General features: G+C 35.3%; 1 protein-coding gene across 4 annotated transcripts; it reads left to right on the forward strand.

The window, feature by feature from the left end:
- Positions 1-333: 333 nt before the first annotated feature.
- On the forward strand, positions 334-146,187 carry Ufd4 (ubiquitin fusion-degradation 4-like). Of its 4 annotated transcripts, none has more exons than XM_089092565.1 (34): positions 334-391; positions 19,237-19,401; positions 21,481-21,715; positions 24,811-25,038; positions 28,789-29,049; positions 31,795-31,969; positions 33,962-34,087; positions 37,057-37,173; positions 48,006-48,159; positions 53,338-53,662; positions 54,979-55,152; positions 56,414-56,648; positions 57,688-57,863; positions 61,214-61,335; positions 66,933-66,977; positions 69,722-69,890; positions 74,161-74,361; positions 76,798-76,929; positions 78,710-78,984; positions 80,690-80,942; positions 82,587-82,803; positions 84,195-84,374; positions 94,020-94,339; positions 109,204-109,750; positions 111,990-112,122; positions 120,096-120,249; positions 123,552-124,069; positions 127,555-127,713; positions 130,281-130,585; positions 132,025-132,146; positions 132,897-133,087; positions 138,128-138,332; positions 142,874-143,115; positions 145,777-146,187. In XM_089092565.1, the coding sequence occupies exons 2-34, from the start codon at positions 19,250-19,252 to the stop codon at positions 146,060-146,062; spliced, it is 7,134 nt and encodes a 2,377-aa protein (XP_088948691.1). In that variant the 5' UTR covers positions 334-391; positions 19,237-19,249; the 3' UTR covers positions 146,063-146,187. The 4 variants fall into 4 exon arrangements, with proteins under 4 accessions (XP_088948691.1, XP_088948689.1, XP_088948690.1 ...); XM_089092562.1 differs by having other exon boundaries at positions 373-391; positions 19,238-19,401; positions 109,204-110,173; XM_089092563.1 differs by lacking the exon at positions 66,933-66,977 and having other exon boundaries at positions 109,204-110,173.
- The last annotated feature ends 80,594 nt before the right edge of the window (positions 146,188-226,781 follow it).

The following is a 226,781-nucleotide window of genomic DNA, read 5'->3' on the forward strand; positions in this document are numbered from 1 at the left end:
AGAGGGACAAATTATGAATTTTTTACTACTCTTCATACTTGAGCCCAGACACCCAAAACAACCTTTTCTTTTTGGTGGGCTATTTTTCTAGATTTTGAACCCATTTAAGGATATTAATACAATAAGTTGAACTTCTAAAAGAGGTCTTCGCAAATAGTGGATCCTTCTTCTTCTTCTTCTATTTAACAGCAGGCCAACATAGCAGATCCGCAGATCCAACATAGTGGAAGAACTGCATTTGTTCTACAAAACGTTACGATAGGTTGCATATTAATATTATAGGTGGCTGTTTCTATGTTGTTCAACTAGTATATTTAACACAGCAGCAACAATCGAGAGTGCAATAATATGTTGGAATTTCATTTTACTCAAGAATAATATTAGTCGATTGGTAGGTATAAATCTGAAAAAGAAATAGCTTATTTCCATTAAACGATGTAGCTAGTATATATTATTTTTGTTTAAACTTGTCTATAAGTAGACTAAGCCTTCTGTATGATAGGCTAGGTCAGAACAGACATGTGTGAGGCTGGGCTGCTTGTAGGCCTAGTCTTTTATCTTAAAGTGTGGTGTTACTGCAGTAAAATACTGAGAACTACTTTAGAGTATCTTAAAATATACATATTTAGACTATGTCAATCCTTAAGGTGTACCAATAGGTCCTAGGTTAATCTTCAGTCCTTGATTTATGTGTTGTATTGCTTGTTTACTGATAAGTCAGTTCAAAGAAAAGTAAATTTTTTGTTGCTCATATTATTGACTTACAAATAAAGTAAAAACACCACTTGATGTCTTTTTGTAAGCTATGCTCTTTCAAAATATAATAGGCCTAGCCTAATCACTTTTGCCATAGCCTAATTGAATTTTACCCCCACCCCTGTATAGGCATAGGCCTATATACCAATTCAAGGTATATATTTGCACATTAAGGAGGATGGGAGTAATTCTTTTGTCGCAAAAGTGATTATTAGCCTAGCCCATATTTGGGAAGAGCATAAAAAAGGGATCAAGCGGTAGGCCTATGTTTACTTTATTCATAAGTCAATAGATGGTAAATTTTTACCAAATCATTTTATTGACTTATAGAAAAAGTGAATATACCACTCAATGCCTTTTTTTAATGCTCTTTCCAAATATAATAATCATTTTTGTCAGAAATGAATTTTACCCCCATCCCTATAGCCTATACCAATTCAGGGTAGGGTAAGACACCCAGTAGTCGGCCACCTGCCTATTCTTGGACAGAATCTTTTATACTATTTTAATGACCAATTTACAATGACCCATTTGTATGTCTGAGTTTAGGCAGAATTGTCACTTGTTAGTAAATTCAAAAATAGGAGGCGCTGTACAAGTGAAACTGTTTAAATTAGTAACCTTCTTGTTCAGAAATTCTTCAGAAATTTTTTGATACAAAAATTAAGTTTCTAGGTGGTATAATACAGTAATTAGAGTAGTTTAAGTGTCGAAAAGTTTTCAAAGTGATTAAAGTGTCCGACTACTGGGTGTCTTACCCTATATAACCTATTTGCACATTAGGGAGGGGTGGGGTTAAAGTTTAAACTTACCTCCCATTTACCTCAGAAATAAAATCTGCCCCCCCCCCCCTAATGTGCAAATATATAGGGTAAGACACCCAGTAGTCGGCCACCTGCCTATTCTTGGACAGAATCTTTTATACTATTTTAATAACTATTTACAATGAGCTGTTTGTATGTCCGAGTTTAGGCAGAATTGTCACTTGTTAGTAAATTCAAAAATAGGAGGTGCTGTACAAGTGAAACTATTTGAATTAGTAACCTACTTGTTCAGAAATTTTTTGATACAAAAATTAAGTTTCTAGGTGGTATAATACAGTAATTAGAGTAGTTTAAATGTCAAAAAGTTTTCAAAGTGATTGAAGTGTCTGACTACTGGGTGTCTTACCCTACCCTGAATTGGTATATATAGGGGTGGGGGTAAAATTCATTTCCAACAAAAATGATTAGGCCTATTATATTTGGAGAGAGCATAAAAAAGGCATTGAGTGGTTTAGATGTTCACTTTATTTGTAAGTCAATAATATGATTTGATAAAAATTTACCCAATAGACTAGGCCTAATATGAGCCATGAAAAATTGGTAAATTTTCAGCACTTCATATTATGGACTTACAAATAAAGTGAACATACTACTTGATGCATTTTTCATGCTCTTTACAAATATAATAATCATTTTTGCCAGAAATGAATTTCACCCCACCTCTATCCTATATACTAATTCACAGTATATATTTGCATATTAGTATATATTTGCACATTAGGGGGGGGGGGGGAAAAGTTTAAACAGTACTGGTGCATTATGTACACACTGCTAAAGAAGTCAAGTTTTGTTAATGCTAATGAAATAGAATAGGATGAATATATAATAGTTTATAAAAAAATTTGGGCTATATATTTGCACATTAGGGGGGGGGGGGTAAAGAATAGCATATATTAAATATGTAATCTAACCTAGGTACCTCCCCTCCTTAAACCCCCAAAAAACAACAGTTTAAATATCATAAATGCAATGAAAGCCATACTTTGCATTCTGTTTCTCTATAGCAATTTCTTGCAAATAACCTGTTTGGTGGGCTTTGTCTCTTGTTAGTATATAGCAGTGCCCACATAATGCACCAGTACCATTTAAACTTACCTCTCATTTGCATCAGAAATAAACTTTACCCCTACCCCCCTAATGTGCAAAAATATACTCTGAATTGGTATATATAGGGGTAGGGGTAAAATTAATTTCTGACAAAAATGATTGTTATATTTGGAAAGACCATAAAAAAAGGCACCAAGTAGTATGTTTACTTTATTTGTAAGTCAATAATATGAACTGCCAAAAATTTACCCAAAGAAAAGCTATTTAGTCTATAGAAAATGAATTGTGTAGACTTGATAGGTTTCAGTTTGGGTTAGGATTATATATTTGATCATTATGAGTAGGCAGTTGCTCAAGGGTGCTGGCAGAAAATTTTCGAAGGGGGGGGGGGGCAGACACCAAAATAGCAGTGGTGGTTGGGTGACAGTTTAGGTGGCTTAGGGCACCAAACTATGACTTTACCCTGAGGAGGACAAAATTGCAATCAATTTAAAGCTCTGAGAAGCTAATTGATTTAAAAGTATCAATAACTATGTTTTAGGCTTTCCAGTTACAAAAAAAGTAATGCCAAATGGTGGCAGTATTGGATTCAACCAAGTTGATTTTCTTTGTTTGTAATAAAATTAGGCTACATTTGGTGATCTATAATTCTATATCAGCTATAATAAAGGAAGGTGAGTCATTGATTAGGTAGGGGTAGGGTAGATTCCTACAAAAGTATATTTTAATGGTCAAACTGCTTACTCTTCCTGAGGCTTCAGATTAATGTTGAAAGAGGTAGGGGGGGATTAGGAATTAATTAAAATGTTTCTCTATACAGCTAATGTGTTACATTCACATATCTAAATGCACATAGGTAGAAAAAGCAAGGCAGGTCATCATCAGCCCTGGCAGGAAATTTCTTTGGGGTGGCAAATACTGCTAGGAACATGGTTCTCAGCAATTTTAAGTGGTAATATTTTCCTATTTATATGAAGTACTTCAATGTATTTAAACAAATGTATATAATATGTATTTATTGTAAGAAAATCCTATTATAGAGGTTGCAATGGCTTCAGTTATGTAAAAGATCAAAAGTTTCACAGAATTTCCATCCATGCAAACAATAATACTCATTTTCACCCAACCAAAATTCTTTAGTAATAATATTAACAAGGACTTTTCTCCAAAATTGCTATTCATTCCCAATATTTTAAGTATATTCAAATTTTTACTTAAAATTGAAATTACAAATTTAAATGTAGGATGGTACTAATCAATGTACAATTATTGAATTGACATATTTTATAAGCAATTAACCAGGGGTCTATGGGACTGGTACCTCAAATTATATTTTGGTTAGGCCTGGGTATGATTTGGAAAACAATCAGAAATTAAATAAAGAAAGAGCTTTTTAACTGAAAGTAAGGAACAGATTTGGAACCTATTTCAACAGAATATTCTTTGTATGAAGGGGGCAGTGTGCTTTGTAGCTCTGTACTCTTTACAGTGAAGTTTGGCTTTTTTCCAATTTTTTAAGAAAATATGCAATTGGAAAAAACTAGATTTTTCAAAGCACTAAAAAACTTTTGTTTAATGAACTGTGTTGAGAAGGGGGCAGTCCCCCTTATATACAGAGTAACTTATATTTGTTTCAAGTTTTAAACTTGCTCCTTACTTTAGCAGAGAAACCTTTTCCATTTGTTTAATTACATTTGATAAAACTGTAAAGTTCTATCAATACAATACTTTTGGTAGCACAAAAAAACTCTATATTTCAATGATCTCTATTTGGATTTTGATAGAAAATCAAACAGTTTGAGGTAACAAATTGTAAGTAAAAAGTGACCCAGCTCAATAGTAACCAAAACTCTAAAAAATGGAATTGTTATACCAACAGATATATCAAAAGAATTGGCTTATTATGCTGATTCCAAATATATAAGTTTTATTAAGTTTAGTCTTACCCATCAAAAGCTACGAGCCTGAGAAAATTTTTCTGATTTTCGATAAAAGGGTAAAGACCCTCTAGAAATCATAGAATTTTAATGAAAAACAAATCATTAGATTCAACATATTAAAGAATCATACTATAGAGGTTTCAAGCTCATATCTGCAAAAATGTGGAATTTTGTAATTTTTGCTAGAAGAAAGATGACAGATGTGTTTTTTTTTTCTTGGGTGATGATATCAACCCAATGGGCCTAGAATATCAGGAGATGGTTCATTCTAGATTTAGTGGCCTTTTTAAGTGACAAAAAAATTGGAGGGCAGCTAGGCCCCCTCCCGCACAACTTTTTCCCCAACATTCCAATCAAAATTTTGAGACAGCTATGTCTTTGGACATAAAATGACCCCCTAAAGCCCTTGGAAATTTTGCAGTGGGTGAATTTCCCAGAATTCCTATACAAAATATCTTTATACGCCTTGCTTTCTCTTTACTGATTCAATTTTACATATGGATATGTTAAGGGTACCTGTCTGGGGTAAATTTTTGCCAGAATTGAATTGTCCAGAGGATATTTCTATGGGGAGTGGGATTTTTCTATAGAATTGAAGCCAGGTATCCTGGCATTATTTAAAAAACAATCAGAAATTAAACAAAAAAATAAGTTTTTTCAACTGAAAGTAATTTGCAACATAAAGCTTAAATTCTGTCCCAATTCTTTAAAAATGCCTCCTGAAACACAAGGGGTGTTTAATTAGAACAACAAATAACTTTTTTTTAAAGTGCCAAAAAACTGTAGCATGAGGAGCAAAGTGTTGAGGAGGGGGCAGCCCCCATCATATATGTAATCATTTCTGTTTGTTTTAAGTTTTAATGTTGCTCATTTTTTTCAGTTGAAAAAAGTATATAAAAATGAAAATTAAGTAATTACAAAAAAACACAAAACAATAGCCTACTTACAAAAAACTGAGACATAAACTCTCAGGATTCAGCTCTGTTGAGCAATGTTGAAGCATTGGAGGGATGATTTTTAACAATATGGACAGTTTTCAACTTGGTTATCAAACACCAAAATATTTAATGCCTTTAGACTCAGTGCTTATAAAAGTAACATTATCAAAGTAGTTTGTTCAAAGTAAAACATTAAAACTAAGATTAAGAAAATCAAATAAAAAATAATTTTGAATACCAAAAACCGATATATTTGACATCTTTATACTTCATAACTGTGAAAGATTAAATATTTTTCAAATTGACAGCTAGATAAAAACAATCACTTCTGGAAAAAAAATAAATGATAATAAAACACAAAAAACATGTCCTTTCAGTGGGAAAATACAGAAATTCCCAGGATTCTATTTAGGGGAAACATTTCTGATTATAGTGGCTTCATATATCAGCTCGTGGGTACTCTTGCAATGCAAGCAGTTGACAGCATATTAGCATATTTTTACTGAAAGTGCCCCTTATTAAGTTGTTTTCCTTGTTTTTTCTATAATTATACAGACTTTCTTATGTACCAATAACTGCACTAACTACTAATAAACAACTTAATATTTAGGATCATCATAAAAAGCTGATTCTTTGATTGAATGTTATCAATAGGAAGGTTCTTATACTTTTATTATTGACAAGGATTGTTATTTACTTACCATTTATTACTATGAAGAATTTGATTTTTTTGTTGCTCCAACCAAATCATATAGAAAAAATTTTTGTGGAAAACTTGAAAGGGGTCACTTGGTCACAAATTAGAGCTTATTTTTTCCTGATTAATGGTCAAAATCTATTGGCAGACTGACAACAATGGGCAACACACATTTTTCCCATGATTTTTCCCTATTCTGCTCTCTTTCCTTTGGTTTCCTTATAATTACTTTATAGTTCCAAATTTCCAGGGGGTGGGGTCTTCTATTTTAACCCTCTTCTGATTTCTAAGTGTTAGAAATTTGCCTACTTGATAGATCAGGACAATTTTTTGAGGCACCCACCTGCCCAGAGTCTTGGGCAGGTGACCCAAAAATTTGAAGAGTTGAAATTGGTTCAGAATGCTGGACTGAGCTGGGGCACTGAATAGATGCTATTTGTAAAGTGATTAGTGATGGTGGGCATCTGTGAACAAGTGTTAAATTGAGAGAGGAATTTGGAACAATATTTGGGGGTGCCCACCTGCCCAGATTCTTGGGCAAGTCTTGCCTGAATTGAAAATTAAGTATTTTGCAGTAGGCATCAAGACATGGCTAATTGTAGAAAAAAGCCAAGACCTATTTAAATTTTGACAAAATAACATTTACCTTAATTTTCAGTTATCAGTTTCTTTTTCTCTTGTTTTAGTTCTAAAAAAGCAATTCTTGTTATTTGAGTAGAATTTTCAGCCATAACAATGGGTCTTTTCTAAATTTAGGAAATGTATTTGTATATCTTTTAGCCTCATAAATTAGGATTGAGGAAAGTTGTGAAGCTGAAAACAGTTTTGTTGTAGCCTACTTCATTTAAGCAGAAGATCTGTTTTGTAAGGTTTCTATTTATAATGCAAGGATTTTTAAAGGCCAGGACTCTCTAGAGAGAGGAGGAGTAGAGGTAGATACTTCAAAATACCTTCCTGTGATATATTTTGATACTTTTGTCTTATAGCCACCACACTAAAAATCTTGTATTGCCAACATGAGACAATAACCAGTTTTCATGGTCTTTATACCAGACAATGTTAGCTTTGACTGAGTGGGAAACTACATTGTAGCTATATTTTAATTAAATATTTAGTTTGTGTTTTGGTTAGGTTATGTATTTAATATAATGCAGTCTGGGCAGCCCCCTTTCCATAATTCTTTGTTGTAGTTTTCATAATTTTGTTGATAGTGTTATATTTTCATCATAATTTATTTTATTTGATTAGCATTAACCAAACTTCACTTTGCAACAGAACTTGAGTGTGGCAGCTATAAGACACAAGTACCCATATTTTAGTCTTTAGTCTGTATTTCCAAGATAGCAAAAAGTAGCTAAACTAGAATTTTACTAATATTTTAACCATATATAGTACTTGCAATTTCAAATATACTGATAGACAACAGGGGAGCCTAATCTTGGAAAATACTGTCTAATCTTAGACACAGATTTTAAAGTTAGAACAGCATATTCCAATCACAAACATGCTCAGCCTTGGACAGATTTAATTTTACCCAAATGTTGTGAAACAAAATATTTGAGTTTAAATAGGCTAGACTATAGAAGTAACAGTCAAAGATTAGGTGCCTGTTGTCTATGCATAGGAAAGATACTTCTTAACCAGGGTATCTGTCCAAGATAAGGCACCAGTTAAGTACTAAGGGTTTTAGCCTACCCTTTATCTGGGACTATCAGGGGGGTGGGGTAGGTTGTAGTTTCAAAATACCAACCATGATATCAGGAAAGACCATAAAATAAGGAATCTAGGGTTTTATCCTAGGCTACCTTTAGAAACAGAATTTCACCCTGAATCCAAATGTAACATTCATTTGCATTAAAAATTTACCCCCCCCCCTCCCCCCATGGGCAAACATATACCCTGAACCTGAACTGTATACACACATTGGTTTTACATAGTTTTCACAAACTTTTAAAGAGTGATATAACTTACAGTATAACTTACAGGAACAGTGCCTCTTACTAGGATATCATATCCTGTTGTGGCACTCTCTAATTTTGGTTCAACATAGTGCACTTAGTGTACAAAGTCATATCACTTTTGTATGTTATGTATTATGAATAAACACTTCTTTCTGTGGATGCTTGCCAAGACGGATTTTTAAGTTGTTTAGAGTTGGTGCTGACACTGCTTCTTTGTGTAACGAGTTTCAGTCTTTAACTTCTCTAACTGACCAGAAAGAAGATCTCTGTCTAGATAATACTGTTTGTTTCTGTATTTTTGGAGAATGACCCCTTGTACAGACAATAATCTGACTACAGAAGAAATTGTCAAACTTGGTTCTATCAAGATCCTTTCTTAATTTTTAAGTCTGGATCAGGTCCCTTCTTTTTCTTCTATAGTTTAGACTTGGCAGTTTCATTTGCTTCAGGTGCTCTTCATATGGCAGTTCTTTTAGCACAGGGAGTTGGTTGGTGGCATGTCTTAGCACCTTCTCGATTTTGATTGCATCGCCAATGTATTAAGGGCTTCACACTATGTTTCTAAACCCAATGATTGGTTGCACAAGGGCTTTGTAGAGTCTGGTGAAGGTTTTAGTGTCTAAATGCCTGAAAGACCGCCTGATTATACCAACCAGCCTGCTTGCCTTATTTGCAATGAGATCTGTGTGTTGGTGAAATTTCAGCCCTGAGTCTATAAAGATCCCCAAGTCTCTTTCACAATCAGAGTTGTGATGTGACTGAGACAGTGTTTGGTTTTGCTAATGTAAGGGTGTCATTGGTGTTTTTTGGTTTGGGTCCAATCCATAATGTCTTGCACTTTTTAGCATTGAAGCTTAATCCTAGGCTCTCAAGATTCCTATTCAACATGTTAGTGTTGCTCTGCAGGAAGGTTACATCTTCTTGTTTTGCCACTGGACTGAAAAGCTGTGTTGTCTGCAAAGAGCTTGATGCAGCTGATGATACCCTCAGTTATTCTATTTATGTGGAGGGTGAAGAGTAGTGGCCCTATTATTCTCCCCTGGACAATGCCACTTGGTACACTATATTGAACATTCAATGCACACATAGAATTCAGCATATACATATGACAAAATGAAGGTAGGATTTGGTAAAAGTAAATTTGCTGCACAAATGAATGTTATATTTGGATTCAGGATAAATTCTGACTTCAAAAATACGTCTTCTTCTGTCTATTCTTATTCTTAGCTAAGAATGTTTATTTCTTAGCCTTTGCAATTGTTGGATAATCTAGAATTTCCCAAAATTTATTGGTCTTCCTTAAGGGAAGATACTATCCTTGCCAGTATTTTAGAATATTTCAAAGCTGTTTTCTGAATTTTTATAGTATTTCCTTCTGGAGAGTGGGAATGCAGCAAAAATACCCAAAATGTTTACAAGACATGGTGAATCTAGCATTAGGTTACCAAACCAATTTTGTTGCCATACAGAAGGCTAGGACTATTCATTACTGGTTAATTTGTAGATGACAGTAGCCTAAAAATTCCAGATGCCCACTTGCATAGGTTAATTGGCTGTAGTATTAAATTGAAGTAAAAATGGTGACATTATTTCTGTATTTAGCTCTCCAGAAGGTTATATGTTAAAAAATAATTCTTACATCATGATATGCATAGAAATTGTACCAAACAGATTTTCTGGGCATGACCACTTTCATTTACACCCCTCCCCCCTGATGGTCCCATATATAACTCAAGGGGAGAAATTCTCACTTCTTAATGTGCAGAGCTATTTGAAATGGGCAACTGGGTCAGGAGGGGGTGCTTTGGCTGGGGGATTGCCCACTGTGGTAAAATTCTTCTCTTTGATTTGGCTTTTTTTGCTTATATTTGAGTTGGGAGGGGCATTGTAATTATTTTTTGCCTGGGCACTGCCAACCCTAGTGACAGGTCTGTGGAGAAATTCCAGACTGAGAAAATAGCCAGTTTAGTATGGGCTAGGTGCTTTGGTGTATGACTTGATTCAATTAATAGAAAAAACACCTTATTAGGGCTATAGGTGCCACCAACTGGATGGGATGGGGTTTTGTGCATTGTCAGAGTAGCAACTTTGTGTACAACTTTGTGCATATTATCATGTTAGAAATGTTTTTCTTTCTGGAGAATGGCAATGCAGCACTAATATCAAAATGGTTTCACATCATACTAAAAGAAAATACCTATACCACAGTAAAGCATATGCCTTGAGAAATAAGGAAAATTGGTAACAATCTGTTCTATAGGCTGGACAACAGGGATATTAGCAGCACCACAGTAGGAAATATGCTAAAAAAAAAACTAAAATAGTACCACTATATTTCTTATTTTTTGCTTTTTCCAAATATATTAGTATTAGTGAAAATGCACCAACCCCCTCTGATGGTTCCAGATATAGCCCTAGGTCTAGAATATTGCTAATACAAAACTAAAAGAAAACTGTAAAACAATTTAGTTTAGCCCATGGCTATCATAAAATGGTTGGGAACAAAAAAGGTCCATCCAGCATAAACCTTAATAACTCTGAAGCAGATATTGAGGTAAAGTGATAAAATTCTTACTTTTTAAGGTAAATATTTAGTGGTTTAACTTCATAAGCAAGCAGTGAAATTTTGGATACTTATATTATTCCTGAATGTACTTTGTGAGTTATCAGAAATTCTTGATGTATCCACTCTTTGTCAATTTTGTACTTAATTCTGTGAGTTGATTCAGTAGATACTATCTGAATTTTATTCAAAGCAATTTGCTAAGCAGAATTGATGAGGATATTATCAAAAGGCATGGTATGGAGTTTTTTGACATGAATATAGTCAAAGAAGCTAAAAGTTTACTATGGCATATAACTGCACCTGCATCGGATTGCCCAGTACGTAAGGGGAACAATGCACTTTCTAATCATTTTAGTGACATTATTTGTCTGTTAAGATCTCTTGACAGTAGCAACACTTCTGTACCTATGTTTGTGATAAAGCGACCTACAGAGGTGTCATGTCTCCCTGCAAATGCTTATGCTTCTTTACTCTCTACATTTAATGAGCTACAACAAGTGGCTGTTGAAATGTCAGGGAAACTTGACAATTATCAGTTGAATTTTCCCCAACTTCCCAAACCTACCCCAGCAATTGACACTCATGCGACAGTTATTGTCTCTAAAGTGCCTTCAGATCTGTCTTATCCGATTAAAAGCAAATTTGTTATTGATCAAATAGCTGGGTATGAATTAGTTTGTAGCGTGAAACCTGTTAATGACAGATGGTATGTCAATATTGATAAATCTGCAACTGAAGATTTTTGTACATCAGTTCAGAACTTTATTACCAGAGCAACAGTTAAAGTACGATCTAAGCACTTTTTAGGGATTCTCAGAGGTTTCCCAGTTGATGTTGACCTTTCAGTTATTAATAGACTGCAAGGTATAATAAGTGCAAATCGATTGGGCCAGACTATGTCAGTCAAGCTTGAATTTGAAGACACTTTCACTCAGTCTTATTTCAAAGAAGGAATTAAAGTTGGATATGAATTTTTTCAAAGTCACAAATTTAAGGAAATACCTAAATGCTGGTCATATGATCACTTTCAAAGTGCTTTCACCAGCAATGTCCCAAAACGTGCCAGAAATGCTGGGCCACATCTTTCTACTAAGGATAGTCCTTGTAGTGCTGTTCCCAAGTGTGCTAACTGTGGTAAAAATCATGCTTCTTATAGCCTGTCCTACCCTGTATCTAAGATACTAATGTTGTGCTCCCACTTTTTGCAATGACTTTGGAGTTTTCAATAATATCATTTAATATTAATGATACAAAGGATAAGGGCTTTGTTATTGATGAGCTTTACAATGATTTTGATTTGGTCTGTTTACAGGAGCATCTTCTTACAGACTTTAGCATTAATGTTTTACATTGGAGCCTTCATCATGATGTGTTTTTTACTACTGCCAGAGCCACAAGAGGCTGTCCATCTGGTGGGCTAGCTTGTGTTTTTAAGCACAATCCTAATTTGGTTCTGCTGGTGATTTTTTACTTGGATGAGTTTTTTTTGGCTGTTCATATGGGCACTATAGTTTTTATTAATTCTTATGTGCCTTATGATGACCGTTCTTCCAGATTGATGGCTAGATATGCTAAAGCTTGTAACATGTTGAAGTTTTTAGTGGAAAAAATTCTTTCTAATTCTCAAGATTATATGATCATTGGTGACCTCAATACAGATATAAATTACTCATCAGTGAGAAATGATTTGTTGTTAGATTGCCTTCCATCTTATCATATTATACCCAAAACTCATCCGTATTCTTATATTCACCATTCAGGCAGTAAGAGCAATATTGATCACATTATTTGCTCACCTAGTATTACTACATCAACAGTGTTTGCACATACTGAAGAGCAAGACTTAGACCATCTCCCTATTTCACTTACTCTTGCACTGAATTTAAACCCTGCAAATATTTGTAAAGTACCCAGTCTTCAAAATGGTTTGTAAAAAGTAATTGGAAGAGAGCTGATGTTCCTCTCTAGGTGTTTACACTAGCAAACCTGCTGTCTGCTATACGAGTTCCCTATCATCTGCTTCAGAGCTCTATACAAGTGAATTGCAAAAAGGACCTGGATTGCTATTATAATCAAATAATTAAATGTCTAAAAGATGCCAAGGAAGTTGCAGTGCCGCTGCAATGTGTTAGATGTGGTATGCAAAAACCTATTTGGTCTTTAGATCCTAATTTAAAAACTTTGAAAAATAAAGCAAAGTATTGGTTAGCCTAAAAGTGGTGATTTTTACTTTTATAAAACCTTATATGCCCCCAGAGCATAACTTAAACCCCTTGCCCTGAGGGCTGTGGGGGAGTATCCTCCTCAAAAACATATTTTCTAACTGGAAATCAATTATGCTGAACAAAATGGTTATCTCAAAATTTTTATTGGATGTGTTTGGGGGAATGATTGGCGTGGGGGGGGGGGCTAGTTGCCCTCCAATCACTTTCGACTATTAAAAAGGGCAATAGGCCTTTGAATTTCCAATCGAATGAGCCTTTTTTTGAAGTTTCTACAACAACGCCTTCTATAAAAACCTTATATGCCCCCAGGGAATAACTTAAAACCTTGCCCCGAGGGTTGTGGGGGAGTATCCTCATCAAAAACATTTTTTCAAATTGAAAATCAACAACTCTGAATAAAATGGATGTCTCACAAATTTGATTGGATATGTTTTAGGGAGTTATGGGCGTGTGGAGGTTAGTTGCCCTCCAATCACATTTGACTCTCTAAAAGGGCACTAGAATGGGGTGGCTAGTTGCCCTCCAATCACTTTCGACTATTAAAAAGGGTATCTGGAAATCAACTATGCTGAACAAAATGGCTATCTCAAAATTTTGATTGGATGCGTTTGGGGGAATGATGGGCACGGGAGGGGGGGGGGGGGCTAGTTGCCCTCAAATCACTTTCGACTATTAAATAGGGCACGAGACCTTTGGATTTCCAATCAAATGAGCCCCTTTTGAAGTTTCTATGACAGCGCCTTCTTATAAAAACCTTATATGCCCCCAAGGCTTAACTTAAAACCTTTGCCCTGAGGGTAGTGGGGGAGTGTCCTCCTCAAAAACATTATCTATCTGGAAATCAACTACGCTGAACAAAATAGCTATCTCAAAATTTCTATGTGGAAATCAACTATGATGAACAAAATGGCTATCTCAAAATTTTGATTGGATATTTTTGGGGAAATGATGGGGGGGGGGGGGCTAGTTGCCCTCCAATCACTTTCAATTAATAAAAAGGGTACTAGCTACTCCAATTTCCAATCGAATGAGCCCTTTTCGAAGTTTCTACGACAACTCCTTCGATACGAAGTGCCTGGATATGGAGAAAAAACAAAAAAAAAACACATTGTGCCCACATTGTTCTTTACTTAGACAGCGCTGGCGCGCCGCCTATGATGTAGATAAATGTAAATTTCTTTCTTTTAATAATATTTCTAGTACTTCCCTTCACTGTAGTGGCTTTACTATCCCTCTCGTAGATTCTCTTCAATGGCTTGGTATTTCTATTACTAACAGTCTTCCGAGCTCGCGCCAGCGCACAGTCTCAGATATTAGTATGAAAATTAAAGTAGGATATGCTAAGATTGTTGCCAATAGAGGTAAATATAATAAACTCGCGTTGGCCAAGCTCTACTCAACTTTTTGTGACCATTCAATTCTTTTTGCTTCTGGAATTTTTCTCCTTCTTAAGAAAAATGAGTTAAAAAGAATCCGGATTAATTATTTTAGATTTTGTAAATTTTTGTTGTTTCTTCCACCTTGGACCAAAACCGGGTAATTATTAATAAATTTCTTGTTCCTAATACTACTGAAAAACAGGAAGCACTACACAGAGAACTTTCAAATATCGCTTGTATCCGTTTTTCTCCGGACCATCACCTTATCAGGTTTTTTCAGTTGTAAGTTATTTTTCTTTTATTTGTTTATTTGTTTTTTTCTGTTTCGTCACTCCACATTTTTTAGTATTGTAAAAAGTGAGTAAAAATCAAATAATGATAATAATAACAACAGCTTGTGTCCATATTTCTGTATATTACTGTTTATTAGATTCTGCAAGTTGTGAGTTTTTTTTTCTCTTCTTCTTTTCCCCCTCCTTTCATGTTATTTCTCTTTTGTTTTAGTTTCTTTTAAATTTTTATGTGTTAGTCTGTAACTGATAAATTTTGATTTCTATATTGATTTGTGTTGCATTTTATGTGTTTTCCTCGTGATACTCCACGTATTGTACCTCTGTACAGTGAGGGTTAGAAATAAATAAATATAATAATGGGATAGTCTATTGCTGCAGCTTTCACCTCTGTGATAGGGAAGGCGTCAAAACATCTAACCGTCAGGACCACTAACATCAGCACATCAACAAAATCTGTCATAACATCAACAAAAAAATCAGTCTGGACATTGACAAATTTTAAAACTTTTGTTTTTTGGGGTTTAGGGGGGGAAGGTACCTAGGTTAGGCTAGGTTATGTATTTAATATATGCTATGCTTTACCCCCACCGCCCCTGATGTGCAAATTTATAGCCAAATGTTTTTCTAAACTATTATATACTTATTATTATTATATAAACTTATAAATTTTTTGTCAATGTCCTGACAGTTAGATGTTATGTTGTTTAGTGCTTTTGATGGCTAGATGAAATGGTAGCACTCCTAGGGAAATCATGGTAAATTAAGCTTTTTTTTTTGCTAAATGTAGGAGGATCTTGTCAATGGGCAGAGGCATAGTTACAACATTTTTATTGGGGAGGGGGGCCAGATGGATCTCTCTCCCAAGAGTCAAGAGGTATGGACTGTATAATAATTTTTTCTCAAAATTATTGGGGGGGGGGGGCAACTGCCCCCTCCCTTGCCCCCCCCCCCCGAAAAAAAAAATCGACACCGTTGTCAATTAGAAAGCTTTTTCAAGGCCACCTGTGAAATAATATGGCAGTTAATGTGGATGTGTTCTGTTGAGAAGAAGTGAGAATGCTACTACCCTCAAAATTGTGCACTAAAGCTTTGTCCAGCAACCTTTTAAGAGCTTTAACAACTGCAGAAGGTATGCTGATGGGATGGTAAGTTCTGGCACAGCCTTTAGGTTCTTTTTGCAGTTTGGAGTGATATATGACATTTTCCAACCTGAAGGTAATTGCTCCTTATGGAGAGATAGATAAAAAAGGCAGCATAGGTAAGAGCTGACAACATTTAAAAATTCCCTGAGAATTCTGGGATGTATTAGTTATTGGAAACTCATCTTCATACAAAACCTGACAGAGCACTATGAAAAAAAAGCAAAAGAGCACTGTACTTTCTAGTACAAATGACAAATTAAACAATAAAAAAAAGAAGAACACAGGCACTTGTAAAAAGACCTATGACAGTGTAACTAGTGTAGAAGGAATTGCTTCTGAGCATGATTTGAAATCTTTTGGTTTTGTTTTTCTATAAGTTTAGTAACAGCTACAGTAGGATCTGCTACATGAAGACTATTGATGAGCTTTGAAGTGTATGTTGAAATTAAAAATCTCATTAGGTATTTTAACAAAACAGAAAAAAGTATCTAGTCTGGTCCTTTAGATTTGTTGATGTCAAGTTATGATCAAATTTTCATGTTTTCTTTCATTTAATTTTTAGATATTGTTTTTACATAAATTTTCATGTCTTTGTAATGAATCAGTGTTTTAGACTGGGCCAAGAATATGAATGTCCATCCAGGTTGTAGCAGTAGCTAGCAACCTAGTCAAACAGTTTGTGGTAATGAACTGTAAGTAAGGAGCGACCCGGCTCAATGGTAACCAAAACTGTAGAAAACGGAATTTTGATACCAATAGATACATCAAATTTTAATCAGATTTTAATGCTGATTTCAAATATATAAGTTTCATCAAGTTTAGTTCTACCTATCAAAAGTTAAGGGCCTGAGAAAATTTGGCTGATTTTCGAAAAAAGGGGAAACGACCCCCTAAAAGTTATAGAACCCTAATGAAAATCACACCATCATATTCAGCGTATCAGAGAACCCTACTGCGGAGGTTTCAAGCTCCTATATACAAAAATGTAGAATTTTGCATTTTTTGCCAGTAGAAAGATCACGGATGCGTGTTTATTTATTTGTTTGTTTCTTTGTTTTTTTTCCCAGGTGTGATCGCATTGACACATTGGTCCTAGAATATCGTGGGAGGACTCATTAGAACGGAAATTAAAAGTTCTAGTGCCCTTTTTAAGTGACCAAAAAAAAATGGAGGGCAACTAGGACCCCTCCCATGCTCATTTTTTTCCCAAAGTCACCCGATCAAAATCTTGAGATAGCCATTTTGTTCAGCATGGTCTAAAATATGATAACTATGTCTTTTAGGATGACTTAATCCCCCAAAGTTCCCAGGGGGACGGCTGAAAGTTATGAACTTTACCCAATATTAACATATAGTATTGGTTATTGGGAAGTATACAGACGTTTTCAGAGGGGATTTTTTTTGGTAGTTGGGGGTGGGAGTGGGTCGGGGGTTATGTGGGAGGATCTTACCATGAAGGAAGTTTTCATGGGAGAAGGGACATTGCTATGAACGGGGTGCCGGATTTCCCAGCATTATTTAAAAAAAGATCAGAAATTATATATAAAAAAACCAGTTTTTTAACTGAAAGTAAGGAGCAACATCAAAACTTAAAACGACAGAAAACATTACGTATATGATTGGGTTCATTCCCTAGTCAATATCTCGCTCTTTAAGCCAAAGATTATTTAGTACTTTCATAAGAGCTATTTATTCTAATTAAGGGAATTTGTGATTAAGGGTCATTTTTAAAGAACTGGAACAAAATTCGAACTTTATCTTAAAGAGGAAGGTATTGACTAGGGGGCGAACCCTCTAATATACGTATTAAAAATATAAGAATATAGAGGTTCGTTACGTAAGTTAATTTTTAGGTTATGTATATTTATTAGTAATAAAAATGTTCGTAAATAAAATTAAACAGGTTTCGAGAAAGCCATTTAACCAAATAAAAGTAAAATTAATATTCATTTTTTATAATTATTCATGTACGGTGAGCCAAAATCAAAACCTGCATTAATTGAAAAACGTTCAAAAATTAAATAAAAAACAAGTTTTTTTTAACTAAAAGTAAGGAACGACGTTAAAACTTAAAACGAACAGAAATTATTCCGTATATAAAAGGGGTTGTCCCCTCATCAACGCATCGCTCTTTACGCTAAAGTTTGACTTTCTCACAACTCTATTTTTTTTAAACAATGAAAAACTTTAGCGTAAAGAGCGAAGCGTTGAGGAGGGGACAACCCCTTTCATATACGGAATAATTTCTGTTCGTTTTAAGTTTTAACGTCGTTTCTTACTTTCAGTTAAAAAAAAAACTTGTTTTTTTTATTTAATAAGAGTTAATGAATAGATTCAATGATACAAGTAATGAAGGACAACATGAGGATAGATACAGACCTAGGTTATATGTGGAAGATGATTGTTTCTGTTGTTTTGTTTTCAAATTGGCTGTATGTGGCATTATGGACAAACTATTGACAGGAAATATGCGCACAAAATAATAAAAACCCACAAAATTAATACATTTTTGTATCAGATGGCTTTGAAATATCAACTTGGCATTGGGATATTTGTATGCTTTTATTTCTACTAATAAGAAAAAAAAAGAAGATTAGGGCATCACATTGATGGCTTGGAATTGAATTTGTAATAGTAACAACTAGTATATTTGGAAAGAGTGTTAAAAGATGCACCAGTTAATGTCTTCATTTTTAGCTAGCATATTACTTAAAAAAAGCTCATTATGAGACCCAAGACACTCTCTTTAGGCCTTGTTGTCCTGCAGCTTCATTTTAAAAAGTTTGTCTTTTATGCATAAAGTGTGTCAATACTATTCAAAGGACAGACCCCTTTGAAGATGGTGGGGGTACGGGTAAATACTTGAAGAGACCTTCCCATTTCTGAGTTATATTCACCTAGCTCAACAACTTTCTAAGATAGCAGAAAAACCCTCATTTAGAACTGTACCAAGATAGGTGAATAAAACTTTCAAGACTAGAATTTAAAAACCTAGATTATACCCAGGAATGACTCAAGCCTTGATCCCTTAACTTAAATAGCTATAGTCTTTTATCCTAAAATCTGAAATTTTTATATCTAGCCTGGGACTAAAACTGACCTTATTAGGGGGGTTGTGGCGCAATTTTGGTGACTGTAATTTTTGTAAATAATAAAATCATTGAACAGGGAATCAAATATCATATTTCTATTTTTCTCTATGATTTCTGTGTTATAAACAAATTTAACCAACAGCTTCAATAGTGATTCTCTTTCTTCGACATAGTAGTTTCTATTATTATCTTGTCTAAACTTGTCTATAATTATACTAATTTTTTTTTTTCTCTCTCTCTCTCTCTCTCTCTCTCTCTCTCTATATATATATATATATATATATATATATATATATATATATATATATATATATTTATATAGATATACAATATTTTTATTCAAATATTTTGCCCTCAAAATTGGCATTTTTTTTAGAAAAAAAAAGAAAATGGTTGACGTAGATCCAGACACACTATTGGAATGGCTGACTCTTGGATTGGGTCAGCCTGATTTGACAGAAAGAGACATGCAACTTGTGGCCCTTGAACAACTTTGTATGCTGCTTTTGATGAGTGATAATGTAGACAGGTGCTTTGAAAGGTAATTATGTTTTTTTTTTTCAAGTCCACTAGAAAGTCAGATGCTGGTTATTTCTTCCTGGGGAAGTAGCTAAGTTCCATAGAAAACTCATAAAATGGAAGTCATTGTCCCCTGAAAAAAATCACAGCTGTCATAGAAATCACTTAGCTTGACTGCCTTCTTCTGTTTTAGATTACAGCTGCATAGATGTAACATGCAGCTACATATATTACTTAAGAGTAAATTATTCAATCAGTGCTGATTGATATTTGATGCTTAGTTGTAGTGCCATCATTGCCTTTCTAATACTATTTTATACTTGTTCTTATTGCTGGCAAGTGCCATTTAAGGTAAATTTTAGATTCTATATGATGTTCCAATTATTGTTTACAGATTGATCCAGAGAGTCCTTCCTCCAGAAAATTTTGAAAGCTTTGACCTAAAAATTCATCTATTTTGCATTCTTTTGGTTAAAGCCTTTTTTTATGTATTTATTTATTTAGTTTTTGTTTATTATTACTATGAAGGATTTAGATTAACTAACATTAATAATAGTAAACCATTCTCCCTTTCCAGGTCCAATTCTCTCTTTCTGCATGAGATTATTTTGAATTTGTCTTTTTCTGATCTTTGAGATTGTTTTTACTTTTTGTGCTAATTTAGTCTGAATTACAATAAGGTGGAAAATAAAAGAGACTGGACCCTGAGATTTGAAATATAGAATTCAAATCCGTCTCAAGGGCAAAGTTAGTCGTTGATACTTTAGAGATAAGATCTGATTATTTCCTTGTTAGAAGGATGTGGATCTGCATGGTATAAAGTTCTGTGATAAATAAAAGTTAGGTTCAAAGCTTTTGGGTTCTTTATTTCTAGGTTTTAGGAGTTGTTAGGATTTTAGAATCACTAGTAAACTGAAAGGGAATATTTCTCTTATTGTGGCTGTTCTGTTCAATAAAAATTATTTTGGAACATGAGTCACCAGACACTTTTTTTCTCACTTCTAATTTAAATATGATAACCAGAATCAGTATTCAAATAGCTGTAAATGTATTTGTTTTTATTAGGCACAAATTTGGAAAACATAACTTATATGAAAAACAGTTTTATATTTAACCCAGCTTGGTAGTGCTTTTTGACATAAACTGAAGAGTTTTCACTTTTTATTGTTTTTAGAAGGGAAATGATAATGTGCTTTTTCATTTATTACAAAGTAAACTTATTCATTTATTTCTGTTTTTATATTTTACTTTTAATATTTTTATTTCAATCCTGTTGTAATATTCTTCACTCAACATCTATCAATTGACTGTGCAGTAGGATTTCTCTTTATAAAATTTTCTTTTGCCTTTTCTAATTTTATTAGTGTTTTCATATGCTTAGACTTCTATATTCAAATCTTATTCTGTAAAAAACTTCAACTTCACACATTGTGTGAAGTCAAACCTTGTTGACCCTGATATCCTATTTTATTTTTTATTTTTATTTTTTTTAGTGGGCCTTTCCCCTTGAAAGTTACTTTTTTCTAACAGGAAAAAACTGCCACATCAACATTCCCTTTTCCCTCCACAAATGGCAATGGAACCAATCATCAAATTGAACAGTTGGCTGTTTATGTTTCGGTTTGAATTTATTTCACATTCCAATTCAATTTCGAAATATTATATTTAAAGTAAATATAGACCCACTGTCAACGAAGGGAGATTGGACATTTTACTATTGACATGAATTCAAATTGAATGTACCGTATTCTGTGTTGTTGCAAGATTGATTCTTGAATCAAGCAAGGCTCAGGCAGGGCTATACCCAGGATTGTTGTTAAAGGGAAGGTTAAAAGATTAGTGATTATCAAGGTTTCAGTATGCAGAAATGAATTACTTGTACGTTTGTGTAAGTCAGACAGAAATTTTCGGGGCGTGGGAAGGGGCTCAAACTGGGTATCCCCTCGCTCTAGATACAGTCGTGGGCTCAGGAGTTGCAAATAGGTTTTGTTTATTTTATTTTAACCCCTACAAAACCTCTTGTTCTATTAATTGCTATTCCTGCTCTAACTTCCTAGTCCGGGTTTATTCTCTAGTGCTAAATGTGTTCTTGTTGTTGTAGCTGTCCACCTCGTTCATTTTTGCCTGCTCTATGCCGAATTATGTTGGACGAAACTTCGCCAGAAAGTATACTTGAAGTTACAGCAAGAGCAATAACCTATTATCTAGATGTTTCGGCTGAATGTACAAGAAGAATTGTATCAGTAGAAGGAAGTATCAAGGCAATTTGCCAAAGAATGACATCCGTTAATCTTGAATCTCGAGTATCTAAAGATTTGGCTGAACAGTGTGTTAAGGTAGGTCTTTTTTTCTGCTTTCAGGAAGTACTATTTTTGATGTATTGTAGGTCAGAACATGTCTGGATCAGGGTTGCCACTCCTTGAAGTTTTAGACCTGATCATTTCTTTTGCTTTTTTGAAAGCTATGTTTTCACTTTTGTTTACGCCAGTCCTGATGCTAGGGCTGTTCTGAAATTTTTTTAGTTTTAAAGATTGAATTTTAATGTGATTTCTTTTATATTCGTTTTTTCTTCATTTGCTTTGCTGAGGATGGCCTTTGAATATAGGGTCGATATTTTCATTAAAAGTTGCGTTCCACTGTCTTGTATAAAAAATTTCCCTATTGTTCTACTTGTCGTATATTTACGCCTATTGTTTAAAAAAATAAAGTTGTGAGACAGAATCAAACTTTAGCGTAAAGAGCGAGGCGTTGAGGAGGGTACAGCCCCATACGGAATAGTTTCTGTTCGTCTTAAGTTTTAATGTCGCTCCTTACTTTCAGTTAAAAAAAAAAACTTGTTTTTTTTAATTTAATTTCTGAACTATATTGAATTAATGCAGCTTTGAATTCGGTTCACCGTACATGAATAATTAAAAGCGAAATTTGCATATTAATTTTACTTTTTTTTGGCTAAATGGCTTTCTCAAATTTTGTTCTGACGTAACTTATACGGATTAAATTACGTAACGAACTTCTATATTCTTATATTTTTATTACGTATATTAGGAAGTTCGCCCCCTAGTCAATACCTTGCTCTTTACGCTGAAGTTCAAATTTTGTTCTAATTCTTTAAGTAAAGTTAAATTTTGTCCCAATTCTTAAAAACGACTCTTGAAACAATAAGAGTTTAATTAGAACAATAAGTAACATTTTTTAAAGTGCCAAAAACTTTAGCGTAAAGAGCGAGGTAATGACTAGGGGTCGACCCGGATCACAGGCGTAGTAATTTTTGTCCGGTTTCAGTTTTGATGCTGGTCCTTACTTTCAGTTGAAAAAATTATTTTTTAAATTTAATTTCTGATTGTTTTTTTAAATAATGCTGGGAAATCCGACGCCCCTTCATAGCAATGTCCCTTCCCCCGTGAAAACTTCCTCCATGGAAAGATCCTCCCACGTATCCCCTGACCCCCCCCCCCCCCCCAACTACCAGAAAATATCCCCCTGAAAACATCTGTGTACTTCTCAATAACCCATACTATATTTGAATATTGGGCAAAGTTCATAACTTGCAGCCCTTCCCCCGGGAACTGTGGAGGATTAAGTCATCCTCAAAGACATAGTTATTATATTTGTCGACCATTCCGAACAAAATGGCTATCTCAAAATTTTGATCGGGTGACAATTGAGAAAAAAATGAGCGTGGGAGGGGGCTTAGTTGCCCTCCATTTTTTTGGTCACTTAAAAAGGGCACTAGAACGTGTAATTTCCGTTCGAATGAGCCCTCCCGCGATATTCTAAGACCGCTGGGTCGATACCATCACCCCTGGAAAAAAAACAACAAATAAACACACATCCATGATCTTTCTTCTGATAAAAATACAAAATTCTGCATTTTTGCAAGATAGAAGCTTGAAACTTCTATTTTAGGGTTCTCTGATACGCTGTATCTGATGGTGATTTTCACCATCAGATACAGTGAAGGTGAAGTTCTATGAATTTTAGGGGGTGTTTCCTCTTTTTTTTCGAAAATAAGACAAATATTCTCAGGTGCGTAACTTTTGGTGGGTAAGGCTAAACTTGATGAAACTTATATATTTGAAATCAACATTAAATCTGATTCTTTTGATGTATCTATTGCTATCCGTTTTTTAGAGTTTCGGTTACTATTGAGCCGGGTCTCTCCTTACATACAGTTCTTTACCACGAACTGTTTGATTAATAAGGTTCAGCCAATAAGAGGGCCCCACGATCATTCCTTAGCTGTACAGAAACAAAACATAGCTTGTAAACTGAGAATTTGAGGTCGAGGTTGCTGAGGTTGAACTAAATTCTCATTCTGTATAGACATTTGATTTTGTTTTGAGTTGACATAGCAACTGAAATTGGTCAGTGCCTGAAGGTTATATCAAAAGTACTAGATAAACAAATGTAGTTGAAGTATACTATTTTCTAGTTGATACTCTTAATCTATTGAAATATAGTTTATTATAAACATATTATAAATATAAATACAATTATAAATATAATTGAAATATAGCTCTGAATTAGTAGTATGCCACTACCTTCTTTTATGAGTATCTCAAACATAATGGGTAGCTCACTCATCGAATTATGGAATTGCGGCCTGTCAAAGTGATAAATTCTGTTTCATCAGTTCAAAATCAAATGTAATGGGTTCCATGTGTGAGAAAAAGTATCAGGTACCTTTCTTGTTTGGGTCCTATTGGCAATTTTTTCTAACTTGGAAAACCCTTAACATTTTATTGCTTGGACAAGCTAACTAGGCTAAAACTAGACTAAAAACAATCAGAAAAGACTTGTTAGCCTAATTAAAGTAAGGCCTGGTAAGCTTAACTTAGCATCATAAAGATTCCATTAAATACTAATTTTGGAGGTTTAGGTATTTTCTGTATATTGAAATAATATACTTGCAACCATGTTTCTTTGAGAAAACTGAAGTTATTCTTAATTGGTTTCTATGGGAGATACAGTTTTTTTTCTTTTGTTCCCCCCTCCTTCCCTCCCCCTTTTTTGTTTAGAGTTCATCCACTAGGAGCGTAGGGTATATATCAGAACTGGTAGCAAATGCTCCATTATTACGAGTTTAAATACATTAAAGATTATTTTTGAATACAATTAATACTTTGATATATATTAATATCAGGTGAGATTAAAACAGCCACTTCATTTATCATATATTCTGCTTAGAGCTTACTTTAAAAAAAAAGGTAATACTATTTCTTCCTTTTTTTCTCCTTTTTTTCAGGGCTTTGTTTAAAAGATGCCTGAGCACCTGTTATTGCCTGTTATTGCCTGTTATGCCTGTTATTGTAATGTAAAATTTTATTTTTAGTTTAAAAGCAGTACCAATTTAAATATGTTTTTATCTCCTAACTTTTGATTACATTAGGCTTATATTAGTACTATCTTACAATCCCTTGTCATTTTGAAGGTTCTTGAATTAATTTGCACCCGTGAGGCTGGGGCAGTATTTGATGCTGGTGGTTTACAGAGTGTTTTAACATTCATCAGAACTGCTGGAACTCAAATTCATAAGGATACCTTACATTCAGCTATGGTAGTTGTATCTAAATTATGTACCAAGGTAGAGCCTACAGATGCTTCACTCCCGCCTTGTGTGGAATCTTTGTCATCCCTACTCAGACATGACGATAACTTGGTAATTGTTTTTCTTTTTCTAATTAATAATATGATTCATTTTGAAACCTGGGCAGAGTGAACAGGAGAAAGAAGGGGGATTACCTTTAATTTGGGGGGGGGGAGCATCCCCCCTATCCAGAAAAATCTCTTAAATTTGAGGGAGGGGTGATGATCCCCTTTTTTCATAGTAAAAACTACGTTTCAGGAGGTTTTTAAATGTTGGTTGAAGATGCGATTTTAGGAAATAATCTAATTGGTACTCAAATATGAGCCATTCATAGGCCAAGTGGATCAACTCCATCAAACACATAGCTTTAAGAGAAAGGCCTTTCCGGTTTTGATTTTAATACCTCAGTTATCTATGAGTGAAGGTTAATTGAAATTTCGAATGGTATTGTAGGACGGACATCAACAAATTGTTTTTGAAGTTTTTTTTTGTATTTGCTGGCAAAAATAATAATAACATTTATTCACCCACCATCTACAAAAAAGATTATAGTGGAGCACTACAAAAAGAAAAAAGAAGAGAAAAATAAACCAGCTTCCAAAAAGATAAAGATACAACACTCATTGTAATTGACGACACTCAAATAAATGCAGGTGAGAAACATCGTCTATCTAATTTAACTTTTATCACTGAATTATTTCGAATGTAAACCGTTTAGACAGTAAAAATTTTGCAAATTTATAGTAGCACTTTTTGATGTTTTCAGTGTCTCTCACTGACAGCATGTGGGATGCGACGGCAAGGTAGGTTATGTGTGGTAAGCACACTGAACAATAAATCGGGGCAAGATATTTCCTGGAGTAGCGTCCGCAATTTGGCAGTACAGACGTATAAGCACATTTAATGGCTTTAATTGTTTGCTTAACAATGGCTTGTCTAGTTTTAATGATCCTTTCTGCAATCATAATACCAAGATATCTCAGCTCCGACACTGCAGGGATAACATGATTTCCGAGAGTGACAGAATCACTTTGCGGTGCATTAAAGGCCAAAACTTCACACTTATCAATATTGATAGAAAGCCCAATAGATTGAAAGTTAATTAGCAGTCGATTCAGGTTGTCTTGCTAGTCTGCTCTAGATCTACTGAGCAGAAGGACGTCATCAGCGTATGCAAAGTAAGATAGGTCAGTGCCATGCAACAGGAGAGAGGGCGAGATACAATCCAGAATCTTGGAGATAGCATGTTTGAAATGTTTGAAAATAAGAGGACTAAGAACGCTGCCTTGCCTCACACTTCTTCTGATTTTTACAGGATCTGAAATTGTACCTTTCCACTTGGCCAACACAGTCGAATTTTTGTGCCAAAATTTCAAAGTACTCACTATGCTCGAACTTACTCTATTGTGCAGTAGAGCATTCATTGATTGCATGTGATTGACGCTATCGAACCCTTTCGATATATCAATAGTGCAAACATACAGAGGCGACTTTCTTTCCGAGTCCATAAGTACGTTAGCCAGAAGGCGGTGAGCCTCTGGGCACCCTAGACCTTTCTGGAATCCAAGCTGATTGTCTCTAAAGTGTCCAGTATGAAGCACAGAGAAGATCACATTTTCAAAAACTTTGCTCAAGGTGCACGAGATGGTTATGGGTCTATAAGATTTGCCATTGTTTGGATCTTTTCCTTTTTTGGCGACAGATGAAAAAGGTTTTTAGTAACTATATACAAACATCGGGTATTGAAAATTTCTAGTTTGTGTGGGCGTTTGTACATGTGATTGAGTAGGAAAAAAGTTAACAAGTGCATTTTAGATTGGATATAGCCAAAGTGGATTCTAAAAATTAATTATTTTTTTATCGCAAAGAATTTCCTTTTGAAATTTTTGGTACTAATCACCATCTTCAGGTAATATCCTTGTGATTGTGTTCTACTACTGTAGAACAATATCACACATAGATTAATGCTACACTTAATATTTTGTTTAAAAAAACTGTAATGATCCAAAAAAGAAACATAGTTAAAGAATATGGCTGCAGCCTAACTAATATTTATGGGACGTACAAGGGCATGGTTAACACTGCCTCGAGAAAAATGTCTGACTCTCTGTGAAGTTTGAAGACACAAGTTCTGATCTCTTGCTCTTTCTCTGGAATAACGAAAAATAATTTAAATTATCAACAAAAGACACAAAACACAGATAAATATTTGGCATTAATAATAACACTTACATTCAAAACACAATGAGTGGCTATGGTTTGTGGTAACATCATCACGGCAAGGCGATAATTTAGAAGTTTCTTATTGAAAATACTCATTGACAAATATGTGCTCTTCAAATTGTTAAAACTAAATTGATTTAATGTCTTGTCATAGTCGTCATTATTGAAGAAAGCCCGTCTATCCGTTCTCCTGATTGTATCGTCATCAGGATCTTTAATATTACGTTATATTTGTCATTGTCAAAAGAAGCCCCTCTACCCCTTGTCATGAATGTCTCGTCATCGAGATCTTTAGTATCTCGTCATAGTCGTCGTTGTCGAAGGAAGCACCTCTACTCCTCCTGACAGTCTCGTCATCAGGATCTTTAATATCTTGTCAAAGTCGTCATTGTCACAGAAAGCTCCTCTATTCCTTCTGATTTTCTTAATTGCCACTAATTGTCCTAAAAGGGTGTATACAAACTTTGTAATTTTTCAAATTAGCTTGTTCACAAATCCTATAATTAAAAATTGGCCAATTTGTTTTTGGATGCCCTGGGAAGTGGCAAAATTGAAGTCCGCAAAAAGTAGAGGGTTAACTAGTTACCAATGCACTAGAGAGAGTATTGAGCTGAGACGGTTACCTTGGTTTGCTGGCGTGGACGAAGAAGCATAAGGCGCAAAGACGGCATAGTGAGCTCTAGCAGTTAGAAGACTATCGAGGAGGCCTTCTCGGCAGAATGATAACCTCTTAATAATGATTCTCTGTGCTCTTTAGTTAAAATTAAAACACAAATTCAAATTGAATGAAGTTTTTAATTTTATTGAATTAAATTACAAATTTGGCTATGGTATAATCCTAAAACTTAACCATCCTAAAAAAATGTATATATATAAATGAGTGTTTCGTCCTAAATCTCCTCTTATTACTAGATTATTAGATTTATCATTGGTGTAACAATATCTTAAATACTCAAGCTGAACATTTTCTAATAGCCAAGTTTTTCTTTATTTCCCCACAGTTCTGAACCTGAATATACTGCTGAAATCAACATTTTTCTTTCGGTTGTTACATAAGCTTTCAAGGCAGTACCACATTTTCATCAGTGTTGCCGCGTCGAACCGTGAAGACGACTAAAATGCCTAATTAATTAAATTTGGCAACGCTTTTTGTCCGTGAAAATACAAACTATAACATTATCTATTCTCCCAAGGACAATTACAACTGGTACGATTTCTTAACTCTTTGGTACTATATGTTTTACCTTTTTTGTTGATTTTCCACCTACGTTGCTTTTTTTTGTAAAATTTTGTACCCAGTACTACAAAAAAAACTGCATAATTGCGTATAGAGGTCTTACTTCATTAAAAGTTGAGCTCCGTATTTTCCTTATTTTTAAAGTTCCCACTTAACTGATTCAAACAATCAAATTTAATTACCACCATCTACTTCCTCTTGTTTCTACTATTACGGAGACGTTCTCTTATGATCTCATCACTGGAAACAATTCCTGACTAAAATAGAAATATATATATATTCACTGTCCTTGGTACTTTAAATATTCCAGTGTATCATTAATATATATATATAGAGAAAAGTTTTTATACATTTCTTTATAGGTTGCCGATGGTGCTCTACGGTGTTTTGCCTCACTTGCTGATAGATTTATGAGGAAAGGAATTGATCCAGGCCCATTAGCTGAGCACGGCCTTGTTCCAGCACTCTTATCTCGACTGGCAAGTGCCGGTGGCAGTCAAGCTGCAACAGCAGAAAGGACGGCGGTCACCTCCACCCCTGAAGGGAAGACACCTTCACAGTCTGTATCAACAGTTGTTGGTCTTCTTTCTGCTTTGTGTCGTGGTTCCCCTGGAACAACTCATGTAAGTTTCATAAAAAAAAGTTATGTGACTGAGTTTGTTTGGGAATGTAGGGATCATTGGTATAGGTATGGGTAAATCGCCATTACAGATATTAGAAAAATCTGTTCCCCAGGAAAAGAGTATATAGTCAAAATATAATAAATTCGGCATGATCATACTTAATGATCAAGATCAAATGCCAGTTTGTATAACGAAATGATCAAATAAATAAACAAAAATATTAAAATAATTTGATTAATATAAATAAATAGAATAATTACATATAAATAAATACATATAAAATAATCAAGTAATAAAACCAAGGCCGTATCCTGGAGGGGGGAGGGGGCTAGGTGGTTTGCCCCCCCCCCTCCCCCCGAAATGTTTGTCCGACTCGTAAAAACGTAATAAAAATCAATATAAACAAATTTTTGATGCGTTTTTAAAGTTTTTTTGTAACCCCACCCCCGAAAAATATTTTGTACCCCCCCCCCCCCCCCGAAAAAAAAATCCTGGGTACGACCCTGAATAAAACTAATCATAAAGTGATAAATATAATCAAACTATTGTAATCAAATAAATTACGGTAATAAAAACGAAAGAGCAGTAGGGGAAAGGAAGACCCCAATTAGGGAAAGAGTACAACTCTCCCCAAAAGAACCGTACCACAGACCGAAGGTATTTATCTGTTCATTAAATGTAATTTTTCCTTTTTAATAGTGTATATTTAAGCATAACAGCGTAAATAAGCATCCGTGGGAAGCTTTGACTTGAGAATAATCTGTTCTACCAACTGACTTGCTTCATTTCAAATAGACAGCACTGGCGCAGATGCTCAGTGAATCTCCAATTTCTAAGTGAATTACTATTCTCCTATTTTCCAAGATGGATTTGATTTCTAATTGAACTTAAAACAGGTTTCTCCTGTGTGTTACAATCTCACTCCCCCATTTTGCCTACAAGTCCAGTGGACATCGAGTTAACCCAATTATATATTTGAACCCCCTCTGGTACACCCCCCCCCCCTCGGGGTACAGCCAAACTCCAGGCCCCTACTTGACGAAGCCTATGCTTCCCGTAAACCTTCGTGGTCTTACTTATCCATTTTTATTTGATGTATGGCATTCATATAACATAATTTTATAAATGTACACAGGAGTCAGGGTCATATGAGGGCGAGCCTAGGGGCCCCTTGCCCTCACAAGCTCTGAATTTCCCCAAATTTCTGAGCACTTCTTATTAAATTTTCAAATATTTTATTTTTATTTTTAGACCCATTGCCCCCCAAAAGCTCACTGCCTTTCAAAAATATACTTCAACATTTTCAATTTTACTAAGATTCCAATATCATCCTTAGATATTCTGTGCAATAAAGAAAAAAAGGTTTCAGAATTCAATTGCAAATTCCTGGATCAAAAGCTACCGCTTTTTAGCCCCCTTCAACCATCAACTCAAAACTGGGTTGTGTATATGATGAATATACAAATAACTTTGATTTTTCATACCTGTTTGGAGAAACTGCAAATTCAGTTATTATTTTTATTGTCTTCGTAATCAGCAATTTCTTTCGTGTCCCGTATCAAGAAAATTAACCAATCAGAATTTCTCAATTTCCTCTTCCGCGCATCAAAGGCTCTCCTCTTGCGCCAGGAAACACGTGTTTTTAAGTCGTTTCAATCAGTTCTTTCCAGGATTTCCACCAGATAACATAAACGAGGGAATGTACGCATAGTTCAAGAGATGTCTACTTCATGCTTAGTTCCAAATTTTCAGTTTCCAAAACTGAATATGTACGGTACCCCTAGTGAAGCTTACCACGCTTGTGATTTTAGTTGTGCTGTAAATCAGCACAGATCTTGCTTTCCAGCCTGCAATAAGGATACACATTCAGTTCCTAATTCAACAAATTATGGATATAGGGATTGTTTACCAACGGATATACGCTATTTATTACAACAAGAGAAGCAACTGTGTGAGGTAAGGAGAAAAAGTGTTAAAAGAAAAGTGGATGATAGGGTTAACTTCATATTAATATTAATTCCTTTTAATCATATTAATTCCTTTTAATCCGTGTAGGTTCAACATCACTAAACAAACAGAAACTATAGAAAAAGTCACACTAGTTATGCAGATTAAAATGTGCACCGGATATAAACTCAGCTCCGTGAACAGCGGAAAGCTTTCAAATAAGACCCTTCAAATTATTAGTTATGGGACTTCATAAGGACCTACTGACAATATAGAAAAGAATTTGACATATAGATAGAAACCGCATTTTCTTTGATTCAAACACTATCACTTTTGTTACTTAATTTTACGTATTCCCAATAGCCTACTTTCGTTCAATAACCCTTTTAAACATAACTGTCGTAGAATCCTTCTGATCTATTGCTCGACGATCAGCTACAAATAAATTGGGAGTTATAAATGTTTGTTTGGTCTCGTTTGTAAACAAGAAAAGTTTCCGCTTGCCTCTTTTCACGATTCAATTGTGGCAACAACTGAGAGTTTATGCTTGGAAAACTTCTTAATAATCGTATAACAACCAACAAAAATCGTAGAAAATCTCGATTTAAAGGTATAAATAGACCTAAGATGGAGCCAGCTGGCAAAACGCGATGTCCTTGGTACTCTACTTGGTATATTGGTGCTTTGATTTTGATGTCTTTGGTACTTTAAGGATCACTGTTGGGTAGTTTTGGCATTTTATCTTCGATGATACCCAGCTTATCTAATCCTAAGATAATTTCCCGTTTTCTTTTGTAGACACTGCTCCGTTCAGATTTACCTGATGCTATTGAGAGAGCTCTTCAAGGTGATGAGAGGTGTGTTTTGGATACAATGCGATTGGTGGATTTACTACTAGTGTTAATCTGTGAAGGGCGGTCATCGTTGCCTAGAAGTGGAACCGGAACTGCTTCCAGTTCAATGACCATAACAGGTTCGTATATTCTTGAATACAGTCGCTTAAACCGACGATGTTTTGGGATTTATTATTATTATTATTTATTGAAAACCCATCTTAGTACAAAAAGAAAATGACAGAGTACTAAAAACAGAAAAAAAAACTAAAGCAAAATATAACTATACAATTATGACAAGGTAACTATAGTTCAGGAAATTGGCTCCAAGCATGTCTTGAAATCTTGTGGTCATGTTTCTCCATAACTTTAGCAACAGCTATAGTAGGATCTGCTATCTGCTATGTGAAGACTGTTGATGAGCTTTGAATTGCGTGTCTAAGTTGAATATCTCAGTAGGTATTTTGCGAAACAGAAAAAAGTGGAATGGATTTTTAATTTATCAACATTTGTAAGAATCTTCCAGAAGGGTGCAAAGTACAGAATACGGGGGAGAGCAACATTTTTACACAGCGTTACAATATATCGGCGACTCAAACCATACTTAACAGATACTCATGCGGCACAGAAAGTCAATATGCGTTAGATGACTTGTGTTTGGAGATGACAAGTGTCAAAAACGTAATTTCAGATGGGAATACAAAAGTTAACGATTCGATCAGACGGACAGATCCTTTAACTTACAAGTACAACTTCACGCAGAAGTGGGTATTTCCAGCTGAAAAGCATTACGTCCGACTTTTCAGCGTTAAACACGAAACCAGATTTTAAATATTCTGCTTGTAGTTTTTGGAAAATTTCAGAAATTTTGTCCGAAGTTCGGCTAATGCTATAAATGTAATCAGCATAAGTGATTAAGCAGATGTTGAGTCCAGAGAGAAAGCAAGATATCTCACACTGGTCCTGAGCTTCGAGGACATAATTATTGAAATAACAAGGTGAGCAATTGCACCTTGCCTGCCCCCTCTCTTAACTGGTAAAGTTCTATCCAGTGGCCTTGCCATTTCATCTTGCTTAAGAGGGATTTTAAGACGGACTCGCAGCTTAGCATACATATCCCTTTGAGATCTAATGATAGCCGGATTTACTCCTCTTTTAACAGCCCTTAAAAGCATAAAGGGGTGGATCAGGTTTGTGTGAAGCCAGGAAAGTTTACTTAATAATTTGGGGTTTTAATATTTTGGGAGGGTGCTTAGGCTCTCAGTGAGGGGTTATGGCTTTGATGAATATGTCTGTGAAGTTTCTTTGTGTACAAATCAGATCTAAATACACCAGATATAATGATGTCTTCCTGATATTGTACACCAGTTAATGTGTTTTTCAACAGATAATGTGCTTAAATCAGATCTAGATACACCAGGTATGATTATGTATTCCCTGATATTGCACACCAGATAATGTGCTCTTCATCAGTTAATTCGTCAGATCTAGATACACCAGATGTGATTATGCTTTCCCTGATATTGTACACCAAATAATGTATCCTTCAGCAGATGCTGTACCTAAATCTGATTTAGGTGCACCAGATATGATTATGCCTTCCCTGACCTTGAACACCAGAAAATGTACCTAAATCCGATTTAGTTACACCAGCTAGATTATGCCTTCCACGATGTATTTTTTTTCTCTTCTCTGCACAGAGGAATTCCAATGTGCCCCTCTTGGTTTTGTTTTTCGTAAAAGATACCAAAATTGTCATTTGACATTTTAGAACAGCACATTTTTGTAATAGACATTTTCCACTTATTTTTTTTTCGAAAAGTAAAGCATTTACCTTTCTCATTGGGGCTTCCAAGTCAGTCAGATTCTAGTGGATGTACTAGTGCAAATATTTGTAATATTTTAGTGCCTTTTTGGGAGGGGGGGGGGGCGAGAGTGTCTTGTTTCAGGGTTTCTGGCTCTTCTTTTCTAGTTCTGGTCTACAAAACTCATTAGAAATGGTCTAATGTGGTTCGACTTTCTTCATTGTACTTTTGTATGACGAGTTTCTAATTGAAATAGGTAGATGGTGTAGTATTTTGTTTGTTTTACCCTATGTTTTAGTACTAATTCAACGTGAATATTTATTGCAGGTGGTGCCTCGTCACGATTTAACGTGCGTCGGGTAGACTCATCAGCTGATCGAAGTCACAGACAAATTATTGACATGATTCGTTCAAAAGACACCGAAGCATTATTAGAAGCCATAGAAGCGGGAGGTAATTGATTAGCAGTATAGTTTTGATATGTTAAGTCTTGCTTTTAAATAGCCTTATTCGAATTATCAAACTTATTCCAACATAGTTGTTTGCAGTAGGTTTTTTTCTCTCAGGATGTGTGTGTGTGTTTGGGGGGGGGGGGATTGGTCTTGCATCGTTATAGCCAGTTTTCATCATTCGTTTTAGATTAACCTTTTCTTATGGGGGGGGGAGGACGATTCTTGGTAAATAAAATCCTCATTAATCTGTAATTACCTTTTTTGGGAAAAGTCCAAGGTCCAATAAAGGACCTTGGAAAGGTCCATTTAAAAAAAAAGATAAAAAAATGAACTCTCATAATCCCGTCTAATTGAACATAAACCACTTTTGGCCAGATTGAACCCGTCAGAATTAGAGGCGTAAATAGCGACGAAGACCACCCTGCTTTTCCATAACAAACAAACAAACACAATAGGGAACATTTCTCAAGACAGTGGAATTCAATTCACTGGATATTTCGGCCCCATGTCCAAGGGCCGTCCTCAGCACAACACCAACAAATATATATACATACATATATATATATATATATATATATATATATATATATATATATATATATATATATATATATATATATATATATATATATATATATATATATATATATATATATATATATATATATATATATTACAGCCCTAGCATCGTTACTTAAACGAAGTTCAACCAGGACTGATAAATAAAGTGATGTGAGATGATTAAATTCTCAAATAAGACATTATTGATTCCCAAAAAGACAATTATACCTTCATAGGAAAGCTACCCTTCTTTATCTGTTTAAAATTGATTCATCAAAAACTGAAATCAAAGTTTTTCCTAATTTTTTTTAAAACGTATATGGCTGTGTAACTTTCATTTGAACAATTAGATTTTATCTTCACTGTTTTTGGTACTTCAGTCGTTGAGTGATAACCAGTATATCATCCATCCTGGCTAATATATTCTTTTTTTCTCTTTCTATTTTTCTCAAGGTCAGTGAAACTGCCTGAATCTAATGCAGTAATTTCCTATCTTTCTACCTTTTGCTTTCGTATTTGTGATAATAGTGTGTTATAGATTTGTCCCTATTATTTAACACTAATTGATCATACTAAATAATGGGGATTTCCATTACATTTACGTTCTGGAAATGACACTTGTGCCTGACTAAATCAAGAGACGGAATGTGTACCCAAGTTTTTAAATTAAGTCCTGTATCTTCGGACGGCTTGAGGGTTCGAGTTGAGACTTTCTGGGAGCGTTGGGGAGGGGGCTCGAGCGACCGTGCCTTGCGAAGGGACAGAGTTAAATTGAAGGAAACTGTGAATTCAGGTCATTGAAATACTATATATGCAATATATTGGACATCTTGGTGAACCGAGTTTAAACTTTCAGGTGCAGTTGGAGAAAAGAAGGAAGGAGAGTGCGCAAAGATAATTCAAATTTTGTGTTGTGAGGAGGGGAAGGGGTCAATCCACCCCAAAAAAAATTCTCTAGAAGTGTTTATGGGACTTAGGGTGTGTTCAAGAAATAGTAGTGCGGTATATCAAAAGACACCATGTGTTGCCATGTTGTATACATTGGGTATCTGTAAAGTCTCGGTAACGGCTTTGGGTATTTTGTTTAATTTTTCAGGGGGTGTTGAGGGGACGAAGGCAAGTTAACTTAGAATTATGACTCGAGAGAGAATATTGTTCGGGACCAGCTGGATCTCAGATTTTGAATAAATAAACCTTCCAATGGGGATAAATCCATTTATTTAGACAGTGAAAACAGGTACAATAGTAACTATTGTACCTATTTTTACCGTCTAAATAAATGGATTTAACCCCATTTGAACGATTCTATTTTTGTCACAGAATAGCAGTTTTGGCTGGGAAAATTATGCCTAGTTTAAGGTGTTGCGTCGAAAATATCTCAAATTTTCACTTTGAAGGAGGGCTACAATGAGTTTCCTCCAATCCGCCTAAGCGTTTTTGCGCTATAAACCCCTATGGGACCTGTAATTATAGATTATAATCTTACAATGTTTATTGATTATAATCTTTACACGGTTAATTACCTAGGTAAATTTAAAAGTCACTTGGTATTGCCAGTGGATCGTAACGGCATATCTGTAATATCCTGGGAACGGTTTTGAGTGTCAAGTTGAAATCTTCACGGAGCGTCGGAGGAGGCAAGTGGACCTCTAATTGATACTTGTTTTAAGGGGTAGAAGGGAAGGGTCGAATAATTTTGGTCTCTAATCGGTTTAAAATTCTCGACGCTGAGCCTTTGTTGGACTATAATCTACTGACGGTGAGGCAGTGATGTAGACCGATGTGTAGCCTGGTTATTAAAATAGCCTATCTGTATTACTCCAGGAATAGCTTTGAGGATCGAGTTGATATTTCCTGGGTATCGGGGGGGGGGGGGCAAATGGTCCTTGAATTTTGACTTAGGGGAAGGGATTGAGGCTAATCTAAAGAAACAATGTATTCAGATTATGAAATTGATATATGTGTAACGTCTCCAGTATGACTTGCGGAGATCAAGATGTTAAGTATTTGAGTAAGGGACTTTATATTCTTTGTTGAGAGGGGGGGGGGGCTGGAGGGTGTTTGTTGTTGGTGGTGTTATGACAAATAAAAGATACTGCTCGAAATACAATTCATATATACCGTTATTTTGGTCTGCAGGTTCAAACTATGCGCAAAATCTAAACTACTTCCAAATCAGAGGAGTTTGAAAGATTTCTGTAAATATAAGTAAAAACTCGATATTCAACTGCATCCGAGGCAGAAGGAGATGGCGTATCCTTCCTCGACCCGCCCTTGCTTCTCTAATTTATTATTTTTTATCACAATTGTGTAACCCTTCTCTAGAATAGAAGCCGTAAAAATTTACTTCGTTTCCTTGTTTTTTTGTTGTTTTTTTTGTAAGGGAGTAATATTTTTTCTGTTTAATAGGTATTGACATAAATTATACTGATGATGTTGGACAGACATTGTTAAATTGGGCCTCAGCTTTTGGAACGCAAGAGATGGTGGAGTTTCTCTGTCAGCAAGGTGCGGATGTAAATAAAGGTATGAATTGTGTATTTTTTAACTATTATAGAAAATATAGAATATATTATTTTATTGTTTTAAAAAATAAAGTTGTGTGACAGATTCAAACTTTAGCGTAAAGAGCGAGGTATTGAGGAGGGGACAGCCCCTTTCATATACGGAATAATTTCTGTTCTTTTTTAAGTTTTAACGTCGTTCTTTACGTTCAGTTAAAAAAAACTTATTTTTTTTATTTAATTTTTGAAAGTTTTTGAATTAATGCAGTTTTTGATTTTGGCTCACCGTACATGAATAATTGAAACAAAATTTGCATATTAATTTTACTTTTATTTGGTTAAATGACTTTCTCGAAACTTGTATAATTTTATATACGAACGTTTTTATTAGTAATAATTATACGTAACTTATAAATTAAATTACGTAACGAAATTATATATTAATAGACTTTTAACACGTATATTAGGGGTTCACCCCCTTGTCAATAACCCGCTCTTGAAGCAAAAGTTTGAATTTTTTCCCAATTCTTTGAAAATAACCCCTTAATCACAATCAGTTGAAATCAGTTGAAAAACTTTTTTCAAACTGTTTTTTTACTTAATTTGTGATCTTTTTCTTTAATAATGCTGGGAAATCCGGCGCCCCCTTCATAGTAATGTCCCTTCCCCCATGAAAACTTCCTTCATGGAAAGATCCTCCCATATAACCCCCGGCCCCCCTCCCCACCTACCAGAACAAATCCCCCCTGAAAACGTCTGTATACTTCCCAATAACCAATACTATATGTTAACATTGGGTAAAGTTCATAATTTTCAGCCCTCCCCCCGGGGATTTGGGGGATTAAGTCATCCTAAAAGACATTGTTATCATATTTTCGACCATGCTGAACAAAATGGATATCTAAAAATTTTGATCGGGTGACTTTGAGAAAAAATTGAGTGTGAGAGGGGGCCTAGTTGCCCTCCATTTTTTGGTCATTTAAAAAGGGCACTAGAGCTTTTCATTTCCGTTCCAATGAGCCCTCCCACGATATTTTAGGACCATTTGGTCAATACGATCACCCCTGAAAAAAAAAACAACAAACAAATAAACACGCATCTGTGATCTTTCTTCTGGCAAAAAATGCAGAATTCCACATTTTTGTCGATAGGTGCTTGAAACCTCTACAGTAGGATTCTCTGATACGCTGAATATGGTTGTGTGATTTTCATTGAGGTTCTATAACTTTTAGGGGGTCTTTCCCCATTTTTTCGAAAATCAGCCAAATTTTCTCAGGCGCTTAACTTTTGATTGGTAAGACTAAACTTGATGAAACTTATATATTTGAAATCAGCATTAAAATTTGATTCTTTTGATGTATCTCTTGGTATCAAAAATTCCGTTTTTTAGAGTTTCGGTTACCATTGAGCCGGGTCGCTCCTTATTTACAGTTCGTTACCACGAACTGTTTGATATATCACAATATTAAAAATGTAAATTGTTGGTACATTCAAAAGCACTCAGAGGCAAAAACCTGAAATAAGCTGCATCCAACAGTAAATATTTGTCAAGGTAATATTATTGAACTACCGAGTAAAATAAGGGACAAATTATTTGTAGTATCGCTGTAGTATCTCTTGTGATAGCAATGAAATCTTTGAATAAACGGTTTGCATGTAACTACCTAGCTCCAAATTTTTCTAAGACTGAATTCATGATTTTTGGACGGTCATAGCGGACAGTAAATAAAATTATCATAGAAGAGTTAATTGTTAATCAAAGTAGGATAGAAAGAGTAAAATCATTTCGTTACCTTGGGATTATTCTCGATGAGCTTTTATCCTTCCGTAAACATTCCGAGTATTTGAGTTTGAAACTTGCCCATAGCTTAGGCTGTCTTCATAGATTGAAACATGTGTTTCCCTTGTCCATCCTTAAAATTTTATACCATTCCCTAATTGAATCATATCTAAACTATTGCCCTGTAATCTATCTCAACACATTTAGGGTCCATCTGCAACCTCTTCAGATAATTCAAAATAAGGCAATTAGAATTTTGGTTAGTTTTGTTCATCGCCCAATGAGGCTTCAAAATCTCTCGGAAGCCCAAATTTTGCATGTTTTTCTCAATATAATTAATCTTTAATAACTGAAAGACCAGCCTACAGCAATGTGTTATTATGATATTCAATCTTCAACAAATTATTTCCATGATTTTGGTATAATTGAGACTCCCATTTCTCCTGCCCACCCCGTCCGCTCCAAGAAGTATTGCCTTCCTCCAATTAAATCAGAAAGAGCTAGATTCTCAACCAGATGCCAGATTCCTCATACTGTAAATGAACTTAATTTAGTAGAAATGTTCCTAAGTTTCAAGAGCAGATCTTCTTTGAAAAAACACATTTCAAAAATGGTTCTTTGTGTGGATGTTGGGATTGATGAATGATTGATATTAGTATGAATTGTGTCGTGGTGTTCTCGCGCTGGGGTGGCCTCCTCTGTTGTCTCCAACCTTATATTTTTTGTTGTTGTTTTTTTATATCCTGTATTTGTTATTTCGGCATTTTCTTATATTTTTATGGCCGACACATCGAGCCCTGCTCTCCGTCGACCAGTTTAGAAATTTATTTGTCATGTGTTTTTGTCAATAAAAGATCTTGTCTTGTCTTGATCCCTCGGTACTAGAGATTGGGTAAGTCATTAACTGTGGACAATTCTTTTTTATCTGTCGAATTCTAGTGATTAGTCCTTCAGTAGGGGGGCTCTCAAGGATGGGTTGTAGACTACGATGAGTTGAGGGACTCTGACAATTTAGTTCAAATCATGTCTTGTTTCAGTGCATCATCATATGTTGAGTAGTTGCGTACAAGTATAATTTTTACAGCTCTTTTTTGTATCATCTCAAGTCTGTCAGATTGATCTTTCGTCAAACCCGGATGCTAAGCTGGACTTAAGAGAAGATCTAACATAGCTTCCGTATACAGACTTTAAAGTCACAGTTGGTTCGAGGAAGGATACGCCATCCCTTTCTGCCTCAGATGCTATTACTACTAACAACTCACCGCAGCACCAGGCCGCCTGACGCCAACACAGCTACGCATGCTCTTCTTCCATCCCAATCTATTCAAAGCCTCCCTCCTATATGGAAATAAGAGGAGAGTGGCTGTTGACCCTTAGAAAGGAAGAAGTCATATAAGAGCTCTTAGTTTCGCTGACTGTCAGTTTTACCTTTCCTAATTCAGCTTTTAGATCATTAAAAATTCTCGTCAAGTCAGACTGTTCGGTAGTCAGAGGGCTTAGTCGTAGTTATAAGACAGTTAAATAATGAGCAAATTTAAAACACTCACAAGTTGTTGCTAAAATAGGGTAAAAACACTAAGAAAAGAAAATGGGCCTAATTTAGTCCCTTGTGGCGACCCGCAAAAATATATAAAATCCATATGGCTCATGATCAGGGAGTTGGACACACTGAGATCTTTTAAAAAGAAAAATAGAAAGCATGTGTAAAAATGAACGGACACGCATAACCTTATCTTCTTCACTACTACATGATAGTCAAGACTATCAAAAGCCTTAACTATGTCAGCAAATAATGCATCAACATAGGCCTCATTTTTTTCTAAATGTTTAAGGATGGTATCAAACAATTCAACCAAGTAATGAACAGTACTATGCCCGGGTCTAAATCCAAATTGTTGAGAATCTATATTATTTTTTATACCTTCAAATAAACAATCAAAATAAAACTTTCAAACGCTTTTGAAATAGCTGGTGTTTTTGAAATCGGCCTCATGTCAGTAATATCCTTAGTGGCATTACACTTGGGGATTGGGGTAACATACGCTTGTTTAAAAATACTAGCGAAAACACTATCAATAAAACATTGGTTAGATATTGCCGTTAAAGGAGTAGATAAAAGGTTAGCACATTCAATAATCAATTTAATCGGTTTCTCCTTAGGGTAACTAGATTTACGAGAATTAAGTGCCTTCAACTTTTTAGCAACTGAACTAATCTCTAGGATAGGGATATTTGAAACTGAGTCATTAGGTGGTAAGATTGTTAGTCGCGGATGAATTTTACAAATTGATGCAGAAAATATCATCAATTTCACTGGGTAGCTGGGGTTTGCCATTATCATCTCGCGCTTCAACTTTGGTCACTTTGTTTACCGATAATGTTCTGAATTGTATCATGGAACTTCCTTGGGTTGGATTTATATATTTTGCTTGTTATTTTAGAGCCATATTGCTTACGTGAACATCTTATTATACACAGTTGTATTTCTTCATCTTTTGAAATCTATCCTAGGTCCAGTTAAATGCAATTCATTCCTAAATTTTATCAGATCCCGAATATCTTGAATAATCCATGGTTTTTCATTAGATTTCACTTTTTTGTGGGAAAATTTCACAGTATTTTTCGAACAATTCCTTACAGAACAAACTTGCCATTTTGTCGCCATCAGATAATTAGAGAATATCACGACAGTCACGATCTGTGAGCCATTTCTTGTAGAGATTTACTAGCTGAGGTGTGAAGGGTCTGTACACCACACTGTTTTTGTCTATTTGGGACAAAATGATAAGGTACCCAAGCAACACACTGGTGTTAACTAGTACCTAATGCAGGTAATGTGAGGGGGGGGGGGGGGGTATTGTAATATTTTAGGACAGTTGCTAAAATGGGATCTAACATACATGATCATGCCCCATCAACCCCATCATCATGTGTTACTGTAATGTCATCGGGTGTCATTCCTGGTTTGAAATTAAATTAAAAAAAAAAAAAAAAATTTGTAACTGAAAGTAAGGAGCGACATTAAAACTTAAACCGAACAGAAATTATTCCGTATATGAAAGGGGCTGTCCTCTCCTCAACGCCTCACTCTTTACGCTAAAATCGTTTATTGTTTTAAAAAATAAAGTTGTGAGACAGAGTCAAATTTCAGCGTGAAGAGCGAGGCGTTGAGGAGGGGACAGCCCCTTTAATATACCGAATAATTTCTAATTCCGTTCGTTTTAAGTTTTAATGTCGCTCCTTACTTTCAGTTAATTTTTTTTTATTTAATTTCTGAACGTTTTTGAATTGCTGCAGCTTTGATTTTGGCTCACCGTACATGAATAATTAAAACGAAAATTGCATATTAATTTTACTTTTTTTTTTGGCTAAATTGCTTTCTCGAAATTTTGATCTGACGTAACTTACAAATTAACTTACGTAACGAACTTCTATATGCGTAAATTTTTATTACGTATATTAGGGGATTTGCCCCCTACTCAATACCTTGCTCTTTACGCTAAAGTTCAAATTTTTCTCCAATTCTTTAAGAATAACCCCTTAATCGTAAAGGCCGTTAAATACAATGAATAGGTCTGATGAAAGTACAAAGAAAAACTTTAGCGTAAAGACCGAGGTAATGACTAGGGGGCGAAATCAATCATATACGTAATAATTTCTGTTGGTTTTAAGTTTTAATGTTGCTCCTTACTTTCAGTTGAAAGAATAGTTTTTATTATTTGATTTCTGATTGTTTTTGTTTTAAATAATGCTGGGAAATCCGGTGCCCCCTTCATAGCAATGTCCCTTCCCCCACGAAAACTTCCTCTATGGAAAGATCCTCCTACGTAACCCCCGACCCATATTGGTTTCAAAAGTCTCGTTTTTTAGAGTTTCGGTTACTATTGAGGTGGGTCGCTTCTTACAGTTACATACCACGAACTGTTTGATAGGTACCATATCCATCAAATGCAACATGCTCTTCAGTTGCGGACCATGATTCAAAGTTACAAACAATTTCAGCAAGTTAATTTCTTCAAGCATAGTTTGACTTCTTCCATTTTGTTCATAAATGACCGGACATTGAACACTTGTGTTTTTGGAAATGAATAGGGATGAATTAAGGGCTGTGCACTGCGGTCTTGAATTTGCTTGCCAGCACACTGAATCGGTTCCAAATTGGGAAACTTGGAAAACATGGTTTGAATGGTGGGTGAATCTTTGATCTCTTTAAAATTCCAAACCCGTTAGTTGTTTGGACCGGACGGATTGGCTGAATGCTGGCTAATTTTGGTTCTTGCCAGTTTCTCCAGGGTTTCAGGAGGAGGGGCTGCTATGATGGGGGAGGAATGTGCATCGGCTGATTTAAGAAAGGTGGCATAAGATTCAAGCTCAAAAGCAGGACTGGATATAGCTGTCTTTGTCAGCCTTGTGTCAACAGAAATGCTTTTTTTCACTCACCGTTTTTTTTTACTCCGCAATTCAGTCTTGTATCGTAGCTTTTTCCTTCTGCGGTAAGTGAGATGCACATTAGGACAACAGTTCATGAAGCAAAAGCCTTGAGCAAACTTTTTACAGAGATTTGTGTGGTAGAAGACAACACTCGTCAGGGCAGCTGCCTTTATAAAAATCCACGCAAACATGGAGAAACGTGCAGTTCTCCGCCTTTCTACAGCCTCCACTTATGCGAAAACTGCAAATGATCCGTTGTATGAGCCTCTTATCTTTGGGAAGGGACTGAGGATACTCTATTTCAGTTTGAGTGGCTTGACTGGTAACAAAGCTACTGCATTGAACGGATACAACAGTGCTGTGACATTTTGAGCTGGTTTTATTACCCTAGTTTAAGCACCTTTCACAGGTAAAAAGAAAGAATCGTCCCGAGGGCTTCTGAAGAGCAAGGGCTATGCCTGCATCAATTGCAGCGCAGGCCGCATGCATGCGATTTAAGTAGTGATGACAATCAAACGAAGGGCTGTCTTTTGCCGGTTCGTCACATATGAGGCAACTCAGATCAGGACCTGAGCAATCTATTCTTTCCACTGTTGTAAAGTCTTGGTGAAACGCCAGAAGTGAATCGTGATTTTGTCAACAAGTTTTCACTTGGGAAAAAAGTGTTCGTTTTAAATTGATCATTGTTCTTCTCGTTGTTATTTGGCTGTTTTGGACTGTTTTTTTTTTCGACTTGAATTTAGTCAGAGTACATGTTTTTGGAGAATCTTTGCGCACAAATTACTCACACAAAGGTCTTCTTTAGGTCATTTGAGTAGTTACTTTTTCACAGCTAAAATGAGACCATTTATTGCATTTGATACACTGCACACTACCTGTTTTGCTGGCTATTATTTTTGAGAAGATGCTCCAATATTCTGTGTAAATAATAGATACCGCTGCTGTGCACACAGAGTTCAATCCTCTAAGGTAATTAAATCCCTTTGTCCAAGTCTCTGTACTTATTAAGTCACTGAATCCCAAGAGATTTAATATTCAAGTATTTACTTTATATTCAAGTTGCAAAAATGTCAATAGCAAGTAAACAAAATAATCGGATTATAAATTTCTCCAGGGAAATCACACAGGTTGAACCCCCACTTTATTGATAGGTTTTTATCCAAAATAAGGTGTTTACACAACGAACTCGTGATCAAGACTGATCGAGTAGGACGAGTAGTGCATTACTAGGTGACGGCTCTATAGCTAAAGGCTTTGCAATATTCTGACAGGGGAGGGTAGCAGTCCCATTTGCCTCCTCTGTGAGTATCTTTGGTAACTAGGTGACGGCTCTATAGCTAAAGGCATTGCAATATTCGGGCAGGGGAGGGTAGCAGTCCCATTTGCTTCCTCTGTGAGTATCCTTGGTAACGGTTATAACACGATCAATATTTTATTGATAATAAATGTTTTGCATTTTCTAGAAAAAAGATTGTTTACAGTTTGAAGGGTTTTAGAAGTTTAAATTTAGTTAAGGTTTAAATTCTTTTTGAAGTACGTGATTTTGCGACAAGCCTACAGCTGCAATTTGCACCTAATCAGACAAATGCTTATGTCACTGGATTCATTAGTTTCATGTCTACCTATTCACCAGGCCAGAATTATGATGATACTTAAAACTCTTCTAAAAGATTTGCATGGTCTGAACTTCTAAAAATTAGGAAAATGTATATTTTTGTATGAAATATAAAAATATACATGTATAAAAAATAGGAAACCTTTTCAGTCCTTTTCAATAAGAAAAAAAATGTAATTTAAAAAGTTCAATTCGTTAAACGGAGACAGCTGAATCTCAACTATCGAACAGTAGTAAAATTTTTGTCTTACGTTAAAACCATAGGACTATTCAAGAACCGTAGACTGTAGAAAAATCGTAGGGCTGTTTAGCATACAAAAATCCTGCATAGGGAACACAAAAGTGAAGTATATTTTTTCTTTTGCGATGCAGCGGTATCTAATTTTAAATATTATCACAGTTAAGTTGTGTTGAATAATATATACCAGATCTGTATGTATTTACACTGGAAAAATAACGTGGACATGGAATTTGAATGAAGGCAATAAACAAAATGTTGTCCAATTTTTCAGAGGGAAACGAGGTAGTAGCAATGGCGTCAATAACATTGGCGTCACTTGGCGCATTTTAATTGAAAAAAAATGACAAATTTGCCCTCCCCCCTCTCTAGAAATTGAAAAACACATTTTGCCCCTCCCTAAATTTTCGTGGATTGACGGTACTCGATGGTAATACTTGGCTACCGTATTAAAACAAAACGTTAACAAAAGAAAAAGATACCTTGTCATACATCACAAATTAGTTGTGGTAATGCCACATTAAACCATTGTTTCTTTCCTGTCCTTAAGAAAAAAGTGTAAAAAACAATGTTACAAATAATTCATGTAAGACACACTTATTGAACCAAAGACGTTATACCTTGTCATGCGTCAAAATGTAATAATAACTTCGCATTCAACAAATATTTCAGCTGTCTTGACACAAAAAGTGTTAAAATTTTTTTTTTTGAACAATTCATATAGGAAACACTTAGGGTCGTATCCAGGATATTTTTTTTCGGGGGAGGAGGGCCATAAAAAGATTGTTTGGGGAGGGATTAAAAAAAATTTATAAACGCATCAAAGATTTGTATATATTCGTTATTGTTACGTTGCAAGGCCGTATCCAGGGGGGGGGGGTTACCTGGTTTGACCCCCCCCCCCCCCCGAAATTTTTGACCGACTCTAAAATAAGTCGAAAATTAGTAAAACCTTGGTAAAATTCAGTAAAATTAGTCGAAAACTGAGTCAAAAATTAGTAAAACCCCCCCCCCAAAAAAGTCAAAAATTAGTAAAACCCCCCCTGAACAAAAATCCTGGATACGACCCTGTTACGTTGGACAATAAAAATATTGTTACGTTGGAGTTAGACAAATATTTCGGGGGGGGGGGTCACCCCCCCCCCTCCCCCTGGATACGGCCTTGGACACATTCATAGGAAAAGATGTTTAAAAAAAGAAAAGAAGAACTGCAAAAAAAACAAAAGAAAAACTTCTCTAAATAGTTGATATCTAACTTTTTAATGATTTAAACGTGACCGAGAAAACTGTTGAGGAAGTTAGATAAACATACTTCTATTAGTAATTCAGTGGAATGGAACTTTGATTCCACATCCAAATCGATTTAACTTCCATCAGATCCTGCTTTGAACGTATTTCGATACTCCAAAGAAACATAATTTCCAATATTTTGAATAGCTAAAGTAATTTGTATTCGTATAATATTTATAGTGATTAACGTAATTTTTCGTAGTTTAACGTTATTTTGATGTGCTATAGTTAGTCCAGTTAGACAAAATTTATCATAATAGTTGGAACATTTTTAGCATCTATCTATTTTCATGTAATCTGATTTTTTCAAGTAATTCCATAGAAAATAAGGGGAAAAAATGACAAGAAATATATTGAACAAAATGATTAGCAAGTGGTTTTTAAGATTTGACAAAAAAAGTCAGAAAAATTTCATAGTAAAAGAGGAATCCGAAAAAGGAAAGAACTCTTCCTTTCAATGGTACAATTTGGCGTTATTTTGAAAGAATTCGGTGGGATAAAAAAAGGACGTTTCAGTTGCTGGGTGTTTTTACAGGGACAAGTAGCAAGCTTGTCGCCCAACCTTGTAGCAGCGAGGATCAAACCCTGGTGCTCCGTATTGGCAAGCAGAGCATCAATCCACTGTGATACAACAGGTTAATTTGGTGGGACAAACTCATTTTTCAATAAAGAGCCTAAAGTGGAGTGAATTAGCAAAGATCTTTTAGAGGGTTGAATTAAACCAGATTGAGTAGTTGGCGCTTTGCATTGTATGAATTACAAGGCATATGATAAAGCAAATTATGTTGTAATTATAAATTTAATTATAGAAATTGTTTGATCTGTGACACAGAGAGAGCAAAGGGAATCTGGTTGTAAAGTTATGTTTGAGGGAGACTAAACGAAGTCTGAGGGAAATTTTACCGGTAGAAATAGAGCTATTAGAAAGTGACTATCAGAAAAATAGCCTAAAAAATGTATCAAGATAGCAATAAAATTCCCCAAAATAATCAAATGTTATGTTAAGACTTGCGAAATCGACAAAATCATAAACGAAGTAGCCTACCATATACAAGACTCAAAATAAAATCCCTCCGTTGCGTCAGGTAATAAAGGATTCTTCACATTGGGTTTTTTTGTTCCGTTCCATAGCTTTATGTCAACCTATCCGTAAGACAGAAAGAAATGCAAGAGCTTTGACGGGAGAAACTGGGTATTTTTCGGATGTTAGCGGGACAATAACTGATATGTTTAATGAAAAAATACTTCAGTTTGTAAGGGTTCTTATGAATGTTGTCTGTGATGATGATTTGTCACAATTTCAATTCGAAAGAGCCTTAGTTAATGTATGCATATTCGTATTTTTATTATTATTGATCATTTATTATGTTTTAATAAATGAGTATATTCTTATTGTTAGTATAAATTATTTTATTTTTTTATTCCCATTATATTTTTCCCATTTTAAAACAAAGTTGGTTTAGATTTTATTGCAAGGAACGTAATATCCATATTATTTAGGTCAAAGAAGTTCTTCCCTTCACTATGCAGCGTGCTTTGGTCGACCAGGCATTGCTAAAATACTCCTTAAGTATGGCGCAAATCCAGATTTGAGAGATGAAGACGGCAAAACTGCTTTAGATAAAGCTAGAGAGAGGTCAGATGAGGGTCACAGGTTAGTCTTCACATTTTCTGTGCATTTCTTACTGTGTATAATTACGCTCCATTACCCAGGATCGTCGCTTGGGGCCGACAGTTTCTCCCTCCCAATAATTTGGAGAAAAAATTATTATATAACCTGTGCCCCTTGACTATCTGGATGTGAACCCCTCTTGTCCCCCTCCCAATAAAAATGCTGGATCTACGCCCCTGCCTTCAACTTTAAAAGATTCTTTACATTTTCGAGTCAATTTTTATGGGAAGCTGAAGAAGCTTCTACAGGAGCTATATCATTTTCTTTACGTTGTACTGTTGAAATAGACGATACCTTGGTATCCCACTATCTGATAAATTGATCAATGATCATAGAAATATCTTGAAAAAGAAAGATATTTCTTCTTTGCGTGTCCAGCGCTTTCGATTTTGCAAATTCCTTCTTTCTCTCCCTTCTTGGTACCGTAATGGGAAGATAATGTCAAAATTCGGATTGAATGATGTTTTCGGGAAAGTTGCCGTGTTGAGTAGAAAGCTTTCAGATCAAGGAGGCACACTTGTGCCTCTTTAAAGAGGCGACCCACCACAATGTTAAGCGATTTCCGGTCCTAGCGGTCGCAGAGAGACAGCGGTGATCGTATTTTGTAGCCCAAGCTCCAACTAAGAAACGTGCAAAATTTCACCCCCCTCCGACTTTATCTTCATGGGTAAAAGTGGGCCGGAAGTTTCGACCCTCCGACCACAGCCCCCCTTTAACGTTGTCCGATTGGGCTGAAATTTAGAGGTTAAGCTTTCCTAGGGTCCGAGAGGTTATCCCCCATCTTTAACTCCTGAAAAGATCAGCTAACAGTTAGTCAAGCAATAATAAGTAATAAACTGTACAAAAACGTGAAGAAATTATTTGAAAAAAACTACGTTTTCTAAAGAGTTAAAGAGGCTGAGTCACAAGTTCGAACCTTAAAACGTACTGGGATTAGGAGGTGCAGTTGGGGGCTGCCTCCCCCAAACCCCGCTTCCGTATATGAAAGGGGCTGTGCCCTCCTCAACGCCTCGCTCTTTACGCTAAAGTTTTAATTTCTCAAAACTGTTTTTTTAAAAAATAAAAAATTTAGCTTAAAGAGCGAGGCGTTGAGGAGGGCACAGCCCCTTTCATATATAGAAGTGGAGGTTTGGGGGGAGGCAGCCCCCCAACTGCAACTCATAATCCCTGTACGTTTTAAGGTTCGAACTTGTGACTCAGCCTCTTTAACTCTTTAGAAAACGTAGTTTTTTTCAAATAATATAAAAAAGAATCAACTGCCGCCGTTTCACGGTCTTGAGTGTATATTTTTTTTGTTTTTTTAATTTTTATTTTTTTTTTGTTTTTTTATTTTGTATTATTTATAGTTTCGAGTGTATATATTTTTGTTTCTTGAGTTTTTTTTTCGTAGTTTGTGTCTTTTTTTATGTATTACTCCGCTATTTATCTTGTTGACATTAGTGGGTAAAAAATAAATAAATAAATTAGTTATATTCTCTTGATAAAGCTGGAGATAGATATAATGAAGGGATAGTCTATACATTTCTGGTATCTTTTAACACTTTGTACAGTTTTGAGTATGAGGGAGACAAAAACGTGGATTTGTAGCTAGTGTTTGTATTTATTGAGGGGTTTGGGGGCACTTATTGTTTGTATTATCCACATTTTTGTAAGTGCATTGTATATTACATTGTTCAAATCTAAGTTACCTGATTTTTAACAATTCTTTAATCTTTAGTATTTAATAATATAATCTTTTCTATAATCGCTTTTCTAAAATTTCCTCCTTTTCCTTTCCGCATACGGTTTTTGGTCACAGTCGATGCAATAGCCTTGACCGTGTAAATTTCCGCGCATTTATTTTAAGTTTTTTTTTCGAGATTTTGAAATGAGTAGATGTTATTGACTCATTTTAAAAAGATTTTTCAACTTGAATGTAATAAAAAGAAAGTGAAGAACGATCTTTGGTAAAAGATGATGAAAGTTTTCATCTGGATTTATAATTTGTTCTCAAGTTCCAGAACTGATATGATTGTGAATATTGACTTACATTTAATAAAAATTTAAATGCAATAAAAAAAGAAGGGAAACACAATCTTTGACCAGGATAAAAAAAGAATGAAGGTCCTACCAGAGCCTGGTGCATAGGGTGTCGAGTCGAAGTTTCAGTTGCTGTTGCTTTTTTCACAGGAACAAGTAGTAAGCCTTTGGCCCAACCATGCCGCAGCGGGGATCGATTCCAGAGCCCCGTATTGTCAAACAAAGCATCAATCCATTGTGCTACCACATATTTTTGGCAAAAGATGGCGATAAATTATCTTCTGGTTTATAATTTGTAGTCGAATCAGGGGGCTGATTCGGTTGTGATTAAAACTTAATTGGGTTTAAACTAATAATCAACCCCATTCATCCAAATTACGTGTTTACTTCTGGATTTATATTTCACTTAGATTCATAAACGCTGATGTGTTGAGGTTTTGAGCTGGGCGGTACCAGCTCAAAAATTCACCATTTCGGAAATCTTGGCAACGCTTTTTGCTTAAACCTTATTTTCTGGAACCTAAACAAGTTTAAATGGGGTAGATCCAGTTTTGAATTAAAGAGCTATTCGATCAAGTTCAAATTTATAGCTTTTTTCATACAGGTCATATTGCACTTGTTTCCAGAGGTGGGGGGTTTTCAAGGTTACGAGGGCAATTAGATTCCCATAAACTTATAAACCCAATAAAAATCGTTTTTATAGATATACTAACGATGATCCCTATTTTTAATCTGTCAATTTGGATTGTGGTTTTAGAATTGATTCTTTGTTGTGGTCTGGCTTCTGTATAAGCGCTACAGTTGCAAATTCTATCATTAAACCTTCAACTTTACAAAATAACCAAACATTCTCTACTGACCAAAAAATATGATAATAAATAATTTAATGATATACAAGTAAGTTCCAAGGCTGTAATGGCTAGAACTATGCATAATAAATGAAAAAAATAAACAAACGAGAATCCAAAGATAATTTGGTTGCGTGGTCTCATAAGCTTGAATAAACAATATCCAAGAGTACACTTGAGAAGGTATAATATATGAGGATAAAAGCTAACGATCGAGGTATGCTCATTTTTTTCACTTAATCCGAAAAATAAAAATCAATTTAGTTGCGTGCTCCCGTGAGCTTGACAAAACAGTTCTCAGGCAGCACTAGCTAGTAAAATAGACCAAGAATTTCAGCAAAGTCTAACATCTTTCTTGTCAAAATGACAAGATAAAATGTAAATGTGTACTAAGACTACCCTGGCTATACATTAATTTAGTAAAAAAAAAAGACATTTGCATTGTTAGTCATTGAATTAAAAAAAATTCAATCAACTTTGGTTTCTTGCCCCCTTTAAGCTTGACACAAACAATTTCTAAGACGACACCGACTAGGTATAGAGATAGAAAACAAAATATTAAGATCTGTGTGTTTTTTCACTAAATCCAAAAAATCAAAACTAAGTTGTTTTTTGTTAATTAAGTTGTGTCGCGTGCTCCCCTTAAGCTTGACGTAAGTTTGTTTTAAGTAGCTTTCATTGAATGCGTATTTTTTGCTAAGGGTTTAAGTTACCTTACTAGGATTATCACGCTTAAGCTAGTCATTTCACATGAGGCTAGAAAGGATTCATAAAACGCTCAGGGTCATAGTTAAGTTCATCACATACTTTACGAGCAAACTTTAAAAAATTGAAAGTGTGGAATGTAGGTGGGGTTTCAAGTTTTTATGATGGGTTTCAAGTTTTTATAATGGGTTATTGCAACAGGATGGCACGTGGTGAAAAGACGATGTGAAAGGCTTTATAGGAAAATTTTATTAATTGATTATGAAAACCTGTTAATTGCTCATATGGAAATTCCAATTTGTTGTTACTGTATCGACTTTTCTATAACGTAAGATATGCAATGTAAAATCATGGCTGTAGCCTAGTAAAGATGATCCATAGTCTCTGGTAACCGAAAGTTTAACAACAAGTTTTGAAAGAAAAACGCCAAATAAGACTGCATAACATAACGTAAAATCTTAAGTTACGTTTGTGTGAAAGGCTCTAAGGTGAAAGTGTGAAAGGGCTCTAGTGTGAAAAATCAACTAAAGCATCAAAAGCAAATTAGGATTTGATTTTTCTGGTTTTCAACATTTTTCATTGGTATTCCTGTGTCGTTCCGTAACTTAAATACTATTAGAAAATACCATGTTTTATACTTTTCTGGTTGTTTTGAAGGCCGTAGTAAGAAAATTTCATACTTTCCGCTTAACCGCCATCAGTTTACATTAAGGTAGACAGATTGGCTTTTATGATAGATTATAGGCTACTTTGGATTCTATATTTTTAGTTTGCATATTATGATCGTCATTTTATCATGCAGTCATATATATATTTCCTTTTATTCCTCTAGTGTGTTATTGTTTTTTATTGAAAGAGTGTAAAAATAAATTATTATAGGTAACGATAAGATCGGTCAAATGGATAGCATCACTTACCTAAGTAGTATTATTATTAAAAATGACACATGCAGTGTAGAAATAAAAGTAGAATAGCCAAGACCCATGGTGTTTTTTTCTCAGTTGAAAAAAGTTTGAAAGAATAGGGAGATAAGTCTGCAAACCAAGATTGGAATATTGAAAGCTACAGCGATGACGGTGGTTAAATATGGTTTTGAAAGGTGGACGCTTCAAAAGACGGAGAGGGTTCGTTAGGTATTCTTCAGAGAAATTGTCCATGTACTCTTTTGGGTATCTGTCCGACTGACCGCATTTGAAATAGTAAGCTAACGAAAAATATGGTTCTATCTGCTATCTAGAGCTGATGAGAAAAAGGTTGAGTTGGGTAGGACACGCTCTGTGAATGAAGGATGACAGATTGCAAGATCGCCCTTTTCGGCCAATCATCTAGGGGCAAACGAAAAAACAGGTCGTTCCCGGATTGGATGGGAGGCGGTCGGAAGGAAGGATTCAGGGGAAATTGGAAGTTCTGGGGGGCAGGGCTTAAAGAGGGAGGCTTTAATTGTATTGGGGCAGAGGAGGAGCATGCGTACCTGTGTTCACCTGAGGCGGCTTGGTGCTGCAGTGAATTGTTATTGGTTAGAAGTAGTCATTGTTTTTGTATTGTTAAATGGATAATTAAGAAGACGATAAATTTCTTTCCTTTTCAGAGAAGTAGCTTCAATACTCCAAGCCCCAGGAGAATGGATGGCTCCCGTGCTCCCCATCGAAAGTAGTGACAAGAAAGCTGAATGCACTGATGTACCCATGCCAGAACCTAAAGGTGATCCTGAAATGGCACCAGTATATATACGCCGACTGCTACCCTTGTTTTCAAATACATATCAATCAACGCTATTACAAAGCGTCAGGCGATCAAGCCTAAATCTGATACGAAAGGCTGTGCATTATGCAACACCCGATCTACTTTCTTCACTGGCTGATAAGGATATTCCCGCTTTGGCCGAGGTTATTGCTTCGGTTCTTGATAATGAGGTAAGAATCAGAAGTTGCAGCCATATTGGTTTCATTTTCCATTTTTATTTTTATTATTCAGTGAATAAAGTGAAGGTAGTAGCAGAAGTGGCTAGCAGAAAACCTCCCAGAGAGAGGTTGTTATCCCCTCTCCCAGCTTGCTGCCAAACTCATCTAAGTGCAAGTTTTGCAGCAAGTAGGGAAAGTGAAATAAAAGCCTCTTTCTAAAAGGTTTTTTACTAGCCACCTTTTCTACTACCTTCATTTATACGAATTAATGATCTACTTTCTTCACTGGCTGATAGGGATATTCCCGTTTTGGGGGAGGCTATGGCTTCGGCTCTTGATAATGAGATTAGTCGGAAGTTGCAGCGTTATTGAATGAACTGGTTGGTGTTTATGTTGAAAGAAAAATCCGAAGAAAAATATAATATATTGTGTTTGAAACAGTCATTCTTATATCTCATGCTAGTTTAGATTTAATTTCTTAAACTTTTAATATTTTTTTGCACTGGGGGCTCCTCTACCCGTACTTTGGTTACATCTAATAGTTAGTGGGCCAAGACTCAGATACACACTGTTCAGTTGTCGAGACCACCTGTTTTGAAAAAGTAATTTTTAGGCAAGATAAGTTTCCATAATACAAATACCAAAAGGTATAACCGAGGAATTAATTTAAGTGATTTTTTTTTATTTTACTTATGTTACTTCTTTTTATTGAATATTTTGGCTCCATATCTAAGAGCCGTCATCAGCAAAGCAAATAATTATTAAATTAGAAATTTTTATTATTATTAAATATGTGATTCTTTCAATTATTAATTATTGAAAAATATGTGACATTTTAAAACTAAAACCAAAATTAAAACAGTCTTAGCATCCACTTCCCACTTCTCACTCTCACCAACAGTCCCACTCTCACAGGCCAAATAGCCTTTGTGAGGTCTAAAGCTTTGTAATTTTTCCGTTTTCTAAAAATAAATTGATTGGTTGAATGACATCATTACTTAAAGGAAGTTAAGCCAGGACTGAAAGGGGAAACAAAGCAATTGATTCAGATAAGAGCAGCCATATTTTTGAAACTTCAAAGGGAGATGATGATGGTCGTTGGCTTGACTTACAATTTGTTCCGTCTTTCTGTTGAAAAAGAATAAAACTGTCTTTCTAAATTTAAAGGAAATCTATTAACTAAACTGTCTTTTTATATTTAAAGGAAGATGATGATGGCCGTTTGCTTGGCTTACAAATTGTTCCGTCTTTCTGTTAAAAAAGAATCAAACTGTCTTTCTAAATTTAAAGGAAATCTGTTGTTCTAAACAGTCTTTTTATATTTAAAGGAAGATGATGATGGCCGTTTGCTTGGATTACAAATTGTTCAAGATCTAATGAAGAAAATACCAGAACTAAGTCTTCAGAATTTAGCTCGACTGGGAGTTTTTAATCAAGTGCAACAATTGGCTACCATTACGGCTGAAGAAGAAGCACAACTTATAGGAAAAGTGGAAAAACCTGTAAGTTTGTTTAAATAATTATTATTTAATTTAATTATTTCCCTTGTGTTCATCCTGAATTAAATGCCTAATTTATAACTTACTAGTAGCTTTAACATTTGCTAATGGAGAATATCCCCTCCCCCTCCCCCTGAATAGAATGTTAAAATTTTTACGTAAATATGTAGCTAATATTATAACACTGATAAATACGGCAGATAATTGACACATCTTTTTTCACAATAGATAGAAATTTGGGTCATATCTTGAGTTAAAAAATAGTAGATATGAAATCTTCATTATTGACGAGGAGCCATATTAAATGGATAGCATTTCTTTCGTGTAGTATTTTTGTGGTTTAGCCATCACCAGGTGTAAAACCAAGTATATAACTGATATAAATCAACAGAGAAATGACACTTTTTTTCACAAGAGCTAGAAATTTGGGTCATATCCCGGGTTAAAATAGATTACTAGATATAGATATTGGTCGATACTAGATATGAACCCTCCATTACTGATGAGGAGCCACATTAAATGGGTGGCATTTCTTTCGTGTAGTATTTTTGTATAGTGTTAATTTATATTTTTAATGTAGATATAGATAGTAGTAGATATCAGTAGATACTAGATATGAACCCTCCATTATTGATGAGGAGCCATATTAAATGGGTGGCATTTCTTTCGTGTAGTATTTTTGTATAGTGTTAATGTTGCGTTAAGTTTTTGTGCTGAACCATCACCAAGCGTCAGAGGTTGAATGTATTCATCGATTCACTATTTACATAAAGTGTAAGGTTGTGAGTTAAGAGGTAAATGTGTTACTCAGGCTTTAATTAATTTAAGAGTTTAATATCGATTCCTGGAGTGGTAAACGTAATCTTTCAAGTTCTATCCAAATTTTCTGACTTTCTGTGTCTCATTTGTCTTCAACTAAAGCCTTTCTTTAGATTCAATTATAGATCGTTTACAAAACTTGAAACAAAGAAAATTTGAAGATCTACCTGGTAATTTGTTCATTTTACTAAATAAAAAAAAAATTAAAGGAAAAAAAAACGCCAACGTAAAGGCTTATTTTTGCCCTCCATGTACGCTAATCAATGCTCACTAAATGGAGAGGAGGGGCGCTAGTTTTTTGTTCAACACCGCCACAGTGCTAAACATGTGTCATTGCTCACTTATTAGCCATTGGCAACAGGAAATTCGTATGTGATGATAGTAAATGAAAATGGATGTTTTCTTACTTAGTTGCAGGGCTACATCTCACTCTTTAATTTTCTAGGAACCTGTGGGAGGAGAGATTTTGTCAGAGGATGCAACTAAGCTTGTCTCATGTCGGCTCTATCAATGGAAAGAGTTTACTTTCGCCAGAGGAAAAGATTGTATGTATTTGTGGTCTGATAGTGTTGCCATTGAACTTTCCAGCGGATCCAATGGATGGTTCAGATTTTTGCTTGATGGTAAGCTGGCAACAATGTACTCATCTGGAAACCCCGAAGGAGGAACTGATACCAGTGGTAAGACTCTCGTTTTTGGTCTATCTTAAATATACATTATTCATACTTATGCATAGGTGAGAGGGGGGGGGGGGGTGAGGGGACGGTAACAAACCAAATTTGAGTCTTCTATATGCGTCAGATTAAATTCTTAGGATACCTGCTATAGGTTCCTAAAAATTCTTCGTCGCTATTTTTGATGCTCATGCCTCTGAGAAGTTTTCCCTAGGGGGGGGGGATCTCACATCCTTCTTAAGAAAGAATTGGCGTATCCGACTACGCAGAGATATAGGCGTTCTGTACAATGTATGTTGTGCACCCCCTCCCCTGAAATAAATTCTTGTTTACGGGCCCCATGCCGGGAAAAATCGTTGTATCTAAAATTTTGGCTATGCAAACTCATGACCTATTGCTAGTACTTTCAGGAAGGTTTATACTCTTATTTAAGAACATGAGTGTCAGGGCTGTGTACTTCAGCAAGTTTTGGGGGAATTATAGGTTTTTCTTTACAGATATGACAGCCACAGCCATTCGTACAGCCCCCCTCTCCTGGGCTTGTATTTGCTCAGCCGTAAATTTACCTTATTACTTATCTTAAGGATAGTCTTAAAAGTAGACAGATTCAGATTGCTGCATTATTCAATACTGAATCAGGTCACTATGAATATGGATTTGTAAAAATTCTTATAGTTTACTCATGATAGTTCATAAATATAACTTTTTCTATTATTTAACTTATTAACCCCCCCCCCTCCGTTTCGTTGTAAGAAAAAAAAATTGTTGCCTGATGGCTGGTCAATAAATGAAGAATAGGACAGGCTAAATTTATATTGCCTGTCTTGTCATGTACCTCATCATACCTTGATGCTGAGGGTATTTCCCTAACCCTACATCCTGATTCCTCAAGGATACAGGTAAATATAAAAAGCATATGTAAAAACCAAAATACTTGTACCCCTTTTTTTATCCCCCACCCCTCGGTCTCTGATTTGTTTATAATTATTAAGTTCTATTGTTGACGAAACCTTGATGACAATTGTAATCTTTTCTTATATTTTAGAAAATCGTGGAGAATTTTTGGATAAATTGCAGCGAGTGAGAGCAGCTGTACCCCCTGGCCATCCAACTCAGCCAATTCTTTCTTCACCTGGTTCAACGGTACTCACTATTGGGAAGTGGTCATTACAATGCAAAAATCCTGGAGAAATACGTATCAATAATTCAGAAGGACAACAGGTGAGTGGAGTACTATGAACCCTCAGGCCTTTTCTAGTAATTACGTTTAATTTTGTTGTCATCAGGTTATTGTCCGTTGACATAGGCAACACCATGGTAATTGGCATTACGTTTACTGTTATAGTCATTAACATCATTGTCATTAGGTAGGAAGAGAAAGTAAACTTTTATTTGATTCTCCCCAATGTTGCATGGGATAAGGAATGTTTTTTTCGTTTTGGTGACAATTGAAATGGAAAGGGGATTGTTGCAGTGTACTCAGTTTCGTCTGTTAACCTTGTCTTATCCGATAGACTTGACAAGGAAAATACAAAATTCCGGAAGTGTTCCGTAGCCTATGGTATGTAGTTGAATTAAATAGAAACAATAGAAAGAAAATATAAAAGTTACGTCAGCTGTGGCTTTGTTAAATGGAAAACCACCACTCTTTCCTTATGTTATTTATTCTGAGTATAGAACTGACATAATTTTCTTTTTCCATCATTTACAGACTTTAAATGATCATTTCATAATACAAACCGCAAAAGTTTCTCTTCCGCAACTTACTGAGCCTAATTCGAAAATGTCATTTTTTAGCGCCTACAATACAATAATTGTAATAGCTTTTATTGTTCTAAAAGTCCTTGGATCATGGCAATACAAAATGAAAAATTGAATTCTAATTAAATAATACTACATAAACAAAAATGTTACACAAATTATAGAAATCTATTTCTATGCTCCATTGCTAGTGTGAGAAATCGTAAGTTTTCATCACTAACAAAGCCCTCATCCCTCGCTATACTCGCCAGCCATCTTTCATGAAACCTACATTATCAATGCACTTCCTTTTGTAACTCACTCGATTCTTCAGGCTCACTTATCATCATGACACTCAGTCTTATCCCTGTCTTCACGCGTAGGGCAAAATTAAGACCATCCTGCCTTATATACGTAATAATTTCCTAGGTTTTGTTGTATTTGTGTGGCTCTGACCTGACATCTACGCTGTTGGAGTGACCTCCCCACTCCAACCCGACGTCCCAACACTTCCTATAATTTCCAGAGTAATTCATTAAAATTCGCCTTCTTATTTTTTCAAATATGTACCATAGCATCATAACTATATGCAAGTTCAGCGAAGTTCAGAAAGTAGAGTCTTAGCTGAACTTACATGTAGGAATGTTTTATTCTTGTTTTATTTTTTCTCATTTTCTATAGGAAGTGGTCTTAGTCTACTTTCTCGTATTGCTGATGATGGCTATTTTATTTATTACCGAAATATTCAATTACTTTTCATCGGCAGTTAACAATTTTAAATTTGAACGTTACACTCTCTTCTTTATTTTTTGTGTGATGTGTGGTCTTGTGGTCTTCGTTTTTATTTACAGGTACTGATGAGATCAATATTCAAGATGGGGGGGGGGGGGTCATCTTCGTTTCCATGGGCTGAACCCTTTCAACCAACAACGGGGCAGGTTTTTCCAAAGGGTATCATACTAATACACACACTACAGATTTATAGGCACTTAAAAAGTAGGCAAGGTTGAAGTCACTAAAAGATCTGTTAATGACAAAGAGGCCACTGCTTGCATAACTAGGTGAAATAACAGGCTGTTATCGAATTTAAGAAGTTTGTCGAAATGGACTGAGATCTTTAACATAGTAATATGATTTTATCTCACAAATCTTTGTATGTTATTTTGGAGATCTTTAACATAGTAATCTGATTTTATCTCACAAACCTTTATATGTTATTTTGAGATCTTGAACCTAGTAATCTGATTTTATCTCACAAACCTTTGTATTTTATTTGGACTGAGAATCAGTTCATGATATGTAATCAACCACTAGACATATGCCCTGATTGATATACATGAAGTTATTTTTGGCCCAAGATTCAAATCATTTAATGTCATCCTGAATTAGTAATAATTCAGTTGGAGTGGGAATTTAGTAATTAAGGTTTGCATCGTCCTAAAACATTTTAAGTCCTATTTTGAATAGTTTAGGTAAGTCATTTATGTGTGCATACAGGACCTAAATAGCTGCCATAAGGAAGTCCACTTGCGATTAGCTGGCAGTGTGAAAGAACTATCCACTTTCACTTGATGAATTAGACCTGTTTGTTAAAAAATAAAACAGGACCTTTGTACCTGCCCTGAGGAACTAACTTGTGACTATAGCTGGCAATGAAAAAGAACTATCCACTTGTGCTTCCTGACATTGGCTTGTTTAGTTTCCAATTGAAACAGGACCTAAGCAGCTGTTATGATGTGATCATAATATGTGTCATCATATTGCTTACTGTGTTTTTAGAAACCACTAAGACAAGTGATTGTGTGCTGCATAACTTTTTTTCCTTCTATGTTGAGAATAGAGCGAAGATTATTTTCCTCAAAATGAAGTTGCATGAAATCAACAAAATTTTCATCAAAGGCACCGCAAAATATTTTTGAAGTAAGCATATAATTGGAACAATATGACTTTGATCCTTTATTATGCAGAGGCTTAACGAAAGATTTTTCCGTTGTTTTGGATAAAAGCAATATATTAGAGAAAAGTGGTAAAGGGTTATAAATTTTGTTTACAGGCTTAGTAACATGTTATATAGAAGCTGTTTTTCTTTTTCTGAGAGAAAAGCACTGCTTCTCCTGACCTGTGTGGCAACAAATCAAAACAGGACCTAAGCAGCCACCCTGGATGTCAAATATCTGCTTTTCTGTGCTAAGCCTATCAGATAGATCTCAGACGGTTGGATTTTACTCCAAAAGTCGTGTCCCGCTTAAGCAATAATAATAATGCATTTTTAACCCACTGTACAATACACGTAAATTGTGAAGTGACACACACACACACACACACACACACACACACACACACACACACACACACACACACACACACACACACACACACACACACACAAAATTAAAATAAAAAATAATCACTGATAAAAAAAAATTGGAAAAGACTGTAATGTCCCCCCCCCAAGAACTAGTATCCTGGCTTAGAAATGCTCTGTAAAACAAGAATCCTTTACTCGAATTCGCATCACCAATTCACCATAAGCTAAAGTTTCATAAGCCCCCTAGGCAGGTGTGTTGATATATGTGAGGCCCATGGAGCAAGTTCTCCCTTAAATCTTTTCAGATGTTTCCATAGATTCATATAATCATCATATAAATCACCTATTTTGCTGTTTCGGTGAATCGAACCCCTCTTTCTCCCTTCCCAGAAAAAAAGACTGGTGCATGTGTATCCTTTTAGGCTAAAAGGCCTTTGTGAGATTTGATTTACCTAATTTATTAATTTATTTGATTCTATATTTTTAAGCTTTGAAAATGCAATTTTTGTTTCTTTTTTTCTAGCAAGCAACTATTTTGAAAGAAGATTTATGTGGTTTCATTTTTGAAAGCAATCGTGGAACGAGACGTACGTTGACAGCAGAAAGTTTACTTGGACTAGAGTTGGGTGGTGCTTGGAACTTGAGGTATATTTCTTTCTATTTTTTTGATCTGGCTCTTATTTAAATTTACTCTCGGATGTGAAAATGATTCCTTTCTTCTGATTTCCATTAAAGCATTTATGGTAAGATCCACTAGTAGCCTTGCCTTTTTAGCTTAACAATCGAATGGTAAGTTGGTTAAATAATCTATATTGGATTCGTAAAAGATAAATTCGCTCTCTGAGCTACAAAATTTTCAGATTTTTTTTTTTTTCATATAGCAATGGAATTTTTTTTATTGAAACTTATTGCTGCAGATTCTTGGATGCAAACAAATTTCTAATTGGTGGATAGTTCACCTTTAGCCAACCAATCAAAAGCCTGGTAGACTCTACGACCCAGCGCATCGTTTCTTAGCTTTCTAAAGCTATTTGTTTTTCGTAAAATTGCTTTCTATATCCTGGTTCTGTCGACTATTATTCTGTTCGACACCATTTCTCAGCTGTTTATAATAAAGTATAAAACAAGCTCATCAAAAAACCCTGTCAAATCCAAGGCAGAATTGAAACTGGTGTGACTACTGCATAATAAATGTCAATATGGGACATTGCAGAACAAGGGCGTATCCAGGATTTTTATTCGGGGGGGGGGTACAAAAAAATGAAACGCATCACATTTTTACATGCATTTTGTTACTTTTTTACGAGTCGGACAATATTTTTTTTTTCTCGGGGGGGGGGGGTGTTAAAACCCGGTAAACCCCTGGATACAGCTTTGCTGTAGAATGTTGTAGCATATTTATGAAACAATCATCTTCTCAAACCTGCGCACCCCATCTTAGAAACACAATCTTTTGGCTTGATATGATTATTCTAAGGTATTTTTTCTAAGTTTTTAGAGGGGCACTAGATTGGAGCGAAAATTCCCTACACTTATTACATTTAAGGTTAGGTTGAATAAAAGAGGAAAATCTTAACACTTACTTGACCTCACCAATCCGTTCAAAAGGCGGAAAACCATAGATGGTATGTTGTAGCCCAAAAGTGGGGGTAATGCAAGGATTAAATGTAAGAGCTGATATGTCCCAATTGTAGATTCCCCTAAAATATAAGGGCGAATTCGAAGAAATTTTAAGGGCTGGTATGGGCTTTGCTTATATCCTTAATCAAGTTTAACTTAGTCTAACTCTTGATCTTATTATTTTATTACTAATTATTTTGTTTCTCCATTTCCACTTGTTAAATTCCCTTGCTGACTATTTGAAAGATCTTAAGCCGAACTGGCCAGCCATGACAAAAACCAACAAAGAGAAAAATCTCCAAAAAAAAACAAACAAACGAGACTGTGGCCAGTGGAAAGAAAACAACAGATGAAAAACAACGCGGATATTTCGCCTGTATCCAAACAAGGTGTCTTCAGCCCGAAAGCCACACAAGAAGAAGAAGAAAAAAAAAAAAAAAAAAATATAAAAATAAAAACCAATAAAACCAACACAAAAAGAAAAAAAAAAAAAAAAAAAAAAAAAAAAAAAAAAATGTACAATCGGCGCAAACTGATCCACGTAGGGAAAAGATGCTAATATAGAGTTACTTCAGTGATGACACCAGAGTAACTGAGGAAAAATAAAAGAACCGTAAATTACTTTAATTACTCTGTTGCGAAATAATCCTTTTGTTAGCTATTACTGAAGCAAATCGTTTTGGTCTAGCAGGTAAAATAGTCCCCTGGTGATTATTTAAAATCTTAACTCCCTTGTTGACTATTCATTCTCTCTTTAGAAGGTTATCATAAATTGGGTCAATAATTAAATTACTAGTGTCCCTATTTATGGAAAGGTTAGCAAACATATGTTTTTTAATTTCTATGGCTTCTCTCGCCCATTGGGTGTAACCCTTATCATTAGAAATAGCCAATGCTCCATCAAATTTTACAAAATGATCTGGTTGAAGCCAAATATGCTCTGCTAAAGCTGAAACGAAAGTTTCTGGAGGCTTGCTTAATTATAGGGTTTTTTCTATTGAGTTTCGGTGTTCAATAAACCTTTCAACAAATTTCTGGTGAGTTCTACCAATATAGAACTTCCCACAAGAACGCAAAATTTTATACACTCCACTTACTAAATTTCCCCGAGTTACATCCTTACCAGAACTAAAAAAAACTACCCAATAGCCTCAACAATTAGACACATGTATCAATACTAAATTTACGTAAAACCCGTGAAAGTTTTTCACCCAAACCAGGTACATATGGTAATGAAATGAAGCTTTTTGATACAACTAAATCTAAAGACTGAGAAACCCCAATAACCCTACTATCATGTTTAACCCATCTATTTTCAATTATTTTATCAATAAACTTAAATGGATAACTATTACAAAACAAAATATCCCTCAAGTGTAAAAATTCCGAATCCAGAAATTCTTGGGAACAAATTCTTAAGACTTTATCCAATAGTGAAATTAAAACCCCCCTGTTCACCAACAGAGGGTGGCAAGAATGAAAATTTTAATACTTATCGTTGTGTGTTTTTTTTCTGTAAATCGAGAAAAGTAAATAGAGATCCCTTTTAATTAATAAAATATCCAGAAAAGGTAATTTATTATTATCCTCAAACTCAACTGTAAATATAATATTATTATCAAAACTATTTAAATGCTTACAAAATCTCCATTTAATTTTCTTGATTTAAATACAACTTACATAAAACAATAGGAACAAACAGTGGCATTCTTGTCACTCTAGGGCATTGAAAAGGAGGGTGGCGCTTCTGTTATTGCAGAAGTCTCATGGACGTGGTCCCCTGGAATGTTTGGTGACGGCACTGCTACGTTGGTGAGATATTTTGTTTTGATTCTGTTTTCAGTAAAAGTTCATTGACAAAATAATTGAAAATAGACGGGTTAAACATGATAGTAGGGTTATTGGGGTTTCTCAGTCTTTAGATTTAGTTGTATCAAAAAGCTTCATTTCATTACCATATGTACCTGGTTTGGGTGAAAAACTTTCACGGGTTTTACGTAAATTTAGTATTGATACATGTTTCCAATCGTTGAGGCCAATGGGTAGTTTTTTTTTTTAGTTCTGGTAAGGATTTAACTCGGGGAAATTTAGTAAATGGGGTGTATAAAATTCCGCGTTCTTGTGGGAAGTTCTATATTGGTAGGACTCACCAACAATTTTTTGAAAGGTTTATTGAACACCGAAACTCAATAGAAAAAAACTCTACAATTGAGCAAGCCTCCAGAAACTTTCGTTTCAGCTTTAGCAGAGCATATTTGGCTTCAACCAGATCATTTTGTAAAATTTGATGGAGCATTGGCTATTTCTAATGATAAGGGTTACACACAATGGGCGAGGGAAGCCATAGAAATTAAAAAACATAGATTTGCTAAGCTTTCGATAAATAGGGCCACAGGAAATTTAAATATTGACCCAATTTATGATAATCTTCTAAAGAGTGAATCAACAGTCAATAAGGGAGTTAAGATATTAAATAATCTCCAGGGGACTATTTTACCTGCTAGACCAATACGATTTGCTTCAGTAATAGCTAACAAAAGGATTATTTCGCAACAGAATAATTAAAGTAATTTACAGTTTTTTTATTTTTCCTCAGTTACTCTGGTGTCATAACTGAAGTAACTCTATATTAGCATCTTTTCCCTACGTGGATCAGTTTGCGCCGATTGTACATTTTTTTCTTTTTTTTTTTTTTGGTGGTGGTTTTATTGGTTTTTAGTTTTATCTTGTTTTTATTTTTTGTTTTTTTTTAATTTTGTTCTTCTTGTGTGTCTTTCGTGCTGAAGACGCCTTGTTTGTATACAGGCGAAATATCCGCGTTGTTTTTGTTGTTTTCTTTTCTCTCCACTGGCCACAGTCTCGTTTGTTTGTTTTTTTTGGAGATTTTTCTCTTGTTGGTTTTTGTGCTGACTATTTCGAAGTTTTTTGGTTATAATTTAGTAATGTTTCAGATGGTTTGGTAATATAAAAAGAGGAATGGACACCTCAATGAACCAAATTAAATTCAACGTGGATTGAATATATAATAAATAGGCGTTCAAGGGCTATTTACTAACTATTTAAGTAGGGCTATTTAGAATATAAAGGGTGGCTACAATCAAGTGTATACGAGGTTTTTTTTGGGTGTCTTGGATTTTCAGTATTACTAAAAATCGATATGATAGTAGTTGTCGAACTTTTGCTGAAGCCAGGTCCTCCCCTCCTGCTTTACGAAAGTCTGGGAGTGTGAAATCGTCAATTTTTCACTGCTTCCATTTTTTTCCTGCTTCCCTCTTTGGCAGTGTTGACTCGCTTATTAGTTTCTGTGTGTGTGTTTTTCTGTGTGTGTGTTTTTGTGTGTGTGTGTGTGTGTGTTTGTGTGTGTTTGTTTGTTTGTTTAGTATACTTAAGTATTTTTTGTTTATATGGCTCTCGCTGAAATAAGAGACTAATTGATTGACTGATAAGATAGAAATGCAACATTAAATAAAATGTGTGAATGAAATTATGTTTGTTTAACATTTATAGAATGAAAAAATTTTAATGGTTGTGAAAGAAAAAATTCTCATAGAGGTTGACGAACAAATAAACGTTCAAAGAATTCAAACGTTCAAAGAATGTTTATACAGAACAGAATAATAATCTTCTTCGTCTTCTAATTGCAAAAGAAGTGTTGTAGAATTTATAGTTATATACTTGATTGGTCACATCTCCCTAATTCAACAACATCTCTTTTGCAATTAGAAGACGAAGAAGATTTTACCACCTTCATTAGAAATTCAATTTACATTTAGGCAATATTAAATAAGAAAATTTACAACTCAAGACTTGGATGAACCCAGTTATTGAACTCACTCAGACAAAACTAGTGAATGAATACGAAGTTATTAATTTGTTCCGTGTAAATATACTAGTTTGAATTTTAATGCTATAGTATATCTTCTGATGACGGTCGCTGTATATGCGGTCGATATATCTAGACTTTTGTATCTGCTTTCACTGTCTAATAAGTGGAATTATCCCATTTGAGCGTTTATTTGTTCGTCATAGAAAGGCAGTGGTCTTGGAAGAATGCCTAACTTGAGGTATTATGTCTAAAATATCTCAGAGGTTGTTAAAATATTTTCTCATAACATGCGGCTGATACCTACGCTTTTTCATCGTGGCTATTTTATGGACGCTAATTTGATTTTGGGCTGTTTGTCCTTGATATCGGATAATTGCATAGGATTCGTCCTCATTCAAATTCTTCTTGTTGCGTCAATAAAAGAAATAAGTCCTTTCTCTACAAAATTATTTTGTATAATGAATTTCACTTTTATAGTTTACCCTTTAATTTCCGTCGGATCGATTAATATATAACTTAGATGTATCTTGTCTTGTCTCTAATATGTAATTTCGAACATTAATTTATTTATTAATGTTCGCTCACTGAATTCGATAATAGATAATTTTACATAAAATTGGACATATTAATGTATAATATGTAGTCATATAATGTATATATAGTTTGGACAATTAGCTATTAATAAATTTCTTGTCCCTCTTCCATTCTTTTTGCCGAAGTTCACTGGGTCTCCAGAGTTGTGCTCTATATTAGGATATTGTTTTGCATGGCACTATTTTACTTGTTTTTATTGCAGGTACCCAATAAAACATCCAGCAATTACTATACTATCGAGAGAAAAGTAAGAATACCCATTTACAATATTGAAACTATTTTTAGCTATTACTAAGAAAGCCTAAATTTACTTGGGCTTTATATGTACCTTCTTGTTTCTGCTTATCTGTTAATGTCCAGGAATATGAAAGCTGATGGCCGATGGCCTCCGCGTGAAGGAGTCTCTGATCACCTACAACAAGTGCCACGACTCCCATGGATAGTTTTTATTGGTATGAAAATGTGTCATAGTGGCAATACTTCAATGGATAAATTTCTCATAACAAATTCTCATAAGTTGAAATTCTCGCAAATTTTGACGAATATTGCTGAGAAAAAAAAACACAAAATACGAATTAATGAAATGTGAAAACGTCACGATTTGATTACTGATTTGAAAACTAACCGGTCACTTAGGTTATTAGGGATCTAAGGTCAAACGGTCAAAATTAAGTTAAGAAAAAGTAATCTCATGAACGTTATGTCAGATCGTGCCCTTTGTTGATTCTATTGACTTCGGTAATTCCTCTTCGGTAATTTCTTCGGTAATTCCTTCGGTAATTCTATTGACTTCGGTAATTCCTCTATTTGGTAAAATTTCTCCTTTTCTTCAAGATCATTAATAGCTGCTATTGAATTTTAGCACTTTGGTCTAGACCTTTTTTCTTCTTCTTCTTTCATGGACACTGCCCTGTATTTCACTGGAAGGGCTACTTCTAAGTAGTATTTGGCAAGTCTTTTTTTCCTGTAAATCAGAAACAGAACACAAATAAACAGAAACAGACTTATTGGGCCTGTAATATTTTTTTTTAGCTATCTGCTTGTGATCACAGTCACTAAGTTTTTTTTTCAAGTGACTTTATGTATCTTTAGTTTCTTTTTGTTTAAGTTTCTTTTCATTTCATTATTTTGTAAGTAAACCTTGAGATCTGGGGACTAAGTGAAAACCTCTCCTAGAAATTCTTAAAAATAATCATAAAAACCAACTTATCTCATTCCTAAGCGCCCTTTGCTCTTCTTTACCCCCCTCCCCATCCGACCCACTGATAGATAAATATACAGCTCGCTTTGTATATTCTCACTATTTTTTTTACAATTTCAACAGTGGATGCTAGTATTTTATAGCGGGGAACGATGCTCTAGCGGGGGAGAATAGAGTTATTGTACCGGGGGAGAAGAGGGGGAGAGTAGGGCTATTGTAAAAAATAATGGTAACACTTGAAGTAGGCTGTGTCTATCCTTTAGTGTGTAGGAATGAGATAAGTAAGTGTTTATTTATTTGAAAATCCCTCGTACAAAAACAAGAAGATGGAGCAATATATATACGTAGATGGGCATTAAAGACACAAATTAAACGCTTCAAAATACATGTTTCTATGTCAGAACTCAGAACTGGCCCAAGATGGTTCAATTTCGATTGACGGGAATTATGCATAGAAACTTGCTTTTTCGTCTCTGTTATTAGGTCAGCAATATTAAATTTTCTTAGAAGATAAGAATTGTGGTTTCATAATTGAAAATGTGAAAGGTATTTCGTGAAACAAAGTAAGATTGAACGAAGTTTTGACTTGTCTGAATTTGTAAATAGTTTTCAAAAAGGTGCAATGGGGAATGGCAACAGAATGGAAAAGTTTCTAAATAAGATGACGGTTGAAGCGTTTCTTATTTGTGATAAAAGATAGATATTATAGCCTGACTTGACGCTCCTATTAGGAGATCAACTCGCTTGATTCTGCTGTACCCAAGAGAAGTGTCCGTTGGTAGCACTTGCTCCCAGTTGAAAAAAAGCTTGGGACTTTTGGGTATTGAACCCGAGACCAAGCTTCCCGTTCTCATGAATGTATGCCAAGTTTAATTGTTGTAAAGTAGTTTTTAGAATTTCCATTTGAAAATTTCCTTTCCTTCGGATTCCTTTCAAGATCCACGGATCTTAAGGTTTACGTTTTTAATTTGCAATCTTCGGTCTGCAAAAATATGCTATGCTTTTTTGTATATTGTGGGCTATTGTAGTCTACCCAGAAATCGTAGATTTTGTGTTTCTGTATTTACAAGCACTGTTTCCTGTTTTATTTATCGCAAGGTCGAATAAGCCATCAAACATGCCTTGTTTCTAGTTCAAAAATCTTATCGGTGAGAAATAATTTCCATGGAAAATGCCAGCAAATACTTCGTCCGGGTCTAGGATAAATCCATAAAAGTAATAGCGTCTTACACGACTTTTAGGTTCTGTGTGATTGAGAGACAGTGTTGTCATTTACATATTCTTCTGTGTTATTTTGGGTTCAAACAGTAAAGAAGGTTATGCAATGAGGAATATTTAAAGACAGTACAATGTAGAAGAAATCTAATTGAATGTTTTGGCTACATTTCCTATAGCGTCCTAGCTTGGAGTCTGAATTTGGTTAGGTCTTTCTGTTTGTTGGTTCCATTTTAGCTCGTAAGCTTTTATCGTAAGTTGAATTTCGTCTTTATTCTAGTATCGCTTATGACGATTATTGGAAATATAGTTGATTTTTTTTTTCTACCATTCTGTCTTTGAATTTATAGTTCACTTTATTATTATAATCACTGTCTTTGCAAAAAGTTCCCATTCTGCATAACTTTTTTTTTTTTTTTTTTTTTTTTTTTTTTTTTTTTTTTTTTTTTTTTTACGAAAAAGTAGCGTGGTCGTTCAGTCACTTACGTCAAGGCTTTCTCGATAACGACAACTTGATAGTAAATTAGTCAAATTGTTGTAAAATCTGTATATTTAGTGTTTTGCTCTTATTTCAGAAGAGGTCGCAAGTTCACATCCCAGCTTGAGCAAATTAAACAGAAAGTCCGAACAATTGCCCGAGAAATTAATGGCAGTTTTGCTGAACTTGCAATGAGCAAGCCTAGAGAATCTGTCGTCCGACTCAAAGGAATTATTCAACAAATTAATAATGCTTGCCAACAACAAGTAAGTCAAATATATTGTCAAAAGACGTTCTTCTGATTCTTTACATTTTAATTCAGGTTCTCAACAAATTAATAGTGCTTGCCAACAACAAGTAAGCTTCAGAAATATCATCCGATAAACAATCTAAACGTCATGGATCGTCTGATAAAAAACTTTCAGCATAGATGACGGTGTCAGAAGATGTTCTTCCGGTTCTCAACAAACTAATAATTCAGATTTTTTTTCAGGTTCTAATTAATTCAGGTCTTCAACAAGTTAATAATGCTTACCAACAACAAGTAACTCAAATATATCATCGGGTAAACATCTGATAATCATGATACATCGTCATGTATCATCTGATTAACAAGTTTCAGGGTAAATGACGTCCGAAAATGACGTTAGTCGGGTTTTCAACAAATTAATAATTCAGGTTCTAATTAATTAAAGTTTTCAACAAATTAGTAGCGCTTGCCAACAACAAGTAGGTCTCAAATATATCATCTGATAACCAACTTTCAAGATTGATTTTGTTTACCGAAAATGTTCTTTAGGCTCTGAGAATTGAAAACCTGACGTAATACTAGTGAAAGCGTTACTTGGATCAGCTATGAGGTGGATGGGGCATTAGATAACTTTAATTCAGCACTAGGACGTTAAAGAAAGTATTTTAGCTTTTTATGGTTTAGGGAACTTATACTAGAATATAATGCGTGGCATAGTTAAAAAAAGAATGAAAAGGCTTTTATGTAATGGCAAGGTACTTAAGCACTGCTATGGTGGGGGGGGAGAGGGGGGGGGTCATTAATAAAATTGTAATTGAGTAGTAGTAATAAGATTCTAAAAAAATAGACTTTTACTGAGTCAATAAAATCATTAATTAAATAACTAACTCAAGATTTATTTATTATTTATAATAACTAGTAATTACTATTATAAATGGTAATAATAACTTATTATTAATAAGAACTTAACTGTGAAGCAAGTTTAATTAAATTAAGGAAATGTGATTTCATATATCCTTAAGTTTCAGCCCCTCTAATTTTCGAAGTTAAGAATGATAAAGAAGTATATAAAAAAATTCGAAAATTTGAATTGCAATTTTGTTTAATTTCACTCTGAAGCAAGTTTAATTAAATTAGTATTCTTATTTTTAATTAAAATTCGATTTTTCAACAAAATCTGTTTATCTGCAATATTTTTAATTAAACAAATTTAGGGATTTTAATGTCGTATTGCCTTGGGTTCCAACCCCTCCAATTTTCAAAGCATAATATTTTTAAGGCAATTCTCGAGCAAACAATAATAAAAAAAACACATGCAAATTTTAAAGATGTAAATTGCAATTTATAGTGCTCTTATATATAAATTTTTTTTTTTAATTTGATTTTAGTAAATTAATAATCTAAGCAGGCAAAAAGTTAAGAATTTGCGCCATTTGTAAATGAGAGATCTGCAAAGGGAATCGCATTGGGTCAATGCTGGTTGTGAAAGGAATATATAAAACTTAAGCACTAAACTAAAAATCTGGGAGAATTAAAGGTAACCTATCAAGGTTGGCACCGACTCGAAATTGATACTCGACTCGAAACTCGAAAAGCCGAAATCGTAAATAAGACTCGTCTTTACACTCAACACGAGAATCCAATTGCCGAATTATCAAGTAAAAACCAATGTGATTTTGAGGCTGCTAATAAAAATACATTATTAAAAATTTACTTCGAAGGTTTTTGATTATTGTAAGATCGTTGCAATAATTTGTCTTTTCAATAAACCTAAGTTCTGAACTTGGCAAGTAAACCCTGAAACATTGTTAAATCCTCAGTGGTAACCCTGCTTTCCACGATAACGAGAAAACCCATCTTCTGCTATTTTTCGCAATACAATATCTGTATTCTTGATGCAAGGCTCCATTTTTGAACTACAATATAATAACAAAATAGTAACATAGTTTGATTTCCCGTTCGATTTTGTTTCCAAATATAATATTCGCCACTATGATGATTATATTAATTTTGTTTAACTGCAAAACCGAAAAAAAGTATGCACAGGAATTAAACAAAATCGCTCAAAATAATCAGAAAAATCGCTCAATTAATCCCTAACCAGGTGTACATTCATCAATGTAAAAAAAAAAAAAAAAATGCGAATTGTATCATAATGGTCCCGTTTGATCCCAAGATTGTATGAAGTCCAAACTCCTAGGTCCACCTCGAGGTCCATCAATGTACCTACTAAGATAGACTTGATAGTTGCAGGAATTTATCCTCCCAATAAACTCTAGTTCTGATTCTGACAGAAGATGCTGGGTTTTATAGAGGAGAAACATTGAAGCGACGTTGTAAATTTCTCCTGGTACGCCTAGTTAAATGCCAAATTCTCGGAAGTTTTTCGGGGGAAGGAGGGGGTCTGATAGATCTTGGAACCTCTTTCCACGTTTACACTGTTTTATCTTTTGTATCTCTTTTGTTTTGTTTTTTTGTTTTGTCTCTTGTTTTTATCTTTTGTTTTATCTTTTGGCTCATCCCTTGTTTTCTACTTTTACCTTAAATTTCCCTATTTATCTACAAATTACTTTTTATGTGTGACAAGCTGAATTCAATAATGAATTTTCTATTTGGACCAGATGTTACTTTATAGGGCCTTGGGTCCATGTTTTTTTTACAGGTTATTTGTTATGCCTGTTCAAACAAGCTGGTATTCAAAATCCTAGTTAAATCCTTTTTTTTCTTTTTCGCGATTTCTCTTTTTGTAGACTGGAATGCTAGCGGAGTCTTCGTAATTTCAAAGACTTGTAGGATAGCTCCTTTGATACTGTGTAGTTGTAAATGGAGTATTAAATTTATGCGTACCGGTTAATGGCGGAATCTTGTTCTATTATCCTAGGGAGAGATACCTACTCCAAAAATGCATTTATAGGCCCAGATTTTCCTCTTCCATGAGATGCCCTTAAGATAGATATAGACGGATGGATTCAACTCCCTTGATCTAAGGAGAGTATCTGGGAGTAGTGAGAAAATTGATTCGAATTTTCATGGACTTCTCCATGAAAATGGTAAAATAAATGGTCTCCATGAAAAATCCTCGCCACATTTTTAAACTAGAAATATCTCCTCTCTCTTTTTAATTATTGACATTTTGGTCAATTTGACATTTTGGTAAGCTGGAATTTGGATGGCTTTTTTTAGTGGAGTGACTCGTAAAACAATAGGTAAAAATTGGACACTTTTTTCCCTTGTTTTGCTACAAATTGTTATATTTTTATAGTATTTTACTATTCTAATTTTATAAAAGATGCATAAACAGCATAACATAAAAGACAGGAGAGAATCGATACAAAGTCAAGAATACAAGTAATTTCATCGTATGCTTATTTGTTTCCTTTTTTTATTTGAAAAATAGTTGACTTGATTATCGAATTACAGATTTGTCACCTTTTCTAGCTTAGCATTATGCCTGAACTTGTCTGTCAGCCGAGTATGTAGGCTCTTTTGCTGTTCAAACCCAAATAAAATTGATATTTCTAAGCTAAAACTTCATGTGATTGGGAAATGTATAGTGATCATTAATCAGGAATATCCAATGAAAAGGTGCAAATCGGAATATGTTCATTTTGGTAACTTTGAAATGGTGCAATGCATATTTCAAAAACGACATAATAGATGAGAGAATAAATATCTTCCTTGAATGCTTTGCGGTTAGCCTTATCTTCTTTTTCTTTTTTAAAAGCTTTTATTTAACTTTCTTCTTTTTCTTTTTTAAACGCTTTTATTTAACTCGTATTACCAAAATGAACATATTCCGATTCGCACCTTCTCATTGGATATTCCTGATTAATGATCACTATACATTTCCCAATCACATGAAGTTTTAGCTTAGAAATATCAATTTTATTTGGGTTTGAACAGCAAAAGAGCCACATCTCCCGGAACCCCCCCCCCCTTTTCGCTAAAAATTCCCCCAGGAGCACCTTAAAAGGAAGGGAATTCGCATTCCACTGCATAGTTTTTTACATACACTTTTGTTGTAACTCTCGAACTTTCTTGACACAAACGTTCTTCTATTTAAAATAGATGTCACGAAGATCAAAGGACGAAAGTATCTGTTGGGGGATGTTGGTTACTTTATTGTAACCATACAATTGGTTGATTTGATTGTAATTCAGGATAGGTTAGGCTATTCATGGCTGTGTAATGCTTCCCAAACGTTTATTGATGGACACTGACAATACAAATTTCCTTCATTTCTGAAACGTCCTGAAATCCGTTTAATTCCTTATATTGTCTTTCAGGAATCTGGCAATGAAAACTGGCAAAATAACTTAAGAATGGCCCTGAAGGAGTTGAAATCCATCTTGACTGATGATTCTTCTCTGTCTGCTTTTGAGCTACAGTCTTGTAAGCTGGTTGAATCACTCCTAAATCTCTTGCGAGCTAGTTTCAAAAACGACATAATAGATGAGAGAAGAAATATCTTCCTTGAATGCTTTGCGGTTAGCCTTATCTTCTTTTTCTTTTTTAAAAGCTTTTATTTAACTTTCTTCTTTTTCTTTTTTAAACGCTTTTATTTAACTCTTCTTTTTCTTTTAAACGCTTTTATTTTATTTAACAATGTATTTTTTGATTCAATATAATCTTCGAAGACCAAATACCTGTTTGCAGCCAGTGATACGGTTATTGACCGTTCTGACGAATAGGTGGGCCTTTGAAAACAATCTCGGCGACTTAGGTAATCTCAGGAACAGTGCAGCTGAGCTTGTCAAGAAGGAGAAAGATTGGATCCAGTAGTGTCCAAGATGCGAAAGAAGGATTATTTTTAGCAGTGTTAGTAATGACAGCTTGTAAAATATTTCGGTTCCAGGAAAATCGTGATTCTCGCAGGCCAAATCTGACGTAATGTCGTGTGAAAAAAAATCTTTGAGGTCTGACGTTGACGGTATCCAGAATCCAAAACCTTAGCCTCCCAGGTTTCTTTCAAATGGGCTGCTAAAAAAAAAAAAAAATAAAAGAACTCGAAGACACATTGTTTTACCTCAAGGGTAAATTGTCTACAGGATATTAATGTAGTTGATATTGGTAGACTCGAGCAAACTACTACGATTTTTCGGTCGTTTTATAAAAAAGTCATGAACTTTTTGGGACGAGTTCGGGTTGTGCCTAAAGAAATGCACTAAGCTAAATTGGGTCTTCTTAAACAATTGCTCTACATTAAGAAGGGGATTCTTCAGATTTCTATATAGAAATAGAAGAGCTACTTTAAACAAAATGTCGTGCAATTTGCCTTACAAGAGATATTGCAGGTTGAAATCGGGGGGTCAGGGGTCACTCTATACTATAACTCATTTGTAATGTATTTTGTCATCATATTATTTTTAATGTTTTTTGTTACTGCTCAGATTACTGCTTTTGACAATAATATGATTTGAGTATAAGTGCATAATGGCAATAATAAATGCAGCTTAAAAACTCTTTTAAAGGAACTCTTTTTGCATTATTCTATGTTTTGAGATCTCTGTTTGCATTCTTCCGAGAATTATTACTAGTAATTTCTACCATCAACATTAATATTCATTTTATCGATAATAACTAGTTTGTGTTGATTGATATTTAAAATAAAAAGTTGAAACATCCTGAAAATGATATATGAGAATAAATGCATAATAGCAATAATAAATGCAAGTATAATAGCAGTTTTTAATTAGCTCTTTTTGTGTTTTGGGATCCTTGTTTTTTCCTCGATAACTATTGCTAATAATTTCTTCCGTCATGATGAAGTACTTGTTTTATAGATAATACATAATGTATATTGAATGTACTAGGCCAATGGTTCTCAAACTTATTAGACACTGTAACCCTTTTTACCCACAAAACATTTTAGATACCCTTTCTCAGTTACCGGTACTAAGTAAACTGTAGCTAAAATATAAATAAACTTGCCAGTCTTAGATTTAAAGGGTTGTTTATTTTTTATTGTTGGCTGGCCGCGTACCCCCTAAAATTGTGGCGTACCCTCAAGGGGTATGCGTACCACAGTTTGAGAACCACTGTACTAGGCCATTGACAGGGATACTAGGTATCATAAAAGTATTGCAAGCAATGGGAATTGCGTGATTAATAGCGTTTAAAAAGTAAATATTAACATTTCAAAGTAATCAACGATAAGTCTGTTCCATTGAGCATAGATCCGGTCAAACATATTTTACGGTTGTGTAAATTAGACTATTACCATAAATTGTTGCTACTACTATAAATTAGAATACTATTATAAAAAAAAAATTATACTACTTTAATTACTATCAATAAACGCAGCAATATACCACCTAAGACCAACACAGTGGTGCATTTCTTCCATATATAGGGAAGCATAGCTGCTTCAAGTATCCTTTTTACGACCGAGAGTTTTTTCTATTTGTAGTAAATATTTCTATAAGCAAAAACTATTTCACCATCTGGATAACAAATTTCCCAACACTGATTCAAATGGCGACGTGAATTTGCCACCCAAAGATGAGTTTGACTCCTGTCAGAATGCATCTGTCATAAAAGAGCTTCTCGAGACCTTCAAAATGAACCAAATGGAATCTAAATCGAGTAAATTCGCGTCTAATGGATTATCTGACGGTCAATTAAAGCCAACATATTCACTAATATTGGATTTGGGTGGATTTGTTGTTTTTTTTTTTTTTTTTTTTTTTTTTTTTTTTTTTTTTTGTATTCATTTGTAAACAGATGAATCATATTTATGTGAAAAATCTTCATTGGATTGTAAAAAACCTCTGTTTTAATTGGAGCTCCTGGACTTTATTAGATTGGTATATCTTTTTCACTTGAAGCTACCTCTACATTATGCAAAATAAATATATCTAGAAAATTTTCCGTTTTTTTGTGCGTAAATTGCCTTCGTAAATGCTATCATTTATATTTTGTAGGATCACTCAATGCAGATAGATGGCCTATCAGCAGCTAGTATTCTTGTAAGAAAGCTGGTTACTATCCTGGAAACAACTGAAAAGCTACCTATTTATATGTATGACTTGCCTGGCACTGGAAGCAGCCTCCAGGTATGTATTCCTTCTCTCTCTCGCTTCCTTTCTTTGAATCCTTTTCTTTTCTATTTTTTCTAATTTTCCCAACTCCTACTTTTCTGAAAACTACTGAAAAGCTACCTATTTCTATGTATGAGTTACCTGGTATTGGAAGCAGCCTTCATATGTGTATTATCTCTCTCTTTCCTTCTCTTCCTTTCTTTGAATCATCTCTACTTCTAATTTTGTTAATTTTTTCTTACTATTCGAGAAACTACTGCCACTCTGTGAATAGTTGAGTTTTTTTTGTTGTTGTATGTTTTATGATTTGTAATGGTTGAATGTTTATGTTTTGTTTTATGGTTTATAATTTGCACATGTCAGTTACGGTAGACAAATGTGAAACGTGGATATTTGAAATTTTTAAGTTCACCCCAGTGCCCACTAAAGGCATCAGATGCCCCCCCCCCCCAGATTTTGTCAATCAAATGGTTTTTGATCATATACATCTCTGTAATAAACTTGATTTAATCACATACATCTCTGTAATAAACTTGATTTAATCACCTACATCTCTATAATTAACTTAATCCAGGTTTATACTTTATATTTTTGCTGAATTCCCACTCGAATTAACTCCACAGCCTGCGTCCTTCTGAAAACAGATTTTCAATGAAAACCTGATTTGTAGATTCCAAATATGTAAACAATTTTATTGGGGTTATTATTAGGATTTTGAATTCACCTTCAAGAACCCCTCAAGGGGTCTCGTGTGACCCCAGTAAGTCGCGTCATTATTTTCCCCCTTATCTTCAATCAGCCAGGTTGCCTAAGTATTTAGCACATGCTATGGTTACTATTAATAACAGATCACTGCAGTTCCAAGCCACCCGAGGCATACGCACCCCCCTTATCCATCCAAATCTACCCAAAGCCTTCCTCTTTACACATTCCAAAGAAGTTCCAATTTCCCTTAAATTCTTCCTCGCGACCACACCTCATTTGGAGACGGCTTGCTTTTCCTTTGGCTCTTGATGGTTTCCCTAAAAGAACGGTATCTGGCAATTTTTCGTTAGGACATAATTACTTCAAAAAAATTAATGTCATTAAATTACTTAAAACTCATCTCATTTGGAGACGACCTCCTTTTTCTTTGGCCCTTGATGATTTGCTTAAAAGAACGATATCTGGTAATTCCTCATTAGGACATAAATACTTCAAAAAATTAATGTCATTAACATACTTCAAGCTCATCTCATTTGGAGACGACCTCCTTTTCCTTTGGCCCTTGATGGTTTGCTGAAAAGAACGATATATGGTAATTCCTCATTAGGACATAAATACTTCAAAAAATTAATGCCATTAACATACTTCAAACTCATCTCATTTGGAGACGACCTCCTTTTCCTTTGGCCCTTGATGGTTTGCTGAAAAGAACGATATATGGTAATTCCTCATTAGGACATAAATACTTCAAAAAATTAATGTCATTAACATGCTTCAAGCTCATCTCATTTGGAGACGACCTCCTTTTCCTTTGGCCCTTGATGGTTTGCCGAAAAGAATGATATCTGGCAATTTTTTATTTAGAACATACTTCAAAAAAATAATGTGCCTAAGGGTAATTTTGCCGATCTATCAATGCCTTCTTTCAAAGAATTGCTGAGTGTGAGTATCCATGAAAAGCTAATCCGACCCCAAAATCAGTTGAGCACTTTACGAGGTTTCTTGTCATGGCTGATTTGTATTTACTTTCTAATTCAGTTCAGTTACCTCTAAAAAAGATTCTAGGTCATGCATATTTTAATCTTTTCAGATTTTAACTCGTCGTTTACGCTTCCGGTTAGAGAGAGCTCCCGGTGAGACGAACCTCACGGATCGCACTGGGCGTTGCCTTAAAATGGAGCCCCTAGCGACTATTGGTCAACTTGAAAAGCATCTTCTAAAAATGGTTGCTAAACAATGGTATGATGCAGAGAGATCTCAATTAAACTTTGTTAAGAGGTTGAAGGAAGGGCCACCCGTTTCATTTTCGCACAATAGTGACTTTGACCAAAATGGTATTATTTACTGGATTGGTACAAATGGAAAGTAAGTAGCGTTGATTTTTATCTACAGTTAGTAGAATTTCGTTCAAAGACTGCAGTCCTCGAAATCCCTGGATTGTGCCGTGCATTTATATATATATATATATATATATTTCTTGTTCTTGTATATATATTTTCCTTGTTTCAAATTTTATTTTACGTCGTCGATAAGTTAACTTAAGTTAGTCGTCGATCGTTACTTTTAAAATGTCACCTCATATTTTATATACAAAAAAAATATGGGATGACGAAAAAGCGGAAGACAAGTGGGCAAAAAATTGCTTGATGACCTGTAGATTTTTTAGCCAGCCTAGCCAGCCCCTTTTCTTTTTTTTGTTTTTTTGCTTTTTATGTGCAGTACACCAAATTATACTTCCTTATGTCATGATTAGTAATAGCTATAACTTCCTATGACTAAGTTATAATTGGGTTGACTGGTTTAGGGTGGCTACACCAGTTAACCAGTGGTGTTTACTGGTGACTGCTGGTTTGTGGTGAAATTAGCTAAGCCTTACACCGAAACACTTTTAGACTAATGACCAGAAATGTCTAACATAAAAATTAATAAATTTCACGTTGTTAACGGACTATAGTGAAATAGTTTAGGTAAGCAATTTACAATGTATTTTTCACAACTTTTTTTTAAGCAGCTAAACCTTTCAGAAAATCTTCCGATTTTAGTTCGACCTTAAAAACTTGGCCTGGTTGAAGTTCGACCTTTCTTACTGTTATTTTAAATCGAGCACTAAAAATAAAGATAAGGCTTTCCAATTCTTCTTTTTAGTCTTTGGGCCTTTTTTTCTCGTAAGATGAATAGAAGAAACAAACCATTTGGAATTGGCCAATGTAGAAAACAGAACTACAGGCCAATATAGGCCCATAAAACAGGCCAATATTGAAACGGAAAACAGAAACTGGTGGATATTTCAGACTGATATACACGATTCATCTTCAGTGTGTGTTTAAAGTAAATAAAACGTAATAAAAGTAAATAAAATAAACGTAACAATAAGGTGAAAATATTACAAACAAAACGTAAACATAGACAAATAACAAACAGAACACCATACATAACTAAACATAGCTAACTAAACAGTTACAAGATATATGCTATACAATTTGTCTTGAACAAATATGAGTAGTATATTGGCAAAATAAAACTGTTTTAAAATAGTAAACAGAATTGGCAGGTTTGTTTTTACTGGTATTCACGACCCGTCTTCAATGCCTAATGTGTGGCGTTTTTACAAGGTGTTGCTGATAATATTGGTTAAAAATACCTGTCACTTTATTTCTTCCTATGTTTAGTCAATGTTCCTAGTTTCTTTTTATATATTTTTTGTCATTTATAGCCAATTTAGTCTCATGAATCAAACTTTTCTCTTTCTCTAAGCATTGACTCAATATTTTTGTTTTGCTTCAGACATTTTCTGCCAATTCTGAATCAATATTTTTGTTTTGCTTTATCTATTTTCTGTCAATTCAGAGAATCTGAATAGACATAATTTTTTGTCGCAGCAATGTTCGGGTAATTCATTCCCAAGTCATTTTTGTCATTGCTAGCCGATTCAGGCTGATAAATCTACCTTTTGTCTTTTATTATCTCTGTCTGCAATCACAGAATTAGCAATGTGTTTGCTTTGGGTATTTTCTACCAATTCAGTCGCTCTCTGTCTACAATTATTGACTCAATATTTTGTTTTACTTAGGACTGTATCTGACTGGGTAAATCCTGCAAATGCAAATTTAGTGATAGTAAGCAGCTCGGAGGGTCGCAGTTTGCCATATGGGAAGCTTGAAGATATACTAAGCAGGGATTCCTCTCCCTTGAATTGTCATACTAATGACGATAGACGAGCATGGTTTGCCATCGATCTCGGTCTCTGGCTCATCCCCTCAGCATATACACTCAGACATGCTCGTGGCTATGGCAAGTCAGCTCTGAGAAACTGGAACTTGCAGGTTAGAACTTCACTCATCTATGTATAACATTACGGTGTATTGTATACAAGAACGTGTTTTAAACCTGAAGCTGCTCCTTTATTTATTTATTTATTTTTGTAAGAAGATTTGTAGAGCGAGGATGCGCAATCAGTTATCTGGTTTTTGGGAGATTTCTTATTTTCAGAAATACGGTTAGTTCATCACTGACTGTCTGGTACTTGATTTTAATTCGTCCGATTGCTATTCCTTAGCCGTATTCGTTATGCTATTTTATAAGTATATTTTATCGACGCCTTGTGGGGGATTGAGAGGTGTGGTAGTCCCCCTCTAAGAAACGTTAATGTTCGGTCGCTTTTCATATTAATCACTGTTCTTCCAAAAAAGTGATTTTCCTTGGCGCTCAAACTGGGGGACTGTAATTCTCCTAAATGGTTTTTTGGCAGTGGTGATTCTGGTGGTGCAGTTTTCATTTTAGTCCGTCACCATTTTCGGGAGCTTTCTGGATATTTTTCGAAACTTCCCAAAAAAATTCAATAAACTTTTATACCATTAAGATTAGCGGGAATAACAACTACCATTCCTGGATCAGCTTGAAATGGCGATTTTACCTCACTTGACAATTTTTTCTTTCTTTCAAAAAATGTTTTTAAATTTTTGGTTACTATGGGATTACCATGATATGTAAAAAAAGGCTTTTCTTAATTTTTCGCTTATATTGTTGCTTTGTTTTTTGTGTTCTCGTCGCTTTTTATATATATAAAAAAAAACAAATCTTATTTTTCTACAGTTTACCCCAATTTTGCCACTCGTGTCCTTATAATGCTTACTTGCTTATTAGTATTTATACTATACTATATAATTATCCTATCCATATTTTTCATACCTCTTTTTCATAACCATATTTTTCATATCTAATATCTGTGTATTAGTATTAAATTGAATACTTATACTACTCTATAACGTATATTTATAAATGAATATTATTTCCATTTAAACTATCTATACTGTATCGTAAATACTACCCTGTCAATCTGTTTGCGAAGCAAATTGAAATAGAAATATAGAAACTAGCCATCCCATCAAATGAGAATTAAAGTGAGAGAGAGAAATGGGAAAAGGGATTACAGGAATAGATTGAGAGCCCCTGGAAACACGGTGCTCGGGGCTGGAGCTCAGCTACTGCAGGGCCTGGAATTGCATGGGTATTACCTTATCCAAATAATCAGAGAAGGAAGACAAGCAGAAACTGATACATAAAAAGGAAAGAAGCAGAGATAAAGATGTGGAAGGAACAGAGGAGAATAATGAGAAATAGCGGAAAATGCAAACTAATCAAGTAACAAGAACCAGATTAAAATAACAATTTTAAAATAACAATTTTATAATATATATATATATATATATATATATATATATATATATATATATATATATATATATATATATATATATATATATATATATATATATATATATATATATATATATATATATATATATATATATATATATATATATATATATATATATATTTATATATATATATATATATATATATATATATATATATATATATATATAATGACCTTTACATGACCCTATCTTGCCCACATGTCGGGATGTAGTAGGCAAAAGCTCAAATTAATTTCTCTTTCCTCTAAGGTGTCCAAAGATGGGACAAATTGGATTACTTTGTTTAACCACACTGATGATACAAGCCTTAACGATCCTGGTTCAACTGCCACTTGGCCATTAGAGCCACCTGCAGGAGAAACTCAGGGATGGCGCCACATTAGAGTTATGCAAACAGGAAGAAATGCATCAGGACAAACTCATTATCTCAGCCTTAGTGGCTTTGAGATTTATGGAACTGTTACAGGTTAGTGGTTATTAACTTGTTCTGCAGATTATCGTATTTTATCCTTTTCTAGTCGTGACATTAAGCATTTGGCTTTCATGGCATTGGCTTCTTTTTTCTGTAGGGGCTTAGATCACTTGAAAAACCTATAAAATGCTACTGTTAAAAAACTAATTAGTAATGTAAGGACCGAAAAAATAACGTTCGCTTTTCCCGAGAAAGTCTTTTACAAAGCCAAAGTAGTATCAGGGACACCAACGAGGGAGGGGAGGAATATTGACACCCCCTAGAATTTCCAGAATATGTGTTTTGTTGTATTTTCAATTTTTTCATCGAAGAAAAAAAATATGCCTCTCAGATTTTTAAAAACCCCTTTCTTGTACCGTCATAAAAAAAAATGGAAAAAAACTCCCCCTCCTCGTATTTTTGTGAATTGCCACTACTAAACGGTATGTTTCTTAAATCAGTTGAACCTGTTATCCCAAATTTTAGATTCGGGAGAATTCTGCATTAGAAAAAACTTAAGCTTACATTGAATTTAGGAACATAATATGCCAGGCGAATAGAAGGATCTTGTTAATAAGATTTTGCCACTGTAAAAAATTAAAATTCCTGTTCAAATCAACCTATTGAGAGAAGACTACGAGTATATTGAGTATATTGACAGTAATATATTCAATATATAGTATACCATGTGTACTGTATTGGTGTCGTATTTTTTATTTTGCCTAACTTTGTAATTTTCACTGATTGTTTTTCATTCAGATCACCGCCAAAAAAATACTGTTTTTGCATATAGCAATGCTTTTTCCTTAACAACCTTTGAATTGTTATGAACAATAACATTAATTACAAAATAAACGATGGTAGAAAATAAGCAGCGTAAAAAAAAAAACAAAAAACAAACTATAAACAAAACAAGACAATGCTTTTTTGGAATAGTAATTATAGGCAACGAGCAAGAGGTTTTGCGAGGGCTGCATGCTTCAATTTTCTATTGTCCCTTTTACATTCATATTCTCAACATAAACTATTACCTGCGTACAAGGAAGTTGGGGGTAACCCCCCTTGATACTGTCCCGAAGGACCTTCGCCATAAAAAACCTGAACCGGAATTATTTGTCATTAACATTTCTAGGGGTGCGCAAAGCTTTGGATGAAAAAAAAAATGAAATCCCTATCAAATTCCTGATTATATATAAATAGTTATGTATAATCCCTAAACATATTATATGTTATAATTCACGGAGTATAATAACCAATATATATTTTTCTTCTTTTTTTCTATATACATTATATGTTGCGTCTGTTCACAAAAAAAGACGAGAATGAGCCAACCACTTGAGGCTATGGAACCCTCACTTAAAAAAAAGATCATCTGAACTGTAATTATGTGCAATCTATCTCTATAGGGGTTTGCGATGATCTTGGGAAAGCAGCGCGTGAGATGGAAGCTCAGATACGAAAGCAAAGACGTCATATCAAGAACAATGTTTTGAAACACCTTCAACCTGGAGCCAGAGTTGTTAGAGGAGTTGATTGGAAATGGAGGGATCAGGATGGTAGCCCTCCTGGGGAGGGAACTGTTGTCGGTGAGTTGTCTTTTTTATTTAACTCATTTTTATTAACACACCGTTTTTTATTTGTCTATGTTTGTCCCATAAATTCGTTAAATTTGTGAGAAATTTTTCGGCTATTTCGAGGAGAAATTGTCTTTTTGCCTGTATTCATATGGCCAAATTACGAGCCAGGAAACATTTTTTGTGGCGGGGGGGGGGGGAGTCAAACCTGCCCTCATCCTATGTATGTGGCCCAGCCTGTTAATGCTCTGTGTATACTTAGTAGTGTTGGACGATAACTTGATTAAACGATATATCGATATTTTTACTCTCGATATTCGATAATCGATATATCGATTTCGATGTTTCTGCTCATTTTTTTTTTGTTTAGATTAACTCTCGGCTTTCCAAAAGTTCAATAAAAGAATTGTAATTAAAGCTTATTTTGCAAAATTTTCGTAAAACTGAGTAACACGAAATCAAACAATAAAAACAAACTTCGATTAATTAAATGAATATCATAGAAATCCAGATTTGAAATTGCTCGGGCTCAGGATAAAGAAAGATAACCAACCTGCTACTTATGGCTATTCAAAATCAGCAACATGCAATGTTTTCCCCTGAGAATTGGTTCTACCTTTCAGTGATTAAATAAAAAAAGAAAAGAACAGAAATTATTGCATATGTGTGAGGAATACCCCTCATGTATGTTTTTTTTTAGTATTTTAAAAAGCTTCTTATTTTTATTAAACAACCCTTGTGTTTCAGGAGTTGTTCATAAAGATCCCGGACAAAATTCAAACTTTAGCGTATAGAGCGAGGCATTGAGAAGGGGGTATATCTCTTCATGCAGGAATGCGGTAGGATTTCTCATGAATGCGGCTCGATTTCCTTTCGCTTCAAGTTTCAATATTGCTCCCTAGTTTCAGTTTTTTATTTAGTTTCTGATCGTTTTCCAATAATACCGGGAAATCTACTTCTCCCCTTCCCCCCCCCCCACGAAGATTCCTTTATGGAAAATTCAGCCCACTTAAGATCTCCTCCCCCCCCCCTCCCACGATAAATCCATCCCTGCTGAAAATACCGCTCAGAAATTTTCTTCTGGACAATTTCGCCAAGAAAATTTTCTTTAGCTTACTTTCAGTCGAAAAAAGACTTGTTTTTCATTGAATTTCTAATTTATTTTCGAATCATCCCGGAAAAACCCCTCGGTGGGAAATTTTTCCTGGAAGTTCTATCCTTCCAATGGAAAGTTTCTCTCGCAGAAAATTCTGCCATGACCAATTTCTCCCACGGAAAATTCCCCTATGGAGAATTTCTCCTGCGGAATATCCCTCCCTCTCACGAAAAAAACCCCCAGAGAGTTTTAACTTTTCAGAAAATTTTCCCCGGGCAATTAAAAAAAAACATCTCTAGATGTAAAATTGAATCAGCAAAGAGACAGAAAGGTAAATTTCGTAGAGGAGTTCTGGAAAAATTTCCCCTTGTAAGCTCATCCCGGGAAACTTCCCTGTTCATGGAAAATTCTCCCTGTGAAAAATCCCCCCTCCACAGAAAATGTATATTTTCTTCCAAATAACAAATAATATATATAAACAATAGGCAAATCCATAATGTATAGCCCTTTCCCCAGGTATTGTGGAGGGTCGTGACAATTTAACCGGAACATGTCCAGATGAAGAATTGAATCAGCAAAGAGACAGTAAGGTAAATTTCGTAGAGGAGTTCTGGTAAAATTTCACATTGTAAGCTCATCCCGGGAAACTTCCCTGTTCATGGAAAATTCTCCCTGTGAAAAATCCCCCCTCCACAGAAAATGTATATTTTCTTCCAAATAACAAATAATATATATAAACAATAGGCAAATCCATAATGTATAGCCCTTTCCCCAGGTATTGTGGAGGGTCGTGACAATTTAACCGGAACATGTCCAGATGAAGAATTGAATCAGCAAAGAGACAGTAAGGTAAATTTAGTAGAGGAGTTCTGGAAAAATTTCCCCTTGTAAGCTCATCCCGGGAAACTTCCCTGTTCATGGAAAATTCTCCCTGTGAAAAATCCCCCCTCCACAGAAAATGTATATTTTCTTCCAAATAACAAATAATATATATAAACAATAGGCAAATCCATAATGTATAGCCCTTTCCCCAGGTATTGTGGAGGGTCGTGACAATTTAACCGGACCATGTCCAGATGAAGAATTGAATCAGCAAAGAGACAGTAAGGTAAATTTCGTAGAGGAGTTCTGGTAAAATTTCCCCTTGTAAGCTCATCCCGGGAAACTTCCCTGTTCATGGAAAATTCTCCCTGTGAAAAATCCCCCCTCCACAGAAAATGTATATTTTCTTCCAAATAACAAATAATATATATAAACAATAGGCAAATCCATAATGTATAGCCCTTTCCCCAGGTATTGTGGAGGGTCGTGACAATTTAACCGGAACATGTCCAGATGAAGAATTGAATCAGCAAAGAGACAGTAAGGTAAATTTCGTAGAGGAGTTCTGGAAAAATTTCCCCTTGTAAGCTCATCCCGGGAAACTTCCCTGTTCATGGAAAATTCTCCCTGTGAAAAATCCCCCCTCCACAGAAAATGTATATTTTCTTCCAAATAACAAATAATATATATAAACAATAGGCAAATCCATAATGTATAGCCCTTCCCCCAGGTATTGTGGAGGGTCGTGACAATTTAACCGGAACATGTCCAGATGAAGAATTGAATCAGCAAAGAGACAGTAAGGTAAATTTCGTAGAGGAGTTCTGGTAAAATTTCCCCTTGTAAGCTCATCCCGGGAAACTTCCCTGTTCATGGAAAATTCTCCCTGTGAAAAATCCCCCTCCACAGAAAATGTATATTTTCTTCCAAATAACAAATAATATATATAAACAATAGGCAAATCCATAATGTATAGCCCTTTCCCCAGGTATTGTGGAGGGTCGTGACAATTTAACCGGAACATGTCCAGATGAAGAATTGAATCAGCAAAGAGACAGTAAGGTAAATTTCGTAGAGGAGTTCTGGAAAAATTTCCCCTTGTAAGCTCATCCCGGGAAACTTCCCTGTTCATGGAAAATTCTCCCTGTGAAAAATCCCCCCTCCACAGAAAATGTATATTTTCTTCCAACTAACAAATAATATATCTAAACAATAGGCAAATCCATAATGTATAGCCCTTTCCCCAGGTATTGTGGAGGGTCGTGACAATTTAACCGGAACATGTCCAGATGAAGAATTGAATCAGCAAAGAGACAGTAAGGTAAATTTCGTAGAGGAGTTCTGGAAAAATTTCCCCTTGTAAGCTCATCCCGGGAAACTTCCCTGTTCATGGAAAATTCTCCCTGTGAAAAATCCCCCCTCCACAGAAAATGTATATTTTCTTCCAAATAACAAATAATATATATAAACAATAGGCAAATCCATAATGTATAGCCCTTCCCCCAGGTATTGTGGAGGGTCGTGACAATTTAACCGGAACATGTCCAGATGAAGAATTGAATCAGCAAAGAGACAGTAAGGTAAATTTTGTAGAGGAGTTCTGGTAAAATTTCCCCTTGTAAGCTCATCCCGGGAAACTTCCCTGTTCATGGAAAATTCTCCCTGTGAAAAATCCCCCCTCCACAGAAAATGTATATTTTCTTCCAAATAACAAATAATATATATAAACAATAGGCAAATCCATAATGTATAGCCCTTTCCCCAGGTATTGTGGAGGGTCGTGACAATTTAACCGGAACATGTCCAGATGAAGAATTGAATCAGCAAAGAGACAGTAAGGTAAATTTCGTAGAGGAGTTCTGGTAAAATTTCCCCTTGTAAGCTCATCCCGGGAAACTTCCCTGTTCATGGAAAATTCTCCCTGTGAAAAATCCCCCCTCCACAGAAAATGTATATTTTCTTCCAAATAACAAATAATATATATAAACAATAGGCACATCCATAATGTATAGCCCTTTCCCCAGGTATTGTGGAGGGTCGTGACAATTTAACCGGAACATGTCCAGATGAAGAATTGAATCAGCAAAGAGACAGAAAGGTAAATTTCGTAGAGGAGTTCTGGAAAAATTTCCCCTTGTAAGCTCATCCCGGGAAACTTCCCTGTTCATGGAAAATTCTCCCTGTGAAAAATCCCCCCTCCACAGAAAATGTATATTTTCTTCCAAATAACAAATAATATATATAAACAATAGGCAAATCCATAATGTATAGCCCTTTCCCCAGGTATTGTGGAGGGTCGTGACAATTTAACCGGAACATGTCCAGATGAAGAATTGAATCAGCAAAGAGACAGTAAGGTAAATTTCGTAGAGGAGTTCTGGAAAAATTTCCCCTTGTAAGCTCATCCCGGGAAACTTCCCTGTTCATGGAAAATTCTCCCTGTGAAAAATCCCCCTCCACAGAAAATGTATATTTTCTTCCAAATAACAAATAATATATATAAACAATAGGCAAATCCATAATGTATAGCCCTTTCCCCAGGTAGTGTGGAGGGTCGTGACAATTTAACCGGAACATGTCCAGATGAAGAATTGAATCAGCAAAGAGACAGTAAGGTAAATTTCGTAGAGGAGTTCTGGAAAAATTTCCCCTTGTAAGCTCATCCCGGGAAACTTCCCTGTTCATGGAAAATTCTCCCTGTGAAAAATCCCCCTCCACAGAAAATGTATATTTTCTTCCAAATAACAAATAATATATATAAACAATAGGCAAATCCATAATGTATAGCCCTTTCCCCAGGTATTGTGGAGGGTCGTGACAATTTAACCGGAACATGTCCAGATGAAGACTTGAATCAGCAAAGAGACAGTAAGGTAAATTTCGTAGAGGAGTTCTGGAAAAATTTCCCCTTGTAAGCTCATCCCGGGAAACTTCCCTGTTCATGGAAAATTCTCCCTGTGAAAAATCCCCCCTCCACAGAAAATGTATATTTTCTTCCAAATAACAAATAATATATATAAACAATAGGCAAATCCATAATGTATAGCCCTTTCCCCAGGTATTGTGGAGGGTCGTGACAATTTAACCGGAACATGTCCAGATGAAGAATTGAATCAGCAAAGAGACAGTAAGGTAAATTTCGTAGAGGAGTTCTGGTAAAATTTCCCCTTGTAAGCTCATCCCGGGAAACTTCCCTGTTCATGGAAAATTCTCCCTGTGAAAAATCCCCCCTCCACAGAAAATGTATATTTTCTTCCAAATAACAAATAATATATATAAACAATAGGCAAATCCATAATGTATAGCCCTTTCCCCAGGTATTGTGGAGGGTCGTGACAATTTAACCGGAACATGTCCAGATGAAGAATTGAATCAGCAAAGAGACAGTAAGGTAAATTTCGTAGAGGAGTTCTGGAAAAATTTCCCCTTGTAAGCTCATCCCGGGAAACTTCCCTGTTCATGGAAAATTCTCCCTGTGAAAAATACCCCCTCCACAGAAAATGTATATTTTCTTCCAAATAACAAATAATATATATAAACAATAGGCAAATCCATAATGTATAGCCCTTCCCCCAGGTATTGTGGAGGGTCGTGACAATTTAACCGGAACATGTCCAGATGAAGAATTGAATCAGCAAAGAGACAGTAAGGTAAATTTCGTAGAGGAGTTCTGGTAAAATTTCCCCTTGTAAGCTCATCCCGGGAAACTTCCCTGTTCATGGAAAATTCTCCCTGTGAAAAATCCCCCTCCACAGAAAATGTATATTTTCTTCCAAATAACAAATAATATATATAAACAATAGGCAAATCCATAATGTATAGCCCTTTCCCCAGGTATTGTGGAGGGTCGTGACAATTTAACCGGAACATGTCCAGATGAAGAATTGAATCAGCAAAGAGACAGAAAGGTAAATTTCGTAGAGGAGTTCTGGAAAAATTTCCCCTTGTAAGCTCAGCCCGGGAAACTTCCCTGTTCATGGAAAATTCTCCCTGTGAAAAATCCCCCCTCCACAGAAAATGTATATTTTCTTCCAAATAACAAATAATATATATAAACAATAGGCAAATCCATAATGTATATCCCTTTCCCCAGGTCTTGTGGAGGGTCGTGACAATTTAACCGGAACATGTCCAGATGAAGAATTGAATCAGCAAAGAGACAGTAAGGTAAATTTCGTAGAGGAGTTCTGGAAAAATTTCCCCTTGTAAGCTCATCCCGGGAAACTTCCCTGTTCATGGAAAATTCTCCCTGTGAAAAATCCCCCTCCACAGAAAATGTATATTTTCTTCCAAATAACAAATAATATATATAAACAATAGGCAAATCCATAATGTATAGCCCTTTCCCCAGGTATTGTGGAGGGTCGTGACAATTTAACCGGAACATGTCCAGATGAAGAATTGAATCAGCAAAGAGACAGTAAGGTAAATTTTGTAGAGGAGTTCTGGTAAAATTTCCCCTTGTAAGCTCATCCCGGGAAACTTCCCTGTTCATGGAAAATTCTCCCTGTGAAAAATCCCCCTCCACAGAAAATGTATATTTTCTTCCAAATAACAAATAATATATATAAACAATAGGCAAATCCATAATGTATAGCCCTTTCCCCAGGTATTGTGGAGGGTCGTGACAATTTAACCGGAACATGTCCAGATGAAGAATTGAATCAGCAAAGAGACAGTAAGGTAAATTTCGTAGAGGAGTTCTGGTAAAATTTCCCCTTGTAAGCTCAGCCCGGGAAACTTCCCTGTTCATTGAAAATTCTCCCTGTGAAAAATCCCCCCTCCACAGAAAATGTATATTTTCTTCCAAATAACAATTAATATATATCAACAATAGGCAAATCCATAATGTATAGCCCTTTCCCCAGGTATTGTGGAGGGTCGTGACAATTTAACCGGAACATGTCCAGATGAAGAATTGAATCAGCAAAGAGACAGTAAGGTAAATTTCGTAGAGGAGTTCTGGAAAAATTTCCCCTTGTAAGCTCATCCCGGGAAACTTCCCTGTTCATGGAAAATTCTCCCTGTGAAAAATCCCCCCTCCACAGAAAATGTATATTTTCTTCCAAATAACAAATAATATATATAAGCAATAGGCAAATCCATAATGTATAGCCCTTCCCCCAGGTATTGTGGAGGGTCGTGACAATTTAACCGGAACATGTCCAAATGAAGAATTGAATCGGCAAAGAGAAAGTAGGAACAATTTTGTATAGTTCTGGAAAATTCTCCCAATGTAACTTTCCCATGTAAACTTCCCACTTGTAAGTTCATCCCCGGAAACTCCCCTGCACATGGAAAATCCCCCCTCCCCGAAAAATGTCTGTTTCCTTAGAAATTAAAGATACTATACGTAGACAACAAGCAAAATTCATAACTTACAACCCTTCCCCCAGGTTGTTGGTGGTTATGTCATCTCTAGAGCCCCAGTTATTTGATTTTTCAGCTATGGTGAACAAAATAGATATCTCAACATTGTTATCAGATGACTTCGGGGAAAAGGGCGTTGGAGGAGGGTTAGTTGCCCTCCAGTATTTTCAATCACTTTGAAGGGGCACTAGAACTTTAAATTTTTGTTCGAACGAGTCCTCTCCCTATATTCTTGGACCATTGATTTGACACGATCACCCTGTTGGAAAAAAAAAACAACAAATAAACATGTATCCGTGATCTTTCTTCTGAAAAAAAAAAAATTCCATGTTTTTGCAGATGGGAGGTTGGAACCTTTACAGTAGGGTTCCATAATATGCTGAATCTGATAGTGCACTTTTCCTTAATAGTCCTTGTCTTTTTTGGAGGTGTTTCTCCCCTTTCTCAAAAATTAGGAAAATCTTTTGAGGCTCGTAGCTTTTGATGGGTACATTAAACTTAATGAACTTCACACATTTGGAATCAGCATAAAAAGCCAATTCTTTTGATGTATATATTGTTATCAAAATTCCTTTTTTAGGGTTTCGGTTACTATTAGACCGAATCGCTCCTTACTTACAGGTCGTTATCCCCCAACTGTTTGATTAACTCATCAGCCTTGGAACTGATCACCTCGTACACATATTTCTGATACTCATATTATGAGGCTTCCGCGAGTTGAATGGATCAGTTTTCCTTGGAACTAAAGACTCCCCATTGAAAATATGCAGAGCCTTTATAGATTCGGCTGCTGGCGAAGCATGCATTGCATTGACTACTGAAACTCCACAAACTAGCTTGATTACGTCGTGACTGAATCACAGGGAGTGTCATGGCACTTGCATCTATTGATGCAGATTTACTAGTCAGAAAGGCCAAATCCATATCTCTCTGTATTGTACTCTCAACTTGGAGAAGATCGTCAGTGAAAATATACATTTTCATAAAACACAGATCAAGATATGTGGCAATCATGACAGGTGTGATCTGACCAAGGCCTATAAGCCCAGAAGGCATTTTATACAGCCCAGTTCTTTGGAGGTTCCCAGCAACATTTGAAAGTCCACCCTTACTAAACATATTTTGAATCCGAGAACGAGCTATGTCAACTTATGGATACAGTTATGCTGTGCATCAGCATGTATGAGTCAACGAATTAAATACATCGTTGTTGATCCTCTCGGCCATTTCCAAAACAATTTTCTATGTTGGATCTTTTCTGCAGGACGTTCACCGGTAAATAGCAGAAAAGACTGAAAATAGTCAAAACATTTCAAATATCGTTTTCGATGTCGATATTTCGTTTCGATATTCGATATCGATATTTGCTCCGATATATTGATATATTGAATATAGTCCAACACTAATACTGAGTAAAGCCAGTGACGAAAAGACAAATCATTTTTGCTTCTTTTTTTTTGTTTCATCATGTGGCCAGCCCACCCATGGCGAGTAAATTGTTAGTTACATACTTGTATCTTAATGTCAAATTTGGGCCAAACTATCGTTAAAAATAGTGTTGTTTTGGTGTCAATAGTCTTTAATTTTTTTTTCTTTTACACCATCTAACGCAGGGGAATTATTTTTCTCCATTTCTTCTTTCTTTCTGATTCATATAATCTATTTCCTTGCAACCAAATACATTGAAATACTGGCAGAATTTGATCCTTCCTTTAAATTGTTTCGAACTGCCTATGGATTTAGAACCTGGTCTGGCCAAAAAGCACAAGTTTTTTGCCTTTTTTTATCCCATCTTGTAGCCATCCGCCCTTTGGCCAGTAAATTTTTAATTATATCTCTGTATGTTAATGTCAAATTCTGGCCAAACGATCAGAAATCGTAAAAAAATAGCATTATTTTGGTGATGAGTTAGTCTTTTTTTTTTACACGCCCCTACAGAAGGATCCACACCACATGACTTGATTCTAAATCAGTACCATTTCTTTTATAGCACGACTGTATCTATTAGACGATTGGTCTGTTTTGTTTTTTCCATTGTCGCTGCTCTGTGTTAAACAGACTTTAGAATTTTAATTGTTCTTTTTAATGTAATTTAAAACCAAATGTGGACCTTAAAGGTGAGCTACGCCTCTTTTTTTTTTATCTTAGCCTTCCGTTGGAATACCGACACCTCCCTAGAATAGACTATTCTACGATTTGTCATCATCATCACCATTTATACATACTAAAAACTATTTCACATGCACTGTTAACGGTTGTTTAGCCTGAGAAGCTTAGCATGTTCGGGCCTAACAATACACTGATAAAACACAACGAATACAATAAACAAGACACTAAAAACAATATATATTATAAATTTTTTGTGTTAGGTGAACTACATAACGGTTGGATAGATATTACGTGGGATTATGGTGGGGCCAATTCCTATCGCATGGGAGCCGAAGGAAAATACGATCTTCGCTTGGCTCCTGGCTATGAGCCAGATGCATTATCAAAGGAAACACCAAAAAGTAAGCTTACACGAGCCACAAGTGTTCAGAGGGGCAAAGACAAGCCAAGTACTTCAAGTGTATTAACTTCTCGAAAAGCAAGTTCTACGCCAAGCCTCTCAGAAGCCACAGGCGAAGGCTCCTCCCAATCTGTTGCGTCTACTGAACAAGCCACTTCGGCCGATAATATATCGTCAAAGGTTAGTTTTCTGTCTTTTTTTCTTAGTTGATTTTAAACTTCGTGTACCATGTAAGTCGAATGAACTAAGTTTTAAGAGTGTGTTTAAAATGTTTTATTATGTTACTTGAATTAATATTTTTCAAATTCTCTTCTAATTAAACTTTTAACATGCGTAATAAAATTTTTTAACAAACAATTTTTCTTTACCGTTATGTTCAATTATGGCTTAGACCAGCCTTTCCATTTATAAGTATATAAAATATATTTTATGCGTAAAAATACGAATATATAAAAATATATAATAATGAATATTTAAATGTATAACAATTATATAAAATGTAATAATTTCAGGGGTTAAGTAAAGTTAGTTTTCTTTCTTTTTTCTTAGTATATTTTAAACTTTGTGTAACGTTTAAATCTAGCGGCCTAAATTTTTAAAGGTGCATTTGAAATATTTCATTTTGCGCGTTGAATTAGTATTCTTCAAACCCTTTTCTAATCAGACTTTTAGCATATGTTACAAAATGTTTTAGCAAACAATTTTCTTTTACTGTTATGTTAAGCAGTGGCTTAGCCTTTCCATTTGTAAATATAACATGTTTTACATGTAACAATATATATATATATATATATATATATATATATATATATATATATATATATATATATATATATATATATATATATATATATATATATATATATATATATATATATATATATATATATATATATATATATATATATATATATATAAAAAACCAACAAATACAAAAATCTCTAAAAAAAAAAAAAACAAACGAGACTGTGGCCAGTGGCGATGAAAGGAAAACAACATAAACAAAACAACGCGGATATTTTGCCTGTATAAAAACAAAGCGTCTTCAGCACGAAAGACACAAAAAAAAAACAAAAAAAAAACAATATAAAAAAAAAAACCCAAAAAACACCCACCAAAAAAAAAACCTACGCACCTATCATTGTGCGTAGGTTTTCTGTAAATCGAGAAAAGTAAATGGAAATCCCTTTTAATTAATAATATATCCAGAAAAGGTAATTTATTATTATCCTCAAATTCAACTGTAAATTTAATATTATTATCAAAACTATTTAAATGCTTACAAAAAAGGTCTAAGGAGTACAACCCATGTTTCCAAACGCAGACCACATCATCCATGAACCTACCCCAGAAGCAAGGGGAGATTCTAAAACTGTTTATAGCGGAGGTTTCAATGGCATCTATGAATAGATTTGCCAATAAAGGAGAAAGAGAAGCCCCCATAGGTAAACCAAAAATTTGTCTATAAAACTCCCCTCGAAAACCAAAATAAAAAGAAAATTCATTCACCAGCATAATTAGTTTCATAATAACATCAATATCCAAACTGGCTAACGTCACATCCTGTATTAAATCAAAGTGTTTTTCTAATTTACTTTTTAAAATATCGTCGCACCTTTTTAAATCACAATTTGAATACATGGACACAACATCAAAACTGCAAAGAATTGAACTCTCCTCCAACGTGAAATTGCGCAATTTATTAGTAAGATCAGTCGAATTTTTTAAATATGATTTTTGTGTTCCCAAAAGTGGACGTAAAGCTACCGACAACCATTTTCCTAATTTTGAAACAGGTGACAGACAAGTTGACACAATAGGGCGGAGGGGGGATCCAGTCTTATAAATCTTAGGTAGACTATAGATCTTGGGTGCCGAACAACCCCTAGGATAATATTTGTTATAAAACTGTGGTGTAATGTGAAAATTATTTTTCATTGACTCTAATTACTTTCTTGTTGATTTTAAATAATTATCTGTAGGATAAAAATCAAGTTTTTTGTATGTAATAGTGTCCGTAATAATTGAATTCATTTGATTATTCTATTCTTCAGTGTTCATAATTACGATCGTGTTTCCCTTATCAGCTCTGGTGATAGTAAGGAATTTATCCTTTTTCAAATCAGAAAGGATTTTAATGTCATTTTTTTGTAAAATGTCTTTCCCAATGAAGTTCATATTAAAGGTGTTTAGTTTTCTTACGATCTCAGCTCTGAGTTCTTGAGGAGTATCAACCTTATCTATAGAAGCCATAATTCCTGATTCCACCTTTGAAATTATTTTAGAATAGGAGACTGGTGTTGGAAAACAGAACTTTGAACCTTTCAACAAAACGGCTTCCTGTTGAATATTAAGAGGCTTAGAAGACAAATTCTTAATTGCTGGACCCAGACAATGACGAGGATAAAAAACAACTGAATCTTGGAAATTCTCAAACAAAAGTTTATTAAACTTGTCAACCAAACGAACCTTGTACAAATTAAAATCATGGCTAAAATATATAAGGGCATTTTCATTAATTCTTAAAAAAATACCATTTGTATGTTTTTTTATTAAAAATTTTAAAAAATATTTTATTTCATTATAATTTTTAAAACGTCTCTGTTTTTTTTCCTAAATTACGTAATTTAAAGCTATTAGGCTTAATTTATTTTTTAATTTTGTTTTCATTTTCAGTTCCAAAATGGTTATGTATTATAAAAGTATTTGGAATTTGCTTGTCATTCTTTCATATTCGAAAGAAATGTTTCCGATGGTACAGGATTGCATGTTTTTTAGACAAAGACCAATATTTATATTCATAAGCGAATTATTGCTCCACGGCAAACAGTCAACTAAAAGGAATTAAGACGAACTAACACTTCATGACAAAAAATATACAAAGAGAAAAATCTCTAAAAAAAAAACAAACAAACGATATTGTGGCCCATGGAGAGAAAAGAAAAACAACATAAACAAAACAACGCGGATATTTCACCTGTATACAAACAAGGCGTCTTCAGCACGAAAGACACAGAAAAAAACAAGATAAAACTAAAAACCAATAAAACCACCACCAAAAAAAAACAACAAAAATGTACAATCGGCGCAAACTAATCCACGTAGGTAAAAGATGCTAAAATAGAGTTACTTCAGTGAGGACACCAGAGTAACTGAGGAAAAATAAAAAAACTGTAAATTACTTTAATTATTCAGTTGCGAAATAATCCTTTTGTTAGCTATTACTGAAGCAAATCGTTTTGGTCTAACAGGTAAAATAGTCCCCTGGTGATTATTTAAAATCTTTACTCCCTTATTGACAATTGATTCACTCTTTAGAAGGTTATCATAAATTGGGTCAATATTTAAATTACCCGTGTCCCTATTTATGGAAAGGTTAGCAAACATATGTTTTTTAATTTCCATGGCTTCCCTGGCCCATTGGGTGTACCCCTTATCATTAGAAATAGCCAAGGCTTCATCAAATTTTACAAAATGGTCTGGTGGAAGCCAAATATGCTCTGCTAAAGCTGAAACGAAAGTTTCTGGAGGCTTGCTTAATTGTAGGGTTTTTTCTATTGAATTACGGTGTTCAATAAACCTTTCAACAAATTGTTGGTGAGTCCTACCAATATAGAACTTCCCACAAGAACACGGAATTTTATACACCCCACTTACTAAATTTCCCCGAGTTAAATCCTTACCAGAACTAAAAAAACTACTCATTGGCCTCAGCGATTGGAAACATGTATCAATACCAAATTTACGTAAAACCCGTGAAAGTTTCTCCCCCAAACCAGGTACATATGGTAGTGAAATGAAGATTTTTGATACAACTAAATCTAAAGACTGAGAAACCTCAATAGCCCTACTACTATGTTTGGCCCGTCTATTTTCAATTATTTTATCAATGAACTTAATTGGATAACTATTACAGAATAAAATATCCCTCAAGTATAACAATTCTGAATCCAGAAATTCCTGGGAACAGATTTTAAAGGCTCTATCCACTAGTGAAATTACAACCCCCCTTTTCACCGACATAGGGTGGCAAGAATGAAAATTTAAATACCTATCATTGTGCGTAGGTTTTCTGTAAATCGAGAAAAGTAAATGGAAATCTCTTTTAATTAATAAAATATCCAGACAAGGTAATTTATTATTATCCTCAAATTCAACTGTAAATTTAATATTATTATCAAAACTATTTAAATGCTTACAAAAAAGGTCTAAGGAGTACAACACATGTTTCCAAACGCAGACCACATCATCCATGAACCTACCCCAGAAGCAAGGGGAGATTCTAAAACTGTTTATAGCGGAGGTTTCAATGGCATCTATGAATAGATTTGCCAATAAAGGAGAAAGAGAAGCCCCCATAGGTAAACCAAAAATTTGTCTATAAAACTCCCCTTGAAAACCAAAATAAAAAGAAAATTCATTTACCAGCATAATTAGTTTCATAATGACATCAATATCCAAACTGGCTAACGTCACATCCTGTATTAAATCAAAGTGTTTTTATAATTTACTTTTTAAAATATCGTCGCACCTTTTTAAATCACAATTTGAATACATGGACACAACATCAAAACTGCAAAGAATTGAACTCTCCTCCAACGTGACATTGCGCAATTTATTAGTAAGATCAGTCGAATTTTTTAAATATGATTTTTGTGTTCCCAAAAGTGGACGTAAAGCTACCGACAACCATTTTCCTAATTTTGAAACAGGTGACAGACAAGTTGACACAATAGGGCGGAGGGGGGCTCCAGTCTTATGAATCTTAGGTAGACTATAGATCTTGGGTGCCGAACAACCCCTAGGATAATATTTGTTATAAAACTGTGGGGTAATGTGAAAATTATTTTTCATTGACTCTAATTCCTTTCTTGTTGATTTTACATATTTATCTGTAGGATCAAAATCAAGTTTTTTGTATGTAATAGTGTTCAAAATAATGGATTTCATTTGATTATTATACTCTTCAGTGTTCATAATTACGATCGTGTTTCCCTTATCGGCTCTGGTGATAGTAAGGAATTTATCCTTTTTCAAATCAGAAAGGATTTTAATGTCATTTTTTTGTGAAATGTCTTTACCAATGAAGTTCATATTAAAGAGAAAAGGATTAAAGAGAAAAGAATCAAAGAGAAAAGGGATTTCCATTTACTTTTCTCGATTTACAGAAAACCTACGCACAATGATAGGTATTTAAATTTACATTCTTGCCACCCTATGTCGGTGAAAAGAGGGGTTGTAATTTCACTAGTGGATAGATCCTTTAAAATCTGTTCCCAGGAATTTCTGGATTCAGAATTGTTATACTTGAGGGATATTTTATTTTGTAATAGTTATCCTATTAAGTTAATTGATAAAATAATTGAAAATAGACGGACCAAACATAGTAGTAGGGTTATTGAGGTTTCTCAGTCTTTAGATTTAGTTGTATCAAAAAGCTTAATTTCATTACCATATGTACCTGGATTGGGGGAGAAACTTTCACTGGTTTTACGTAAATTTGTTATTGATACATGTTTCCAATAGCTGAGGACAATGAGTAGTTTTTTTAGTTCTTGTAAGGATTTAACTCGGGGAAATTTAGTAAGTGGGGTGTATAAAATTCCGTGTTCTTGTGGGAAGTTCTATATTGGTAGGACTCACCAACAATTTGTTGAAAGGTTTATTGAACACCGTAATTCAATAGGAAAAACCCTACAATTAAGCAAGCCTCCAGAAACTTTCGTTTCAGCTTTAGCAGAGCATATTTGGCTTCAACCAGACCATTTTGTAAAATTTGATGAAGCCTTGGCTATTTCTAATGATAAGGGGTACACCCAATGGGCCAGGGAAGCCATAGAAATTAAAAAACATATGTTTGCTAACCTTTCCATAAATAGGGACACGGGTAATTTAAATATTGACCCAATTTATGATAACCTTCTAAAGAGTGAATCAATTGTCAATAAGGGAGTAAAGATTTTAAATAATCACCAGGGGACTATTTTACCTGTTAGACCAAAACGATTTGCTTCAGTAATAGCTAACAAAAGGATTATTTCGCAACTGAATAATTAAAGTAATTTACAGTTTTTCTATTTTTCCTCAGTTGCTCTGGGGTCCTCACTGAAGTAACTTTATTTTAGCATCTTGTCCCTACGTGGTTTAGTGTGTTCCTAGTTGACATTTTTGTTGTTTTTTTTTTGGTGATGGTTTTAGTGATTTTTAGTTTTATCTTGTTTTTTTGTTTATTTAGTTCTGAATAAGCCGTGTTTTTATAAAGGTGAAAAATAAACATTTTTTTTTTTCTGTTGTTTTTCTTGTCTCTCCCCGGTCCACAGTCTCGTTTGTTTGTTTTTTTTTATATTTTTCTCTTTGTTGATTTTTTGTAATTGCGTGCCATTTTGGCTCAGTTTCTTCCTGTTGTCAAATGTACGTTGAGATATAGTCTGCTACGTAAACTATTTTATTATCTTTAGCCAAAAAACATGCAAATCTATTAAATCAACAAATTTTCTTTCAACTTTGAAAGGCGGGCAAACTAATTAAAATTTCTTTTATAATACGTACCCATTTTGGAACTGAAAATGAAACAAAATTAAAAAATAAATTAAGCCTATTAGATTTAAATCACGTAATTTATGAACAAAAACAGAGACGTTTTAAAAATTAATATTAAATAAAATATTTTTTAAAAATTTTTATTAATAAAATTACAAATTGTATATTTATTATAATTAATGAAAATGCCATTATATATTTTAGCCCTGATTTTCATTTTTGCAAGGTTCGTTTGGTTGACAAGTTTAATAAACTTTTGTTTGAGAATTTCCAAGATTCAGATGTGTTTTTTATCCTCGTCATTGTCTGGGTCCAGCAATTAAGAATTTGTCTTCTAAGCCTCTTAATATTCAACAGGAAGCCGTTTTGTTGAAAGGTTCAAAGTTCTGTTTTCCAACACCAGTCTCCTATTCTAAAATAATTTCAAAGGTGGAATCAGGAATTATGGCTTCTATAGATAAGGTTTATACTCCTCAAGAACTCAGAGCTGATATCTTAAGAAAACTAAACACCTTTAATATGAACTTCATTGTTAAAGAAATTTCACAAAAAAATGAAATTAAAATCCTTTCTGATTTGAAAAAGAATAAATTCATTAATATCACCAGAGCCGAGAAGGGACACATGATAGTAGTTATGAACACTGAAGATTATAATAATCAAATGAAATCCATTATTTTGAACACTATTACATACAAAAAACTTGATTTTGATCCTATAGATAAATATGTAAAATCAACAAGAAAGGAATTAGAGTCAATGAAAAATAATTTTCACATTACCCCACAGTTTTATAACAAATATTATCCTAGGGGTTGTTCGGCACCCAAGATCTATAGTCTACCTAAGATTCATAAGACTGGATCCCCCTCCGCCCCATTGTGTCAACTTGTCTGTCACCTGTTTCAAAATTAGGAAAATGGTTGTCGGTAGCTTTACGTCCACTTTTGGTAACACAAAAATCATATTTAAAAAATTCGACTGATCTTACTAATAAATTGCGCAAGTTCACGTTGGAGGAGACTTCAATTCTTTGCAGTTTTGATGTTGTGTCCATGTATTCAAATTGTGATTTAAAAAGGTGCGAGGATATTTTAAAAAGTAAATTAGAAAAACACTTTGATTTAATACAGGATGTGACGTTAGCCAGTTTGGATATTGATGTCATTATGAAACTAATTATGCTGGTAAATGAATTTTCTTTTTATTTTGGTTTTCGAGGGGAGTTTTATAGACAAATTTTTGGTTTACCTATGGGGGCTTCTCTTTCTCCTTTATTGGCAAATCTATTCATAGATGCCATTGAAACCTCCGCTATAAATAGTTTTAGAATCTCCCCTTGCTTCTGGGGTAGGTTCATGGATGATGTGGTCTGCGTTTGGAAACATGGGTTGTACTCCTTAGACCTTTTTTGTAAGCATTTAAATAGTTTTGATAATAATATTAAATTTACAGTTGAATTTGAGGATAATAATAAATTACCTTTTCTGGATATTTTATTAATTAAAAGGGATTTCCATTTACTTTTCTCGATTTACAGAAAACCTACGCACAATGATAGGTATTTAAATTTTCATTCTTGCCACCCTATGTCGGTGAAAAGGGGGTTGTAATTTCACTAGTGGATAGAGCCTTTAAAATCTGTTCCCAGGAATTTCTGGATTCAGAATTGTTATACTTGAGGGATATTTTATTTTGTAATAGTTATCCAATTAAGTTCATTGATAAAATAATTGAAAATAGACGGGCTAAACATAGTAGTAGGGTTATTGAGGTTTCTCAATCTTTAGATTTAGTTGTATCAAAAAGCTTCATTTCATTACCATATGTACCTGGTTTGGGGGAGAAACTTTCACGGGTTTTACGTAAATTTGGTATTGATACATGTTTCCAATCGCTGAGGCCAATGGGTAGTTTTTTTAGTTCTGGTAAGGATTTAACTCGGGGAAATTTAGTAAGTGGGGTGTATAAAATTCCGTGTTCTTGTGGGAAGTTCTATATTGGTAGGACTCACCAACAATTTGTTGAAAGGTTTATTGAACACCGTAATTCAATAGAAAAAACCCTACAATTAAGCAAGCCTCCAGAAACTTTCGTTTCAGCTTTAGCAGAACATATTTGGCTTCAACCAGACCATTTTGTAAAATTTGATGAAGCCTTGGCTATTTCTAATGATAGGGGGTACACCCAATGGGCCAGGGAAGCCATAGAAATTAAAAAACATATATTTGCTAACCTTTCCATAAATAGGGACACGGGTAATTTAAATATTGACCCAATTTATGATAACCTTCTAAAGAGTGAATCAATTGTCAATAAGGGAGTAAAGATTTTAAATAATCACCAGGGGACTATTTTACCTGTTAGACCAAAACGATTTGCTTCAGTAATAGCTAACAAAAGGATTATTTCGCAACTGAATAATTAAAGTAATTTACAGTTTTTTTATTTTTCCTCAGTTGCTCTGGTGTCCTCACTGAAGTAACTCTATTTGAGCATCTTTTCACTACGTGGATTAGTTTGCGCCGATTGTACATTTTTGTTGTTTTTTTTTTGGTGGTGGTTTTATTGGTTTTTAGTTTTATCTTGTTTTTTTGTGTCTTTCGTACTGAATACGCCTTGTTTGTATACAGGCGAAATATCCGCGTTGTTTTGTTTCTGTTGTTTTCCTTTTCTCTCCACTGGCCACAGTCTCGTTTGTTTTTTTTTTTTTAGATATTTTTATCTTTTTTTATTTTTTGTAAGTGCGTGCCAGTTCGGCTTAATATATTTAATTCGTAAATTGTCTGGGAAACAATAAGACACTTCTGTCAATTATCATTTGTCTTTATTTAAAAAAAATGCAAATCTATTAAATCAACAAATTTTCTTACAAAATTTCAAGAAGGAATCAGTGATTCCGAAATCTTTTAAAATATGTACCCATTTTGGAACTGAAAATGAAACAAAATTAAAAAATAAATTAAGCCTAATAGCTTTAAATCACGTAATTTATGAACAAAAACAGAGAAGTTTTAAAATTTATAATGACATAAATTATTTTTTAAACTATTTAATAAATAAACTTACAAATGATAATTTTATAAGAATTAATGAAAATGCCATTATATATTTTAGCCAGGATTTTCATTTTTACAAGGTTCGTTTTGTTGACAAGTTTAATAAACTTTTGTTTGAGAATTTCCAAGATTCAGATGTTTTTTATCCTCGTCATTGTCTGGGTCCAGCAATTAAGAATTTGTCTTCTAAGCCTCTTAATATTCAACAGGAAGCCGTTTTGTTGAAGGGTTCAAAGTTCTGTTTTCCAACACCAGTCTCCTATTCTAAAATAATTTCAAAGGTGGAATCAGGAATTATGGCTTCTATAGATAAGGTTGATACTCCTCAAGAACTCAGAGCTGAGATCGTAAGAAAACTAAACACCTTTAATATGAACTTCATTGGTAAAGACATTTTACAAAAAAATGACATTAAAATTCTTTATGATTTGAAAAAGAATAAATTCTTTACTATCACCAGAGCAGATAATGGAAACACCATAGTAGTTATGAACACTGAAGACTATAATAATCAAATGAATTCCATTATTTCGGATACTATTAAATACAAAAAACTTAATTTTGATCATACTGATAAATATGTAAAAACAACACGAAAGGACTTAGAGTCAATTAAAAATAATTTTCACATTACCCAACAGTTTTATAACAAATATTATCCTAGGGGTTGTTCGGCACCCAAGATCTATAGTCTACCTAAGATTCATAAGACTGGATCCCCCCTCCGCCCCATTGTGTCAACTTGTCTGTCACCTGTTTCAAAATTAGGAAAATGGTTGTCGGTAGCTTTGCGTCCACTTTTGGTAACACAAAAATCATATTTAAAAAAATCGACTGATCTTAATAATAAATTGCGAAATTTCACGTGGGAGGAGAGTTCAATTCTTTGAAGTTTTGATGTTGTGTCCATGTATTCAAATTGTGATTTAAAAAGGTGTGACGATATTTTAAAAAGTAAATTAGAAAGACACTTTGATTTAATACAAGATGTGACGTTAGCCAGTTTTGATATTGATGTCATTATGAAACTAATTATGCTGGTAAATGAATTTTCTTTTTATTTTGGTTTTCAAGGGGAGTTTTATAGACAAATTTTTGGTTTACCTATGGGGGCTCCGCTTTCTCCTTTATTGGCAAATCTATTCATAGATGCCATTGAAACCTCCGCTATAAACAGTTTTAGAATCTCACCTTGCTTCTGGGGTAGGTTCATGGATGATGTGGTCTGCGTTTGGAAACATGGGTTGTACTCCTTAGACCTTTTTTGTAAGCATTTAAATAGTTTTGATAATAATATTAAATTTACAGTTGAATTTGAGGATAATAATAAATTACCTTTTCTGGATATTTTATTAATTAAAAGGGATTTCCATTTACTTTTCTCGATTTACAGAAAACCTACGCACAATGATAGGTATTTAAATTTTCATTCTTGCCACCCTATGTCGGTGAAAGGGGGGTTGTAATTTCACTAGTGGATAGATCCTTTAAAATCTGTTCCCAGTAATTTCTGGATTCAGAATTGTTATACTTGAGGGATATTTTATTTTTTAATATTTATCCAATTAATTTAATTGATAAGATAATTGAAAATAGACGGGCAAAACATAGTAGTAGTGTTATTGAGGTTTCTCAGTCTTTAGATTTAGTTGTATCAAAAAGCTTCATTTCATTACCATATGTACCTGGTTTGGGGGAGAAACTTTCACGGGTTTTACGTAAATTTGGTATTGATACATGTTTCCAATCGCTGAGGCCAATGGGTAGTTTTTTTAGTTCTGGTAAGGATTTAACTCGGGGAAATTTAGTAAGTGGGGTGTATAAAATTCCGTGTTCTTGTGGGAAGTTCTATATTGGTAGGACTCACCAACAATTTGTTGAAAGGTTTATTGAACACCGTAATTCAATAGAAAAAACCCTACAATTAAGCAAGCCTCCAGAAACTTTCGTTTCAGCTTTAGCAGAGCATATTTGGCTTCAACCAGACCATTTTGTAAAATTTGATGAAGCCTTGGCTATTTCTAATGATAAGGGGTACACCCAATGGGCCAGGGAAGCCATAGAAATTAAAAAACATATGTTTGCTGACCTTTCCATAAATAGGGACACGGGTAATTTAAATATTGACCCAATTTATGATAACCTTCTAAAGAGTGAATCAATTGTCAATAAGGGAGTAAAGATTTTAAATAATCACCAGGGGACTATTTTACCTGTTAGACCAAAACGATTTGCTTCAGTAATAGCTAACAAAAGGATTATTTCGCAACTGAATAATTAAAGTAATTTACAGTTTTTCTATTTTTCCTCAGTTGTTCTGGTGTCCTCACTGAAGTAACTCTGTTTTAGCACCTTTTCTCTACGTGGATTAGTTTGCACCGATTGTACATTTTTGTTTTTTTTTTGGTGGTTGTTTTATTGGTTTTTAGTTTTATCTTGTTTTTTTGTGTGTCTTTTGTGCTGAAGACGCCTTGTTTGTATACAGGCGAAATATCCGCGTTGTTTTGTTTCTGTTGTTTTCATTTTCTCTCCACTGGCCACAGTCTCGTTTGTTTGTTTTTTTTTTTTAGAGATTTTTTCTCTTTGTTGGTTTTTTGTCATGGCTGGCCAGTTCGGCTTAAGATCTTTCATTATATATATATATATATATTTATATATATATATATATATATATATATATATATATATATATATATATATATATATATATATATATATATATATATATATATATATATATATATATATATATATATATATATATATATATATATATATATATATATATATGTGTGTGTGTATATATATATACAGCAACACAAAGATGCTCGGCGAAGAAAATTCCTTTTGCCAAGCGATCAAGTAGCATTTTAAAGGATATATCATGAACTAAAATCTCTGTAGTAAATAACTCCCTGATCCTGGAAAAAAAATACATTGCGCAAGAATTCAGCGTTTAAGTTTCATTTTTTGGTAAATTTGTCAATTTTTTTAGTAGAGTTTGGGAGGCAAAATCTTAGAGACAAGCTCTAAATTTTTAAAAAGTCAGTATTAAACCGTTCAAAATGAAATATGTTAAATACCACCGTATTGAGTAACTACTATGTTTCTAGTTTGAAGAACAGTACATCGGCCCCGCCCTTAAATTGACCTCTAAATGGTTCGTATTGTGAACTGGAACAGTGAACACAACTGCCGTAAGCTAGAATAAGTGATTTAGCGTTTTTTTTTAAATTGAAGCAGAATGTTCGATGCATTGAATGTAATGGGGAAAGGCCCGAAATCATAAAAAAAACATAGTGAGAGGATTAATTTTTTAAAATTCAGCATTAAAACGCTCAAAATGAGTGGCGTTAATCTAGAAATAAATCCTAGTTCAAAAGTTGGTATTAAATACCACCGTATTGAATAAATAGGACGTTGCTAGTTTGAAGAAAGGTACATCGGCCCCGCCTTTAAATTGGCCTCTGAATGGCTCATACTATGAACTAGAATAGCGAACATAACTGTCATGAGCTAGAATAAGAGATTGCGCCGTTTCGAACTTAAGCAGAATGTATTGAATGGAATAAATGAAAGGCACGGATTCTGAAAATAAAACGTATAGTAAAAGAAACTATAAGCTTCCATGCTTCGTAGTAATTAAAACGAAGTCTCATCAATGACTTAGTTCAGGATATATAACAGAAGGATATTCGTGATCGTAGAGAGACTGGAGGGGCCTTCGGAGACTTACTTTAACTACACGTGTTGAGGGCAGTGGGGCCACTGGATTCTTTAAATAAGGCATCTTGAAGTAGGCCAAAAAATATATATTAATCTAGTTTCCCTCACATAGTATGGGTAAATTACAAGAGTGGAAACTGGCTCTAGTTTCGAAAAAAATCATAAACGTCATCAGGGTCGTATCCAGGATATTTTTCAGAAGGGGGGGGGGTGCAAATTTTTTTTGAAAATCAATTGATCAACAATTGGTTTATATTCGTTTTTGCTACGTTTTTGCGAATCGGACACATATTTTGCGGGAGGGGGGAGGGTTAAGCCGCTAACCCCTTTTTCTGGATACGGCCTTGAAGGACATATAGCGTTTAGCGTTTCATGACATTTTTCGTTAGTGTAAATAATAAGGAAAAATTAGCATAATTGACGAAATTAGTGCAGTATTCAGTGTCAAAATTAGCATAATTGACGAAATTAGTGCAGTATCTCAGTTTCCGAAAAAAAAATGACGAAGCTTGACAATATGCCAAGAAATACCAAACACTAGATGGTGATTTTTTTTGTGTCGATACTAATGCCAGTTTCCAGTCTTGTAAGTTACCCATACGCTTTCTTATTGATCTCAAACAAAGTTTCGTTTCTCCAGTCTAAATTTTGTCTATAAACACTCATTTAAATTTGTATTCCAAGATTTGCCCTGAACCCTTGCTTATCCTGGATTTGTACAAATCTGAAAAATCAGAGGTTTGTTGTCGGATTGTACCCGTTCTTTTTTTTTTAAATCAAAGTTTCAGGGAATTTTTCTTTATAAATAAAAAGGAGGTTTCTTGTTATCAAGTTCTCAAAGTTAGGCAATAAATTCTTCAAAACCTTGTAAAGACCTTGTAAGGCGTTATACGATACTGTTTGTATTGGCAAGTTAGGCTCGAAATTCTTGTGGTCCGTAAGTGTATAAAATGCTCTGTTTTGTATTTTTTTTTACATCCACTGGGTGAGCCGCTTTGCGTGAGAAAAAAAAAAATGTCCAGTTTCTCTTAGTCTTGAAAAGATGTCACATTTTCTTGTTTAAGAATTGTTGTTAATTGTTAGGTGAGGGCCACTGAGCATTAAACAAAAAAACTTACTGCTTTTACATGCCGCAAGATTGCGAAAAGGCGCGCAGAAAATGGGCTATGTTTTGCATCGAGTCCGCAAGCTCAATGTGGCTGGACTTTCAACCAATCAAATTCTAGGAGTTTGATCTAAGTAAGAGTCCGGATGCATCCCGCTCGGAGTGCGCTTCTTGGTTCAACAGCCTCTGTTAAAAGTGACTGCTACGTTTGATGTCACAGTTTATATAATTATCCAGTAAGTTTACCGCAGATGATTTCTGGCTCTTCATTCTCGGTGCGAACAAAAAGCTCCTCCCACTTATTTCTGCACTTATTGTCCACTTATTGGTGAGCCGGCCAAGTGGTTTTTTCAGTACTTGTTTCGTAGGTGATTATTCTTTGTCTACCCGTGAAAAGATCTAATGCCGCTTATGTTTATACCGGTTTATACATTCTCTGGAGCAATCGCACCTCGGTCCGGGTTTTTATAATGGGTGAGATAGGGAAAGATCATACTGCTAATTATATAAATTGTGGTTTGATGTTGAAGGCCAACTAACGGTAAATAAAAAGTTCAGAAACGTCTCCAGTAAAATTCTTAATTTCTTAGAGCTAACATTTGTATTTCTTTTAGGCAGTTTCATCCGTCGCTGAAAATGTACTATCAACAGCTAGTGCTGAAGCCTTGGTATCCTTTAGCAACCAACTCGCTGACAACTCGTCCAAGTCCAGGCATTCACAAAGAAACAGTGAAAATACCCCTGTCTCGTCTTTTGCCTCTTCAAATCTTGGAAGGGCACGAGCTGTGGCAACTATGGTGGCTCTGGCTTTGGGGGACAATTCACCTTGGACAAACAACGCTGGACCAAGGATGCGGTTCCTCCCAAGTCATGTATTGGTTCGTGGGAACGAGCCTTTAGCGCTTAGACTATTAAAAGAAGCTGAAAACTCAGACTCCCAGAAGAATGCCAAAAATAGTATATTGATGAGTCAAGCATCGTCCTCATCTACTGGCGAACCAAGTACATCACAGTTAGCTGAACAGCAACGAGGAACAGAAGACGGGACTCGGGGTAAAGAAGCCGGGCAGAATCAATCTGGGGAGGATACATCCCGATTGGAGGCACCATTAGAATCAAGTGAGCTTCTTGATTCAACAGCTTCTGTTATATCTGACGACGGTACGTTTGATGTAGAAGAGCACTTAGAATCACAAGGTGAAGGAAATAGCACAGTAGACAGACTAATATCAGCCATTGCTGAGCTTGTTGGCGAGTCGGAAACTACACCGCGCTCTGAGAGACCCCCGACTCCGCCGCCACTAGAGCAGCCTTGTAATAATGTTATTGTAGAGCGAGAAAGGGGAGAGTCGGCATCCGAGACTGTGAGACCTGCACCGATGAGCGTATCAGTCCCCAATTTGAGTGTCTCAAGCTCTGAGTCTGATCAAGATGTCAGCTCAGCCTTACTTGACACATTTGCGCAAGTAACGAGGAGAAGGCACCAAGCTGGATCGAACCAGTCTAATCAAAACCGAAATAATATCCCCAGACAAAATGCAGTTTCGAGTCTCGTCAGGCTGGCCCTCTCAAGTAATTTCCCAGGCGAGTTTCTCCTATTTCTTCATCTTCTGCTTTAAATACATATATTATCATTTCCGTCCAATCATTCTGTAACCCAACTATCCTATTCTGATTTATTCTATTACTTGCTTTAATTACTTTTCTATATCTTACTCTTAGACCTTTGGCTGCCCTACAAACAACTGCCGAATCTCCTCTTGGTCTCGCTTCATGTATTTTTTTATTTTTTTTTGCTTGGTTGTGGTTGTGCTTGAGCCGTTTGCATGCAACACATATTTTTCCTTTTGCTTTTTGATTTATTTTTTTTTTAGCTTGCCATTTTTTTCTCCCATTTATTTTGCTAGTTCATTCGTGTGCTGTTAAAAATTTTTATTTTTGTTTGAATAGTAGTTAGATTGTTGTTAGTTCAAGAAACTATGGTACTGGAGAAAAGAAAACTTTAGCTTTATTAATTGTTCTATTGCGTTTTTTTTTATAAAAACCAACTAATGTCGTCTAAATAATTACTACGGTATAATTTTTGTGTTAAAAAGACATTGAAAATTCTATGCATCTGTAGTTATTGTTTTGGGAAATCAAATACGGCAGTGAAAATCTTGTTCGCTAGACAACAGTTTTAGTTCTTTCAAAAATTAGAGACTAACCTAAATTGAGTGAGAGATCCTACTGGTTCCACCCCTCCCCTTTCCCACCTTGAAATAAAAAGCTGTTGGCCGAGAGTGCACATTTTCTTATTTATATAGATTATTTTCCAATTAATTATAGTTTGTATTTAAATAGTACCCTTAGTACCCTTAAATAGATGGCAATCGAATATATATATTTTTTTAAGTGTCCATAAATAACTATGTTATTTACTATAACTGTGCATAGTGTGAATAAATAGAAATAGTGTGCATAATAAATAAAAACAAAAACAGTTTGCATAAATAACGAGATGATTCACTTCTAGGCTCATTACCTACACTTAGAACTGATCGAGAATTGACTTACACGCTTGGAAAGACATTAGTTCATCACAAATAATTTAATGTTAATAAAATTTTGTAATCTTTCTTTTTTCTAAACCTTCTTTTTCTAGCGTTGTTTCTGGATGGGACACAACTTCTCTGTTTTCTAAATAAAATTGGTTAACTTTTGAATAATAATAAAAAAAAATATATATATGTCTTTTGTGTTTAACACATTGCCTGCGAATATCTCGTTAAAGATTTCTTTGGTTTTGTGTTTTTAGTTCGATATTTAATGTCTTGTAATAAATCGTTTTTTATCCGTAGTGTTTCTTGTTTTTGTATTTTGCTTTGTTAAATTTTCTTTTTGAGCTTCTGAGTTCTTATATATTGTAGACAACGCTTTCTATAAACGTTAAAGTTATAGCGCTGCCTAAGTAAAGAACGATGTTGGTACAATTTATTATTAATTCTTTGTTTTTTGGTTTCTTCCATACCAGGGCACTTCGTATCGAAGGAGTTGTCGTATAAACTTGGAAAAGGGCTCATTCGATTGGAATTTGGAACGGCTAGTGCCCTTTTTAATAGTCGAAAGCGATTGAAAGGCAACTAACACCCCTTCCACGCCCACCATTTCCCCAAACACATCCTAATCGAAATTTTGAGATAGTCGTTTGTTCAGCGTAGTTGATTTCCTGATAGAAAATATGTTTTGGGAAGGACACTCCCCCACAACCCTCAGGGCAAGGGTTGTAAGTTATGCCCTGGGGGCATATAAGGTTTTTATAGAAAGCGTTGTCGTAGAAACTTATATATTGTATATATTGTAGAAGTGAGATACTGGGTTTCCGACTCAGTCACAAATGAAGTATTTATCCTTTTTGTAGGTGGCTTATTAAGCACTGCTCAAAGCTACCCAAGTTTGAATAATGCTGGTGCTCCAGCAACAGGTCTTGGGCAGGCGTTTAGTTTAAGTTCCTCTGAGTCAGAGCAAGTCAGCCTTGAAGACTTTCTAGAAAGGTAAGCTTCATAACACCGTATTCTAGTTTTTTTTTTTCATATCTTACAGCATAGATTATGCTTTATTCCTTATGTCCTTCATCATAACTATACAGAAAGGATAAATTGTCCCTTTTATGGTATACGGGGATACATGGGAGAAAGCAGATAGAACTCTTCCATAAGAGGAGCTCTAAGGAGTCCCTGAGGAATTGTCTGAAAAAACTGGGCTTGTAATTGCATTTTCAACCACACCCCACGCCATATGAATATCATCTGGTTTATTTATTTTTCCTAGTTTGTTTATTAATAAGAAATTATTTGAGGAGAAAGTGTCTCCAGGTAGAAAGAGCGGGAAGTGTTGCTCTTGCAGTTTTCTGCCTTTTTTTAATTTATATGCGCAGAGGCTTAATATCTAAGATATAAAAGGTTTTTCGTAATAGTAATATACTCCATCGCTTTTGTTTGCATTGTTGGGTGAAAAAAAAAATAAAAAAAAATAAAATAATATACTGTAAAAATAGGATAATACATGGGAGGTCAAAATGTGTCCCGAAGAAGTCACATTGACTATTCAGTCATCCTAATAAGCGTGAAGAAATGTACGACTTAATTTTCTTTTTCTTCTCCCTTTTTTGAATGTGGTATTCAAAGATATTATTTTTGTAACTTGGGTTAACGTTGTATTTACAAAAACATAGCCTGCCATTGATATTGTGAAGTGAAAAAAGTGCCAAGATTTTTGTGTACTTTTTGATTTGCTAATTTGTGTATTTAAGAGTTTCCTGGTCATTTGGCAAAGACCCCACCCCCTGGAAGGCAGACTACACTAAGTACAGAATGAAATATTGAAAAGATAACAAATATAATACGTCTCCGATAAAAATGTCTGAGTAATCAGACGTCTCCCTCCTGAAACTGGGCTGCCGCTGGGAATTTCGCAGTCCTGAAATCCGCAATAAATGTAAAAAATATAATTTATAGGCTTTTTGAGGGTAATGTTTAATACTTATATTTTCTATTTCTAAATTGTAATTATTTTAAATTTTATTATCGTTTTAATGTAAGATAATGAATTAATTTGTGTTTAATTTATATTATTTTAGTAGTTAATAGTCTATTAACTTCTTCAAGATTTCAAGCTCAGAGCAGAAATTTCTGGGTCTTGGAAAAGGTCCCAGGAGTAAAAGTCCTGTCCTGGAATAATTTCAGATGCTAAACCTCCCTTCTAAAACATTTTTATAGCGAATGTGCTTGTGTTTATTTGTTTGTCAGGAAATAACAACCAAGCATTTAGAGAAGCTGTAATAAGTTAAATAGTATTGTTAGAAGTAGGATGAATATTTTCTTGCAATGTCGAAATTAAAACTGAAATTCTCCAAAAGAAAAGTTCCTTTGATCGGAAATTTTTTTCTAAAGACCGCGCAGGAATAAATCTAAGTTAGCAATATAATATTTCAAACGTATGTTCGATTTTCATCATTCAGGTTATGATGATTTTCATCATCAATTGGTTATATTATGTTTAACATTAAATTATATATTTAATATTTATATTATATTTATATAAACACATATTTTGCTCATACATCGATGTTGTCGAACCTGCCTTAATGGCGTTCCATCGATTAATTAATTAAGGCTTATTTTTTGATAGTTAATATCTGAAGTGTTGGGCAGCAGAAAATGACTAAAAATAATTCTGCTTTCTAGGAGAAAACTTTGTTTCAACCCCTTAAAAAGTTTTTTTTGCCTTTCTTTTCTCATCGACTTCTGTCATACAAATATGCATTGCTATAATTATGGCGAATCAAGGACTTTTTTGTTTTTGTTTTTATGTTCAGTTTTATCTTATAATATTTTAGTTAATGTCTATTAATCACGGGGCTGCAATTGTGTGGGAACATGTTACTAAGTCATAAATTATTATCATTTATTTATTATTATTATTTATTGAAAACCCGTCATACAAAAGCAAGAAGATGGAGAAGTAAAAGAAAACTAAATAATAAAACAATAAGGATAATAATTAAACACATCGTAAAATACAAGACAAGCAAATATACGAAAGAAACCAGAATAAAAATAAGCGAACCAGAAACCAGGCTTATAAGCGAACGAGTATAATTTACATAATATATGTGCGGGAAAAAATTATTTATCCAGAGTTCATGGTGAGCACACCTGTACTAAATTGGATATTCCATTATCAAACCAGTAAGTTTTTAAGTGAATTTAATTCCTGAGATTTCGCAATCTTTGGCAAAGGATTATAGGTCTTGACCTAAATTAAATTATTATTGACGTCACCATTACAGTACCGATCAAAAGACAGGCTCTGGACTTTGATTTATGGATTACGAATTGGATTATGGCTGCTTACGAGTGAAATAAGATGGCTGGAAAATTGGTGGCCAGCCCTGTTCTGAACTTTTTGAGTTGATCGCTCACAGAAGGGGTAGAACTTGATCTGATCGTCAATGAGTGCTATTCATTATTTCGAACGCGATGCAGTTCTACAAGCTAAGAAGACACCTTCATAGTGAGCTGGATATCCGTACCCGGATGGTTTCGTTTGCCAAGGATGATGACAATATTACTGATGTGTACAAGTTGCTAGTCACGGCGGCAAAGCAAAATGTTCTGATCCCGAAGTTTGTAATTTTCAGTCCGTGTGAAGTACCTATCATCGGCGATTCTGTTCATGCCACAGTAGTTTCAAAAGTAAATGAACTTTCGAAAAATTACATGGATTTATGTTGAATACTAGTTGCTTCCCGGCCAGCCTGCCTGACAAGTCCCAGCCTCCTCAATCCGCACCCCCCCCCCCCCTCACCACTTTACTCTGTGATGCTTAAGAATCCCCCTAAAGACTTAAAGACCCAAATGAACGAAAAACATTCATCGACAAGGTGTGCCCAAATCCGAACGATATAGCGAAGTTACGCCACTCTAATGACGATTGGAGACTTGTGGCTTGGTCCAAGAAAAACGCGGGCCAGATAGTTGATAATGTTAAGTGCGTCGAACCATCGCTCAGCATTTCCTTCAAGGAGCCTGCTTTTGTCGCTGCGATTAACCGAGTGCCAGAAGAATTAGACGAACTGTCACTGAAACAGCTAATCCCCAAGTGCAATAGAACAGTACAGTGTGGCAAGTCCCGAATATTTAAAGTGTACTTTCCGTCTCGAACTGATCTCATAGACTCATAGACTCATTTATTTATAAACAACTATCGTAGCCGTGGCCGAAGCCCCGACTAAATGGCGCTGTTTAGTACATTACATAAAACTGGTCACTGGCGGTTTAAATAACTGACAAAAAAGGCACGAAAGAATTGCTGTGACGGGTTGTTCGACACTTTGGCGGCACTAGTTGATTTTTATGGCGGGTGTTGGCGGTGATAGGTGCAGGTGGGGGAAGCAACGAACGGTGTTTCTGGGACGAAAGAAGGGACTGCCCAAAATTGCACATTAACTGTAAGCGCCTATCACGCAACGTTGGCAGTCGTAAGGTACTAAGGGCAGCCTCATAAGAGTTGTATTTCGGGCCTAGTATCACTTTCACTGCCCGTTTTTGAATGGCTTCCAGATCTTCACTTAGGTATTCAATATTATGAGCCTGAGGGCCCCACACAGGACACGCATATTCAAGGATTGGGCGCACATACGTGACGTAAACCGTCTTCAGCTGACTTTGTGAGAAACCCAGTCGGCGCAAGGTAATTAGCGACTGTAATGCGTAACTACCTTTTTTCACCAGACCGGCGATGTGCGCGCTAAATGAACAGTCGTCACTGAAAGTAACCCCGAGAATCACTGAGGTTGAGGTAGTAGGGTACCAAGGAACCGGGCATGAGAGGTCACGCTTAAGCGGATTAAACCTCATGACTTTTGTTTTATTCATATTAAGCTGGAGGTCGTTAATGCTACACGCCTCGAGAAAGGAGTTCCTGATCCCACTGCTGAACTGGGGATACACGTCTGACTTTTCAGCAAGATATTTCAGAAGTAGGGAGAGATCGTCCACGTATTTGAATCTGTCTTCAAACTCGAGGATAATGTAGTTAATTACCGCTAAAAACAAAAGAGCTGCCAGCTTAGTGCCTTGTGGTGCGCCACACGTTAGTTCAGCCCACTCAGAGTTTAAGTCACTAGGGAAGAGAGCATAGACACACTGACAGCGGTTACGCAGGAAGTCAACAACTAAGAGCAAAATATGCTTCCTAGCGCCCATCTTTTTGAGGTTATTTGCTGCTGTATAGTGGCGGATCAAGTCAAAAGCCTTACGATAGTCGACTAAAAGCAGGTCAACGAGGCTACTGCCTTTGTCCAACCACTCGGTAATCAGGTGGTAGAGACGTACTAGATAATGCGTCGTACTACTCCCTTTCAAGCAGCCGTACTGAAACGGATCTAGGGCTGGCTGAACTTGGGCTAGGAGCTCTCTATAAATAAAAGATTCAGTCACTTTAGCCATATTAGGCGTAATAGAAATCGGACGCAGCTGATTGCAGGACTTCGGGTCTTTGACTTTAGGTAAGACGCGGACGTAGGCTTTTTTCCAAGCACTCGGGAATTTGTGCTCCTTGAACGACTGATTGATCACTGATGAGAGTGGTTTTGCTAAAAACATAGAATATTCTCTTAAAAGTTCCTACCACGTCGCTGCTTCAATTGCCATGCGATCGATCACCGTGCCGTGAATTGTAAGAACAGTTCACTGTATTCTAAATGTGGCTCCATCGATCACAAATCGACGCCTGATACTCCATGCCAAAAAAGTGCCTTTTGTATTTGCTGCAAGACCATTGGTCACACGTGTTATAGTGTCAAGTGCCCAAAAAACTGCAAAACTTAAACCCATGGACTCGTTTCTACTATCATGGAATATAAACGGGTCATTTGCAAATAAATTTTCTGTGTTGCAAAGCCTCAGCTCCAGTTATAACGTGATTTTCCTCCAGGAACATTTTGCTACTAAACATGGTTTCAACATTCTTACACTTGATGGCATGACGTCGTACTTCGTACCTTCTAGAAAGCTGAATAACAGAGGCAGACTGTCTGGTGGACTTGTTACTTTCGTTAAATCAGCTTTCCGTTGTAGCTTGTTCGAATTAAATGATAATTACTTAGCTGTGAGAGTGGACTCCTGTGCTTATATTAGTGTGTGTCTACCCACTGATTACTCCAACGATCAGAGAGCGATTATTTGCTTTATCGTGCGAGAAGTTAGGTTCTTGTGTAGAAGAAAATTGGCGTCTAGGTTTACCTTGTGTTATAGCCGGAGACTTTATTTGTAGTTTGTCTGAACCAGATTCTCAGGCGTCTCCACATACTACTATAGTTAAGGGTTTATTTAGTGATTTTTTGCGTGTATTAGATAAAATGTCAGATTTTATGTATATCCACACGTCTTTTGCGAACCTCAAACTTGGACCACGTTGCTGTATCGTCAAATCTAACCGCCGATACAGTTAATGTTATATTTGATTATCAGCTTTCTGACCACTTATCTATAACTTGCTCAATCGGTGTGCCATCTTCGGTTTCTCAAAGTAGTCCACTAGCGCGTGATTTCTCAGCATGGCTGTATCGTCGTGGTTGGTCAAAGATTGGTCAATTTCAATTCATCGAGTCGGTCGACTCAATCCTAAGCAAAATTAATGTCCCGTTTCATCTCCAAAAGTCACTCCAGTTGCCTAAGAATGAGGTCCTGATTTGTCTTGATCTATATTGTGCTGAAACATGTCATGCCCTCTGCTTTGCCGAAAAACAAGCTGTTTCCATGCAACGTGTCTTCAAAGGAATTGTTCCTGGATGGTCCGCATATCCAGAGACTTTACTTCATTTGGTCAAACAAAGTTTTGGTTTTCTATATTGAAAGAGTGCGGTCTTCTTACTGCGGGGCATGTGAATGACATACGGATCTCTACGAAGCGGAAATTTTCCCAAATTCTTGCTCAGTATCGTAGAGATCTTATCAATAACTATTCTGCCCGTCCAAAACAAGATCGAAATATTGTATTTAAATTTGCGTCCTCCTCAGCACCTCTTTCTTCGTCACCGTTCTCAGCTGACATTCCAGAAGCTGAATGGTATGCATATTACGAATCTGAGTTTTCCGCCACTGATCTCATCATAGAGCAATCTTATGAAGTAGTTCTGGATCAGTTTCTGGATGCTCAACCCGATGAAGATTTCATGGTCAGTGCCTTTTCTCTAAAAGATGCTATCCAGAAATGAAAATGGAAACGTTCATCTGGTATTGACCAAGTCAGTGCGATTCATTTGAAATATGGGGAAAACTTCTTTTTTTTGGGGGGGGTTGAAATATGAGGAAAACTTCTTACGGCTCATCTTTCTCTGCTCATGTAGATAATTTTCACTCAGGCTATCCTTCCTTCTTCTTTTTGCATCCGAGATCTGACTCCTATCTGTAAAATAGGGAAATCTGAAGTCCACTCTATATCATTCCGCCCTATTACTGAAGCTACGTCCCTTTGCAAGGTCTTTGAGCTACTATTTATTAAGGAACTTGAAAAAGTCTTCTATACCCCCTCACACCAGTTTGGATTCATGGGAAGTACCGGGTTTGTCGACGCCTTAGCCACTATTGCAAATGCCCTGACTGATGTGAAATAGTTTGGATAAAGCCTTGTTTTGGGGGATATGATGTCAGACGTGCATTCGACTCTCTTATCCATGCAGCGATTGCTTCTGAAAGCTGGTAAATGGGGATTGAATCTGGCCATTGTACGTTAACTTTGGGATTTATATTCAAGACGACGTATCCGCCTGAAACTACCCCCAGAAAAAGGCATGCCCCCGATTCCACGTAGACAACTTATCCCAGTCAAGAAAGGGGCCCATCAAGGAATTGTCACCTTTCCCGACCTTTTTAGGAATTATATGCTGGAAACACCAGATCTGTGCCCACCTTCACTGATTTTTTCCTCTGTAAACTTTTCTTTGATATGCTATTCAGATGACATCCTAAACTTTAGTCGAACCCTTCAACGTATCACCGAAATTTTTGAATCCTTGAAGCGGAATATCAGAAAGTTGGGCTTGAATCAACAACTCTGAATTCAACTCCTCCAAATCTGATATTGTCCTGTTTAACTGGAAACCAAATTCCTCTCCCCTTCCATCACGCTTGGATCTAACTCTGTTCAACCTAAAAAATCACCTTATGTATCTAGGTCTGCCCAATGCTTCTTTTATCCGACACACCCAAAAACTTCTTCTTGAACAAATCAGACGTAGAATCTCAGCAGCATACGCTTCCATTGTATTTTGTAAAATTCGATTCAACCGACCTCTTCAGTGAGCAGTGATGTGTTGTGTTTTTCTTTTTCCTATGCTCCGTTTTGTTGTTGTTTAATTGTGACGGTTTTTCAATATTTTTAATAATAATAATAATTTAATTCTTGCAAAATTGTTTAAACGTTATTGTTCTGCAGCATATATACTATGTCGCCATTTTTGAAGATTGTTTTGCACATTTATTATGTAAATTATACTCGTTCGCTTATAAGTCTTTTGTTTTATTCTGGTTTATTTCGTATATTTGCTTGTCTTTTATTTTGTGATGTGTTTAATTGTTGTCTTAATTGTTTTATTATTTTAGTTTCTTTTACTGCTCCGTCTTCTTGCTTTTGTATGACGGGTTTTCAAATAAATAATAATAATAAATAAACTGTAATAAGCTAGAAAAGCTCCATGGACTTAACTAGCATTTTGTTCCGGTGGGAGAGGGGTGTGTTTTGCTCCGGGGGGTGGTTGTACAAAAAAACCTCCAACGCAACAAAACTAATTACATGTATTTCTGTTACTTTTTTATGAGTTGCACAAACATATTGGAGTGTTCGAATCGGGTAGCCCTTTCCCTTTCTCGAGGAAAAATTTAGATATACAAATATTCCTCGTTTAATAAGATAAAGGTTAAAAATACAAAGGTCTATTTTTGCCATTGTTTCAATTTTTTAGCTGTCGTGCGACTACATTGCTAGCAGAGCTTGAAGATGATGATGATGTACCTGAAGAAGGAGATGAGAATAATGATGATTCTAATGAAGAGGAAATGACAAACATTGAAGACGATGAGGGGGAATTAACTGAAGAAGAGGATGGTGTAACAGAGGTAAAATGTTAAGCAGGGCTCAAGCGAATGTCAATAGCAGGCAACTTAGACAATTTAGACATAAAATCGCCCGCTTAAATTTGAACTATTGAGATTGAAGCCATGTGTTGCCATTAAGAACATAAATAAATTTTATTTGGTTCATTAAACTTAAGAGCCCAAAAAAAGGTATTTTTAGACCAACATCTTTAAATTTTTGGTTCTAGGCGTTTTCTCCCCCAGCGGTTACTTTAATTTCTTTGCACAGCATTAATTTTTTCCTACTCATTCATGATACTTTCTAGTATGTGTTAGTTGATTAATCTAGTTTTATTTCTCAGTCTTCCTTTGGTTTCTGTTTACAAGGGCTTCTGGATGTTAAGTCTTTTAAATGGACATTTACTTGTCCTTTCCAAATTGGAGAATTTTATCTGAGTTTTATTTTTTAATTTCCGTAGGGGAAGGAGTTTTGGTACTTGGGTATTATGGGCAACTCACTCAAGTTTACTATGTGTAAAACTCGAGAACAAAACCGGTTTCTTCGTTAGTTTTTTTTCAGCTTAGCGCGAGACAAGACAAAGACAAGTGACAGAATATATGGGAAATAAACATTTTGGGCTATATATTTGCACATAGGAGGGAGGGGGGGGTAAAGTATTTGGATAGTTTGAAGTCGAAAAACAATTCTTTCTAGGTATATGGCCACTAAAAAATTACAGAAGAATAGCGAGGTGTCTGGAAATTATGTTAAATAATAAAAAAAAAAAAAAAAAAAAAAAAAAAAAAAAAAAGTAAATGTAATGTTTCATTTCAGTGTTTTTTCCAAGTGTTAAGTGGTTTTTTCAATGACCGTTTTTCCAAGTATTAGCACTATTTTTAGGTTAATGTAGTGTTTCATTGAAGTGTTTTATAATAGTCGCTGATATAAGTTTTTGTTATTTGTGCCTTTCATTTGTGTTATTTTACTGTGTTTATGGCCGTATATTTGTCTTTAAAATATACTTATCAATCTATCTATCTAATATGCAGAATAATTGTACCAAATACATTTTGCATGCAGAGCCGCTATACTTTACCGCCCCCTCCATCCTAATGGGCAAATGTATAGTCACCATTCGTTCTTGAAGAAACAACAGAACTACAAAAAATACCGGTGGATTCTCGAATTTTACGCATAATCGTCCTGGATGAGTGGCACATAATAAAAAAGCATCCGAGTTCTTCCCCCCAACTGAAATAGAAAATAATAAAACTCAAATACAATTCTCAAATTTGGAAAGCCTTATTTTCCACGGGAGAGAGGGGGTATTTTCCGCGGGGGGTAAATGCCGGTCACCAAATTTTTAGGGTTCGGTAATTTCTCCCCTCTGTGTATATATGAAGAAATCAAGCACACTTTGACACCCACAATTAATATCACGGCTGCAATAGTTGAGGAGCGAAAACCGCCAGATTTATTAAAAATGGTTAAACTTTTAATTAAGATATTGAAACTTTGAAAAAAAAAAGTTTTTAATGAAAACACAAGTAAATGTCCATTTAAAAGACTTAACATCCAGAAGCCCTTCTAAACAGAAACCAAAGGAAGACTGAGAAATAAAACTAGATTAATCAACTAACACATACTAGAAAGTATCATGAATGAGTGGGAAAAAATTAACGCTGTGCAAAGAAATTAAAGTAACGAAAGAAAGCCACATTTTGTAATAGTTGTATGTTAAACAATTTTTACTTTGCTATTAATTGGACTAGTTATTATCCTCATTAGTTTGATTATTTCATATTATTTTCTTTCGATCTTAGCTATTTAGATTTTCCTTTTTTTAATTGTTTCGGTTTATATTTTTTTAATCTGGTGGAGTTCTATGTTTCTGTCGCTACTGTCGCAATTTAATAAAAATCACCCCTGTGTTTTTGTTTAGTGTGCTTCAGTGTGCGTGTCTTAACCCAAGAATCCATTGATCGGTATCGTAGATCTGAATTATTTTTTCCCTAGAAACTTTATTCCTAAAAATTTGTATTCATTTTTTTTGGAAATGTAAAGGTAACTTAGATGCGTGGTTTTGCTTTCAACTGGCGATGTATCAGTTGAAAATGTTTCTAAAGTTTTCTACTCCAATTTTTGCCTAACGCATTCAGGTTCAATAGTTTTAAGGGTGTCCAAATTCAGTCCTTTCTTTTTACAGAAATAAATTTTAAACCAGATTAAAACTGAATGTATTCCACTTTTTATTATTTTCTTAAAATAATGATCTGACCAGTTTTATTTAAATTGACAACATTAGTTTTATTTGAATTAACATAGCACGATTATCACACATCAACTTATACCAAGGCATACAGAAAGGTAAAACTCAATGCTTCCCTTATTTATTCACAATGAGGGGATTTATGCTTAATTTGGTCTCTTATCTTTAACAAACGGGAAAACAAACTTTTTCCGGCTCTTGATAAATGACAATGTTGATTTTCAATCAAAAGTTTCAGTCTATTCAAAAAGGAGTATTTAGGTGGTAAAAAAAAAAAAAAAAAAAAAAATCCTAAATTAACTGTAGTTAATTGTGCAAAATTTGTCTTGGGTCAAGTATATAAATAAAAAAAAAAAAAAAGGTTTTTTAGTTTCAGACAAATTTTAAGTCTTCCTAGGGTGAGCTAAAAAATGATGGAAAATTTTTGTTGAATTATTCTGGACAATTTGTAGCCCTCGTAAATTTAAAGGGTAAGTCAACATTCAAACACTCGGGGGCATTACTTAACCTAACAATCAATTAATGCAAAATATAAAACTCTAAGGATTGAGTATGGAAGTAAAAACTTTAATCTATGCAAACAACCACGATTCGTGGACGCTGTTGCTTTATGTTTACTAATACGCGCTTTAAATGGTAGGTTTAAATCTATGTACATACCTATAACCGTCCAATCTTTTCAAGGACCGTTTGAACGGTTTACGGACTTTGCACTTGTCCTTAAAACCATAAATTCTTACTTATCCAGGCTAGCGATTAATCGATTAGCGGTGAGAACACATACTTAAACAACGTTATTAATTTAAATTGGACAAGAATATCAAGAAATAAAGAAGAAGTTTTCAGGTTTTTCAGATACTTAGTAAGTCTTCCTAGGGTGTGCTAATAAATGTTCTAAACTTTTGTTGATTTATTCAGAACAGTTGTCAGGTGTGTATTTAGAACAGTCGCTATATAGACCAGGAATTGGGCCTTAACGCGTATTTAAGGAATACCTAGCGCAGGGTAAGTGTTTTTTTACGGTATTCCTCGGTAGCAACAGAAACTTTTAATTAAAGTTAATTTGATTTCTAGATTCGAGTTTCCAAGCGCAAAGGCTGGGATGATGAATTCGTATTAAAGCGGCAATTTTCCGCTTTGATACCAGCATTTGACCCAAGACCAGGAAGAACCAACGTTCAACAGACCTCTGACATAGACATTCCCACTCCAGGCTATGAAGCGACTGAACAAGAAATGGCCGTTGATGATCAAGCCACAAAGCTGCGACTGGTGTTGAAAGGTCCAGGATACCCTGGCTCCCCTGAAATTGAGCTCCCTCTTTATAATGATCGTTGGTCAATCTTTAAAGCTTGTCAACAGTTGATGAACAAGACCCCGTCTTCTAGGCAGGATAAAATGAGAAAAATATGGGAGCCCACCTATACTATAACTTACTCAGAAAGACGTGAATCAGAGCCAGAGCTACCTATGGAAGAAGAGATGCCGTCAGATTTAATGAGCGTCGTCACTGTACTACAACAACTGTATATCTTATCTAATGAAGAAATACATGAGCTTGGTGTAGGAGCAGATGATTTTGGCAGCAAAAGGTAAAATATTTAAGGCTATTGAATATTGCTGTTAATTTAGATATTTAGGAGTTCCATATGGGCATTGTTTAATATCTAAAATTATAATTTAGGCCTGCGTTTTGCCTTAAGCGGCTAACGCTGACGGTGTTATGCTGAGAATTGCTTAGCTAAAATAAACCATGACATTTCATTTCCAAACTGAAATTAATTCATTTTTAACCTAAAAATTTCTTATTTAACCTAATCTATTAGGCTACCTAATATAACCTAATAAGGTTAACCTAGTTCGGTTAATCTAATTTAACCTAATTTATTATTTAACTTAAATAATAATAATAATATATACTCAACCTACTTTTTGAGGGTAATGTTTAATGCATGTACTATCCTCAACACTATTAAAAGGATACGAAGGATCTCCCTATCTTGCCAACATCAACTTTTTTAGTTTGTGTATCCGAACTATTTAGAATTGATTAGGCGATCTTGCCATAACTTTTAGAGATTGGATTACAGATCCGGATAGATGACAGAAAACTAAAAATTGACACCTACTTTCCCGAAAATCTCAGAAAAACCATTTTACTTCTCTAGTCGAAGTCCTAATGAAACTGACATCATTAGAAAGTATGAACTTTTATTTTTCGATTAAATGGAGCAGACTTTTCTTTTTAAAGCTGAGGAAAACGAAGTTCCTAAAAATATTCTAGCAAATGGAGCAGACTTTTCTTAAATGGAGCAGACTTTTCTTTTTAAAGTTGAGGAAAGGGCAGTTCCTAAAAATATTCTAGCACACCTGCTATTAAAAATAAAAAAATCAGCTCCAATGAATTATCATTAGATAATTTGGCCGCTTTGGTAGTTCTTTCTCGCAACCTGATTTGATTGACTAGCCTACCGACAAAAGGGACTTAAAAATTCACTGTCTTTTCAGTCAAACCACATCTTCTCGACCGCTTTCGATGGTGGATAGTCTCCTAGGAAAATTCGCCAAAGGGTCCTTTGTCTTTGTGATGGTCAGCCGACCCCGAGGCTCGCAAAACGATATTTAGCTTCCTTGTCACTAAGATATGACTGCAAATTTATTATTTCATTTTTGAGTTAGTGCTAGCTATGGAAGAAGAGATGACGTTACTATCTATTCTTTTGAGAGATGGCGTCGCTATCTATTTTATATATTATATAAATTTCATGAACGTCGCTATTGTACTGTAACTAGTTTCTATCACACCTAACGAAGTATTAAAGGATCCAATTTTTGGTATGTTGTTTTTCTACTCTCTTGCCTTTTTAATGTACCAACGGAAGCTACTATTTGGCTATAATTCCGTAGCTGAGATTCAGGTCTTTCCATTTACCTAACTAAATTTTGAAAGTTGCTGTGCATGGTCTTTTAGATTGAAAATGTGTTGAGTAGTGGTTGAAAATTGTTGAAAAACGGACAATTCATCTATTTTTTTTTTTTTTAGCAAGTTTATATCCTTCTCCAAGAAAAAGCCTAAACAGCATCACAATTCTCGCTCTGTGAATGGATAGATTTGAGACTAATAAAATCCAATTATTTAAGTATCATGTCCTGATGTAGGCCATACCTGTAGGCTTGTCGCAAAATTGCTTGTTCCAAAGGGGACACATACCTCAGGTCATTACGACCACAAATTGTTTTTCTTCCACTTCTTTCATAAAAGTGTGGAAGTTGCTACAAAAGCTTTTTTTATATATTAACCAGCTTAAAAGTATTAAATACTAATTGGTAGCGCTTCATGGTTTATATTTTTTAAAGTTTTTTTTTTTTGCCACAAGAATTGCTTTGTGCCAGAGTCTGGATATGGAAATATTAAATGATAGCTGTCATTCTAAGTCAAGCACATAATTATAAATGGAGAAAGGGGATAGGGAAGAGGTCATTTAGGCCTCTTCTAATTCCCAAAATATCTGCATATCTACCGTGTTTCCACCATTGGCCTATATCTTTATTGGATTTGCTGTTTTTTAATTGGTTGATTAAATTCCCCCCCCCCAATAAATCTGTGTCTGTGTGCTTTACCCGGTCGTGCTCTGCATTTAGCCACAATTTCAACTTTTATATCAGATTTATATCTTGGGATTCACCAACGTGAATTCCATTCATTATCCGAGTCAGAACCGTGACATTGGTTATGTTTTTCTTAGGAAATGATCTAAACTTGCTTTAAAAATAGACCAAATCCTTCGTTTTTCTGTATATTTTGCATACGTTTTTGGACAGATTTCAATCTAAAAAAAGCAAAGTAAAAGCAAAGCAAAGTTTAAAAGCAAAAAAGTTGTAAGTGTAATTGTATAGACGGATAAAGCTGAGTCCCACCTCACCTGTTCTTCTGAAATGAAAAGATTTTTCTGGTTTTTGCTGTCTTTTTTTTTAATTTCTTTCAAATTTAAGAATTTTTGGACAACCCCAAGCATTAAAACCGTAGGAATCCAGAAAAATAACATACCAAAAAATTTGCGTTTGGAACATAGACTTTAAAAACTTGTGACTCTTAGTGATAGAACGTTGCCGATATGTTCTCTCTTTCTGATTTATTCCCGATTTCATCTCCATGTCTTGATTCTGATATACTCCAACTTTTTTTGTGTCGGGAATTGTATTATCCTATTTTTTTAAGTTGAGACCTCCACCCCCCTTTAAATGTGCGCCCCTTCTAAGATAAAATCCTGTGCATGTGCCTGGTTGTGCTTATGGCAATTCTGAGCCAATCGTGAATCACAAAAACCAAAGTTCTTTTTTGTTCGCTTCAGCATTTTAAAATTGGTCGAGTTACATTTGAGTATGCAGTTAGTCAAAATTGGCTTGTGAAATAAATATTGATTAATGGTGAAGAGCTGTTTATTGTTTTGGGGTATTAGTTGTTATTGTTAGAGAATTTGCACTAGAATCGATTGGATGCTTGATGCTAAAATCTAGAATGAAAGAATTACAAATTTGATTCAACCAATTTATCTTGTGAACGGCTTATCTGCACCTAGTGGTAAGAGGAATATCACGTCAAAAGTTACTTTTTGTGCTCGAGTCATATTATAGTCACACCTGTTGAAAAAGAAGTCGAGATTTATGAATGATATTCGTTTTTCATTTATCTAACGTTATACTTGTATTACAAAAGTGGAAACTCGCAATGACAAGGTATTGGTTTAAAAAGCTTGTATCAGCACTAACTTGTTCCCAACTATTGCATAACTTGGATCTGCCATAAATGGATCTGCCAGATCCATTTTTAAGGGAAACTGCTGTTCTAAGCTTCCATTTTTTCCTATTTTAAAACATTTTGTTAAAACATTTAGCCTACGCTTGAAAGCCTATGTTCTATTCTATGTTCTATGTTCTATTCACTAAATTTTAGCGGGTGTCGTGCATAATTTTGATTTTATTTCCGTGCCTGACTGTAATATTGCCGCGCATTTATTTGCAAGCCGCTAATAGTTTGCACCTTTAATCTGTTATGACTTGTTTCTTTTTTCTACAGGCTTTGCAATAAATTGAGCCAGCAGTTAAGTGACAGCATTGCTGTGGCAGCGAATGCTCTACCAACATGGTGCAGTAAGTTTATTACTATGTGTCCTCCATTGCTCCCATTAGAGACACGACAAGCATTCTTCTGTGCTACTGCCTTTGGAACATCCAGGTATTTTTCTTTTTTTTTTCATTTACCTTTGAGTAACGTCGCCCCTAAAAACCACGTCATATTAAAAAAAAAATTGTAGTTCTAAGCTGCCTCTCCATATTGCCGCCTGCGTAATGAACAACATTTTTTTCCAAATCTCGAGCTCGCCAAAGAAATATATCAGATCAATTTTAAAGATTTAGGGAGGGGGTCGTGGAGGTGTAAGTCACCTTCTTGTTTAGGACAATCCAAGTTCATTGTGCAAAGAAAAAATATACCTAAATGAACCCTTTATGTCTTGAACTATTCTTATGCAAAAGCGAACTTTAGTGTAAAGAGATGGGGATCGTGGAAGGGGATGGTAGCCCCTCTTCTGTTTTAGAGAACTAAATATAACGAAATATATTATATTAAATATAATGAAAAAATTGAATAGACAAGCACTTGAACAAGGTTTTGACCTTACTCATCCATCCAAACACAATCAACCAAAAAGAAGTTGTCTTGAACATGCAAGATTGTTCTTAGTAAATATAGGAGAGGGTTGTAGCTCCTCTCAACCTTCTAGCCGGTCTACTCATTTTTTTATCCTAATATTTTAAGGATACATGCTCCAACACAAGAACAATGTATCAAAAGATTTAATTTTTTTTGTCACAATCATTTTTTGTCTAGGATGATACGGTTTAAATAGTTGTATTTGCTTAATACAGCAGCGTCCTTATTTCATGTCTTTTGAAAGGTTATCAGTAAATAATGTCTTGATATTTCCTGCGTTCTGAAACACGGGGAGGTATTAGTCCAACAGCGGTCGTCGGGGTGGGGGAGGATTTAGTTAATATCCCTGAGTATTGAGAAAAAAGTTGCATTAAGCAGGCGGTTGCTTGTGTGTTGATTCTTGTAAGCTTTGAAGAGTTTGTCACAGTGTCTAAACTCTTTGCTCTCTTAAGAGTGGAATATCAGAAGCCAGTCTGCGAATGAAATAAGTTAACAAAATTAATAAATTAGTGAAATATTAATTAAAGTGAATAATTAATGAAGCATCAGAAGAGTGTGATTTAAATTATGACGAAAATAGATTACTAATTAATATCCTTATTTGGCTTGTGTTGAAATAAGCAAGTGCTTTTCATTTTTATGAGATTTTGTATACAGTTTTTCGGCACCTAGGATTGTGAAGATTTTCTGTTGCGGTTGTGTAAGTCAGACGCATGTGTATTCAGTTCTTTTCGTATTCTAGATCTACCTGTTCTGTCTTATGCGTTTAGGTTACCCCTAGATAAGGGGTTTATATTTGGGAACATTGGAACCGAACACTGGAGGTTTGGGACTCGATTTCTGTGTGCGCTGGAATTTGTTTTATTTAATGATATTAATTCTTGCTGGAATAGTACGAGAAGTAACACAATGTGAAACTAATGACCTCGAAAAAATTATCTTTGCGTTAGGTTATATAACCTAACCTATCCAACTTCTAATGCTGGTTTTCGGCATTCAATCAGCATTTTTCCATGACCCACTGTTTTTACGGAATAATATCTTAAAGTTGATATGTGGGTCTTTGGATTTTGAAAGGATATAAATTAATTTTTCTGGGAAGTTTTCTAATGTAGTTTTAAAAACAAAATTCAAATGTGAAGTCAAATTTATGTTATACCCGCAATTGCTACTCGAAGATTAAGTTAAGTTCCTTTTCATGAATTTTTAGTATTTTAGACTAGAAATAAAATTAAAATTGTACCACAAAAACTATAATCGAGGCCAAATTTCATATTGCGATTCGGAATTCGATTTGTATTTAGCGTACGTACTTTTGTATTGAGCAATAAAAAAGAGATATAACTGGTAAAGTTTTAAGTTGAACAAATAAAAGTTCAAGCGGGGATAAGTCCTTTTATTAAAGATAATTTCTTAAACCACATTGGCCTGACATCACAAAGAAAGAAAAACGAGCAAAAATGGGGTTTTTTCGCGCTGAAGAAGAGAGGCGTTTGTCCTCTCGAAATATTCGCTTCGTTTTTTCAGTATCTTCATTTGGCCTATAAAAACCCCATTTTTGCTCGTTTTTCTTTCCTTTTATTAAACAGTGAAAAGAGATATAAAAAATCTGGATATTTTGAGCACATATACCAGTGGTCGTTATCAGCAGAAAAACTAAAGCATTACAAATAAAACAAACGTACTTATACAGAACAAAATAAATACTTTCGGGTCACAAATAGTTTCCGATTAATTTACTAGATCTGTCTGAGAGAGTTCATTAACAGGGTTCATTCAAAGTCTTTAGTTGTAAATTTTTCTTCTTTAATATTGCCTAATTGTAAGTTGAATCTTACAATTAGGTGGCACACAGTTTGTACCACCTTCTAATGAAGGTGGCACAAGCTGTGTTTGTGCTTGTTTACAAGCACAATGTTTGCAAACTGAGTTGCAAACATTCGTGTTTTGTATTAACGAAAAGAGAAATTTAATTGTTTAGGAAGTTTTCTGATACAGTTTCGTATTCAAATTTCAAATTGTAGAGGATGTTTTTTTTTGTATTTTATTCCAAGCAGTTCATATTATTTGATACTATGTTCATCCTCTAGGTCTATAGTTTGGCTTCAACAGCAACGTGACACTGCTGCAGAGCGTCATCGCTTGTCCTCTTCAACAGTAGCAGGACCTCGACGAGACGACGGCAGCGAATTCCGCCTTGGCCGATTAAAACATGAAAGAGTTCGAGTGCCTCGGGGACCAATCCTTTTAGATTGGGCTATGCAGGTTATGAAGACGCATGCGGATCGTAGAGCTATTTTAGAAGTCGAATTTGTCGATGAGGAGGGCACTGGTCTTGGACCAACACTTGAATTTTATGCTCTTATTGCAGCTGAGTTACAGCGCAAAGATTTGGGTAAGATTTGAGAATATTTGGAATTGGTCAGTATATACATGTTACTGTGAATCTCAGAAAGCTTAATGTCGACATTCACTGGTGAATGTCCGAATATATATATATAAATCGACACTCATGAATTCGAAATTCGTGAATGTTGACATTCACCGGTGAATATCCGAATATATATATATATATATATATATATATATATATATATATATATATATATATATATATATATATATATATATATATATATATATATCGACACTCATGAATTCGAAATTCGTGAATGTCGACATTCACCGGTTAATGTCCGAAATATCTTTTTTTCTCCTTGAATATAGTTAGCAATGCGGTTCAACTTTTTCAATTTAATGCAAGGTTTGATGATTACAGGTTAGGTTAGCTTAGGTTATTAACCCATTTCTGGTATTTATAACCAAAGTTTAACTTAATCTAAACTAGCTTACGTCAGGGAACGGCATTTATGAAACCAATATATTACATGTTGATTTTGTTGTTTTGCTAGAATTTATTTCTGGAGAGACCTTCCCGTAATTTAAAGATTTGTCTTTCCCTTCTATCCAGATTTTTTGAACTACGTCTGCCAACTCGGCCTTTCTTAAATAAGTATTAAGCTGTATCTTAGCTATCACCTTAGAGTGGCCTATTGTAAAATTATCACCGACTGCTAAGTCTCTAGTAAAAAGTATTAGGTTTCAAAATTTTCATGATTCTGCTAGTGAACGCTACCCTATTTACTTCTGTAAGGCGTCTATTCACTAAAAGACGTAAAGACGACGTAAAAAGATGTCTCTAAAGAGACATAGACAAGTCTCTTCACTTTCGTGTTTTCTTTAAGCCTACCTAGTAACTGTCTTCTTTTATGATGTTTGTGACTGGGATGCAGGGCTCCCTCTTGGCCCCCTCTCTCCAACTCCTGTATTTTCTTGAATTCTTAGGCATTGCTTATTCAGGTTTTCAATGATATATTTTCATTATTGCGCCCTCCCCCATCCCCGATAACAGATCCAGTGTATGTGCCTAGTTTTTGATAAAATACACTGTGACTAGTATTGAATGACATGCTCAATTTGGCTACAAATTTGAAGTAGAAGTGGGAAATTGTATCGGAATCGGAACTGTGAGGGAGAACCAGAATCAGAGCTAGGAATAGTTTTGGTTATCACCATATCTAGCTGAATTTTACGTGATTCTGAGGTAACAAAAAATGATAATTAACTTTATAAGAAGCAGAAAATAATCAATTGGAATTTGTTCAAATTGATATAGTGTTCTAAAAACTATTTTTGATTGTTTACCTACAAAGAAAGGAACAAACTGCTCTCGGGATGAAGAGAAACTAACTTTTTGTCATAAAAATCGACTTAATTTTTCTGTTTTTTTTTTCGTTTTTTACTGTTAATATTTAATATATTTTTGTTCAACAGGTATTTGGCTTTGCGATGATGAGTTTCATCCTGAGGCCGAGAGCCTTGACCAAATGGAAGGGAAACCACCTGGCTATTATGTCCGAAGACTTGGTGGTCTCTTTTTCCCTCCTTTGCCACAGGTATTTATTTCCAGGGTTCTTTCTTTTTTTTGTCATTACTAACTTTTTCATTTCCTATTTCTATTGTATTTTAGTCCATTTTTCCCTTTTTTGTTAACTTTATCGCTGAGTAAAAATTCTATAAAATATTCGGTGTTTTGTGTCTCTTCGTTACTTATTTTCTTTTTGTTAGAGCTTTAGAGCAGTAAAGCTAACCTTTTTTTTTTTGAAGAATTGACCTATGAGATTTTCTGTAAGAAAGAAAAAAATACATCCACTTCAAAGCTTGTCTCCCCGGCGTACAGAACATAGAGAATTAACTCCCCGGCGACAATATGCAAAGGGGGGAGGGGTCTGAAATTAATTCCAACTAATTTGCTAGTGGTGTTGAAACTTTTTTGTAATGTTTAGAAAGGAATAAGATGCTAGAGGCGGGTCAGATTGGGTCTATCAATCGATCGTGCTGATTATAACTAGAGAAAGAAACTGTAAGCATCAGTTTGTTCACAAAAAAGTCATTCTGTGTCGTTTATTAGGGTGGCAGGGAAAGGAGGCACGTGCCTCCCCTGGATTCCCCTCCCTTTAGATTTTGAAAAATGCATTTTTGTGTTGTATTTTCATTGATAAATGCCTTTGTCTTCGTATTTTAAAAAAAACGTCAAATTGCCCCCCCCCCCTCTCTTAAGTTTTTATAAATTGACGTCACTGTTTGAATTATGTAGTCGAATTTGGCTATCATGTTCTATTATTTAATATTTTTGTCTGTTGAAGGATTCGGAGCAGTGTGAGCGGGCTGAAAGACTTACGTACTTTATTGGTGTTGTTATTGGTAAAGCACTTCAAGACGGTCGCCTTATTGACTTGCCATTTTCAAACGCCTTTTTAAAACTTCTTTGTCTCGGTGACCTAGACTCAGAAGCTAGGAGAAGTTATGGTCGAAGGAATAGTGTTTTTTCAACTAGGTACGTCACTTTCCTTTCTTGGTTTTACTATCCTTTTTTTTTATTTTTTACTTTTACATTTCCTTTTTTTAGTTTTTCGTTTTTTAAACTATTCTTTTTATCCCTTTCTTCTTTTACTATTGTTTTTCTTTTTTATCCTTTTTTTCACTGTTCTTCTTCTCCTCTTCCATTATTTTTAAGGTAGACACTTCACTCGAATTTTTTTTAAGTACTCTTTTTATCTCTTTCTTTTTCACTATCCTTTTTCTTTTTTTATCCTTTTCTTTTTTCGATTATCCATTTTCTGCTATTCCATTATTTTGAAATTACATAGTTTACTAGAAAATTCTTCTTTTTCTTAAACTATTCTTTTTTATCCCTTTTTTCACAGTCTTTTTTTTATTCCTTTCTTTTTTCCGCTATCCTTTTTCTTCTATTCCATTGTTTTGACGTTACTAGAAAATCCTTCCTTTTTTATCCTTTCTTTTTTTTCTTATCCTTTTTATTCTATTCTATTATTTTGACGTTTGATATTTTACTATATGTATTTTTTTTACCCCACCTCCTCTGCTCTCACTGGCACTAAATTCTTAACTATAAACTTCAAAAACTAGTAACTACATCAGTTGTTGAGAATAAGCTCTTTTTTTTCTATGGGTAATCAGTTCTAATAAATGTAGTTCTCTTTATTTTTATTCTTTTAGCCGTAATGTTCTGTGAATGAACATAAAAGAAATAAATATTTATGCTCTTCGTTTGGCGAGATCATACGTATAATCATACAAACAAATAAAAAAAATAATATATATATATATATAAAAACTCAGATTGTAAGGCTTTTGATAAAAGTTGGTTCACGAGGAAAGGGTTGGATGTACTATATTAGTATTGGTATTGTTTTAGATACATTTTTTTTTTTCAACTGCCATTCATTCCAAAACTTTTACGAATTATTAATTACTAACATTATTTAATTATATATCGATATAATCAGTTACAATACAGTTACAATCGTTACCATTTTAAAGAAATCTGCTTTGAAATAAAATAATATTCAATATTTTATTTATTTTCTATATAAAATATAAAAATGGGACAAAAACACAATCTGAAAAAGATATTGTCTGATTGAGATTCATAATTTCATTTAATTTCGCTGATATCTTCCTTTGATAATTACTAGGATTTACATTCAAGACCAAAGATTTAAAAATCTTTGGGGTTTCATGGCAACATAAATGTATTTAACAAAATTGGCTCGTAGTTTCTTCCTTTAATGTGTTTGAAGATGAACTGATAGGAATATGAGACTAATAATATTACTGCGTTATGACATGATCGTAAAACGGCCGACTTATAATATTACTGCGTTGACATGATCGTAAAATGGCCGACCTCTAATATTACTGTCTTATGACATGATCGTAAAAGGGCCGAATTATAATATTACTGCGTTATGACAGGATCGTAAAACGGCCGACTTATAATATTACTGCGTTATGACATGATATTAAAATGGCTGACTTATAATGTTTCTGCATTATGACATGATCGTCAAACGGCCGATTTATAATATTACTGCGTTATGACATGATCGTATAACGGCCGACCTATAATATTACTGCGTTATGACATGATCGTAAAACGGTCGACTCATAATATTGCTGCATTATGACATGATCGTCAAACGGCCGACTTATAATATTACTGCGTTATGACGTGATCGTATAACGGCCGACCTATAACATTACTGCGTTATGACATGATCGTAAAACGGCCGACCTCTAATATTACTGTGTTATGACATGATCGTAAAATGGCCGAATTATAATATTACTGCGTTATGACAGGATCGTAAAACGGCCGACTTATAATATTACTGCGTTATGACATGATAGTAAAATGGCTGACTTATAATCTTGCTGCATTATGACATGATCGTCAAACGGCCGACTTATAATATTACTGCGTTATGACATGATCGTATAACGGCCGACCTATAATATTACTGCGTTATGACATGATAGTAAAATTGTTGACTTATAATATTGCTGCATTATGACATGATCGTCAAACGGCTGACTTATAATATTACTGCGTTATGACATGATCGTATAACGGCCGACCTATAATATTACTGCGTTATGAGATGATCGCAAAACTGCCGACTTATAATATTACTGCGTTATGACATGATCGTAAAACGGCCGACTTATAATATTACTGCGTTGACATGATCGTAAAATGGCCGACCTCTAATATTACTGTGTTATGACATGATCGTAAAATGGCCGAATTACAATATTACTGCGTTATGACAGGATCGTATAACGGCCGACCTATATTATTACTGCGTTATGACATGATCGTAAAACGGCCGACTTATAATATTACTGCGTTATGACATGATCGTAAAACGGCCGACTTATAGTATTACTGCGTTGACATGATCGTAAAATGGCCGACCTCTAATATTACTGTGTTATGACATGATCGTAAAATGGCCGAATTATAATATTACTGCGTTATGACAGGATCGTAAAACGGCCGACTTATAATATTACTGCGTTATGACATGATCGTAAAAAGGCTGACTTATAATATTGCTGCATTATGACATGATCGTCAAACGGCCGATTTATAATATTACTGCGTTATGACATGATCGTATAACGGCCGACCTATAATATTACTGCGTTATGACATGATCGTAAAACGGTCGACTCATAATATTGCTGCATTATGACATGATCGTCAAACGGCCGACTTATAATATTACTGCGTTATGACATGATCGTATAACGGCCGACCTATAATATTACTGCGTTATGACATGATCGTAAAACGGTCGACTCATAATATTGCTGCATTATGACATGATCGTCAAACGGCCGACTTATAATATTACTGCGTTATGACATGATCGTAAAACGGTCGACTCATAATATTGCTGCATTATGACATGATCGTAAAACGGCCGACTTATAATATTACTGCGTTATGACATGATCGTAAAATGGCTGACTTATAATATTCCTGCGTTATGACATGATCGTAAAACGGCCGACTTATAAGATTACTGCGTTATGATATGATCGTATAACGGCCGACCTATAATATTACTGCGTTATGACATGATCGTAAAACGGTCGACTCATAATATTGCTGCATTATGACATGATCGTAACCTCATAGCTCACTTCTCTTTGCTAATTTGAGGAATTCTCCGAGGAACCCCTTTTAGCAAGTAGTCGACGTTTTACAAGAGCTTCTCTCATCCCAAATTACAATAATTACAAACCTTTCATCTTAGTCGAGAAGAATATTATTTTGAAATGGTTAATAATTACCAATTGGCCAAATACACATCGAATTTTCGATAGTAAAATTAAATGGAAAATAATTAGGATATATAACATAAAAATGTTCAGTTAAAAATTCAATAGAATAAGATGTCATTAACTCGTTTAACTTTTGACTTGCATTTGTAAGAAAAGATGTGCTATATCTTTCTGTGAATGATTTAATAGAGTAAGAGGGGGATTTTTTTTTTCATAAACCCTGGTGCACGTATTTTCTATCAAACCTGTAAAGAGGCATTCACTCTTGTCAATAGAAAGGCGGTTTGAAAGCGAAAAAAGATGTGTGCTTTCTATTCTGATCCCGTGTCTAAGAACTGATCCTAAATTAAAGTATCGTAAGTTAAAAATACCTCTAAAAAGTAATTTGCAAAGGAAAAGTGTCGAAATTTCAGGAAAGGAAAGACACCCCAAAAAGGGATGCGATTTTACTGAAAATTACACAATCGGTTTTAACAGTTCTAATCGCCAAAAGTTGACATACTGAAAATGTATGTTGAGCGACAATTCTTGAGAGTTCGGAGTTTGCCGACAAAAATATTCTTAGTGATTATTACACAGGGATAGATTACTCAATGAAGTGACTACTAGAGTTGTAGTATTTCACTAACACCTCCCACTTATGGTATACCTTTTATTGCGCTCCACATTTAAGCCACTACTTTTTAGTTTTCTCTCGAAAAAAGGGGTGGGTCCTTTGGATCAATCCCCATTTCACTTTTTGTTTACTAAGATATATGTTTTTCTTTTTTTCTTGAGTTTTTGATGATGATGTTAAATAAAAAAAAAATAAAAAAAAAATACCTGTTCTCCAAAATGGTTAAATGCTGTAAAGTAGAGACTAAATACCGCTTTTCTAAGTGATCAAACCCTTCATTTTGACTTGGACGTAAAAGACATGGTGACAGAACGTTATCTCTGTCAGTACAATTTCAAAAGTTGTAAAAGTTACGAGATTAGTCGGAGACAATTTTGCATGCTATCATAGTAGATGTTTTGAACAAGAGTGAATACTTAAATAAAATGTTAGAGGGAGTAGCCCCTGCCTTGCCCTTAAGATTGGTCTTTTGTGTGAATGCTTGAAAATTCAAGTTGAAAAGGACGGCAATGATGTAAAAAACCTGTCATATCTGAAATATGACTTGCTGTGGATAGCAATTTTGAAAATTGCCAAATTTAAAATCTGACATGTCATGTCAACGCTGCTTTGGTATTTGAACGCTATTACATTAGTGGCTATGGAAAAACACTCTATTTTATGCCTAGGCTCAGACACGATTATTTAGCGGCCTCGGCGTGTACAAATGACCATGGTTGTTGTGTTTACACTCTAATGACAGGATATCTAAAATTAGAAATAGATTTGTTATAGAGGCAGGTCCAATTTGGCCTGCAGAATGGACTTATGATTCCATTGGACGGCTCACAATATTCACTAGGATATGTATTTGTTTACTAAATTTGGCATATATTCTTCAAAACGAAAACATACTTCATGTATTTGAAAACAGTTTGCTTGTTTTTTTTGTTTTTTTTTTAAATTGAAGTAAATAGTAAAGTTTTTCGAATATAGGGACGTTAAACAGTAGAAACTAGAGGAATACTTTTGTTGCTGATTCTGTGCTTTCCGCCTAGAAATATCTTTTGACCCTTCATTTCCCTCGGTTTTTACCAATTTTCTATTAATTATACTTTTTTTCAGTAATTTTCTAACATTGCACGATCTAGTCGAAGTTGACCCCGTTAGAGGTCGATTCTTATTAGAGTTAAGTAATTTGAAGTCAGGAGAGGTCCTTCATAATGGAGTCACATTAGAAGATCTGCATTTAACTTTTCAATATTCGCCTTCATCGGGAGTTTATGGCATTGACGAAATAGATTTAGTGGATGGAGGCTCTGAAATGCTGGTGAGATGTTTTGTCATTTTTTTTCTGTTTTCACTTGGGTTCTTTGCAAAAAAATGACAACCAGTAAAGTAAAACTTAAGAGTCTTTCTAACTAGAAACAAAAAAGAATATTCTAAATTAAGCATACAGAGTGTGAGCTTAGGTTGAGTATCCTCTCAGCCCTTACCTGTTCGGAGGGGTGTCCCGCAAGGCTCCATTCTAGGCCCGATTTTATTTATCCTATATATCGATGATCTTGTTATGAACGTGGACCTTTCAGTGTATCCTGTACTATTTGCTGATGACAGCAACTTCTTCATCACTGGCACCAATTTACCATCGGCAATAACCTCTGCCCAAGTCCTTCTGAACAGAGTCCAGGCATGGTGTCTTACGAATAACCTGACCATTAGTAGCAAAAAAAGTCAAGTAGTATTATTTAGAACCCCTACAACAAACAAGTAATCCAACCTGCTCTTGGTCTCAAGTACTCTCCCGACATCCTCCCACAAGTGGAGGTTGCCAAGTTTCTTGGTGTATCTATTGACTCTTGCTTGTCATTTTCTAATCATATTTCTTACATCACAGCAATAATTTTGAGACAAGTAGCTATGATTAACCGTGTGAATTATTTTCTTCCTCCTGACATCCTAGTTACTCTCTATTGGTCCTTTATTTTTCCTTACCTTTCTTATTGCGGATCAGTTTGGGGATATACAAACCGGTCCTTCACTAAAAAACTCAAATTTGCCCAAAACCGTGCCATTAAAGCAGTTTTTCGGCTTCCCCGTCTATATCAAACCCGTGATTTGTACTCAGATTTTGGTATAGCTCCACTAGATCAAAAACTATACCTACCGCTTACTTACTCTGCTTTCCACAACTATCTTCCTCCTGAACTACTAACCTATTATAATATTAATAATTCGGAACCCCACTGTCTCCGTTCATCCAGCAGAGCCTTTATTATCTCTAAATGTGTTTCTAGTGCTGCCCAGCAATCTCCCATTTACAAATCTATTATTCAATGGAACAAAATACCCTCCAGTTTTGAGCTAGCCACAGGTTTCTGCACGCTGTACAACAATGTAACAAAACTTGATAATATAATTTATCTTTCAACTTTTAAACAATTTGCTTTTATTACCCTGTTTTATTCTTCTATCTTTTTTCAGTGTCACCTTTTTTTTTTTTTTTTTTTTTTTTTTTTTTTTTTTTTTTTTTTTTGTCCTTAACAAGTTTTCTTCTAGGATCTATATTGTTATTGAAATTTGTAATTTCATAGAAGATAAGATACTTATTTCTTAAAATGGCTATCACAAGCCCCGAAGGGCCGAATTTGAATTTCCAGGAGAATAAATAATATATATAGAATAAATAAAATAAATAAATATAATTTAATAATAATTTTAATTAATAATAATAATATAATAACATTGTAATAATACATAATAATAATAATAATAATAACATAATAATAACATAATAATAATAATAATAATTAATAATAATAATTTTATAGAATAAATAAATAAAATATATATAGAATTTAATAAATATTATAGAATAAATAAAAACAGGACCAACAAAAATGCGTAAGCAGTAATGAAAACTAAAAGCCTGACAAAAGGATGCCAAAATTAAAATTGTCAGAATGAAAATTCATTCATCATTTGAATTGAGATTAGTCACAACATGTTCAAAAGATAAAAACAAGTAAAAATAAATAAATGGAAATGAAAGTGATGTTTAACAATCAAAGTGGAATAACTGATAACGACAGGATGGTAAATTCAGAGACGGTACTAAATCAGTCTCTCAGTCTATAAAAAAAAGGTCTAATACTGACATTGTAGTGATGTACAATTATAATATGGTGGGCTATAGAGGAGGAGAAATCACAACCACCACCACCCCCCTACCCACCTTTGCCTGGGTTAACTACTGGATTACTACGACCTTACACCTAAGTAAAAATATTCCTGGTATAATGTAATTTTAAGTGAAAATAATTAGTCAACTACAATACGATTTTGATTCAGGTGTATGCCAACTGTCTACCACTAGAAATTTTTTTTAGGAATCTTGATTTTCTAAATAGAGTATGAACTTGCCTACAATGTGATATTTGGGGGGGGGGGGGGGTAAATTGGGACATTCTCTTTTTAGGTGTATTGAACTTGAGAATTTAAGGGGAGAGTTGTTTAACAGTGGTAATGATGAGATGCTACCGGGGATCCTTAAATCCACCTCTCCTAGATGCACAGTGACAGATCATTTTACTTTTACTTTGATGTGTAAAACTCGAGAACAAACTGGTTTCTTCGTTACTTTAGAAAAAAATTTGGGCTATATATTTGCACATTGGGGGGGGGGGGTTAAAGTAGGTACAATTATTCTGCATATTATGAAATAAGAATTTTTTACTGACTTCAAACTGTCAAAATACTTTACCTCCCCCTTACGTGCAGATATATAACACAAGTTATATATTTCACACCTATTATGTCACTTGTCTTTGTATTGTCTCATGCTAACATGAAAAAAACTAACCGAAGAAACCGGTTTGTTCTCGAGTTTTACACCGCGTAAACTTGAGTGAGTGCTGTATAATACACAAGTACTAAAACTCCTTCCCCCTACCGAAAATAAACTCAAATAAAATTCTCAAATTTGGAAAGCCTTATTTTCCACGGGGGGGGGGGGGGGGTAAACGCCGGCCACCAACTTCTCCACCCTAAAAACATCTTTTCTGTATTTTCATAAAGAAAATTGAAAAACCAAAATGCCCGCTCGTAGATTTTTAAAAATACCCTTTTTGTATATTATCTTTTTTTAATTCAACCCTCCCCCCCCCTCCCCTAGATTTTTTGAATTGCCGCCACTGAAGAGAGTGAAGGTTTTGCCATGGGAACCAATCATAATGTTGGTTAATTAATTTAGAAAAGAAAGAAGAATGGAGACTCTTATTAGCTGTGAAGCAATTTGCTCCACGTGTAAAAGGCTTTTAGTTATTTAGCTTATTTTAAATGGAGTTAAATAAATATAAAGCACTTTTCTCGATATAATCGGAAGTAGTTCCATCCCACACCCCCATGGTGTGGGAAGGAAATGGATCTCTCTGTTTCCATAAGTTGTTTTAAGTCCCCTATCTCTAGAAGGAAAATATTGAGCAGTCTCGTAGCAGCACCAAGTGGAAACTATCATGTAATCGCTTGAGCAGAACTGGATGTGAAATTCAAACAAACCTTAGTGACAACATAATGACAAACAATAATTAATTTGATAAACTTTGTACTTGTTCTAAAAGTTCAAACGTTTTTCTGCACCTTCTTCTGTTCGTTTCCCGTCATTTTTGTAGAAAGAGACCGATCTGTAATTTGTCGGTCAGGTTCTTTCGCTCATTTTAAGCTACGCATTAACATGGTTGTTGGTGAATTTAATCAAAATTAACGCTTCAAATTAGCCTGTTGTTTAATAGACTTACCTACAAGAACATGACTTGTTTTTTTTATATTTATGCATTTACGCATATCCATAGGATGAATATGTGTATTACATCTGATTTTCTTACACCTTATTACATGTATTTCCAATGATCACTTTTATTACTTTATTATGTCAAGTTTAGCGAATTAGCATATGCTTATTTTTTTTTCCTATTCAGCGTGACAACAACGGTGAAGCTTGCGCAACCAAAATTATTTTCGTAATTTTTAAACAACCCAAAGAAAAATCGTCAGAAATCCTATTTTCATGTATGAATATAGCTCAGATAGAGTCAGGGAGCAAACAAAAAAAATTCATTTTGACACACTTGGTATTTTAAGTAATTAAATAGAAATCATTTCTAAAATCAACCCTGAGATTTGCTTTTTGCACACTTTCTTTAGCACACTCATAATTTTTTTTTTGCGCCTTCTCTTTTGGGAGTGGGTATAATCCCGCCTGGTTTCAATTAGATTTTAGTTATAGCATAAAGGGGGAGGTCCTTAAAAATAGTAAAAAAAAATTAAAACGAAACTATGGAAATATATTTGTGAAAATTTAACTATTGAGGTGTGACGCGATATGGGCTTTCCATAGTTTCCCAGGAGCTAACTTCTAAATTGATAACTACTTTTGTAGTATGAATTGCTAAATTTTCAATTCTGGTCAGTTGTATTCGACTGTCCGACGTCAAAGTCGTACTTCGATTTCTTAAGGATGTGGAAAATCTGCGATACAAAATTTTTAAGCTTGTCATTTAAAAACCAGTATCTACGTATTTACTTAGTCAGTCCCTTAAACAAAAGCTGATCTAAAAAAAGAGTTATAAATATTTTGCGTATTTACATTATTAAAATATTGTTAATATTTGTTAAATATTGTTATATATTGTTATATATTTATATTGGGTATACAATCTTTTGATAACCTTACTAACTGTTTTCGTTGTAATTTTTATGTCTAGAGACGTTTAATCAACGTAAAAACGTCATTAAATGTCATTATCTTTTCTTTACTCTAGTAAATATATTATTTGTGTTAACTTTACTCATTATTTGTCTTATTTTATATAGGTAACATACGCAAATGCTCGTCAATATGTTCGTCTAACGTCAGACTTTTGTTTATCTTCTGGCGTCCGTCGTCAGGTCGAGGCTCTCAAACGAGGCATTGAGAAAGTTGTTCCCCTGGAACGATTAGCTGCATTCACACCAAACGAACTTCGGAAGGTGCTCTGCGGCGAACAAGCCCCAAATTGGACCCGAGAAGACATTCTGAATTATACAGAGCCTAAACTGGGGTATAGCAAAGATAGGTAGGTAGCATTTGCTTTTGTTCATTTTCTTCTGTTGCTAAGCAATAAAAGAGGGATTTAAATAGCTCATAATTATGAGTTTGAAGGAACAGTTGGCTGTTAACAAGTTTTGTACAGAGCTTCCATATCTAGGGAGGTATCACTAGTTAAAAAGACAAGAAATAGTTGTTTTTTTATTGTCTTGTTGGACGCTTTACTCTAGCATTATGATGTACGAGTCTCAAGTGAAAAGACTAACACGTTGTTCTAGTGGCTGTTTCTACTTCTCAAGAACTTTCTTTTGCTTTTTTCCGCTCCCTTGGAAACTCCCCCCCCCCCGACCACCCTTGACCCCGGCGGCTTTAAAGACATCAGAAGACGTCTTTGTTGAGGGGTCATGGGAGTTTTCCACAGAGACCAATTTAATAGGCCATATTACAACTTGTTTTCCATCATCCAAATTAAGCTAAGACTCGATAGGAATATCTCAGTATGCTTTATTTGCGGTGTGGGATAGGAATGTTTCAAAGGGATGTTAAAAACGTAAATTTTTGGTCTGTATAATTTGTAATTTTGCTAGGTGCGTGTTTTTAAACATGAATTTTCTAAACACTGCTGAAGAAAAAAGTAAAATCTATCTACGTAAATTAGAAATGAACCGATTTTTTTTACAAATATGATTTTTCGTTTTAGTAGCATGGGGTTACATGTGATGCAAAAATGTACGTTCCCAGTAGGATTTTGAAATAGTTAAATAGGACAAAATATGTTTTTTTTATATTTTTGCTTAATGTTACTGAATTTTGGTTCTTTTGATGATTTTTGCTTCTTTTCAAGACTAAAACATTGATAATTTACAAACAGATAGGCCCTCAATTTATCTCCTCTGTTAAAAATGCTGCCTCTAATAATGATTGGTAGGCCTTGTCTTCAAATAGAAAACTTAAGCTTATTCAAAAAAAAAATGCAATATGTACGATAAATGCGAGTAAAATCGTAAGAATCTTAAAATTTATGTCAAAAATATTCTAAGCATAGAACAAAATTAAATTAAAAAATAGTTCACACATAGTTATTTTTATGTATTGCAGACATTTTATGTATTGCAAATCCGAATTATATATATATATAACAAAATTAAATAAAACAAACTAAACAAAAATAGTAGCAAAAAAGCAATAAAAAAAAATCAAACAAATGGAAATAAAATGACACGTGCAAGGCTAAAAGTCTACAAGCCCAAAATGTATATGTGATACATAAAGCAAGCAAATTCAAATGATTGGGTAAGTGCCATCATATGCGCAATAACTGCTTCTAAAAAGAGAATCAATCCTTCTAGGCATTCTTGAAGTTTTCTTATTCCTAGAAGAAAAGAAAAACATAAATTGGTTTTGTTTCAATGGAGCAGAGCAAGCAAATACAAAAGATTCTAAAAAAAATTATTACGCCAAGTTATTGCAATATAGGTTTTAATAATATAGTTAAATTTAATTTTACTGAAAGCTTATTAAAACGTTGAAAATAATGTCTACTGGTAATTAGTTGTGTTTATTTAAGCTATAATTAAAAACAAAAAAAAAGATTATTTGAAATTTTGCTTTTTTTTTAAACAAAAGTGAGGATGAATGTAAATACGTAGATAGATTTACTCTCGGACAATTGTGACAAAGAGAACAAAGGACAAAGGTGACAAAGGTACCTAGGTAGGGTTAGGTTACGTATTTAATTTATGGTATGCTTTACCATATGAATTTATTTGTAGAAAAGGTTTTGATTCAGAAACTTTTCGTTCTTCTTACTGGTTTTAAATTTCAAATAGAAGAACCAATCAGGTTTTGTGTTCTTTTTACCATAGCAACCATAGCTGAAAATTCTGTCAGTTTTCTGTCAGAACTCGGTGAGTTGTTTCTGAGGAATCTTATTCGGTCGAAACAATAGTCAAATTGCTCCTTTACGTTAATTGATTTGATAGGTTTCCTTCATTCTGAAGGAAATAAATTTTGCTTTTTTTTTAAACAAAAGTGAGGATGAATGTAATTAAGTAGATAGATTTTCCCTCGGACAGTTGTGACAAAGAGAACACTTTAAGAAATGTATATTGTTTTCTTTGAAGCGAAAGATAAACTTTAGTGAAAAAATTCGGTGGCTGAGGGGGACATTCCATCTCTAGCTGTGCCAATGTTTTCTAAATCTGTTTTTATGACATAATCCTTTCTAAGTTTCATTGTTGGCCCTACTTACCCACAAATGTTGGCTGTTTTTCAAATCAACTTTTTCAAAATCCTGTCTCGTTAATTTTCTGTCCATTATTGATACAGAGCTTGTATTAAGGACCTTTGAATCACTTTGGCCTTTCAAATAATAAAAGCCAATTACCTGGGAAGGAAATTGACTTTGTTTGATGATTAGGTATGATGTAAGGGGAGATAAACTTTTGAGAAATCTAAAAAAACATGTGGACCATAAAAGACCATAAAACAAAACCACTAAAATAAATTTTTATAGTCTTTTATTATTTTTCTATCTTTGCGCTGAGGATGGCTGAGCGAAAGTCTCGGCCGAAATATTTACATTGCATTTTCGCTTTTTATCTGGCTGGAAATATCCTCGTTTTTTCTTTTGCTTGAGTTTTTTCTCGTCTTGTTGTGGTGTTAATTATCTTAATGTTTCTACTTTTAGTCCTGGATACTTGAGGTTTGTAAACGTACTCACCGATTTGGAACCACTGGAGAAGAAGGCATTTGTTCAGTTCGTAACAGGCTGTTCCTCCTTGCCACCAGGTGGTCTATCATCCCTCTACCCCCGTTTGACAGTTGTCAGGAAAGTTAGCTCAAATGGAACCCCAGGATACCCGTCTGTGAATACATGCTTACATTATCTCAAGCTTCCTGAATACGAAAGTGAAGAGATATTAAAAGATCGTCTTTTAGCTGCAACAAAGGAGAAGGGATTTCATTTAAATTAAGTGCTTTCATTTCTCTCTCACTTTCTCTCTCCTTTGTCGTCGCTAATGTCTTTACTTTTGCTTTCGAGTTTTGACTGTTATTGTTCTATTATCTTAGAAATCGAATAAATGAAGCTGAAAATTCACTGAGAATATGTTTTTCTTCGGCAGTATTTAGAATATAATATATTTATTCACTACAATAGCTGGAGCTGACATGAGCATGTAATGACAAAAAAAGAAGACACAAAACAAGGATCAAAAATAAAAAACAATTAAATAGCAATACAAAAACTTAAAGCAGACAGTGCTGCTTCAAGGTCAATAAATTAAAATGAGTCAAATAAAATTAACATATGTCAAGACTATTTGTGAAATAGAACAGATTAGTCTGGTATGCATAGTACGCAAGTTTGAATTAAATATGCCGTAGAACTTTTGTATCCAAACCGTTCCAAAGACTAAGAATTTGTTTTGGAGTTAAAATCCGAAAAATTATGACTGGTCAATCTATTGAATAGAGTGAGGCTAAAAAAAAAAAAAATTTAGGCCGTTTTGGGCCGTCGCAAAACTGGATTGGTGTTATATGCACTGATTCGGCATTTAATTTTTTATAGACTTCATAGATACATATTTAGACTATTTATATAGAATGAGTAACCCGTAAACCATGTTGTTGCTGATATTTTTTTCTGTAAGTCTTGACGGGTCTTTGGGGCCGTAATTAAAATAAATTGGATTTATTAACAAACGAATCGGAAATAAAACAAGATTCTCTCGTAACGCTTAATACGGGGTTGAGGGTTGAACTCGCATAATCAGAATCAGAATCATTTCAGAATCATTTATTAACATAAAAGCTTTCGTAGTCAGGGTTTAAATCCCGACTAAATCGCGCTATTATTTACAAAGTGAACAAAGACACAAAAAAATTAATACACATGTCACTTATTATAGACAGAAACATAAAAAGGCACAAACGAATTGCTGAAGCGATTAGTGCGACACTTGGGCTGGGCTAGCTTTGTTGCTTTTGATCTTGTAGTTACTTTTTTTGTGAGCATTGAGGGTAATATATTTCTGTGTTTATCACTTGTCAGAAGAAACTGGCCAAATATACAGATAAGTTGAAAACGGCGGTCGTGGAGTGACGGCAAATTTAGTTGAGACAGTGCTTATTCGTAATCGGTGTACTGATCAGACAGTATGGCCTTCACCGCTCTTTTCTGGACTGATTCGAGTACTTCGCTCATATAGGCAGTGTTCTGAGCCTGTGGACCCCATACAGGGCACGCATACTCTAATATCGGGCAAATATATTTCAGGTAGGCTGTTTTTAATTGCGGCACCGAAAAAACCAAATCTTCGCATCAGTAAAAGGGTACGCATGGCACAGTTCGCATTTTTTACTACCCCTTCGACGTGGAGGCTAAACAAACAGTCAACGCTGAACATAACACCGAGAATAACTGCCGACTATGCACTTTGGGATGGTGGAGGGGGGAACTGAAAATTCCTGTTGAGAGGGTTAAATTGAAGAATTTCGGTTTTCGTTTCGTTGATACGCATAAGTTGTAGCAATATTGGTTTGGTATTAAATGCCTAAGGTAATTAGTTTATGCTGACGGTACTAAATACCCTGGAAACCGTGCAGTTAATGGGAGTTCTATTAAGTTTTTTTTTTTTTTTATACAGGGCTTTGAGGGACAGTTGAATTTATTCTACTAAAAATAAAACACACATTTTTAGATTATCCTATTGACATATTCCTTTTCACAGCCCCAAAATTGGATTGGGAAATTTCCATTAAAATAAATTTGTTGCAGGAAAGCAGCAAATTTTGCTTAATTTACCTGCAGGAAAGCTAGTTTTAGTTTTGGTCATCAAAGTAGTCTTGGGGGAAAATTCCCAGACATACTCAAGAGTGAAGCCTTCCAGTGCGGATGGTGTTTATGTCATTAAAACGTATACCCGAAGGATTAGCAGATCTTGACCAAATTCTGTCAGAAGTAGTATTTAGTGTCCCGAAATTTCGAATGCATACAAAGCTTGGGACCAAAATTAAATCTGACTGTGGTCTGGCTTATAGGTTGAGGGAGGCATAGGTAGGGTTTTTGTCATACACTTATGCAGCTCGCCATCCTTCTGACTTTTTCAGCTGTGAGCAACCGTGCAGCCCCCTGTGACATTGAATAAAAATTCAGTTCATCCGATTACGTATATGTGTTATGTATTTCTCTGTAGGTGTATGAAAGTTCAGGGATATATTCACGTTTGTTTTTAATTTTATAAGATCGCACAAAAGCAGGATAATAGAGAAAAAAGGCCCAAAAAGGCTAATCGAAGATCCATAATAAAAAATAGGACATGAGGTTAACAATAAAAGGAAGGCCTAGAAAAGGGCAACTGAGGTGTAGGGGAAACAAAATCAAGGGCAAGTGGCTGGCAGGAGAAGGGAGGCTCCGAAAATTGTAATCGAGAACGTAGAGGAAACAAATAAAAATCAAGATTGTCTGCGAGAAAGAATGGCCATAAAAGAGCAATGGTACCTCTCGAGTCACTTATTGGAACGTTTTGAGAACCCCGTGCGGTTTTTTTTTGTTTTTTTTACGGACAACGAGATATCAGAGACTAATAAAAGGAGGATGGGGTAGTTAATGTATGAAGATTGTCCAAAATTTGTGATTTCTACAAAGCGAAAAAGTTTTTAAAGGGTCTGGCTGGTTTGTGATACAGTCAAAGATAGCCTATTATTTTCGAAGGGCCTCTTTAACCACTAAAGAACCTCTTAAATCATAAAACTGAGAATTGAAAGGGTTTTCTTAATTGATCTGAAGCAAACGCGTGACGTCAAAGAAGTGACCAATTCATACACACCTTGGAGGGACGGGGGAAGTAAAACCCTAATTGCAAAAACTTCAGTTGGTTACGTCATTTCGACGCTTCTATGACCCATGGCCGCGCTTGCACTAGAGAAAAAGAATAAGAAACACTAGGGGTTTCCAGCTCTTTTTAAAGTTCCCTAAAATGTGATTTTGTAATATATTATTAACGTTTGAATAAAAATAAAAAGTATATATCATTATCCACAGTAAGAATTGAGTTCAATTTATTCAAATAAAAATAAAACATAACACCAATAATAATAAAGATCCTGGAAGCAAACTTGTTGAGGACCATAACAACAAAAAATTGAAAATGAACAAGAGAGAAAAAGAGAAAAAAAGGAAAGAAAACACGGGTAGTTAAAGCAAATTGGTTAAAAATTTAGAGAATTATAATATCAAAGTTTAGTAACATTGTTATACAGCGTGCGAAAACTTGTGGATAACTCGACACTGGATGATATTATATTCCATTGAAGTATAGATTTATAAATGGGGGGATCGCTGGGCAGAACTAGAGACACACTTGGGGACAATGAAGGAACGGTTGGATGAACGGAGACAGAGCTCTTCAGAACTATTACTATTAAAATAATTTTTTATTAATAATTCTGTTAAGTAAAATCAGTTTGAGTGAAAACTCTTTTACTGGGTAGTTTGTTGTTTTAACTCGTTTTTTAATTTTCGCTAACTAAAGGGACTGAGAGAGCAAGCATTCAAGATGTCATTGGGTTAGGTCATCATTCAAGATGGGGTTTTAAGCATCGTGTTAGAGATTTTTGGCCTTGAAGTTTCATACAACGTTTAACACACTGCTAAACTCTCCTAGACTTAGATTATAATCTGTGTCCTAAATAAAAACGTTAGCAAATTGAATGATTTTTGGAGTTCAGGGTGTAAGAAAAGGTTTGAAAATTAACGTTAAGAAGACCATGTCGCTTTTGATTGGGAATAAATGAAGGCAAAGAGGTGATGTTGGGTAACAAGAAGATCGATCAAATGGGCAGCTTTGCTTATATGGGTAGTGCTATTAGTAAAGATCGCGCATGTGAAGATGTTAAAATTAGAATAGCCAAAGCAGAGGGTATTTTTTTATACAGTTGGAAAAAGTTCGGAAGAACAGAAAGATAGGTCTGCGAACCAAGATTAGAATATTGGAATATAAATTGGTCAAGTATCGCTCTGAAAATTGGGTGCTTTGCAAGACGGAGGAGGATTATTCAGAGGAAATATTTACCATTTTTTTTTTTTTTTTTTTTTTTTTTTTTAATTTTTTTTAACCCACCTCCTCACCTCTCAGTGTTATTAACTTCATTATTTCCGAAACCGATAACAACATTTATGTACCACCTACACTAAAAAAAAAAAAAAAAAAACCTACAAAATTTCTTAAATTTACATTATCAATACAAACAAAATATAAATTTGAGAAGTTAATAATTTACAGATTTAATTTTGGGGCATTCTACAACCAATTAACAAACATTAATTCAACATCTGCCTAGCCGCTTTGCAGGGCCGCTTCCGGTATAGGGAACCCCTTCCATGGTGGCACCAACTATCAAACTTCAAGAAAATACTTTAATTTGCCTCCAAAATCCCTCTGTTTACCTTATAATCCCATCCCCCCAAATTACTCTCGCTCATACCTCAAAAACGCCCAAATAAAAAACTTTGTCTGAACATCATCTTACACAAACATACCCTCACCACTTAGACAAAGTTTTTCATTTTTATTTTTTTTCTTTTATTTCTTCATTTTCTAAAAACCCTTTTAAACTGCTCAAATTCCAAAAAAAAAAAAAAAATCAAATATATAAAACATATTTTAATAAATATTAATTTCAAAATGTTTCTCAAATCTATTATCTATTCTAAAAAAATCTACTTATTTATCAAAAAACTTTCTTAATATATCGATATTTATTTTTTCCTTCCTTTTTCTTCTATTCCCTACATACCGGCATAAATTTCCTACTATAAAACACACCATATTTTTCTTTTTATCCTCCGTTTTTTCCCTTATATCTAACTTTATAATCCTTTTTTTATCCTCCTCACTTTCTATACTTACACCTAAATTTCTTACTATCTCAAAAACAAAATTATAAATATTTTCATTTTTCTCACACTCCAAAAATTCATGAGATAGTCCATCTAGTACCACCTCTGAACAGAGGTGACACCTTGTGTTCTCACTTCTAATAAAACGCGCAATTCTATCTCTATACGGCATAATCCTATGTATTATCATAAACATAACTTCTCTCACCCTTGTTTCCATGGGGAAGGCGTGGAGGTTGCTAAAAGATTTTTAAAAATTTAAAAAATGTTCATTCTACTTTATGTGATAAATTGGTTTATTTTCTGTCAATTCCGACAAATTTATAATTACATGTTTTTTCATTTTTTCCTCTACTTCTAACAGTCCATGTTCTTTTTCCTGTTGTGTAGATTTATAAATTTTTCCTGCATACATTGGGATCTTTGTTTCTGGAAAATCTTCTTCATTCAGTGCTTTTATTAGCCACTCTCTTGTTAAAATAGAATAATTTCCTCCATTTAGGGAGTCAATGGTATTTCTTATTAGGAGGTTCTTGCAGGCTGACCGAAAATCTAAAACTCCATTTCCCCCTTTATCTTTAGGTTGATAAAGCATTCCCTTGTTTAGTTTTTCAACCTTACCATGCCATACAAACCTCCAAATGTTTCTCAATTTCTGTCGCCAGGGAATCCGGGAGGGGGGTTATGGGTGCAAGATAGAGGAGTCGGGGGATGCAATACATGTTGATGTATGTTGCTCTTTGGAATACTGTCAAAGACCGATTTTCTTTCATTGCCATTTAGCATGTACTGAATTTCTGCTACTTTCTTAGACCATGCCTTCTGCCACATGTTTCCTTCTGTGCTAATATTAACTCCAAGTATTTTTGTCGACGTCACGACTGGTAACCAAGAAAAATTTTCCAAGCTCTTTTTCCATTTTTCATTGTCACTTAGAGGTAGCATGTTGCTCTTTTTCTTGTGGATCTTTAACTTATAATGCTGTTCATACCATCTCAGGGCTCGAGTTACTTCTAGTACATCTTGAGATCCATTTGCTAAGAAAGTTGCGTCGTCTACAAAAGCTGCTGACTTGAGTACCTGTGCCCCGTGAATGGGTATACCTGTAATATATGTTTTAATATATTTTATTAAAGGATCAAGCTATATCTCAAAAAGATACTACGAGCTCGGGTCTCCTTGTCTTAAGCTGATTTCAAGTAGGACTGGTCTCGTCTTTTCTCCATTCAAAAAATCTAGCCTGTAGCATTTATATATAGGTTCTTAAAAAAATTTATAAACTCTTTACAAAAAGAAAATTTCTCTTTCATCAAAATCCATAATATTTCTCTCTACCGAGTCATATGCTTTAATTAAATCTATGCTGATTAATACCCACAAAAGCTCACGTTTTAAAAGCTCTTCTTCTTTTTTCCAGGAATAGATCTCTCAGCATTCTAAGTATATGCTGTATTTTCCGGCCTCTTATCCCACCGTATTGAGTCTCTCCTAATATCTTCCCAATAATCTCCTTTAGACGATTAGTCAATATTTTTGAAACTAATCGAGTATCGCAGGGCAGTAGCGAAATCGGTCTCCAATTTTCCAGTTTCTCTGGGTCTCCTTTTTTTGTGACCAAAGTAATCACTACTAGTGTTTGGGTTTTGTCTGCTCCTTTTCTTATCATTTCATTCATCGCCCCTAAAAGCGTTTCAGATATTTCACTATAAAATAGTTTGTAGAACTGATATCTAAGGCCATCCTTTCCTGGGGCTTTCCCACTCTTTGTTTCTTTCAGAGCTTGTTTTAGTTCCTGTTCCGTGATATTCTCACATAAAAGTTAATTTTCATGGTCGGCTACTTTATTTGAGACGCAGAAACCTTGTAAAAAAAAAACTTCCAATGCTCAGATTCTCTTTTCTCTTATATATCTTTCGGTAACAGTCCCGGACTTGCACATGGATTTGTTTCTCTTCTTCGATTATTTTTCCATCATCTTGTTTCAAACGTTTCATTACATTTTCTTCTCTTTTTATTTTTGCTTTCTGGATCATTGCTATTTGTTTTTTCCAATGGTCGATTTGTTTTTTTCCAATGTTCAAAACGCTCATTTTCCAGTTTTTTTTAGTTCATTTTTAATTTCCTGATACTCGATAATAGTGCTGTTTTCATTCCCATCTATTTCCGCTTTAAGTTGTGTGAGAACTCTTTTCAAGTGACTCTCATGTGTCGTGTTTTCTGTTTTAATTGTTCTTTCTAATTTTTGTATTAAATTTGCTATCTCCCTTTTTATCTTAAACCACTTCTCCAGTTGACTTTTTGATTTTTTTTTCTTTTTACATAAAATACAGGATTTTTCCTTTGATTTGATTCCTTACCCACTTATCTTTAAGCGAGTCTGGGTGCAGCTTCCAAAAAACAGGCTTTATTATTTGATCTTTTGTTTGTTTTCCAACAATCATTGGCATAGCTGCGTGACCAGAAAAAGTTACATATTCGTGTATTACTTGACCAATTAATTTTTCTATTCTGGATGTTACATAAATTCTGGCAATACGGCTTGCGCTGCGAGTTCCCACTCTTGTAAAAGATATGCAATTATTTTTTTCTATCCATACATCTAGTAAACTGTAAGTCTGAATAAATTTTTTAAGCGTTTCATTTATACGTCTACATGCAACTTTCTTATTTTTTACCGAAATGTCGTCTTCTCTTAATACGCAGTTAAAATCTCCCAGTAAGACTATTTTTCCATTTGGTGGTGTGTACTTTGGTAGTATTGTTTCAGTTACAAAAACTCTCTCCTTTGCATTATTGGTGCCTGATGGCATGTGTACATTTACAAGGGTCATTCCACTAAGTTTCATAGAACATATTTTACCATCTTCCTCGTATGCAAAATCCTCTGGATTCACTTCTAATTCCTCTTTTATAATAAAGCCTATGTCATGTGTTGTGCCTGCGGTGAAAAGTATGTATTGTAAATTTTGTAAGTTTTTATTTTCGGAGTGTCTAGTTCTTGTAGGGCTAGGATGTCCCAGTTTGATCTTTTTAGGTAATCTAAAAACATTTCTTGCCGCTTCAACTGCTTTAAACCATTTAAGTTCAATGTTCCTATGTTCAAGTTCATTTCCTTGTAGGTATATTTGCCCCTTTTTTCTTTTCAGGCCTCTCACTTTCTTCTATTAGTGATGAATTGCTTAGTTGTCTTTTGGGAGTTTCCTTTTTCTTTTCTGGGGCAGGAAGGACTGATGCCCCGCATTCAGTCATTTCTGTGCCTTTTCTTTTCGCTATCGGTCTTTGGATTTCTCTTTTTGGTTTCTCTTTAGTTACTTCCCCTTTAGGCTCCGCTATCCTGTTTTCTGTACTTTCTGGGGTTGCGTCTGTTTGGTTTGTGGTCTGTTCGTTGGTTAAGCTTCCTACAGCTTGTTGGACCATATCTACTGCCTGTGACGGGGAAAGCTTTTGGATCTCTGGAGTTCGAAAGTCAGGCGTTTTTGAAACTACTGGAGTGATTCCTCGCAAGTTTTGCTGCTTTGGGTGATTCGTGGGGTTTGGTGGTAGTGGGGGGAAATCGGGGTGATCTGTTAATGATCTACTGTTCTCTTGGTTCCAAACCACTGATCCAGTTCGAGTTTTTCTTTTTTTTTGGGCAGTGCTCAGCTTCGTTGCTAGCCTCATGGCAGATAAAGCACAATTTGGGTTGCGTTTTGTAACGAACGAATATTTTCTCATTTTTCAACATGATTGATGGAGGAATATCTTTTGTTATATTCATCAAAGCTCTGGCTCGACCAGTGAAAACTTCAATTAGTCCTATTCCTTCGTATTTTTTCCTCCGGATATTTAAAACTTCTCCGTAGCCTGCAAGGACCGCTGTGATATCCTGCTCTGTTGCCCCACCCGGCAGGCGCCTCAGAGCAGCCACAAGTGGTCTTTTCCCTACTCTGTAGCAAGTAACAGGATATCTTTCTTTGTTGAAATTAACTTTTAGGTCTTCATCTTTCCATTTTTCGCTCATTATGTCGGCAATAATGGGGGACACCAGTTCGACACAGACTATTCCTAGCTTTCTAAAATCATCGGAATCTATCGCTCGCACATTTCCAGAATTCCGTCTTATAGGTTTTAGCCATCGATGAATTTCAGCTCTAAAATCTCTTGGGTTTTATTTTCTGGTACTGATCTAAAAGTGAAACACACTGTTGCCTTCCCAATATTACATATCCCTTACAAAAAAAAAAAAAAAAATAAAAAAAAAAAAAAAACCTCACCTTTTTCCCTTTTTTCCCTTGTCTTCCTTTCCTTCCTTCCCCTTTTTTTCCTTCCTCTTTTTCCCTTTCCTTCTTTACTTTTTTACCCCTTTCATTTTTCCTCACTAAAAAAATTCCCTACTTAACAAAAAACAATAACAAGAACTAATCGCTTATTGACCGTCTCTTTCGCTGCAATTACGGTATCAGTTAAATATATCCAAATTGGAATGAATCGCACTGCATTGAACAGACGCCAAAACGATACTGAAAATTTGTTTTGGGTACTCACCTGACTGACCAAACAGTAAACTGCACAAAAATGTGATTCTATCCCCCTCTCTAGGGCTATAAAGTGTGTAAGTTTTTATTAGAGGATTTTAATGCTCAAATTGGTAGACATAGGGATAGATAGTATTATAGTCTAGGTAACTTTGATGTAGGAAAGGAAAATAACAACGGTTATAGACTGCTGCAACTTTGTAGGTATAACAATCTAGTTATAAACCACACAGTATTTAGTCATAAAATGGCCCATAACTTAACATGGCACTCACATGACAGTAAGGCGATCAGCCTTATTTTTTTATGTTATTGCAGACCAAGGACTGTCAGTATCAATACAAGATACCAGGGTATATAGGCAAGGCTGCATCCAGGGAGGGTTACCGAGTTTGAACCCCCCTCCCCCGAATTTTGTGTCTGACCCGTAAAAAAGTAGCAAAAATGTCATATAAACTAATTTTTATACGTTTTGTAAACTTTTTTTGTGACCCCCCCCCCCCCGAACCAAAATCCTAGATACGCCCTTGTGCATAGGAGCGCTGTTACTGATATTAAAAGCAAAGATCAGCATCTAGCAGTTTTCTAGGGTTAACTTAAAGCTGAAATTTGGGAGGGTTAGCTATCTTTCGGCAAGTTATGACATAGGTAGACTCCAGGATGAGAATTTGACAGAAACTTTACAGGAACAGTTGAATATCAAACTGGAAAAGTTTAAAATTTGTCAACGTAGAAAATGAATGGAATAATTTTAGGAAAATAGTTTGTGAAATAGTAGATGGTGTTCTCTGGAGGAAAGTTAAAAACGCAGCTAGGAATATTAGTGCAACGCTTTAAGTTTAGTAGAAAAAAGGAGGGGTTTATATAGAATAGGTTTATATAGTAGTAAATTGTATAGCTATGTTAAAAAATTGGGAGGGAATAGTCAATCTGGACTTGTCCCAAGTAATGGTGGGAACGGGGCCTCTTTTTGTGATAAAGAAAGTATTGAAGAGAGATAGATAGAACATTTTGAGAATATACTAAACCGTGATAAAGCTATAGGAAAAGATATAAAAAAGAATGAAAAGATTTGTAGCACTTAGGAAGTGAAGGAAGATTTATTTTGCTTGGAAGAATTAGAGACACTACTAAAATGATAAGGCCCCAGGTGCTGATGGTGTGGTAAATGATTATTTTTTTTTAATATGGTGGTTTGGAGTTGGAGATAAATCACTAAAGATTACCTAGCGATTAAAAAAAAAACTTGAGTAAACCCTTCTACAAGAAAGGTGATATGAGTGAGTGTGATAATTATAAGGTCATTAGCTTTGATTTCTGATAGAAGCCAATTACTTACTATGATTACACTTTTTAGTTTTAGAGATATTGTAGACAAAAGTTTTAAGATAAGAACAGTGTGGTTTTAGGAAGGGGGAGAGGATGCGCCTAACAAATTTTCATTCTTATATTACTAACTGAGAAGTGCCTGTTTTATCAGAACCCCTTTAGTCCCTCTCCTTAGAGATTATGAACAAGTTATTGATTTAGCCGATAGAAGAGTTTTAGAGAAGGCCCTGTATTTGTGTAGTATACCAGACGAATACATTAAACTGATTAGTGCCATGTACAAGAACAACATTACTGCGATTAAAGTAGGAAATAAGGTTAGTAGCTGGTTTCCTATTGAACCAGGAGTTACGCAAGGTTTCGTTCTATCCCCATTCATATTCATCATTTAGATGGAATTTGTCCTAAGGAATACGGCAAAGGCTGTGGGAGAGCACGGAATCAAATGGGAAACTATAACTCTTCTAGACTCGGATTATGCTGATGATTTGAGTGTCATAAATGAAAATCTTAGCAAAATGTATAATCTTTCGGAGATTTTGAGAGTTTATGGTGTAACAATGAGTTTGAAAACTGATGTTAACAGGACTAGGTCACTTAGAATGGGAATAAATGAAGGCGAAGAGGTTATTTTCGGGTAACAAAAAGATTTACCTAGTCGATAACTTCACTTGTCTGTGTAGTATCAGAGGCAGTGTTATAGTGTTGCCTATAGTAAAGGCCATACGGCTCCAATCTTTCATTATTATTTTTCCCCTGAGGCACTTCATATGAAAAAGGTCGTCTTATAAACTTTAGAGGGGGCTCATTCGATTGAGAATTGGAAGTTCTAGGGCCTTTTTTAAGAGTCAAAAGTGATCGGAGGGCAACTAGCCCCCACGCCTTTTTTCCCAAATAAATCTGATAAAACTTTGAGATGATCATTTTGTTAGAAATAGTTGAAAGATCATATAGCGAAAACTCCGAGGTCGACACAGCCCCCCCCCCAGGGCCCGGCGCAGGCGTTGTTAGTTATGCCCTGAGGGGGAGGGCATATAGGGTTCTTATAGAAGGGATGTTCGTATAAACTTCAGAGAGGCTCATTTGATTAGAAATTGAAAGTTCTAGTTCGCTTTTTAAGAGTCAAAAGAGATCAGAGGGCAACCAGTCCCCCCCCCCTTCCACGGCCTTTTTCCCCAAACCCATCCGATAAAATTTTGAAATAGCCATTTTGTTAAAAATAGTTCAAACATCAGATAATAAAAATTCTGGGATGAAAGAAAAAACTCTAGGGATCGGGGGCAGGCATTGTAAGTTATGCCCTGGGGGCATATATGGTTCTTATAGAAGGGATGCCCGTATAAACTTCAGAGAGGGCTTAACTCAACACATATAAACCTCTAAGATTAACTCAACACACCAACGCCCTGGGATCGGGTTGTAAATTATTCGATGAGGGCATATAAAGTTTATATAGAATGGGCGGTCGTATAAACTTTAGATAGGGCTCATTTGATTTGAATTTGGAAGTTATAGTGCCCTCATTAAGAGTCAAAGTTAGTTGAGAGTGACATGAAAGTGATCGAAGATATCCATTTTGTTCAGCATAGCTGAACGGTCTTGCAACTGCATCTCTTGGGCTATTGTGCAGCTCAACCCCCCATAGTTATGCAATTTGCCCATTATTTTAAAAAATAATTTCTTCCTTAAGATTAAATCAAAATGCACTGTGTTACTGCTAATTCCCAATAAAGCATCTCAGCAGTATCCCAAGAACGACTGAGGGTATTATGTTCAAACTTTCAGGACTACTTCTATTACTACTTCTGTTACAGGGCTACTAAGATTTAACCAAATCAAAACAGTGTAAGTGTATCCAAGATGTCAAAGAGCGTAGGCAGATTTTTTTGCGAGTGGTATCAAGTTTCCTATTTAAGGTCAACTAGAGGAGGCATGAAACTAAATTAAACACTACTGTTTTTGTCCAGATTTTTAAAAGGGTGTATGTTGTTAAAAATTGCTGAAAAATTTTCTCCAGCATACAAATAGCAGGCCAAACTATAAAGTCTTTAAAAAAACACAAAGATTTAAACTATTATTTTCTTTTTCCCTGAAAAAATTATGTCAATATAAAACGAACAGAAATTAATTAAAAAAAAAAACTTTTTCCACAAAAAAGGTTTTTCAAAGAAAAGTAAAACACTGTTAAACCAAAAATGAGTAAAAATAAAATAAAATAGTCTACCAAGCGTTAAACTACCACAAGTCATCATCGATAAATAAATAAAACACAAAACGAACAGAAATTAAAATAAATAACCGAGTCAAACTCAAAACGAGCAGAAATTAACACGGGTACGGCTCAAAATCCTTATGCCTTCCCAAGGCCAGAACATAATTTGCGCTTTACTGAAAAAATTTAAATGTTTTTACTTTTATAACATTAATAAATCAAATATAATTAACATTTTGATTAATAAATACCAGTATATTTATATTAAAATGACAATGCACATTTATTTGTATTTTTTCAGTAAAGTGCAAATTATGTTCTGGTCTTGGGAAGGCATAGGGGTTTTGAGCCCTACTCATGTTAATTTCTGCTCGTTTTGAGTTTGACTCGGTTATTTATTGTAATTTCTGTTCATTTTCAATTTAAATTTCAATTTAATGAAATCTACCCACTGTATGGCTCACGTGGTCCTCTAAGATGTAAACCCGATGTCAGAAAGTGGCCGGCCCCTCGCTTCTGAGGTCAAATGGTGATAAACCTTGAAAAACTTATTGAATCCATGATTGAATCCATGGATTCAAATCCAGCGTTAGTCTTTTTTGGGAGTAGATTGAAAATACATAGAATATACATAGTATATTCGTTGTTCAGAAATATTAAGAGTTAACAGATGAAAGTTTTCACAAACTCTTCCCGTAATAACCCTTCCCTGCTAGATAGTATCTTCCAGAAACCATTCTTCCAATTTCAACCTTTGTGTTCCGTTTTTTCGATCCAACTTCACAGTGTTCAGGTAGTACATTTTCTTCTGTTGTGCAGTGAGTTTTAAGCCTATTGAACTGTGCCACATCGCTATGCACCCGTATATAATTGATCCTTTTCTCTCTTTAGTGGTGTACTCTGAATACTGTCAGACTGTTTCTTAAATCCTTCTGTAGACCAAATTACTGAAAAAAAACCCTATATTTCAAAACACAAGCTTACAAGATGCCAAGATAGAAGGTCAATTACTAACCTCAGAGAGACAAAACAGCTGAGTACTTCAACAAATTCCAGCCTTGACATATTCTTTCTATTATTCATATTCATATTCTAACCATTCTGTCTTCTCCCTTTCTCGGATGTCTGGGACCGTCCCTCCATTGTTTTGTGCTGTGTTAATTTAATTTACGTCCTCAATCTCTACCTGTTGAAACGTTGAATTGACCAAAAAAACTCCAAGAAGGTAGCTCAATTTAAATTAACAAAGGGGCAGCTCAATTCAAATTAACAAAGGATTGGTATTTTTGTTCCCGAAGCAGAAGTATCCATCAAACACATCCAATCAAAATTTTGAACAAGCCATTTTGTTTAACGTAGTTGAAAGGTCCGGAAATTATATGTTTGAGGATGAACCCCCCCCCCCCCTCCACAGTCGTAAGTCAGTCAGCAAATATTAAGTATTTTTCACCCTAACTGCTGCTCTTCATTGGATTTCTTTTAGCTTTTTCAAGGTTTATCACCGTTTGACCTCATAAGCGAGGGACCGGGCACTTTCTGACATCGGGTTCACATCCTAGAGGACCACGTGAGCCATACAGTGGGTAGATTGCATTAAATTGAAATTTAAATTGAAAATGAACAGAAATTACTACAATAAATAACCGAGTCAAACTCAAAATAAGCAGAAACTAAGTTGGACTCAAAACCCCTATGCCTTCCCATGGCAAGAATAGAATTTTCACTTTACTGAAAAGAAATAATACAAATGTATGTGCATTGTCAGTTTAATATACATATACTAGTATTTATTAATCAAAATGTTAATTATATTTGATTTATTAATGTTATAAAAGTAAAAACATTTAAATTTTTTCAAGTGCAAATTATGTTCTGGCCTTGGGAAGGCATAAGGGTTTTGAGCCCTGCCCATGTTAATTTCTGCTCGTTTTGAGTTTGACTCGGTTATTTATTCTAATTTCTGTTCGTTTTGGGTTTCATTTATTTATCGACGCTGACTTGTGGTAGTTTAAGGCTTGGTAAATTATTTGATTTTATTTTTACTCATTTTTGGTTTAATAGAGTGTTTTAATTTTCTTTGAAAAACCCATTTTGTGGAAAAAGTTTTTTTTTTTAATTAATTTCTGTTCGTTTTATATTGACATAACTTTTTCAGGGAAAAAGAAAATAATAGTTTAAATCTTTTTTTTTTAGTTTGGCCTATAGTTTTAAGACTTATAGTTTGGCCGGCTATTTGTATGCTAGAGAAGACTTTTCGGCAATTTTTAACAACATAAACCCTTTTAAAAATCTGGACACAAATAGTAATGTTTGATTTAGTTTCATTCCTCCTCTAGTTGACCTGAAACAGGAAACTTGATACCTTTCGCCAAAAAATCTGCCTACGGTCTTTGACATCTTGGATACACTTACACTATTTTGGTTTGGTTAAATCTTAGTAGCCCTGTAATAGAAGCAGTTCTTGGGATACTGCTGAGATTCCTTATTGGGAATTAGTGTTAACAAAGTGCATTTTGATTTAATCTTAAGGCAAAAATTAGTTTTTAAACATAATGGGTAAATTGCATAACTGTGGGGGGTTGAGCTGTACAATAACCCAAGAGATGCAGTTGCAACACCGTTCAGCTATGCTGAACAAAATGGATATCTTCGATCACTTTTATGTCACTCTCAAATAACTTTGACTCTTAATGAAGGCACTATAACTTCCAAATTCAATCAAATGAGCCCCATCTAAAGCTTATACGATCGCCCATTCAAAAAACTTTATATGCCCTCATGGAATAACTTACAACCCTATCCCCAGGGTGTTGGTGTGTTGTGTTAATCTTAGAGGCATTATTATATGTTCTTTGGACTATTTTGAACAAAATCGCTATCTCATAATTTCAATCAGAAGTGTTTAGTGACAAGAGGGTTGTCGAGGAGGGATGGGGGCTAAATGCCCTCCATCACTTTTGACGCTTGAAAAGGAACTAGAACTTCCAGTTTTCAACCAAATGAGACTCTTTTAAAGTTAAAGAACCATCCTTCCATAAAAACCTTAAATGCCCCGCGGCATAACTTACAACTCTCATCTCCAGGTTTTGGTGGTTTATATTAACCCCTAATGCCTTTTTGTATGATTTTTGGACTATTTTGCACAAGATGTCTGTCTCAAAGTTTTTTTTGTCGATGTATTTTGGGGAAAACGACGTGTTGAGGGGGGGATAGCTGCCCTTAGATCAATTTAACTCTTAAAAAGGGTACTAGAAATTCATCTTACCAATCCAATGAGCCCCCTCAAAAGTATATACCACCACACCTATTGTGTATGAACCTTATATAACCCTGGGGCATAACTTAAAACCCTTGCCCTGAGAGCTGGGGGGCTGGTTCGTCTTCCTCAAAGATATAATTCTGAGACCCTTCGACTACAATGAACAAATTTGCTATCTCCAAATTTTAATCGGACGTCCTTGGGGAAATGATGAGTGTGGGTGGGGCCTGGTTGCTCTAAAATTACTTTTGACTCTTAAAAAGGGTACCATAACTAATAAGTCCGGCGCAAAAGAGGTGTTATCACTCTGAGAGCGAATTCATTCAGACAACTGAATATAAAAATATTCACATTTTTTTGATTAATTAGATGGTAAACGCAATTTTGGTAATACTCTAAACATTTTATCAGTAGTTAAGAAAATATCCTAATGTGGCAGTATCAGCAAAATGGTTCCGTTCTCTGCCACAGGATCAGTGGTGTCGATACTGGTACATGGTGAGGACATTTTTATACATTATACAAGGAAACCAGTCACGAAAAACCCGTCAAACAGGCTATTCTCAAGAGACCGCTATATATAAATGACTGCAAAGCCGTGGTTTCTCAATGGGTTACAATATTTAAACGATTGTTTTTTGGGGTTTAAGGATGAAAAAGGTACCTAGGTTAGGTTATGTTACGCATTTAATATATGCTATGCTTTAGCCCCCCCTCCTCCACCCCCCTAATGTGCAAATATATAGCCCAAATTTTTATTTGTAAACTATTATATATTCATCCTATTTTATTTTTCATTTGCATTAACCAAACTTGACTTCTTTAGCAGTATAAAGAAGTGTCCTCATTATGAACCCGTACCGTCGTGTCTTTTAAACTTCGGAACACAAGCACTTAAGATAGACATTTCTTTTTTCCGAGAAATTCTGTATTTAATGCTTTTATCGGAAATACTTTTCAGTGATCTTTTAGACACTTTTTTCGGTTGTTAACGAATCGTCTTTACAAGGTAATATAGGCGTGTTGGTTCAATAATCAGAGGCAACGCAATAATGTTGCCTATACTTAAGGCCATAGGCCAACGGCTGGATTCAATAGGACTTGTGGCTGTGATGTCACTTAACCCCGGAATCAATAATGGGTTCCTACTAACGTCGCTTCTTGCTTTTCATAGGCAGCGTGCCAGCCCTGCCTATGTAAATAACGATGTGACCACAATGTGTTTTTTTTCTTCTTTCTTCGACAGGCACTTTGTATCGAAGGAGTTGTCGTAGAAACTTCGAAAAGGGCCCATTCAACTGGAAATTGGGGTGGCTAGTGCAATTTTTAATAGTCAAAAGTGATTGGAGGGCAATTAGCCCCCCCCCACACCCATCAATCCCCTAAACATCCAATCAAAATTTTGAGATAGCCATTTTGTTCAGCGTAGGTGATTTCCAGATAGAAAATATCTTTTTAAGGAGGACACTTCCCCACAACCCTTGGGGCAAGGGTTTTAAGTTATGCCCTGAAGGCATATAAGAACAATGTTGGCACAACGTACCATATACTATTTTTTTTACTTTAGAGCAGGGTATTTCATATGGAAGGGGTCGTCGTAGAGACTTAAAAAAGGGCTCATTCGATTCGAAATCGAGAATTCTAGGGCCCTTTTTAATAGTTGAGTGATTGGAGGGCAACTAGCCCCCCCTCCACGCACATCATTCCGCCAAACACATCCAATCAAAATTCTTTGATAGCCATTTTGTTTAGCGTAGTTGATTTCCATATAGAAAATTTCTTTTTGAGGAGGACACTCCCCCAGAACCCTCGGGGCAAGGGTTTTAAGCTATGCCCTGGGGCCATATAAGGTTTTTATAGAAGGCATTGTCGCAGAAACTTCAAAACAGGATTATTCGATTCGAAATTCGAAGGGCTAGTACCCTTTTTAATAGTCGAAAGTGATTGGAGGGCAACTAGCCCCCCCCCCGCGCCCATAATTTTCCCAAATACATCAAAATCAAAATTTTGAGATAGCCATTTTGTTTTGCGTAGTTGATTTCCAGATAAAAAATATGTTTTTGAGGAGGATACTCCCTCACAACCCTCAGGACAAGAGTTTTAAGTTATGCCCAGGGGGCATATAAGGTTTTTATAAAAGGTGTTGTCGTAGAAACTTTAAAACAGGCTCATTTGATTGAAAATTTAGAGTTCTAGTGCCCTTTTTATTTGTCGTAAGTTATTGGAGGGCAACTACCCCCCCCCCCCCCCCCACGCCCATCATTTCCCCAAATACATCCAATCAAAGTGTTGAGATAGTCATTTTGTTCAGCGTAGTTTTTTTCCAGATAGCAAATATTTTTTTGAGGAGGACAATCCCCCACAGCCCTCAGGGCAAGGGTTTTAAGTTATGCCCTGGGGGCATATAAGGTATTCAAAGAAGGCGTTGTTGTAGAAACTTCAAAAAAGCTCATTCGGTTGGAAATTCAAAGGGCTAGTGCCCTTTTTAATAGACGAAAGTGACTGGAGGGCAACTAAACCCCCTCCCCCACGCCCATCATTTCGCCAAACAAATCCAATAAAAATTTTGAGATAGTCATTTTGTTCAGCGTTGTTGATTTCAGATAGAAAATATGTTTTTAAGGAGGACTACGACTACGACTACGACAAGTTTCTACGACAAAAATTTCAATACAAACCTTATATGCCCCCCGGGCATAACTTATAATCTTTGCTCTGAGGGTTGTGGGGGAGCGTCCTGCTTAAAAACATATTTTCTATCTGGAAATGAACTACGCTGAACAAAATAGCTATCTCAAAATTTTATTGGATGTATTTGGGGAAATGATGGGCGTGGGGGGGGGGGGGGTAGTTGCCCTCCAATCACTTTCGACCATTAAAAATAGCACTAGAACTCTAAATTTTCAATCAAATGAGCCTGTTTTAAAGTTTCTACGACAACACCTTTTATAAAAACCTTATATGCCCCCTGGGCATAACTTAAAACCCTTGTCCTGAGGGTTGTGAGGGAGTATCCTCCTCAAAAACATATTTTTTATCTGGAAATCAACTACGCAAAACAAAATGGCTATCTCAAAATTTTGATTTTGATGTATTTGGGGAAATTATGGGCGTGGGGGGGGGGCTAGTTGCCCTCCAATCACTTTCGACAATTAAAAACGGTACTAGTCCTTCGAATTTTGAATCGAATGAGCCTGTTTTGAAGTTTCTGCGATCTCTCAACTATTAAAAGGGCCCTAGAACTCTCGATTTTGAATTGAATGAGCCCCTTTTTAAGTCTACGACGACCCCTTCCATATGAAATGCCCTGCTCTAAAGTAAAAAAATAGTATATGGTACATTGTGCCAACATTGCTCTTATATGCCTTCAGGGCATAACTTAAAACCCTTGCCCCAAGGGTTGTGGGGGAGTGTCCCACTTAAAAAGATATTTTCTATCTGGAAATCACCTACGCTGAACAAAATGGCTATCTCAAAATTTTGATTGGATGTGTTTGGGGGATTGATGGGTGTGGGGGGGGGCTAATTGCCCTCCAATCCCTTTCCACTATTAAAAATTGCACTAGCCACCCCAATTTCCAATCGAATGGGCCCTTTTCGAAGTTTCTACGACAACTCCTTCGATACAAAGTGCCTGTCGAAGAAAGAAAAAAAAAAACACATTGTGGTCACATCGTTCTTTACATAGGCAGCGCTGGCGCACTGCCTATGAAAAGCAAGAAGCGACGTTAGTAGGAACCCATTATTGAATCCGGGGTTAAGTGACATCACAGCCAGAAGTCCTATTGAATCCGACCGGGTGTTACATCAGGGATGATTTCTGAGAATTGATTAGCTTGAATTTTGCGTAATATGATGATGTGTAATTGATATAGACAATGAAGTACGTTGAACTTATAGAGCTTCGATTGCGTAAGAATTCATGACAGAAAAATCAATAGGCTTCATGCGAATTTAAATATATCAGTGCACAGTTACCAGAACAAATGAATCGTCAGAGATTAATTGACATTTTAGGGGATTACTTGAGTGAAACAGTTTGAGACATTTTATGGGATTATTTGGGCGAAACAGTTTGAGACATTTTAGAGGATGATTTAGGTGAAATAGAGTGAGACATGTGAGTTGACTTAGCTTTACTTCATGGCTGTGTTCTGTATAATAAACATGTAGCAAATAAAATATTGTTTAGCATTGGAGTATGCTAAAAAGTTGAAAGTAATAGAGCCGTAGGGGCCAAGAAAAGATCACGTGACATGACCTAGCTTTAATACTCGGCTATGAGAATTGATGCTGGAGGTAATGATGCTCGTCCGGAGTTAGTTCCCATGCAAATTGGCGCATGAAGAACGACCTCCACGTGCCTCTGGATACCTGGCTAGCCACCAGAGAACCAAATGTATCTAGGGACGGTTGGGTTGGCAGCCCTCCTCCCGAAACTTCTATTGCTACGAATGGAACCAGAAATTCAGCCTCGGATATATCATCTCAAACCCCGTATCGATCTCGGACCGCCCAAGGAAAATCCCCTCTGAACATCGTTGACCAAGGTGGCACCAATGTGGCCACCTGGAACGTCCTGACGCTGAACCAACCTGGTTCGAAGCTTCTTTTAGCGAAAGAACTAAAAAAACATAAAGTCACAATAGCTGGAGTCACCGAAACACACCTCCCTGGACATGGTGAAGAGGACATAGGTGAAGGACGCACATTGCTGTGGTCTGGCGGTAGCCAAAGAAGAGGAGGCGTTGGCCTAGTACTGAACAGTGCTGCACGTAGGACCCTCCTGTCATTCAAACCAGTATCGCATAGACTCCTGAACGCAAGACTGGATGGCAAGCAAGGCAAAATAACTTTCAGTACGTGATATGCCCCCACAAACGATGCTGATGAAGAAGACAAAGACGATTTTTATAACCTGCTTAGTTCTGAACTATCTTCTGTACCTCCCCATGACTACCTCCTCCTCCTAAGAGACTTGAATGCAAGTATTTCAAAAGAATCAGGCCTGTGGGATCTCGCTGTTGGACCTGTTACAGTGGATAGCCTAAACAATAATGGACAGAGGCTGCTGAATTGTTGTCTGGCCCACAATCTAACGATTGCGAACACATGGTTCCAGAGACCAAATATAGCCAAGTATACCTGGTATAGCAATGATGGATCAACAAAGAAGATGCTCGACTACATCATCGTACGTCGACGATGGCTGTCGTCTGTCCAGAATTGCCGCACATACCGTGGCGCCGAGCTCGGGAACACCGACCACCGGCTGGTAGCAGCCAATATTAAGATCCGCCTCTAAGCTATGAAGAACAGCCAGTCTTCTCGGAAAATTGATGCCGGTCGCATCCAACAGGACCCCGCTCTGGCTGAGCGGTACCATGTGGAGATATCCAACAGATTTGAGGTCCTCGGCCAATGCGATGATAGTGAATTTGCATGGAAGTCTTTTAAAGAGAACACTCTTACGGCAGCAACTGACGTTGTTGGAATGAGGCAACGGAAGAAAAAGGACTGGATCAGTAATCACTCCCTTGCCATCATAGAGCTCAGGCGAGAAGCACGTCTTGGAGGGGACATGGCTACATACAGACTGCTAAACAAAGAGCGCAATTCCATGCTGTATAAAGACCGCAAGGCTTTTATTGACAGCAAGGCATCCGAACTGCAAGAGGTCGCCAAGAAAAAGGACAGTGGAGCCACCTACAAGATTCTTCGCGAGCTGTCAGGTCAGCACACTCAAACTACGCCATACCTTCGAAGCACTAGCGGTGAGAATATCTACGACCAATCACACTGCCTCCGCCAGTGGGAGGACCACTTTGAGAAGCTGCTCAACTCAGATCCACCAGACCAGACGGACCATGAGCTAGCAGCTGCTGCGGCTACTACCATACCTGCTCCTGATGGTCCTGAATTTACAGCGGAGGAGATAAAAGCTGCCACCCACAAGCTAAAGAATAAAAAAGCGCCAGGAATATGTGGCCTAACATCGGAATTCCTTAAAAATGGGGGTCCAGCCATGATCCTCTGGCTACAAATGCTGTTTAACCTTGTGTGGCACTCTGAAAAAATCCCCTCAGACTGGAAGAAGGGCCTACTTGTGCCAATCTACAAGAGGAAGGGGAGCAAAGCAGAATGTATCAATTATCGTGGCATAACTTTACTCTCAGTTCCTGGAAAGCTCTTCGCTATGCTGCTTCTCAAACGGGCAACAAGATACCTCCATGCCCTGCGTCGCCCCCAGCAAGCTGGCTTCATGCCAGGCAGGTCCACCACCGAGCAAATCCATGCGATTAGACAGCTAGTAGAGAAAACTCTTGAATATAAGAGGAAGGCGTACATTACCTTTGTCGATTTTCGATCTGCCTTCGACACTGTCGATAGGCAGTCACTATGGCTAATCCTCCAGTCTGCTGGCGTACCCACAAAAATCGTCCGTCTCCTCAAAGAACTGTATAATAACACTGAAAGTGCGGTGATTGTAAATGGATGGCCTTCTGGATATTTCAAAATTAAAAATGGTGTCCGACAAGGATGTGCCGCTGCACCTGAGCTCTTTAACTGTGTAATAGACCACATCCTGAAGAAAACACAGAAGGTGCAGCCGTTTGGCATAGGCTTTGCTGGAAGATTTCTTTCAGACGTCGACTTTGCCGACGACGTGGCGCTAATATGCGAAAACATTAGTGACCTCAAAACTACACTGGAAACACTGGCCTCTGCCGCTGAGAAATTCGGTCTGAAAATAAATTGGTCGAAGACCAAGATAATGCCCGTTGAGAAAACGCTGTCCAACCCCCTGTCATCTGTGGAAATTTGTGGCCAGACTGTAGAGGTAGTCAAGCAGTTTACCTACCTTGGTTCAATTGTTTGCTCAAACGGAAGCCTAGATGCCGAAATATCAGCAAGAGCGGCAAAAGCAAACTCTGTCTTTGGTCGCCTTCTAAAAACAGTCTTCCATAAACCCCAGATCAGCCGTCTCACCAAAGCACGAATATACTCTGCTTCGGTTGCCAGCATTATGCTCTATTCTGCTGAGACTTGGTCGCTGACTCAGACACAGACGCTGAAGGTAAATGCCATACAGACGAAACACCTCCGAAAAATCGAACGCTCCCGATGGCCCGACAGGGTACGAAATTCAGAAATCCTCAGGTCCTTCAAACTCCCACCCCTGTCTGAGCAGCTTGACTCTCGCTCGCTGCGTTGGTATGGTCATCTGCTCCGTCTGCCTGCCCAAACACCCGCCCGGCTCATCTTTGATTTCGACCCAGCTGCAAACGGCTGGAGGTGTCCTAGGGGAAGACCACGCACCAGATGGGCGGACGTCATCCGTGATCAGCTCGCCTCCAGAAGCATCAACCCGGCTGAAGTGACAACCCTCGCCCTGAACCGACCACTCTGGAGAAGACTGACGGCGCTGACGACTGGTTGCCTCTACGCTGGCGACGCTGCCGAGCAAGAGCTTTAAGTAAAAAAAAAGTCATTATAATAGACAAGTACACAATATGGGATGTGGGTGATATAAAATATTGTTTGGCAATGGAGTATGCTAAAAAGTTGAAAGTAATAGAGTCATCAGTATCAAAATGACCTTGTGACTTGACCTAGCTTTACTTCTCCACTGTGTTCTGTATAATACACAAGTACCATTTAAGCAGTGTTGTCAATATAAAATATGCTTTAGCATTCTAGTATACTAAGAAGTTGATACTAATAAAGATATAGATACCAAGAAAAGAATTTTAATAAATAAATTCAGAACAATCCTTAGAAATCCTTAGAAATTAACTAGTGAGACGATTATGAGTAGCTTGCAAAAAAATTACAATACTACTAGTACTAACAACCTAATGCACTACTAAGCCACCTGTGGTAAACAAAAGTACGTTTTATCAAGAAAATATCTGAAAATGTTTAAGCTATAGTACAAATGACTTGCAAAAAACATGAAAATAGAACTACTACTAACAACACACTGTAACATAAAGCCACCTGATGTCAAGACAGATACGTTTTATCAAGAAAATATCTGAGAATGTTTAAGGTATAGTATGAATGGCTAGCGAAAATCATCAAAATAGAACTACTACTAACAACTCACAGTGAAATATAGCCACCTGAGCTCAATACAGATACGTTTTATCAAGAAAATATCTGAAAATGTTGAAGATATAGTAATAAAGGCTTGCAAAAACACGAAAATAGAACTACTACTAGCAACTCACTGCAACATAAAGCCACCTGAGGTCAATACAGATACATTTATCAAAAAATATCTGAGAATGTTTAAGGTATAGTATGATTAGCTTGCAAAAAACATGATAATACAACTAATACTAACAACTTACTGCTCTACCAAGCCACCTGTGGTCAACAAAAGTACGTTTTACCAAGAAAATATCTGAAAATGTTTGAGCTATAGTACAAATGACATGACAAAAACATGAAATTAGAACTATTACTAACAACTCACTGTAACATTAAGCCACCTGAGGTCAATACAGATACGTTTTATCAAGAAAATATCTGAAAATGTTTAAGGTATAGTATGAATGGCTTGCAAAAAACATTAAAATATAACTACTACTAACAACTCACTGTGATGTAAAGCTACCTGAGGTCAATGCAGAAACATTTTATCAAGAAAATATCGGAAAATGTTGATGGTATTGTAAGAAAGGCTTGCAAAAACGTGAAAATAGAACTACTACTAACAACTCACTGTGACATAAAGCCACCTGAGGTCAATTCAGATACGTTTTATCATGAAAATATCTGAAAACATTGAAGGTATTGTAAGAAAGGCTTTCAAAAACATGATAATACTACTAGTACTAACAACTTACAGCACTGCTAAGCCATCTGAGGTCAACAAAAGTACGTTTTATCAAGAAAATATTAGAAAATTTATAGATTATAGTATGAATGGCATGCAAAAACATTGAATACTACTACTACTACTACTACTACTACTACTAGCAAATCACTGCAACATAAGGCCACCTGAGGCCAATACAGCTACGTTTTATCAAGAAAATATCTGAAAATGTTTAAGGTATAGTACAAATGGCTTGCAAAAAACATGAAAATAGAACTACTACTAACATTTCACTGTGATATAAAGACACCTGAGGTCAATACATATACGTTTTATCAAGAAAATATTAGATAATTTATAGATTATAGTATGAATGGCATGCAAAACATGAAATACTACTACTACTACTACTACTAGCATCTTGCTGCAACTACTACTAACAACTCACTCATTTTATCAAGAATTTATCTGAATTTGTTTAAGGTATAGTACAAATGGCTTGCAAAAAAAACATAAAAATAGGACTACTACTAACAACTCACTGTAACATAAGGCCACCTGAGGTCAATACAGATACGTTTTATCAAGAAAATATCTGAAAATGTTTAGGGTACAGAATAAAGGGATTGCAAAAAAACCATGATAATACTACTAGCACTAACAACCATTCACGGCCTTAAGCAACCGTGCACCTGTGATAGCTCTACCCAGTTGATGTGTGTGGAATTTGAAACCTCTAAAAAGGAAGATGGACTAGCATGCCAGTGAAGGCCTATGGAGAGAGAGAGAGAGAGCCTATGTGCCTTTCATTTCTACTAGGGCTTGTGGGGTATGTTTTGGTCTGTTTGTTGTTACGGCAAAGCTCGCAGTAGTTAGACCAATGGGTCAGTCAAACTTTGACAGATCAAATCTGTCGCTTCTATCTTTTATTTAGAAGTCAAGTGAAAATTTGACTACAATACATTTGTCTTAAATTGGACTCGAATCCATAGGAAGATGAGATGGCTTGTTGGTGTCAACCATTCAGGCTGCTTGACTAAGACCCCAATTCTGAAAATGTCCAAATTTTGTTTAATAATTACTTAAAAATTTGCATTCTGAACCCCTGCCGATAATGTGTTTGGGGGAATGATGGGCGTTGGGGGAGGGGCTAGTTGCCCTCCAATCACTTTCAAAATTTGCACTTTACTGAAAAAATATAAATGTTTTTACTTTTATAACTTTAATAAATCAAGTAATATTAACATTTTGATTACTAAATATCAGTATATATATACTAAACTGACAATGCACATTCATTTGTATTTTTTCAGTAAAGTGCAAATTTTGTTCTGGGTTTGGGAAGGCATAGGGGTTTTGCGCCCAACTTATGTTAATTTCCGCTCGTTTTGAGTTTGACTCGGTTAATTATTGTAATTTCTGTTCGTTTTGGGTTCCATTTATTTATCGATGCTGATTTGTGGTAGTTTCACGCTTGGTAGATTATTTCATCTTATTTTTGCTCTTTTTTTGTATAATTGAGTTCTTTACTTTTCTTTGGAAAACTTATCTCGCAGAAAAAGTTTTTTTAATTACTTTCTGTTCGTTTTGTATTGACATAGTCTTTTAAGGGAAAAAGTAAATGATACTTTAAATCTTTTCGTTTTTTAAAACTTTATAGTTTGGCCTGCTATTTGTATGCTTGAGAAAAATTTTCAGCAATTTTTAGCAGCAATTTTTTAACATAAAAATTGATTAAAAAATTAGGCGCGCTGTCTAAGTAAAATTTTGATTGGATGTGTTTGGGGAAATGATGGGCGGGGGGGATAGTTGCCCTCCAATCACTTTCGAATATTAAAAAAGGTACTAGCCCTTTGAATTTCCAATGGAATGAGCCTGTTTTGAATTTTCTACGACAACGCCTTCTATAAAAACCTTATATGCCCCCAGGGCATAACTTAAACCCTTGCGCTGAGGGTTGTGAGGGAGTGTCCTCCTCAAAACATATTTTATATCTGGAAAAAAACTACGCTGAACAAATTGGCTATCTCAAAATTTTGATTGGATGTGTTTTGAGGATTGATAGGCATGGGGGGTGGGGCTAGTTGCCCTCCAATCACTTTCGACTATTAAAAAGGGCACTAGCCACTCCAATTTCCAATCGAATGAGTCCTTTTCGAAGTTTCTACGACAGCGCCTTCTATAAAAAATTTTATATGCCCCCAGGGCATAACTTACAACCCTTGCACTGAGGGAGTTATCATCCTTAAAGACAAAATTTCCAGAACTTTCAACTACGTTGAAAAAGAATAGATATCTCAAAGTTTTAGTTCGGTGTGTTTGGGAAAATGGTGGGCATGAGAGGGGCGTTAGTCGCTATCCAATCACTTTCAACTATTAAAAAAGGCACTAACCTATTCAATTTCCAATTGAATGAGCCCTTTTGAAGTTTCTACGAAAACACTTTCAATTAAAACTTTATATGCCCCCAGGGCATAAATAACAACCCTTGCCCTGAGGGCTGAGGGGGAGGGGTTGTCATCCTTAAAGACCTAATTACCAAAACGTTCAACTACGTTGAATAAAATGGCTATCTAAAAATGTTGATTGGATGTGTTTGGGGAAAAGGTGGGCGTGAGAAGGGGGTTAGTTGCCCTCAAATCACTTTCGACTATTGAAAAGGGTACTAGTCCTTTGAATTTCAAATCGAGTAAGCTCTTTTTCAAGTTTTTACGTTAAAGATCTCAATAAAACCTTATATGCCCCCAGGGCATAGCTTATAATCCTTGCCCTTAGGGTTATGGGGGTGTCCTCCTCAAAAATACGTTTTCTATCTGGAAATCAACTACTCTAAAAAAATGGCTATCTCAAAATTTTTATTGGATGTGTTTGGGGGAATGATGGGTGTGGGGGCGAGGGGGCTAGTTGCCCTCCAATCACTTTCGATGATTAAAAAGGGCACTAGCCCTTGGAATTTCCAGTCGAATGAGCTTCTATTAAAATTTCTGCGACAACGTCTTCTTTAAAAACCTTATATACCCCCAAGGCATAACTTACAACCCTTGCCCTGAGGAATGTAGGGGAGTGTCCTCCTCAAAAACATATTTTCTATCTGGAAATCAATTACGCTGAAAAAAATGGCAATCTCAAAATTTTGATTGGATGTGTTTGCGGGAATGACGGGCGTGAGGGGGAGCTAGTTGCCCTCCAATCACTTTCAAAATTTGCACTTTACTGAAAAAATATAAATGTTTTTAGTTTTATAACTTTAATAAATCAAATAATATGAACATTTTGATTAGTAAATATCAGAATATGTATACTAAACTGACAATGCACATTCATTTGTATTTTTTCAGTAAAGTGCAAATTTTGTTCTGGCCTTGGGAAGGCACAGGGGTTTTGCGCCCAGGAGTTTGACTCGTTTATTTATTGTTATTTCTGTTCGTTTTGGGTTTCATTTATTTATGGATGCTGATTTGTGGTAGTTTCACGCTTGGTAGATTATTTGATTTTATTTTTGCTCTTTTTTTGTTTAATTGAGTTCTTTACTTTTCTTTGAAAAACTTATCTTGTAGAAAAAGTTTTTTTTAATTAATTTTCTTGATAAAACGTATCTGTATTGACCTACAGTGGCTTTATGTTACAGTGAGTTTTAGTAGTAGGTCTATTTTCATGTTTTTTGCATGTCATTTGTACTATAGCTTAAACATTGTCAGATATTTTCTTGATAAAACGTACTTTAGTTGACCACAGATGGCTTAGTAGTGCAGTAAGTTGTTAGTGTTAGTAGTATTATCATGTTTTTGCAAGCTATTTATGCTATACCTTAAATATTTTCAGATACTTTCTTGATAAATGTATCTGTATTGACCTCGTGTGGCTTTATGTTACAGTGAGTTGCTGGTAGTAGTTCTATTTTCATGTTTTCGCAAGCCTTTCTTAAAATACCTTCAACATTTTCAGATATTTCCTAGATAAAACGTATCTGTATTGACCTCAGGTGGCTTTATGTCACAGTGAGTTGTTAGTAGTAGTTCTATATTCATGTTTTTTGCAAGCCATTCATACTATACCTTAAACATTCTCAGATATTTTCTTTATAAAACGTATCTGTATTGACCTCAGTTGGCTTTTTGCTACAGTAAGTTGTTAGTAGTAGTAGTTCTATTTTCATGTTTTTTGTATCTCATTTGTAGTATAGCTTAAATATTTTCAGATATTTTCAGATATTTTCTTGATAATACGTACTTTTGTTGACAAAAGGTGCCTTAGTAGTGCAGTAAGTTGTTAGCACTAGTAGTATTATCATGTTTTTGCAAGCTATTCATACTATAGCTTAAACACTTTCAGCTATTTTCTTGATAAATCGTACTTTTGTTGACCACAGGTGGCTTAGTATTGCAGTAAGTTGTTAGTACTAGTAGTATTATCATGTTTTTGCAAGCTATTTATGCTATACCTTAAACATTTTCAGATACTTTCTTGATAAATGTATCTGTATTGACCTCGTGTGGCTTTATGTTACAGTGAGTTGCTTGTAGTAGTTCTATTTTCATGTTTTCGCAAGCCTTTCTTAAAATACCTTCAATATTTTCAGATATTTTCTTGATAAAACGTATCTGTGTTTACCTCAAGTGGCTTTATGTCACAGTGAGTTGTTAGTAGTAGTTCTATTTTCATGAAATTTGCAAGCCATTCATACTATACATTAAACATTCTCAGATATTTTCTTTATAAAACGTATCTGTATTGACCTCAGTTGGCTTTTTGCTACAGTAAGTTGTTAATAGTAGTAGATCTATTTTCATGTTTTATGCATGTCATTTGAAGTATAGCTTAAATATTTTCAGATATTTTCTTGATAATACGTACTTTTGTTGACAACAGGTGCCTTAGTAGTGCAGTAAGTTGTTAGTACTAGTAGTATTATGATGTTTTTTGCAAGCTATTCATACTATACCTTAAACATTTTCAGATATTTTCTTAATAAATATATCTGTATTGACCTCAGGGGGACTAGGCCACGGGGGACTTTTAAAAAGATAACATTCTAAATTGTCATATTTCATAATGTTAAGCAAAAAAGTGTCAGAATTGAATGTTCAATCCATTCGCTTGCCTAAGTCCCGAAAGATGAGGTTTGATATGGCGTACTCATAACTTTGTTCTTACACATTTATAACTCTTAATGGAGCCTCTATGCTGAAAATTGAAGGGTGTCCTCAAAAAATTGGAGGGAGGCGATCCTCTGGTGGTTAGGGAGAGGGTTCCCTTGGAGGTTGAGGTTCTTGATGGTTAGGGTCATTGGTGCTTACGATCATTGATGGTTCATACCTATAATCGTCTCACTAGTTGATTTCTAAGGATTTCTAAAGATTGTCCTGAATTTCTTTATTAAAATTCTTTTCTTGGTATCTATATCTTTATTAGTAACAATTTTTAGTATACTAGAATGCTAAAGCATATTTTATATTGACAATACTGCTTAAATGGTACTTGTGTATTATACAGAACACAGTGGAGAAGTAAAGCTAGGTCAAGTAACAAGGTAATCTTGATACTGATGACTCTCTTACTTTCAACTTTTTAGCATACTTCATTGCCAAACAATATTTTATATCGCCCACATCCCATATTGTGTACTTGTCTATTATAACGACCATAGCCGAGTATTAAAGCTAGGTTATGTCACGTGATCTTTTCTTGGCGCCTACGGCTCTATTACTTTCAACTTTTTAGCATACTCCAATGCTAAACAATATTTTATTTGCTACATGTTTATTATACAGACCACAGCCATGACGTAAAGCCAAGTCAACTGACATGTATCACTCTGTTTCACCCAAATAATCCTCTAAAATGTCTCGAACTGTTTCACCCAAATAATCTCCCAAAATGTCTCAAACTGTTTCGCTCAAATAATCCCCTAAAATGTCAATTAATCTCTGATGTCTGCTTTGTTTTGGGAACTGTGCACTGATGCATGTAAATTTCCTTGAAGCTTATTGATTTTTCTGTTATGATTTCTTACACTATCAAAGCTGTATAAGTTCGGCGTAATTCATTGTCTGTATCAATTACACATCATCATATTACGTAAAATTCAAGCTAATAATTCCCAGAAATCTGGTCTCATGTAACACCCGGTCGGATTCAATGGGACTTGTGGCTGTCATGTCACTTAGCCCCGGAAGCAATAATGGGTTCCTACTAACGTAGCTTCTTGCTTTTCATAGGCAGCGCGCAAGCGCTGCCTAAGTAAAGAACGATGTGGCCACAATGTGTTTTTTTCTTCTTTCTTCGACAGGCACTTCGTATCGAAGGAATTGTCGTAGAAACATTTGATTGGAAATTGGGGTGGCTAGTGCCCTTTTTAATAGTTGAAAGTGATTGGAGGGCAACTAGCCCCCCCCTCACACCCGTCCTTCCCCCCAACACATCCAATCAAAATTTTGAGATAGCCATTTTTTCAGCGTAGTTGATTTCCACATAGAAAATATCTTTTTGAGGAGGATACTCCTCCACAATCCTTGGGGCAAGGGTTTTAAGTTATGCCCTGAGGGCATATAAAAAACAATGTTGGCACAATGTACCATATATTTAGTTTTACTTTAGAGTAGGGCATTTCATATGGAATGGGTCTTCGTTGAGACTTCAAAAGGGGCTGATTCAAATGGAAATCGAGAGTTCTAGGGCCCTTTTTAATAGTTTAGTGTTTGGAGTGCAACCCGCCCCCCCCCCTAAGCACTTCATTCCCCCAAACACATCCAACCAAAATTTTGAGATAGCCATTTTGTTCAGTGTAGTTGATTTACAGATATAAAAGATCTTTTTAAGGAGGGCACTCCCCCACAACCCTTGGGGCATGGGTTTTAAGTTATGTGCTGGGGCCATATAAGGTTTTTATGGAAGGCTTTGTCGTAGAGACTTCAAAACAGGCTAATTCGATTGGAAATTCGAAGGGCTTGTATCCTTTTTAATAGTCAAAAGTGACTGGAGGGCAACTAGCCCCCCCCTGCCCATCATTCCCCCAAAAACACATCCAATCAAAATTTTGAGATAGCCATTTTGTTCAGCGTAGTTGATTTCCAGATAGAAAATATGTTTTTGAGGAAGACACTCCCCAACAACCCTCAGGGCAAGGGTGTTGAGTTATGCCCTGGGGGCATATGAGGTTTTTATAGAAGGCGCTGTCGTAAAAACTTCAAAAATGGCTCATTCGATTGGGAATTCAAAGGGCTAGTGCCCTTTTTAATAGTCGAAAGTAATTGGGGGCAACTACCCCCCCCCCCCGCCCATTATTTCCTCAAACACATTCAATCAAAATTTTGAGATAGCCATTTTGTTCAGCGTAGTTGATTTCCAGATAGAAAATATTTTTCTTAGGAGGACACTCCCCAACAACCCTCAGGGAAAGGGTTTTAAGTTATGGCCTGGGGGCGTATATGGTTTTTATATAAGGCGTTGTCGTAGAAACTTCAAAACAGGCTCATTTGATTTGAAATTTGAAGGGCTAGTACTAATTTTGTAGTCGAAAGTGATTGGAGGGCAAGTAGCCCCCCCCCGAACCCTCATTACCCCAAAAACAGATCCAATCAAAATTTTGAGATAGCCATTTTGTTCAGCGTAGTTGATTTCGAGATAGAAAATATGTTTTTGAGGAGGACACTCCACCACAACCCTCAGGGCAAGGGTTTTAAGTTATGCCCTGGGGCATATAAGGTTTTTATAGAAGGTGCTGTCATAGAAACTTCAAAACAGGCTCATTCGATTGGAAATTTAGAGTTCTAGTGCTCTTTTTAATAGTCGAAAGTGATTGGAGGGCAACTAGCCCTCCCCCCAACACCCATTATTTCCCCAAACGCATCCAATCAAAATTTTGAGATAGCCATTTTGTTCAGCATAGTTGGTTTGCAAATTGAAAATATATTTTTCAGAAGGACACTCCCCCAATACCCTCGGGGCAAGGTTTTTAAGTTATGCCCTGGGGGCGTTTAAGGTTTTTATAGAGGGCGTTGTCATATAAACTTCAAAAAAGGCTCATTCGATTGGAAATTTGAAGGGCTAGTACCCTTTTTAATAATCGAAAGTGATTGGAGGACAACTAGCCCCCCCCCCGCCCATCATTCCCCCAAACAATCAAAATTTTGAGATAGCCATTTTGTTCAGCGTAGTTGATTTTGAGATAGAAAATATGTTTTTGAGGAGGACACTCCCCCACAACCCTCGGGGCAAGGGTTTTAAGTTATGCCCTGGGGGCATATAAGGTTTTTATAGAAGGCGTTGTCATAGAAACTTCAAAAAAGGCTCATTCGATTGGAAGTTCAAAGGGCTAGTGCCCTTTTTAATAGTCGAAAGTGATTGAAGGGCAACTAGCCCCCCCCAGCCCCTCATTTCCCCAAACACATCCAATCAAAATTTTAGATAGCCATTTTGTTCAGCGTAGTTGATTTCCAGATAGAAAATATGTTTTTGAGGAGGACATTCCCCCACAGCCCTCATGGCAAGGGTATTAAGTTATGCCCTGGGGGGGCATATAAGGTTTTAAAGAGGGCGTTGTCGTAGAAACTTCAAAAAAAGCTCATTCGATTGGAAATTCAAAGGGCTAGTGCCCTTTTAATAGTTGAAAGTGATCGGAGGGCAACTAGCCCCCCCACGACCATTTTTACCCAAATACATCCTTTAAAAAATTTTAAATAACCATTTTGTTCAGCGTAGTTGATTTCCATATAGAAAATATATTTTTGAGGAGGACACTCCCCCACAACCCTCAGGACAAGGATTATAAGTTATGCCCGGGGAGCATATAAGGTTTTTATTAAAATCCTTGTGATTTCACTTAGCCCCGGAATCAATAATGGGTTCCTACTAACGTCGCTTCTTGCTTTTCATAGGCAGCTTGCTAGCCCTGCCTAAGTAAAGAACGATGTGGCCACAATGTGTTTTTTTTTTCGAGTTCCTACTGACGTTAAAACTTAAAACGAACAGAAATTATTCCGTATATGAAAGGGGCTGTCCCCTCCTCACCGCCTCGCCCTTTACGCTAAAGTTTTTTGTTGTTTAAAAAAATAGAGTTGTGGGAAAGTCAAACTTTAGCGTAGAGAGCGAGGCGTTGAGGAGGGGACAGCCCCTTTCATATACGTACTAATTTCTGTTCGTTTTAAGTTTTAACGTCGCTCTTTGCTTTCAGTTAAAAAAAAGCTTTTTTTTATTTTTTTTTAAATAAATGCAGGTTTTGATTTTTGCTCGCCGTATATGAATAATCAACACCAAATTTGCATATTCATTTTACTTTTATTTGGTTAAATGGCTTTCTCGAACGTTGTTTAATTTTATTTACGAACGTTTTTATTAGTAATAAATATACATAACTTACGAATTAACGTACGTAACAAATTTCCATATAAATATATTTTTAATACGTATATTAGGGGGCTCGCCCCCTATTCTTTACCTCGATCTTTACGCTAAAGTTCGAATTTTGTTCCAATTCTTTAAAAATGACTTCTTAATCACAAAGGCCGTTAATAAGAATAATTATCTCTTATGAAAGTACTAAAAATTCTTTGGCTTAAAGAGCGAGGTATTGACTAGCAGGCGAACCCAAGCATATACGTAATATTTTATGTTCATTTTAAGCTTTGATATGGCTCCTTACTTTCAGTTGAAAAAGTTGTTTTTTTAATTTGATTTATGATCTTTTTTTAAATAATGCTGGGAAATCCGGCGCCCCCTCCATAGCAATTTCCCTTCCCCCATGAAAACTTCCTCCATTTAAAGATCCTCCCACATAACCCCCGACCCCTCCCCCCGCTAGCTTACCAGAAAAAATCCCCCTGAAAACGTCTGTATACTTCCCAATAACCAATACTATATGTTAACATTGGGTAAAGTTCATAACTTTCAGCCCTCCCTCCGGTGACTTTGGGGAATTAAGTCATCCTCAAAGACATAGTTATGATATTTTCGACCATGCTGAACAAAATGGCTATTTCAAAATTTTGATCGGGGGACTTTAGGAAAAAATGAGCTTGGGAAGGGGCCTATGTGCCCTCCATTTTTTTGATCACTTAAATAGGGCACTAGAACTTTTAATCTCCGTTCCAATGAGTCCTCCCACGATATTTTAGGACAACTGGATCGATACGATCAACCCTGGGGAAAAAAACAAATAAATACGCATCCGTCTTGTTCCTTCTTGCAAAAAATACAAAATTCCACATTTGTACAGATCAAAGCTTGAATCTTGTTCAGTAGAGTTCCCTGATTTACTAAATCTGATGATATGATTTTTCATTGAGATTCTATCAGTTTTAGGGGGTGTTACCCCCTTTTTTTAAAATCAGGCAAATTTTTTCAGGCGCGTAACTTTTGATGGGTAGGACTAAACTTGATGAAACTTATATATTTAAAATCAAATATAAGTAAGGATCCGGGTCGCTCCTTACTTACAGTTCGTTACCACGAACTGTTTGATATAATATCCTACTATATAAACCTAGTCTATGTAAACCCCTCCTATTTTCTACTAAACTTAAAGCGTTTCCACTAATATTCCTAGCTGCGTTTTTAACTTTCCTCCAAAGAACACCATCTACTATTTCACAAACTATTTTCCTAAAATTATTCCATTCATTTTCTACGTTGACAAATTTTAAACTTTTCCAGTTTGATATTCAACTGTTACTGTAGAGTTTCTGTCAAATTCTCATCCCGGAGTCTTTCTACGTCATAACTTGCCGAAAGATAGTTAACCCTCCGAAATTTCAGCTTTAGGTTAACCCTAGAAAACTCCTATATGGTGATCTTTGCTTTTAATATCAGTAACAGCGTTTCTATACACAAGGGCGTATCCAGAATTTTGGTTCGGGGGGGGGGGGTCATAAAAACAAGTTTACAAAACATATAAAATTGGTTTTTATGACAATTTTACTACTTTTTACGGGTCAGGCACAAAATTCGGGGGGGAGGGGGTCAAAGCCGGTAACCCTCCCTGGATACAGCCTTGCCTATATACCCTAATATCTTGTATCGATCCTGACAGTCCTTGGTCTGCAATAACATAAAAAATAAGGCTGATCGCTGTAAGGCGATCAGCTTTATTTTTTAGTGACTTATGGACCATTTTATGACCAAATACTGTGTTGTTTATAACTAGATTGTTATACCTACAAAGTTGCAGCAGTCTATAACCGTTGTTATTTTCTTTTCCTACATCAAATTTACCTAGACTATAATACCATCTATCCCTATGTTTACGAACTTGAGCATTAAAATCCCCTAGTAAAAACTTATGCTCATTATAGGCTTAGAGAGGGGCATAGAACCACATTTTTGTGCAGTTTACTGTTTGGTCAGTACCCTATACAAATGGCAGACATTTCCTCTGGAAGACATCTGAATAATCCTCCTCCGTCTTGCAAAGACCCAATTTTCAGAGCGATACTTGACCACTTTATATTCCAATATTCTAATCTTGGTTCACAGACCTATCTTTCTGTTCTTCCGAACTTTTTCCAACTGTAAAAAAAAAAAAATACCCTCGGCCTTGGCTATTCTAATTTTAACATCTTCACATGCGCGATCTTTACTAATAGCACTACCCATACAAGTAAAGCTGCCCATTCGATCGGTCTTCTTGTTACCCAACATCACCTCTTCCCCTTCATTTATCAAACAGTCCGTGGTAACGAGCTGTAAGTAAGGAGCGACCCGGCTCAATAGTAGCCAAAACTCTAAAAACCGTAATTTAGATACCAATACATACATCAATAGAATCAGATTTTTATGTTGATTTCAAACATATAAGTTTCATTAAGTTTAGTCTTACCCATCAAAAGTGACGCGCCTGAGAATATTTGCCTTATTTTTGAAAAAAGGGGGTAACAACCCCTAAAGGTCATAGAACTTTAATGAAAATCACAGCTTCTTATTCAGTGTATTAGAGAACCCTACTGTAGAGGTTTCAAGCTCCTATCTGTAAAAATTTGGAATTTTGTATGTTTTGCCAGAAGAAAGATCACGGATGCGTGTTTATTTGTTTTATGTTTTTTTCCCAGGAGTGATCGTATCGACCCAGTGGTCCTAGAATATCGTGAGAGGGCTCTTCTGAACGGAAATTAAAAGTTATAGGGCTTTTTTTGAGTGACCAAAAACATTGGAAGGCAACTTGGCCCCCTCCTACGCTCATTTTTTCCCGAAGTTACCCAATCAAAATTTCGAGATAACCATTTTTTTCAGCATTGTCGAAAACCTAATAAATATGTCTTTGAGGATGACTTAATCCCCCACAGTCCCGGGGGGAAGGGCTGCAAGTTATGAACTTTGCCCATTGTTTACGTATGGTATTGGTAAATGGGAAGTATACAGACGTTTCAGGAGGGATTTTTTTTCTGGTGGGTGGGGGGGGGGGTTGGAGGAGGGGTTACAGGGGAGGATCTTTCTATGGAGGATGTGTCCGTTGGGAAAGGGACATTTTTATGAAAGGGCGCCGGATTTCCCAGCATTATTTGAAAACGATCAGAAATTAAATAAAAAAAAAGTTTTTTCATCCGAAAATAAGGAGCAACATTAAAACTTAAAACAAACAGAAAATATTACGTATATGAAGGGGTTCGCCCCCTAGTCAATACCTCGCCCTTTACGCTAAAGTTTTTTTTTAGTTGTTTCAAAAGAGCTATCTATTCTAATTAACCGGCCTTTGTGATTCAGGGGATTTTGATTCGAACAAAATTCGAACTTTAGCGTAAAGATCGAGGTATTGACTAGGGGTAAACTCCCTAATATACGTAATAAAAATACACAAATATAGAAGTTCGTTATGTACGTTAATTAGTAAGTTACGTCATAACAAAATTTCGAGAAAACCATTTAGTCAAAACAATAAAATTAATTTGCCAATTTCATTCTAATTATTCAAGTACGGTGAGCCAAAATCAAAGCTGCATTAATTCAAAAACATTAAGAAATTAAATAAAAAAAAAACAAGTTTTTTTTAACTGAAAGTAAGGAGCGACATTAAAACTTAAAACGAACAGAAATTATTCCGTATATGAAAGGGGCTGTCCCCTCCTCAACGCCTCGCTCTTTACGCTAAAGTTTTTTATTGTTTGAAAAAATAAAGTTGTGTGACAGAGTTAAACACAACTGTTTAACTGTAAAGAGCGAGGTGGTGAGGAGGGGACAGCCCCTTTCATATACGGAATAATTTCTGTTCGTTTTAAGTTTTAATGTCGCTCCTTACTTTCAGTTAGAAAAACTTGTTTTTTTATTTAATTCCCAATGAAAAGCGACATGGTCTTCTCAACGTTAATTTCCAAACCTATTCTTACACCCTGAACTCCAAAAATAATTCAATTTGCTAACGTTTTTATTTAGGACACGGATTATCAGCATAATCTAAGTCTAGGAGAGTTTAGCAGTGTGTTAAACGTTGTATAAAACTTCAAGGCCAAAAATCTCTAACACGATGCTTAAAACCTAATGACATCTTGAATGCTCGCTCTCTCAGTCCCTTTAGTTAGCGAAAATTAAAAAACGAGTTAAAACAACAAACTACCCAGTAAAAAAAGTTTTCAGTCAAACTGATTTTACCCAACATAATTATTAATAAAAGTTATTTTAATAGTAATAATTCTGAAGAGCTCTGTCTCCGTTCACCCAACCGTTCCATCATTGTCCCCAAGTGTGTCTCTAGTTCTGCCCAGCGATCACCCATTTATGAATCTATACTTCAATGGAATATAATATCATCCAGTGTCGAGTTATCCACAAGTTTTCGCACGCTGTATAACAATGTTACTAAACTTTGATATTATAATTCTCTAAATTTTTAATCAATTTGCTTTAATTACCCGTGTTTTCTTTCCTTTTTTTCTCTTTTCCTCTCTTCTTTGTTTTCAATTTTTTGTTGTTATGGTCCTCAACAAGTTCGCTTCCAGGATCTTTATTATTATTGGTGTTATGTTTTATTTTTATTTGAATAAATTGAACTCAATTCTTACTGTGGATAATGATATATACTTTTTCACATTTTTATTAAAAAATCACAAAATCAATTTTAGGGGACTTTAAAAAAGAGCGTGAACCCTAGTGTGTCTTATTCTTGTTCTCTAGCGCAAGGGTGGCAATGGGACTTAGGAGCGTCAAAATGACGTAACCTTTTATTGTAACCTTTTAGTCTCTGATATCTCGTTGTGCGTAAAAAAAAAAAAAAAAAAAAAAATCCGCAAGGGGTTCTCAAAACGTTCCAATAATTGTTCACTTTTTAAAAGTATTCCAATCGAATGAGCCCTTTTTGAAGTTTTTATGACAACGCTTTCTATTAAAAACCTTATATGCCCCAGGGCATAACTTACAACCCTTGCCCTGACTAATGTGAGGGGGTTGTCATCCTCAAAGACATAATTTCCGGACGTTTCAACTACGTTGAACAAAATGTTTATCTCAAAATTTTGATTGGAAGTGTTTGGGGAAATGGTGGGCGTGAGAGGGGGGCTACTTGCCCTCCAATCACTTTCAAATATTAAAAAGGGCATTAGCCCAATTTCCAATCGGGCATTAGTTTCAATTTCCAATCGAATGATTCCTTTTTGAATTTTCTACGACAACGCTTTCTAAAAAAAAAATCCTTATATGCCCCCAGGGTATAACTTACAACCCTTGCCCTGAGGGCTGTGTGGGGAGTGTCATCCTCAAAAACATAATTTCCGGACTTTTTAACTGCGTCCAACAAAATGCCCTTCTCAAAATTTTTATTGGATATGTTTGGGGATATGGTGGGTGTGAGAGGGGTGTTAGTTATCCTCCGATCGCTTTTGACTATTAAAAAGGGGACAAGCCATTCTAATTTCTAATAGAATGAGTTTTTTGACCCTTTTTGACGTTTCTATAACATCACTATCTATAAAAACCATATCTGCCCCCAGGGCATAACTTACAACACTGGCCCCGACAGCTCTGAGGGGGTTGTCATCCTTAAAGGTCTAGTTCCGAAATCGTCTATATACGTTGAACAATATGAACATCTAAAAATGTTGAACTGACGTATTTTGGAGAAAGGACAGCGTGAGACGGGGGTTAGTCGTTTGCAGATCACTCTCGACAATTAAAAGCGGCATAAGCCCTTTGAATTTCCAATCGAATGAATCCTTTTTCAAGTTTCTACGAAAAATCTTTCAATAAAACCTTATATGCCCCTAGAGAATAACTTACAATCCTTACCATGAGGGCTGTGGGGGGAGTGTCATCCTCGAAGATATAATTTCCGGACCTTTCAACTACTTTGAATAAAATGGCTATCTCAAAATGTTGATTGGATGTATTAGGATAAATGGTGAGCGGAAGGGGTGTTAGTTGCCTTCCAATCACTTTCGACTATTAAAAAGGGCACTGACCATTTCATTTTACAATCAAATGAGCCCTTTTTGAAGTTTCTACGACAACGCATTCTATAAAAACCTTATATGCCCATAGGGTAGGACTTACGACCCTTGCCCTGAGGGCTGTGAGGGGAGAGGGGTTGTCATCTTCAAAGACCAAATGTCCAGAATTTTTGACCAAGTTGAACAAAATGGCTATATAAAAATTTTTATTTGATAGGCTTGGGGAAAAAGTGGGTGTGAGAGGGGGGTTATTTGCCCTCAAATCACTTACGACTACTAAAAAGGGCAGTAGCCTTTTAAATTTCCGATCGAATGAGATTTTTTTGAAGTTTCTGCGACAACACTTTCTATAAGAACCTTATATGCCCCCAGGGCATATCTTATAATCCTTGCCCTGAGGGCTTTGGGGGAGTGTCCTTTTCAAAACATATTTTCTATCTGGAAATCAACTACGCTGAACAAAATGGCTATCTGAAAATTTTGATTGGATGTGTTTGGGGAAATGGAGGGCGTGGAAGGGGTATTAGTTGTCTTCCAATCACTTTTGACTTCTAGAAAGGGCACAAGCCACTCTAATTTCCAATCAAATAAGCCCTTTTCAAAGTTTCTACGACAACTCCTTTGATACAAAGTGCCCTGGTCTAAAGAAATAAAACATTGTGCCAACATTGTTCTTTACTTAGGCAGTGCTAGTGCGCTGCCTATGAAGCTTAAAAACATATTTATATATATTTCTTTTTAGTTTTGTATATTTTCCTGAAGGACTTCCTAGTGAAACGAAATTAAGTCTTCGGGGATGGCTAGATGTCCTTGGTAGTAAAGTGGAAGCTAATATGAGGCCAAAAGAGAAAAAACCTCTTATGTGGATAAAGATTTCTCAAATTAATTGCGAATAAGGAGGCCCTATCACTTTCAAAACACTCCGAAAATAATTTACCGTTTTATCTATTTCCCTGATAAATTTATGTAGCATCTGCAAAACTGGTTCAAATAAACTGACTTCTGATACTCCCCAATATTTGCAGATTTCTAAAAAACTAGCTCTTTACTAAAAAAAAAAATGTCTTGAATGTTTTCATGAAAACACAGAACTGACACAAAAAAAAAACAGGATTAGGAGAAGAAAATTCTTTAAGGCACCTGGCGATCGAGAAGGATAAGTTTCAGCAAAGCAAATAGTTTTACAAAAATCTAGGACTGTAGGGATATACCTCGAGTCAGTTTATTTGAACCAGTAATGTAGATACATATTGCACCAACGAAATATTTTATTAGCTCGTTTTTATTGTATCCCCGTTGCAAGGTATCTTTCCTGTACGCTTGTTACAGTCCAGGTCTTCAATTCAGAATCTTTCTAAAAAATCGCAATCTGCTCAATATGACATATGCTTGCAAAAAGTTCTTTACCCAGATAGATAACCGCTTGATCGACTTTACAATCTGTACATTTTACACTTACACTTTACATTTTGTTCAACGGTAAGATAGTCAAATTAACTCGTTAACGAGTTAGACAGAATAACAAACGAATTAAAATTAAAATTAGAGGCAATTATTTTCTTTTTTACCTCTAAATCTTATTTTTTTAATGCCTAAATGTGCCATGAAAGCTAAAACAGCTATACATGCCTCCCCAAACATTTTATTTACCTTCAACTTTTAAAATTTTTAAAATGGGTTATTCCTACCCCCCCCCCCCAATTCTGAGAGAGACGAATCGGATTATTTTAAGAGTTAGAGATACATGAAATGGGAATTTATCAAAATTCAGTCAGATACAGACACTACTACCAGCTCAAAAGTGGTATACAAGAGGCTGAAATACAGGATTCAGGTTTTTACCCAAAGTCTGAGAGAGATGAGTAAGGTTCTTTTCAGAGCTAGACACATATGAAGTGGTAATTTATCAGGCCACCTGAGGCCAACACATAGTAGTATTAGAAGTACCAGTAATGCTAGCAGTAGCAGCAGTAGAAGTAGTAGCAGTAATTGTATTAGTTGTACCAAATAGCAGTAGTGGTAGTAATAGTAGCAGTGTTAACTAGTTGTAATTAGTAACTAGTTTTATAAATATGAACATTTTATATACTAAAATATAAAAGAATATCTTCGTATACATTATTCTTCAAGCTTTTGGCTATTCTATACAATTTTTGAGATCCGTATTATGGTAAATATGTGCGGTAGAAAAAGGTAGAAGAAAAGAGAAAACGAGTTTTTAAAATCTAGTCTTTTTTACCCTCATTCCACTTTTTTCCTTTTTTTGCCTCATTAAGCTACTTAACGCCAAATCACAGCAAAAATGTCTTTCCTTTTCAGCTAGCCCCGTTAAAGTCTCATTACCCACTTCCAAAAACAGGAAAAGTAGTTTGGGTATTATTAAATACTCCTTCGTTCCTGATGTTGCAGCTTCTTCACTTTTCTTTGACCTTGAAGGCTGCTTATTAACAATGTTCTAGTTAATATACATACAGGAATGAAAATAAAACGATTTTTACAAAGAGTAATATATATAATAAAATTAAACAACATTATTATTAAGATTAACATAACATAACAGCTGTATGTACAATAAAGCCAACAGTTTAAGGTTTGCATATAAACCACATCGAGCCTATTGTGCCAACTGCTAACAGAACTGAGCCACCATAAATAAGTTTTTCGCATAAGAATTGTTTGAAACAGGGCTTGGCTCTTTTGACTCTTTCAGCACCTCAAAATCCTTGGATGTTTTAATTGGAGCGTCAATACAGGTTTTAGTCCGGCCTTGGCTTGGCTCTTTTGACTCTTGCAGCACCTCAAAATCTTTGGATATTATAATTGGAGTGTCAATAAGGGTTTTAGTCCGGCCTTGGCTTGGCTCTTTTGACTCTTGCAACACCTCAAAATCTTTGGAAATTTTAATTGAAGCATCAATATATGAATGTGCATTGTCAGTTTAATATACATATACTGATATTTAGTAATGAAAACGTTAAAATTATTTGATGTATTAAAATTATAAAAGTAAAAACATTTATATTTTAGTAAAGTTCAAATTGTGTTCTGGGCTTGGGAAGGCATAAGGGTTTTGCGCCTAACTTATGTTAATTTCTGCTCGTTTTGAGTTTGACTCGGTTATTTATTTTAATTTCTGTTCGTTTTGGGTTTCATTTATTTAACGATGCTGATTTGTAGTAGTTTCGAGCTTGGTAGATTATTTTATTTTATTTTTGCTCATTTTTTGTTTAATAGAGTTCTTTACTTTTCTTTGAAAAACTTATTTTGTGTAAAAAGTTTTTTTAAAATTAATTTCTGTTCGTTTTATATTGATATTGTCTTTTCAAGGGTAAAGAAAATAACACTTTTAAATCTTTTTGTTTTTTAAGAGTTTATAGTTTGGCCTGCTATTTGAATGCTGTAGAAAAATTTTCAACAATTTTTAACAACATACACCATTTTAAAAATCCGGACACAAATAGTACTTTTTAACTTAGTTTCATACCTCCTCTAGCTGACCTGAAATGGAAAAATTGATACCATTCGCAAAAAAATCTGTTTACTTTCTTTGATAGCTTTGATACACTTACACTATTTTGATTTGGTTAAATTTTAAGAACAGAAGTAGCCTCGAAAGTTTGAACATAATACCCTCGGTCGTTCTTGGGATACTGCTGAGATGCCTTATTGGGAATTAGCATTATAACAGTGCATTTTGATTTAATATTGAGGAAACATTTAGTTTTTAAACATAATGGGCAAATGGGAGGGTGGGAGTGGAAGGGGGATTAGTAGCCCTCCAATCACTTTCGACTATTAAAAAGGGCATCAGCCCTTTGAAGTTTCTATCACACAACCTCCTATAAAAACCTCATATACAAAAGGATGTAACTTACAATCCTTGCAGATAAGGTTGTGCGGAAGTTTCCTCCTCTATAACGAATTTTATATATAAAATTCAACTAAACTTAACAAAATGGCTATCTCACATATTTAATTGGATGTGTATGGGAGAATGATGGGCGTGAGGGAGGGGCTAGTTCCCCTCCAATCACTTTCGACTATTAAGAATGGAACTAGCCCTTTGAATTTCCAATTGAATGAACCTGTTTTGAAGTTTCTACGACAACGCCTTCTATAAAAACATTATATGCCCCCTCGGCTTAACTTAAAACCCTTGCCCTGAGGGTTGTGGGGAAGTGTCCTCCTCAAAACATATTTTCCATCTGGAAATCAACCACGCTGAACAAAATGGCTATCTCAAAATGTTGATTGGATGTGTTTGGGTTAATGATGGACGTGGGGGGGGCTAGTTGCCCTCCAATCACTTTCAACTATTAAAAAAGGCACTAGCCCTTTGAATTTCCAATCAAATGAGCCACTGTTGAAGTTTCTACGACAACGCTTTTTATAAAAACCTTATATGCCCCCAGGGCATAACTTAAAACCCTTGCCCTGAGGTTTGTGGGGGAGTTTCCTCCTCAAAAACATATTTCATATCTGGAAATCAACTACGCTAAACAAAATGGCTATCTCGAAATTTTGATTGGATGTAATTGGGAGAATGATGGACGTGGGGTGGGGGACTAGTTGCCCTCCAATCACTTTCGACTATTAAAGGGGTATTAGCCCTTTGAATTTCCAATCGAATGAGCCTGTTTTGAAGTTTCTACGACAACACCTTCTATAAAAACCTTATATGCCCCAAGGGCGTAACTTACAACCTTTGCCCTGAGGGTTATGGGGGACTGTCCTCCTAAAAAACATATTTTCTATCTGGAAATCAACTACGCTGAACAAAATGACTATCTCAAAATTTTGATTGGATGTGCTTGGGGGAATGATGGGCGGGGGGGTGGGGGCTAGTTGCCCTCCGATCGCTTTTGACAATTAAAAAGGGCACTAGCCCATTGAATTTCCAATCGAATGAGGTATTTTGAAGTTTCTACGACAACACCTTCTATAAAAACATTAAATGCCCCCTGGGCATGACTTAAAACCCTTGCCCTGAGGGTTGTGGAGGAGTGTCCTCCTCAAAAACATATTTTCTCTCTGGAATTCAACTACGCTGGACAAAATGGCTATGTCAAAATTTTGATTGGATGTATTTGGGGGAATGATGGGCGTGGGAAGGGGGGCTAGTTGCCCTCCAATCACTTTCGAATATTAAAAAGGTTACTAGGCCTTTGAATTTCCAATCGAATGAGCCTGTTTTGAAGTTTCTACGACAATACCTTCTATAAAAACCTTATATGCCCCCAGGGCATAACTTAAAACCCTTGCCCTGGGGGTTGTTGGGGAGTGTCCTCCTCAAAAATATATTTTCTATCTGGAAAAAAACTACGCTGAACACAATAGCGATCTCACACTTTTGATTGGATGTGTTTTGGGGGAATGATGGGCGTAAGGAGGGTTAGTTGCCCTCCAATCACTTTTGACTATTAAAAAGCACACTAGCCCGTTGAATGTCCAGTCGAATGAGCTTTTTTTGAAGTTTCTACGACAACGCCTTCTATAAAACATCTCTGGGCATAACTTAGAACCCTTGCCTTGAGGGTTGTGGGGTAGTGTCCTCCTCAAAAACATATTTTCCATCTGGAATTCAGCCACGCTCAACAAAATGGCTATCTCAAAATTTTGATTGGATGTATTTGGGGGAATGATGGGAGTGGGAAGGGGGGCTAGTTGCCCTCCAGTCACTTTCGACTATTAAAAAGGGTACTAACCCATTGAATTTCCAATCGAATGAGCTTTTTTGACGTTTCTATGACAACGCCACCTAAAAAAACCTTATATACCCCAAGATATCGACTATTAAGTCGATTCGACTATTAAGAATGGAACTAGCCCTTTGAATTTCCAATCGAATGAGCCTGTTTTGAAGTTTCTATGACAATGCCTTCTATAAAAACCCTATATGCCCCGAGGGCATAACTTAAAACCCTTGCCCTGAGGGTTGTGGGGGAGTGTCCTCCTCAAAAATATATTTTCTATCTGGAAATCAACTACTCTGAACAAAATGGCTATCTCAAAATTTTGATTGGATACATTTGGGGGAATGATGGGCGTGGGAAGGGGGGCAAGTTGCCCTCCAATAACTTTCGACTATTAAAAAGGGTATTAGCCCTTTGAATTTCCAATCGAATGATCCTGTTTAGAAGTCTCTACGACAACACCTTCTATAAAAATCTTATATGCCCCCAGGGCATAGCTAAAAACGCTTGCCCTGAGGGTTCTGGGGGAGTGTCCTCCTCAAAAATATATATTCTATCTGGAAATCAACTAAGCTGAACAAAATGGCTATCTCAAAATTTTGAGTGGATGTGATGGGGGGAATGATGGCCGTGGGGGGGGGGGCGCTAGTTGCCCTCAAATCACTTTCGACTATTAAAAAGGGCACTAGCCCATTGAATTTCCAATCAAATAAGCTATTTTGATGTTTCTACGACAACGCTTTCTATAAAAACCTTATATGCCCCAAGGGCGTAACTCAAAACCCTTGCCCTGAGGGTTGTGGGGGAGTGTCCTCCTCAAAAAAATATTTTCTAATTGGAAATCAACTACGCTGAACAAAATGGCTATCTCATAATTTTGATTGGTTGTGTTTGGGGGAATGATGGGCGGGGGGGGGGGCTAGTAGCCCTCCAATCGCTTTTGACAATTAGAAAGGGCACTAGCCCATTGAATTTCCAATCCAATGAGCTATTTTGTAGTTTCTACGACAACCCCTTCTATAAAAATATTAAATGCTCCCTGGGCATAACTTACCACCCTGTCCTCGAAGGCAGTCGGGGAGTGTCCTTCACAAAAACATAATGTCTATGGGAAAATTAACTACGCTGAACAAAACGATTGTCTTACAGTTTAGACTGGATATGGCTGTAGAAATAAAGGGCGTGGGAAGGGGGGCTAGCTTCCCTTCAATCACTTATGACTATTAAAAAGGGCACTAACCCGCTGAATTTCCAATCGAATGAGCTTTTTTGACGTTTCTATGACAACGCCTTCTAGAAAAACCTTATATACCCCAAGATATAACTTAAAACCCTTGCCCTGAGGGTTGTTTGGGAGTTTCCTCCTCAAAAACTTATTTTCTATCTGGAAACCAACTACGCTGAACAAAATGGCAATCTCAAAAATTTTATGGGATGTATTTGGAGGAATAACAGGCATGGGGGAGGGGCTAGTTCCCCTCCAATCCCTTTTGACTATTAAGAATGGAACTAGCCCTCTGAATTTCCAATTGAATGAGCCTGTTTTGAAGTTTCTACGACAACACCTTCTATACAAATCTTATATGCCCCCAGGGCATAACTTAAAACCCTTGCCCTGAGGGTTGTGGGCAAGTGTCCTCCTCAAAAACATATTTTCTATCTGGAAATGAACTACTCTGAACAAAATGGCTATCTCAAAATTTTAATTGGATACATTTGGGGGAAAGATGGGCGTGGGAAGGGGGGCACGTTGCCCTCCAATCACTTTCGACTATTAAAAAGGGTATTAGCCCTTAGAATTTCCAATTGAATGAGCCTGTTTCGAAGTCTCTACGACAAAACCTTCTATAAAAACCTTATATGCCCCCAGGGCATAGATTAAAAACCCTTGCCTGGAGGGTTCTGGGGGAGTGTCCTCATCAAAAACATATTTTCTATCTGGAAATCAACTACGCTGAACAAAATGGCTATCCCAAAATTTTGATTGGATGTGTTGGGGGGATTTATGGGCGTGGGGGGCACTAGTTGCCCTCCAATCACTTTCGACTATTAAAACCGGCACTAGCCGTTTGAATTTCCAATATATTGAGCCTTTTTTGAAGTTTCTAACTAATACGCCTTCTATAAAAACCTTATATGCCCCCAGGGCATAACTTAAACCCTTGCCCCGAAGGTTGTGGGGGAGTGTCCTCCTCAAAAAGATATTTTCTATTTGGAAATCAACTGCGCTGAACAAAATGGCTATATCAAAATTTTGATTGGATGTGTTTTGGGGGAATTATGGGCGTGGGGGGGGCTAGTTGCCCTCCAATTACTTTTGATTATTAAAAAGGGCACTAGCCCTTTGAATTTCCAATCAAATGAGCATTTTTTGAAGTTTCTATGACAACGCCTTCTATAAAAACCTTTTATGCCCCCAGGCCATAACTTAAAACCCTTGCCCTGAGGGTTGTGGGGGAGTGTCCTCCCCAAAAACATATTTCTTATCTGGAAATAAACTACACTGAACAAAATTGCTATCTCAAAATTTTGATTGCATGTGTTTGGGGGAATTATGGGCTTGGGGGGGGGGGGCTAGTTACCCTCCAATCGCTTTTGACTATTAAAAAGGGCACTATCCCTTTGAATTTCCAATCGAATGAGCTATTTTGAAGTTTCTACGACAACGCCTTCTATAAAAACATTAAATGCCCCCTGGGTATAACTTAAAACACTTGCCCTGAGGGATGTGGGCGAGTGTCCTCCTCAAAAATATATTTTCTATCTGGAAATGAACTACTATGAACAAAATGGCTATCTCAAAATATTGATTGGATACATTTGGGGGAATGATGGGCGTGGGAAGGGGGGCTAGTTGCCCTCCAATCACTTTCGACTATTAAAAAGGGTACTAGCCCTTTGAATTTCCAATCGAATGAGCCTGTTTTGAAGTTTCTACGACAACTCCTTCTATAAAAACATTATATGCCCCCGGGGCATAGCTTAAAACCCTTGCCCTGAGGGTTCTGGGGAGGTGTCCTCTTCAAAAACATATTTTCTATCTGGAAATCAACTACGCTGAACAAAATGGCTATCTCAAAATTTTGATTGGAAGTGTTTGGGGGAATGATTTGCGTGGGGGCGCTAGTTGTCCTCGAATCACTTTCAACTATTAAAACGGGTACTAGCCGTTTGAATTTCCAATCGAATGAGCCTTTTTTGAAGTTTCTACGAAGACGCCTTCTATAAAAACCTTATATGCCTCCAGGGCAAAACTTAAAACCCTCGCCCCGAGGGTTGCTGGGGAGTGTCCTCCTTAAAAAGATATTTTCTATCTGGAAATCAACTACGCTGAACAAAATGGCTATCTCAAAATTTTTATTGGATGTGTTTGGGGGAATGATGGGCTTGGGGGGGGGGGCTAGTTGCCCTCCAATAACTTTCGATTATTAAAAAGGGCACTAGCCCTTTGAATTTCCAATGAAATGACCCTTTTTTGAAGTTTCTATGACAACGCCTTCTATAAAAACCTTATATGCCCCCAGGGCATAACTTAAAACTCTCCCCGAGGGTTGTGGAGGAGTGTCCTCCTCAAAAAGATATTTTTTATTTGGAAATCAACTACTCTGAACAAAATGGCTATCTCAAAATTTTGATTGGATGTGTTTGGGGGAAAGATGGGTTTGGGAGGGGGGGCTAGTTCCCCTCCAATCATTTTCGACTATTAAAAAGGGCACTAGCCCTTTGAATTCCCAATAGAATGAGCCTGTTTTGAAGTTTCTATGACAACGCCTTCTATAAGAACATTATATGCCCCCTGGGCATAACTTAAAATCCTTGCCCTGAGGGTTGTGGGGGAGTTTCTTCCTCAAAAACATATTTTCTATCAGTAAATCAACAACGCTGAACAAAATGGCTATCTCAAAATTTTGATTGGATGCGTTTGGGGAAATGATAGGAGTGGGGGGGGGCTAGTTGCCCTCCAATCACTTTCGACTATTAAAAAGGGCACTAGCCACTCAAATTTCCAATCAAATGGGCCCTTTTCGAAGTTTCTACGACAACTCCTTCGATACAAAGTGCCCGGGTATATAAAAAAAAAACATTTAAGTTTAAGTTTTAATGTCGCTCCTTACTTTCAGTTCAAAAACTTATTTTTTAAATTTAATTTCTGATCGTTCTGTAAATAATACCAGGATATCTTACACCAGATTCTTAGAAAAGTACTCCCACCTCACTGAAATATCATCTAGACAATTCAATCTCGCAGAAAATATACCCCGGACAATTGCCCTTAACATCTCCACTCGTAAAATTGAGTGAGGAAAGAGAAAACAAGACATATAAAAAGAATTTCGTTTAGTATTTCTGGCAAGTTCCCCCGGTGTAAACTTTTCCTACAAAGGGTCATCCCCTAGAAACTTCACTCCACATATAAAATTCTCCTCGTGACAAATTCACCCAGCAGAGAATTCCCCCCCCCGCCCCCCTCCTCTGAAAATGTAAGCATACTTCCCAATAACCAATACAGTATGTAAACAATGGGCAAATTTTATAACTTAAAGACCTTTGCTCAGGGGCTGCGGGGGTGATGTTAACTGCAAAAGCATAGTTTTTGGGCTGTTAAACTGTGCTGAGCACAATAGCTATCTAAACATTTTGATCAGACGCTTTTTTGGGGGAAAAGTGTGTTTCATCGTTAATTGCGCATGAGATTTTGCTCCGTTTTGACTTTTGGACGATAATCAATGGAGGATGGCTGCCAGTCATTTTCTCCTTAGTTTTTGTCTTGTTTTTCTGGTTGATTCTTTTTTTTTCTTCCTCCCTACATTCTCAACCACGGAGTCTAGCCGGGGGTGTATAATGTTGTATATACTCTGATTTTTTCTAGCTTATTATGGTTTTTTGATTGTATGTGAATAAATATCTATGTAATTACTAAATTTAGAAAATCAATCTCTTAATGGATACGTTTTTTAAGTTGAAAAGCATGGCTAGCAAAATTACCAAGGATGCGAACAACAGGACGTGACGTATCAGTAGAAAGGCCTCAGGAGGTCCCACGAGGCCCTAATGCTGCCACCTACAACTTTTTTACATAATTTATTCAAGGATTATCGATCTGTTGTTGTTTGGCCACGTGCAATGACACGAGGGGTGATTTACATAATCGCTCGGGGAATTATTGATTTATGACACTGGGGGGTGATTTACATAATCACTAGGGGCAATGTATTGATCTAGGACTCGAGGGGGAAGTGAATTTCCGAGAACTTGATTTACATAATCGGTGGGGAGAATGTATTGATTTACGAAACAAACATGGCTTCTTTGATCTTTAGGCTAATCTAACCTGAGAACTTGATTTACATAATCGATGGGGAGAATGTATTGATTCACGAAAGGGGAATTAAGAAACAAACATGGCTTCTTTGTTGTTTGGCTAACCTAACCTGAGAAATTGATTTACATAATTGGCGGGGAATTATTAATTCACGAAAGGTGAATTAAGAAACAAACATGGCTTCTTTGATCTTTAGGCTGACCTAACCTGAGAAATTGATTTACATAATCGGCGGGGAATTATTGATTCACGAAAGGGGAATTAAGAAACAAACATGGCTTCTTTGATCTTTAGGCTAACCTAACCTGAGAAATTGATTTACATAATCGGCGGGGAATTATTGATTCACGAAAGGGGAATTAAGAAACAAACATGGCTTCTTTGATCTTTAGGCTAACCTAACCTGAGAAATTGATTTACATAATCGGCGGGGGAATTATTGATTCACGAAAGGGGAATTAAGAAACAAACATGGCTTCTTTGATCTTTAGGCTACCCTAACCTGAGAAATTGATTTACACAATCGCTAGGGGCAATGTATTGATCTAGAACTCGAGGGGGAAGTGAATTTCCGAGAACTTGATTTACATAATCGCTAGGGGAATGTATTGATTCACGAAAGGGGAATTAAGAAACAAACATGGCTTCTTTGATCTTTAGGCTAACCTAACCTGAGAAATTGATTTACATAATCGGCGGGGAATTATTGATTCACGAAAGGGGAATTAAGTAAAAAACATGACTTCTTTGATCTTTAGGCTAACCTTACCTGAGAAATTGATTTACATAATCGGCGGGGGAATTATTGATTCACGAAAGGGGAATTAAGAAACAAACATGGCTTCTTTGATCTTTAGGCTAACCTAACCTGAGAAATTTGATTTACATAATCGCTAGGGGCAATGTATTGATCTAGGACTCGGGGGGGAAGTGAATTTCCGAGAACTTGATTTACATAATCGCTAGGGGAATTATTGATTTACGAAAAGGGGAATAAAGAAACAAGTATGGCTTCTTTGATCTTAGGTCTGAGGGATAAACGCTCTTTAGGTCAGAGAGAAAAATTAATATTCTATTTTAAATAGGACTTCATTGATCTTTAGTGTCAGGAATTAGAAATGACATCACTTGTTATCTTGGAATTATGCGGAAGTCTAAAGAGATAGAAATTCTATTTTTAAATACGGCTTCACTGATATTTAAGACCGAGAGATAAATTGATATACTAACAAAACCTTAATAGTGTAGCTAGGAACATTTATGAGATGAAGAGATTAACGCGGGAAAAGGGTTTCCTAGAAATTTCAAATGTGACAGCGCAGGGATGCTAAAACAATAGGAACACGCAGAAATTACTTTTAGGGGATTATTTGGGCGAAACCGTTTTAAACATTTTAGGGAATTATTTCGGCGAAACAGTTAGAGACATTATAAAAGATGATTTTAGAAGAGGTTTTAGAAGAGGTTTTGAGTGTGGTCGTTATAATACACAAGTTCTATTTAAACAGTGTTGTGAGGTCCTCTACCCCAACCCCAAAGGGCCCCGACCCCGAAGGAAGCCCCCGGCCCAATAGCTTAGAGTCTTAGCTTAGAGTTTTTGCTAAAGTTGAAGTTTAGTTTAATAATAGTTAAGAGTTTAGAGTTTTAGCATAGAGTCTTAGCTTAGAGTTTTAGTTTAGTTTAGTTTTAGTTAAGAGTTTAGAGTTTTTTTAGCTTAGATTCTTAGCTTAGAGTTTTAGTTAGAGTTCTAGTTTAGTTTAATTTTAGTTAAGAGTTTAGAGTTTTACCATAGAGTCTAAAAAACTCTATTTTAGTTTAGTTTTAGTTAAGAGTTTAGAGTTTTACCATAGAGTCTTAGCTTAGAGTTCTAGTTAAGAATTTAGATTTGGCTTATTTTTAGTTAAGAGTTTAGAGTTTTAGCTTAGAGTCTTAGCTTAGAGTTTTTGTTACAGTTCTAGTTTAGTTTAGTTACAGTTAAGAGTTTGGAGTTTTACCTTAGAGACTTAGCTTAGAGTTTTAGTTTAGTTTAGTTTGGTTAAGTTTTAGTTAAGAGTTTACAGTTTTAGCTGAGTCTCAGCTTAGAGTTTTTGTTAGAGTTCTAGTTTAGTTTAATTCTAGTTAAGAATTTGATGTTTTACCTTTGACTTTCAGTTAGAGTTCTAGTTTAGTTTACTTTTAGTTAAGAGTTTAGTGTTTTACCTTAGAGCCTTAGCTTAGAGTTTTAGTTAGAGTTCTAGTTTAGTTTAGTTTTAGTTAAGAGTTTAGAATTTTCGCTTAGAGTCCTAGCTTAGAGTTTTTATTAGAGTTCTAGTTTATTTTAGTTTTAGTTAAGAGTTTAGAGTTTTTAGCTTATAGTCTTAGCGTAGAGTTTTTTGTTGAAGTTCTAGTTTAGTTTAGTTTTAGCTAATAGTTTAGAGTTTTAGCTTAGAGTCTTAGCTTAGAGTTTTTTGTTAGAGTTGAAGTTTAGTTTACTAATAGTTAAGAGTTTAGAGTTTTAGCTTAGAGTCTTAGCTTAGAGTTTTTGTTAGAGTTCTAGTTTAGTTTAGATATAGTTAAGCGTTTGGAGTTTTACCTTCGAGACTTAGCTTAGAGTTTTAGTTTAGTTTAGTTTTAGTTAGGAGTTTAGAGTTTTTTAGCTTAGAGTCTTAGCTTAGAGTTTTTGTTAGAGTGCTAGTTTAGTTTAGTTTTAGTTAAGAGTTTAGAGTTTTACCATAGAGTCTTAGCTTAGAGTTCTAGTTAGAGTTGAAGTTTAGTTTATTTATAGTTAAGAATTTAGAGTTTTAGCTTAGAGTCATAGCTTAGAGATTTACTTAAAGTTGTAGTTTAGTTAAGTTTTAGTTAAGAGTTTTTAGTTTTAGCTTAGAGTCTCACCTTAGAGTTTTTGTTAGAGTTCTAGTTTAGTTTAGTTTTAGTTAAGAGTTTAGAGTTTTAAATTAGAGTCTTAGCTTAGAGTTTTAGTTAGAGTTGTAGTTTAGTTTAGTTATAGTTAAGAATTTAGAGTTTTAGCTTAGAGTCATAGCTTAGAGTTTTAGTTAAAGTTATAGTTTAGTAAAATTATAGTTAAGAGTTTAGAGTTTTACCTTACAGTCATAGCTTAGAGTTTTAGTTAGAGTTCTAGTTAAGTTTAGTTTTAGTTAAGAGTTTAGAGTTTTAGCTTAGAGTCTTAGCTTATAGTTGTGTTAGAGCTCAAGTTTAGTTTAGTTATAGTTAAGAGTCTCAAATTTTTAGCTTAGTGGCTTAGCTTAGAGTTTCTATTAGAGTTTTAGTTTAGTTTACTTCTAGTTAAGAGTTTAGAGTTTTACCTTAGAGTCTTAGCTTATAGTTTGTGTTAGAGTTCTAGTTTAGTAATAGTTAAGAGTTTAGAGTTTTAGCTTAGAGTATTAGCTTAGAGTTTTTGTTAGAGTTCTAGTTTAGTTTAGTTATAGTTAAGAGCTTGGTGTTTTACCATAGAGACTTAGCTTAGAGTTTTAGTTTAGTTTAGTTTTAGTTAAGAGTTTAGAGTTTTAGCTTAGAGTCTTATCTTAGAGTTTTTATTATAGTTCTAGTTTAGTTTAGTTTTAGTTAAGAGTTTAGAGTTTTTAGCTTAGAGTCTTAGTTTAGAGTTTTTTGTTGAAGTTCTAGTTTAGTTTAGAGTTTTAGCTTAGAATTCGAGTTTTAATTATAGTTCTAGTTTACTTTAGTTTTAGTTAAGAGTTTATAGTTTTATATTAGAGTCTTAGCTTAGAGTTTTTGTTAAGAGTTCTAGTTTAGTTTAGTTATGGTTAAGAGTTTGGAGTTTTACCTTAGAGACTTAGCTTAGAGTCTTAGTTTAGTTTAGTTTTACATAAGAGTTTAGAGTTTTAGCTTAGAGTCTCAGCTTAGAGTTTTTGTTAGAGTTCTAGTTTAGTTTAGTTTTAGTTAAGAGTTTAGTGTTTTTAGCTTAGAGTCTTAGTTTAGAGTTTATGTTGAAGTTCTAGTTTAGTTTAGTTTTAGTTTAGAGTTTTAGCTTAGACATAGAGTTTTAATTAGAGTTTTAGTTTAGTTTAGTTTTAGTTAAGAGTTTAGAGTTTTTAGCTTAGAGTCTTTGCTTAGTTTTATTTAGAGTTCTAGTTTAATTTAGTTTTAGCTAAGAGTTTAGAGTTTTACCATAGAGTCTAAAATTCTAAACTCTTAACTAAAACTAAACTAAATTAGAACTCTGACTAAAACTCTAAGCTAAGACTCTAAGGTAAAACAACAAACTCTTAACTAAAAGTAAACTAAACTAGAACTCTAACTTAAACTCAAAGGTAAAACATCAAACTCTTAACTAAAATTAAACTAAACTATAACTCTAACGCAAACTCTAAGCTAAGACTCTAAGGTAAAACTCTAAACTCTTAACTAAAACTAAACTAAACTAGAACTCTAACAAAACTCTAAGCTGAGACTCAGCTAAAACTATAAAATCTTAACTAAAACTTAATCAAACTAAACTAAAACTCTAAGCTAAGTCTCTAAGGTAAAACTCCAAACTCTTAACTAAAACTAAACTAAACTAGAACTCTAACAAAAACTCTAAGCTAAGACTCTAAGCTAAAACTCTAAACTCTTAACTAAAACTAAACCAAATCTAAATTCTTAACTGTAACTAAACTAAACTTTAACTCTAACTAAAACTCTAAGCTATGACTCTATGGTAAAACTCTAAACTCTTAGCTAAAAGTAAATTAAACTAGAACTTCAACATAAACTCTAAACTAAGACTCTAAGTTAAAAACACTAAACTCTTAACTAAAACTAAACTAAACTAGAACTCTAACAAAAACTCTAAGCTAAGACTCTAAGCTAAAACTCTAAACTCTTATGTAAAACTAAACTAAACTAAAACTCTAAACTAAGTCTCTAAGGTAAAACTCCAAACTCTTAACTATAACTAAACTAAACTAGAACTATAACAAAAAATATAAGCTAAGACTATAAGATAAAACACTAAACTATTAACTAAAACTAAACCAAACTATAACTCTAAAAAAAAGTCTAAGCTAAGACTCTAAGCTATAACTATAAACTCTTAACTAAAACTAAAGTAAACTAAAACTCTAATTAAAAATATAAGTCTAAGATAAAACTATAAAATAAAATAGAAATTCAACAAAAAAATCTAAAATAAGACTCTAAGCTAAAAACTCTAAACTCTTAACTAAAACTAAACTGAACTAGAACTCTAATAAAAACTCTAACATAAGACTCTAAGTTAAAACTCTAAACTCTTAACTAAAACTAAACTAAACTAAAACTCGAAGCTAAGTCTCTAAGGTAAAACACCAAACTCTTAACTATTACTAAACTAAACTAGAATTCTAACACGTACTATAAGCTAAGGCTCTAAGCTAAGACTCTGAACTCTTAACTAGAAGTAAACTAAACTAGAACTCTAACTGAAACTCTAAGCTAATACTCTAAGCTAAAAATTCGAGACTCTTAACTATAACTAAACTAAACTAGAACTCTAACACAAACTATAAGCTAAGACCCTAAGCTAAAACTCTAAAGTCTTAACTAAAACTAAACTGAACTAGAACTTTAAATAAAACTATAAGGATTGACTCTAAGTTAAAACTCTAAACTCATAACTATAACTTTACTAAATTATAACTTTAACTAAAACTCTAGGCTATGACTCTAAGCTAAAACACTAAATTCTTAACTATAACTAAACTAAACTAGAAATCTAGCTGAAACTCTAAGCTAAGACTCTAAGCTAAAACTCAAAACTCTTAACTATAACTAAACTAAGCTAGAACTCTAACACAAACTATAAGCTAAGACTCTAAGCTAAAACTCTAAACTCTTAACTAAAACTAAACTGAACTAGAACTCTAACTAAAACTATAAGCTATGACTCTAAGGTAAAATTCTAAACTCTTAAATATAACTTAAATAAACTATAACTCTAACTAAAACTCTAAGCTAATGCTCTAAGGTAAAACTCTAAACTCTTAACTAAAACGAAACTAGAACTCTAACAAAAACTCTAAGGTAAGACTCTAAGCTAAAACTCGAAACTCTTAACTAAAACTTAACTAAACTTCAACTGTAACTAGAACTCTAAGCTAAGACTCTATGGTAAAACTCTAAACTCTTAACTAAACTAAACTAAACTATAACTCTAACTAAAACTCTAAGCTAAGAATCTAATCTAAAAAACTCTAAACTATTAACTAAAACTAAACTAAACTAAAACTCTAAGCTAAGACTCTATGCTAAAACTCTAAACTCTTAACTATTACTAAACTAAACTTCAACTTTAACAAAAACTCTAAGCTAAGAGTCTAAGCTTTTGGGCAGGGGGCTTCCTTCGGGGTCGGGGTAGGGGGATTGGGGCCCTTTGGGGTTGGGATAGAGGACCTCACAACACTGTTTAAATAGAACTTGTGTATTATAACGACCACACTCAAAACCTCTTCTAAAACATCTTCTAAAATCATCTTTTATAATGTCTCTAACTGTTTCGCCGAAATAATTCCCTAAAATGTTTAAAACGGTTTCGCCCAAATAATCCCCTATAAGTAATTTCTGCGTGTTCCTATTGTTTTAGCATCCCTGCGCTGTCACATTTGAAATTTCTAGGAAACCCTTTTCCCGCGTTAATCTCTTCATCTCATAAATGTTCCTAGCTACACTATTAAGGTTTCGTTAGAATATCAATTTATCTCTCTGACTTAAAGATCAGTGAAGCCGTATTTAAAAATAGAATTTCTATCTCTTTAGACTCTCGCATAATTCCAAGATAACAAGTGATATCATTTCTAATTCCTGACACTAAAGATCAACGAAGTCTTATTTAAAAAAGAATATTAATTTTTCTCTCTGACCTAAAGAGCGTTTATCCCTCAGACCTAAGATCAAAGAAGCCATACTTGTTTCTTTATTCCCCTTTTCGTAAATCAATAATTCCCCTAGCGATTATGTAAATAAAGTTCTCGGAAATTCACTTCCCCCCCCCCTCGAGTCCTAGATCAATATATTGCCCCTAGCGATTATGTAAATCAAATTTCTCAGGTTAAGTTAGCCTAAAGATCAAAGAAGCCATGTTTGTTTCTTAATTCCCCTTTCGTGAATCAATACATTCCCCTAGCGATTATGTAAATCAATTTCTCAGGTTAGGTTAGCCTAAAGATCAAAGAAGCCATGTTTGTTTCTTAATTCCCCTTTCGTGAATCAATAATTCCCCCGCCGATTATGTAAATCAATTTCTCAGGTAAGGTTAGCCTAAAGATCAAAGAAGTCATGTTTGTTTCTTAATTCCCCTTTCGTGAATCAATAATTCCCCGCCGATTATGTAAATCAATTTCTCAGGTTAGGTTAGCCTAAAGATCAAAGAAGCCATTTTTGTTTCTTAATTCCCCTTTCGTGAATCAATAAATCCCCGCCGATTATGTAAATCAATTTCTCAGGTTAGGTTAGCCAAACAACAAAGAAGCCATGTTTGTTTCTTAATTCCCCGTTCGTGAATCAATACATTCTCCCCATCGATTATGTAAATCAAGTTCTCAGGTTAGGTTAGCCTAAAGATCAAAGAAGCCTTGTTTGTTTCTTAATTCCCCTTTCGTAAATCAATACATTCTCCCCATCGATTATGTAAATCAAGTTCTTGGAAATTCACTTCCCCCTCGAGTCCTAGATCAATACATTGCCCCTAGCGATTACGTAAATCACCCCCCAGTGTCATAAATCAATAATTCCCCGAGCGATTATGTAAATCACCCCTCATGTCATTGCACGTGGCCAAACAACAACAGATCGATAATCCTTGAATAAATTATGTAAAAAAGTTGTAGGTGTCAGCAGTAGGGCCCCGTGGGACCTTCTGAGGCCTTTCTACTCGTATTCCCCCCAGAAAATTCCCCACCGCTGAAAATTCCCCCCGGAAAATTCCACTCCTGGAATTTTCCCCCCAGCGGAAAAATCTCCTCCGGAATATAACTCACAGAAAATTCCCCACTAAAAAAAAATTCTGACCGGATACTACCCCCCCCCATGAAAAATTTTTCTACCGTAATATTGAGCAGCTACCAAAAAAGTACAAAAAAAGTACCTCAAAATGTCGATCAGATGTCCTAAGGCGTAACAAAAGGACCAGATATTAAAACAGTTTTAGGACAGGGGCTGCTTGGTCTCCAATCACTTTCAATTAAAAAAAAAGGATTAAAACTCTCAATTTCCGATCGAATCAGCATCCTCCAAAGTTTCGGCGACGAGGGGAAGGCTATGAATGAGGATCGGGCAGCCCCACTCCTGTACGAAAAAATTCTGCTAATTTTAGCGCTTATAGTTATTCTCTACTTCCATAATAACAGCGTAGGACGGAAATATTCTCAGAAATCTAGAGGGACTTGGGAAAATTTCAAGCAATCAAGGTCTTTGTCAGGCGTAAAAAGATTTAAACCAGTTCTTGAAATTCCAGCAGTTTGGCTTTTGCATATCAAACTTTAGAGAAGAAATGATGATTCTGGCTTGTTTGCTACCCCTCTATACTTCAGATATAACCTAAATTTATGCACAGCTTTTAGCACTTTGCAAAAGGTCTGCACTTCAACAGAGTTTTTTAGTAATTCAAATAGGGTCACTTGACTTAGTTACCTCTTTTTTAATCTTACCACTTCAGAACAAAGGATGGGCCTTAATATTCTATTAAACTTTCATTGCACTGCGTTACTCTAAAACCGTCTAAGTAAAATTTCTCGCAAAGGTAAGTTCCAAAGATACTTTTGCGTGCATTTTCACTTAAAGTAGATTGTGATGGAGTAGGAAAGTTCGTAGCTAGGTTCTCCATAGGTGGCTTAGTAAGCCACCTGTCTAAGCTTGTGCTCAAACGTTGTTTGTAATTTGTCCTCGAAAATAGGTACCCTAGTGGTTTTTTAATGCGAAAGAAATTAATTACTATCATAATGATTTGCATCTTTACTATCCTTAGCCTAAACATTCCAAAATAGCATAATCTTATCGGTCTCCTTACTTTCAACTTCCATAAGCACTTGCCTCATAGCGTCCAATTGCGCCTTTATATTTACACATTTATCACTCAAGACGTGTATTTGTAGCTTAAAATAATAATTTTAACTATAATCTAATCTCTAACTGTTTGCACTCTATCCACCTGTGGCTTTAAAAGGGCAACTTCTCTAACAGAGTCCTGAGTCACAGTTTCCATCTTAGAAATCCAATTCTCCGTTCCCTTCATACTCTTAGTAAGGTCAGCAAGGGTTTCAACATTTTCTTTAACTGTTGCTAAGGCTTCCGACAAGCTATCAGCCAAAGACTTCAAGGTGATACCATCTGAAGAAACACCAGATGATCTTGACGTATTAGTACGGGCGCCAGTAGACAAAAAGACGCTTATTTTCAGGTCATCATGACACATCTGTTTCACGCAATTTGAAAGCAGTTTCTAGTCATATCGACCACGCTGATTACGATTACACCCGGGAAAAGGTACCTCAAAGGGGTGCTTGATCCTCAGAAATGGTCAGAAAGATTAGGAAAAAACTATCTCGAGAGTTTTGTTTACAGTTGAAACTCCACTTGAAAAGAAAAAGAATCTTAATACCGTCCGATTTCTCGCTCTGTCAACTTCGTGGAACCCGTGAAGTACTGGCAGCAAGCCTTTTTCTTAGCTGGGTTTTATGTCGACATGTACCGACTAAACTGAATAATGTGTCCAACTCTTATTATTTAAGAGTATTCGATATGAAAGACTTTTACGATAGGAACAGAAGTCGAGACATTCCTGTGTCAAGAATCGGCTATTTGCCTATCATACCCAGCCAAATCCAGATGTAACTCCAGCTGCCCTGGAGAAGCTTAAGTGCACTTCGGCTGCTCTGAATATGAGTCATACAATAGCTACTTGTGACCTTCAAATTTACAAACTAGCCACTATTACGAATTTTACGAAATAGTATACAAGAATGGGGCTTATATTCATGCTGTTTCTTCTGAGTGAACGTGCTGGTGATTGGAAAGAGCATCTGAACTCGGTGAGTCTAATGGTCCCGTATATGGCATCTGCTGACCATTATAAGTATGCTGAGTGTTTGATGATATACTTGAAAGGAATGCAAGACATTCCAGAAAGAATACCTGCAGAATTTTTGTCCAGCTTTTTTAATGTCAAGCGCAAGGAATGATCAGTGAACCTTGTGCCACCTGATCATGCCCTTGAATCTAGCCTAAACCTAGAAGCTAAGCAAAAAAGTGGCATTAAAGGTATAACTCTAAGCCCGTTAGCCGTTTCAAAGAAGACAACTACAGTGCCGTTTTGTGCAAAAGTTTCAAGGGCTTTGTGCCAACTGGCCGGAATTGAAGGGCTAAGTGAATTTGGATTAAAGTTAAGACCATGGACACGCCAAAAAAAACTGGTTACTGCAGTCAAAAGGGTAGCTTCAAAGCATTACAGGAACTTGATGTTCTTAAAAAGGCCATGTTGGCATGCAAAGGGGGTCAAGGATCTCCAATGCATGTCCTGGGAAAACTCTTATCGCACGAATTGCTTCCATTTTCAAATAGAATTTTTGAAGAAAAAGAAGGCGTTCCGAGACTATGTAGTGGTACAAAATCAGTTTTGCTAGATCTATTCAAGAACTAGTTGAATATAGACTCGTGTCCAACTGTAATAGCGGACCACCAAACCTGCAACCAAGTGGCAGTTGTTGTTGATTTCATGCCATATTTTCGGTCTCAGAAGCCCAACTGAAAAAGAGACTTAGAAATGTTTCTCTCAGAGGATATTTCGGAAACTTCTTGATATTCCACTGCAGACGCCCGACAGTTTTTTGTGGTTGCAGATAGGTATGACGGACGTTTTGGTCACACGGACCCCTCTGGCTTTTCTTTCTGCCTCAAAGATAGTAGCGGGAGCCATGAATGAAGAGGTGATAAATTGATGACAAAAACATTTCTGTGACAGAGACAATCATGCTTGAAAACTTAGAGGCTCTTCTCAAGAATTCCAAGTGTAAAGCAAAGATAATCGAATTAGTTTTTGCATAATGGAAGAACCAGTGCATTCCCAGAAATGATTTCAGCATTTTTCTTGGAGGAGGCTTTTCAGAGAGAAAGAGCGTGGTGAAGCTCCAGATGGATGAAGTTCCTGTCGCTATTCCAGAGCTGGAAAGCACCCAAGAGGATGCCGACACTAAAATAGTGCTTCATGTTGCATTTTGCTTACGGAATGGGTGTTCGAAAGTTATTGTTCATGCTAATGACACAGACATTATTGTGATTTTGCTTCAACATTACCAACAGCTGGCTTTACTATCTCAGCACCAAAATCCTGAGCTGTTTGTACAGTTTCCCGAAAAAATAATTCCAGTTCATTGTGTGGCAAAATCGGCACCAACTTCATTGTTATCCTCTTTGGCTCTATTGCATTGTTTGAGTGGTTGCGATACGACCAGTTTATTTTACTCCAAAGGAAAAAAGACATTTCTGAGTGCAAGTATGAAGAGTAGATTATTGGAAGCTACGGCTGATTTAAGCAAGAAGATCGGAAGTGACATTTCAAACTTAGCTTCATTTGAACAAGAAATGAGGCAGGTATGCAGGAAGTTGGTTGTTGCCACGTAGAGTAAGAAGCCTGGTGACTTTAAGTCACTCAATGATCTTCGGGTCCATCTCTTCCGTAGGAAGAAAGGTCTAAAAAATATTCCGCCGACCGACAACACTTTTCGGTTCCATATAAAGCGTGTCCTTTTCTAACTACATATACTGCTTCAGGCTCTAAAAACCCTTCCAATTATCCACAGCCCCTTCAACTTCAGATGGGTATTCAGCGAAGCCCAAGGTGTCATACCATTAACTAGTTCCTTGCCTCAGTGGCCACTTTCAATCCAGAGAATCTCGCCATATTGCACTTGTGAAATGGTTGCAGGTCGCGCTGTGGTTTTGAAGGAATAAAAAATTGTAGCTTGCTATGTAGTTATGGAAATGCATGTGTGTCGGATTCTGATGATGATAACTATATTTGATTTTATTATCTACTAATATATTTTCATTTTATGATCTATATCAAATGTTGTACGGTTCTATGGCTGGATAGCCTCTTTTTTAGAGGTTATCCAAACTGAATAAGTATTGTAATTTCTTTCTTTTTTTGATTATCGAAACCTCTCCTGGCTAAACTTCCACTATCTACTTTATGATTAAACATTATAACGATCATAAACGATTTCTCAATACACTAATTGCGACACTTTATTCAATTTATGGAATAAAAATAACGCTCAGGCGATAACAGTTTTTTTTTCTTTTTTTGTCACTAACTTGCTTACATTTTTGCCCAGTTACGTTGAGTTGCAGCTAAAAGGATCAAAATGTAATGGGCTGCAAGTGAAACTCGCTAGATAGTACTATTTAATATTTCAGGTCATTTTTAACGGTCAAGCACCCCTTGGAGGTACCTATTCCCGAGTATAATCGTAATCAGCTGGATTGATTTGACTAGAAACTGCTTTCAGATTGAATGAAACAAATGTGTCATGGAGGTGTCACATTTGTAGGTCTTGGCGCCCGTACTATATCCAAAAATAGCTCATCGTGCTTATGCTTCTTTCGGACCATCTTAGATTCAATAAATATAAATATAACAGATACGCCTACCTTAATTGGCTCCTTTATTTACCCACGTGAGGCAACGTGCAGTAATCCACGCCGTTAAATAAGCCACGGCTAACAGCTATATCAAAAAGTTTGTGGTAACGAACTGTAAGTAAGGAGCAACCCGGCTCAATAGTAACTGAAACTCTAAAAACGGAATTTTGATACCAATAGATACATTTAAAAAAATCAAATTTTAATGCTGATTTCAAATATATAAGTTTCATCAAGTTTAGTCCCACCAATCAAAAGTTCGGCGCCTGAGAAAATTTGGCTGATTTTCCAAAAAGGGGGAAAGACCCCCTAAAAGTTATAAAACCTTAATGAAAATCACACCATCAGATTCAACGTATCAGATAACCCTACTATAGAGGTTTCAAGCTCCTATCTGCAAAAATGTGGAATTTTGTATTTTTTGGTAGAAGAAAGATCACGGATGCGTGTTTATTTGTTTTTTATTTTTTGTTACAAATGCAGGTTTATGTTAATCGAATAAAAGTAACGTTCAGGCGATAACAGTTTTTTTTTTTTTAATAATTCCCCGGGGGAGGGCTGAAAGTCCCCGGGGTATTGGTTATTGTGAAGTATACAGATGTTTTCAGGCTTTCTTTTTCTGGTCGGCTAGGGGGGGGGGGCTGGGTCGGGCGTTGTTTGGGAGGATCTTTACATGGAGGAAGTTTCCATGTGGGAAGGGGCATTGCTGTGAAGGGGGCGCCGGATTTCCCAGGACTATTTAAAAAAAGATCAGAAATTAAATTAAAAAAAAACAGTTTTTCAACTGGAAGTAAGGAGCAACATCAAAACTTAAAACGAACAGAAAATATTACGTATATGATTTGGTTCACACCCTAGTCAATACCTCGCTCTTTAAGCCAAAGATTTTTTAGTACTTTCATAAAAGCTAATTATTCTAATTAACGGGCTTTGTGATTAAGGGTTCATTTTTAAAGAATTGGAAAAATTCGAACTTTAGCGTAAAGAGCGAGGTAATGACTAGGGGGCCAACCCCCTAATATACGTATTAAAAATATATACATATAGAAAATCGTTACGTAAGTTAATTCGTAAGTTATGTATATTTATTGCTAATAAAAAAGTTAGTAAATAAAATTAAACAACGTTCGAGAAAGCCATTTAACCAAATAAAAGTAAAATTAATACGCAAATTTGGTGTTGATTATTCATGTACGGTGAGCCAAAATCAAAACCTGCATTAATTCAAAAACGTTCAAAAATTAAATAAAAAAAAAGTTTTTTTAACTGAAAGCAAGGAGCGACGTTAAAACTTAAAACGAACATAAATTATTCCGTATATGAAAGGGGCTGTCCCCTCCTCAACGCCTCGCTCTTTACGCTAAGGTTTGACTTTCCCACAACTCTGTTTTTTAAACAATAATAAACTTTAGCGTAAAGAGCGAGGTGTTGAGGAGGGGACAGCCCCTTTCATATACGGAATAATTTCTGTTCGTTTTAAGTTTTAACGTCGCTCCTTACTTTCAGTTAAAAAAAAACTTGTTTTTTTAATTTAATCTCCGGCAAGATCTCGAATACAGCTAGCAACACGCAAACAGCTACAAGCAGTTGAAGTTTACCACTATATTCATATTTATCCCGCTAAATTCACATCAAAACACTGAATTCGCCCTTGAACAGGAATCAAACCAATTTCAAATCAAGTGAGCCCCATCTGAAGTTTAGACGACTATCCCTAACATAAAACCTCATATGACCCCAGGGCATGACTTACAACCTTATCCCCAGGGCACTGGGGGGTTGTGTTGACCCTAGAGGCATTGTTATATGTTCTTTGGACTATTTTGAGCAAAATCGCTATCTCAGAATTTTAATGAAGATTCATTTGGTGAAGGGGGTTAGTCGGGGGGGGGAGGGGCTTGCTGCCCTCTATCACTTTTGACTCTTTGAAGGGAACTAGGACTTCCCATTTTCAACCAAATGAGCCTCTTCTAAAATTTATACAACCATCCCTTCCATAAAAACCTTAAATTCCCCTGGAGCATAGCTTACAACCCTTGTTCCTTGGGAGTTTGCTTCAATCCCAAAAGCCTTGTTATATGATATTTAGACTATTTTGAATAAAATAGCTATCTTAAAATTTCTATTAGATGCATTTCAGGACAATACTACGTGTGTAGGGGGGTAACAACCCTCCAATCCCTTTAACTTTTAAAAATGGCACTAGAGCTTCCGATTACCAATCCAATGAGCCCCCTCCGAACTTTATATGGCAACGTTTTCTATAAAAATCATTATATACCCTCAGGGCATAACTTGCAACCATTGCCCTGAGGGCTGGGGGCGATTTGTCATCCTTTAAGACATAATTTCTTGAACTTTCAACTACGTTGAAAAAAATGGCGATCTCATAATTTTGACTGGAAGTGAGTAGAGATGCCTCAGGAGGTCGTGACGGGACTCCTAATATGGGCATAGAGTCATTAGGGAGAATGATTGCGTAATCGGTCAATGACCTCTTTCTCCAAGGGTGTTGTTGTTTTGGCCAAGTGCCCGCTAGGGGAGAATGTTATGATCCAGGAATAGGAAACAGTATTGGTAGTTGTTGTTTTTGGCCAAGTGCCCGCTAGGGGAGATTACATAATCGGTAGAACCCTATCAGGAGCTCGTGACGGGAATCCATTTATGTGCATAGAATGACGTAATCAACTAGGACAAATGGATTTCTGAGAAATTGATTACATAATCGGTAGAACCTTATCAGGAGCTCGTGACGGGAATCAATTTATGTGCATAGAATGACGTAACCAACTATGACAAATGGATTTCTGAGAAATTGATTAAATAATCGGTAGAACCCTATCAGAAGGTCCTGACGGGAACAAGTTCCTTTCTTAATGTCCCTCCTAAACCCATTTTCCAACTTGAAGTACTTATCTTTTTCACCCACAACTATACTTTACAGCTTTTTTGGATACCAAAACACAAATAAATAATTTACAAATACCATTTCAGAGCAAGTTACTTTCTTAATGTCTCTCCTAAATCCATTTTCCAACTTGAAGTACTTATCTTTTTCACCCACAACTATACTTTTTGGATACCTCAACAGCAAGAAATACTTTTCAAAGACCATTTCAGAGCAAGTTACTTTCTTAATGTCCCTCCTAAACCCATTTTCCAACTTGAAGTACTTATCTTTTTCATCCTTAACTATACTTTAAAGCTTTTTGGATACCTAGTCACCAAGAAATACTTATCAAAGTACATTTCAGAACAAGTTAATTTCTCATTGTACTTCCTACACAAATTTTCCAACTTGAAGTACTTAACTTTGTCACCCACAACTATACTTTGAAGCTTTTTGAATATATCAACACCAAGAAATACATTTCATAGACCATTTCAGAGCAATTTACTTTCTTAATGTCCCTCCTAAACCCATTTTCCAACTTGAAGTACTTATCTTTTTCACCCACAACTAAACTTTACAGTTTTTTGGTTACCTCAACACAAAGAAATACTTTTCAAAGACCATTTCAGACCAAGTTATTTTCTTAATGTCCCTCCTAAACCCTTTTTCCAACTTGAAAAAATTTTCTTTTTCACCCTCATATATAATATACAGCTTTTTGGTTAACTCTACTCAAACAAATAATATTAAAAGACAAATTCACAGCAAGTTAATTTCTTAATGGCACTACAAAACACATTTATAGCCTTTGATTGCTAAAATATTTCACCACAACTATAAAGGACAGCTTTTTGGTTACCTCAACACCAAGAAATACTTTTCAAATACACATCAAGAGCAATTTAATTACTTTATCTTCCTCCTACAGCAAGATTACAACATGAAGTTCTTATTTTTTTCACCCTTAACTATACTTTAGAGCTTTTTCGATATCTCATCGCATAGAAATACTTTTCAAAGTTCATTTCATAACATGTTACTTTCCTAATGTCCTTTCTAAACCCATTTTTCAACTTGGAGTACTAATCTTTTTCACCCAGAACTATACATTACAGCTTTTTGGATACCCAGCACAAAGAAATACTTTTCAATGACCTTTCCAAAGCCACATAATAACTTTATATCATTCTGACACACCATTTTCAACTTGTAGAACATATGTTTTTCACTCTCAACTACACTTTATAGGGTTTTTGTTTCAACAACACAATGAGATACTATCAAAAGACCTTTTTAGAGCAAGTTACTTTTTTAATGTTCCTCCTAAACCCATTTTTCAACTTGAATTACTTATCAATTTCACCCAGATCTATACTTTACAGCTTTTTGGATATATCAACACCAAGAAATAATCTTTAAAGACGATTTAAGTGCTACTTGCTTTCTTAATGTCGCACCTAAACCCATTTTCCAACTTGAAGAATATATCTTTTTCACCCATAACTATACTTTACAGCTTTTTGGATACCTCAACACCAAGAAATACGTTTCAAAGACGATTTCAGAGCAAGTTACTTTCTTAATGTCCCTCCTAAACCCATTTTCCAACTTGAAGTACTTATCTTTTTCACTTACAGCTTTTTGGATACCTCAACACCTATAAATACTTTTCAAAGACCATTTCAGAGCAAGTTACTTTATTAATGTCCTTCCTACACCCATTTTACAACTTGAAACACTTATCTTTTTCACTCAATACTATATTTTACAGCTATGTGGATACCTCAACACCAAGAAATACTTTTCAAAGACCATTTCAGAGCAAGTTAATTTCTTAATGTCCCTCCCCACAACTATACTTTACAGCTTTTTGGATACCTCAACACCAAGAAATACTTTTCAAAGACCATTTCAGAGCAAGTTACTTTCTTAATATCCCTCCTAAACCCATTTTTGAACTTGAAGTACTTATCTTTTTCAACCACAACTATACTTGACAGCTTTTTGGATACCTCAAAACCAAGAAATACTTTTTAAAGACCATTTCAGTGCAACTTACTTTCCTAATATCCCACCTAAACCCAATTTTCCAACTTGAAGTGCTTACCTTTTTCACCCACAACTATACTTTACAGCTTTTAGGATACCTCAACACAAAGAAATACTTTTCATAGACCATTTCAGAGCTAGTTACTTTCTTAATGTCCCTCCTAAACCCATTTTTCAACTTGAAGTACTTATCTTTCTTAACCACAACTATAATTTACATCTTTTTGGATACCTCAACACAAAGAAATAATTTTCAAAGGCGCTTTAGGATCAAGTAACTTTTATAGTCTCACTACTAAGCCAATTTTCTAAATTGAAGTAATGATCATTGTAACATAAGAAATTGCTAAACAGCTAATATGTTAAACACAGAAAAAGAAAAAAAATTCATGTACAATATAAGATCACGTTACTTTCTTAATGTACCTACAAAAACAATAATCAAACTAGAAGTTCTTATCTTTTTCACCCACAACTATACTTTACAGCTTTTTGGATACCTTAACACCAAAAAATACTTTTCAAATACCATTTCAGATCAAGTTACTTTCTTAATGTCCCTCCGAAACACATTTTTCAACTTGAAGTACTTATGTTATTCACCCACAACTGTACTTTACAGGTTTTTGGATACCTCAACACGAAGAAATACTTTTCAAAGACTATTTCAGAGCAAGTTACTTTCTTAATATCCTTCCTAAACACATTTTTAAACTTGAAGTACTTATGTTTCTCACCCGCAATTATAATTTACAGCTTTTTGGATACCTCAAAACCAATCAATACTTTTCAAAGAAGATTTCAGAGCAAATTAATTTCTTATTTTCCCTCCAAAGGCCATTTTCATAATTGAATTCAAGGAAATTTTGAAACACACCTAAAATGAACAGCTTTTCGTATACCTCAAAAAAAAGAAACAATTTTCAAATACAATTTCAGAGCAAAGTATTTTCTTAATGTCCCTCCTACAACAATTTTCCAACTTGAAGTACTTATCTTTTTCACCCACAACTATACTTTATAGCTTTTTGGATACCTCAACACCAAGAAATAATTTTCAAAATACATTTCAGAGCAAGTTCCTTTCTTAATATACCTCCTAAACCCATTTTCCAACTTGAAGTTATTATGTTTATCACCCACATCTATACTTTACTTCTGTTTTTTTAACTCTTACCCAAAGATACACGATTTAAAGTACGTTCCAGATCGAGCAAGTTACTTATGGTCCCTCTCCAGAACTAAGCCCTTCATGGAGAGATATTCTTTTTCACCAAAAGCTGAGCGTAAAAGATATAAGTTACAATAAACAAAAATAAATACTTTTAAAAGACCATTTCAGAGCAAGTTACTTTCTTAATGTCCCTCCTAAACCCATTTTCCAACTTGAAGTACTTATCTTTTTCATCCACAACTGTACTTAACAGCTTTTCATTTACCTCAACACCAAGAAATACTTTCCAATGACCATTTCGGATCAAGTTACTTTCTTAATGTCACTCCTAAACCATTTTTCAACTTGAAGTACTTATCTTTTTCACCTACAACTATACATTACAGCTTTTTGGATACCTCAACACCAAGAAATACTTTTCAAAGACCTTTGCAGATAGAGTTAATTTCTCAATGTCACTAATACAAACAATTTTCAAATTGAAGTAATTATGTTTTACACTCACAACTATACTGTATAGATATTAAGTTAACTAAACAACAAGAAATCCAATCAAAAGACCTTTTCTGAGCAATTTACTTTCTTAATGTCCCTCATAAACCCATTTTTCAACTTGAAGTACATATCTTTTTCACCCAAAACTATACTTTACGGCTTTTTGTATAACTCAACACCAAGAATCATTTTCAAAGACCATTTCAGAGCAAGCTAATTTCTTAATGTCTGTCCTAAACCCATTTTCCAACTTGAAGTACTTTTTCACCCACACCTATACTTTACAGCTTTTTGGATACCTAAAAACCAAGAAAATCCTGTTAAAGACCTTGTTAGAACAACTTGCTGTCATCATATCCCACCTCCACACAACATCAAACTTTCATTACTTATCTTTTTCTTCCACAACTAGACACTGCAGCTATTTGGATATATCAAAACCAGAAAATAATTTTTGAAGACCATCTCAGAGTAAGTTAATTTCTTTATGTCCCTCTTAAACTCACTTTACATCTTGTAGTACTTATGTTTTTCACACTCAGCTACAGTTTACTGCTTTTTTGATAACTCACCACCCATAAATAAATATCAAATACTATGTTAGAGCACGATCCTATCTTAATGTCCCTCCTAAATCCATTTTTCACCTTGTAGTACTTATATTTTTCACCCACACCTATAATTTACAGTTTTTTGTATAACTCAACACCATGAAATACTTTTCATAGACCATTTCAGAGCAAGTTACTTTCTTAATTTCCAGCCTAAACCAATTTTCCAACTTGGAGTAATTTTCTTTTTCACCCACAACTATACTTTACAGCTTTTTGGATACCTCAAAGCCAAGAAATACTTTTCAAAGACCATTTAAGAGCAAACTTCTTTCTTAATTTTCATTCTAAACCCATTTTCAAACTTGAAGTACTTATATATTTAAACCACATAGATAGTTTATAGATATTAAGATAAATAAAAAAAAAGAAATACTTATCAAAGACCATTACATAGCACGTTACTTTCTTAATGTCCCTCCTAAACCCAATATACAACCTGAAGTACTTATCTTTTTCACCCACAACTATACTTTACAGCTTTTTGGATACCTTAACACCAAGACATACTTTTCAAAGACCATTTCAGAGCAAGTTACTTTCTTAATGTCATTCCTAAACCCACTTTCCAACTTGAAGTACTTATGTTTTTCACCCACAACTATACTTTACAGATTTTTGGATACCTCAACACCAAGAAATACTTTTCAAAGACCATTTCAGAGCAAGTTAATTTCTTAATGTCATTCCTAAACCCATTTTCCAACTTGAAGTACTTATCTTTTTCACCTACAACTATACTTTACAGCTTTTTGGATACCTCAACACCAAGAAATACTTTTCAAAGACCATTTCAGAGCAAATTACTTTCTTAATGTGCCTCCTAAACACATTTTAAAACTTTAAGTAACTATGTTTTTAACCCTCAACTTTAATTTACATATTTTTTTATAAATAAACAAATAGATAGAATTTTCTATAGAAATTTAAGATAAATTAACTATATTAATTTCATTCCGAAAAAAATATACCAACTTGAAGTAAAAATCTAATTCACCCACACCTCTACTTTACATCAGTTTGGTTACCTCAACTCCTATAAATAATTTTTAAAGACGATTTAAGAGCAAGTTAATTTCTTAATGTCCCTCCTAAACCCATTTTCCAACTTGAAGTACTTATCTTTTTCACCCACAACAGTACTTTACAGCCTTTTGTATACCTCAACACCAAGAAATACTTTTCTAGGACCATCTCAGATCAAGTTACTTTCTTAATTTCCCTCCTAAGCCTACTTTACCACTTAAAGTACTTTTGTGTTTCACCCTCAACTACACTTTATCAATATTTGTATACTTTAACTCCCAGTAATAATTTTAAATGGCCATTTCAGATAAAGTTAAGGTCATAACTTCCCTATTAAACCCATTTTCCAACTTGAAGTACTTATCTTTTTCACATACAACGAGACTTTACAGGTTTTTTGATACCTAAACAACAAGAAATACTTTTCAAAGACCTTTTCAGAGCAAGTTAATTTCTTAATCTCCCTCCTCAACCCATTTTTCAACTTGAAGTACTTATATTTTTCACTCACAACTATAATTTACAGCTTTTTGGATACCTCAACACCAAGAAATACTTTCCAAAGACCTTTTCAGAGCAAGTTACTTTCTTAATGTCCCCCCTAAACCCATTTTCCAACTTGAAGTACTTATCTTTTTCACCCACAACTATACTTTACGTCTTTTTGGATACCTCCACACAAAGAAATACTTTTCAAAGACCCTTTCAGAGCAAGCTACTTTCTTACTTTTCCTCTTAAGCCCATTTTACCGCTTTAAGTACTTTTTAACCCACAACTATACTTTGCAGCTTTTTGGTTACCACAAAACAATTAAAAACTTTTCAAAGACCATTTCAGAACAACTTTATTTCTTAATATCACTTATACGCCCATTTTAAAAATTGAGGTAGTTATGATTTATACCCACAATTGGACTTTATAGCTTTTTTGTTACCTCAACGCCAAGAAATACTTTTAAATGACCATTTCAGAGTAAGTTACTTTCTTAATATCGGTCTTAAATCCATTATACAACTTGTAGTACTTCCCTTTTTCACCCACAACTATACTTTAAAGCTTTTTGGATACCTACACTCAAAGAAATACTTTTCAACAACTATTTCAGAGCAAGTTACTTTCATAATGTCCCTCCTAAACCCATTTTTAAACTTTATTTTGGTAAAATGTTCCACCACTACTATACTCTACATCATTATGGATACTAACAAAACAAGAAATACAATTCAATGTTCTTTTAATAGCATGTTCCTATATTAATGTCCCTTCTACAACCATATTCTAACTTTAATTACTTATCTCTTTCATCCACAACTATACTTTACAGCTTTTTGGATACCTCAACACCAAGAAATACTTTTCAAAGACCATTCAGAGCAAGTAACTTACTTAATGTCCCTCCTAAACAAATTTTCAAACTTGAAGTACTTATCTGTTTCAACTTAAAATAAAATTTAACGATATTATGATACAAAATAACCAAGAAATAATATACAAATACACTTAAATAGCACGTTACTATCTGAATGTCCATCATAAACCCATTTTCCAACTTGAAGAACTTATCTTTTTCACCCACAACTATACTTTACAGCTTTTTGGATACCTCAACACCAAGAAATACTTTTCAAAGACAAATTAAGAGCAAATTACTTTCTTAATGTCCCTCCTAAACCCATTTTCCAGCTTGAAGAAATCATCTCTTTCACCCTTAAATATACTTTACAGCTTTTTGGATACATAATCACCAAGAAGTAATTTTCAAATTCCATCTCAGAGCAAGGTAATTTAAAAATGTCCTACCTAAACACATTATCCCTCTTGAATGACTTATCTTTTTAACACAAAAAGGAACATTTAATATTTTTGCATACCTATACACAAATATATAATTCTCAATCTACATTTCAGATAAAGTAAATTTAGTACTATCTCTCATAAACCCACTTTTCAACTTGAAGAAATTATCTTATAGAACCAAACATATTAATTACATCATTCTCGATACCTAAAAACCTAGACATACTTTCAAAAGACCATGTCTGGGCGAATTCTTTCCCTTATGTCCCAAATACACCATATTTCGAACGTGAAGTACTCTTCTTATTAACCCAAAATTATACTTTACAGATATTTGCATAAATCAACCCCAAGATATACTTTTTTAATACAATTTCAGAGCTATTTACTTTCTTAATGTCCCTCCTAAACCCCTTTTCCAACTTGAAGTAGTTATCTTTTTGACCCACAACTATACTTTACATATTTTTTGATACCTCATCAAATATTAATAGTTTTCAAAGACCCTGTCATAGCAAGTTACTTTCTTAATGTCCCTCCTCAACCCATTTTCCAATTTTAAGTACTTATCTTTTTCACTCAATACTATACTTTACAGCTTTTTGGATACCTCAACACCAAGAAATACTTTTCAAAGACCATTTCAGAGCAAGTTACTTTCTTAATGTCCCTCCCCACAACTATACTTTACAGCTTTTTGGATACCTCAACACCAAGAAATACTTTTCAAAGACCATTTCAGAGCAAGTTACTTTCTTAATGTCCCTCCTAAACCCAATATTCCAACTTGAAGTACTTGTCTTTTTCACCCACAACTATACTTTACAGCTTTTTGGATACCTCAACACCAAGAAATACTTTTCAAAGACCATTTCAGTGCAACTTACTTTCTTAATGTCCCTCCTAAACCCAATATTCCAACTTGAAGTACTTATCTTTTTCACCCACAAATATACTTTACAGCTTTTTGGATACCTCAACACCAAAAAATAATTTTGAAAGACCATTTCAGAGCAAGTTACTTTCTTAATGTCCCTCTAAACCCATATTCAAACTTGAAGAAATTATCTTTTTCACCCACAACTATACTTTACAGCTTTTTGGATGCCTCAACACCAAGAAATACTTTTCAAAGACCATTTCAAAGCAAATTAATTTCTTAATGTTCCTCCTAAACCCATTTTCCAACATGAATTACTTATCTTTTTCACACACAACTATACTTTACAGATTTTTGGATACCTCAACACCAAGAAATACTTTTCAAAGACCAATTCAGAGCAAGTTACTTTTATAATGTCCCTCCTAAACCCATTTTCCAACTTGAAGTACTTATCTCTTTCATCCACAACTATACTTTACAGCTTTTTGGTTATCTCAACACCAAGAAATACTTTTCAAAGACCATTTCAGAGCAAGTTACTTTCTTAATGTCCCTCTAAGCCCATTTTCCAACTTGAAGTACTTATCTTTTCACCCACAACTATACTATTATAGCTTTTTGGATACCTCAACACCAAGAAATACTCTTCAAAGACCATTTCAGAGCAAGTTACTTTCTTAATGTCCCTCCTAAACCCATTTTTCAACTTGAATTACGTATCTTATTCTCCCAAAACTATACTTCACAGCTTTTTGGATACCTCCACACCAAAGAAATACTTTTCAAAGACCATTTCAGAGCAAGTTACTTTCTTAATATCCCTCATAAACCCATTTCCAGACCTGAAGTACTTATCTTTTTCACCCACAACAATACTTTACATCTTTTTTGAAACCTCCACGAAAATAAATAATTTTCAAAGACAATTTAAGAGAATGCTGCTTTCTTAATGTCCTTCCTACACCAATTTTCCACCTTTAACTACCTATTTTTTAGAACCAAACAATAATGTCCAGCTTTTTTGGCAAACACAAATACTATAAACAAAATTCAAATGACCATTTTAGAACAATTTCCTATATTTAGGTAACTCCTCAACACAAATACCATCTTTTAGTCCATGTCCATTTCACTAAAAAAAAAAAAAGAATGATGTTCACTTACTTCAACACCAAGAAAAACTTTTCAAAGACCATTTCAAAGCAAGTTACTTTCTTAATGTGCCTCCAAAACCCATTTTCCAACTTTAATAGCTTATATTATTCACCACAACTATACTTTACAGCCTTTTGGATGACTCAACGCCAAGTAATACAGTTCAAAGACCATTTTAGATAAAGGTACTTCGTGAGTAGGCTTTCTAAACCCATTTTTTAAGTTGATATACTTATATTTTTCACCCACAACTATACTATACAGCTTTTTGGATGCCTCAACACCAAGAAATACTTTTCAAAGTCAATTTCAGATCAAGTTAATGTCTGAATATCCCTCCTCAACCCATTTTCCAACTCGAAGTTCAAATGATTTCAATAAGCTAAGCTTCTTTACATCTTGCTTTTTACCCAAAACCCTGAATTAACACTCAATGAACGTTTCAGAGATAACAACTTCACTTACGTCACTACTAAACCCTTTTTCCTACATGGAGTACTTATATTTTTCACCCAAAACTATACTTTACAGCTTTTTGGATACCTCAACACCAAGAAATACTTTTCAAAGACCATTTCAGAGCAAGTTACTTTCTTAATGTCCCTCCTAAACCCATTTTCCAACTTGAAGTACTTATCTTTTTCACCCACAACTATACTTTACAGCTTTTTGGATACCTCAACACCAAGAAATACTTATCAAAGACCATTTCAGAGCAAATTACTTTCTTAATGTCCCTCCTAAACCCATTTTCCAACTTGAAGTACTTATCTTTTTCACCCACAACTATACTTTACAGCTTTTTGGATACCTCAACACCAAGAAATACTTTTCAAAGACCATTTCATAGCAAGTTAATTTCTTAATGTTCCCTCCTAAATCCATTTTTCAGCTTGAAGTGCTTATGTTTTTCAGCCACAACTATACATTACAGCTTTTTGGATTCCTCAACACCAAAAAATACTTTTCAAAGACCATTTCAGAGCAAGTTTGCTTTCTTAATGTCCCTCTAAGCCCATTTTCCAACTTGAAGTACTTAACTTTTTCACACAAAACTATTCTTTACAGATTTTGTGTTGCCTCAACACCGATAAATAATTTTCAATAACCATTTCATATAACTTTCATTTCTCGATGTACACTCAATGCAAAGTGTACAACTAAACGTACTTATATTTTTCACAACTCTCTATCCTGAGATTCTGTTATTATCATTAAATATCAAGAAATACTTTTCATGTACCGTATCAGCTCACGTTGCTCTCTTAATTTTTCTTCTAAACCCATTCTCCAACTTGACGAACTTATTTTTTTTCACCCACAACTAAACTTTACAGCTTTTTGGTTACCTCAACACGAAGAAATACCTTTCTAAGACACTTTCATAGCTAGTTCCTTTCTCACTGTCCCTTCTAAACCCATTATTAAACTTGAAGTACTTATCTTTTTCATACAAAAATAAACATTACAGCTTTTTATATACCTCAAAAACATTAAAAACTTTTAAAAGACTATTTTAGAGCAAGTTACTTTCTTAATGACCTTACTAAACCCATTTTCCAACTTGACTTACTTATCTTTTTAATACATCCATATATTTTAGAACTTTTTGAATACCTAAACGCCAAGACCTACTGTTCAAATACCCTTTACGAGAAAGTTACTTTCTACCTGTCACGCCTACACCCATATTCCAACTAGAAGTACTTATCTTTTTTCACCCACAACTATACTTTACAGCTTTTTGGTTACCTCATCACCAAGAAATACCTTTTAATGAAAATCTCAGAGTAAGTTACTTTCTTTATGTCACTTCTCAACTCACTCTCCCACTTGAAATACTTATGTTTTTCACCCACAAATATACTTTAATGCTTTTTGGATACCTCAACTCCCAGAAATAATTTTCAAAGACCATTTCAGAGAAAGTTAAGTCCTTAATTTCCCTCTCAAACTCATTTTCCAACTTGAAGTACTTAGCTGCTTTTTCACCCACAACTATAACTTTACAGCTTTTTGGATACCTCAACACCAGAAATACTTTTCAAAGTACCATTCCAGAGCAAGTTACTTTTCTTAATGTTCCATCCTAAACCCATTTTCCAACTTGAGAAGTAATTATCTTTTTCACCCCACAACTATACTTTACCTAGCTTTTGGATACCTCAACACCAAGAAATAACTTTTCAAAGTACGATTTCAAGAGCAAGTTACTTTCTTAATGTCCCTCTAAACCCATTTTCCAACTTGAAGTACTTATCTTTTTCACCCACAACTAGTACTTTGCAAGCTTTTTGGATACCTCAACACCAAAGAAATACTTTTCAAAGACCATTTTCAGAGCAAGTTACTTTCATTAATGTCCCTCCTAAACCCATTTTCCAGCTTGAAGTACTTATCTTTTTCACCCACAACTAGTACTTTACAGCTTTTTGGATACCTCAACACCAAGAGAAATACTTTTCAAAGACCATTGCAGAGCAAGTTGCTTTCTTAATGTCCCTCCCTAAACCCATTTTCCAGCTTGAAGTACTTATCTTTTTCACCCACAACTATACTTTACAGCTTTTGGATACCTCAACACCAAGAAATACTTTTCAAAGACCATTGCAGAGCATGGGTGCTTTCTATAATGTCCCTCCTAAACCCATTTTTCAGCTTGAAGTACTAATGCTTTTTCACCCACAACTATACTTTACAGCTTTTTGGATTACCTCAACACCAAGAAATACTTTTCAAAGACCATTTCAGAGCAGAGTTACTTTTCTCAATGTCCCTCCTAAACCCATTTTTCAACTTAGAAGTACTAATCTTTTTCACCCACAACTATACTTTTACAGCTTTTTGGATACCTCAACACCAAGAAATTCTTTTCAAAGACCATTTCAGAGTAAGTTATTTTCTTAGGGTCCCTCCTACACCCAAGTTCCAACTTGAGCTACAAATTATTTTCACCCAAAACCATACTTTACAGCTTTCATGATAACTCAACACAAAGAAATACTTTTCAAAGACCATTTCAGAGCAAGTTACTTTCTTATTGTCCCTCCTAAGCCCATTTCCCAACTTGAAGTATCTTTTTCACCCACAACTATACTTTACAGCTTTTTGGATTACCTCAACACCAAGAAATACTTTTCAAAAGACCATTTCAGAGCAACTTACTTTCTTAATGTCCCTCCTAAACCCATTTTCCAACTTGAAGTACCCATCTTTTTCACCCACAACTATACTTTACAGCTTTTTGGATACCTCAACACATAAGAAATACTTTTCAAAGACCATTTCAGAGCAAGTTCCTTTCTTAATGTCCCTCCTAAACCCCATTTCCCAACCCGAGGTGGCATATCTTTTTCACCCACAACTATACTTTACAGCTTTTTTGGATACCTCAACACCAAGAAATACTTTTCAAAGACTGTTTCAGAGCAAGTTCCTTTCTTAATGTCCCTCCCTCCAAGCCCATTTCCCAACTTGAAGTACTTATCTTTTTTTCACCCACAACTATACTTTGCAGCTTTTTGGATACCTCACCACCAAAATACTTTTCAAAGACCATTTCTCAAGAGCAAGTTACTTTCTTAATGTCCCTCCTAAACCCATTTTCCAACTTGAAGTGCCTATCTTTTTCACCCACAAACATATTACTTTACTGGCTTGCTTGGATACACTCAACACCAAGAAATACTATTCAAAGACCATTTCACAGAGCAAGTTACTTTCTTAATGTCCCTCCTAAACCCATTTTCCAACTTGAAGTACTTATCTTTTTCACCTCAGCACTATACTTTACAGCTTTTTGGATACCTCAACACCAAGAAATACTATTCAAAGACCGTTTCAGAGCAAGTTACTTTCTTAATGTCCCTCCTAAACCCATTTTCCAATGACTTGAAGTGCTTATCTTTTCCACCCTCAACTATACTTTGCTAGCTTTTGGATACCTCAACACCAAGAAATACTTTTCAAAGACCATTTCAGAGCAAGTTACTTTCTTAATGTCCCTCCTAAACCCATTTTCCAACTTGAAGTACTTATCTTTTTCACCCACAACTACTCCTACACAGCTTTTGGCTACCTCAACACCAAGAAATACTTTTCAAAGACCATTTCAGAGCAAGTTACTTTCTTAATGTCCCGCCTACAACCATTTATCAATTTGTAGTACTTATCTTTTTTCATCCTCCTCTATAATTTACATATTTTTGATTGCATCAACACCAAGGAATAACCTTCAAATACCATTTAAGAGAACTCTACTTTATTAGTTTACCTTATAATCAAATTTTGAAACTTGAAGTACTTATCTTTTTCACCCACAGCTCTACTTTACAGCTTTTTGGATACCTCAACACCAAGAAATACTTTTCAGAGGCCATTTCAGAGCCAGAGTTACTTTCTTAATGTCCCTCCTAAACACCACATTTTCCAACTTGAAGTACTTATCTTTTTCACCCACAACTATACTTTACAGCTTTTTGGATACCTCAACACCAAGAAATAGTTTTCGGAGACCATTTCAGAGCAAGTTACTTTCTTAATGTCCCTCCTAAACCCCTTTTCCAACTTGAAG

The sequence above is a fragment of the Artemia sp. Qi Xiang Cuo genome, chromosome 7 (assembly GCF_049724085.1).
Source record: "Artemia sp. Qi Xiang Cuo chromosome 7, ASM4972408v1, whole genome shotgun sequence".
In the NCBI taxonomy this organism is placed as follows: domain Eukaryota; kingdom Metazoa; phylum Arthropoda; class Branchiopoda; order Anostraca; family Artemiidae; genus Artemia; species Artemia sp. Qi Xiang Cuo.

Coding starts and splice junctions, on each gene's coding strand:
- Ufd4 (XM_089092562.1), top strand. CDS start 19,250: ATGGTTGACGTAGATCCAGACACACTATTGGAATGGCTGACTCTTGGA. Junction 37,174..48,005: donor AGGTGCGGATGTAAATAAAG/GTATGAATTGTG, acceptor CATATTATTTAG/GTCAAAGAAGTTCTTCCCTT. Junction 138,333..142,873: donor ATGGAGGCTCTGAAATGCTG/GTGAGATGTTTT, acceptor TATTTTATATAG/GTAACATACGCAAATGCTCG.